The following is a 243,098-nucleotide window of genomic DNA, read 5'->3' on the forward strand; positions in this document are numbered from 1 at the left end:
TAAAATTTTGAATTCCAGATCCTCTTCCTCCACTCCCTGACACAGTAGGCAATTTGATATAGGTTATATATTAGTATCATGTAAACATATTTCCAAATGGATCATATTATGGAAGAAGACATATATTAAAAAAAAACAAGAAGAAAAAATGAAAAATAGTATGCTTTGATCTGCATACAGATTTAATCAGTTCTTTCTCTGGATGAGCATAGCATTTTTCATGAATCCTTCAAAATTGTCTTCATTGTATTGCTCAGAATAGCTGTCATTCTCAGTTAATAATTGTGCTTTATTTTGTTACTGTGCACAATGTTGTTCTGGTTCTGGCCTCTTCACTTTGAATCACCTCATATAAGTCTTCCAAGGTTTTTCTGAAATCCTCCTGTTCATCATTTCTTATAGTATAATAGTATTACATTACAATCATATACCACAACTCATTCAGCTCTTCTACAGTTGACAGATAGCCCCTCACTTTCCAATTCTTTGTCATCATGAAAATTGCTACTATAAATATTTTAGTACAAATAGGTTCTTTTCCCTTTTATTGATCTCTTTGTGATACAGACTAGTAGTGGTATTGCTGGCTCAAAGGGTATGCACAGTTCTATAGACATTTGGGTATAATTCCAAATTGTTCTCCAGAACAGTTGCATCAGTTCACAACTCAAGTTCTAATAATTTTAAGATGATGTGGACGTGTTAACTTTAAAGTTTTACCAATAAATTTGATATGATTTGGATATGTTAATGAACTAAACCCAAGATTAGTCTATCCCTCCCAAATCTCTATAAAAATGAGACCTCAAACCCCTACCCCTAACCCCAGGACTCTTCTGTCTCCATTGAGTCCATACTGCCTAGTGCTTCCAACACTAATCCATGGTTATGTGAGTCATACTCTCTGCCTCTCCTCCACTCCATCTTCTTCCTCATAATCCCTACCTTCCTTCACCATTCCATTCCCTATCCCCCATGTCTCCTGCCTCTGTATTCCTTTTGCTGCTTGTCTCTGTACTTTCTGTGCTATTCATTTCAACACCTGAGTAGTTATTAAAGTATGATTACAACCCCCTTTTTTGCTATCAAAAAGTTTCTTGCTGCCAGTTGTGATTATTTTTCAGTGAGTACACAACTAGGCATGTCTGTCCCTATTTTGTAATTTCTTAAATTAATTATCAAGTCAATACCCCTCTCCAAAAAGTTTTTCTTTCAGGTACTAATCCTATGAGCTTCATGTAAGTTCAGTTTCAAACAACCTCAATGATATTTGTGTTTATATTTTGTTTGCACAACATAAATATCCACTTCTAAATTTGTTGGTACAACAACCTCCCTCACTCCTTCAAAAAAAGACAAAAAATTAAGAACAAAAACCTATGCTATCTACCATACCATGTAGACAGTGATGCTGATCATTAGCAACATTGGTCAGATAAGGTGGAAATATGAGTAGATAATGCAAATTGAGCCAGTTTGCCAGTCTGGGTGTGGAGCATCTGCTCTCCATTTCACTGATGGGCTCCTTTCCTCACAGGGACAAGCCTTGTCTCTCAGCAAGTGGGAGCCACCTCTCAGGACTAGAGAAACAGGCTGATTCTCCACCTTCTTTATCATGCCAATAGATTCTCTAGATCAGGACAGGTGGGAGATGACACAGTCAAACATGCACTCTGGGAAAATTACTTTAACTATAGTCAAGTTGAAGGTGATGAGTGCAAGTGAGGAGGAGTGAAGGATCAGTCACTCAACAAGTATTTATTAGATACTGACTATGTACCAGGCATTGTTCTAAGTGCTGGAGATACAAAGTTGAAATATAGTCTTTTACCTCAAGGAGCTCATTCTAATGGAGAGAGAGAGAGAGAGAGAGAGAGAGAGAGAGAGCATGATCTGATCAAGTTCAATATTTAAATTCTATGGATCCATGATTTCATTAATGTGGCTATTCCCTCCAATGATAATAACTTCAATTTACCCATGGCTACCCATTCCTTGGGGCATATGGGGTATTCAGGGAGGGCTAATATCTCTGGGATAGAGGGCTTGTCGTGCCCTCTTAGAGCAGCTCTCCAGCCTCTGACCCTCACCTGACACCCAGCTCTCACTTGTGGCTCCCAGTAGCTGCTAGCATGCGGCAGCGGCCACACCCCGGGCAACGGCTTGACAGGCTGGCTAAACCTTGTGAGGGTAGCCATCGGGTCAACATCGACCCCTGGTGAACCAGGGCTTTGCTCACCCAGCATGTGAAGACTGCTTCGGCAGAACAGTCGGAAGAAACCAATAAGAAGGTTCAACGGCTGAGATGGCGATGCAGCGAAGCACTGTGGAGTGCTTAGGGCATGTTGGAGCACAAAAGACAACATGGCCATCCAATGCAGCTGAGGAAGTCTCCAGATGTAACGACTTTTCGTGCCACTGGACCCAGGCTTCCAACACCGAAAGAGTGGGACTGTCACTGTGCATCGACTTTTCCACTTAAATCTCTTTCACGCACAAGTGTCTTTGTGCACACTCATCTATACACCATAAATGAAAACGCACAAAGACAATCATCATCCTCGGTTACTGAGAGACTACTACTACCCATTCCTTACAACTCCTGTCTCCATTCAACTGCAAATCTACCGCAGGGGATCTACCTGAAGTACTGGGGCTATCCTCTAATATGAGGCTACTAATGAAATCTGCAGACCATCCACTGGTTATACTTCACTCTTGTTATGAGACAACTTCTATTTTATTTAAGTCAAACATTTCTCTGATGATATCCTTTATGTTGTTTCTCCTACATATACCTCTTCTTTTTTCATATTCATGTTGCATTTCTCTAGTTCACTTTGTGTCCAATTCTTGATAAACTATACTATTGTATCACTCTCACCATATGATGTCACTGGAAGAATATTGATTTTGGAAAGACGGGTTACTGTCTTAAAGAGAAGTTCCACATGTAAGACAGCTATGGAATGGTTAGCCACTCTCACAGTCTAGGCTGGCTTCTTGACACAACCTGAACTTACACTAACAGATTTGGGGTTACCAGAGAGTACATCACACTATTAACTCTAAAAATAAGCCACTTACTAAATAAGACAAAAGTAATAATAATCATAGTATTTCCTTGGTGGATCAGAGGAGAAATGATCCTAATAAAACAGTCCAGGTGGCTGTCATACTAGGTGCAGAGGATCCATAAAAAAAGTGAGCACGTACTCATAGAAACCAATAGGGAGGTACATAAAATGCCCATGAAGTACTTCACAACCTTGGACATAAAGTCAATTTTTTTTGCTAACTCTTCTCCTGGTACTTATCACTTTCTTGTAGGGCAAAATTATTCCTATTCTATTCTCCAGCTGAAGAAGCAATGACAATCTCCATTCACTCATAACAATGCCTAGAAGGGCATTGAGAAAGTGTTATGCCCTTTCATTGACAAGCAGTTCCTCTCAGATCTGCAAATAGCAGAGATTCTGCTTTGGCCAATCATCTATAAGTCTCTTGTCCACAGCTCAACAGATGCAAAGCCCATCTTTCTCTTTCTGTGTCTCTTTCAAACAAGATCTGAGTGTAGAGAGAAGCACACTTACCCCCCAGAGGTTTGAGCATTAAGCTTTGTACACAACAGGATTCAATTTTCTTCAAATGAGCTTCCAGCACCTGCTCCAATCTTTTCTCCAGCCAATCAACAAAGCAATTTCTTTCTTCCAATCAGCAAATTTTCAGCAAAAGCAACTGAAGAGTCAGCTGTAGCTTAGTTTATTCTCTGACTTCTATAGCACCCAATAGTTTTTCTGCCTTACCAGTTTCTAATGCCTCATATCAGAGCCTTTTCATTGTCCGTGATGCAAGTTTACCTTACGACACAAAATTCAAGAAATCTGCCTTTGTGTCAGGTATGAACCTAACAATCCTTATGTAATTTTCCCATATACTCCAAGCAGTTATTTGTTTTATAATTTTCTCTCTTAAAAACTTCAAAATATTTTTAAGCCAGAAGTTTAAATGCGCTTCTGGGTCATACTGCCATGTAGCCATCATTGCCTCAGTTATTGCTGTACCTTCAAACAAGTCCTCTATGAGCAACTGTTTGTTCTCATCTGATTGTCAGGACAGTCTGTCTCTCTACTCATCATTTTTTTCTGAGAAACTATGTTTTTTTAGTTTAATTTTTATCACTTTTCTTGATGAAAATGTTCTTTTTTCTGTTCCTTCATTCACCAAACTTATCTCATATGAAAGGTACAGAATTTTTGATAGGTAATACTGAGGGGAAAGGAGAGATTTTAAAAGATTAGTACAAGGATATTCCAAACATCTCTTCATACAATCATATAATGTTATTATTGATGTGATTTATATTATTTTATTATAGGATCATCTTTGCATTCCTGTTATAAATTATATTTAATTAAAATGAATTCTTGGATGCATTGTTATATTATGGTTGCCAGTGTTTTATGTAATATTTTGAATCAATATTCATTAATAATATTGCCCTTTGTTTAATTACTCAAATTTATAAAGAGCTAAATCAATTGTACAAAAAATCAAGCCATTCCCCAATCGTTAAATGGGCAAGGGACATAGATAGGCAGTTCTCAGATAAAGAAATCAAAACTATTAATAAGCACATGAAGAAGTGTTCTAAATCTCTTATAATCAGAGAGATGCAAATCAAAACAACTCTGAGGTATCACCTCACACCTAGCAGATTGGCTAACATGACAGCTATGGAAAGTAATGAATGCTGGAGGGGATGTGGCAAAGTAGGGACATTAATTCATTGCTGGTGGAGTTGTAAATTGATCCAACCATTCTGGAGGGCAATTTGGAACTATGCCCAAAGGGTGATAAAAGAATGTCTACCCTTTGATCCAGCCATAGCACTGCTGGGTCTGTACCCCAAAGAGATAATAAGGAAAAAGACTTGTACAAGAATATTCATAGCTGCACTCTTTGTGGTGGCCAAAAACTGGAAAATGAGGGGATGCCCATCAATTGGGGAATGGCTGAGCAAATTGTGGTATATGTTGGTGATGGAATATTATTGTGCAAAAAGGAATAATAAAGTGGAGGAATTCCATGGAGACTGGAACGACCTCCAGGAAGTGATGCAGAGTGAGAGGAGCAGAACCAGGAGAACATTGTACACAGAGACAAACACACTGTGGTATAATCGAATGTAATAGACTTCTCCATTAGTGGCAGTGTAATGTCCCTGAACAATCTGCAGGGATCTAGGAGAAAAAACACTATCCATAAGCAGAGGACAAACTATGGGAGTAGAAACACCGAGGAAAAGCAACTGCCTGACTACAGCGGTTGAGGGGACATGACAGAGGAGAGACTCTAAATGAACACTCTAATGCAAATATTAACAACATGGCAATGGGTTTGAGTCAAGAACACATGTGATACCCAGTGGAATCACGCGTCAGCTACGGGGGGTGGAGGGGAGGAAAAGAAAATGATCTTTGTCTTTAGTGAATAATGCATGGAAATTATCAAATAAAATACTATAAAATTAAAACAAAAAATAAGTATATGTCAGTAAAAAAAAAAATAATAATATTGCCCTTTAACTTATGAGAAAGAACGCTATCCACATCCAGAGGAAGAACTATGGGAGCAGAAACACAGAAGAAAAACAACCACTTGATCACATGGTTTGATGGGGATATGATCAGGGATGTAGACTCTAAATGATCACCCTAGTACACATATTAATAATATGGAAATATATCTTGATAAATGACATATGTAAAACCCAATGGAATTACACATTGGCTATGGGAGTGGGGTGGGAGGAGGGAAGGGAAAGAATATGAATCATGTAACCATGGAAAAATATTCTAAATTAATTAATTAAATAAACTTTAAAAAATAACAATAATATTGCCCTTTAGTTACCAAAAAAAAAAATCACTGCAGAGCTTCCAGCATTAAAGGATGTGATCCAAATCTTGGGATGGTACTGGACCTGTGATTTCATTGGCATAACAAACTCCCTCTAATAATCTAGAGCTTCACCTTTTCAGAAATTTATAGTCTTAGAAAACTGCCTGGAGCCTGAGAAACTTGCTTAGTATAACATAATTGATATGTGATAGAGAAGGGATTTGGATCTAGGACTCTGAAGTCAGTACTCTATTTACTATGCCATATATAATCAAATCAAATTCTTGGTGAAGAATTATTTATAAATTTTGTGTTCGTATGTAGAGACCATCGCTTTACATTGCCTCTAAGAGATAAAGGCAGGACTGGATATGATCTCTTCATTCATCAGATGGTCCTTTAGGCTAAAGCCATTTGACTTCCCTTCCTTTCTTTAAGGGCCATTAAGTCTCCCCACATCCAGGTCTTGAGGCCCTTCTCATACTCAGACAAGTCGGAAGAAGGAAGGACTCCTGTGCCCTCCAGCTTTTCTCATTAGTGCTATAGCCTAGATTTATTCTAGTCTAGTTAAAGAAGTATAAATATTACTAACAATAAATCAAAACTTATTTGACTATGTTCAAACCATCTAACTGAGATTCAAATCTCCTCAATTCCAATGACCCAAAGAAGTTATTAATTTTTCTGCCAGTCAATCAATAAAAAGGCAATTTTAAGTACTTACATCTTCTTCGGGAATAGAATTGGGACCAAGAATCAGTGATTTCATCAGAATTAGAAACTTCTAGGTGAGGAAACTCCTTCTTACCAATGAAGGTTGGCACCTTCTCTATGCATCTTAGAATCATAGAGAGCTTCCTAAGGCACTGAGATGTTAAGTGACTTGACAAGTCATATAATCCAAATGTGTCAGAGGGAGGATTGCACCTATGTCTTCCTAGCTGACCATTAAATCACATTGCTTCTTACCTTTACTTCCAGAAAAAAAAAAGGAAATTGGCAAAAGTTAAAACTCTTGTTTGCCTATATCCTATCACCCTAGAAAATTATGAAATCTCAATCCTTCCTTCAACGTAATTTTCCAGCCAGGTTCCCAAAGATTCTTCCGATGCCAAGTTTCTTTTGGATGCATGCAAAAACTTCTTTAGGGAAGTGTTTCCCAACCTCCTGTTTTCAAGGTCTTTCAGGGAAAAGAAGACATCATCTCATGAAGATGATGGCACTGGTTGGCAAACCAGACAAAAGCTCTCTGGTCCAGTGATTCAACAGGCTGATCACAGGACAATGTCAGAGGCCAGTTCTGAAGTCTTCTAGTCTGGGATCACTTTGAGGGTAGAAGGGGGTCCCCCCATTCAGAATTTTTTTCAAGTGACCGTCTGCTAAGTTGGCACATGCCCCAGAAGCTCACTGAATCTCATTGTGTCTCTCTAGGATTCTTCCCAAGAAACAGAGACTCTTTGTTTTAAAATGTCCAGCTGCTGCCTGATATTAAAATGACCTTAGGCAACTGTTTTTAAGTTACTGCTGTGGGCAAGTCACTTCCCTTCTCACTTTTCTCAGTGGCAAAGGAAAAGAGGTTACCAAGTATAAAAATATAGATCCATCTCAGAATTCAAGTAAGCTCATATCAGTCAGCTCTCAAATACTATATAATTATCATTTAAAGTGTTTTTCAAAAACAAATAGGGACAGCTGGATGGATCAGAGTATTGAGAGCCAGGCCCACTGGGGACAGGAAATCCTGGGTTCAAATCTGGATTCAAACACTTCCTAGCTCTGTGACCCTGGGTGAGTCACTTAACCCCCAAGCCTAGCCCTTACCACTTTTCTCCCTTAGAACCAATACCCAGTATTGATTCTATGTTGAAAGGTAAAGGTTTTGTAAAAAATAAAATAAAATAAAGTCAACAAATGTGGCTTCCATTTCCTTTGGATGAACTTTAAAAATAAGCAGTGAGCTAGGTGGCTCAGTGAATAGAGTACCAGGTAGAGAAGAGCTTCCATCTTGGAGTCAATACTGCATATTGGTTCCAAGGCAGAAGAGTGGTAAGGACCAAATAATGGGGGTTAAGTCACTTACCCAGGGTCACACAGCTAGTAAGTATCTGAGGCCAAATTTGAACTGTGAAGATTGGATTTGGCTCTCCCCTGATTGTAACAATGAAGGTACTTAGCTCTTCCCTGATTGTGAAGACTAAATAGTTATCCCCTGTCTAATTTTAGATTTAATCCCCAAAGTATAAACATGGTACTTAAAAGTTAAGTATGGAGACCTATCTATTTTTGGATTTAACCTAAAAAGGTACAAACACCCATGTCACACACTGAGTGGGAGGTCCATGACCCACATGTGAAAGAGTGGGTGACCAATCAGAATTGACTGGCTGCCTTCTAGGTGGTCCTAGAGAGGAGCGTTGGCTGTGATTGGTAGATGTAAAGATTGAGGGAAGTGTGGCAAGGAGAAAGGTCTTTAAAAGAAAGTGACAAGGACCTGAAGTTCACTTAGTTCTATTGGAAGTTCAACTTGGACTTCCACTTCTGCTGGAGTTCTACTGGCAGTTCTACTAGAGTAGAGAATAAATTCTTCATTCAGAAGAGTGCTGACTGGTGACTGTTTTTCCTGATGACCCTGTTCCTTTGAACTGATCCATGGTGAGTGTAAAGGCTGCCTCCCTTTCCCTTGGCCTTTCTGGAGGTCCATCATCTTGAGAATCCTTTCCCTTGGCTGGGACCTCTGAACTCCTGCCTGGCTCAAGAGGAAACCTGAGCAGTGATCTCTCTCTTTTTCTTCTCTGTCTCTCTTCCTTAATATCTTCCCTCTCTATTATAAAATAAATTACCATAAAATCCATTCTGACTTTAGTAATTCATTTGGGATTTAGTAATTAAATCCCTGGAGACCAACTAAAATATTATTCAGTCCAACCATAAATTTAACAGAACCCAGGACCTCCTGTCTGGGCCTGGTTCTTAATCCAAGGGCCACCCAGCTGCCCCTACCCTATCATCTTAAGAGTTTTTACTAAAACAGAAAGTAAGGATTTTTAAATAAAATAAGCAATGTAGACTCCTTGGTTGTGCTCTTCTGGACTCCTCCATCTTCCCTTAGGAATCTCTTCAACCTGCAGGATGACTTCAGCCCTGGAACCCACAGCTTATCAGCACCCTCTGCCTGCCCCTTCCCACCTCCTTCTCCTTCCCTGTGATTAGAGGGCAGAGAGGTCTGCCCAGAATCTCTAAATGCAAGCAGGACAGTCAGCTCTTCATTTCCCACCCAGCTTTACTTCTTTGAACTTCTCCTTGTTGGCCTGGGTCCTTCTTTCCTCCCCACTTACACTTCCCCTCCCAGGCTCCTCCAGGACTCCCACTCCCACTTCTTCAGGGCATGGGCTGTCTTTTAATTTTCTTTGCCTCCCTAGTGCTTGGCCTCCTCCCTGGCACAAAGTCTGCTCTTAATAAGTGTTTGCTAACTGATTGGCAGGTAACAAGTATATTATTAGTTATTTCAATCATTTTTTTCTCTAAGCATATCATCTAGTTCAACATTCACACAAGTGGAGAGATTGCTGAATGAAGTTTAAGAAACTTTGGCTAAAATCACAGAGCTGTTAGTAAAGGTGGAAAAACTGTTGATGCTTGCAGTGCTTTATGTTGCATCGAAGAATGATTAATAAAAAATTTACTGCTAAAACAGTGGAGTGGAACAAATCGGAAGAATTTTTTAATGTTTTCTAGGTCGAACAAGCTAGATAATATAATAAATGTTCATGGCAAGTTTGTCTTTCCTAATATGTAATGTGCTTTTCTCTTCCCTTCACAAAGTATGTGACTGAGAATTTTTTGAACTGCTGGAACTGTAGGTACAGGAAAGGAGAGAAGACCATGAAGCTCAGGGGACAGAAGAGCCTTCCGCAGTTAGCCTGCAACAGGACCTGCAGTCTATGTATAATATATTCATATAGTTAAGCATATTTTGAAACTCAGTATCTTTTAGTCTCTGCTTTGTTGCTGCTAAGGGCCAACTGGCTGTCAGTTGAAGCTGAGCTGGTTTGAGCTTATGCTCAAATAGAACTGCTTTTGGTCTATACAGAGTGAACGGCTCAGAGACAGATTTTTTAAAAAAACCTTCTATTTAATAAGTTTGTAAAGATTTAAAGGAAAGGTGAAAAGGTTTTAGGTAATTTCCCTAATACTAAGGGGGTATCTATCTTAACCCACACCCAACTCAAGACTTCTCATGAAGTCTACTTCTGTCTGGGAATTCCCAAACCTACTCTGTCTCCTTATCTCAATCTTAACCCAATTTCTAATTAAATAAACCTATTTCTAATGTCCTTATAAATAAATATATGTATGCATATATATATATATATATATAATGTCTCCAAGTATCCTTCTAGTTCATCACTAATGCCAGCCTAGTCAGGGTTGGGCCTGGTCAGCCAGAGATGGCTTTCCCAGCCTAGGTAGGCCCCAAAACCTTGTCTTCACTCTGCAGGCTCACAGAGATAAAAGAAAAGGTCCTCTTTCTTCTTTCTGTTAATCTTTTCCTCTAGTGACTGCCAAGCTGTCACTTTTTCTCTTCCCAGACTGTCAATCTGGTATTCCCAAGGTTTCAAAGGAAATTCCCAGAAAGCCAGAAAACCACCAGCCTCTAGAGCCCAATTCAGCTCCCAGAGACCCTGACAGTTGTAAAAAACAACCCTTATCAGTACCTCAGAATTCCAGCAAGAACTCTGGCTCCAAGTTCTAAGCTAGGCCTAAGACCCTGAGATAGTATCCCTCATTCTATTCTTAGGCACTAATCTCTTTTAATTAACCCCAAATCTATAATATTCCCAATAACATATATATATATATATATATATATATGTATGTATGTATGATTTTTTTTTTGGTACAGGTAGGTTCTTTTCTGCTCTCTTTAATCTCTTTGGGATATTGATCTAATAGTGGTAATGCTGAACCAAAGAGTATACTCCGTTTTATGACATTTTGGGCATGGTTACAAATTGCACTCCAGAATGGTTGTATTGATTCACAGATCTACCAACAGTGTATTGTGGCCCAATTTTCCCACATCATCTCCAACATTTATTAATTTCCTATAGCCAATCTGATAGATTTGAGATGGTACATCAAAGTTATTTACATTTCTCTACTTAATAATGATTTGCATTTCTCTACTTAATAATGATTTGGGCCATTTTTTTTCTTTTGACTAAAGATAGTTTTAATTTCTTCATCTGAAAACTGTCTGTTCATATTCTTTGATCATTTGTCCATTAGGGAATGCTTCGTATTCCCATAACCTGTCTCAGTTCTCTCTATATTTGAGAAATGAGGTCTTTGTCAGAGATACTTATTGTACAAATTTTTTCCCCTTGTTTGTTATTTCCCTTCTAATCTTGGTTTTGTTTGTGCAAAATTTTTTTGATTTCAAGTAGTCAACGTTATCTATTTTATGTCTTTTACCATCCTCTAAGTCTTGTTTGGTCATAAATTTTTCCCTTATCCATAGGTCTGACAGAGAAATTATTTTACGCTCTTCTAATTTTTTAGTGATATAACCCTTTATTTCTAAAACATGTATCCATTTATAAAACTTTATCTTGGTACATGACATGAGTTTGTCTATGCCATACTGTTTTCCTCTTTTCCCAGAAGTTTTTGTCAAATAATAAATCCTTCTTCCAAAAGCTTAGATCTTCAGGGTTTGTCAAACACTAGGTTACTATGGCTGTTTACTATTTACTACATTTTGAGTTCCTCATCTATTGATTTCTGTGAATCAACTGATTTACTCCTCTATTTCTTACCCAGTACTAGATTGTTTTGTTGTTTGCCACTTTATAATACAGTTTAGGTTGCCTTCCTTCATATTTTTTTTCCACTAATTCCATTGATATTCATGGCCTTTGTTCTTCCGGATGAATTGTATTACTTTTTTTAGCTCTGTGAAATAATTTTTAGGTAATTTGATTGCTATAGCACTGAACACATAAATTAATTTAGATAGAATTGACATTTTTATTATATTGGTTTAGTCTATCCATGAGCGATTAATGTTTTTCCAATTGCTTAGATTTGACTTTATTTGTATGAAAAGTTTTTTTTAAATTACATTCATATATTTCTTGGTTTGTTTTGGCAGGTAGACTCCCAGGTATTTTATATTGTCTACAGTTATTTTATTGTTTTTCTTAAACCCTTAATTTATGACTTAGAATCAATACTGTGTATTGGTTCCAAGGCAGGTGAGTGGTAATGTATTAATTAGAATTTTGAAACCTTGGACTTCATCCCCCAGAAGTCCTTCAGTATTTCCAAGAATTCCTCTTCTCTCTCCACCATGTTGTGTGGTCACATTTGTATATAGTTTAGTGTCTCCGTCCTATTCTTTCTCTTCTTTATCGAGATAGCAGTCAAGTTAGGCAGGTTTTACTCTAGCTTTTTATTTCAAGTTGTTATTAGTAAATCTTATAAATATAATACTTGAATTATTGTATATTAATTTTAATTCACACAGTAAGGGCTAGGCAATGGGGATTAAATGACTTGACCAGGGTCACACAGCCAGGAATTTTCTGAGGCCAGATTTGAACCTAGGACCTCCTGTCTCTAGGCCTGGCTCTCTAATCACCGAGTCATCCAACTGCCTCTTCTAAAGTTATTTTAAATGAAATATCTTTTTATCTCTTGCTATTGGGATTTATTAGTAGTATAAAGAAATATTGGTGATTTATGTGGGTTTATTACATATCCTGCAACTTTGCTGAAGTTGTTAATTGTTTCAATTAGTTTTTTGGTAGATTCTCTAAGAATACTATCATATCATCTGTAAAGAGTGATAGCATTATTTCCTCATTGCCTATTTTAGTCCTTCTATTTCTTCTTCTCTTATTGCCATATCTGGCATTTCTAGTACAATATTGAATAGTAGTGGTGATAATGGGCATTCTTGTTTCACCACTGATCTTATTGGGAAGGCATTCAGTTTATCCACATTAAGATAATGCTTGCCTCTTAAAATCAGAGAAATGCAAATCAAAACAACTCTGAGGTATCACCTCACACCTAACAAATTGGCTAACATGATAGCAAAGGGAAGTAATGAATGCTGGAGGGGATGTGGCAAAGTCGGGACATTAATGCATTGCTGGTGGAGTTGTGAACTGATCCAACCATTCTGGAGGGCAATTTGGAACTATGCCCAAAGGGCGCTAAAAGACTATCTACCCTTTGATCCAGCCATAGCACTGCTGGGCTTGTACCCCAAAGAGATAATAAGGAAAAAGACATGTACAAGAATATTCATAGCTGCGCTCTTTGTGGTGGCCAAAAATTGGAAAATGAGGGGATGCCCTTCAATTGGGGAATGGCTGAACAAATTGTGGTATATGTTGGTGATGGAATACTATTGTGCTCAAAGGAATAATGAACTGGAGGAATTCCATGGAGACTGGAACAACCTCCAGGAATTGATGCAGAGTGAGAGGAGCAGAACCAGGAAAACACTGTAGACAGAGACTGATACACTGTGGTACAATCGAACGTAATGGAATTCTCCATTAGTGGCAATGCAATGATCCTGAACAACCCAGAGGGATCTATGAGAAAAAACACTATCACCATACAAAAGGAAAAACTGTGAGAGTAGAAACAGTAAAGAAAAACAACTGCTTGAATACATGGGTGGAGGGGATATGATTGGGGATGTAGACCCTAAATGAACAGCTTAGTGCAAATATCAATAATACATAGAAATAGGTTTTAATCAAGGACACATGTAAAACCCAGTGAAATTGCATGTTGGCTACCAGAGGGTGTGGAAGGAGGGGAGGGAAAGAACATGACTCTTGTAACCAAGGAAAAATATTCTAAATTGACTAATTAAATAAAAATGTTTGAAAAGATAATGCTTGGAATTGTTTTTAGATCGATTCTAGTTATCATTTTGAGGAATGTTCCATTTATCCAATATACTCTAGTGTTTTTCATATAAATGGGTGTTGTATTTTGCCAAAAGTTGTTTTTTTTTTTGCATCTATTGAGATGACCACATGGTTTCTGTTGGTTTTGTAGTTGATATTATCAATTATGTTGATAGTTTTCCTAATATTGATCTCTCCCTGCATTCCTGGTATAAAAGCTTCCTGGTCATCATATATGATCTCCAACTTATTGCTTAGAACACAGTGCCAATGTTTAATTTGAGTGTAAGAAAAACAGGAAGAATGAAAAGATGAGCTAGCACTCTTAAATCACTAGAGCATGTTCAGCACCAACATTATAATTAACTCAGTGGAACCCTAGTAGCCTGAAGGAGTTAAAACAATTTTCAACAAGTTACTACCTTACTTCCAGGATCTACTTTAAGCACTAGGCAAAGCTATGTTATCCATGAGTTTATCTAGGATCAGACTTATAGTGCATTGGGTCATCTTTAATGTTACTGAGATGTAAAGCTTTGCAGAGAAGGTAGATTGCTCATAGAAGTCCCCAACTTTGCTTCTTCATATCATGATTCTAACGCTTCCTTGAGGCTTCTCTGAGCACCAAGTTAATTGGCATGGCCTGATGTGAAAACAAAAAGGACAAAAGCATTTTCCTTTGCTCCAAAAGGAATCAGTGGAAAGCACTGACCAAAAATGACACACTACTTGCAACCTGAGGAAACTAAGTCAACAAAATTTAATCAGCCTGACCATTAGTGAAGATTGGGAATCCTACATTGGGAGAGGTGAGTATAGAAGCATGTGTCTTTTTGTGACATCAAGGTAAGGTTGTGAACCTGATTAACAAAAGAGCTGGAAATGTGTTGACTAGCTCTGAAGTAAGTTGAACTGGACTGGGTCCCTTTAAAAGAACTGTAATGTTTTGCAGAGAAGTAGTGATGACAGTGGCTGCAGTCCTTGGAAATAGATAGCAACTTCAGAGGCAATGGCAATGTAGAATGGTGATGGAGGCTCTAAGTTTTGAGAGCATCAAGAGATTAGACTGTGGTCAGGTGAAAGAGAGGGGAGAGAGGGAGTAAGGGAGGGGGAGACCTCTTTGATGGAGGATCTGGAGAGGGTGAAATGGAGTGACCTAAAGATGAGAGGAGCTAAAACCAAAGAGTAATGAGGCAAGTCTCTATGCCTCAATGATTTCATCTGTAACATGAGGGGATTGGACTGGAATTCTTTTAAGGTTCTTTCCATCTTTAAATCTCAGATCCTATGATCCATGATGAAAAGGAACAAAAACAGACTTGGGATTCTGTGGCCCATGTGGATTACACATGTCTCAGAGAAGGAAAGTTAACTTTCTAGTAATGTTTTTCCTTACCTTAGGGCACCCTTACCTCTAGGGTGATGCTGTAAATCTGGACAGACTCACCAGAAGCTCACCATAAGGGTAAGTTTCTTTCTTTTCAGAAGAAAAAATATTTTTATTTTTTCTAATTATATGTAAAACAATTTAAACTTTTTTAAATTTTTAATTCTGAATTTCCTCCCCTTCCTCCTTTCCCTCTCCCCTTTTTGAGGAGGCAAACAATCTATACAGCTTATATGTGTATAGTCAAGAAAACATATTTCCTTATTATTTCATGCTATGAAGGAAAATACAGAAAGAGTGGGTTTCTTGACTCACTAGTTACTTCTAGTTATTTTCCTAGAAAGAGGGGAAGGGGGAATGTTGTGTGCTCAGAATGATTATTGAGAAGTCCTTGAGATTGAACTCAGTCTATATAGACCCAGAGTTTACTTAACAGATCATTGATTACATCACTTAATATTATCTCCATTTACTTGGTTTGGGGCATGGGATGAGGAAGAAGGAAAGAGAATTATTTTGAATCATGAGTAACTAAAGTTATTCAAAATGAGGGATTAAACTTGTTCTGCTTATCCCCAGAGAGTAGAACTAGAAATAGTAGGTAAAAGTTGCCAAAAGATAGATTTAGTCTTGATGGAATGAGAAACTTCCTAACAATTAGAGCTATTCCAAAATGAAATGCGCTGTCACTTCTCAGAGTCCTCAATCAAGGTTGAATGACCACACTTTAGGTATGTTATCCTGAGTACTATTGTTCAAGTATAGGTTGGACTAACTGGCTGCTGAGGTTACTAGCTCTGAGATTCAATCACACTGTGGGGAGAAAAAAAAAACACAAGAGAAATGTTATAATGTTATAATGGTCCAAAAAGCCTGAATTTTCAGGCTTTCAAAATTCCTATTCCAGTAGCTTTAAATTCTTGCCTAAATATCATTTCTGAAAGTAAAAGACTCATTTTCACCAGCTTTAAAAATACTCTTTGTATCCTTAAAGTGCTTTTAAGCTTATATCTTACTGTATTTTTAAACCAATAATGAGTTTTGTATCAAATGTAAAACAGAACTAAATCATCCCCTTTTAGGACTGCCAAGTAATCACTATCTTAATTACAATAATCTAGTAAAGTAGATAAGAGACTAATATGATGTCTTTTTTTTTCTAGGTCAGACCTATGGTTTCATTGGTACAGACAACTCCTCACAAGAAAACTTCCTGTACTGGTACAGATTTGCAATTTGTAGGCTTAAAGTATTTCTTGGGGGCATTGCGATAAAATAACTTGTCATGGGTCACACAGTCAGTATATGTTTGACTTAAATCCAAGTCTTTCTGACTCTGGTTCTCTATCCACTAAGCAAAACTGCTTCCTGTGTTCATTTTATACAATGTAAATTCATAATAGTATAAAAATTGGTATTTGTGATATTTTTTCAATGAACCATATGAAACCATGACTATCAAAGACCTGTGGGCCCATTAACATACCTGAGTCTCTATGTTCAAAGATTGCTACTCTGATGTGACATTTCCCTGAATATAAAAAACTGCTAGAAAATTGTTGGGAAATCAGTTTTGAAATTTTCAAGGAATTTCCCTGAGAAAATCTATGGTTAGTCAGACAGGAATATGCGGCATCTTGCTATAGACAAGTCCTGACCTGCTTTGCTAGAGGAAAGTAAGCTGATCACAATGTATCTGGACAGTTGTGAAATCCTGAAATGATGAGGAGGAAAAGATTCTTTCTTAGTCTGCAAGTGGTCTTCAGTTTTTAGAAGCAAAGGATTTGATTTTTAAAAGCAAGAGGCTCACTTATAGCATTTAATAAACTGATATGTTTTGGCTATAAATTCTATGAGTTGACTGTAAAAAGATACTGCCTTGCAAATCAAGTGAGGCAATGTAGTAGAATGGAGAAGACAGATTTGGAGTTGGAGGATCTGATTCAATTCTCATCTCTGCCACCTACTACCTGTGGGACCCTATACTTAACCTCTTAGACTTACCATCCTTTATAAAATGAGAAAATTGAACTCGGGCTCTAAGGTCCCTTCTCACTCTAATATCAATTCTGAATCTATTACCTTCATTTTACCAAGTTTCTTCATTCTATGAGAAATGATTCAATTAAAAGTTTAAATCATTACTGTTCTTCCAGACTTCAAGAACCTACAATTTCACTGATGTGCATTCTCCTTTCACAGAGCCATATTATAACCCCTCTTTAACTTAACAGATGGTCTTCAAGAGTTGCTTGGGCAGAAAAATTCATCACCCTGCAGCCAGATTAGTTCAGAACCCCTGTGAATTTAGCTAGGGGGGTCCTCAGGCAACAGACAAGCAAAAAAAGCAGACCATCTCCAGGTCATTATTCCAAGATTTTGAAGTTTAGTAGGTTCTGACAGAAATTATGGCTGGCTTGCATACTCTCAACAAATCACACCATAACAAAACATCAAGGCAGGACTTTAGTGTTCTTTAATATCTCTCCCTCAAGCTACCTAGACAGTATTGATGGAGGCGAGCAGTGGAGTGTTTTCCCCATAGCAGTATTACACCTAAAAGAGGCACCTATTTCTAGAGAAAACAGTTAGTTTCTGATTTATACATCACCTTGCATCTTCAGCATTTGAGCCTATATTATGTTAAAGAGAGAATTACTGTTTAAGATAATTAGGGACCTGACCATGGCTTACTAGATCTCATGCTAACAAAGATCCTCTATCTATCTGTGAAATGTTTATTACCAAAGATCTTATTTCCTAATATCTTTACATTTAAGCTGACAATACTTTTTCTCTGCATCTTGTTCCTTCCATCCTTAGCTCTCGCCTCCCATTCCTGACTTCACACTCAGAGACACTGAAAGCCACTGAGCTGAGGTTGCAAAGGGCAGAGAGGTACAAGGTAGAGAATAAATACTTTGCCAGGATAGTTTAGGTAGGGAAACATTGTAATATTGGCTGCTTTCTTCTATTTTCTGCTGCTTGATTCTCTTCATGCCATGCTGGGAAGGAAGGAGAGTGGGGAGTGAAGAGGAGAAAGTTGTGGTAGGAAATATGCTAGTGTGGAAGGAATAGGGTTCTAGGCATAGTAAAGAAGGGAGGTAATTTGAAAGATGGAGCAATATCAGAGTTTCAGATGTGATCCCCTTCAGAAAGTTTTGCCATTTTTATTCTTCCCTTTCAGTACTCTTTTACCTTAAATTGTTGCTGGGCCCACAAGAGCTGGGGTACCACATTATTTGCAGTTTGGTATGCAGTGATGCAGTTTGCACACAGTTCAATTCTGAGGGAGTCAGTCTTTAATTAGGGGGATTAGCCGTCATCATTTGGGGGAACCACTCTCTCCAACGCTACCAATGATCTCTTAATTACTAAATCTAATGAACTTTTCTCAGTTCTCATTCTTCTTAACCTCTCTGCATCCTTCAACACTTGGTCACCATCTTCTCTTACATACTCTCTCTTCTCTGGGTTTTTAGGTCACCTGTTATTTTCTGATGACTCTTTTGTTGAATCTTCCTCTAAGACATACCCACTAAGTAGGGATATACCCCATAGATCTGTCCTGGGTCAGGGTGGGATATTAAGCATTCTGCAACCCGATATAAATGCCAGTTATCCTCCTCTTCATCATCCAGCTATCAGACCTCCAGCCTAGGTGATGACTTCATTCTGGGAGCCTTTTACTGCACTCTTGCTAAGCTTAAGCCATAGTTATAGAGCAGTACAGGTGTGTGCAGGTAAATGTTTAACTCTGGCTCTGGAGGGAAAAAGTATTCTCATACTTTTAAGTTTAACCTTTATTATTAATACTCTTTTAAGTCTAGATAATCAACAAAACAATAAATCAAGCCCTGATGTGTAGCGATTGCTGATTTCTGAGGTGTAAATGTTTGCACTGAAAATTTAATAGCAGAAAGTCCCCAAGAGCTGGCTCTAGAATATTTTTCTCTTCTCCCTCTATGCTATCCCTCTTGAAGATCTCAGTTCCTGTGGTTTCAATGATCATTTCTATGCAGATGATTTTCAAGTCTGTTTCTCCAGTCCTAACTCCTCTCCTACCTCCAGTATCATATCATCAACTACCTACTGGATGTTTTGAATTGGATGTCTCATTGATATCTCCTATTCAACATGTTGAGGGGTGGAGTGGGACCAAGATGGTGATTTAGTAGCAGTAAAAGCATGGATCCTCTCTGAGAATCCTCTCAAACCAACCTCAGATTCAATATTCTGAAACAGACCTAATTATCATTCCTCTCAAACTCTCCTCTGCTCCCAGCTTTCTTGTGACTATCCAGGGCACCATCATCCTTCCAGTCAACTAGGCTCTACTTCTCTCTCACACTCATCCCACATGCCAAATCTATTGCTAAGTCTGGTTGCTTCCAACCTCACAAAATATTTCCCTTCTCTTTACGTACACAGTTGCCATACCCTAGTTTAACCCTTCTATCACCTCTCACCTGGGCTATTGGAATAACCTATTGATTGGTTTCTGCCTCATGTCTCTCCCAACTCCAATATATTCTTCACTCAGTTGACAAAAGCCCATGTCTGATCAGGTTACTCTTGTCGATAAATTCCAATGGCTTTCTAGGATCAAATATTAAATCCTCTTTGTCTTTTAAAGTGCTTTTATCCCTTATTACTTTTCCAGACTTTTTTGCACCTTATTCCCTTCCATATACTTTATAATCCAACAGCAGTAACTTTCTTGCTTTTTCCTTGCACTTGATGGTCTTTTCTAAATCTGTGCTTTTTTCACTGGTCATCCACAATGCCAAGAATATTCTTCTTTCTTTTGACTTCCCTGGCTTCTTTTAAGACTCTACTCAAAAATCTACCTTCTGCCAAAGTTTCTTCCCTCCCTCTTTCCCACCTCTGCCTTCCCCCTGAGATTACCTTCCATCTACACTGTCTGTACACAGTTATTTGTATATTGTCTCCCCCTCCCCCCAACCCCAATTGGAATATGAGATCCTTAAAAGGAGAGTTTGGCTTTCTCCTTATCCTGGTACTTATCATAGCCCATACTAAGTGCCTATTAAATTCTTGGTGAATGAGTGAATCTGTGGTGCCCAAGGGAAAACTGCTTTTTAACAATTGGCAATATGGCTGAAATATAAGGCCTTCTCCAAAAGTCTTGGGGGTGGCGGGGAGAGGGGAGAATTTAAAAAGGCTTTCAATATAGGTACTCAATAAAAGACATATTACAAATCAGATATAGGGCAGGTCATTTATTCCTATCCCTAAAAAGGAAGCTAAACAATAAAAGAATCACTTACATTCATTAACACAGTAAATTTATAACTATTGTTAAAAACCACAGAAATGGGGGCAGCTCAGTGGATTGAGAGTCAGGATTTCATCAAAACATGACCACTTTGTAGAACTGCTGATTAGGTAGTTTTCATTTCCACACAGCTCTGCATTCTACTCCAAATCTAAACCTCCCCTGAGTTTCCAGCTCATCTGCTTCTGTTATCAAGCATTTCTAATACTATCATAATCTCATTTTGCCCTAAAAGTCTAGAACTTTAGTGGTCACAGAGCCACTTCCAATTAGGGCAGATCCACTTCAGGATAAGGTAGCCAAGTACTCCAGTGCAAGCTCAACTAGCTGTGGTCTCCCTCACCAGCTGCCACATGAGTAACATTACTCTGATTCTCCTTTCTTGCCCTTAATCAGAGCCACATGATGTCACCTGGAGAATCAGAGACAAAAAATTGCTTCAAGGCAAAGCTCTTCTCTTCGGATATATCCTCTCTTTTCCTTCTGCTGTCATGGGGCCACTCCAAATTTTCCAAAGTATCCTAAAGTACAAAAGCCTTTCAATGCAAGGTCTCCAATGGCTAGAAACAGCCCCTAAACCTCCTCTGGGGTCTTTTAGGTCTAGAGAGGGTAGATCTATTGGAGGTAAAAATAAATGGCCTCCCATGTATGTACTTTACTTCCCAAGTCTGCAAATAGATTATCCAACCTTAGTGTAAAATCAAAAGATAATTGGATTATGAATAATTTCTTTTGTCTAAACTAGCAGCAGTGGTGGTATCTACAACGTAATATTTACTATGACCAATAGTCCTATTCAACATTCAGTGAATTTCCAGGAGTAAAGAACCAACTAATGTTACAATCCACCTACACATATTTCTGTTCTTATTAAAGAGATTATAGCATAAAGGAAGGCACATTGGATTTGGATTCTACAGAGCTGTGTCCAAGTTCCAGCTCCACCAATAGTGCTTGGGTGACCTTGGATCAATACAGAGCCTGCTCCTTCTTGGACCCCCTTTTTCAGTTTCAGTTCCCCATCCATAAGCTAAAGTTAACAATACTTGTACTATATCAAAAGCAATGGCATACTGGCCAATGTTTTTTTTGTTTGTTTTAAACCCTTACTTCCATCTTGGAGTCAATATTGGCTCCAAGGCAGAAGATTGGTAAGGGCTAGGCAATGGAGGTTAAGTGACTTTCCCAGGGTCACACAGCTGGGAAGTATCTGAGGCAGGACCTCCCATCTCTAGGCCTGGCTCTCCATTCACTGAGCCACCCAGCTGGCCCCTGGTCAATGTTTAACAGTTCACTCTCAAGGAAAATAAATGTATCCACTACCCACTTTAACTTTACTCTTATCAACATGGAATCTAGAAACCCTAAAACTTGGGCTTCATCAGATCTTACTAGGCTACAAGTTTGGGGGTTTCTAGATTCCACTTTGAGTTCTGCATTAATAGAATTTTCTCCATAACTTTCTTAAATCTTAACAATCAACAAAACAATCAATTCAACCTCCAATTTGTATTACTAACTGATTTCCAAGGTATAAATGCTCACATTGAAAATAGTATAATCTTCTCTTAAAAGTCTGAGTGAACTTACATTATCTTATTATTGTCTCTGCTTTCTGAACTATTGATAATGGTTGGGAATTAGCCAGCCAGTAACTGTACAGCCTTTGCATTTGGACCTACTCTCAAAGAATATCTATAGAAGGTTTTATTTTGATCAAGCTTAAGGAGCGGCTGTGACAGTTTTATTGATATTTTGGAGGAAATGAGTTGAAATGCAAGGTTGGACATGCTGATACAATCTAAGACAAAGGGTAGAACTAGTTCCCATGTAATTAATAACTTGATACTTAGAACTCTTTGTACCAATTTATTTCACGCCAGAATACTTACATATTGAAAAAAAAAATCCCTAAAAAAAGCATCCATTTTGCTGGTTACTATATAGCATCTTCCTTGTACTTTATATATCAGAGTTTATTGGTCTATGAAAAAATAACAGTTTTCATGTCTTCATAAAATTCTTTAGTTTACCATTTACATTGAGACAAATACATCATATACCTGGAAAATTTTGTAGTCAGTCTAAAGAAATAAATATTTTTTGTTATATAAAAACTAACAATACATAATAATTTGTTTCTTAATAGTATATGCTATCATCCACCTCAATTTCCTCCTGATATACTTTTCCCTAGCTAGTTTCTATAGCTGACACTTTACATGTCATTCCCTTTGAAAGGAAGAACTTTTTGTTTGTTTTTAAGATGTCACCTTGTTCTCTTTCCTTTAAACTCATTTTAAGAAGCCTTCAACGAATTTTCTTCACCATTATTTTCTATTCTTGTAGTTGTATTATGAACTCTTTAGGGCAAGGATTGTGTTCTATCTTGCTATAGAGTGGAATGTAGTTTTTTGTGCTTCATACTTTTTAGGCTTCTTTTTGAAAAAAGTATCAATAGCCACAGGATAAAGCAGTTCACAAAGGAAGATCATGTCATATGGAACAGAACAATCCAGTAGAGAGAAATTATATAAAAAACAGATTAGACACATTGTCTGGATCCGAATGACTTAGCAAATGTGTATGTGTTTTAAAAAAGGAACTTGAGCTACTAAGATAAATTAAGAGATAATGTCATGGGCATTGTATCTCCAGAAACTCAGAGGGGGAAAAAATTAAAAGAAACAAATTCATGGACAGCTAAAGGACATCACATACCTTCATGTACCAAATTAGAAATATTTTAAAAATGTTTTTTATAATTACATCTTTCTCAGCCAGTTACCCTAAAACTTAGAGCTAGTAATTAACATTTTACTGAAGTTATAGATGGAAACTATTGCATTTAGGTTATTCATCATTTTTTTAGAAGATTTTGAAATAGGCTATGTTTTTTGTGTTTTAATCTTCCTCTAAGTGTTGGAATGTAGCAACTGGACTCTATGAGGAGGCAGCGTTATACCGGGAGAAAAGTGCTGGATTTGGAATCAGAAGACAGTGGGTTCAAATGGAGATTCTGCCCCTGGCCCCTTAGGCAAGTCACTTCATTTAGCAGTCTCAGTTCCTTATTTGTAAAAGGACTAAATTGGATGATCTCGGTTCCTTTCCACAGCTAAATCTACAATACTAAAGTCCCTAAAGATTATTCCTTTGTGGGCTACACCCATTTCGATGCAAAACAGGGATTCACGGAAAGACCCTGGCCCAAACCAAGATCAATCACCTGCCTCCTAGGAGAGCAAAGGACATTTACTTAAAACAGAACAGGAGTTAAATAACAAAGACTAAAATCAAATAGCAAGTGTCCATTTCCTAAGGCTACCACCTCACCCATTTCCTGGAGAGCACTACCGGTTTGGGCTCTGGTTTGTTTAAACACTGTCTTGGCAACTCTGTGAGAGCCACATACTAGTCATTTATAACAGTGTTAGATTAGCATCCCCAGCAGCAGCATTAGGTGACTGGGGATTCTCAGCATTAGATCCATACAAACATAGAAAATTCAAGCCGTCTCGAGTGTGCTATTTCTTTCCAAAGCAAGTCAATGAACACTGGAAATGTGGGTCACCCTGAGAGGTGTGTTTCTTAGCACAGCATTGCTAGTTTTCTTTACTTTTACTGTTATTTCATTTTTTTCAAAAAACAGAAATCCAACCATTTCCTTCCAGCTGTCCCACCAATCCACCTACACAACATAAAAAACAACTGTGTAACAAATTTGGAGTCAATACTGTGTATTGGCTCCAAGACAGAAGAGTGGTAAGGGCTAGGCAATGGGGGTTAAGTGTCTTGCCCAGGATCACACAGATGGGAAGTGTCTGAGGCCAGATTTGAACCTAGAACCTCCCATCTCTAGACCTGGTTCTCAATCCACTGAGCTACCCAGCTGCCCCCTAAAACAAACTTTTGAATGGGCCATGTCTAAAAAATGTGTCTCATTTGAGTCTGTCAGGTCTTCTGGAATGGTTGGTCAAAGTTCTAAAGTTTTCCAAAATGATTTGTTTTTACAAGGTTATTATTATATAAGTTGTTTTTTGGTTCTGGTCACTTCACTCTTCACTCAACATTAGATCAAGCAAGTCTTCCCAAGTTACCCTAAAACTTCCTTTTTCGACAATTCTTACATCATAGTAGATTTCCATCACATTCATATATATGTATCTATACATATTCATGCATATATTACCCAGTTGATTAGACATTCCCTCAATTTCCAATTCTATGCCACTATGAAAATTATTGCTATAAAATTTTTTTGCACATATGGGTCCTTTTCCCTTTTCTCTGATCTCTTTGGTGTCTGAATATCCTAATAATGACCACAATGTGATGCTGACCTGGGAAGCTTTGCAATGAACATTGTTATTGCCTAGCATGGGACAACTGGATGTCAGGCTTAAGTCTTAACCATTATATGTTCTCCCTCTGTCTGGCTCTCTTTATTGCCTAACTTGGGTCTTCCTCCACACAATACAATAAAAAATTCAGAACTGCTTAAATAATCAGACTCAAGGAGTGGTTGTCAGTGGTTCAATGTCAATGTGGGAAGAGGTCTCAAGTGGAGCACCTCAGGGATCTATAATTGTTGTACTATTTAACATTTTCATCAAAGATTTAGATAAAGGTATAATCGAAATGCTCATAAATTTGCACACATAAGCTATGGGAGATAGAGTGTCAGGTTCAGGAATCAAAAATATCTTCACAGGTAAGCATTGGGCTGAATCTAATATGATGACATTCAATAGAGAGAAATATAGATTCTTACACTTAGGTACAAAATTTCAGAAATATAGAATATGGAAGTGGCACTGATAAATAGCCTCTCCCATATTATAGTTTTGAATTTTTGAGACCTCTTCTTACATAGACATTGAACCACTGATGACCACTTTTTGAATCAGACTATTTAACAAACTCTGAATTTTTTTGATTGTATTATTGTCTAGTCCACATTACTCCCTACGCCAGAGAGGCTCATGGAGACCAGTAAAACTTCGGAATAAGACCCAAACAAAAATGGAGTTAGGAAATGTCTAACAACGTAAATTAAAATATAGTCTGACATAGAAATTTTGATTTGGGGTTTTCTTTGTCAATATGTTACAGCAGGGATCCATTTCTATTTGAGTCTGACATTACTTGTTCTACACAAGACTCATAGGAAATATTTTATTTAAATGTCTGTTAAAATCTAGGTAAATGATATCAAATGCCCCCTTCATGTGCCAATTTAGTAACACTGTCAGATAAAGTTAGCCTAGCATTGCCTGTTCTTGATGAATCATGCTGACTCTTTATAATCACTATTTCCCTACAAATATATGTCTCCCCAATTTTCAAAAACTCCTCACTTAAGTCATCTATCCCTTCTGACTCCTTTTCCTGGCTAAACTACTTGAGAAGGCTACCTAGAGTATGTTTCCACCACTTTTCTTCTTCTAGCTTCCAACCTCATCATTCAACCAAAGTGGTTCTTGCTAAAGTTACTAATATTTTAATTGCAAAATTTAGTGACCTTACTTCAGTCTTTATCCTGCTTAATCTTTATACATCTTTTGATGATACTGATCACCACCTTCACCTTGATAATCTCTTTTCTCTAGGTTTTTGGGATACAAAATCTCTCCTGATTCTCCTCCTACCTATTGGATCACTCCTTCTCAATCTCCTTTGCTGGATCTTCATCCAGGCCATTCCTTCTAACCATTGGGGTCCCCAAGACTTTGTTCTGTGTCCTCTTTTCTTTTCCCTCTTGTTTTTCTATACTATTTTGCTTGGTAATGTAAAAAATGGAGATTTGAACCCCGGACTTCAATTCCCAGAAGTCCTTGGCCACTTCCCAAAATGCCTTGTAACCTCACCTGAAAAGTCTCACCTGGGCAGAGAGTGAAAAGGGGTATTTATAGACTGTACCACCCCTCCCTCTCTCTCTTCCTGCTTGTGCTTCCAAGCACATGTGTCTCTCAAGATGTAGTGTAAGTGTAATTGAATGGACCATTCAGCCCTCCTAGTCACATGCTTTCTTATTTTGTATTTTTCTTTATTTCTTAATCTTTAATGAACCTCATAAAAATATAATACTTTTAGCAGAGAAACTAAATTTTAACTGCTACAGTTTCCTCATCGGCTCCTATGGTTTCAAAGATCATCTCAGTGCAGATAGATGATGCTCAGATTTATTTATCTAGCTCTAATCTCTCTGCTGACTTCTAGTCTCATATCTCCAATTTTCTATAGAAAATCTTGAACTAGACATTTAAATGTAGACATTTAAAACTCAATATGTCCAGTACCCCTCCCCAACCTTCTTCTCTTATTTTCTGTATTATAATTAAAGGTACCACTATCCTCCCAGTCTACTCTCTTTCTTTCATATCTCCCTGCCCTAACCCCACCCATATTCTTTTTTTAAATTATCCTGTAAAACACACTTCAGTATTGGTCATTGTTGTAAGAACAAAGTCAAATCTAACCAAAACCCCAAAATAAAGCCATAAATACACTGCTGTGAAAGATGACTCCAACAGTTCTTTCTCTGGACGTGGATAGCATTCTCCATCATAAGTCTTTCAGGATTGTCCCAGGTTGCTGAGAGTAGCCAAGTTTTCACAGATAATCCATCGATCAATATTGCTATTATTGTGTACAAGGTTTTTCCAATTTTGTTTATTTTGCTCTGCATCAGTTCCCCCAGCCATTCCCCAATTGAGAGGCATCCCTTTAGTTTCCAATTCTTTGCCACCACAAAAAGAGCAGCTATAAATATTTTTGTACAAGTAGATCCTTTCCCATTTTTTAATTATCTTTTTGGGATACAGACCTAGTTGTCCCACCCCATATTCATTCAGGTGTTAAGTCCTGGCATTTCTGCATTTGTGGCATCTCTTTTTATATTGTCCCATCTCTCCTCTAACACTTCTATCCTCATTATCTCATGCATGGATTGTTTCCAGAGCCTGTTATTTTCCCCACCTTGTCTCTCCCCTTTCCAATCCATACTTCACTCAGCTGTAAAAATGATCTTCCTAAAGCAGGTCTCACCATGTCATGTCCCCCATTCAATCAACTTCAATGGCTCCCTATTACCTCCAGAATCAAATAGAAGATCCTCAGTTTGGCTTTTAAAGGTCTTCATAAGCTGGCCCCTTCCTACTTTCCCATTCTTCTTATATATTATTCTCCTCCAACTACAAGTGACAAAGGTCTACTTGCCATTTCTTGCATAGACATACTATATCTACCAACACAATGAATCCTTCCCTGCTGTCTCCCATGCCTGTAATTCTCTTACCCTTCTTCTCTGCCTCCTGGATTTTCTGGTTTCTCTCATATCTCAGCTAAAGACCCACTTTCTGCAAAATCCTTTCCTAATCTCCCTTAATTGTATACATACATAGGCATATATATTGTCAACTTTAAAAACACAGAACCTCTAGAATGGTCAGAAAAACCAAATCTTTAATCAGGATAAGAGACAGATCCTTAATATTTGGCCACCACATAGAACCAAGTGCTAAATGCCACTAGAGCCAAAGCTTTGGGACTCTGGGACAGTGTCTCAGGGAGAACTTAGAGCCAAAGAAGCCAAAGATGATTCTCCCTACAGCAATAGAACTTGGGGTCTTATATACCTTTTGGAGAATTAAGGACAGAAAACATACACAGACTGGTTACAAGTAGAATGGGGAAAGAGGCTGTAGCCAGAGGCTGTGGTAGCAGGGAGTAGAGGAAGATACAACTTCTAAGACCAAAGGGGTGATTGAGATTTGAATGTTTTTATCACTCCTATTCAGAATATTTAATGGATGTTTGGTGGTCCATTGTTTAGTCTAAGGCTAGGTCAGTCTGGGACTTCCCTTAAGGCAAGTTCCCGAGGGACAGGGGCAAACTTGGGGTTCAAAAACACAGTTGACAATATTCACACATACATTGTGTGTGTGTATATACATACATACTTACATATACATTTTTGTTTTTCAGTTGTATCTTACTCTTTGTGAACCCATTTGGGGTTTTTTGGGTGGGCAAAGGTATTAGAGTAGTTTGCTCTTTCCATCTCCAACTACAAAAAAAGAAACTGAGGCAAACAGGTTTAAGTGACTTACCCAAGGTCACACAGCTAGTAAGTGACTAAGGCCACATTTGAACTCAGAAAGATGAATCTTCTTGACTCTAAGGCCTGGCACTCTATTCATTACACCATCTAGCTGCTCTCATATACACATATACTATACATAATAATTATTTAATAAATGTTTTTTAACTGATATTTACCAACTAATGATTCATTCTAGAATCTTCCTGGGAATTATTGGAATTGTATTCCTAGAAAAAAAATAGGAACCCCCCCCCCACAATTCTATTCTCTTTTCTGAAAATTGCAACATTTATTCTCCAATTTTGTGGCATCTCTTCCATTTTCCTTGATCTTTTACATATCAACAAAGGCTCAGCAATTCACACCTACCAGTGCTTTGGGGACTCAAGGATTCAGTTCATATTGGTCAACTAACTTGAATTTATTAAGGCTAGCCAGGTGTCCTTTTACTATTTTCTTATCTTCAGAATCCCTCTTAGTCATTTTTGTTCTCTCATTTCTAGCTTAAAGGCATTCTTTTACACAGAGAACTAAGCACTTATTAAACAGACCAGTCTTCTTTCTATAGACAGTTCTCATCACCCCTCTCCTCTCAACTGTATAGCCTTCTTTTGTGTTGGCGCCCTCCCATTAGATTTCAAACTCCTTAAGGGCAAAGATTGACTTTCCTTTTCATATATGTATTCTCACTTTTAGCAAGATATGAGCACATAGTAGGGGCTTAATGTTTATTGGCTGAAACCATTCCCTCGGAAAGATTCTATTCCTTCTTTCATACTCCTTTTTTCTCCTAATTTAGCTTTTAAAAATCCTTTTTTGTTATCTTTACCTTCTCTTGACAGCCTCAGCTCTTTATAAGATCCTGCTACACTCTCACATTTCTCTCATAGTCATTCTGTTTTCCAGCTTTAATTCCATCCTCTATATATTTCTCTTTTCAAACTCTAAGATGTTTAGTTCTTAAATCAATTCCCATTTTTTCTTCCTCCTTGGAAATGTTTTCTTTAGTATCTTCAGAATTTCATTCTTGAGCATTCCCATTTCTACTGGGCTGATTTCCCCTGACACATCTTCTGAATTCTGTGAAATCTAATTTCCCCAAATATCAGGGCAGGCTATATCCATTTTTCCTTTGTTCAATCACAGACTCTAGGAGGGAATGGTCACATCCTCCAAGATTCCCATTATTTGCATATTAGCAATGTATCTCTCATGTCAACCAGGTTTAAAATAGAATGTCTCCTTATTGGTTCTTCCACTTTTTGAAGGATGAAACTATCACTAAGTCAAGTTTAAAAGTTACTAACTCCTCTGCTTTTGGCAGAGAGACTTCTAGATTTCTGGACAATTAAAGTTGCCCATCACTGTTATATTATGCTTCTGGGGGCAGCTGGGTGGTTCAGTGGATTGAGAGCCAAGCCTAGAGATGGGAGGTCCTAGGTTCAAATATGGCCTCAGAAACTTCTTAGCTGTGTGACCTTGGGCAAGTCACTTAGCCCCCATTGCCTAGCCTTTACCACTCTTCTGCCTTAGAACCAATACATAGGAAGGTATGGGTTAAAAAAATAAAAAAATATATATATATAATGCTTCTATACCAAGGCTGTGCTTGGTTTCAGATTCAGAAACTCCCTATCAATTTCCTCTTTCTATCCAATTATAATCACATCTATTTCTTCCTCCTTTGATCAACCACATTCTCTCATGTGGCACCCCTAGCCCCACTCATCATCCTGTGGTTCCTGAATTTTCTTTCATCAGATCAATATAACATTGAATCTTAAGAAATTAGAATTTTCCCTCCTTCACCTAACCTTTCTCTTTTGAATGAAGTAGATCCATCCAGAGCCATAGCCCAGTCATGGATTTTATTTCACCAAGTCTCTGTGTTACCCCTAAGGTCAAATTCTGTTTCCTCCCCCTCTCTCTTTCATTGTGTCTTCTAGTTTCTCCAGCTTATTGCCTAAACTTTGGATATTTGTGTATAGACACTTGAGGCTGTGGTTGCTATTACTGGCTCCTTTCTTGGATTTTTTTTCCTCTTGTAAATTTCTGGGTTAAATCTGATGCTATTTGTTTTAGGTGGCTCCTTTCTATGATATATAACTTGGGGATATATAGGAAATCTTCTCTTATTTGTCCTTATAAATTTTATGCCATTTTAAAAATCAGATTTGCAAGATACTTTGGAAATACATGCTTGTCAGTTTTTTTAGGTGAAGTAAGTGGTTGTCGTCTATTTTAATAAATCTTGAGAGATTCTCTGGCATATCTTGGTTACATTTCCTAAGAGGAAAATATCTCTTTACTGTTATCAGATTAACAAGTAGCTGCCTCAGTTCCCCATAGAAGACAATAGCTTCTACTCTTCTATCTCATATCCAGTTTTTTCTTCCTTCCTTCCTTGCTTCCTCCTTTCCTCCCTCCCTTCTTTCCTTCCTTCCTTTCTTTCTTTAATGAGGAAACTAAGGTCTAGAGGAGATAAATGATTTGTCCCAAGTCATACATTTATCAAGTGGCAGAGCTAGGATTCAAGCCTAGACCTTCTGACTACCATGCCCAGCACATTTTTCACTATAGTATATTGCCTGTCCAATTCATTGATTCCCACTTTTTTTTTTTTTAGGAAGTCCTGCCCAGTTCCTCTTAATTCGAGTGCCTTCTCTCTTTTTTAATCATTTTCTCTTTATCCTGCACAGTTTGCTTTGTTACATGTTGCCTCCCCCAGGGCCTTTTTTTTTTCATGGACCAATTTGGAAATTAAAAGTTAAAAAGCAATTGCTCTCTGGGCAACTAGTTGGTCCTGGATAGAGAATCAGATCTGGAAATGGGAAGTCCTGGGTTCCACCATGACCACAGATACTTCCTAGCTATGTGGTCCTGGACAAGTCATTTAACCTCATTTGCCTAGCCCTTGCCCTTGGGTCTTAGAGTTTGTTACTAAATCAAAAAGTAAGAGTGTTTTAAAAAGAGAAAACATGAAATGAAAGAAGTCAGAGGAACAAAGGAAAAAATAAAAGTTTGTTTCTGCCCTATCTCCTGTCCCCTAGTGTATATACAACTGGAAAGAAATGTATAAAAATGATTGGAAAGGATAGAGTCATTTCTACTACAGACACAATGCTCTCATGGAATGTACTGGAAAGTTCCTATGAAAACCTCATTCACCCTTCCCTTCTGTTCCATGCCAGAGGAGGAAGAATCGTCTCCCAACAGGAAGCAGAATAGGGAAAGTGAGCTTCCTAATGAGGTTGATGCATGAGATACCATTTTCCCCACAGAGCAGCTAAGGATTCCGCTCCCATACCTCTGAAAGGGGCTGCTGAAAGGATGAAGAATTATTTGCTCTGAACAGTTAAAGAAACTGTTGCTCTGTCTCCCTTTTGGAAACCGTATTTTTTCCATCAATTGGCTGAGGGAACAGTTATTTCCCTTCCCCGGAGAGAAATGGAGCTCCAGGGTGCCCAGCGAAGGTTTTTCGCCATGAGGATGAGGAACTAGCAGGCAAAATTAGCTGCACTGCTGGACAAGAAGCCCTGGGGAGCCAGAGCCTGCTAAGATTAGTTAGATTGCTGACATAGGACTGATGCTGACTGTACTGAAGAGACATGATCCTCAGTGAGGAACAAGCTGAGGGACCCCAGAGACAAGTAGGCAAGCACATTAAGAAAGCTGTCATTAAACTGAGGCTGCAACACGCAAGTGCTAGATAGTGAGCAAGTGGACTTCAACAAAGTTTTGAGAGAGGAGACGGACTAGGACTTGGAAGTTGGGAAACTCCCTGAAAAAGGAGAGGTTTTTAACAATATCCCTTGTTATGACTTAATTCTCTAATAAGCCTGTTCTTCGTTAAGGTGGTGTGAGCCTGGTTGCTTCCAGAGGCAGAAGGGAGCAATAACTGGGAGAATGGAAACAGGAGCCAAATTTCTCATGTTCTCAGGGATTACCCAGGATGGGGGCTAAGTGTTATAGTCTTAGTTATTGTAGGGAGGCTCCAAAGACTGAATTTGGCCATGATGAGCCCAGAGCTGGGATCCTGAGCTATAAGTTTCAAAGATTAGGATGTAGATGAAAAAGAGTGCAACATGTGATTTCATTGGAGTCCCATCTCATGTATAACTTTGGCCAAGCCATTTAACCTGCTTTTGTCATAGTTTTCTTAATCCAAGGTAAAATGATCCATCCCTTTGAACCTTGTGAAAACAATGAGAAAAATATTTCTGGGGCACCCTGAAAGCAGTTCCAAGAAATGTGCCCTATGACTCCCAAGTCGTACTATTATGATTGAACCCTGTGCAGCCAGTTGGAGTGACTCATCTTTTGGGACAAAGAAGCTCAGGTAATTGCAAATATTGTACACTGAATAGGCAGGGACAAAAAGAGGCAAGCTGTGTGGTGTTGGGAAAGAAGGAAAGTCCATTAAAAAAATGTACCAGGTAAGGGGCTTTTAAGGAAAGCTAAGGAGGAACTTGTCTTCTGAGTCTGAAAACCACATCTTTTCATAGACTCAGTGGCTATCCCTAGCCTTTGATGTCTGGCACAGACACACAAAGCTTTCCTAGTTTTTTTGTTTTTTTTTTTTAACTAAAAAACTGTACTTAACCAACAAAAAATTCTTGGCCTTCCAATAACTGTTAATAACACCAAGCTCTCGAAAGGGGCGTTTTGGGGATTGCTTTTAAATAGCAAAGCATCAGGGCCCCTGGGTTTGCTTTTTCTCCAATCTCCTGGCCGGGAAGCCTCAGGGCAGAGCCCGAGAGGCCGGGATCCAGGCTGGGGCTTTTTTTTTTTCCTTTTCCCCAATAGATCCCGGAACATTCCGGGTGGGAGGGAGGAGGTGTGGACAAGATGGGGGCGCGGCAGCCAGGCTTGCGCCCCTCCCCCGGAAAGAGCCGGGGGTGCGGTGGGGAGGGAGACGTCAGGGGGCGGTGACTCGCCCCAGCCCGGGGTCCAGGCTTCGCTACAGCCCAACCCCAGCTGGAGAGCCGGCCCAGCTCCCAGGCGCGGTGCAGGAGGAGGAGGAGGAGGAGGAGGAGGAGCGGGAGGGGGCGGCGTGCCGGGGGCGCGCCTCGTGGCCGTGCTCGCTCCCTCTGGCTCTCTCTCCCTCCCTCCCATCTCCTTCTCTTCCCTCCCTCGCCTGCGCTACGGGCCGCAAGAGAAGGCGGCGGTGGCGGTGGCGGCGGTGGCGGCGGCAGCTGGGGATCAGACATGGCGGCGGATCTGAACCTGGAGTGGATCTGCTCCTTGCCCCCGACCTGGACTTACGGGATCACCAAAGGCGGCCGCGTGTTTTTCATCAAGTAAAGAGCCCGGGAAGGCTGGAGGAGGCGGGAGGGGGGAGTGGGCAGGGAGGGGTAGAGGGGGCTGGAGAGGAAGAGGAGGCTAGGAGAGAAGGGGCAGACAGGAGAACGAGCGCCCCCCGCAGTGAGCGCCCTCCCCTCCTCCCCCCACCCTACCGCCCCTCTCACTCTCCCGTCTGTCTCCCTTCCTACAGCGAGGAGGCGAAGAGCACCACCTGGCTGCACCCCGTCACGGGAGAGGCCGTGGTCACCGGGCATCGGAGGCAGAGCCCAGGTAACTGCTCAGCCCTGACCTCCCCCTCTGCTGCGTGTGCATGTATTTGTGTGTGTGTGTGAGCGTGTGCATATGTGTCTCTAATTCCCGTCCCGCGCCTCCCAGGAAGCTTTACCCCCAACCTTTTCCCGGTCCCCACCCCAGGCTTATTAAGCCACCTGCACATGAGCTGCTGCCACTCCCCCACGAGGAGGCGAGGTCTTCATACAGGTAGAGGGGCAACCCCGGAGATGCCTCGAACTTGGTGCGTGACCCCTTGGCCCAGAGCCACCCGATTATCTATCTGTTCGTTCTTAGAATCTGAAATCCCTAAGCATCACCACCACACACACTCTCAAACCCCTTCTAACTGCTGCCCCCTATCCTCTTGTCACTGCTTGGAAATGATATCCTCCTTTAGACCTTTACCAATCTCTGCCTGTACCTCTAGTTCCAATCCTGCCTTGGTGCTCAGCATCCTCTTCGGAGCCCCGATAGTACCAAAACCCTACATAATCCAGAACCTGACCCTCCGTCTTGCTGACAGCGACCCACACCATTAGGTCTCTGGACTTCTCCCTCCTAATCACTTCTCAGACCAACATTTGAATAAGTCCTTTCTCTGTCCCCTACGAGGTATTGGGTTCATACTCTAGCATCCCATGCCGCTGTTATGTCATCTGCTCTTTAAAGGTGGGATTTATGCCTAGGTGATTGCAGATAAGAGGGGGAGGAGAGGAATTGGGAGAGGTGCCTTTTTCTGCGACAGTGTAGCTGCAAAAGCTTGCCCATTTCTCTCCCTACCTCTGCTGTTTGCCTCTTCCGAGGACTGAGCTGCTGGAGCTGGAGGATTTTTGCAAGCTGCAGATGCTGGAGATCTGTATTGAAACTCCCCAGCAGTGGCATAGAGGTAGCTGCAGATATTCCTCCTCTGGAGACTTAGCAGCGCAAGTGGCCTAGGGTCCCCTTTTTGGGGGGGCAAACCGCGAGCTCAGGGAAATGTCCAGGGCAGTGGTTTGTTTAAATACTAAGCATAAATTGAATGGGAGATCTGTAGCCAAAATGCTGCTTCAGCTTTCCTTTGTCATTCTTTGTTTACATTAGTGAAACTTGTTTGTCTTAGAAAATGTTGCATGTTTTCTTTCTGGCTGTATTAGAGAGTTCCAAAAGCTTGAACCATGAGTGGTGTAGGTGGGAGACTATTTAGTTCCCCTTCCCCCTCTACTATTTTTTTTTAATTAGTTCTCCTTTAAAATGCTGTCAAGAACATTTAAGAAATGTAATTGTGTTCAGTTTAGTGACTAATCTCTCCAAATTTACCGAAAGGTGGAGGAGGAAGAGAGGGGAGGAAAGGGAAAGTTAGTGACAGGCTTGATGGGGTTGGATTTTTAGGGTTTTCTGACTAATAAATATACTTAGGTCCCATCTGGCCTGTGACTTTTCATTGTCTTTCAGTGTACATTTCTCAGTTTTGTACCTCTGCCTTTTACATATTAATAAATTAGCACATAGTATGGTATTTAAAGAAGCACCAAAATAAGGTGGAATTAGACTTTTCAATGCTTGTTTTGATTATTCTGTTTTCATTAAGCACCCACTACGTGTTGTTAGGCTTTGAAAATGCCCAGCCAAAGACAAAAAACAGATCCTGAGCTTAAGGGGTTTACTTTGGGGGTGGAGGGGGGGTAGGAAGCAGCCTGTATGTGGAAAAGTAAATACAAAATGCATTAAAGATATACACAGACTAATGGGTCTAGGAGAAGATACACAGGAAAGGCCTTTTGTGGGAGGCAGAACTTAGCTGAGAAGCTAGAGGTTTAAAAGGAGGAAAGTAATTTTGACATGGAAGGAGGTCTCTGCAAAGACACCAAAGGTGGAAGTGCTGTGTACATGGAACAGTAAATGGGTATAGAGCATGAAGGGGTGGGGGGTACTGAGATGTTTTGTGCCCGCTTGTCTTATCTGTCTAACAGATCTGATAATGTCCAAGAGTAGAGAAAAATCTGTTCTTTTGTGGGGTATCCACTTGATTTTTTTCATCACATGTCATTTATTTTTCCTTGATTGGCTTTAGACTCAAATCAGTTTATGTCAAAAAGGGATTATATTTAAAACTTGATTATTATTAACAAATAATTTTTAATACGTAATGTCACAATAGTTTACCTGATATGTTAAAGTATATTAGGAATGTCTTCATCTTGGAATCATATAATTCTGGGGGAAAAAAAACAACAGGAAATACATGCTTTTAAATTTTTATGCAATAGCAGATTTCTTTATCTTTAAATATAGTACTCTAAAAGTTTTTCCTTTTATTTAAAAGAGTATTCCTATTCTAAATAAGAAAAGTAGGGATTAGGATGCAAGAAGAAGGTGACATGACATTTGGTGGGAAACTTCTAAACTGTTTTTAAAACTATATCTAGGATTAATATTCTTTAGGCCAGTCCCTTCTCTCTCATTCCCCTTCATACCTAAATCTGAAAGAATAATTGGTTCCCATAATTAGTTTTGATACTGTTTAGTTTTCTAGTAGAAAGGAGCATAGGCAATACCTTGTTTAAAGTAATAACCAAAGTGGAGCTTGATCATACAAATTAATCTTGTGTATCTGATGATGGACTGTGTGTCATAAGAGGACCAGCCTAGTTAAGTTTGAAGAAGCTAGTTACCAGAAGTTTGGCCATTAGATGCTGAATATTTTTGGCCACAGTAGCTTATGAAGAAGTACAAAGGCATGGATGGGTTTATGATCATCATTATATTTCATGGATAAAACTCATAAAAGTCTTGAAGTATTGAAGTATAGCCAAATATTAGTTAAATGTTTTTTGACTTAGAAATACATTTAACAAATAAGAACTAATCATGAAAATTAATGTTGACTTGAAGTTTTTTTCCTAATGGAAACTGCATTAATTGTGTGTGTGTATGTGTGTGTTTTAGATTTGCCTACTGGTTGGGAAGAAGCATATACTTTTGAAGGAGCAAGATATTATATAAAGTAAGTTTATCTATATTGACAATTTGTATTGGTGTTTTGATTATTGTGATTAATGTACTTTATTGTATGTTTAGATTTAGAACTTTGGTGTGTGTGTCTTTTGGTTCTGTTGATGTCATTGAGGGCATGTTTATTTTTTTGATTAAAGCAAAAAAGTATTGATGTGAATGTAATTTCCCAGGTTTCTTATGAAGGTACTAATGAATAGTAAAAAGGTATATGAGAGGCAGTATGGTATTTTTCAGTGGTGTCAAACTTAAAAGAAAAGGGGATATTATAAAGTCCTTTTGGGCCTTAGAAAACCACACTAATATTATTTATAGTCTATTATATTTTTATTTTATTAAATATTTCTGATTCTGTGATGACCTGGAATCAAGTCCTTTCTCTGACACATACTAGCTATTTGACCTTGGGCAAGTTAATGAATCATCGTGCCTTCTTTAACTTGAATAATGATAATTTAACCTCTCAATGCCATTGGCAGTTCTCTAAGACTACAAGTTATAGAAAAGTTGTTGATTTGCATGGTGAGGTGCAACAAGAGTTCACCATCCCAGTGAATCATAGTTCTGGACTCAAACCCCGCCCCCCCCCCTCAAAATCCAGGGAAGGGAAATATCTTACAAAGTTGAGTGATTGAGAATTGTTTGCTTTTTTGAAAATTTTAATTTTATTTAAGTAAAAGAATAGGATTCAGAAAGGTGAGTAGTCTTGTCATTAATTGAATTTGTCTAATATTCTTTCCCTTATTCTTTCAACTAGTTTTAGTTAATCGTGAATTTAGTCATTGTTGAGGTGACAATGCTTGTAAAATTTTTTTTTAATTCAGGATCAAACTTACGCACCCTTATTTTAAGTTGACTTCCTGATCAGCGGATCTTACTGAGAATTTTGCAGTTAACTGTGTAACTATTATGGATGTTTTGTGAACTTTATTCTTGTTTTGTCATAACTTGTTATATATGGACAACTTTTATTATTTTTTAATGATTTTGAAGTTTTCAAAACATAATTATGTATAGATATCAGATAGATTTATTGTAGATTAAGAATGTTTTGCTTAATGTTAGAATGGATGAAAAATGAAGTAGGGTAGAAAGCAGGTTGATAAATTAGTCAAGCTCACGAATTTTCCTTTCACAAATTCAGGGAAAAAGTATTACAAATTAATTCAAAGAGGGAGGAGATATACTTTATCTTATTGTTATTAATTTGAGAAGTTGTACTAGTAAGAGAATGCACAATTTCTTGTTTTCTACTACTTGTTTCAGGCAGTGTTAACCAATTTTGTTGACATGGAAAAGAATGCTGAATTTTTTAATATACTATTTTTTTAGTGAGTTTCTTAATATGTATAAGTTGTTAAGTGGTAAAAACTAGTATGTTTTGGATTATAAGGTCATAGATTTGGCTCTGGAAGGAACCTAAAAGATCATCTAGTTCATCTGTTCAGTTTTATAAATGAAGAAACTGAGTGCCAAGGAAGTGACATAATTTGTTCACATAGGTAGCAGTGATTAACATGACCAGGATTCAAACTTTGGTTCTCTGATTTCATATTGGAAGAAAAGAAGCATTAATTAAGCATCAACTATGTGCCAGGCACAGTACAAATACTATCTCATTTGATCTTCACAGGAATTCTGGGAAATGGTACAATTATTATCCCCATTTTATAGTTGAGAAAATTGAACCAAGCCAATAGTTTAATGATTTTCCCAGGGTCATCCATCTAATAAGTGTGTGAGTGGATTTGAACTCTGGTCTTCCTGACTCCAGGGGTTCCTAGCTGCCAGACCCAGCACTTAATTCTATTTACCACCTACTCTAAAATAGAATGTGCTTTCTTCTGTGTCAAATAGAACCTATCTGTAATGTTAAAGAATGGTAGTTACACTAGAGCTCCCAGCCTATTATTTTAATAATTTTACATTTTAAAATACCTATGTGAAAATATAATGCTATCATTACTGATCAATTTAGTTGAATATAGACATTTAGAATATTGTGATGTTTTACGTGGGTAATTTACAATCTGAAGCCCTGTGAAGAGATAAAGCTTGGTATAGTGCAAAAAGTATCAGTCAAGACCCAAATTAAATTCATGGGCTGTGGTACTTGTATTGCCCTAGGCAAGTCATTTCTCCTCTCTGTTTTCTTCATCTGTAAAATGGGAAAGATAAACTCTGTGGTTTCAGCTTCATAGTATTATTTCTGAATTCAAATAAAAATTTGGGTGTAAAATGTTTTTGAAAGTGTAAAGTGTTCTTTGAACAGTCTCTTTTGTTTTTTGGGTTTTTTTTTTAATGTCTGGACTATGTCAGAATACCGAATGGGTATTGGGTTTGGTTAGAGTATGCTTAACAAGGGATGATAAGAATGTGTAATTTAAATCTTGTTAATCTAATCAAATAAGCTCTGAAGTGAAAAGGAAAGAGAATGGGGAAGAGCCTGCACAACATAATCCCACCTAAGAAAAATACAACAGTGTAGCAGAGTAGTTATAGAGGCACCTATATATTCACAAGTGAAAAAATCCAAAAGGAAACCAACAGGGGGACCATGACTTTTCATCTCCAAACACCCACAAATGAGTAACAAATACAAACACAAGGGGACAAATTTAAGGACTAGGACTGCTCCTGGGAGTGATTGAGACAGGTGGGGGAAAGCAGAAATGTAAAAGATATCATCTGAGTAATGCATATTGAAAAAATAGGAACTGTTCTTGAAGTGAGAGAGAGTGTGATCACTAGACAAATTGGGACACTCCCTTGTTGTCCTACAATGGCAAGAGAATGTTAGAAAGGCTCCCAGAATGTTCAGTGTGGGGGCCCTGAATGTCACATAATTATGGGAGATAAAGTCAGGATGGGGAGCTGAGATGATCTTGTAGTCTGCATTGTTGGAGGAAATACCCATATTCATGATTCATGGCAATTTTGGAGAACTTTCCCCTGCCAAGAAAAGTATTCCTTGGTTTTGAAATAACAAAACAACAGTGGCTAATGGAAAATTGATAATGAAATTGAGGAGATACTAAGAAAGATTGTCCTGATAAATTCACATCACCAGACTCAATGATCTACATGGTAGCATACAGAAGGAACTAGTTGGTTTGACTTCCAAGCTGTCATCTTTGGAAAGGTAGAAAAGGATTGGAGGGGAATAAATGCCCTGGTTTTTTAAAAGAGGGTTTGAGAAAATGGCATAAGCCAGTAAGCCTACCCTCCATTCCTGGGAAACTTCTAGAATGTAGGGATAATTGGTGAACTTTGAGAAAAGGACCGAGTGATTCCATTCTGGGACATATTCTCTGGATAAAGTTTACTTAAATGGAGCCATGCCCTCCTCCACTGAAGAGTTTCCTCCAGGGCTGCATATTGAAACCCTGTCCTGCCTGCCTATCCTGGGTGACACTTGTTCGTTCTTTCAAAACTTCCACACAGCATCCATTCCGCTTGCTGGAAAGCTTTGCTTTCTCTCAGCCTTGCTGGGCACCACCAGAGCATTCTGGTTGTCCCCATCTTTCTCTTGCCATAGGATTCTCTCATCCAATTCCTTGATGACCTCCTCTCTTCAGAGTTCCATCTCGGTTTAATGTTGCAGCCTGCTTACTCATACCATGCACCTATATCTAGTTTATTTGGGGTTTTTAGCAAAGAATTTGACAAGGTCTCCTGTATTAATTATTTTTTTTTTAACCCTTACCTTCTGCCTTAGAATATTCTTTTTTTTTTTTAAACCCTTACCTTCCGTCTTGGAGTCAATACTGTGTATTGGCTCCAAGGCAGAAGAGTGGTAAGGGCTAGGCAATGAGGGTTAAGTGACTTGCCCAGGGTCACATAGCTAGGAATTGTCTGAGGCCAGACTTGAACCCCAGACCTTCCATCTCTATGCCTGGCTCTCAATCCACTAAGCCATCCAGCTGCCTCCCTGTTTAAAATATTTTTAACCAAGTATTGGTTCTAAGACAGAAAAGAGGTAAGGACTAGGCAATGGGGGTTCATTGAGAAAATGTCCAGGGTCATGTAGCTAGAAAGTATCTGAAGGCCAAATTTGAACCCAGAACCTCTGGGGCCTGGCTCTCCATCTACTGAGCCACTTAACTGCCCCTTGTGTAACTCTTGTGAATAAGAAATTTGGGCTGAATTGATAGTTCATTAGGTGAATTTGACAATAGTTGGATTCTAGGTCTGAAAGAGCAATCATTATTAATGTCATGTTTTAAAGAAGTTTAGGATAAGGTAATAATTGTTGGCAACATGTATAAGTCATTTTAAATGTTTTCACCAAAGAAAAGTTAACATTTAAAATTAATGCTTTATCTTAAAGACTAATATTAAATGCTTTATTTTCTTCTTAGAGATAATTATATATAAAGTTTCCAAATCTATTCCTCTATTTTGATTTTATGAAAGTTTAGATTCCATTTACTTGAAAATAGAATCTCCACATGATTGAGTGTCATTTATCTTTAATTTCTATGGTGTGTCTTTAGAAAAGAAAATTGTTGTTATAAGAGAATATTGAGGGAGGCAGCTGGGTAGCTAAGTAGATTGAGAGTCAGGCCTAGAGATGGGAGGTCCTGGGTTCAAATCTGGCCTTAGATGCTTCTTAGCTGTGTGATCCTGGGCAAGTCATTTAACCCCCATTGCCTAGCCTGTACCACTGTATTAATTCTAAGGCAGAAGGTAAGGGGGGGGGGGGGGGGAGAGAGAGAGAGAGAGGGAGAGAGAGAGAATTATATCTGTATTCTTACTCTAGGTCATATGGCTTAGCTTAAATTGTGAAAGCTAATCCATCATGTTTGAAATGAACAAAGCATTTGGAAATACTGCTTACTTATAAAAAAGGATGCTTATTCATTCTCTAATGACTAGCTGTTGAATGTGTCATGATGTGTCATCAGATCTCCTTTTGTGCATCATGGCTTTGACATAGTTATCTTAAGAGTCCCCCCAAAACCTCAGAAGCACTCTGAGAAGTTATAATGAACAGCAGGTTGAAGAATAAGTCAGTGCTGTGCAAATTAACTGTACGTTAATATTCCTGTTCTCCTTAAATATTTATAAAATGATACAGTAGTATTTTGCCTGTAAGATTTCATCTTCATATAACTATACTGCAATATATTGCAACTTGATGTTTAAAATTCAAATCACTATTCCTGGAGAAATCACTAATTGAGACTCAAGAGTGGGCATGGGGCTAGGGGGACTCCTGTCCGGAAGACTGACTAGTTCAAAGCAAAACAGAGATTGAAACTCTTAACTTGGCTGTCATTTCTCATAATAGTAAAATATTATTTTTAGTAGCATTTAATAATCAGATATTGACCAGAATCCATTGATTTGTTTTTTATTGCTTTTCTGTGGTTTCAGATTTTCATGATTACCTGATTTTTTAAAGATGATAAAGTATTTTAGGAAAGATTAACTTGATAATTTATACTCATTTGCATTTCTGTAGCACTTTATGCTTACTTGGAATGCTTTCAGATCTATTATTTTATTAGGTATAATGAGATAATTAGTCCTTGACATTAAGGAGTTCTCAGTCTTGTTGGGGGAGAGGAGACAAATATATTAGCCAATTCAGTTTTTTTTTTAAGCCATGTACAAAAGGATAGAAGGAAGAATCGATAATAGAGAATAAGATTGTTAAAAGAATAGATAGTGGATATTGAGAAAAAGAAGCAGTAATCACAAAGTCATTGTGGCTGGCTTTATCAAAACAGGTCATACCATATTCATCTGACTTCCTTTTCTGACATAATTATTAAAATATTGTGTGCGCACACACACACATATAGATATATTCAGGGGAATACTGCAGATAGAGTTAGCTTATAACATTTGATAAAGACTAATTGTGTGTTGGGGGGATGCTCAGTGGATGGAGAGCCAGGCCTGGAGACGGGAGGTCCTGGGTTCAAAGCTGTCCTCAGACACTTCCCAGCTGTGTGACCCTGGGCAAGTCACTTAACCCCCATTGCCTAGCCCTTATTGATCTTCTGCCTTGGAACTATATTGATTCTAAGATGGAAGGTGAGGGTTTAAAAAAAAGACTACTACTAAGTGAACTAGGTGGCTCAGCATGCAGGGTTCTGAACTTCGAGTCTGAGAAACCAGAGTTCAAATCTGCTCTCAGCCACTTACTTATTTATGATCTTGGACGATGTATCTAAGCTCTGTCTGTTTTGGTTTCCTCTCTTGTAAAATGGGCCCCCTCACAGCACCTTACACCAGATCGTCTTTAGGGGTGGCTAGGTAGCGCAGTGGATAGAGCCAGGCCTGTGGGGGGAGGTTCTGGATTCAAGTGTGACCTCAGATACTTGCTGCCTGTGTGACGCCTAGGGCAGAAAGGACGCCTTTGAGAAAGGCAGCTTTTCATAGACAAGCTGGGGAGAGGCAGAGTTGGCCTTGGGTGAGTGGCTCTCCAAGGGTAGTCATTAATAATGTGATGTTAGCCTGGAAAGAGGTTTTAAATAGAATCTTGCCATGATCGGTGTTTGGCCTTGCGCTGTTCTGCATCCATCAGCCACTTACTAGAAGTGTGCTTTGATAACTGGCTTGCTTTTCTCATTGCATAGGCCAGTGACCATGAGGAGAGGCTAGAACAGGACCTGACAGGTTAGGATGTGGGACCACTGCTAATACAGAGAACTTTAATAAAGTTCTACCTAAAGTCTTAGACTGGAGTTCAAAAACTGTTATCAGTGCAATGTAGGGGAGGCGGCACTAGTTTATGTGCAAAAGATTTGGGGATTTTGGTGAATTGTAGCTCATGAGTCAGACATCTTGACTTATCAAATACTCCTCAATGAATGAAAATTTGTTAAGAGGTTACAATTCTAAGATGGATGGTTATGGGGAGAGGGGGAGGGAGAGGAAGGAAGGAAGGAAGAGAAAGAAACAAGGAAGGAAGAAGGGGGAGGGGGAGGAGAGAGAGATAAAGGGAGGAAGGGAGAAGAGAGGAGAAGGGAGGGAGAGGGGGAAGAGAGAGCAAGAACATGGAAGATCTCAGAGGCAAGGCACTAAAAAGACTAAGAAAGACCTACAAAAAAGAGGCGGAGATGAGAAGAAAGAGTATTCTAGTCGTGGGAATGTATTTCTTAGCCTGTCTGAAAGGAACAAAGAGGCAACACAGCAAGCCTATGACTGGTTTAATCTCAGCAAAGCTGGGTCCTTGGCTTTCCTCCCACCTAAAGACAATTGAATGAGGGTTTTCTCCCTTTTTTATACCCTAACATAACGGTATACAAGATCCCACCCCAGTCATCAGCCGCTAGTCCTAGGACAGTTGAAAATGAGAGATCAAGGAATCTTTCTGTCCCAGATCTTGTACCTTGTATGTATGGTCAAGCCTTCTGCTTGGAACCTCTAAGAAGGCGCAGGACTTCTGAGCTACATCCTATGGCAAAAGGCTGGTTTATAGAAAGTTAATGGGGTGTGTGTGTGTGTGTGTGTGTGTGTGTGTGTGTGTGTGTGTGTGTATTCAGTTAAATAATACATTAATGTTACTATCTATTCAATATGTTTACTATAATTCTGTTGATCATTAATCATTATCCCAGATGAATCACTTCGAACACCTGGGATCTTAAAGGGGCTCCGGGATTCTCATTCTCTTCAGGAGGAACCAGTGCAAAGATCGAGAAGTGAGTTGGCATTGATGGGAGGGACTGCAGGTAGGCAGGTGTCGCTGCATGGCTGAGTGCATTAAGAAAATCACTTGGGTAGGCTATTGCAGGATGGAATGGAAACAGGGAGAGACCAATTGGAAGGCAAGTGTCCAAGGGAGAGGTGATGACTTGATGCCAGGAGAAGAGATGAGGTCACGGTCCTGCTTTTCTCCAGTAATGCTGCACATGCTATTGTCTAGGTGAGAGGATGTTGGCGAACTAGGGAGTTTCCAGAGGAGGTGACTGAGGTGGAGGGGCTTGGACCCCAGACCATAAATGCAACTTGAAAGATGTAGGAATGTTTGGCATGGAGTTAACTCGGTGCCTGTTTTGAAATCTGGATTTGAAGGGCTGGAATCAGTCAAGAGTAGGATTAAGAGGTTTAGGCTTTTTGCCAACCAGAATTTGAATCTAAACTAGAAGTAGGGGTGTGGGAGTGGATTTAGGTTTCCAGAGCTAACCAGCAATGTACTAGGCTACCTTTGGGCTGGGGGGTTCCCTCTCCTTTGAGGTCTTTGGGAGAGAACTGGATGATCACGTGTCAAGGCCAGATGCAGATTGAATTAGAAGGGCTTTCCTCTCTGAGGTTCCTTTCAGCTCCTGTGTTCTTGGGTTCTGTCAGGTTGTGTTCTTTATTTTTGTTGCTCCATAAGTGACAATACTCTGCATATTATAATAATAGCTGGTGAGCATTTACATAACATTTCAAGATTGACAAAAATACTTTTCTTTTTATCTTTACAATTTTGGAAGGTAGGTGCTGTTATTCTTGTTTTATAGATGAGGAAATTGAATCCTTTGTCCCAGGTTATACCTTTATTAAGCGTTACATCTGAACTGGAGTTCCAAGGCTAGTCCACCATGCCATGTAGCTGTTGTATACTTAAAAACTGCTTGGTAGGCATTGAATATACATTGAATTGAGGTATAAATATATTCTGAAACATTAGAGAAAGTGCTCTAACCATTTTAAATGCTTTCTTTACAATTTTAGAAAAAGACAATTCTGTGGGAAGTAAAGTTTTTATAGATAGAAAAATTGGTACAATAGGAAAACCAAAAGATTTGGAGTCAAAGCCAGCTCATTTGACAGATGAGAAAGTGAGGCAGGCAGGGTTAAATAACTTGCCCAGGCTCACACAGTGTCTGAGGGCAGACTTGAACTCTGGAAGATAAGCCTGACTGTCCACTGGGCCACCTAGTGGTCCTCTGAGGGACCTGTTGGATCAGTCATTTCAGTTAGACCTGACTCTTCATGACCCCATTTGGGGTTTTCTTGCCAAAAATTCTAGAGTGGTTTGCAATTTTCTTCTCCAGGTCATTTCACAGATGGAGAAACTGAGACAAACAGGATTAAATAAGTGTCTGAGGTCAGATTTGAACTTGAGTCTTCATGACTACAGGCTTGGTGCTCTACTTACTAGCTTTTCAGAGGGACTTGTGTTTTAATCCAAGCCTTACTCTGAATTATTACTTTCCACACCTGTTAAATGAAATTGAACTAACTGACCTCTGAGGTTATTCTAAACCAAATTCTATTACCTTTGTGCCATCCATTTGTAGATAACTTTTAAATATATTTAGAACTAAAAATTATGGTTGTATTTGACATCAGAGATGCCTTTCATTTTTTATTTGTTTTTGCTGCCTCTGAAAGGTTTAATGTCTAATTTTGAGCCTTTAAAAATATAAATTTTTTGAGTTCTTAAATCGTAGTGTCAGAGATGATAATTTTCCTCTAATTTAATATAAAATTATTTTCATTTTGTCAGTTATATTTAATATCCAGGTAATGGAGCTAAGTGTACCTGAATTATATAAAGATTTTTGTTTTTTAACATGATTTTTTATTCTCTGTGATAATAGAATCTTAGGAGATTAAATCATTTTATACAGATTTTAGACTTTAGCTTTCTAGAGTTGAGTTTTTATTATAACAAGATGATTATTTTCATTACTAGGGGTTAGAAAGATGATATACAAATAAGGCTGTTAATAACAAGACTTTTTTAGAATAGGTGTTTAAAAGTGCCTTCAAAAATATTTTATCTTAATCAGCACTTATTGATCAGTCCCTTTATGCTGGATGTCAGGGATATTGATGTAGGATGTAGAATCTCTGTCTTTAAGGTATCTGGAACTTTATTGAAATCAAGTTCCACTAAATCAAAAGTCAGTGATTTTTCCTGATTTCTGAATGTTAAATAAACATGGAGATATAGGTTAGAGAATATGAGTAAAATGGAAAGGGAAAACAAGAGCCTTAGAGCAAGAGATAAAATAGGAAAAAGGTTGAAATATTGGCAGCAGAGAATAGTAGAGTGCTGGCAAAATTTAAACGAGGTACTCAAAGATAACAAGTGATTTTTGTTGTTCATGAGAATATATATTGTCACAAATAGGAAGATTTCTCAAGTCATATATTAAACTATTGGAGTGTGTCTTTGTTATAGTAAAAGTTCTAGCTCTTTTAAAGGGGTAGAACAGGGAAACTTGTCTAACTAGTCACACAGGATTTCCTATACCTCTTTTGATTTTGAGATTAAGCAGAAATACCTCTTCAATTTAGATTGTTCTGAGATTTCAAATTCCAGATGACTGAAGCTCTGCATCAAATTAATGAAAGTTTTCTGTCTAGCTAAGTAAAGCTCCCTGTTAATTATTCTAGCAACAATAAAAATTCATTATTTAAGTGCCTGCTATTTTATTTTACTATGTATGTGCATGGTGCTATGCTGTGATTCCAAAGAGAAAAAGAGGGGCGGGGGAAAGCTGCTTTACTATTTTTTAGTTGATACAACATGAACACAGAAGAATTCAAGGTAGCTTGAGGAGGAGGAGGAGGAGAGAGCATTAACTAAATTAGGGAATTGGGAAAGGTTATTTATGGAGTACTTGTTAACTCTGTAGCTTTCAGGGAAGTTGAGGTTTCTGATAGTTTGAGATGAGGAGAGTGTACTGTATGCATGAAGGTGAGAGAAAGCATTAGTAAATATTATTAAATAAATAAGAAACAACATACATACATACAAGAAAAACAACAAGGGAGATTCAAATAGCTTCCAATACCAAAGGAATTGACTTGATTTTGGAGATAGTAGTCAGCCATTAGAATTTATTGAGTAGAAGAGAGAAACGTGGTCATTCATGGTCAGAACTATGCTTTAGGAACGTGATTTTGGCAGCTGTTGGGACAAGGAGGCCAGTTGGGAAGTTATGACACCAGTTGAGACGAGAGGTGATCAGCATGAACCAGAGACGGGTATGAAAAATGTGAGGAGAAATGACAAGTCTTGGAGGTGATTGGCTATGTGAAGTATGGGTAAGAGTGTTTTTATGTGTTTATGAGGTTCCTGAGCTGCTTTTAAATGTCATCTTATCCCCACTCTGCTTCTATTATTTATACAGACTGGTCAGAGGTCTTCACACTTCATCCTGTGTCTTTTCTGACTGGTTCACTTCAGTAGTCCCTTTCTCAAAACTATTTGCCCACTTCTGCCCATGCTGGCCTAGTTTCCTCTGCAGCCTATAGATTCTTCCTGAACCCAAATCTTCATTGCTCAGTATTTGTAACTCCCAATTAAGCTCTTCATAGTTTTTTAACTGAATTTTTATTGATATCTTTTTTAATATCACTGAAATTTCTCCCAGTGTTGTTTTTCCCCCCTCCCACATAATATACTTATATTACTTTTAATAGGCTCCATGCTTTTCCAGTGCAGCTTTTGACATTACCACCAAAGAAATCTTCTTGTTGTAGCAACCACGGTGATCATGTTAATCAAAAAAATTTTAGGAGTTTCTCATTTCCTATTAAATAAAATTCAATCTCATTAGCTAGCCTGCTGCAGTCTTGTTTCTATCTATCTTTCTAGTCTTAATTCACTCTACGCTGCTTTCTAACCAAAGTGGATTACTTACTCTTGCCTGAATTTTATGCTATTCTTTCCCAATCTCATTCTAGTGTTGTTCATGCCTGGAATGAACTTCCTTTCTCCACCTATTGAAAACCTACCTACCTCTTCAAGGCCTTTGGTCCTAGTTCCTTCTTGAAGTCTTCATTAACAACACCTCCCCTCTTCCAAACTATTATCTTTCCTTTTTTCAAAGAATCATCTCATTAAGAATTTTCTGACTGTTGCTCATCTAATATGGGACTCCCTAAACAGTAGTACCATTCCTTCTTTGATTCTCTTTTCCTTCTTATAAAAAATCCCATTTTATTGTCTTTGGCATTCATTGCCCCACTAATCTTATTCTGAGCATTAGTCCTCTTGACATTACCTTTACTGGATGGTGCTTTGCATAGCTTCTATCTTCTGTTAAGCATTTAATTAATTAAGCTTATTAATTTCTGGTTGCCTTTACTTACGTTCTTCTTAAATCCATTGTAGTTACTCTTATCTACCTGGATGAAGACATATAAAAAGTTTTCAGTTTAAGGCACATAAATTTTTCCCCAACCCTTATTAGTTGCACTTCAGCCCTTGCTGAGATTTCATCATTTGTATATTTGAGTCTTGGACAAAAAATCCAAAACCTATTCTTAAACCTGGTTGTAGGCCCCTAGCTATACCCTTCTGTCAGAATTCTCCCTTTTCTCTGCATCAGTGATAAAGACATCACCTCTAAAGTCTTCCATTTCTAGTGCAAAACTGCCTAATTATTAGCATTGCTTTTTAGATTCCTTCTGATAGCTTCCTTTGTTCCTTCCCTCCCCTCTCCAAGAATGGATGGTCAACTTTACTCCTTCTATTCACCTTATTGTTTTTCATTTGTATTACAGTTGTTTGGATTCATACCTTATCCTGCCCTACTGAACCTTGGGCTCTTTGAAGGAAAGGATCAGTGCTTTTGCTTCCCTTTGCTTTGCAAACCATTGTAAACACAATATTTAGGAGTCCTAGTCATTTAATGTTAAGTTGTATTAACATGCTTTTATATAAAAAATTAATGTGTCACTGAGGTACAGAAATGGAAAAGCTTCTTTCCCCAAGGATAGAAAACATTTGCTTCTTGGGAAGATAACTTTCTTTGAAAAGAAATGAGTAATCTCTTAATTATCTTGTCTTTTTATAGCTGTTACTGCCTCCTGACAGTAATATTATGCAGACCTCTCTTTGGAACTTGGTGCTTAATTGACTTTTGGGTCACAAGGGTTAGAAAGGAGGCTTTTTTGGATGACTTTCACATTCAACCCCCTCCCACTCCCCTCACTGGAATTATAATGAATCAGCAAATTAAATCCCAGCTAGTTACTGAAACTCAGGTTTTTACTTGGCATTATTACATAGTGTAAGCATTTCAATTTAGTAGGTGGTTTTATTTTCACCACATCAGGTAATGTGAAAGTCAGAGACATTTATAAAAGAAATCACACTTTTAGATTGAGTACAAAAATACCCTATGATATCTTGAATAAGTTTTTTAAGTTCAAAAACTGGTAACTTGCTCTGTCCTTGCCATTCAACTGTTACTAGTTCTGTGTGCCTACCCCTCCAGCTGGTGGAGCAGGAAATAAAGCAGTGGGCATGGACTCAGAAAGATTTGAGTTCAAATGCAGCCTCTGAGACAGGTATTAGCTATGTGTCCATGGGCAAGTCACTTAACCTTTGTTTGCCTCAGTTGCTTTAATTGTAAAATAGGGGTAATAATAGCATCTACTTCACAAGAGTTTTTGTGAGGATCAACATTAGATTTAAAAAATGCTTAGTATGGTGCCTCTGTTAGGTTCCAAAAGATTCTTGAGAGTGATACATTTGATTTCCAAATTATAGTATTGATTCAGTGGTTAAAATGATCATTTTCATAGGGATAATGTCACAAGACATTTTACTTTTTTAAATGAGCGTTTCCATGTATAAAGTAGAACATAAAAAGATTGCATATGAAACTGAATTTGATAGAGTAGTGAATACAATGATGTGTAACGCACAGCATTTGTAAATTTTAAAGTGCTTTACAAATGGTTAGCCAGTGCTATTCCATACTGCTTTGAAAAAAGTGTATAAGTTTAACATGTTATCTTTGAAAGCTGTCCTACTTGTCTGTGCTTCCTTCTGACTTTTTGTTCTCTTTTATGCTTTTTAAAAAATATTGTAGTGGTTATTTCTTTTCAACAATAACACTTTAGCCCTTACACCAACCCCCACCCCCATATATTAAAAACAAACAAACAAAAATCCTTAGGACAAATAAGCATTTAAACAAAACAAACCCACAGTGGCAGTTTCTGAATATATGTCTCATTCTATACCTGAAGTCTATTCTCTCTGTCAGAAAAATGGGCAACTTGCTTGCTTTATTATAGGTCTCCTAGAGATGTGGTTGGTCATTACTTTGATTACAGTTCTTAGATCTTTCAAAGATTGTTTTGTCTTTACAGTCTGTAGAAAAACACTGTAAAAAAAATCTCCTAATTTTCTTCACTTCACTTTGAATCAGTTCATCTAAGTCTTTCCAAGTTTCTCTGAAAATCATCTATTTTGTTATTTCTCAGGGCAGTTAGGGGTTATGGTAGATAGTGCTGGGTCTGAAGTTCAGAAGACTCATCTTCCTGAATGAAATCTGGCCGAAAGACACCATCTGTGTGACTCCTAGGCAGGTTACTTAACACTGTTGACCTCAATTTGCTTATCCATAAAATGGCCTGGAGGAGGAAATGGCAAACCATCCAGTATCTTTGCCAAGGAACACCAAAAATGGAATCATGAAGAATCTGAAGTAAGACTGAAACAACAAAACAATAAACTAATATTCCATTACATTCATATTACAATTAATTCAACCATTCCCCAAATGCTAGTCATCCTCTTAAGATTCCAGTTTTCTTTTTCCTTTTAATCCTCCCTTCAAGAACAAAAAGTTAAATTTGTTTGGGCTCCTTGCTTTCCTTGAATTGCCTTCCCTATTTAGGCCTCCCCTCTTACTTGTTTCCCTGATAAGATTTATGTATTTCTACAGAGAACTGTTGGTGTGTATGAATGTGTAAGTGCTCAGCTCTTCTTTGTTTCAGATAAGAAAGAGGTTCATTTGATGAGGTTTCTTTTGTGTATTCTCTTCAGATGATTTCCCCTACCAGTTATGAGAAATAAAAAGTTCTACTCCTTTTTTCTTCCTTTCTATAGTAGTGTATATACTTTTTTATATGCTTCTCTTTCCTTTCTTAAAGCCTGCAAAACAGAAACAATTCATCCCATCCCTAGGTCTGATATTTTTCTTATTTAACTTTCTCACTATCCTTTGAAAATATTAAGGTTCTCAAGAGACACTCATTTCTTCTTTCTTCTCTGTTAAAATGTTAGCACTACATCATCAATACAGACTTTCCAAATGCTCAAAGCTTTAACTTGCCAGTTTTCCTTTGACTCTTATTTGTAATTCAGAGTTCCTATTTGGCTCTGATCTTTTCATCAGAAATGCTTGAAAATCCTCTTCCATTAAATTTCTAATTTTCTCCTCTGTAGGATTATACTCTGTTTTGCTTGATAAGCTATTCTTGGTTGTAAGCCATATTAAATCTTTTGCCTTCTGAGATATTCAATTTTAGTTTCTTTCATGTAGGGAAGAAGCTGCCGGGTCTTGTGTACTACTATGGTTCCTTATTATTTGAGTGACTTATTTCTGGTTTCTTGAAGTGTTGGTTTTTAATTTGATTTGAAAACTACATTTGGAGTATGACATTCCTGTGAGTTTTTCCTTTTTGAATTTCTTTCAGGATATGACTGTAGATTTTTCCTATTTTCGCCTAATAGACTTAGGCTGTTGTTATTTATGATTTCTTCAACAATAATCAAGGGGATAGCTGGGTAGCTCAGTGGGTTGAGAGCCAGGCCTAGAGACAGGAGGTCCTAGGTTCAAATTTGGCCTCAGACATTTCCCAGCTGTGTGACCCTAGGAAAGTCACTTAACCCCCATAGCCTAGCCCTTACCACACTTCTGCATTGGAATCAATACACAGTATTCCAAGACAGAAGGTATGGGCTTTTTAAAAAAAGAATAGATTCCCTCAAAACTATACTATTAAAAAAAATCTGAATATATTTGAACCTAGGACCACCCCCACCCCCCACCCCTTCTCTAGGCCTGCCTCTCAATCCACTGAGCTATCCAGCTGCCCCCTGAGATAATCTATTTCTTAAATTATGTCTTAATGTATTTTTGAGGTTTGTCATGGTAAGATTTTCTTAATATTTTGTTTCAAGGAGTCAATTTCTGTTTGGTGTAGTTTTTCTTTCTCTAGCGCTTTTATTTCATTTTATAAATTTCTTGCTTTGTTTTTTCTAGATGTTTATGTTATTTTTGTGGGAAATTCATTTTTTCTCTTTGAGTCACTACTTAAAATTATTAGTTAGACTGCAAAATTTTCTTAGTATTCTTCCCCTACTGTTCCTCTTTCCTCTCCTCCTCATCCCCCCATCCAGATGTCTTGAATTCTATTAATTTCATTCACTCTTTTTGCATTTAGCCAAATGAAAAAACTAGATAAGAAGTAATTACTATAGGAAGTCTCAAGGAATGGAGGAGGCAGGCGTACCCCATTTATTGCCGTTTCTATTACTAAATAAACTTTGGATTCAGGGACAAAGCTTAAACTCTCCTGTCCTTCTAATTCCTATCATTGCCCTTACAATTTAAATAAAATATTACCATTTTATAATGAGACGTTTCACTATAAACTGTCTTGGATGGGATCCATAATTGAATTCTGCTCTATGGAGGACAGAATTAGTGAAACTTCAGTGTATTTTTATGGTTGTTAAAATGAAACTAGGCTTTAACATAAAAATGAAAGGTCACATCTGTGTTGAAGCATAAGTTCATAGAGTAATGTTTAACATGAAGTTGAGGGTCATTCTACATGTTAATATAAATGAAAACACAAGTAATTCTCATTTTAACATGTCTTCTCAATATTTTGAGATTATTTGGCATTCACCAGTTTTTTAACTTGAAGGTACAACTTACTTACCCAGCAGTTAAATTTTTCTTCTGGATTCAGAAGATTGAGTCTGTTCATAAGTATGTTTTCTGCCTTTGATTTGGGTGCTCTAAATTATCACCCTTTCCACAGAGTACATATTTAGAATCTAAATAAAAATCTTAGAGAACTTCATAGCACAAAAATTATAGATAACTCTCCTCTTCAAACTAGAAAGAGAACATTAGGACTTTGCTTTCTCACTTAGGAGCAGAAATTTCAATGGGGTTATTAGCATGTGTTTGAAAAGCTGTTATTCAGTAAGGTGATATGTAGGTAAATACATATTTTTAGATTTCTTGAAAAGAGTTTTTTTTTTAAATTCTGAAAAATATTAACCCTGAAAGAAGTGGAATCTTATTCCACATTGTGCAGAGAATAAAAATGATGGAGTAGAAAGATTGCTTAGATTGGAATTCATAAACATGAAGTCAGACTGTACCTATCTGTATGATCCTGGGCCAGTCACTTCATCTCTTCTTCAGTTTGTTGTGAATGAAGTGGTTGCAGACTTTAAAGCATCACAGAAATGTAAATTGTGATGTTAATACTGGTGTTTAATTGTTGGTGTTCAGTCTTCTTAGTCATGTCTCACTCTTTATGACCCTGTGGACCCTAGCATGCCAACACTATGAGATATTGTTGGCAAAGACTCTAGAGTTTTTGACCATTTCTTTCTCCAGTACCTTTTAGTTACTTGAGTTCAAATCTGGGCTGAGTCACTTATTAGCTGTCTGATTCTGGACAAGTTACTTAGCCTGTCTTTCCACAGTGATTGAACCACTTTATACTTCCCATTTACAGAGCATAAGTGTGACTCTTCCCACAATCATTATAAAAAATGCCTTTTTATCTTTACCAATCTAATGAGCAAGAGGTTGGATCTCAAGAGTTATTTAATTTAGATTTTTCTTATTTGTGATTTGGAACCTTTTTGTAAGATTTGTTGATAACTTGCATTCCTAACTTTGAGAAATGCCTATTGCTATGTCCTGACTGCTTATATATTGGGGAGTAGCTCTTATATATTTGTATCATTTCCCTGTATAGCTTGAGTATTGTACCTGCCAAGGAAATTTGCAACAAAGATGTTATTTTCCCTCTATAAATTTGGGGGAGTTGATGATTTAATTTTTTCTTTGTATCCCTAGGATTAAACTAGTGCCTGGGACATAATAGGCACTTAAACACTTATTGACTTCTATCTCTTTACTTGAATTTTTTCCCCTATCTATAGCTATGAGGATTTTTCTTCCCTCCCTCCCTCCCTCCCTCCCTCCCTCCCTCCCTCCCTCCCTCCCTCCCTTCCTCCCTTCCTTCCTTCCTTCCTTCCTTCCTTCCTTCCTTCCTTCCTTCCTTCCTTCCTTCCTTCCTTCCTTCCTTCCTTCCTTCCTTCCTTCCTTCCTTCTCCTTCCTTCCTTCCTTCCTTCCTTCCTTCCTTCCTTCCTTCCTTCCTTCCTTCCTTCCTTCCTTCCTTCCTTCCTTCCTTCCTTCCTCTGTAGACTTTGCTTTAATACTGCTAAAAGGCTTAAACGTGATAGCCTTTGTAAAGCACAAAGCATTTTTCTAATTTCTAGCTTGTGTATCCATGAAGTATAAATGTTGGTATAATCCAATTTCTGTCTGACTGCCTTACAGTTTCCCCAGTAGATTTTTAGGAAGGAATCTTTACCTCAGTACTGATTGATGTCTTTGAGTTTATTGAGCTCACTATGCTACTAGGTTCAATCGTTTCTTTTCTTGTTTACATGATCTCTTCTATTGATCTACTTTTCTGTTTCTTATCCAGGATCACATATTTTTGAATATTGCTTTATAGTTTAGTTTGAGTTCTGGTAATGCTAGTCCTATATTCTTATTACCCCCTTCTCCTTTCCATTATTTCCTTTCATGATCATTTTTTCTTAGTTGAATTTAGTAATTATTCTGCTAGCTCTTTGTCACACTTTGGTAGTTCCATGTAGCACTAAATTTGTAAATTGATTTAGATAGACTCATTGACATGGCTCCACGATAAATAGTTGCTATCTCCCTAATTATTTAAAGTGTTTCTTTATTTCTGTAAAGGGTGTTTTATAGCCATATTCATTTAAATTCTGAGTGTCTCAGGTTAATGCCCAGATCTTTTATGTATTTTGTAATTATTCTTAATGAAATTTCTTTTTTTTTGTCTTCTGCTAGGTTTTGTTGGTAATGTAGAAAAAAGGCTAATGTTCTTTGACTTTATTTTGTATCCTGCTGTTTTACTGAAGTTAATTGTTTCAATCTTTTAGTTAAATCTCTGGTGTTCCCTAAATACAAGTCATTATCTGCAAATACAGTACACAATTCTTCAATGACAGTATTTTACAGCCTGTTCACACCCACCATGCACTTCTCCATTGCCTTTTGGGTGAGCTTCAGCTTTTCTTTCAAGACTCGTATTCATTCCATGACTTATACCCATGTATTCTCACCTTATCTTTCCCAGAGATCTCACTGCCAGGCATATACTCACAAGTCAGTGATCACCAAAGAAAAGTTCACCAAAATATTTATAGAGGCTCTTTTTGTAGTAACAAAAAACTAGAAACAAAGTAGATGCCCATCAATTATCTACACAATTAAATATTATTGCACTATAAGAAATGATGAATGTGAATGCAGTAGGATACTGGGAAGCATGGGAAGACTAAATTTAAAAAAATTTACTTTAAAAAATATTTTCCCATGTTTACATATTTCATTTTTCTTTCCCTCCCCCCTTCCTAGATCCAATAAGCACTTGCACTGGGTTATACAAATGTTATCACTTATACCTATTTCCATTGTATTCATTTTTGCAATAGAGCAATCTTTTAAAACCAAAACCCTCAATCACATACCCATATAAACAAATAAGCCATTTGCTTTTGTCTATGTTTCTACTATGGGAAGACTAAATTGATAAAAAGTGAAATAAGCAGAAACAAAAAAAAACTACATAATGACCAGAATAATGTAATTGGAGGGAAAACATCATTAAAGACACTAAGGCTTTTAAATTTAATGATCAAGTTTAGCTCCTTAGAAGAGATATGAGAATGCATGCACACACTATTTTTTTTTTTCAGAAATTGAGGATTATGGGAATGGAATATGTTTTTAGATTTGGTCAACATGGTTTGTTTTGCTAATCTTTGCCTTCTATTGAAATTTTTTTTTTTTGTTATAAAGAGTGGCCTCTTTGGGGAGGGAGGAGAGGTAAAATATATCAATAAATATAAATAGAAAGATGGAAATGGATCTTTTTTTTTTTTTCCAGAGTAAAACTTGGAGTCATTAAGAGTACTGCATAATTCCCCCAAAACAGTCTAGGTCCTTTCTGTTCACTTTTACACCCAATTCTTTGTTGAAATATATCACATATCATGCTTATCTAAACAGACATACTAATGAACCATCTTTTATTTTATTTTATTAGTCAATTTAGAACATTATTCCTTGGTTCCAAAAATCCTATTCTTTCCCTCCTCTCCCTCCCCCACCCTTCCTGTAGCCTATGCACAATTCCACTGGGTTCTATATGTGTCCTTGATCAGAACCTATTTCCATGTTGTTGATGTTTGCACTAGTGATCCTTTAGAGTCTACATCCCCTATCATATCCCCTCGACCCATGTATTCAAGCATGTTTTTCTTCTGTGTTTTTACTCCCACAGTTTTTCCTCTGAATGTGAATAGTGGTTTTTCTTGTAGATCCCTCCGAGTTGTTCAGGATCACTGCATTGCCACTAATGGAGAAGTCCATTACATTCAATGGTATCACAGTGTATCAGTCTCTGTGTACAATGTTCTCCTGGTTCTGCTCCCTTCGCTCTGCATCACTTCCTGGAGGTCATTCATGAACCATCTTGTTGGATTGAGTATTCATTAACAAGCACAGCTTTCCAAGTCTCTGCTCACAGGTAGTTGGGACACACGGGTCTGAAGTCAGGAAGACATCTCCCCAGTTGGCCTTGGGGCACTTACTAGCTATATACACACACACACGCTCTGGGCAAATTACTTAACTCTCCTATTTGCCTCCATTTGCTTATCCCTTGGAGAAGCCAGATCTACTCTTTGCCAAGAAAACCTCCAATGGGGTCACAAACACAACTGAACAACAGCTCATTGGGACACACCTGGGACAATCACAATAGCCTGATCTGGAATAACAGTCAGATCTGAAGAGCTTTACTCCCTTATTGACATTGATTTCTGTTGGGATTTCTTAAAATGCCCTCTCCCTTTTTTGGGTCTCTGCACTCCAACATTAGCCCCTTTTGTCCTATGGCCCATGCAAAATAGGTGCTGCTAAGAATTCTCTAGGTCTCTTTGCCAGCCTAGCTACTCTTAGACTGGAACTGTATTTTTATGACTAAATAGTAAATGACTCTGGTCTCAGTTCCAGAAACAAACAAAATAAAATTTTCAAGGGGGACAATACAGAAGCCAGATTCTTTTTTTTTTTTTAAAGCATGCCTTTCCTTTTGGAATCAATACTGTGTTCAAACACATCTGCAAATTTGTATCCAGTAGCATAAACTAAAGTTTTGTAATCCCCTTCTTGCAAACTCATCCCCCAATTTGAAATATCTCCCAACCCCCTGTCTTGCTACTCATTTCCCAGGACCTTGGCTACCATCTCTTGCTTCAGATACATTTGACCCTAGGCAAGTAAAACCAGGTTTTGTTGCTGGAAATGTAATGATCAGGTACCTCTGGGGGTCTTATAGCCTACCCCCTGGCATTTACTCTTGTATGGAGAAGGATCAATTAATTGGGCAACACTTTTCCTCACTTCCAATCAACCTCTTCTCCACCTAGGTTGTTCTGAGCTACTGCTTCTCTTCCCTCTGTGGTTGGTTCTGGTGTTACCTGGGAGGCAAGGGAAGTGGGAAATTGAAGGGAACATTTTGCATTTCCCTTGATGAATGTCTTTTGCATCTGGTGCCTTTAGTATCAAGTCCATGACTTCCAACAAACCTTCCCTAGGAGATGGAAAAAAGTCTTCTTGGGGTTGGCTTATAGTTACAATAATCATCAATAGACTGTCACCTTCATCATTTATCCTTTCATTCTTATAACTGGTCTCAAAGGAGTGACTAGAGCAGTGATATCTCCCTTAAGCAATCAGTCCATTTGCAAAGGCATTAAAATACTCAATTTAAACTGCTGCCTAAGAGGTATGAGCTCAATGAAAGTGCCAGGTGATCTGGATCAAAGGAGATGAAGGTAGGTTAAACAAAAAAGCAGCAATTTTTGCATCGCCCACCCGAATGTGCTGTTCTACCACTGATCCTCACCCCATATAGAATAGAGTTTGACTGTTGAACTTGTAGGTGCCAAACTACTAATTAAGGTCCATGGCAACAGCCCAAGAATCTCTACAAATGACAGCTTACTCCTTCCCTCTCCCTTCCCTACATGAGTTATCTCCATAAGCCATATTAGTAGCCCAAATAGTGACATAATAGGACAGGGGTTCTGAAACTTTTTTGTGGCATAGACTCCTTTGGCAGATTAGTGAAATCCATCAACCCCATCCCAGAAAATTGTTTTTAAGTGCATTTAATGAAATACACTGAATTACAAAGAAAACCAATTTAAAGTACAGTTACCAAAATACTAAATGGATCAACAGACTTAAGCATAAGAACCCCTGCACTAGGAGAACTGTCAGGCTCCTCATCCTTCAGGGACTTCCAAAAAGACGAGTTGAACTCCATGAAGACCATTGTTGAACACTGTTTGTAATGAGTACAAGCAGATATGGGAGCAATCCAAAGTATCCAGATCCTTTCAGGGAAGTGTCAAAGTGGCCAGAGCTGAAAGTGGGGATGGGGGAAGGAATTCATCCTGAGGGAATTCAGTAACTTCTCCACAGGAGTATTTGGGTACTTTGGGTCCCATGTTTGATACATTTCTATTTCCTGCTCCACTATTAAAATTCATGTTCTCCAAGAGGATGGATATCTCTAGGGCAGTGATGGCAAACCTTTTAGAGATGGGGTGCCAGGCATGTGCCCCTACCCCTCTTACCCCACACAGGGGAGGGAGGAAGCACTCCCAATGGACTGTTGGGCGGAGGGGGGTGGGTGACATGAGGAATGTCCTCAGGGAGTGTAAAGGAGGGGCTCTGCTGCCTGTGGGCTCCCATTGGGCTGCTGAGCATGGTGGAGAGGGGGAGGGGAGTCCAAGTCCCTCTGCCTTTCAAGTAGCAAACTTGGGGGTGGTGGCATGCCTACAGAGAGCTCTCTGCATGCCGTTTTGGGCACCCATACCATAGGTTCACCATCACTGCTCTGGGGAAATGGCACTGCTTAAGGGATGTTTTTGGCAAATTGAGGGACTTCTTAGTGAATCTTCTTCACTGTAATAATGAAACAACACCTGAACTGGGGCTACCTCCCATCTCTCAGCTTCCTTCTGGCAGACCCAGTGCATCCATTCTTTACACTGAGGCTGATTTACCCTCTATGATAGAGAGCGGTGTATGACCAGTCATCTTTTTAACTTTATCCTGATGATGTTCTTTGTATTCCTTGTGGTGAATACTCTGAAACCTCCCACATCCAGGAAGACACTGTTTCTAACCTCCACAATGCCCTCATGGAACATGGCCTCTCGGCTTCTTTTTGTCCAGCCAGCCCTTCAATATAGTGTCACTCAGGCATGGGTTCTCCCAGTATTCTGAAAAAACTGAATTAATCTGGAGATCTTACCCTCCCCTTAGTGGCCTTGAAAATCGATGAAATCAGAATCCATGGGAAGTGGGGAAAATATCTTCCACTATTTCCCATTTAAGGTGCTTAAAAAGGGCTGGCCAGCATCTCTTTGTCATTGGTGTTTTAATAACCAAATCCATATCAGACAAAGCCCTCCTGACTCCTTAGGACCACTGTGGTCTGTTTAATATTAAGCTCCTACCATGTGCCAAGTATTGTGCTGAGCACTGCTGAGCACTGGGGATACAAAAACAAAAGATGGCTCCTGCCTTCAAGGAGTTTCTAATCTAATGTTCCAGGCTCTGGGAGCCCATCTACCTTATACTGAGCAGTGAGGAACAAATGGGGAACACCCATGGTAACCCAAGAGCCAAGTGCCCTGGAAAAGCTTAGTTTAAAGCCAATCAGCATTATAAAGCCCGGCCAGAATCCCCAGAATCCCCAGCTCTTTCACATAATGAAGACCATCCTGAGCCTGCTTCCTTGTTGAAGCAGGGAATTTTTCCTGAGGGAGCCAAACCTGCCTGATCTCCATCCGGAAACCATAAGAACAGAGATAAAATTCTTATCCCTACAGTAAATGGTATTAAAACAGCCTTGTAATGGAGATCCTCTGTTAATTCCCTCAGTTTATTAAATCAGCCTCAGTAACTAATCAGTGTTCACTCATTGCCCATAAAGAACCAGCCAAGCCTTTAAGCCTTATTTTTAGTGACATTTAGCCTGCAAGCCACTTATTTCCTTCCCTGAATATTTCTTAATCTCTTCCAATTCACCATTCTGTGTCAGAACACGCTTTGGCATAACAATTAGGTATAGCTTCCAGGTGCCAGTGGTGGGGGGTAGTGGGGCCAAGATGAGGGGGAGGAGCTGGAGGAGCTGGGTCTTCAGGAAGTTATCCTTTTCTGTATCTGTGACTGCTCCTACCCTACTTCCACCCTTGGGGAGCTTCATTTGCAGCAGCTCAGATTTCTTGGGACTAACAAGATTAGTCTAGGGTTGGAACCCAACTCCCCTCTACCCCATTCAGTCTTATAATTCAGTTGCTGGTTTCTCAGGAGTAATTAGCAACTGGCAGGGAATAATAAAGGGTTATGATGTTTTTTGCCACCTCTTCCATTCAACTCAGTCAACTAACCTTTCTAGGTCTTTGGAGGCGCTCAGTGTTTGTCACTAGAGGAATTCATGTCACTAGAGGCCACAATTTCTGGGGTTTTAATTTAGGTCACCCCAATACTTTTATCATTGCCATTCCCTTTCCTATGAAGCCACAATCCCATTTTCAATCTAATAATATTCTATCAGCTATCTAATTTTTATAAAATAATAAATCAAATAATAATTTTTAGATAATCATCTTTTTTTATTATACATACTCAGCAAGGACATACATTTACAGGTACAGGTGAGGACAAATCTACGTCAATCTTAACCACCCACTCTGGAATAAAAACATCTATTTTGTCTGAAGTATTATAGCATCTTGTTTCATTTATAGTGAGAATATCAAGATCAATAAGATTCAGGTCCTTTAGTTGTGGTTCTAACTAGTCATTAGGCAAACATTTCAATTGCCAAATATGTAATTTAATATTTATTGATGATCAAAAAATTGTTTAATTCTTATCAGAATTTGACCCTCTTTCCTACACACTATATAGTAGTGTAAAGGGAACTCCTATTCAAGGCTATTTTGTATTTATCTTAGAGTTTTATAGAATTACAAATTTAGAATGAGAGAAGGGAGTTTTGAGGGTAAATTGTATAAACCCCTGCCTGATATTATAGATATGGTTTCCTTAGTGGAAGATTTCATGTACAGAGACTAGTGTCTTTGACTCAGGACTTGTTCCGACACAAGGGAGGCATCAGAATGGCATGACTTTTTTTAGTGGTTACAGCTCTTTATAGCGGAGAGCTTGTAAGGAAGTTGGAGCAGTTGTAAGAACAAAAATGAAAGCAAATATGGTGGGTGAGGAGGCAAAGGGACGATTTTCTGAAGAACCTGGATGGTTGTTTTTCAAGTCCTCTGGGTTTGTTTGGATGAAGTGCTGCAGGATTCTTGGGAGTCTCAATATACCAGGCATGTGAGTAGTTCAGGCGAGGACTGCTGGGGTAAATTATGGGAAGCCTGGGAACTCTGGCAGGGAAAACTTTTTTTTGCCTAGGTACAGCTCAGATAGGCTGGAAGTTTTTCATTTTATTCTCTTCTTAGGGAGAGAGGGCGTCCAGGGTGCTGAGTGGCCTTGGTGGGAGCGCCCTTTATCACCACTTGCTAGGGATTTCTTCTGTCTTCTTCTTAGGCTCCCAGCCTCCTGTTGATGCAGTTCTTCATATGCTTGAAGCTTCTTTAGCATGGTAGAACCTGATAGAATTTGTGCATAGCTGTCATATCCTTCAAGAACCCAAGGTTATCTCCACACAGTGTTCTGGGGTTTTTTGTTTGTTTTTCTTTTCTTTTTTGGGGGGTGGTGGTGGTGGTGGATCAGTCAACCAAGCATTTATTACCTACCTGCTAGGGCTAGGTACCATGCTAGGCCCTGGGGAAACAAAGAATGGAACAATCTACATTCACAAGGAGCTTATGGTTAGAAAGCATAGTCAGGGAAGAAAAAAGGTGATGGCAGTGGAAAACTTTAAAGAAAAGAACACGTGCCAGTGGACCAAAGTAATGATGAGAGCGAGCACTCTGTTGATAGCAGGCCCTAGGCATTGGAGTATGGTTTTTGTGGAATTATCTATAGATAAATGTTTATAAATCCATTCAATTGTATTGATAGAGATTGATTTTGTTTTCAAATCGTGGTGGTTATCACAGAATTTAGAAAGATAGGATAACAGACTATCTGTCTAGTCAGGGACCTCCTTTTGCAGTTAAAGAAATTGAATTAGGAAAGATTACTTGACACATACTTAGGAGCCCTGTCAGGAGGTGAGTAGCCTGTAGACTCCTAAGTATTTTATGTTTTCAGTAGTTTTTTAAAATAGAATTTCTCTTGCTGGATTTTGTTGATAATATATACAAATACTGGTGGTATAATAATATAATGGTGGATTCATTTTCTGCAACTTTTAAATTAATTGTTTCATTTAGGTTTTTTTAGACCATAGACTTCTAATTACGCTATCATTTGAAACACAAAAAGCAACAATTATATTTGTTTTGCTTGTGATTATTCTACCAATTTCTTTTTCTTATTGCTATAGTTATTAATTCTGGTAATATACTGAATAGTAGTGGTGATAATAGACAACCTTATTTTTCCCTCCAGTGTTACTGGAGTGGCCTCTTTTTTATCACCAGTTTGATATAATGCTGGCTCTTAATTTTCTGAGATCAGATTCTTTAAGTCTTCTTTTTTGACACAAAATGTTATAGGAATCTGGACATTTTGTATTTTTGTAATATTTATCCATTTCATTGAGATCATAATGGTTTTTTGGCATATAATTGAGCAAGATAATTCTGCACTGTTTCTTTTATTTCTTCATTGGTTGAGAAATCACCTTTTTCATTTTTGATACTATAATTTGGGTTTTTTATGAATGAACTTTGTTAAGAGGGTTTGTGTTTGATAGTTTAAAAAACCCATCCCCTGATTCTATTTCTAATTTAGTGACTTTTTTCTTTTGACTTTGATACTTTTTTGTTTTCAAGATTTCTATTTTGGTTTTTATTGGGAGTTTTACATTTTTAAAAATTTTAGTTTCATTCCAGTTCGTTAATGTTCTCTTTCTCTGATTTATTATTTTTTTTTTGATGGGACTATTGAGAGATACAAATTTTGCTCTAAAGACAGCTTTGGTTGCAGTCCCAGAATTTATATTATTCTTCTCTCATTATCATTATCTTGAATAAAATTATTATTTCTTTGACACATTTTTGACTCACCCATTTTTAATGATAGTTGTCTCCAATTTTTTAATCTTTGCTTAAGAATATTGTTATTGAATATTATTTTGTTTTATTGTAGTCCTTAAAAAATGTGTTTTCTATTTCTGATTTTCTTCATTTGTTTGTGAGGTTCTAATGCCTGAAAAAAAAGAATATATATATATGATCAACTTTTGTAAAGTTACTGTGCACAATTGAAAAATAGGTATACTCCTCCCTACTTTATTCATTAATCTCTACATGTTTATTATATCTTCCAAGTTTTCTAAAATTCTGTTAAGATCCCTTACTTTAAAAAAAAAAATTAAAAATCATTTAGGTCTGTGGGAGATAAATTGAAGCCCCATACTTGTATAATTTTATTTATTGTTTCTTCCTGAAACTCGTTTTTTAAAGTATTTTTATGCTGTGCCATTTGGTTCATTTATGTTTAGTACTGATGTTATTTTATTGTCTGTAATACTTTTCATCAAAATGTATCTTCCATGTTTATCTCTTTTAATTACATATTACTGTTACTGTCTTGTCTAGGATCGCATTTTCTACCCCTATCCTTTTTTGCTTCAGCTGAACAAATTTAATTTTATTCCGATCTCTTATTTTAATTGTGTTCATCTTTATATTTCAGGCATGTTTCTTATAAACAATATATTGTTGGATTCTGCTTTCCATTCCATTCTACTATCTTCTTCATTAAAGAGTGAGTTCATCCCATTTGCATTCACAGTTAATGACTATTGTGTATTTTCCTCCATAGTATTGTCTTACACTTCTTATTCTCTCTATTTCCTGTTCCATTTTCATAAGAAGAAAGTGATTAAAGGAGTGAGCTCTGCCTCAGAGCTGTAGGTTTGTTGTGACCTCTTTCTGCTTCCTGCACTTCTCTTTCTCTCACCCAGAGGCCAATAACAGGTTTGCTTCCATTCCTTCCCTCCCCTTCCCCTTCTCTTCCCTTCTGTCTTAGAATCAATACCAAATATCATTTCCTAGGCAGAAGAACAGTAAGGGCTAAGCAATTGGAGTTAAGTGACTTGCCCAGGGTCACCCATCTAGGAAGTGTCTTGAGACCAAATTTGGACCCAGGACCTCCCCTCTCTAGGCCTGGCTCTTTATTACTGAGCCATCTCACTGCACCACCTTTCTTTTCTTTTAAGACCTCCTTGAAATCCATTTTTCTAAGTTTGTTTTGTTTAAATTAATCCTTCCTTCAACCTACTCTCTTATTCCCAGCATTGCCTTCTCCTCTTCTCCTTGTTGCCCCAAGGAATGGAATATATATCTGTCCCCAGCAGACTTGTGTTCTGACCTCCTGAGAACATCCCAGGAGAGTGAGGTTCAGTTGTCATCTGCTCCCTGCTTCCCCACCTCTGTAGTCAAGAACATGTATTCACTCACCACAGTTACAGGAGATAAATGTCCCTGTCCTTTTTGTCCTCTGCTTCTCCCCTAATTCCTCATCTCCTCTCTTTATAGTTTTCCTTTAATGTTATCAAAACATAACAAAACCTTTCTAGGCCTTCTGTCTAATTAGACTCCTCCACAACTTGGTGATGCTGAAGGGCTTTCATCTATCATCTCCTATCAAAATGTAAATACTAAAGGTTAGGCCCTTTTTATGCTTATCTTGAACAATATTTTTGTTCATGTATTTTTCCTTATAATCTCTTTGGGGTATAACTTTGATTTCAAAGTTTCTGTGCAGCTCTGGTCTGTTTATCAGGAATGCTTGAAAAAGCATTCTGTTAAATAAAAGTTCCAATTTTTCCCCCTCTGTTAGTTTTGCTGGGTGAGTTATTCTCTCTCTCTTTAATTCCTTTACCTTCCATCTTCTTTCATCTTAAAATCAGTGCTACTTAATGGCTTCAGGGCAGAAGAGCAGTAAAGGCTAGGCAATAGGGTTTAAGTTTTAAGTGCCTTGTCCAGGGTCACACAGCTAGGAAGTGTCTGAGGCCAGATTTAGACTCAGGACCTCCCATCTCTAGGCCTGGGTCTCAATCTACTGAGCCACCCAGCTGTCCCCACTAATTTAATTTTTTTTTTTAATTTAAATTTTTTAAATTTTAAAACCCATACCTTCCGTCTTGGAGTCAATACTATGTATTGGTTCCAAGACAGAAGAGTGGTAAGGGCTAGGCAATGGGGGTCAAGTGACTTGCCCAGGATCACACAGCTGGGAAGTGTCTGAGGCCAGATTTGAACCTAGGACCTCCCGTCTCTAGGCCTGACTCTCAATCCGCTGAGCTACCCAGCTGCCCCCTTAATTTAATTCTTAAAGAAAAATAAATTTAAGAAAACCATTTGCCAAAGCCATTACATCTAATGATAGATACAAAAGTCCACCCATCTCTCCACCAAAGGGAAAGAGTTTCCTTTTGTCATTTTTCTCAGGGGCAAAGGGCTAAGATAGGTCATGAGGATTGCTCAGATTTTGTTTTATTATTGTTGGTATTTTCATTTTTATTATTGATCATTTTATATATTTTTCTCTTGATTCTGCTTTTCTTACTTTGCATGAGTTATAGCTCTGAATTCTTGCTATTCATTGTTTCTTATGGCACATTAACATTCAGTTGTATTTATAATACCACAGTGTATTCATCCTTTAGTCTGTGGGGGGAAATGGCTTGGAATTTTTTTTTTTTAATTAATACCGCAAAAATTCAGGCCCTGAATGTTTTGGTACATATAGAATCTTTATTTTTCTCTTTTTCCTCTTGGTTGTCTACTTTACGGTAGTAGCATCTTTAAGTCAACAAATATGACCAATTCAATGATTTTCCAGAACTGTCATGCCAAATTCATAACTCTACCAATAGTGTATTAATGTGCCTATCTTTCCATAGTCCCTATATCATAGACCTCTTATATTATTTTTCCAGGTTTATGAATTTCATTTTATATTTAATTGATTAAGAAAGTGTTTCCATGGTTACATGAATCATGTTCCTTCCCTCCCCTCCTCCCATCCCTCTCCAGTAGCCAGTGAGCAATTCTACTGGGTTTAACATGTGTCATTAATTGGGACCTATTTCCATATTATTGATATTCTCACTAGGGTGATCTTTTAGAGTCTCCATCCCCAATCATGTCCCTTCAAACCATGTGATCAAGCAGTTGTTTTTATTCTGTGTTTCTGCTCCCACAGTTCTTTCTCTGGATGTGGATAACATCTTTTATATAAGTCCCTCAGAATTGTCCTGGATCATTGCATTGCTGCTAGTAGAGAAGTCCATTACATTCTATTGTACCACAGTGTATCAGTCTCTGTGTATAATGTTCTCCTGGTTCTGCTCCTTTCGCTCTGCATCACTTCCTGGAGGTCATTCCAGTTCATACGGAATTCCACCAGTTCATTATTCCTTTGAGCACAAGAGTATTCCATTACTAACATATACTGCAATTTGTTCAGCCATTCCCCAATTGAAGGGCGTCCCCTCATTTTCCAGTTTTTTGCCATCACAAAGGGTGCAGTTATAAATATTTTTGTTCATGTATTTTTCCTTATAATCTCTTTGGGGTATAAACCAGCAGTGGTATGGCTGGATCAAAAGGAACTCAGAGAAATGTCTGATTCTTAGTAATTTGCAGCTGCCAATTTCAGGCAGTAGTTTACAGTTTTCCATTTGAGATATGATCTTATTCTTTGACTACTAATTTCTAAAGGAAATTTTTCTAGGTTTTATCTATTTTTCATACAATAGACTTTCTTAGAGATTTGATTCAAAGATTCTCTCCTTTCCAATTTACAGTTTCTCTTCTTACTCTCTGAATTTTTATTATGTTTTGAGGCCTGAGGCCAGATCTGAATTGTCTTCCTTGACTTCAGGCCTATTTAGAATAAGAATTTTGCCCCTCCCCATAATTATGAAAAATAGTTCTTTCATTCTCTAATTTTTTAAGGTATGTTGTGAGGATATTGCCTGGTTTTTATGATGATATGCTGAGTCTACTTCCTTTCTAGATGTTTGCTGAAATTATTTAAGTATGATGAGAAAGGGATAGACTTTCTCAGATTATCAAAATGGTTGCTTGATAAAAAAAAAAAAAAGATATGAACTCCTGTCCTAGAACTATCAATTTAAACTTACCAAACTTGTTGAGCAATTTCTTAAAAGTCTTGGGGAGCAGCTGGGTGGCTCAGTGGATTGAGAGCCAAGCCTAGAGACAGGAGGTCCTAGGTTCAAATCTGGCCTCAGACACTTTCCAGCTGTGTGAGCCAGGGCAAGTCACTTAACCCTTATTGCCTAGCCCTTATCACTCTTCTGCCTTGGAACCAATATTTAAGCTTGATTCTAAGATAGAAGGTAAGCGTTTAAGAAAAGAGAAGCCTTGGAATCCTGGTATATTTCTTGTAATAGCCAATCTTAATTAGTAGCTACCAGTATTTTGTCTAGTAATAGTAACCATAGCTGATTTTTTTTTAAAGGTATCTCATGTAACCTACATCAAATCTTGCTAAAAAAACCCACAAGGACCCTTTTTTATAGATTATACCTTAAATTATGAAAATGTTATTACTATTTCTTTGGTGTGTTAGCATATCTTGAAATATTGACATGCTTAGAAGATACAGATGGCTCATTTCTAGACAAAAACTTTTTATACTTAGAGGACTTACAACAGCATATGTCCATTTGGAAATTAGCCAGAATTGAGTATGTGTGGGAGCCAACTTGAAAACGAAGCCAAGAAAGCCATTTCCTTCAGGGGGAAAAAGATAATCTTGATGCTTCAAATGAATCTTTCCAAAACAATTGATGTTTAGATGACTTTCTGGGACTGGGGTATGGTCTTACTTTATTTTATTTTATTTATTTTTTTATTTTTTTAAAACCCTTACCTTCCGTACTGTATATTGGCTCCAAGACAGAAGAGTGGTAAGGGCTAGGCAATGGGGTTTAAATGACTTGCCCAGAGTCACACAGCTAGGAAGTGTCTGAGGCCAATTTTGAACCCAGGACTTCTGTCTCTGGGCCTGGCTCTCAATCCTCTGAGCCACCCAGCTGCCCCCCTATGGTCTTACTTTAGTTTTCAAAATCTGAATTCAAAACTCCCCATTTTAAATACATGAAGAGTAATCTGTTTGTTATATACATAGAACAGAGGTCTTAGGATTTTAGTTCGAAGCTGGTAGCTCTGTGGATTGAGAGCCAGGCCTAGAGAAGGGAGGTCCTGGGTTCAAATTTGGCCTCAGACACTTCCCAACTGTGTGATCCTGGGCAAGTCACTTACCCCCCCCCTGTGCCTAGCCCTTGTGATATGGAAATCACTTTAAAAGACTGATATATATTAATTTAAGGTCGCCAAGGAATTCAGCTATGTAATTCCTAAATGAAAACTCAAGTCAGCAGTCAACCTTTTATGGAGTTTTTAATTATAAACAGGAGGAAGAAAGGTAAGAGAGAGAGAGAGAGAGAGAGAGAGAGAGAGAGAGAGAGAGAGAGAGAGAGAGAGAGAGAGAGAGAGAGAGAGAGAGAGAGAGAGAGAGAGAGAGAGAGAGAGAGAGAGAGAGAGAGAGAGAGAGAGAGAGAGAGAGAGAGAGAGAGAGAGAGAGAGAGAGAGAGAGAGAGAGGGAGGGAGGGAGAGAGAGGGAGAGAGAGGGAGAGGAGAGAAGAGAAGGGAATAGGGCTTAAATACCCCCTCTGCTTAGGCTGGGCCAAAGGCCCAAGCCCATAGATAGCCGAGGCAAAGAAAAGAGATCAGTCCCTATCACTCACATGACCAAAATGGAGAAACAGTCTCAGGGGCCTCCACCTCCAGCCTCCTTCAGAGCAAGCCCTCCTCTCAGATCTCTCCAGGAGTTCTCCCTCCAGGACCTCTCTCCTCTCAGACTCCTTCAGAGCAAAACCTCCAGGACCTCCCTCCTCTCAGACTCCTTCAGAGCAAAACCTCTCAGAGCAAAACCTCCCAGAGCAAAAACCTCCTGTCCTCAGACCCCGCCATCTTTAAGCAAACCATCTAAGTCCCCTACCCTCAGTTCTCACATCTACCAATCACTGTCGATGTCTCCCCTGTGCCAATGGTGGCTCTAGCTTAACCCAGGACCACCCAGAGGTCTGTCCCCTTTGCACATGTCTGTTGAAGGTCATATTCTCAAATAATTAAATCTTGATCTTTGCTACAGCCCTTCCTAAATCCTGTTACTCTGAGTAGGGTGGAGATTGTAAGTTCCAAGACCTGGTTCTGTCATTCCAAGTATCTCTATTGTATCTATTCTAAAATCAATCATGACTCAAAGAACTTCCTGTTCTATGCTTAAGCATAGGTCAAAGCCCTTTCCATTGTTTAGCAAAAGGTTTCTGTCCTAAAGTAGTCTTAAATAGGGAGGAGAAGGATCCTCCCATGCCAAGGAGTTTCACATTCCAATAGAGTTCTTACTATCAGTAGGAAATTTTTCAAGTATGAAATTTCCCAATGAGGAATTTTCCAACATTCATAAGTCTAAGAAATTTTAAGGTTTACACCCTTTACCACTCTTCTGCCTTGGAATCAAATACACAGTATTGATTCCAAGATGGAAGGTAAGGTTTTATTTAAAAAAAAAAAAAGTTCTCTTGTTTAGGTTTAATCTACCTTAAACAGATATTAGTTTCTTTTGAATTACAAATATTCTTAATACACTATGGAATTAATCATTTCTATAGTTTAGCAATTTAACATTTATATTTTGCCTTACTACGTTATTTTAAGTAACTTAGTTGAGATCGAGACTGCTGTTTAGATTCCGTTCCCTCAGATGGAAGTTTCCGTGGCTGTACCCATCATTATAATAGGCAATTTATTGCCATCTTAGAGTAGCAGAGTAGATGATTTTGGCGGGGTTTTGTTACAGTGAATAACAGTGCAATATTCCTTCATGAAAGCTCCTATGGACTTTCATGAACTTCTAGCTCCTATTTTTTTTTTAAACCCTTACCTTCTGTCTTGGAGTCAATACTATGTATTGGCTCCAAGGCAGAAGAGTGGTAAGGGCTAGGCAATGGGGGTCAAGTGACTTGCCCAGGGTCACACAGATAGGAAGTGTCTGAGGCCAGATTTGAACCTAGGACCTCCCGTCTCTGGGCCTGGCTCTCAATCCACTGAACTACCCAGATGCCCCCTCCTATTTCTTATAAGAATATGAGAAAACTAGCAGATACTTTTGATAAAATGTTTATATGTGAGGTGAAGCATTCCCCTAGAAGTGGTTGGTGGTAGTGGCAAGGAAAAATAAGAAGTTGACAGTAGGAAGAAAAATATTTGTTTTCTGGTTGAAAGATTTAGCCAGCATTATTTACCAAGTACTAGGTTAGCCTTGTTAGCCTTTTAAAAATTTCATCTTGTGGCTACTGGACAACATGTCTTCTTTTTTTAAAAACCCTTAAATCCCATCTTAGAACCAATACTGTGTATTGGTTCCAAGGCAGAAGAGAAGTAAAGGCCAGGCAATGGGGGTTAAGTGATTGGTACAGGGTCACACAGCTAAGAAGTGTCTAAGGCCCTATTTGAATTCAGGAGCTCCCATCTCTGGGCCTGGCTCTCAGTCTACTGAGCCATCTAGCTGCCCTCCATGCACAAAATGTCTTCTTAAACAAAGGCAGAGTACACGAGCTCCTTTTTTTTTTTGTCTACAAAAACAAAAAGAAAACAAGAAGTTGCCCCAGAAAACAAAAAAAAAAACAACAAGAAGTTGCCCCAGACCAGATCATGAATTCTACTACAGTGACTTCTTCTGCCCTTGAAGTATACAAAAAGTCAGGCAAGAGTTCATGGCCATAGTCAAGAGAATTGCCAGCAAAACCAGTGCTAGTGCAGACAAACAAGCTTGCAGTTGTCTGGTATAAACCGACTAGTCAAGAGTTCAAGCTCTAAGTTTTGTTTGATACAGAAAGAGCCAGGGGTTTTCTGTGGGTAAAAACTCCCATCAGGAACCTTAGAAGCTCTGTGGGCTGGTGCGCCTGATACTATCAAGCAGAAGCATCAGACTCTGCAGGCATCAGCAAGCCACTCAAACCCCCAAACATCCAGGAGCATCTAACCTGGGAAATGGGACCCAGGTCGCCCAGGGGGGGGGAAGGGGAAAGCCAACTGCTTCTACTCAGCTGGCCCTTGCACAGAACTCTGATCAAGAACTAAATGTTGAGAGATCTGTAAATGAGGGAAGACACCAGCCACTATAAAGAATTATAATTGGTTCAGAGATGCCCCCAAATCCAGCCTAGGAGAAGAGTATTCTTCTTTAATAACTATAGAGAGAGGGATTCCAAGGAAAAACAATGTATTCTTACCAAATACTTATTCATACCAATTAACATGCCGGGCTCTGTGCTAAGCACTTAGCATTTGGTCTTCACAACATTCTGTAAGGACTGATAACTATCCTCATTTTTTGGTGGAGAAAACTGAGGTAAACATAAACAGCATTTAAACCACTTTACCAGGGTCTCACAAACAGTGAAAATCTGAGGTCAAAGTTGAACTGAGATCTTTCCAAATCCAAGACCAGTGCTCTTATGCCACTGATACCCAAAAGACATTAAGCAAAAGGATTTTTTAAATGTAAAACAATCACTGGAGAATTGAATTGGAAAGAGAATAAACAGAAAAGAAGTAAACCTTCCCTAGTCTCTTTGAAAGTTAGAATTTGCCAATGAGAAATTAATGACTTTGTGAGTGAGGAAGAAATAGAACAAAATCAAAGGATCGAATCTATTATTAAAAACAACTAACTTGGGAAACAGGTCAAAAAGCCATATTTAGGGGCAGCTGGGTAGCTCAGTGGATTGAGAGCCAGGCCTAGAGATAGGAGGTCCTAGGTTCAAATCTGGCCTCAGATACTTCGCAGCTGTGTGACCCTGGGCGAGTCACTTAACCCCCATTGCCTAGCCCTTACCACTCTTCTGCTTGTAATTAATATTGTGTATTGATTCCAAGAGGGAAGGGAAGGATTAAAAAAAAAAAGCCATATTTAAAATTAGTAGGCTCATTGAAACTCATAAAGAAAAAACAATATTCAAGAAATCTCCCATATTGAAAGTTCCCCTAAATCTGTTAGATCTGAAGGTCAAACTAGAGATAGAAAGAATCCATCTATCACCTCCTGAAAGAAATCATAAAAAAGCAAAATCCTAAGAATGTCATAGCTCAGATCTGAAGTTGGATTTTCATTTAAAAAAAAAAGAAATACTGCATGCATCCAGAAAGACACCACTGAAATACCAAGAAACCATAGTCAGGATCACATGATACCTGGCAGCTTCTACCCCAGAAGAGAGGAGATATAGGAATTCAATATTTTAAAAAGCAAAATTTACAATAATGGCTTTACAGCCCTGCAAAGCTGAGTGTAATCCTACAGGAGGAAAATGGATCTTTAAAAATCAAAAGACTCAGATATTTCTGATGAGAAAATTAGAGCCAAGTAAGAATTTTGAAAGAGAAACCTAGAAAAGACAACATTTTTGATTATTCAGAAGGGACTGTATGATGATACATTTATGATAACATTTTAATTGGGGAGGGATCAGAAGAAATGTGTCCCTTCAGAACTTTAATGTAGGTACTGAGGGAGTTAAACAGTAAAGCAGGAGCCAGAGTGGGGATTGATTATATTCTGTGAGGTTTGAGAAGAGAAAAAGAAATTCACTAGTATTGGGAGGAGGAAGCAAGTAGAACTTCCATTTCTCTTCATGGGGAGGGAGACAGTAGAGGCATATTCAGACATAACAAAGGGAAGTAATTGAGAGAACAGATCAGAAAAACTTTACTCATCTAAAACAAAGGAATGTTGAGCACACACAGCTTACACCAAATTCATCCTTCTCAATGGGGAAACAAGAGGGAATGGCAAGGGATAGTTCTAAACAGAGAAGGTGATACCAGTGAGGGAATAGTCAAAATGAAGTCCTTACTGATCCTAAAAGAGAGCAGGAGGTAAGATGTAAAGAAAGGAAGAGAATTGACATTTGAAGAATGGCTGAAGAAATTGTGATATGTGAATAAAATGGAATATTATTATAATAAAGAGGTGGTTTCAGTTTGAACTGTTAAAGCCTGAAGTGACCTGAGTCAGAAAAAAAAATTATATAATAATACACTAAAGAAAAAATACCTTTGAAAGACATAAACATTGTATGGTCCAAGTAAGGACTTTGTTTTCTACCTCTCGTTTTATCTACAAGAATGACTGGGACTTACCTTCTCTGTGTCTTAGTCCCAAGGCGGAGGAGCAGTAAGGGCTAGGCAGTGGTGTTAGTGACTTGTCCAGGGTCACCCAGCCAGGAAGATTTGAACCTCTCCCCCCTCTCGGCCTGACTATCCATTGAGCCCCCTAGATGCCCTGTTGGATTTTGATAGATCTTTTGGATGGGGTGCTCTGTGCTACTTTCAGCCAAGTCCTTCCACACAGGAGAATTCTAGAGAGAAAGCCCACTTGGGATAATGGTTGTAGGGGGGTCATGGAGAGAGGGGTTTGGCTTTGGATGATGAAAGTATTGGCAAGCCCTTGACTCTAAAAGGCTGCGTACTGGTCAGTCATGTCTATCTTATTCTGGAACTGTAGTCACCAAGTTTCAGAGTGGAGAGGGATTCTGATGTCTTGTCTGGTCCGATTCCTACACACACACATTCCCAGAGAATCTCGCTTCGCCATCCTTGGGGGAGTCTTTGCTTGCAGACCTCCCATGAAGGGGAAGCTGTTGGCTCACCAGGACACAGAAATGTGCCTCCCTCCCTCTTTTCACCTTTCCTCCGTGGCCCCCTGAGGTCCCGTGGAACACATCCAGTCCCTTTTTGACATGCCCGACTATCCAGGACTATAGGGTGGCTGTGTCGCCAATGAACCTTTTCTTCTCCAGGTTAAACAGCCTTCAGCTTTTCCTGTCTTGGTTGTCCTTCTGGAAGCTCTCCCACTTTTCAGGGGCCTTTCCAGACCAGAACACAGTGTCCAGGGGGCAGTTGGACCAGTGTAGGAGACAGTAGTGCTATCATCTCCCTATGCCTGGAGGAAGGGATGTACCCTTTTTGCCGAGGCAGTCAAGCCATCCTCCACTCTTGGAGGACCCGGATGCCTTGGATTATTTAGGAGACAAGACAAGAACCACACTTGTTGGCCTTGAGGAGGAGCTTCCTGCCTGACTGGGTCCCACCTGTAGAGGGTGGTTCCATCCAGGGGAGCCTACTGCTCTATTCGAGGTACATAGCAGAGAACCCCAATGATAGGCATTCTCTCAATCCATGCAGTTAGGAAAACGAATAGCGATAGGTGGCCTGTGTCTCAGTGGGAAAATGTTTTCACACCTAGACTGGTGTGGACATGGCTCGGGGCAGGCTCAGGACAACAGCATAATAAAACAAACATTTATTAAGTATTGTGTGCCAGATGCTGTGCTAAACTTTAAAGAAACAGAAATGGAGGAAACAGCTTGCTCTCAAGGAATTTGTATTTTCCCTGGGGGAAGTGATATGGAGTCCTGGGTCCAAGATAATGCAAGTCAACAAACATTTAAGAAATGCTTTCTATGTGCCAGGCACCATGTTGAATACTTGGAATACAAATATAAGTAGAAAGAAAAACAGTCCCTGCTCCTAAGTTTACATTTTAATGGGAGCAGAGCACCCAAAAAGGATGTTGTGAAAAGAGAGTGCCTGGCCTGGGCAGCCCCCTCTGAGTGCAAGAGAGGCTGCAGGGGCAGGATGAGGAGGTTCCTGGGGCACGTAGAGAAAGAGATAGACTCACTTTATTTGATAAGCATCAAGAGTCAGGAGTGAGGGATCTCTCATCCGCCAGGGCCTCAGAGGCAAGTGCAGGTTCCAGAGAAGGTAGAGAGAGTGGCTGATGACCAGGTGGTGTGCTGAGGAGATGGCTTAGAAATGTACAGAAGCCCACTTGCAGGCAAGATAGCAGCAGAAGCTCTCCTATTCAGAAGACGAGGGCAGGGGTATGATCACTGTCTTCTGATATGGAACTCAAGTCATTGAGCATTTATTAATAGCCTGCTCTGTGCCATGCACTATGCTAAGCACTGGAGAGGGGAAGGCAGAAAACAGTCCCCATTCTCAGGGAGCTCACAGTAACTAACGGTGAAAACCAACTTTACATAAAACTGGAAAGCTTCCATGAGCAAAATTAGTGTAATTAAATCAAGGAAACAGTTGACTGAGAAAAACATCTTTGTTGCAAATTTCTTGATAGGTTCAATATCAAAATATGAAGAGAATTGATATATTTATATAATAAGAGCTACTCCCGCATATGTAAGCAGTAAGGCATAGCAGCAGGTGTTTCTCAAGGGAGTAATTCTAAGCTATAAATAACCTTATGATAAATGCAAATTAGGACAACAGATTCATCGTCACACTCGTTATATCAGCAGATGAAATAGCAGTTCTTGACATGGTTGTGGAAGGAGAGGCACATACCAATGGTCTTTGAATAGAAGCTGAAAGTGACCCCGTTGTTCTGGAAGGCAGTTTTAGACTATACCTCCCACATCCCTGAACCATGTATGCTTTCGGACCCACTTTAGTAGTGTGATAGCATTACTAATGGATCTACCCCCAAAAAACAAAGATAGAAAGGACCTTTGTACAAAGCAGCCCTTTTCATGGTAGTAAAAAAAGGAAACAAACTGGTTGCCCACCATTTGGTGTATGTCTGAATAAATTGTGGCAAATGAATATCACGAAATATTTATTTTACTTTGAGAAATTATCAATATTATATACAAAAAAAATTAGAAAGACGTGAACAGAAGTATAGTGAAGCAAGCATAACAATTTATATAATAATTGCAAGACTGTGGAATTCTGAACAATGCCCATGACTCTTCTGGGGGTAATTTATTAATAGAGTTTCCCTTTGAGGTATATGTTTGACTGAATGGTGTCGATTCCTTCCAACTCTAAAACTGCTGAGACATAACAGGATAAAGAGCGAATTGGGATTTTTCACAGAACAGACATTGTGGAACAGCTCTGGAGGGAAATTGGATAAATAGTGAAGGAACAATAAAAGTTTTACCATGCAGCCATCAAGGTCCAGCTGAGATTAGCTAACATGGAACTTGACCCATAGTCATTCCTCCATTGTACTTTACTTTAGCTCTTTGATAATAGATGCTAAGAATGAAATGTGAACCATTAGGGAGAAATCTATGGTCAGAGATGGGCACAGCCTGAATGTTATATAATACCAACTAGTGGGGGCAGGGGGGCGGCAAGGTTATGGGACAGGGCATCTTTGAACTGGATTTCTCCAGGTTTGACTGAGGGGGAAAAGACCAAAGCAGGGATGGTGGACTGAAAGAACTTGACAGGCATAGTAGTCCAAGAGGTTTTAGTAAGAATGAGTAATAAAGTTAGGAGGAGTAAGAAAATTATAGAAGGAAAGAAACTAATCATCAGGGAAAGAAGGAATAGACATTTCCTAAGCACCTGTTATGTGCCAGGAACTCTGCAAAACAAATGATCAAATAAATTGCAACAACTCTGGGAAGTAAGTGCTATTATTGCCCCCCTTTTGCAGATAAAGAAAATGGGTTTGACAAATATAAGAATTTTTAAACGTTGTCGCTGTTTATAATAAATATTATGTCATGAAACTGTTAGTAGCTTTATTATAGCAAAATAGTGATAGTAAGAGAGGGAAATGTAGCAAGGAGGTAGAAAATACTGCCTAGCTAAAAATCACACAATTCTGGGTCCAAGTGCCTCTAGACTGTGAATGGAATCTGAATGCGAATTTCACCAGACCATGAGAGTGTCTCCAGTCAGGCGATTCAACAATCAAAGACCAAAGACCAGCATTGGAGAGGCTGAGCCACAGAGGGCAGTCTCTCACACCAAGGAGGCAAGAGTCTCACCTGAGTAAGGATCCCTCTTCAGCCAGAGTCTTCAATGCAGATAGCTGAATCATCACCAGAATCCAAAGTCCAAATCAGGAAGCTGAAATCTGAAGCCACAAAAGACTCTGAGCTGTCCAAGAGCTTGATCCCCCGGGAGGCAAAAGACCACAAAGAATCTCACCAGAGCTCATGCTCACAAAGCAAATGATGGCAAGAAAAACTACAGGGTCCCAGAGGCTCCCGCTTATATGCAGTTTTCTCCACCCATCAGCTCTCCTTGTCACATCTCAGGAATCAATCACAGACTCCCAATTTTCCAAACTGCGTGGGGGTAGGGTTGGGAGGGGTAGTTCTTTTGGTCTTTTAGGGTATGAACTTCCTTTTCTAGTAAAAGGTTCTCACTAAGTATTAATGATTAACTGTGACATGTGGGGTGCTCTGGGTTCTTGATTGATTAATAAAATAAACAGAGTTTAAATTCTCTTTCACATTCCAAATGAGAAAATTTTGTTACTATACTATAATTTATTCCTTAATTGTGAAATACACTTTTCTTTCACTTTTTCATCATATTTAGAAGTTAAAGATAGTTCCTTTTTTCTTTATGAAGTATTTAGGATAATGTAAGTGAGGTGGGGGCTGTGGATAGAGTGCTAGACCTCAAGTCAGGAAGACTTATCCTCTTGAGTTCTAGCTTCAGACACTTACTGTGACCTTAGACAAGTCTCATGATTTTCCTGACTTATAAAATGACAAACTACTCCAGTGTATTTGCTAAGAAAACTTCAAATAGGGCCCCAAAGATTGGAAATCAACTGAACAATAAAAATAGCAATGGAATCATAAAATGTGAATTGATAGAGACTTCAAGTGGCTATCTAGTCTTATGTACATATGAAAGGAATCCTTAGTATAACATTGACAAGTGGTCATCCAGCCATTCTTGCATTACTGATAATAGTTGTCAATTACAACTGATTGCTGTACAGTCTTGTCATGACCATATATGTTTTCCTGGTTCTGCTCTCATCACTTTGCATCACTTCATATAAATTTTTCTGGGTCTCTCTATGATTATTTCATTTGTTTCTTTTGGCAAAATAGCATTCCATTACAATTGTATACATGGAAGTAGTTCTCACAAGCTTAAGAATGATTTTGTATTTGTAGTTGTTTTATCTGTTTTATCTGTTTTATCAGTAGGCATTCATAGTCAAAGAATTCATCCCCCAAATGATTATGGGCTTCCCTCTAGCTTCCTTCTAGCTAGCTAGAGCAAGCTTCTAAAAGTGGGAATACGAGGGTGGGACAAATTCTGTTTGTCTTTTCCAGCATGTTTAAATTTGGTAGAGCCTGTGCCCTGCTGCTGGTAGAGCACCAACTACATGCTATCACACAGGAGATATTAGAGGAGGGTTTGGAGGAAAGTCCACAGTGTAGATTAAAGTTTAGAAAAGTATACTGTTGTGACATTTTATTTTTTTAATTAAAAAAAGGCAAACTGATTATTTTATTTTCTGAGATATTTCTTTATAGAATGAATATATAGTTGACTCAAACTTGATCTGTGATAGGGGAAAATTCCACCAAATTTTTTGTATCAGAAATTGCAAATTAGAGGCCATTAGTAACAGTAATATTCTTGTCTAGTTGGAACAAGACTATTTAATAGTTAATCCTTTATTTTATGGCTTAATATACTTTATAGTGAAGTAGCAAAAGATTTCATTACAGTAACTTTCTACTTATTTTGGAAACTTAGATTTATTTACTTTAAAATTGAGGAATCTCTATATGCTAGGAAATCTTCATAGAACCATAGAATGCTGATTTTTCTTTTGGCCAGATGAGGGCACTTTATCTTTACATTTGGGTTTATCATCAGCCTAAAATATCTACTGATTTTGTTTTTTGTCTGTATTCTTGTGGAGAAGAATAGGGAAAAAAATAGCAAAATACTTAAAGCATCGTGAATTTTGTGGGAAAACTACCTTTAACATATAGATAGATGTCTTCATGCTTTGCATGAAAGATGCATAACCAATTTTCAGTAAGTGAAATCCAATTATATTTTGTATTTAAACTGACTTGCGTTGAAAGTAAATTGTAATTCATTTTGAGCATTATTACTGGACTTATCATTTCTAATATGAATGTGAAGTTGCCTTAGCCCTAAAATTAGTCAAATTAAGTCAACAAGCATTTATTAAACTCCTTACTCTGTGCAGCTTATAATAAGCACACAGGTCTACTCTTAGAATGTTCCATGTCTTACTATTTCCTTAACATATCTCCCCCAAAGATACGATAAGTAGAGTAGAATTTGCCTTATAAGCTTGGAAACATTTTAAAATTCATTATTTTTCTTCCAAAGGGATAGCAAAATGAGTTAGAATACAGCTGTATTCCAACAGCTACCATATGTAAATAAATAGAAAAGGAGAGTTTAACTTTGAATCTGATTTGCAGTATTGTGGGAGAAAGTTAACAGTTTCAAGGATACGTCAGCTTCTTTACAGTTTTCTATGAGATGGATACTGCAAGTGTTAACATTACTAATTTTTTAGGTAAAAAAAAAACCTGCTATATCTTAAACTTGCCTATTTTTACATAGCTAATTCAGTGTTGAAGCTAATATTTAAACTCAATCTACTGACGCAATCACTTCAGCTATTACAACAGACCCTGCCTCCTCTCCTCCCTCTTGGGAGCAGCCATCCATCAAAAGTTTCTTGATCTTAAGAATCCCATCTATAACAGTCTCTTTTTTTATTTTAATTTGCATTTAGGGGTACCTGACAACTCACAAATTGTTCCACTTTTGGATAGTTTTAATTATGGAAACTTGTTTATCTCAAGCCTTATAATTTGCTTCCTTGTAACATCAGTTCATAGCATCTGCATTTTACCAGAGATAAGGGAATGGTGAAAACTAGAATTTGTGTAGTGCTTTAACATTTGCAAAGCATTTTATTACATCTGGAGATAGTTGGTTTCCATGTCAGTCTGTATCTCCAGCCCTCAGTCACTTGTCTGAATGCCAGGTTCATATGTATACCAGCTACCTGACATGTATCTTCACCTGGATGGCCTGATAGCAACCAAAAAATTGACTTATTCTGCACCGAACTTTAATTTTGCTCTCCAACCCCCAATACTCTTGTTCCCCAATTTCTCTCTAAATTAAAAGGCTTTTTCCTCGTTTTTGTGGTAGGAGTCTTGCTAGTTTTATGTAGGTTGGATCATTCTTTGACCTGAGGCATAAAATATTCAATTTAAAATATAAAAGATCCAGCTGGTTAGAGATCTCCTGACCTGAGCTGAGTGGGAAAGCCTGCCTGCCTGACTTATTAAATGGTTAGTTGCTATGGTAACATGGAGGTGTAAGGGGAGTACTTATAGTATTTTATATGAGCCAACATAGTTTTTAACTTTAGAGCTTGTATTCTTTTAATCTCTTTGTTATTTTTATTCCATGTTACAGTTTCACAGCATCTCTAGCTCTCTCTCTCCTAGCCTAAATCCACGGACTTGCCTAGTTTAGGGTTGACCTCTGAAGCATTGGCACTGTTGAATCCTCTGAACTGGATGTTTTTTAAGCCCTTATTTTCCATCTTAGAATTAGTATTGGGTATTGGTTCCAAGGTAGAAGAGCAATATGTTAGGTAATTAGGAAGTAAATGACTTGTCCAGGGTCAAACATTGCTAAGAAGTTCCCGAGACCAGATTTTTGAGCCCAAGACTTCCTGTCTCTAGGCCTGACTTAGAATCACGGAGCCTCTTAGCTGCCTTTCCCTATTCCAATTTTGAGTATTGTCTTCATTCTGAGTTTTCCAGACTCAATTCTGATCCTATTCTACCATGCTTCATTATTTGTCTGACATAATTCTCAATTTCCTTTGTTAGGATCTCTTATATCCTGCAGTCTAAGGCTAGGTACTTTCCAAGACAATGCCCTGAGCCTTTTTCTAAATCCAGGATGACATTAAATCCCATGGATTCAACCATCATCTCCATGCAGATAACTCCTAATCTATCTATCTAACCTTAATTTTTCTCCTGAGCTCTGCTCCCAAGGGCCCTGAGCTAGAGTCCAAACTAGAGCTCGATATCTCTATGCCCCTCCCATCTCACCCCATTTCCTCACTTTGTCAAGAGCACCATGTTTTATGACAGAGGAGTCATTTTTTGAATCTTCATTCATACTCACCTTTTAAGTCTTGTTTCTCACATCCATCCCCTATGGCTATCGCCTCTTTACTGATCTCCTTGTTTCCAGCCTTTCTCCCCCACAATCTGTCTTAACACGTATCTGCAAAATGGTATTTTGGGGGTTTCTTTTTAAATCAAGTTTTTATTGATATTCTAGATCTTTTCTTTTTTCTAAATAAATTTAGTTGTTTTATAAAGTTGTTTTATAAAGTGTTCTCTTTAGCAGTATAAATTAACCTTGGCAGTATTGTTATTTTTATTATATTGGTACAGCTGAGCCAAGGGCACTGAATATTCTTCTAGCTATTAAATTGTTTTATATCTCTTTAAGAAGTGCTGTGAATTGGGAGGTCAATCCCCAGTTATTTTATGCATTTTGGTTATTTGGAACATGATTTCCTATTTATGACTCCCCATATTTTGTAATTATTATATAGGACTGATACCCATTTGAAGATATATTTGTAGCCTGCAGTTGACTTTTATGTAATCAAAACTACTCCAGCTAGATGAATAGTCCTTCCCTTCCTCCCAACTTTTTCACTCCTCTGTCTCTGTCTCTCCTCTCACTCTTTCAGTATCTTTCTCTTTCTCTGTCTCTCCTTCTCTCTGTCTCTCTCTCCTTTGTCTCCTCTTCTTTCCTTTCTGTCTCTCCTCTCTCTTTGTCCTCTCTCCCTCCCTTTCTCCCTCTCTCTCTCTCCTGTCCCCCACAAGGATATGTCCCTTTCTTTCTCAGTTCTCTGACCAGCAGTTCAGAACTTTAAAGCACTGGGACTTTTGGGTTGCCACCCGTGGCAAGCTTTTCCTTCTCTGAAAGGCTTTGGCCAAGCTGGCTGGCTAGACTGTAGCCAACTTTGTTGGGCTCAGCTGGGTTCTTCAGGACACTGGAAAGAGAGAGAAGGAACCAAGGTATGGGAGGAGGGGGTTATAAGCTTGTGGGATGTCTTCAGATCTGCTGTGCGGCCTCCCTGAGCTGGGAGAGGAGTGCTGCCTGAGCTCAGGGGCAGTCACAGTCACCGTGGCATGGCCTTGGGGTTGTGGGTTGTTGTTAAACTTCTTTCTGATGTTGGATGTTTTAGTTCAGTGATAAAATTGCTGGCCAGAGCTGAAGATTAAACGGGAGGCAAGGAAATGGAAGGAACGGGTCTCCGGCATTTTCAGGGAGTTTGGATGAGAAAGGGCTAAGATATATTTAAGGTGCTAGATAGCCTTGAAGAGATGATATAGGTCTGGTGAGAAGAGGGAACATTCTGCAAATGTCCTCTATTTTCTCCATAAAGTCAGAGCAAAGACCTTAGCAGAGCAGATGGTGGGATGCTTCAGGATAGAGATTTTGGAATAGCTTCTCTAGGGCGTATTATTTTTGACAGGGAAGTATAAAAGGATTGCTTTGCTTCAATGAGGTCTAGTTGAAATTAGATCACTCCTTGCAATCAAGCATATAATCTAATCACTCAATCAAAACTGCTTTCTAGTGATCTTTTTTTTTTTAAACCCTTACCTTCCCTCTTGGAATTAATACTGTGTATTGGTTCTGAAGCAGAAGAGTGGTAAGGGCTAGGCAATGGGATGACTTGCCCAGGGTCACACAGCTGGGAAGTGTCTGAGGTCAGATTTGAACCTAGGACCTCCCATCTCTAGGCCTGGCTCTCAGTCCACTGAGCTACCCAGCTTCCCCCTCTAATGATCTTTTATTGCCAAATCTGATAAATTTTTTCTTGTTTCTCTTGCCACCGTTTCCTCTTTTCCACTCTTAGGTTTTGGAGTGTGGCTTTTTTTTTATATATATAATTAAAGATTTTTCCAATTGCATGTAAAAGCTTTTTTTTTTTTTAACCCTTACCTTCCCTCTTGGAATCAATACTGTGTATTGGCTCCAAGGCAGAAGAGTGGTAAGGGCTAGGCAATGGGGGTCAAGTGACTTGCCCAGGGTCACACAGCTGGGAAGTGTCTGAGGCCAGATTTGAACCTAGGACCTCCCATCTCTAGGCTTGGCTCTCAATCCACTGAGCTACCCAGCTGCCGCCTGTAAAAGCTTTTTTTTGACAATTGTTTTCAGACATTTTACAATTTTGATTCTACCTTCTTCCCTCCCTCCCTTCTGAGGCAGTAAATAGCTTCATATAGGTTATACCCATGCTTTCATGCAATGTATATTTCCATGTTCCCTATACCATGACAATAGACACATTTCACACATACAATAAAAAACTGACAAGGCAAATAAAAATTGAAAGATGGTGTACTTTGATGTGCAATAAGATTCCAATAGTTTCTTCTTTGGCTGTGGGTAGCACTTTTTATCATGAGTCCTTTGGGGTTCTTGGAACCTTGGGGGCTTTTTTTAGAATAGTTTTGTTCTTTACAGTTGATCATAGTACAATATTTGTTTTTGAATACACTCTTCTCCTGGTTCTGCTCCCTTCCTTTTGCATTAGTTCATATTAGTCTAAATTTCTCTGAACTCATCCTGTTCATTTCTTTTTTTTTTAATTTAATTTAATTTTGATTAAGAAAAATTTTCCATGGTTGCATGGTTCATGTTCTTTCCCTCCCCTCCTCCTACCCCCCTCCCATAGCCAACACTCAATTCCTCTGGGTTTTAAATGTGTCATTGATCAAGACCTATTTCCATATTATTGATATTTGCACTAGTCTACATCCGCAATCATATCCCCTCAACTCATGTTATCAGGCAGTTGTTTTTCTTCTCTGTTTCTACTCCCACAGTTCTTTCTCTGGACATTCTGTTCATTTCTATGCTACAACTTGGTCAGCCATTCCCCAATTGATGGATACCCGCTCAGTTTCCATTCTTTACTACTACAAAAAGAGCTGCTAAAAATATGTACAAGTAGGGTGTCTTCCCCCACCCATCCCCATTTTTCTCTTTTGGGGATACAGACCCAGTAGTGATACTGCTAGGCCAAAGGGTATATGTAGTTTTATGGCTTTGGGGGCGTGGTTCCATAGTACTCTATAGAATGTTTGTATCAGTTCACAGTTCCACCAACTATGTATTAATTAGTATCCCAATTTTCTCATATCCCCTCCAACATTTGTCATTTTCCTTTTTGGTCATTTTAGCCAATCTGATAGGTATGAGGTGGTATCTCAGAGTTATTTTAATTTGCATTTCTCTTAATTGATACTGATTTTTAAAATTGATTTGGAGCCTTTTTTTAACCCTTACCTTCCATCTTAGAATCAATACTGTGTATTAGCTCCAAGGCAGAAGAGTGGTAAGGACTAGGCAATGGGGTTTAAATGACTTGCCCAGGGTCACACAGCTGGGAAGTGTCTGAAGCCAGATTTGAACCCAGGATCTCCTGTCTCTGGGTCTGACTCAGCTGCCCCCAGGAGCCTTTTTTCTTATGACTATGGATAGTTTTAATTGCTTCATCTGAGAACAGTCTGTTCAGATCCTTTGACCATTTATCAATGGAGGGAGGACTCTCCCAGTTTTCATAAGTGCTATATCCTGGTGTTTGATCACTCCCTCGCTGCCGACCCCCCTCCCCCATCAGTTACCTTCATCTGAAACTACTATACTCTATCAATACTTATGCTTTATATTTTTCCATGTGTGTATTTGTCTCCTCCATTAGAATGGAAGCTTCTTTCTAGCATTGAGTAAGTACTTTTATCCCCAGCTAAAAAAATATTCCCTGGCATGTAGTGGGCACTTAATTAATACATTTTGATAGATTGAGCCTGTAGTGGGCTCAGTTGGTTTCAGCTCTGTTCAATAGTCCATAAATGAGCAGAAGAAGTGGAAGGCAGAAGTAAAACTGGGGTGAATTTTAGCAGTGCATGGATAAAGGGTTTGGGGGGGGGCCTGATGATATAGAATTGATAGGGCCAGCCACAGGGTTGAAATGAGGAAGTGAGAGTAGAAGTCAGAACCTGAGAAATACTGTTCAGAGGGGTTTTAATGTTATTAGAGACGATCAAATAAGAGCATTTTGGGGGATTTTGAACATCCAAGGAGAACATTTATGGGTCATGGCAGAATTGAGGATGCTATTATTGTTTTGGGGGTATGGTGGAAGGGAGGTGCAGATTATTTCATGGGTGATATATATGCTAGAGTGAATATCAAAGAAAGGGGTTGCTGAGTATAATGGCAGCAAAGAGAGATCCTGAAAGTAACTGTGGTCAAAGATGAAGATTCTCCCTCCCGTCCAGGATCAGTTTGTAGGAGGCAGGAGAGAGCGCCAAGTACTGGACAAAGGTGTCTTCTGAAGATGGAAGTAGCCCAGAATGGGAAGGTCCAAAATGAAGGGGGAAGTTCTGAGTTACAGAATGGGAATTGTAGAGGGTAAAACAGGAGTTGTAGGCAAAGATCTAGAATAGTCCATGAGAATGGTTTGATTGCAGAAAATGAGGTTGAAACACCAAGAGGTTTAGGGATTCCTTTTCAATTGGTCAGCAATTTATTATCACAGGAATGGAGTAGGAGGGTGCAACAAATAGACTGCAAAATCATGCTGATGCCTCATGAAAGTTGTGGGGTTTTATTGGTATATTCTGTAATTTGAAATGAGGTATTTTATCATAATATTAGAGACTGCCACAAAAAATATTTTTAAAGCATTTTGAGTTAGAGATATTAAGAGGTCATTTGTCCCTCTTCCTGCCCCACCCCCTTTTGCTCGATGAAAAAACTGAGACCTAGAATGCTATGTGTAATCTTGAGTAAATAATATTTTGGGGCTTAGTTATATTGATATACAACATAGTGTACTTTATTGTTTCCCTTTGCATGTGTGAGTCTTTCAGGGGTTTTATTTTGATGGGGGGGGGTGATCCATTTTTTTTTAAAGTTTCCAGTTCATTAAAATTATATTTTCTGCTCATAATAATACATTTGAAAAAAAATATCAAAGCCTAAGGATTTTCAATAAAATTAATAAATAATAGTTTCCAGTCATATCATACTAAAGGAACCACAAAAATCACGGAAAAAATCAATATCATTTGGTGGCCCAGTTTTGTTTTAATGCAGTAAATTATTTTTGATTAGATTTACAGCTTGCTCAGTTTTCTTGGAAATAGGCCATCACATGCTGAGATGAAGTACCAAGCTTTTTAAATTAGATACTGAGCATGCTCATATTCAGTGTCCTCTGAGTATAACTGAGCAGGAAGAGAGCATAGCGTTCTCTTTTGCCTTCCTCATCACCGAGTTTGCAATTTGGCAAACTACAAAATTAAGATAAAGAGCATCTTGATTTTGAATACTGGTTTTTAGAAGAAGAGGCTATATTTGGTAAGTTAATGAATTTCCCCTCTCCTTATTGTTATGACTTAAGAGTAATTGTCAGATATTTATAGAAAGGCTAATTATGCTTTTACTTTTTTCTCCACTTTTTATTTTGTACCAAGCTGAAAGTTTATTTTGTTTCTAGTTGAAAGAAGGGGGCAGAAGGAAAAGTATTTTAACCACCTAAAATTCCTTCTAATAGACATTTTCAGCACTTCTGTAATGCACTGAGCACAGAGATGTTAGAACACTCCTTACTTTGCTATAGAAATTATTTTTAAGCTTAAGGTTCTGTGCTGGCTAAATCTGATGATTTATCAAAACATGCAACTCTTTCATATCCTATATTTTCTTTTAAATTTAAAGGTAATTTTGCTGTTAGGTTTTCACAAGGCCAGTATTATACCACATTATTTTTTTTTCTTTAACATGATTATTCAATTGGTTAATAGTAATAATATTTGAAAGAAAAATGTTGTGTTCATTTGCACAAAAATAGTTTTGAATAGTACTGTTTTAATGTAAAGATTTTAGATCTTTATTGTCTTCATTTGTGGATATGATATCAGATAATATGAGTATGCCTTACAGATTACAAAGTGCTTTATAAGTATAAAGCTTTGTTTTGTTCTATAGAAATTGTATTTCCTTAATACCAAGTATAGTAGTCAGTGAAGTCAAATTTTATCAATTGATTTCAATAAGAAATCTGTTTATTTCTTTACAATTCCTTATCTAAAATATTTTTACTGTAATAGCTACAGCATCCTCAGTTTTCTTAAAAATATGTGAGAAGCAGGGAGTGGTCTGTAATAGATTAAAAAGAAAGATGAGTTTTAAGTGGCCAGATTATTTTATGTTGAACATAGATTGCAATACATCTTAATCATGGATAAATTTGCTATCTTAACTGACATTTTGCTAATTAAGTGAAATTTTTAGTCTAGCATTAAATAATTTATTTTTTAAGTGCATCTATTAATACATGTAGAGTCAGATTTACAGAACACGTAAGCAGCTTGAAGCATAAATAGTATTTTATAAGGGAGAGATTCCACAGATCTTACATCAACAAGATATACTAAATGCTAATTGTCTTCAAATACCAGGCACCTTTATCAAGACTTCTTGAAATAACTAAAAAAAAATTATGTTTCTACTTTTACATATCTAAGATTGGCATACATATATGAATTAAGCTAATGTACACTATAATATAGTTGAGAAAGGGACTGTTAGCAGAAATGAGGGCCAGGTAACTAGATTAGTGTAATCCATTCCTATCTCTTCACACTAAATGTGACACATAACCTGCCAACATTTTAGAGTAATATGTTATAAAGTTGACTTAAGGCTTATTAAGTAATTAGATTATTTCATTTTATGCAGCAAAGAATTATAAAAATTAAGACACTATTTAGTGTGAATCTCTGGACTATCAATATGTCTATGAACTATTTATCGATGTTAGTGAATACTCCTTCCAATAGTTTGATCAATCAAAACATTTTTAATTAAATTTAAATTTAAAAAGACAAACTGTGGGGGCAGCTAGATGGCTCAGTGGATTGAGAGCCAGGCCTAGAGATGGGAGGTCCTAGGTTAAATCTGGCCTCAGACACTTCCCAGCTGTGTGACCCTTGGCAAGTCACTTGACCCCCATTGCCTAGCCCTTACCCCTCTTCTGCCTTGTAATCAATCCAAGAGGGAAGGGAAGGGTTAAAAAAAATATTTTTTTTTAAATTAAGAAAAACAAACTGTTCTTCCTGCCCTAGAATTGATACTAAGTATTGGTTCCAAGGCAGAAGGACAATCAGTGCTAGGCAGTCAGGTTAAGTGACTTTCCCCAGATCACACAGGTAGGTATTGTCTGAGATCAGATCTGAACCCAGGACCTCCCATCTCCCGGTTTGGGTCTCTATCCACTGAGCAACCTCACATGTTGCCCCCAAACATTGTTTATTAAACAACTGCTGTATTTCAGGCATATGTACTGGGCACAAGGGACAGCAAAGAGATCAGTTTGACTAGAGTATGTCTATATATAGAGAGAGTATATATTATAGTGTGGAGCAGTGATGGGGAGCCTACCAGAGTTCATTACTAGAAAACCAGAGAGACTCATGGCAGAGATGTTCCCCTCCCCCTTTCCATGGGCTCAAGGAGATTTATCACATAATCTGACCCTCTGCCCAGCAGCTAGTGAGCACTTCCTCCCTCCCCCTGGGGTTAGGGTGGAGCAGGACCTGGCACTCCATCTCTAAAAGGTTCACCATCACAGGGAGGGAGGGAGGGAGGGAGGGAGGGAGGGAGGGAGGGGGAGAGAGAGAGAGAGAGAGAGAGAGAGAGAGAGAGAGAGAGAGAGAGAGAGAGAGAGAGAGAGAGAGAGAGAGAGAGAGAGAGAGAGAGAGAGAGAGAGAGAGAGAGAGAGAGAGAGTGTATGTATCCAATATAGTATAGAGTAGTATATAATAAATATGGAAGGTAGACTAGAGCAAAATTGTGAAGGCCTTCAGATGCACATTCTGGCAACAACCACTGCCAGGCACAGGGGATACAAAGATAGAAGGGAAACAGCCCTTGTGCCCCTGGGACTCTCCTTCTGGGGAGACAACACATGCCTATTTAGGTATATACACAGTAAAATACAGGGTCAGCCCAGGAGGGGACTGGCAGAAATATCCAGGGTCCTTAAGAGAAGTTGAGCCTGCAGCGGAGGCATTGAGGCTCTGGCCAGAGGGACAGGGGGACCATGGCTTGTGCTTAGTAGATGAGTAGTGTTGAAGAACAGTCAGAAGGTGCATTTGAGAAGACTGGATGTTGGGGCCAGCCTCATTCACTTTTTTACTTTGGCCTTTGTTTAATATGTTGATTTTTTTTTCTTTTTTAATTTATCTAGTTATTAATTCCCCCCAGCTAAGTCAACTTCCTTTTCCACTCCTATTATTTAACTTCTTTTGTGAATTTAGTTTTTTTCCCCTTCTGAACCCGTTTCGTAAAAGAATTTCTTTCTTAATTCACTTTACTTGCTATCCTAAAATTTTATCCTCTATTTCATAGTTTATTTCCTTTATCTCAAATTATGTGTCCCAGATTACACAGTCTGTTTCTACCTCATGGTCTTTCCATGATCATCCTCTGGCCCACTGGCCAAGTTCCCTATCTCTGTGGTAGCTGCCCCTACGAGCTTTCATTTCCCTTTTCCTAGAGTGAATCCTTTGGAGACCCAATACTCTGTTGAGCCCAATGTACAGAACTGATAAAATGGAAGATAGTTGCAGACATCTAGTAATTCATCCTTCTTTAAAAAAAAATGATTTCCATATATAATTTTCATTTATAAACAGGGCTTAATTATTCAAAACTAAAGTTTCCCCCTTTTTAGGCATTTGGGGGGGGGAAGGGATAGAAAAGGAAATTATAACTTATGGTTAAGATGTGGTTTGAGGATTGTCTATAAACTTAAATTTGTTGTGTCTGTTCCCTTAGTGACTTAACCTATCAAGGTTTTGTTGAATGTCAACAGATCTTTGAACAGTTTGGTTTTATGTTTTATTAAAATTTGAAGTGATGATAGCATTTATAGGTTAACCCGTACTTCAGTATTTATTTTAGAGAGATTAACAGTAGTAGCATTCATAGCTTCAAATATGTCTGCTAGTAAATGCTGGTTTTCACTTGATTTCAGGCCCATTTCTTTCTCATTTTTTTTGTCTTTGATTGTAGGGGGAAGTGTATGGGGAAGGTTAATGTTTATTTTTAATTTTTGCTTACTAGTAGAAGTCCTAACTTTCTGGAATATTTAAAAATTCCACATCAGCAAAAACTTATTTGTTAGTCTGACTTTTTTTTTTCAGGGTATAAAAAGTTTATTTAAAATTAGAATAAATGAAGACAGTAAAATCCCAACTTATACTAGAAAATAACAAATTTCATTTTCTTCTCTTCCCCCATTCCTGCATCACTGGTTTTTAGTAGGATCAGACTTCAAACCCCTGGTTAAGAACCCCTGGTCTAGGGAATACTACTTTGAATCAAAGAGTTTAACTTCAGTTCGCATATTGAATTCTTGCATTCTTTACAAGCCCTAATTAAGGTAAATTAATGTGATTTTTATCCCTTTCAAAGAAAGACTGTTAAAAACAAAACAAACTACCTTGGAACAGCAACCTCAAACACTCTTTCTACATGACCATTCTCTGCTTTTCCGACCACACATTTTTCCTTGATGATATTTCTTTGTGTATTGTTATTGTTTCAGGAATATTTGGTGGATGAAGTATACTATTAAAACTTTTTTAAAATATGAATTTAGCAAAGCTTTTTTTTTTTGCATTAGTTATTTCCAAATTTGCTTCTTCCCAACCCAGCCAGATTGAGACTTAATTCATCTTAACAGATGGAAAAAAGTAGTTAAAATCAACATAGAATACCAGCCATGTCTGATAACATCTGCAAAATTCTGCTTTCACATTCTCTCACCTAATCATAGGAAGGAAATAAATTTTCTCTCTCATTGTTCAGAATACTTTGGTCATAATCAGTTTCATTTTATTTTTTTTCCTTAATGTAATCATTGTGCATATTTTTATTATTCCACTCAGTTATTCCTTGATAACTTTTTTAAACCCTTAACTTGCATCTTAGAATCAATACTTTGTAGTGGTTCCAAGGCAGAAGAGCAATATGGACTCAGCAGTGGAGGTCAAATGACTCTATGAAATGTCTGAGATGAGATTTGAATCCCAGATCTCTCTTCTTGAGGCCTGGCTCTCAATCCACAGAGTCACCCTTGCATTTCCCCCTTGATCATTTCATAGGACACTTTATTATTGTTAGAAATACACTGTAGTCCATTTAAACCCACCATCCTTTGGTTCACCTGTAATTTTTTTTTTTAATATATATAAAAACCCTTACCTTCCATCTTGGAATCAATACTGTGTATTGGTTCTAAGGCAAAAGAGTGGTAATGGCTAGGCAATGGGGGTCAAGTGACTTGCCCAGGGTCACATAGCTAGAAGTATCTGATCCAAATTTGAACCCAGGACTTCCCATCTCTGGGCCTGGCTCTCAATCCACTGAGCCACCCGACTACCCCCATTCACCTGTAATTTTGATTCTCTGTGAGATCATGGTATTTTATAACTCAGCCATATAACATCAACCCAAAAATACTAATAATAAAGGGGTAAGAATTTTCAGATATACTGTGAAATTTCCTAAATGAAGTCCAGTCGGCTTTCTTCCTTCTTTTCAGTCCTGTTCTTAATTCATTGTTGATCCTCAGGGTCTCTCTTAGATATATGAAAAGTTAAACAAACTCAGGTACCGTTAACATGCCACATACTGGCCAATGGACAGTTTTTATCTCTGTAGTTTTTCTTCCCTGTGATGCAAGGCTAATTATAATTCATCTCTTCTGAATGGTTATGGACCTCATTGAAAGGAAACTATTTAAAAAGCTTGATACTGTCAGCACAGTGTCATTTCAAAGAAGAGAATCTAGATAACCTCACTAGAGAGAAGGTAGAAAATTCTTCCTTTTGGAATTTCTGCAGAACAGTTCACATGACCATGCCCAACAAGGTTGTCTCCATGTTTTATGCTTTGGTATTGATCATAAAAGGATTAAATAGAATTATCTCTCTGTCGAGGAATTTTTTCATCATCTTACTAGGTACACGAAAGCTACTTTTTGGAAGAAAACCCTTTGAGGCTATGTTTGCCCTACTGAGTCACATTTGTGGGGGAGATATTTAAGGCAAATATGGCAGTTTATTATAGTCACCACATTTCACATATAGTCACATCACATTTCAGTCAGTTATGCCATTGCTTTAGAAAAGAGTCTGTAAATACTTGCCTGTTTGCTCCTTTTTCTGGCTGGCTCTTTCTTTCCCTCCCTCCCTCCCTCCCTCCCTCCCTTCTTTCTTTTTCCTTTCTTTCTTTCCTAAATATTATCCAATTTAATCCTCACAAAAACCCTGAGAGGTAAGTGCTGCTATTATCACTATCCTATAGATAAGGAGACTGAGGTAAGCAGGTGAAGTGACTTGCCAGACTCACATAACTAGTAAAATGACATATGCCCTTTTTTCCCCTCTGCTAATGATACTTTGTGATCTTTCTCCATTCTTTTTAGTATCTTTCCTTGTAAGAGATATCTTAAAAATTAGACCTAGAAATTTCTAGAGATCTAGGCTAGAAGAGAGAAAGTTTTGAAAGAATCTAAGGGACCCAACTGATTCTCCTGATTTGATCTTGTTTTATGACATTTCCACTTCCTTTTTATTTTGTTTTTTAGTAACCAGATATCTAAATGCTAGAACTCAGTAGTATAAATTATGAGAATAGCTATAGGAAAATCCAGACAGTCTGGCTTCTTTGGGACTCTGGATCAAACTTTTACAAGCTAGTTTTCCCATCAGTTTTTTTTTTCTACCTGTTATTTTAGATGTAATGCTATTTGATAAATGCAGCCATCTTGTTCCATGATATTTTGCACCTGGCTTTTTTTTCCCCCCTTTTAAAAGCCCTTCCCTTCCCTCTTGGAATCAATACTATGTATTGGTTCCAAGGCTGAAGAGTGTAAGGGCTAGGCAGTGGGGGTTAAGTGACTTGCCCAGGGTCACACAGCTGAGAAGTATCTCAGGCCAGATTTGAACCCAGGACCTAGTATCTTTAGGCCTGGCTCTCAATCCACTGAGCTACCCAGCTTCCCCCTGCACTTGCCTTTTTGAATTAGTTTATTTAGTCAATTTAGAACATTATTCCTTGGTTACAATAATCACCTTATTTCCCTCCCTCCCCTCCACCCACCCTTCTCACAGCCCACACAAAATTTTATTGGGTATTGCTTGGGTCATTGATCAGAACCTATTTCCATTTGTTGATGTTTGCACTAGGATGTTCAATCAGTCTACATCCCCAACCATATCCCCTCGTCCCTTGTAATCAAGCAGTTGTTTTTCTTTTGTGTTTTTACTCCTGCAGTTTTTCCTCTGAATATGGATAGTGGTTTTCTCATAGATCCCTCCGAGTTGTTCAGGATCACTGCATTGTCACTAATGGAGAAGTCCATTACCTTCGATTGTACCACAGTGTCTCAGTCTCTGTGTACAATGTTCTCCTGGTTCTACTCCTTTCACTCTGCATCACTTCTTGGAGGTTGTTCCAGTCTCCATGGAACTTCTCCACTTTATTATTCCTTTTAGCACAATAGTATTCCATCACCAACAGATACCACAGTTTGTTCAGCCATTCCCCAATTGAAGGGCATCCCCTCATTTTCCAATTTTTGGCCACCACAAAGAGCGCAGCTATGAATATTCTTGTACAAGTCTTTTTCCTTATTATCTCTTTGGGCTACAAACCCAGCATGCACCTGCCTTTTTTAAACTGATAATTGGTTTTGACTTTGCTTTCTACTTGACCAGGAGATCAGTGATTCTTTCTTTCTAAAGTGGTTTCTTGGCTTTTTAGTTTTTGTTGTAGTGATGCTTTTGTTAGCTAAATTCCTCTAAGGAGTACTTATAATCAAAGTGAATGTCTTTACTTTTATCCATTTCACAATTTTGGACAACTATGATTCATTTAAGTAATTTAGATGGGAAATATTTTGATTGTATATAATGCTATGTTTTTATTTTTATCCTTCTAATTTAGTATTAATTTTAACATTTGTTCTCAGATCACTAAATGGTGAGATTGTACACAAACAACAGCTGGCATCCAAAAAATCTTGACAGACTAAAGTATTGAGTTGAATCCAATAAGATGAAATTTGATAGCAATAAATGTGAAGTCTTACCCTTCAAGGTAGGGAAACAGAATGAAGACTGAAAAAGTACCTTTAAACTTGGCTATTAAGCGATCACTGATAACTTCAGTGAGAGCAATTTAATTTAGCTATGCAGATGATAAAGTCAGATGGCAAGGGGTTTGAGAAGTGAGAGGGAAGGAAATAGAGGCAACAAGTATAGACATCTTAAATAGAATCACAAAATCTAAGTTGCAAAGGGAGCTGAGGCCATCTAATTAAACATACACTAAAGATAGAGCTTTCTTTTAATTTAATCGGTTTAGAAAATGAAATGTTAGTTAAAATGAAAATGTTTACATTCATTTCATGCTTCTGGGGGAAAGCTTTTTCAGAATTTTTTTTTAATTCTGAGGAAAAGTCAGAAATTTGTTTTTATAGATTCAAATTTTTCAAGGGGTTTCATAGCCAGGCCTGTGGTCTAAAATGTGGAAAACCTTCTTGTTCAAAAGGGAAAAGCTGAACAGTAGGAGGTGAATGGATTTATGGTATTTTGCCAATTGCCTCTATAGGATAAGCTTCCCAACTTTTCCTAGCAATCACAGTTCCCCTAGAATTGGTTTCAACATTCTGATGTGCTGAAATTGAGAAGTTGGTGGGGGAGAGAGCTTTCCAGTAAGTTGCTTTTTAATGTGCTTTCTCCTTACATAATGGGATGCTGATTCATCAAGATAAATACCTTAATTAGGATCAAGATGAAATTATAGGCAATAAACATTTGTGGTATAAATATACAAAATCCAAATAGTCTTTAGTTTCAAGTAATCTGAAACTCAAAAAATATTTTTAACCACTTCTAATTAACATGTCCACAAGACCACTGAATTTCCATTAAAATATCAGATCATATTTGTTTTCTGTTGTTTTTGGAATAAAAATTCATGAAGGCCATTTTATTCTCAAAGAAATTGCTGATAGGCAGAATATGAAGCTGATTGGACGTCTGACTTCCCAAAAGCTCTTATACTTCTTCACTTGAACCAGATTAACCCTTATTATGCCAAGATTCACACATTTAAATATTAAATGATGATTTGTCAGAGCCTAGAGTTCCATGTGTCCCAGACAACTGTTTCTTTAAAGGATAATGTCATTTGTGATATTAAAAGTATAAACCATTGGACAGTTCCCTAATTCTTTGGCAGTAATCCCTGGTGGGTAGTAGGGGAAGTGGTAAGAACAGAACTGTAGTGGAACCTGTCCAACCCTCATTATAGTTGCTAATACGATGACAATTGCAGATAGGAGGGAGGGAGAAGGAGGGAGAGAGAGAATATATAAAGTCAATACAGGTTTAAAAGACTGGGAGGCATTTTCAAGAAATGCAGGCTGTGGGCAGCTCAGTGGCTCAATGGTTAGAGAGCAAGCCCTGCAGATGGGAGGGCCTGGGTTCAAATCTGGACTCAGACACTTCCTGGGCAAGTCACTTAACCCCAATTGCCCAACCCTTACCGTTTTTCTGCCATGGAACCAATACTGAGTATCAAATTCTAAGACAAAAGGTAAGGGTTTTTTAAAGAAAAAGAAATGAAGTCTGGTTACAATAATTCAGTTCAATTTCTAGTTTAGCAATCTGTGGTGAAATGGATCCAGAGAATCTGAACAGTAAAAATCAGCATGTAACACATAACAAAATTCAATTTGATGCCATTAAAATTTATACACATTTCAATCTTACTTGTGTCTTAAGAAATTTATCTGAGAAAAAAGGGTGTAGAGTCATAAATTTCCTTTTACTCTATCAAATGAAGAACAACAAGCAAGAACAAGTCTTTTTTTCTCCGTTTTTCTATTTCAGGGTTTTTTCCTCCCCATTCCAACCTTTGTTTGTCCAGACCAAGATGGTTAACTAAAAAACTTTAGTCAGAACTCTAAAAACTAATCTTGTAGTGTAGTCATCTCCCAATTTTTTTTTTGTTTGTGTACCCCATGAGGAAATTTTTTAAGCCAATACCCTCCACCCCCAATATGGCATATTGACACCAACTGGGATATCTTTTTTTTTTTTAACCCTTACCTTTCTTCTTAGAATCAATACTGTGTATTGGCTCCAAGGCAGAAGAGTGGTAAGGGCTAGGCAAGGGAGGTTAAGTGACATGCCCAGGGTCACACAGCTGGGAAGTGTCTGAGGCCAGATTTGAACCCAGGACCTCCCATCTCTAGGCCTGACTCTCAATCCACTGAGCAACTGAGCTGTCCCCCACCCCCCAAATTGGATATCTAAGGAAAGTGAGAGTGAAAATTGAAGCTAATTGAGGGTTTTAGGCCTTTTAGCAGGAAGGATGGTGGTGCTCTTGACAAAAACAAGGAAGTTTGGAAGAAGGGTAGGTTTAGAGTAAAATAAGGTAATGACATGTGCAGTACTAATTGAAGACCATCCTGCCCCATGCAAAATTGGGGCAGGGGTTTAGGGCAAATTCCTTTCTAGTCACTGACCCATAGTGCAAAGGTTGATTCCTTGAGGACCATCTGCAATAGCCAAGAGATAGCCTGTGGGATAGAGGGTGGGCATGCTTGGTAGTAAATAATTTTCTAAATGTAATCTGTGAAGGTGCAGCTGTGAATCTCTTGGTTTGGGGTGGATTATATCTTCTCTAATAGGCAGCATCTGAACTGAGTCTTGAAGGAAATCAGTTTCAACAGACCATGGTGAGGAGGGAATACATTTTAGGTTGGACAACAAGCTGTACAGAGGCATGAATAGTTATTTATATAAATGCAAGCAAATAGTCCAGAATAGCTGGATCATTAATTAATTAAACATGAGTTTAAATTTTGCTTTAGAAACAATAAGGAAGCAGCGGAGTTTGTTGAGTGTCATGGTCAGACACACCCTTTTGTAAAATCATATTGGCAGCTGTATGGGGGATGGATTGGAATGGATAGATTTGAAGAAGGAAGACCAAAAGGAAGGGATCACAGCAGTTGAGGCAAGAGATCATCAGGGATTGAACTGTATTGATGGCTGTTTATACAAAGAGGAATAAATGAATGAAAGTGATAATATATAGAAACAAAAACATTTACCAACTAATTGGATGTGTGGAGTATTGGAAATCCTGATGACTTAGAACAAACATTGCCCTGAGTCTTCCTTTAAAGAAGGAATATGCCAGCAAGGATGCTAATGGTGAGCACTCTACTGCCTTAGAACCTCTGGAGAGACTTAATTGTTCACTTTAAAAATTCCATTATGGAGTTTTTCATTTAGAATAACAAATTCCCATCTCTTAGTATAGGGGTGACTTAAGGAGAGAGAAGTATCTTTACTTTTCCCCAACATATATAAATAATAACTTCTGTTTGAAATAAATTCTTTGTTGACTTTCCTATTCAGCATCACTGATAAAATAACTTTTAATTCTTGGCTATAGCCATTCTATTTTCACTTTTGTTATAGTTGTTCACAAAATCAGTACCAGGAATACATAAGATCCAATTACATTTTACCAGATGTTTTAATTTTTATAAGCCTTCACAAATATAGCTCTTTAACAAGATGTTCACAAGCTGGCTTATGTCAGATTTTAATTTGTCTATGTATTTAAGTAATTAAAAGAGTGTTTTTCTTTATAAATTTGTAATAATTTGCTAAAGCATTATGTAATATATGAAATACAAATTCTTTTGAAATAATGTCAAATTCATGGTGCTTAAACAACATTCATGTCTACAATTAAAATAATTTTTTGAGATATCATCTTAACACAATAAAATATTAGTGTGTGACATTATTGTGTCAGATTCTTGGATTGGAAAAAATCCAGTTAGGGTTGCATTTTATTGGTGTTAAAGAACTATACTCTGAGGATCAGCTTCAAAGACAAAGTGTATTGGTGATTCTTATTAATTGTATTTCAGAGTAAATACAAATTTATTTATTACGCTGTCACATTTTACTATTGAAAATAAAGACCTGAATGTTTTTCTTCACTTTCTATAGACTTTTCCTCTTTTGTTGTCATGCAGAACATACTTCCATATCGGTCATTGTTTTAAGAACACACTTACATAATCAAAACTCCAAAATAAAACCAAATATAACACTGATGTGAAAGATGATTCCAACAATTTTAGACTTTTAAAATATTGATCTTAATAGTATAGATACAGAATATTCACAAATTCTATATAGCTTCATTTAATCAGAAACATTTACTTAGTGTGTCACAGAAAATATTCAGGGGAGAATTTTTTAATACAAGATTAATTGAATGATATTTTAGTTTTATTTTTGGTTTTAGACCTGTGATTTCAGCTCTTTGGGTGAAATTCCTATAGTGACAATTCCCTCCACCAATACAGACCTAAATCTTGGTTATAATTTTTTATATTAGAGGCAAGATTAAGTGACTTTCCTATGATCACGACTAGTATCTAATAGGAATCAAAGTTTGGGACATTTAACCTTGATTTTAACTTCTACACTGTCACCATCATGTTTTCTCTCTATTGATAACCTTTAATAATTAGTTCATAAGGATTGCATTATTATTGTTCCTCAGATGTTTCAGTGTAGCTGTATATATCAGAATATTAAAAATTAGTGTCTGTTAAAATTTGAGAAGAGAAATTATTTTTAAAATCTTATCCATGTCAATTTCTAGTTTTGTCAATTACAATACAGTATACAATATACAATACAGTATAGTCATCCCTCGCTATATCACAGTTCACTTATCGTGGCTTCACTGTATTGCTGATATATTTAATTCATCGTGAAGTTTTCACTATCATAGAATTTTGTGGATGAATATGGTACTGTACTTATTGGAAATGCAGTACACCTCTATGTCTCACACAACTTTGCTGTGAGATTGTACACGGCATACTGTTGGCTGCTGGAATGAAAGGCAACTCACCACAGCGCAGTGTTCTGTATCCTCAGTGCTGATTGACACAGTGTTTATAAGAGTGTGGGAAAGGTTGATAAGAGTGTGGAAAAAGTTTATAAGATAGTGGGAAGGGTTTATAAAGCATAAAATATATATATAAATATAATGCCACTACTTCTGATTTTCACCTATTGTGGGGGTCTCTGGAGCATATCTCCCTCAATAGGTATGGGGTCACTGTATACATCACAGGAAATTTTTTATAAAACCCATACCTCCTATCTAAGAATCAGTACTAAGTATTAGTTCTAAGACAGAAGAGCGGTAAGGGCTAGGCCATGGGGGTGGTTTGCCCAGGATCCCACAGCTAGGCAGTGGTTTGAGATCACATTTGAACCCAGGTCCTCCTACCTCCAGGTCTGGCTCTATCCACTGAGCAACCTAGCTGCCCTTACCATATTTTTTAAAAATTTTCTCTTGGTGCTAGCAAGACAATGAATTACTTATTTTAATTTTATACTTCCAAACTATATAGATAGTCAACTTTAAAAAGTCTTTGCCTATAAGGCAATTCACCTAGCATGTTTCTCATTTCCAGTTCAAAAGCAGCTTTGGGGTGTGAAGATAATAATTCTGGAGGTGGTAGAATCGTTTCATTTCTTTTCCTTTCAACCTACAGCTGCTAGCAAAGTGACTGACACATAATGGATGCCTAATAAATGTTTGTTGGTTGTTTAATTTTCAGAGTTTAACATTATGACTTAATAAGCTAAGCATTTACAGCTTCTTCAGCATTCTATGGTACTTGACATGACACTTGACATGGAGGTTGAAAATTTCCTGTAAAGAATGAAGTTCATATTCCACTCTATTTAGCAAGCCTAGCACTGTGCTGGGTCTTGAGGATACAAAGATAAGAGTGAAACAGTTCTTTGTCCTCCAGGAACCTACATTATACTAGCAGGGAACAAATTTTATAAATACAATTCTTCACAGTTACATGAATATGCAAAATCAGACTTGAGAGATGCAATAACTTTAGGTTCCTATGTATATTATTGCTTATGGCATGGTAACTTTTCTTTTGCTTATGTTTTTAAGGAATAATGTATTAATAAATTAGCACATATGTGCTAATTAACAGATTAAATGTTAAGTGTATATGATGTTTAAAAAGATGTCTTTTGAGCTGATGTCATTGTTTTTTGAAATTCAAGTGAGAAGAAAGGTACTTAAACTTTCTTTAACAAAATGTCTTGAAAGTGACAAATAAAGGACAGGAAATAGGTTATATATTACATAAAGAAGCTCTCATCTTTGAAGGAATGTAACAGATTTGAGAATATAACTGAATTTAATGAAGACGTATACTTTCAGTAGGCCTTTCCTCTGTCCCTTGTGTTAGAAATAGCATTGTAAATCAGAGAGATGCAAATCAAAACAACTCTGAGGTATCACCTCACACCTAGCAGATTGGCTAACATAACAGCAAAGGAAATTAATGAATGCTGGAGGGGATGTGGCAAAGTAGGGACATTAATGCATTGCTGGTGGAGCTGTGAACTGATCCAACCATTCTGGAGGGCAATTTGGAACTATGCCCAAAGGGCGACAAAAGAATATCTACCCTTTGACCCAGCCATAGCACTGCTGGGTCTGTACCCCAAAGAGATAATGGACACAAAGACTTGTACAAAAATATTCATAGCTGCGCTCTTTGTGGTGGCCCAAAACTGGAAAACGAGGGGATGCCCATCAATTGGGGAATGGCTGAACAAACTGTGGTATATGTTGGTGATGGAGTACTATTGTGCTAAAAGGAATAATAAAGTGGAGGAGTTCCATGGAGACTGGAACAACCTCCAGGAAGTGATGCAGAGCGAGAGGAGCAGAACTAGGAGAACATTGTACACAGAGACTAATACACTGTGGTATAATCGAACGTAATGGACTTCTCCATTAGTAGTGGTGTAATGTCCCTGAACAACTTGCAGGGATCCAGGAGAAAAAAACACTATTCATAAGCAAAGGATAAACTATGGGAGTGGAAACACCGAGAAAAAGCAACTGCCTGAATACAGAGGTTGAGGGGACATGACAGAGGATAGACTCTAAATGAACACTCTATAATGCAAATACTATCAACAAAGCAATGGGTTCAAATCAAGAAAACATCTAATGCCCAGTGGACTTACGCGTCGGCTATGGGGGGTGGGGGGGGGGAGGAAAAGAAAATGATCTATGTCTTTAACGAATAATGCTTGGAAATGATCAAATAAAATATATTAAAAAAAAAAAAAGAAATAGCATTGTACTACTTTACCTAACCAAAAGGATATATTCATTCAAGTTCCTTAATGATTATTGTACCTCTCCTTTGTGACATCTGAAATTGCCATCAAATCTCAGGTCAAGTGCCACATGATTGTTCATGTTTAGTAGTTTTCTCTACATACATACATATTATTCTTCCCCCACCCCAAGTAAATGCCTCCCCCCCAATAGAATGTAAGCTCTTTAAGGGGAGGGGCTGTTTGCTTTTCATCCTTGTTTTCCCAGCCCTTTGCAGTGTCTGTCTCCTAGTAGGCACTTTATACATGCTTTTAGAATGAATTAATGGTTTGAATAATATAGTGCTTTTCATGCAGTTGCCAAAATAAATGTGTCTCTTGGAATTATAGAATGAGAAGCTAAGTTTACATAGATCTCTTATTTACCTAGCTGTGAACAGTATTTCTATATATAATATCTATGCTGTAATATAATATTATAAATATAAAGTGAGTATAATAATAGTACAATAAAAGACCTCTTCAACACCTTTAGCTGCCTCTCCCTGATGAGCTCCCAAAACCCCCTTTAGAGAGGCTCAGACTTTTGGTTGTGCTACTTGTATTGACTACATGAACTTCATGACTCGTTTTGGCAGGGCCACTTCCCTTTTTCAACCTCTTGTCTTCTCCATTAGATTGTAAGCTCTTTAGAAATAGGAACTGTGTGCACAAAGGGCGATAAAAGAATGTCTACCCTTTGATCCAGCCATAGCACTGCTGGGTTTGTACCCCAAAGAGATAATGGAGAAAAAGACTTGTACAAGAATATTCATATCTGCACTCTTTGTGGTGGCCAAAAATTGGAAAATGAGGGGATGCCCTTCAATTGGAGAATGGCTGAACAAATTGTGGTATCTGTTGGTGATGGAGTACTATTGTGCTAAAAGGAATAATAAAGTGGAGGAATTCCATGGAGACTGGAACAACCTCCGGGAAGTGATGCAGAGCGAGAGGAGCAGAACCAGGAGAACATTGTACACAGAGACTAATACACTGTGGTATAATCGAACGTAATGGACTTCTCCATTAGGGGCGGTGTAATGTCCCTGAACAATTTGCAGGGATCCAGGAGAAAAAAACACCATTCATAAGCAGAGGATAAACTATGGGAGTAGAAACACCGAGGAAAAGCAACTGCCTGACTACAGGGGTTGAGGGGACATGACAGAGGTGAGACTCTAAATGAACACTCTAATGCAAATACCAACAACATGGAAATGGGTTCGAATCAAGAACACATGTGATACCCAGTAGAATCACGCATTGGCTACAGGGGGTGGGGGGAAGGAAAAGAAAATGGTCTTTGTCTTTAATGAATAATGCATGGAAATGATCAAATAAAATACTATAAAATTTAAAAAAAAAAAAAGAACTGTGTTTTTCTTCTTTGTATCCCCAGCACTTAACACAGAGCCTAACACAGAGTAAACTTTAATAAATATTGGTTGACTTTTGCCTTGAGCCAAATTCCTCTCACCTTTGACAGCCACTCTGCCTCTTTGTGCTTCAGTCTCCTTATCTGTAGAATAATGGGGGACTTCTAAAGAAAGTTTCTTTGAGCCTCAAACCTATGGTTGATGATTCTTGACATATGGAAATTAGAAATGGCTTGATTAGTGCCATGAGCCCTCAACTGGGATGTAGTTTTGCCTCTTGCTCTGGCTGACCACAGATAAAAACAAATATTTAATAACTGCCTACTCTGGGTAAGGTTATTATACTCAGAATTTCTGCCATTCTAGAACTTACATTCTATAGTGGACTAAAACATAGGGCTATCACTCATAGCTGGGGAAAGGCTTGGGTAGAAGTGCCTCCAGAGCAGAGCCTTGAAGAAAAATAATGATTCTAAGAAGCAGAAAATGAGAAGGGATTTTTTTCCAGGTATGTTGAGAGCTTGTGTAGAAAGTACAAAGACAGATTATAGAATGTTGAAGGTGAGGGAATGGCATATAGGCTAGCTGTATTTTACATGATATATAATGTGGAATACGTCTGGAAGAGGAGATGGAAACAAGATTAAGGTTTCCCATTAGCCAGCCTCAGTTTTTTAGTCTAAAATGAGAAATTTGGAACAAATTCTCTTGAAGTTATAAAATGTTATTCATATTAGAACAAGTTTCATTCATAGTTTGAAAATTGAGTAGTATTCAGTATTATTGGAAAAGAAAAGATTCGATATTTCCATGTTATCAACAATGAGGACTGTTATCAGCACATTGCCTAATGAGAAATGTTCCTGGGAAAATAGTTAAAGATACCAGGTTTTTTAGTGAGACAAAGAGGAAAACTTCTTTGTTGTTCTTTCATGACAAAATATTATTCTTCTAAATCTTGCCCAAAAGTCTTTTTGGGTACTAATCTGTCCTTCATTAGACAAGCTAAAACTTTACATGTAATTTTTTATTTCTATTAATACTCTATACCTTTTAAAAAGTCAATAAAAGAAGCATGTGTGCATGCGTATTTATAGTGACGTGCATGCGTATTTATAGTGACATAATGCATTTGGTTATTTGTGGTGATGTTCAATGAAAATAATACAATCATGGAAAAGTATATAACTTCTGTTAAACTTAAGAACAATCACTTGACATTAAATCCTATATAGCTCTTATTAATGTGGGAAAAATTCTAAAACTTAAAAATGAGTATCAGAAATTTTTTCCCATTATTTTATTCAAATATATTGCCTAAATTTTCAGATAAAGAAATCAAAACTATCAATAAGCACATGAAAAAGTGTCCTAACTCTCTTATAATCAGTGAAATGCAAATCAAAACAACTCTGAGGTTATCACCTCACACCTAGCAGATTGGCTAACATGACAGCAAAGGAAAGTAATGAATATTGGAGGGGATGTGGTAAAGTGGGGACACTAATTCATTGCTGGTGGAGTTGTGAATTGATCCAACCATTCTAGATGGCAATTATACTATGTATAATTACTAGAGCATTATAGCAAATGTGTAAAATATTATAATTAAGTAAATATACACAGTTAGAGGTATCTGCTCTATTATAGCTTACCAATAGATATGTACAATCAAAAGTTTGGAGACTGCTGGACAAAACTAATTTTTCATTTTATTTCATCTGAAATATGTTTTCCAGCTATCTTTTTAGCCAACTAGGTTGGCAGTACTTTCCTTCATGAAGTTTACATTCTAATTCCACCAACCTGTTAACCAAACTGTCCTCAATGTATTCTGCACTTTGTTCTCAATTCCTTTTTCTCAGAACTCTTGTCCTTCTTCAAAGCTAAAATAATGTGTTGCCTCAAAAATTGTAGCCAGTCTTTCTAGTTGTTAGTGTCCACTTTTCCCAATTCGTTTTTTAAAATAAATTTATTTTAATGATAAGAACAAATATCATTTCCTGGCTTTCCCATCTTAATATAACTTTCTTTGCAGTAAAGAAATTTGATTTAGGAAATCAAATTTATATATATATATAGTAGTCTCTCGGTGACCGAGAATGAGGATTGTCTTTGTGCATTATCATCTATTGATGTACCCTCATGTGGCTTTGGAGTCCAAAGGCTGAGGCGCACAGTTTGTGGCACATGGGGCCTGGGACGCCAGTTGTTACGGGAGGTGCGGTTGTGGCCTGGTGTTGGTGTTCACACGCAGCAGCAAGACGTCGACGTCGCTCATCTTCAAAGGTGGCGGCGGCATGGTGAATGTGGGTTCGCCAGCTGCTTCTGACAGAGGCAGTGAGTTCTAGTTGCTTTGGTGTCATGCCAGCCCACTTCAAGTTGGACTTTAGCTGATCCTTGAATCTTTTCTTTGGTTGGCCTTGTTTCCTGAGTCCAGCTGACAGTTCACCATAGAATACCTGTCTTGGTATTCGCTGTGGGTCCATGCGGATGACGTGTCCAGACCATCATAGCTGGGTTTGGAGGACCAGGACTTCTGTGCTGGTGAAGTTGGCTCTGTCGAGGACTTCCTGATTGGTGATTCGGTCCTGCCATCGGATCCTCATGATTGACGGGAGGGAGCGTTGGTGGAATTGCTCCAGCTGTTTCATGTGCTTCCGGTACAGTGTCCATGTCTCACAACCGTACAGGAGCGAGCTGAGGACCACTGCATTATACACTTTGAGCTTCGTCGCAGTGCTTACACCTCTGTGTTGGAGGACTTTGCAGCACAGCCGCCCGAGTGCCTGGCTGGCCTTTTGGATCCTGGCATTGATCTCGTGGTCTAGGGACCCGTCGTTGGCGATGGTGCTGCCCAGGTACTTGAAAGTGTTGATGTTAGAAAGCTGCGTGCCGTTGATTGTAATGCATGGCTGGTTCGTTGGCCTCCCTGGTGCAGATTGGAACAGCACCTCTGTTTGGCTGAGGCTGATCGTCAGGCCAAACAGTTTTGTTGCGGTGGAGAACCTGTCCACAATGGTTTGAAGATGATTTTCTTGGTGGGCCATGAGAGCACAGTCATCTGCGAAGAGAGCTTCCAGGATGAGTCTCTCTGTTGTCTTTGTTTTTGCAGTCAGGTGACGAACTAATCAAACTAATATAATAATATCTAAGGGTGTTTCCCTCATTCATCACTATCATCATCAATAAACAATTACCTTGTTTATTATATGCTAGGCGCTGTGCTAAATTCTGGGGATATAAAGAAAGTCCAAAACACTGCCCTTGCTGTAAAGGAACTTGATATTTGAATGGGAGAAGACAACACATAAACAACTGTGCACACACAAAATGTGTAAGCTGTAACACTGTAAGTCTGTAAACACACTGCCAAAAGGAATTATGCATCACCAACAGCTCTCTGAAATCATGGTTAGTCACTTAATCAGAGTTGTGATGTCTTTCGATATCATTTTCTTTTTTATTATTGTAATCATTATTTAAATTGTTCTCCTGGTTTATCCAGCCTTTTTATCAGCTTATTTGAATGTTCCCAAATTGTTTCTGATGGTACTAAAACATTACATTATATTCATAGTATCATATTTTGTCAAACCGTCCCCTAATCCAACTGCTTTCCAGAATGATTATACCTATAATTCTAACAATGTAGTAGTTAGTCTGTCTTTTGTTTCTTTTTTATTATGAACTTAATAATTATCAGCAAATCATATGTAAGAATTAAAAAGATCAATGCATATGAAATTGTGATTTGGTATATGTAATTTATTTTTAAGAATTATATTAAATTAAGATAGTTAATATTTTGCCTACTTTATAGCCCCTTCTGGGTTTAATTTTTTCCTATGTATTCCTAAATGATTCTTTAAAAGATTTTTTGCATTTTATACTATTAACACCCCCCCCTCCCAGCAAGAGATGACTTTCCCTTGTAACAAATAAATACAGACAAAGCAAACCAAAACATTGGCCATGAATGATAACGCCTTAGTCTGGCTCTTCTAGTCCATTACTCTTCTCCTAAGAGGTAGGCAGCATACTTCATTATTAGTCTCTTACCTTTGTGGTTGTCACTGCTTTGATCAATATCTTTGAAAATTATTTATTATAAAATCTGACATTTGTATTTCTTCTCCTGGTTCTACTTATTTCATTCTATTTAAGATTATAGACATTTATCTGAAATTATCATATTGGGCATTTCTTACAACAATAATATGCTATTATATTCTTATACTACAATTTGTTAAAAAGTTCCCAACATTTGAGTCTCCATTAATTCTAGTTTTCTTGCTCTAGGAAAGTGCTGCCATAAATGTTATTATGTACAAATGACCTTTCCTTCTATCTTTTTTCTGATGTATATGTCAGTTAGTGGTTTTGCAAGATCAAAGAGTATGCTGCTTCTCTTATTATAAGTGATTCTGAGCTTTTTTAAAATGTGGTAGTTGATAGCTCACTATTCACAGTTTACTTATCTTTCTACATTGCCTCTATTGTGGACTTTTGTCATCTTTGTCAGTTTTGCTGACTCAGAGCTGTTTTGATTTTCTTTTTCTTTTTTCTTTCTTATTTTTTGGCTTACATTTTTTAGTTAATTAATTTAGAATAATTTTCCATGGTTACAAGATTCATATTCTCCCCCTCCCCCCGAGCCGACAAGCAATTCCACTGGCTTTTATGTATATGGTTTATCAAAACCTATTTCCATATTATCAATATTTGCAATAGAGTGGTCATTTATGATTTCTTAAAAGTGATATGGGAGGGGGCAGCTGGGTAGCTCAGTGGATTGAGAACCAGGCCTAGAGATGGGAGGTCCTAGGTTCAAATCTGGCCTTAGCCACTTCCTAGCTGTGTGACCCTGAGCAAGTCACTTGACCCCCATTGCCTAGCCCTTACCACTCTTCTGCCTTGGAGCCAATACACAGTATTGACTCTAAGACAGAAGGTAAGGGTTTTATTTAAAAAAAAAAAAGTGATATGGGACAGTCTTTCATATAATAATATAAGAGTTTGTAAAGAGTTTCTATCCTTTGATGATTGAACCATTAACTCTAATTTAATGTGTAAAACTGAACACATGCATAGATTTTTCTAACAACTCATTCTGTCTAATCACCATTTTACAACTATTGCAATTCTGTTGAGGTTGATTTTCATATTTTAAAAAGCCACCACCATCCCACACTCTCTCTATTTCTCCCCCCCCCCCCTTCCCCTCTCTCCTTCTTCCTTCCCTTCTAACTTAGAATCAATACTCTGTATTGGTCCCAAGGCAGAAGAGTGGTGAGGGCTAAGCAATGGGGGTTAAATGACTTGCCCAGGGTCACATGGCTATGAAGTGTCTGAGGTCAGATTTGAACCCAGGATGCCCTAACTCTAACCACTGAGCAACGTAGGTGTCCTAATTTACATTATTTAAAAACTATTTAAGGTACACTTACATTGCTAGGGGGTAAAAAAAACCTGTAAGGTGCCAGTTGTAAACAAATTTTTACATTAAAAAATTTTGTTTTTCTCATGTACTTCTTATAGTCATAATGAACGGAAAGTGACCTGCAAACATCCAGTTACAGGACAACCATCACAGGATAATTGTATTTTCGTCGTAAATGAACAGTAAGTATATGAATTTATTACAAAATAATTACTTTTCCAATTTATCACTTCCTTTAATATTAAACTTGTTACTTAGAGAATGCAGCTTTTATTTTCATTCAAAGTAAGATTCTCTTAGTAAATCTTGTCATCCTGAATATTTGTACTCAGGTGAAACTGCCAACACTAATGACTTTGTTTGATTTCTTTGGAATAGCACAAGGACCTTCAAAGATTTTATCATGAAGGCTGAGATTTTATAAATTGTTTTAACTAATAAAAGGGGTAAGTCCTTGGTTTGTCACACTAACATTTAACTGATAATTTTCAGTTCCACAAACATTTATTAATAGCTAACTATGCTAACATTGTAGTACATGAGGGATCTAAATAGATTAATGAGGCACAATTTTTTAGGTAAGGAAGGAAAGGATTGAATCTAGACTGTCATCTAAACTCAGATGGTTAGTAGTGTGGATGGAAAGATTTTTAAGAGATATTAGTATCAATTCTAAGACAGAAGAGAAGGATTTTTTTTTTAAGATCTTCTTAATCCTAGCCCACCCTCAGCTTCTCTGCTCTCATAATTTCCTGGCCTGTCCCTCCAAATCCTGATAGTAGCGGTAACTTCAAAATTTTAGTAAGAAGTATTAGATGAATTTGGTTTCAAATGAATGTATATGGCAGCCACATTTAAAACTGCATTGCTGAGGTTTGGGCCTTTGGGTAAAAGAAATTAAATTGCTTTAATGAAAGATAGCACAATATAGCAGATGGAGAATGGAGGGTCGAAGGGATTGACTATACTAATGAAATCATAATTTTCCTTCTGATTCTTATAAAATCAATATTGCTCATGTAAAAGCTTTTAAATTTAATGCACATCACCAAAATTATCCATTTTTGCTTTTAGGATATTCTATACCCCTTACCTGAAAAAAGTTCCTAATCCCATTCTTCTCTAATTTTTTTTTCATAGAATAACTAGATCGCATACATTATGAACATAATATAGCAAATAGTACAACATTTTGTCCTAATCATAATTTTTCCCAGACTGCTTTCCCACTTTCTCAGTAATTCTTGGCAAATGGGAAGATTTTTCTTCAATTATTTTATGTTCTCAGGTTTATCAAGTTAACCAACATTGAGTTAGTGAGTTTCATTGTTTCTGATGCTTACTTATCTGGATTTTCCTGCTCATCTACTTTTCTATTTTTAATTTGCACTTAGCTTTTTAAATGAAGAGTATGCACTGTAGATAATTCAGTAATGTACTTTTATTTTACAAAAGGATTTGGTAGAGTTTCTTTAGACATTATTGTAGACAAACATAATTGTTAATGGCTTAAGGATAACTTAGAAGGAATTTTCTGGTGGCATATCTATGAAGATGCATGCCAAATCCTTTGTAATTTAACAATCATTAAGAAAGAAGTATTGAGTCCAAGAAGTAATAGAAGACATTTAAGTGCCTCAAATAAGTAATATCAAACTCACATATTAGTCAGGGGCTTCTAATCCATACTAAGGATCTCTGTGACCTAATATTGACTTATTTTTCATTTGTAATGTTATCTGTGTTTTATTACATTTTTGTTTATTTTATTAAAGATAATCTAGTTACATTTTAATCTATTTTGAGTCACAGTTAGGAATATTGCTGGCTGCTATGTTTTTGACACATCTGCTTTAGAGGATCTTGAAATTATACAAAAGGCTAAAGTTTGATTTTTTAGGAGAATATAAATAAGAATCATCTAGAAGAATCCAGGGGGAAGGACCTCAGGTAGAAGAGTAAAAGGTAGAAGACTTGAAAGAGGAGCAAAGAGAAACAAAGACCAAAGGAGAATAAGAAGGTAGTTAGTAAGACAAATTAGGAAAACAGACAAAGGCAAGAGGTTAGTAAGAGGAAGGAAGTTTGGAATGTTTTTCAAGGTGTTGAGATGCTAATGAGGTTCTCCAGCAGGGATTCCAATCTGACTAGAAGAACATTTCTCCCTTTGAAAGAAATCGGGAACTTTGGAAAAGAAATTGGTTTGGGGATGAGTTCAATGTTGGTCATATTGAGTTCAAAATAGTAGGAAGAAAAGAAAAAAAAACCATTTATAGAGTACCTACCATATGCCTGGTGCCATGCTAAGCACTTAACAAATGTTATCTCATTTGATCTCTTAACCACCCCAAAAGAGGCAGATGCTATTTATTCCATTTTACAATTGATGAAACTGAGACACAGTGATTAAATTTGAACTTAGGTCTTAGCTTCATTTGGGGGCAGAAGGCTGAGGAATGGGAAAGGGCCATCAGATTTGGCAGCTGAGAGATCCTTAATAACTCAACAACCATATAGGAAGCCAAATTATAAGCAGTTAAGATGCAAGCAAGAAGAAAATAAGTAGAGATGGGTAAAGAGCTTTTCTAGGTCCTTGAATGAGGACTTGACAAGATGAGAGTCAAATGAAAGTTTTAAGGATAGGGAGACCTAACTGTGGCTCTATCCACTGAGCCACCTCCCTGTCCTTTCTTTCCTCCCCTCCAACCCTACCCCATTTTGTTTTGAGATATTTTTGAGAGAAAAGGAGCTTCCAAGAAGGGTAACTTGAGGACAGACAAAGCAAAGAGCTGCTCTATTCTGACTTTGCTTCTGTTCTTCTCTGAAGTTTGGATTGCAAAGGACAAAATAGAATGACCCACAGGGAGTAGACACTTGAGATAAATAGAGATATTAAGAAAAGTATGCTCCCACTCTCCATGAGTTCCAAGCATCTGTCCATCATGAACATGTTCTTAGGTTCTTAAAGAACTGACTGGTAGGGGGCAGCTGGGTGGCTCAGTGGATTGAGAGCCAGGCCTAGAGATGGGAGGTCCTGGGTTCAAATCTGGCCTCAGACACTTCCCAGCTGTGTGACCCTGGGCAAGCAAGTCACTTGACCCCATTGCCTAGCCCTTACCACTCTTCTGCCTTGGAGCCAATACACAGTATTGATTCTAAGATGGCAGGTAAGGGGTTTAAAAAAACAAATAAACAAAAAAGAACTGACTGGTTCTTTGAAGGATCAGAAAGAGCAGGAGAGGTACCACAGGATTAGGAAAAGGGCCAACTTCCCAGTTTTCAAAAGAAGCAAAAGCAAATGTTTATACTATAAGCCAGTGAACTTGATTTGAATCTTTGGAAAGTATCTAGACTATATTAAGTGGATAATGATAGTGAACATCTAGAAAACAAATTAATGGTAAATAGATGCAAGAATAAGTTATGTGGAAACAACTTTATTTCCTTTTTTGACAAAGAGAAGTTAATTTACCTATATTATTTTTAAACTTTTTTTAAATTTAATTTTATTTCTTTTATGTGGTTTTGACAAGGTTTAGTTTACCTAGGTTTTTAAAAAATTATTTTGAATCACAAAAATTTTATTTTAAAAGTTAAATTGATGCCTTTTGTTTTTTACTCACAATGTTTCCCCAGTGTGTAACTCTTCCCATCCCTACTTGCATTGAATCTTCTCTAGTGACCAAAAAAAAAAAAGTTTAACAAAACCGAATGAAAAGTTTATTGCATATAGCACTGTATGTAATATTCTCCCATGATATCTTACATTTCTTCCCAGAGAAAATAAGTGTTATCCTGTTCTCCAGGACTTTATTGTTTTCATTTACATTAATTTATTTTATTAGTCAGGGCAGTTAGTAATGTAATAAGGGATTATTTGAATGGTAAATAATAACTAAAGATCAGGACTGTTAATCTTCCTTTCTCCCTTCCTCCCTTCTTCCTCCCTTTCCCCCCCTTTTCCTCCCCCTTCCTGATGTTTCTTCTATTGGTTTCTTTAAAGCATTTATGATGTCTCAAAATACTATTTCTCTTCTCTAAATTAAGGGGTTTATTGGGAAAGAAAGGAAAGAGAAGAAATGGAAGGAAAGAGGGTTTGGGGTTTCCCTAATACTAGAATAAGTCTTAGGTTGGAGGGATATAGTTCAATTTGAGAAAATGGACTGACAGGTCTGGAAGTGCAATCCTTGTATCACAACAGAGCAAGTCAGAGAAAGCTGGACTTTTGTCCTTCTTTCTTCTGTCTCCAAGCCAAGAGACCACCTTCAGGCTTCAGGCTTCAAGGCTAAAGCCAAAAGAGACAACAGACTTCTTTCTGTCTTCAAAGACAAAGTCCTCAGGCTTCAGTTGATCTAATCTTTTCTTCCAACTGTTTCTCCTGGTCAAATTCCAAACAGAGTGTTCTCATTTGAATGACAGGTCAGCAGTCTTTGCTATTGCATCTCTGTTGCAGGATTTTCCATTTTCTTATTTCCACACCATTACAGTAAGTCTGGGTTACAAAGTGTCAGATACCAGTGAAAGGCTGAATAAAATAACAACAAATATAATTAATTTTTATGTATATTGTTTCCAGGTTGAACTTAATTTACATCACTTTTTAAAAGTCATTGAGTTATTCTGAATTCTGTATATACTTTTTTGTTTTAGCAATATTCATCATTTCTTAAGAGTGAAATGCATTCCTATACTACAGTTTCTTTCAGCTATTCTCCAATAAATCCATGCCCATTTTGTTTCTATCTTTTGTGTATGTGTGTATTGTGCTGTTCTGTTTTGTGTGCTTTTGGCAACAAAAAAGGTGCTACTTTTACCCATTTAGGGAATATTCTTAAATCATTAAATGAGCAAAGCACCTACTAAATTTTTTCATACTAGCTAATGGAAAAGATAAAGAGCTACAAGTTAGTTAATAGTTCAGTCAGATTAATTCAAGACTAGTTGGATTTCTAGGTCCTAAAAGTAGTCATTGATGGTTTAGTATCAGCTTAGAAGTTCTCCATAGGATTGTCCTAAGGAGCTATGATTCATCCTGTGCATTTAAAAATCTTGTGATTGATGATTTGCATGAATTTGTAAATAACAAAGTAAAGGCTAGCTAACGCTTTGGTTGACATTCAGCGTCCACAAAGGTCTTGACAGGCCTAGAATTAGGACAAATCTAATAAGATAAAATTTAATAGATACAAATGTTTTACATTAGATTTAGAAAAGAGTTTCACAAATATAAGCTATGGGAAGTTTGTGCTCTCAAGCTGAATTTAAGTGAAACATAATTTCCAGCCCTGAGGAGGATCCTGCTGTGCCTTCCAGGAGTCAGATCACTTCTAGAATATCATGTTTGTTCATTTTCATGTGCTGCAATTTAGGAAAATCTATTGATAAGGTGGAGAGTCACCAGAGGAGAGCACTCAGAACACAAAAATGCTATGTAATGATTCTCTCTGAAGATTAGTTGAAGAAGCTCTGACTAATTTAACCTGGGGAAATAGAAGACAAAAGGATGGAGGTGGGCAGTATATCTGTTGTTGCATATTATATATACCAAAGCTTATTACCTAGTTTGGGCCCAGAGGGAAAATTAGAAATGAGAGAAAGAAATTAAATCACAAAGGGGAAAATTTGGGCATGCTGTACCTTTCTAGCAAGAAAGAGCTATGGAAAAGTGGCTGCCTTGGGAAGCAGGGATTTCCTCATCACTGGAAGTCTTCAAGCAAGAGCTGAATATTTTTTCAGATATGTTATAGAAGGGATTCTTTTAAGGGTTAGACAATGTGACCAATGATATATCAGTTGCAACTAAAATTCTCTAATAGTGTGATTAGATGTTGAGTCAGTTTATTTAACTCCATAATGAAAAATGGGGGGTGGGGATTACTTTTAATCCATAGGTAAAATGAAAATTAAGCTGCCTTTTCCCCCTTTATTTATAAAATACTTGACTTTAGTACTTCATATTTTGCTCTTCCTTTCCTTCTCCTTCAGTTCCTAACTAAATTCTTCCTTCTTTCATTGTTCAGTGGTTCAGTTGCCTTACTAATTTTGTAGACCACTCTTGCCCATCACACACTATTTAAACTTACTAAAAAGGAGTTATTGTCCATGCAGGAAGTTGGTATTATTCCAAATCTTAACTGCTGCCTCTCTGCGTTATATCTAAGTAAAGCACATTTGTTGATTATTTTGTGAAGTTTTGTTTTAAATAACAACAAATTCCTTTTCTCATCAAAGCCATAGTTAATTTTAGAATGAAGATTGATATAAGCATGAATTTGTGCCAGTTACATGCCTCAAGAAATCTGTGTAATGCTTTATTTGTTCAGGAATGAACTAGTCCATAAAAATGAATTTTCTGTGAACATGAAGCTTGCTCTTCAGCTTAATGTAATGGAAGGAACACTATTTAGAGGTAGAATCAGTGCACCGAAGTTTATTTCCTAGCTCTGTCAATTCCCACCTGTATAATCTTGGTCAACTTTCTTAACTTCTATGAACCTTGTTTATGAGATATATAATATGAAGAAGTTGGAATGGATGATGGTTAAAGTCCCTCCCTACTCTAAAAAATCGGTAATCAGATTTTTAAAAAAATTTATTGCTATCTTATATAATGCACTTAAAATAACATTTATCCTTATGCTTCATTAGTCAGTATTTTAAACATCTGTGATCAATATTTGATGTAATATGATGATACCTTATTGCTGTGTGGTGGATAGAGTCTCAGAATGTCCATTTTTTTCAAAAGTTCTTTTATAGAGTTTTGTTTATTTTCTTACATTAGAATTTTAGAATTTCTGAGCTGAAAGAAACACATCTAGTCTCCAATGTCAGCTTAAACCCCATAACACTGAACAAGAATCCTCCCTGTAACATACTCTAAAAGTGAGTTCAACCAGCTAATCATCAAAGGCTGTCAAGTGATGGGGTCTAGTTAGTTCCATCCATTTCATTTTTGATCACTCTAATTGTTAATAGGTTTCCCCTACATCATGCCTAAATTGGCATCTCTTCAACTTTGCCCATTGTTCTACTTGTGTCTTCTAGGAACCAAACAGAGCAAATCTTATCCCTCTTTTAGAAGATAACCCCCCAAATACTTGGAGACAGCTGTCATGTCATCTCTTTCTTCAAGATTTTTTCTTCTGTAAGATAAACATCCCTAGTTCTATATTTGTGTAGCTTGGAGTTGAAATTCTTTAGTGTCCTTGTTGTCCTCCTGTTTATCAGTATCCTTCCTAAAATGTGGCCTTTGGATCTGAATACAAACTATTAATATGGTCTGACCAAAGGACAGTCACCTCTCATCTCCCTAGTCATTGATATTTTGCCCTTATTAATGCAGCCTACCATCACAGTGGTTTTCTTCATTGCCATCTCGTTGCCAACTCATTGAGCTTTAATCTGCCTAAAGCTATTATTTAGCCACACCTTCCTCATCTTGTACTTGGAAAGTTGATTTTCTGGTCCCAAGTATAAGACTTTAAAGTTATTGCTATTAAATTATACCATATTAGATTTGATCCAAAATAGTTAGCTCGCTTAGATAGTTTTGAAACCTGACTATCTTTCAGTTTGTTAGCTATCTCAACCTCCTTGTGTGATCCAAAAACTTCATAAATATATGACCCAAGCCTTTATTTTAGTCAGAGATGAAAATGTTGTGTTCCATAGGCTCAAATATAGCTAATCTGGAACATCTTTCCAAGCTGTCATCAAATAAATCATTAATGATCATTCTTTGTTTCCAGTGTATCAGCTTGTTTGGTATCCCTTTAATTGTACTGTTGTTTAGTCCTCTTCTCTCCATCTTTTCCACAAGAATAATATGAAAGATGTGACTAAAAATTACATAAATTTTATTGACTCTATTCCCTTGTTCTTACAGTTTAGTAATCCTCACAAAGCAAAATAGAATAGTCTAGCATGACCTATTTTTAATGAAACCATGCTGACTCTTAATAATCTTCCTTTTCTAGAAATTACATATTCAGAAACTTTTAAAAAACAATGTATTCTGTCATTTTCCAGCAGTTAAAATCAAGTTCAGAGGCTTCTAATTTTTGCAGACTCTTCTCTTTCTTTAAAAAAAAAAATTGTGGACTTGTTTCCATCTTTAATTCTGTGACAGCTTGCTCATTCTGTTATTTTTTTTTTTTTAAGAATCACTGACAGTGGTTCATCAATCTCATCTTAATTTTTTTTTTAATATCCAGGGATGTAGCTCATTTGCTTTCTGCTGTCATTGTTCCTGTTTTTAACAGTAACTCTTATCCACTTCTAATTTGCTGCTCCTAACCTGCTGTGGCTAAGAAATCAAGTAACGAAGCTTGTCAAAACTGTCAGAGTAAACATTTTCTGAATGTGTTTCTGGGGGACTTTCCTTTGAATAAAGTTAACAAACTTTAGTACATAGAAACTGAAACAATTATTTTGGCAGTATAAAGGACATTTTCCCTCATTTCCTGGGTCTCAGCTTTCCACATAAGTGAAGATCTGTGATTTATATCACTAAAGTTTTACCAAGTATATGTCCCCTATTTTCCTTTCGATTTTTCTACTATAATTAACGCAGATCCCCTGCTCTACAAGCATTCAGTGAATGAATTGAAGAAGGTCATGCAATTTAGAGCTAGACAAAACATGCTTTGTAGCAATAATCTTTAGTTATGGCATTGGAAATCTAAATGTTAAATAGATGGTTTAATATCTGTTTAATCATGTGGGGAGATCTTGGACATGAGAAATATGAAGATATAAATTATAGAAAAAGAGAACTAGAAAAAGGAAGAGAACCAGAGGAGGGAAAGGAGAATATGGTTCCACCTCAGAGGAGAAAGCTATTTTCTTATGAACTAATATCAGACTTCCCTAATAATGATATTTTTTCTACAACTCTCATTAGTTTAAATTGTATCTAGTAATTGTTTTTGGATATCTCATATGACCTACTTACTGAGAAAAGTAGCACTGCTGAGCCTCAGTTTACAAATGATCATGGGAAATGGGAGAGTACACAATCCCCAAATCTAGAATTAAATCATCTTGGTAGAATGTGAGTGAAATATGATTATTTAAATAAAAAGTGCATTAAGCTAGATGGGGATGAACACAATAACCAGCATTGGTAAAGTTTGAAAAAGTAGGTCACACTGCCACAACTAGGAAACTTTAATTAAAAAGTTATCTCCATACACAGCAAGTTCTAGTGCTTTGGCATATTGTATTTTCAGAACCACTACAACTATGACCTCGGAAGAAAAGAAGGAACGACCCATAAGCATGATAAATGAAGCTGCTAACTATAATTTGACTTCAGATTATGCAGTGCATCCAGTGAGCCCTGTGGGCAGAGTAAGTTACACTTTCTATTAATTATTGGTTAGCAAAGCTCATTATTGTTTCTCAGAATACTTTTGTATACCTAGAGATACTGTTTTAAGAATAATTAGAATTCTAAATTAAATATTACCTATAAATACTTGAAGACAAGAAACTGAGATGTGATAGTTATAATTTGATAACGTGATTTGTATTTACTTTTGAAATGTCCTATGAATTTTTATGTGACATTTGTCTATGTATGAATCTGTTTAAAGGCTTGTCATTATAGTTGCTACTAAAAGCTAGGAATTAATTTATGTTTACTATAAAAAATGAGATTGGTTCCAGCTTTTTAGAATAAATAATATAGGGACTAGTCATATTTCCATAGCTTTTTCTTAGACAAACCCATAATCCATGTCATAGAATTCTTATTGCTGAATAAGAGATGAGCATTGTGTTTGTTTTAATAGCATTATAGTTTATCATGACATCATTATAGTTTAAATGAATGCATAAAACTGCTATCTTCTGCAATTAAAAATATTTTTTCTTTAAATCCTTGCCTTTGGTCTTCAATCAGTAATCCATATTGGTTCCAACGCAGAAGAATAGTAGGGCTAAGCAATGTAGGTTAAATGATTTGTGCAAGGTCACATAGCTAGGAAGTGTCTGAGGCCACATTTGAACCCAGGACCTCCTGTCTCCAGGTCTGGCACTCAATTCACTGAAGCACCTAACTGACCCCTTGTAATTCTTTTAAAATCAATGATAAATAGCAGAAATTTATTTAATTCAACATTTTAAGCATGGTCTAATGGAAAGACTACTAAAGTAAAAGTTGAGATGTGGTCTTTAGTTCCAACTGCTGCCACTAACTAGCTGTGTGACCCTGGGACAGTCATTTAAATTCTATTTCTACAACCGTCAAATAAGGGATTTGACTAATTGACTAATAAGGTTTCTTCTACTTTTCTAAATACTTACATGTAGAAAACCTACCTATCAAAAGGAGTTGTTTTCCTGTTTTTAATAGGTAAAAAGATGTTTTAATGGTGCTTCAATACATCTTTAATCCTAGTGATGTGGACATTCCTTCCTGCATCTAATGACAACTGTTTATACCTTCTTGTCTTGGGTGAATGGATATCTCCCCATAATTTCTTTCCAAGTGGTCTCTCCTGTGTGCTTGAAGTTGTCCTGTAATTTTCTGGGCATCGTTGGCATGTAACAGAGGAGCTGTCAATCAGCTTCTGCCTCTTTCTCTCCTTTTCTGATCCTGTATCCCCCCAGTGAGGTTCTTGATTTGGCTTCTCTTTGACTAGTTCTTAGTTGGTAACAAGGTGTAGGGGACTCCTGCCCAGCTGTGCCTCTGGGCCCCTTCAAATGACCTTCCGTTCTAATTCTTCCGGGAGACACTGGCATTCCCTGCCTCAGCTCCGCACAGCCCCTGAGAAGAGCCTTGCTGGGGAACACACCAGCCAGCCTTTGGGTTCCTGCAGAAGTTTGGGATCACGGAAAACACTGCATCTCCGCCAATGCAGTTTGAACTCGTTTTCCTCTTCCGGTTCAGTGTGGGGCCATCTCCAACATGTTTGTCTAAGATACATGTACTAACACACCCTCTCTAGAGATTGTCTGTCCAACTGCATATCCCTCTGGATAAGAGGCATTTGTCATCCACTTAGTTTTTAAATTAAATTTTGTTGAGGGATTTTGGATCTTATTTAGAAGGCTACAAAGTTAGAAGACAACGCAGTCAGCAAAACCCTGTAAAGCAGTGGTGTCATACTTAAATAGAAAGAGATCCTTGTGGGCTGCATATATTGACTTGTATTTTTATTTAATCTGGTTAGGGTCTCATTAGGAGGTCTGGAGGCTTCTAGTTTGACACCTCTACTCTAGGGACCCTCATTTTTCTCTACATCGTAAGGAATCCCTCTTCCATTTGAACTTTGTGTTGGAAAACTTTAGTTTAAGAAGCAAATACTTTTGGTCACTTTTTAAATTTCTACCATGATTTCGGTAATTAGAGGATCATCCAATAGTACCTGTCATTACATCCTGGGGGATTGGTAGGATACTGACCTACTGCTTGGGAGGAAAAGCTTGTAAAGGAATGTTTTGCTCTCCTGGATCAAATGTTGTTTGATATATGCTAAACAAGCAAAGTAGTAGCGGGTATTCTCTTTGTGTACAATGGCATAGTGCCTTCTCCTGTAGAATATTGTTTGCAAAAGTCTTTCTGTAGGCTTCTTATCTTTTTCAATGATATTAGTACATTTATAGATTATTGTCAAAGATGGAAAAGTAGACATGGATTTATAGACACATCGACTTCTTCTGTATATACTTTATCCACTCTAGCCACTTTTTGGGGTTTTCTTCATCATTGTTTTCTTATGTATCATTTCTACTCTTATGTAGCTTGTGGAACCCTATGATGTTGGGAAAATAGTATTATAGAAATCTTGACACATCTTCTGTTTTGTCCTTTTGGAAGAAAGGTTCAACAGAGCAAACAATCCCTTCAGTCAAATGATATTCAGGAAATTTGTGAAAGTTATAAATTCAAAACCAATATGTTGTCTCAAGAAGGTTATTAATTATATAGTCTATGAAAGCCACTGGACATATTTGAGAATTTCAGCAAATGACTTTTATTAGCTGAAGGGAGCCCATGACACCTTCAGGCTCCTTGATGACATTTTTTTCCTAAAAAGATAGACAAGTTCAATAATAATATGACTTACAACTTGTCATTTATAACTTCTAATGCTCTTTAGATGGAATGAAACTCATTGATCAGAAGAATCTATTACTATATCTGTAAACTGTTCCTGTTAGGCAGTTTGTTACATCACTGTGATTTCAAAGAAGCCTATATTCATTTGGAAAGGAAACATTCCTTTGGTGTATTTATTATACATTGGCAGGGATTGTTGTTTCCAGATATATCAAGAGTGACCCCAGTCATAATTACAGAGGACAAAAAGCCACATGCATCAAGAATAATAGTGCTGCAGCTGTATTTAAGTTAAAGCAAGACTACAAAGGAAGGCTAATGATTTAGCTAAAGCAAATTCCGACTTCAATTAAAGTGCTGAATAAAGTCATGGATGTTAATAAACTTTTTGCTGAAAAAATTTTATACATTGTCAAGAGAAAATGGAAAAGTTTTCAAACCAAAAAAGGAGAAGTTAGTCAAGAAACTAAAGCAGAAGTTGGAAGAAGGTAAAAAAAGGATTTGAAATGAGAAGTTTTTAGTAGATAAGTCCCCATTTCAGTTTTAAAAGCTTATATTGTCTTTAGTTAGGAGGTAAGATATTACTTGCTGGATCCTTGTCACATCTGTGTCCTTCAGCTTTCTACTCTTGTGATAATTATTCCTTCTGGATTTTGCATGTGTGTCTGCCTATCTGTGTTTTGGGATGCTGGGAGCAAAAGAAAGAAAAATTAATGAAAAAATACTGGATCAAAAAAAAGTCTGAAAAAACGATTTTGTAAACTCGGAGGTTTATACATCTTCATCTTTAAAGAGAACTATTAATAACTAGGATTTTTGGAACTTTAAATTAAAACATGTATTGTTTTTCAGTTATTGCAAACCCTTAGGAATATCCCTTCCAACTCTACAGAATTGACAATCATAGTTTTCACTCACAAAAGGCTTTTGAAGTATGTAACTAATGTGACAAATTTTAACCATTTCCCAGAATAAATAAATAGCTTTAACATGTTAAAGTTTATTGATAGTTGTCAATATCTATCTAGAAATAAACTATTAATGTTAAAACTTAGTTTTATTAAATGAAGTTCTATAATATACTTTGCTAGATTTTAAAATTGTATAAACACCATATTTCTGGAGTGGTTTAAGTTCACTTTTTTACCAAATTTGAGAAAAACTACATAACCTTAAAGATGATCTCTTCAGCCCTATTTTGATTATGTTATAGTCATCTAAATTTCTAACTGTAACACTAATTGTGTTGATTCTGAATTTTTATGGCTTTCTTTGTATGAAGGGTGTTTTCATTGTACAGTTAAGAGTATAGTCTCCATTTTTACTTGCAATTTTGTTTGGTACTATATATTTATTAAATCTTCACTTATTTAAACATCAGGTAGAAAAATATCTTATAATTAAAATAAACTCTGGCTCTACTATTTAGTACTTAAATAGATCTATGAGTCATGACATAGGTGCTCCCTCCACTAGTTTAGCTGAGTGTCCTACAAGTTAAGAAGGCATGATTGGGTTGGTTGCCTTATTCATATTCTACCATAAATCGTTCACAGGGGATCACCCAACTAAGTTGGGACTTTTCTGATATCCTAATATCACTTTATCATTAGTGTATGGGTTGTTCATCAATGATCATTTGTTCTTTTTTTTTTTTAAGTTTTTCTTGGCTTTATTTCTTGAATTTCACTTATTGATCAAGTTAAAGGAATTAAAATATTATGTGCATATGTTAGGTTAGGTTTACAAGAAGTTACTAGTTTGATCATTTAACTATAATATCATATCACATCAGCCCCAGCAGCTAACAACTGTAAAATCTCTGCTAAAGTCTGTCTACCTACCTGTCCTCTTCTTTTTTTTTTAACCCTTATCCTCTTCTTTTTTTTTTTAACCCTTACCTTCCACCTTAGATTCAATACTCTGTATTGGTTGGGGATCAAGTGACTTGCCCAGGGTCACACAGCTAGGAAGTGTCTTGAGGTCACATTTGAACCCAGGACGTCCGTCTCTAGACCTGGCTCTCAATCCTGCTGCCCTGATCATTTGTTCTTGCTCAATAACCAACTCACCTCCTTTTTCAGGGTTCATTTCTCTGATAACATACTTTGTACTATTTCTCATATCCATTCTTTCTTAGGAATATGCTCCAAGCTATTCAAGTATACTATACACTTCTCTATTACCCTGTGGCTGAACTGAAACTAATTCTTTGAAGGATGATGTTGCTATTCTATTCTTAAAAGCCATATAGAATCACTAGAAGAATGTTGGCTTTTTTCTTTTCTTTTTTTTTTTAGTTTAGCCATTCACTCTTCAACCTCATTTTTCTTTGTAGGAGATAGGGTGACTGAATGTTCAGTATTGTGTTGAGCTTTATTTTTGTTAAGTTAACGGGACTTTTTTTTCAATTATTATAAAGGATGGTTCTGTGGATGTAGGAGTGGATTAGGGATATATTAGACAATGTAGATAATATGAAAATGAAATACATCAATAGAAACAGTGTTTTTTTAAATGGGGAAGGGAAGCTTAAGGTCATTAAAATTTCTCTTCCATTTCCTCATAGTGTTAAATTCTAGTCCCACTTCACTATTCATAGGAATAAGCATACTTCTTTTTCTTACTGCCACTTTTACACTTCCACTTCTACCACTCAGCAAACAAAGTCCTCCTTTAAGAGTCCCTCTATCTGTGTTTGGCCCGTCTTGGAACCTTGTTGCAACTGATTCTTATCCCTTAGAGTAATCTTCATAATTTTGCAACGAGTTCCTTCTTTGCTGTTCCTTTTATTTGGGAATTTAATTCAATGTATTGCTGTCCCCTCAAACACAGTGGCCGCCTATTTGATTGGCATCCTGTGCCTATGGGTACCTTCCGTCCATATGCATCCTTATGTCCCCTGCAGAGGAGAAACGGGGCCTGGGAACAGAGGAAGAGCTGGGGCCGTGCCGGCATGGTGACTGCATTTCGGAGTGTCCCCCAGGCTCTCTAGGATAATAACCTTCATTAAGTTGGTCTCCTTTGGCATGTCGCCACCCCACCCCCGGTGAGCGTGCCCCAAGGCTCAGGCCTTGACCTTTTCCACCTAAGCACTCTTGTTCAGTTCTGTGGCGATGATTCTAGATCTGTCCCCTTCATCCCTCTCCCAAGGAGCTTCGGAGCTGCTTTGCCAACTACTAGCTGACCATTTGCTAAGCAGCTAAGTGGTAGAAGGCCAGCCAGGCGGCATAGAGTCAGGAAGATCTGAGCCCCCACTATGGGCACTGGGCAAGTTCCTTAACCTTTCTTTAAAAACAAAACAAAAACCAAAAAAAGAAACCTTCCCCTTCTGCCTTTTGCGTTTGGGTTCTAAAGGCAGAAGAGCAGTAAGGGCAAAGCCGTTAGAGCCAAGTGCCTTGTGCAGGGTCACACAGTGAGAAGTGTCTGAGGCCACATTTGAACCCAGGACCTTCCCTCTCTGGCCTGGCTCTCAACCCACTGGGGCATCTTGCTGCCCTATGACCGTTCTATCTGCCTCAGTTTCCTCAACTGCAAAATTTATGGATGATTGCTTTTCAGTTCACTAAACAGTGTAAACATGTCATTATTTATTACTATATGCCAAGCAGGCGACTATGTGTTGAGGGTACAAATAGAAAAAAGAAAAAAAAGACGTTTACTGTCTAATGAGGAAAACAATGCTCTGAAGACAACTGAAAAGAAGTTGTAGGGAAGTACTTGGAGCGGGGGCATAGCATGAAGCAGGTCAGAATGAGAGCTGCCAGGTGTGCCCTGCACACAACCTCCCGGAGCCTTAGCAGGACAAATGAGGCATCTGTAAAGCGCTTCGCCAGCCTTTAAGCACTGTATGTGTGTGCAGCTCCATTTGCGTATGTTTGAGATAGAATCCTCTCATGTTCTTACACTTAAGACTGCTCAGCATCTTGTCTGGGCCCCTCCACAACCTCCCCCACAGGTCCCCTTCTTGGCTTTCTTCAGGCTGTGGCCTCTCTCCTTACAGTTGACTTCTTCACAGCACCCGTCTGCCCTGGCACTTCCTTTTTTATTTTTAATCCTCTCCTTCCATCTTGGAATCAGTACTGAGCATTGGTTCCAAGGCAGAAGAGTGGTATGGGCTAGACAGTGGGGGTTAAGTGACTTGCCTAGGGTCACACAGCTGGGAAGTGTCTGAGGCCAGATTTGAACCCAGGACCTCCCGTCTCTGGGCCTGGCTCTCAATCCACTGAGCTACCCAGCTGTTCCCCTTCCTCCTTTTAATCATTTTAATGGGCTGCCTCTTCCTTAGCCTGGCCTTGGAAGCCTTTCATCATCTGGCTGAAATGTAACCTCTCGGGCCCACTCCCTCACTGTTTGCCTCCCGAGTCTGTGCTCAGGCTTTCCTCCCTCCTGAAGTCATTCCCTCCCTCAGGCTGTATCAGGCGACTGCTTTTTTTACCTGTTCTGCTTCACAGGAACTTGCTACTCCTTAAGGGCAGGACATTCGTTTTGCTTTTTGTCTTCATATTTTCTTCTCAGTTAACACAACTCCTTACACGTGGTAGATGCTCAGTGAATATTTGTAGACCTTGTAGAAAAGCCCTTTGAGGGAGGGAGGACAACACTGTGAGAAAATTAAACAATTTGCCAGAGGGTCGCACATACTGCTGAAGTGCCAGGATCCAGAATTCCTACCAAGCCGTCTTAAGTCCAGATTCCCACACACATTCGTACCGTACTGCTCCTCTTTCCCGTAGCCTAAATTTCAGCAATACACGTTCTTGATGGCCTTGATTTTTCTTTCTGTGTGGAAGGTCAGTTTTGAATATTTATAGCTGTCATTCAGGGAACCCTGTCGTGTTTGTGCTATCTAGAAATGGATCCATTAAGAATTGTTTCTCCATCGCAACACTTTAGCTAGAGTTCTGTGACAGGGGCACATGCCTTTCTGGAACCTTTCTTCCCCCTTGATAGTTCCAAAATGTCACAGAATTCTCCTTCTTTCACATTGTTATAACTTCTTCATGTATACATTGGTGTCGCCTTCTGAAGGGAGACCTCCTAAGACATCATTTTACTCTATCCAATAAAATGTGAGTTGTTTTTTTTCATAGTCAGCAAACAGTAATCACCATGTCATCTCTTAGTTAAGTGTTCCTTTAAAACTGTGGTTGGCTATAGAAAAGTCACTTGCAAAAGCCTGCCCGTTCCTTTTCATTGCCTCTGTTAAGGATGTTTTCTAAGTATAAATAGGTTGTTCTGATTATGAGTTTATGATTATAGGAAAATATAAGCATAAGACTGATAATTATTCATATTTGATGAGTAAGCTTTCTTTGTTAGTGGCTTAAAAAATTATTCACTATGCTTACCATTCCCAGGTTTCCTGAGAATCCTTCAGCAATCTCAACAACTGTCACCTCCACAGTAGGCCTCCTTGGTATCTACTTAGTTTAATCAAGCCAGAAAGAGTTAGATTGAGAGTCAGCATATCCCAGTTAAGATCTTGTTTCTGTCACTTACATATGTGACAGGCATGTTCCTTAGTCTTTCTGAGTCTCACTTTCCTCATCTGTAAATGAGGTGTTGGATTACTTGATCTCTAAGGATTTTTGCCACTAAAATATATTAAGATCCTGTGAAGCTTCCCCCACAGGAACCAATGCCAAATGTAGTGATTCCACTGTCCTTGGTGGTAAAAAGGAGGTTATAAAATCTTGATAGATTGTTTCCATTCTTCATCTTTTGACCTTCAGTTTTTTAAATGCATTCAGAATGATTTAGCTCAATTAATTAGAATGTATTTCACTCAACTTTCTGTATCCTTCAATTTTTCTCTACCACGTTTTACTGTTTTATGAGATAATATTGATAAATGTCCCAACATATTTCTCCATAGTATTTGACATAAATTCTTCACTAGTATGATTCTTTGTGATCTTGTTTCTCCACATGACAAGTAGAGCAAATATTCCCTGATTATGGTGGTGTCTTTCCTCTTTCAATCTCCTCTTTGAGGTGACAACCAACTTTAAGAAATGGTGACCTCTTTATCAATAGCCCTTTTTTGCCTCTCCCTGTAGCTTGTTGAAATAGATCTTGTTGGAGTGCTTTTAAGTGAATACCTTTTAAAGTGGGATATTGATGGTTACCATAACTAAGACCTCTAAAATCTCTTCTTAAAGTATTCATCATATATATATATATATATATATATATATATGTGTGTGTGTGTACACACACACACACACACACACACACACAGGCATCTTTGTAGTATTCAGACCTTGTTTTGTTCCTAAGCTATTTTTTTTTTTAAACTAACTTTCCCTTTGCCTGTTTTCAAAGTCCTTTAGAATTAAAGGACATGGGGGCAACTGGGTAGCTCAGTGGATTGAGAGCCAGGTCTAGAGATGGGAGGTCCTAGGTTCAAATCTGGCCTCAGACACTTCCCAGCTGTGTGACCCTGGGCAAGTCATTTAATCCCCATTGCCTAGCCCTTACCACTCTTCTGCCTTGGAACCAATACACAGTATTGATTCCAAGACAGAAGGTACAGGTTTAAAAACAGTATGATCTTTCAGGACCTTGGCCATATTCTTTCTTTGTAGAAAACAAAATCTTCATTATTATAAATCTTTAAAACAAATAAGGGATTAAAAACTTCCCATACAAGACTTATGGAAATCCATGACCATGAAATCTAGAGTTGGATGAGACCTTCGGTATAATTTTACATTTTACAAATGAGAATTTTGAGACCTAATTTGTTTTGCTCAGATTGAATCCATGGTGGATAGCAGAGTCAAGATTCTTGTCTAAGTCTTTTTAGTACATATGTCATGCTCTTTTTTTGGTAGTATTTACCATACTAACTTTCAAGTCAATAAGAACTTTTATTTTCATGTGTCCTTTTCACAAGATTTTAAAAGCATTTTGTAGTATTTTCTAGTATTTTAATATGTCTATTTAAATTTATTGAACATTTAGAATGTCTACCACATGCAAAGCACTGGGCTGGGCACTAAGAAAGCTACAAAATAAATGAGTTTCTCATAATCATAGAATAATGTTTTGATCACATCTGTAGGCATTTCATTTTCTAACTTTTCATTCCATTTAGTCTTCACGGTCTTCAAAAAAAGTTCATAATTTTGGAAAGAGATCAAACTCAATTAAAAGGAATCCCAATGCACCTGTTGTCAGACGAGGTTGGCTTTACAAACAGGTACTTTTTAATTTTCTATCCAATAATAGGTGAAGCATTGAATCTTTAGGTTATAAAAATGGAATTTGAAATTTGCAATGGTGGTCTTTCCATTATTTTTTATTTTCAAATGTATAAGGAAAACAATATTAAGGATAATGGAATTTTCATGATTTAAAATAGAGTATACTTTGAGGCTTTGTTTAGAGAAAGAGAATAAAAAATGAAAAGTAATCAGTTTTGGAAAATATAGTCATTTAATATACCAGAATTACCCTGCTAGGGTAGAAATTTCATTCAGAGATTTTAGCTTATTCCATAAGAAAAATGTGCTAAGATTTCATTCTTTCTTGCTTAATAATACCTGAGCATATATGTGTGCTTGTGCATGTATACAATTTCACCTCAGCTTTAATAAATCAGTTGCTGAAATGCTTTAGTAGAATGCTCATCCCATTTGAAGTCAGAAAGTCCTTTATGAAAGTTTCATCTCTGATTTATGCTGGCAGTATGACTTTTTTTAGTTACCATTTATTTTTATATTTTTATAATATGTAACATTAATTTATTTTAAATATGTAATAAAATTTAATAAATATGCTTATCCAAGAGAAACAAATTCTCACATTATGTGTGTCCAAAATAATCTCTTATCTCATTCCTTTTTCCCCTTCCTTCCTACCCCCAATCCCCAAGAAGGCAAGTAATATTAGTTGTAATTTTATTATCATATAATAACATTTCCCTATTTGTCAGACGGTGAAACAAAATACATATTTGCTTATAGGAAAGACTCAGTGCCCTTGACAATTCTCTTAAGTTGCAAAGAAATTGCCTGTTTATGTTGGTCGTCTCCGGTGGGGACTACCAAAATGAAATAACAGATCCTGACTACACACACACATATACGCACACATGCTTTTATGCCAACACAAACTGAGTGTGTCTCCTATAATGAGCTTCAACATGTAAAAGCACTGACATCTCTTTTAACCGGTCAGATTTCTAGATTCATTTGTTGGGTTTCAGCACTATATAACATAGCCCAGTGTGGTGGGTGACTAAGCTTTTATTACCTGCATGTGTATACATTTTCTACATCTTTCAGACAGCACAGATAATAGGAAATGTATCATGTGAACTTTATATTTGATGGTCCTGGTAGTGTTCTAAGCACCAAGTTACAGTGATGGTTATAATTACAGTGCTAAATGACAATTCAGAGCCTGTTTGTCGGGGGTCTTCTCTTTGTCACACATACCCCTTTTGTCCCAAATATCAAATTATTGCTTTTTAATCTCAGAATTGTTTTGAAATGGTATTAATAACAAGGAAATAATTTAATGGATGTATATTTGAGTGCATATAAAATGCCATTTCTCTATGAAAGATAATTTCTCAGGGGTCAATGTATATTTTTTCTCTTTGATTTAGAGTATGTAGACTTATTTTATGGCTTTTCTAAAAAATTGTATAATTTTGTTTAAAGCTGATTCATTTTTATGAACTATGTTATTCGGGAAGAAATGTGTTGCCAGATGGTAAATTTGTTCTACAAAGTGAGCAAAAATTGAACAGTGACTATATATATCTTTAAAGTGTTGATAGAATTTATGTGTAATCTGTAATTTCAGTATACTATTCACTAATCATTTGAAATCCCACTAGCCATAGAAATAATTTAAATAGACATACCTTTCTTGTTTTACATTAGCATATTTATTATTTCTAGTTTGCCAGAAGGCATACATTGTTTATTTTATCCTCATGCCCAGTTGGTGGTCATATGTGCCCAGAAGAATGTATTCAAAATTACTTAAAAAGATAAAACCAAATGAAATTTCTTTTTAGCATTCTCTTCATTTAATAGTTACTTGAGTTCAGTAGTCTTGGGAAATTTTCTGATTACAGTGTTCATTAATGGAAAAACTTTATTTAACTTCAGATTAGTCTTTTTTTACTTATGATTATATATAATTTGTTAAGGGACTTTTTGCTTTTCAACTTTTAAGTATATGGTTCTGTGCATTATTATAAATGTATTGGGAGTCAACTTAAATTTTTGGAAGTGAAAATTCTTAAAACATACTGATTTGATGCAGGATAGTACTGGTATGAAGCTGTGGAAGAAACGCTGGTTTGTGCTTTCTGACCTATGCCTCTTCTATTACAGAGGTGAGTAAACAGAAGTCTACAGTCTTTTGTTTTATAATTTTATAACTTTAGAATTTAGTCAATTTAGCTCATAAAAATAACAGAGGAGTCAGGAGGTGTACACTGTGTGTGGTCTGAGCTGTGCCCCTACGGACCAGTTCCGTGACCTTGGACAAATCATTTCGCCTCTACTAACCCTTCATTTCTTGTTCTGTACAAGGATAGTATGGGAGCTGATGTTCTCCTGCTTAACTCTAAAATTCTTCGTCTCTAGAGAGCAGCTTTTTTGCTATTTTTCCTGTTAACACATGATTCAGATTCATAGAATCTTGGAGTTGGATAGAACCTCAGAGACCCACCTGTTCAGCATAGAATAAGAATCCATTCTAAAGCATTCCTTAACAGTAGTAATCCCAGACCTTTCCTTAATTTGAAGACTTCAAGTGAGGGAGAACCCATTATGTAAAACAAGGTAATTGGGCTGCATGAATTATGGTGCCAAAGCAGCTTTAACTCTCAGGAACTATTGACATTCTGAGGCATCCCATTCTCCTTTTGAATGGTCCTTATTTTTCACAAATTTTCCTTAAAGGCAAATCTAGTCCCACCTCCTGGGGTCAAGCAAAACACTTACACTTGATACACCCTGAAGACCACTAACATATCCCCTTTTGTCTTCTCTTCTCCTGCCTAAATCTCTGGTTTTTCCACTTGATCTTCCTATGACCACACATTTAGGTCCTTGGTCATACTGTTTGGCTCCTGGATAATCTCCAGCTCTTATTAGTGTCCTTTATAAAATGTGGTGCCCCCAACACAACACAGAACTCGGTGACTATTTCCTAAGAACAGACTCTGTACCAGACACCATGCTGGGTGCTAGAGATTTTTTTTTAAGCCACACCCCACTTGTGCTTATGTAGTTTTTTTGAACCAAATGTATGATTTCACACGAGTCCTTAATCATATTTATCTTACATTTTCAGTGCTGTGATCCAGTCCATTTGATTTTTCTCCTACTTTTGTATCAGTAAAACCTATTGAATCAACTATGTGTGATTTAATGCTAGATCACAAACTGAATGTAGACTTATTTTTAATTAACCAGAAAAACAAAAATGTGTCTGTTTCTAAGTTGTCTCAGTTTATTTCATTTTACTCATCTGATTTCACTAGTCCCAAACTTAAAAATAAAGTGTTAATGTAAAATACACAGGAATTTCTTTCAGCACTGACCAGGTTTTAAATTATTAGAATAAATGTCTCATGAGAATAGGGAGGAGAACTATCCAGAAAAATTGAAAGCAAAGTAATTTGAATGTAAATTTAAAATTGCAGCCTTTTCTGCTGTTGTGTTAAACTTCTATTTCTGACTCTTGATTTTGGTTTGTATGGTTTTTTTTTTAATATGGTGAATTATTTATAATCATTATATTGGTTAAAAACTCTTGATCCTGTAGAACAAGAAATAATTCTAGACATGAAGAGAAAATAGGAAAAGGTTATCTGCTTACAGTAACAGTTTAAAAGTCAAACTATAAAGTCTACACAATTATACAATTCATGGCATGTATAAGCTCCTAAGGGCTAAGCTATTTAAATTCTTCAATAGAAAAAGAAAACTTATCTCATTTATGATATAAAGTGGAAGCAGTATTGCAATGCAAAGAATATCTATTGGCTCTGGATCCAAAGAACTTAAGTTCAAAAATCTCTGATGCTTAATAGTTCTGTGACCTTGAGTAAGTCAGTTAAGCTGAATTGGCCTCAATTCCTCCTTAATTTTGCTCATGGATGGTTGGATTTTAGAAAGCTTTTTTAGTCACTGTTACTTCTAGATGCATGAGCCTATGAGCCTAAAATTGTTGGTCTTGAGTATAATCTCTTCTCTACTTAATGGCTGTTTTTAAACTCAAGAGTCTTCCTTGAAGACATTAAAATGCCAATACATTCATTGTGTATTATTCATTGTTTTTAGATTATTATAGATTAGTCATTATTTTTAAAATGATAATAACAAAATATAAAAGACTTTTAGAATCAGTTATCAATTTTAGACAGTGACAGTCGTTTTGTTGCTTAGTTATTATGCTTTAAGGTAATATTAAGTCTTTTTTGAAAATTATATAACATTTCAATGAATAGTTCTAACCACAGAATTATTCACCTTTCCACATTGTAATTTGTATTTATCATAAACTTTAATTGTTAATATTGCATTCATGTAAAAAACATGTTCTTTCTACTTTGTAATTTATAGTTATCTTAAAACTATAATTATTGATAGTGTATTCTTCCACAAACTATGTAATTAGATGTGATTGAAAACCATTGGTGTGTCCTAATTACCTGGTTTTCTCAAGAGCATTTTTTCATAGAGTTGTTGTTCCATACCAGTTTTTCTTGTACCTACCTTTCTTGCTTCTTGTATAGAGTTAACATTAAGTCAGGATTCATAAGCTTTTAATTAGTAACTCCCTTTCCTAATTATTTGATAAATTTCTCTAATACAAGTTCTATTGTAAAACATTAAACATAACAAGGGATAAATAAGGGCATGTTATTTTTAACTCACTTTTAATCCTTTAAAATAAAAATTTGCCTAATTCTGTTTTCCTTCAATAATAATGAAATTTTCTTTTTATTTCTTAAGAGCGCATTTGCTCTCATAGGAAAAATTTGTGTTCAGTGTGACAAAAATAAAAATCATGAGTAAAAAGTTACTCAAAGGGGAAAATATTTTTAATTGAAGGCAAAATTGTTTAATAATGCTACCTGCTTTGAATCATTACTGCTTGTTCAAGGACCTGTTGCTAGGATTGTTGTTCTTGATAAAATAATGAAATCTTCCTAGCTTTGTGACCGTGACCCTGGGCAAATCCCTTGGCCTCTGTTTTCCTCAGTTTCCTCACCTAAAGGGTGGGTTGGAGATAATTATGGTACCTACTTCAAAAGGGTCTTTGTGGGGATGAAATAAGAATAATTGTGAAGTGCTTAGCACAGTGCTCAACACATGATGTAAAATTGTCATTATTAGCATATGCAAAGCAATTTGTAAATCTTGAGGTCCTATGTAAATGCTAGCTATTTTTTTTTGCTGCTGTTATATTCAAATATTGTACTTTGTTTTAAAATTTTGCTTAAATTTGATACTTTTTGTTTTTAACACTCATACCCCAATTTTTGCGCTCTTTGTGGCAAATAGAAGGTTAAGCAAAACCAGTCTACACAGCAAACATGTTATAATATATTATAGACAACACTCCACATACCTAATCTCTTAAAGAAAAAAAGAGGTTTTCCATAATTTCAGGTTCTCAATCAAAATTGTTAATGACAACTTGCTATCTGTTCAATGGTTTTTATAAAACTATATACTTCTCAATGATCTACACTTTTGTATATTTTTGAACTTAACAGTGGAAGATGTTTTTATCATATCCCTTTTTTTGTGAACTAAGAAACTAGAATGCATTAAACTTTAGCTTTTTTTTTCATATTCTTTGGAAATTTTAGCCCTCAGGCATGTAGAAAGTAAATAAAAATTTTTAAAGTACTTTATATTTTTCTGCTTCAGATTCCTTAATATAATATTTATATCTGCTTTTTCTCAGGCACATGGCTATACTAAAAACCTTTCATTTTTCCATAATATTTATGCCTTAACATCAAATACATGTAGATCCATATAATATCAAAATTATGATTTATTTCCATACATGGTTATTTTCTATTTGCCTTAGAGTCATGCTCCTTTTTTTCCTAAGACAGTATTGTTTCATAGTGACCCTTAAGACAGGAATTCATAATGTAGAAAAAAATAGTACAATATCATTGTTAAAAGTATATGCAGGGCCTCAGACACTTCCCAGCTGTGTGACCCTGGGCAAGTCACTTGACCCCCATTGCCTAGCCCATACCACTCTTCTGCCTTGGAGCCAATACACAGTATTGACTCCAAGACGGAAGGTAAGGGTTTTAAAAAAAAAGTATATGCAGGGGGCAGCTAGGTAACTCCATAATTTGAAAGCCAAGCCTAGAGATAGGTTCAAATATGGTCTTGGATACTTCTTACCACTGTGACCTTGGGCAAGTCATTTAACCCTCATTGACTAGCCCTTACTGCTCTTCTGCCTTGAAACCAATTCACAGAATTGACTCTAAATGTAAAGTAAGGGGTTTTGGTTTGTTTGTGTTTTTTTAAATACAAATATCTGTTATTTCTACGGTTCTGTGGCATAGAAAGATGCTAAAACATCTTAATTTTGTCCTATTAACAATATGTTAAAATGTACAATTTTTGGTTTATTCTCCTAAAACCAAAATCAGCAATACAAACATGTACTATTTAAATCATTGTAAATCATTCATTGGTTCTCATCTTGTTTGGGGGTTGTTAGTGGTGGTGACTTTTGTGGTGAGAATTTGGTTGGGGGGAGAGAGGTGTTAGACTTGGCTTTTCCTTGTTATTATCCAAAAAATGAAGCACTAAAACCCCCAGAAGCCCTGGCACTAGTTGCTGAGCTGAGCAAGGAGAAAGTCCAAGATGCCCCATAAGAGAACACCATTTGGAACAAGGAAATCACTTGGCTGACTTTCATTATATGCATAAATGATACAATTACAAAACCATGTTATGTTGTTATGAGACCGGGTTAGGTAGAACTAGGCCCCTATTTAATTTATTTTGAACTTTTGTTAAGTATTTAACATGCTCAGCATGTCTGAGGTCCTGTGGTCGGTCATTGTAATCAATCATCGGGCTTTTATTGTGTGACAAACATAGTGCTAAGCCTGGGAAGTCAAAGAATAAAGCAGTCCCTGCCTAACCAGGGGAGGCAGCTTGTAGGTATCAAGACATTTGCAGGATCCATTGGGGGAAATTCCCCCTGGAAGGGAGCGTTTGAACCTTGCCTTGAGCACTGGGGCTGAGTGAGATTAGGAAGAAGTGTGTTCCTGGCCTGAGGGAAGGCTAAGCAAAGGCGAGGAGTGGGTGACCCGCCATGGGAAGGGCCGTGTCCTGTGTGAAGCAGCGTGTATAGGGAGGAGGAGTGTGGACGGACTACAAAAGTAGGTTGGATCCTGTGGATGGCTTTACGTGCCAGACACTGTGTGGAGTTTGTTTGCTGCTAAGGGGCCACTGTTGTGACTTGAGCTTCAGGAAAGTCACTTTGGGGACAGACTTCGAGTCGTAGCAGAGTGAGGGAGCACAACGTCCAGCCTCTCTCGCTGCTCTAGCAAGGATTTTAAAGAGACCACGTGACAATCGGGAAGTTCAAGGATTTTTCTTGCCCAGTTCTAGGTGGGGATAGCCCAAAGCCTGTAGAAAGCAAGGATGAAGTCTCACCAGGAACACCTGACTCACAAACATAACATGGCCCACGGACCAATAGCAAACTAGGGAAAACTATTCTACAACCACATACTCCCAGGGAGAGGAATGAGAAGGCGAATCCCTGAAGCTTGCAGCTATATCACTGGGACCCAGAAAAGGATGGCAGTAATCTGGTCATGCCCTTGTGCAGAACTTTGGAGGGACAGCTCCTGGAGGGCCTGAAGGATCGGTATCAGTATCAGGAGGAAGCAAGCAATCTAATCAGTAAGCATTTATTAGGCACCTACTGTGTGCCAGACACTGTGCTGAGCACTTAACAAAACTTGGCCAATAAGCCTTTTCGGAGGCCTCTTAATTCTGCTCTTCCCTTGGTTGATTATTTTCAACTTGTCCTGTCTAGGGTTTGTACATTTTTCATGTGGTCTCACCCATCAGACTGAGTTGCTTGAGCAGGAACCATCATTTGCCTTTCTTTGTAACCCAGGTACTTAGCATAGTATGTGGTCTCTAGAAGATGTTTAATAAATGTTTATTGACAGATGAAAAAAGCCCCAATTTGCAAAGTAAATGTTGGGAAAACACACATGGTAAATGTTATAAATATGGACATAAAGAGCCATGGATGTCCCAAAACCCAGAAGAAAATAACTCCATATCATATCTATAAGCAAAACCCAAAGAAACTCCTAGATGTGCCAACAAACTAATGGAATTCCTTGAAGAAATGAAGCAAGAATTTAAAAGTGATCATATATATAAACAATATTGGAGCTATAGAGCAACCTGGAGACCTAGAAATTTATATATATATATATATATAAATGGATGGTTTCCTTTGTAACCCTATGTATTTTATTAGATGCACTTAAAAACATACACTTAACTGCCAAAGGGTTCATGTTACCAAAAAAAGTTTAAGAATCCCTTCTTAATCCCTGGAGGAAACATTTGGAAAGGAATATGACATAGCTAGACACATTGGAAAGAAAAGAAATAGCTTAGTTCAAGATGTACTGCAAAGCATTATTCAAGTAATATCTCAAAACTAGATTGGACCAAACTGAAATCATTGATTCCATAAAACAATAAGAAATAGTAGGAAAAAGGTGAAAGACTGAAAACCTAGAAGAAAATGTAAAATATCACCTGTCAAAAGCTAGTCAAGGAGAGCTAATCCAAGAATCATTAAACTACCTGAAAACTGTTCTTCACAAAGGCTAAGTACCATCATTCAAGAAATTGTGAATAGAAACTGCTTGTATTCCTTAAACCCTTAGGGCAAAGTGAACTTGGAAAGAATCCACTAGTCAAACCTGAAAGAAATCCCAACATCAACATGAACCTTCTCAGAAATATTCTTATAGCCCAACTCCATGTTTTTCTGGTCAAAGAAAAAGTGCTACAAAGCAGTCAGAAAGAAAATTGAAATGCCAATGAGCCATAGTCTGGATCCTCTTAGGAAAATCATTTTGGATTTGAATGCAGGAAACTTGTAAGTGGGAGAGATCAATCAGAGGCAATTGCAAAGATTAAAGAGACAGATTGCCTGCATAAATGAATAGATATTTGATAGATTTAGAGATAGAGAGGGTGTTGGAGATTCAACAACCTAATCCAGCCTCTATAATCAAGGTCCAGAGAATAATTGACTTGACCGATGTTACATAGCAAAGTTAGAGTTCACTCAGACTGACTCATCCAGTACTGTTTCCTAGTAAACCACACTGCCTCCCAATATCTTAGAGCTTCCACAAAGCTTTTAACATATTAGGAAAAAGAAGACATGTCTACAATTAATCTCTTCATCTCTACAATTAATAGAATATTTTTGTATTCGTATATTTTGAATTTTCACATGTTAAACCATTTTGAGAATACTTTTGCTATGGGAAAACATTTTTAATTTTTATTAAATATATTTTAGATGAAAAAGAAGAAGGCATATTGGGAAGCATTCTCTTGCCTAGTTTTCAAATAGCTATGCTAACCTCTGAAGACCACATTAATCGCAAACATGCTTTTAAGGTAAGAAATGTGTTACACATTTTTTTAGGCTTCTATTTGCATTTATATTAGAAGATGAAGAAGTTATTTTGCTCAATTACTACAAAGATATAGATAGATATAACTGGATATTTTATAATATTTAGATACAGTAAAATTCAGTTTTCAAAATGACATTAAGATTTCAAAAATAACATTTTAATGCTATAATGCATCCATTTAAGAAATTAACTTATGGTTTATTTTAAAGAACTCATTAATATAAGGGTTGACTTCGGACTAGATTAAAATTTAGAAATAATAGTTTGGGTTTTTAAAAAAAGGTAATTTTCCTTAATTCTAAATGAGTAGTTTTAATATTGATTTCTTAAAGATTATTTTGGTATATTTTTCATGATAAGAACAATAATTTATGCTTTAAATTCTCTCCACTGTATTATTTGCTTATTTGGAATTATGAGCTGCTCTTAGCTATCTCAGAGGCCTTTAAGCTACATTCTGCTGCATGTCAAAAGGGTAAGTCAGAATTTGGTCTATGTTGATTTACTTTAATTCTCAAAAATTTCATTCCAATTTTGCACTTTAAAAAATGTTTTTTAAATAGATTATACAGTCCCCTCGTTTTATGCACACCTATTTTATAAAATTCAAATGAAGAACTTTACCAGTTAATCTGATCACTTTAGAAAAAAATAAAATTATTTAGGCCCCAAGGTCAAATTTTTTTTTGCTAATTTTTTTTGTTTGACTTTTTAAAATTATAAAAGTATCCAATTAACTGATGAATCTTCCCTTCATTAAGTTCTAAGACTGAAAGGGAAGTAAATGCTAAAAAATGTGTATGACCTTAGTTGCTTATAAATATTTTTCTCCCCCTTGCTTCACTTAGACTAGAAGTTCTTAATCTTTTTGTGTCACAGACACCTTTGGAGGTGTCTGACAAAGCCTATGGACTCCTACACTTGTTGCCTACATTCCTAAATTGAAGGAAATACTACATTTCAGTTAGAAGTTAGTGAAAATAAAGATGCATTTTTTTCCAATCAAGTTCACAAACTCCTTGAAATAAAACTGTCCAACTTAAAAACAACTTATTCTAAGCAGAACTATTCATGACCGAGGGAAATTGGTTAAGGAAGGGAAGAGTGTTAGGAAACTTGAATTTCAATTTACTTTGCCACTGATTGCTGGATAACCCAGGGTGAGTCATTTTTTGGTAAATAGAAGTGAGATCCTCAACTAGCGATAAAAATTGCTGAGGCTGGACTCAGGTTAGATCCTATGTACTTAATTTCTGATCCCTTTTAACCTATTAGCTTTTTTATTTTCTATTGAAATTATCAGAGAAGCAGAGTAGGGAAAAACAGAAGTACATATGCTATCTTATGACTATTTAAAATTAATCCCCCCTGAAATAAGAGGAAACTTTCCACAGTAAAGAAGAAACATCAAAAGATATCTTTTTTTTTTTTTAAATATGAAGCAACTCAATAAAGAAAAACTAATTTTTTCCCCCATTTTTCTTTTACCAGATTCATGTTTTTATTTTTAAATGGCCATGTCATTTCCAATTAGGCCGCCCATCCAAACATGCGGACCTATTATTTCTGCACTGATACAGGAAAGGAAATGGAGTTGTGGATGAAAGCCATGCTAGATGCTGCACTTGTACAGACAGAGCCTGTGAAAAGGTAAAAGCACCCAAGAGCAATTGTGGAGATTCCCAGTCATACATGCACTTCCATTCATTTAAATAGATGTTCCTATTATTGTATTTGCTTCTGTGTGCATGTGCATCTACGTGCAAATGCTTGATATCTTTATCACAGGAAACCTATGTCCTTAGTTGATGAGATTAGTAGATTTTTTAAATTTTTTAATGCTGGCTTAAACTTCTTGAGAATGCCACCTGATCTCTTTTCCCATCTTTCCTCTATTCACTCATTTTCACCTGTCACTTTACCAGAGATGAGTCCAGACTCCTAATATTCAAACTTCAATTTTTTCTTCTTACAGAATTACCTTTAATTTCAGGTAAGTACATTTTTTAGTTGTTATGACCAAAATTTTACCCAGATGTTTTCCAACAAGATAATTTCGTTCAACTCCTTGCTCCCCAAAAGAGAATTAGTTTTACTGAATTTAATTATATATATAAGGTAAATTACTTAAGTTTTGTAGATGGTTTTGATTTCAAACATTTTTATGCTACAACCAAGTAATATTTGCCAACAAGTTAAATGATTTCATGAATGTTTAATGATTTTTCTCATATTTTATTTCCCTTCAATGGAATATAGCAGTTTCCCACACAAATAGATCCAGAAAATACCAAACTACTAAAAATGGATTTTCCATCTGATTTGTTTAAAACCCAAAATTACAATTGATTTTAGTATATTTATATAATAAATTGAAAATAATGGGAAGAAAATCTCTTTAAATTCTATAAACTAAATAAAGTTTTACATTAAAATAATATTTTATCAGCCAAGAAATAATTTTAAGGAAATCCATGATATATGTAAATGTTTATTGATCAATGGCTAAATATTATTGAATATATACTCTACAACAAATGTGCTAGGTATAAAATAATTTAACCAACGTTTATTAATTTCCTACTATGCATACAAGACACTGCACTAAAGATGTTAATTGTATAAAGGAGAAAAGCAATGTCTCTATCTTTAAGTATATATTACAGTGTTGGAGGTGATAGTTAATACAGTTACATAAATAAATATGACAGACAATGATGAGAGCAAAGGGAGGTTCTTCACAGATTTAAGAAATGGTGTGACAGAAGAAAAACAACTGCTTGATCATATAAGTTGATGGGGATATGATTGGGGATGTAGACTCTAGTGCAAATATCAATAATATGGAAATAGGTCTTGATCAAGGACATATCTAAAAGCCAGTGGAATTGAGCGTTGGCTACCGGAATGGGGTAGAAGGAGGGGAGAGAAAGAACATAAATCATGTAACCATGGAAAAATTCTCTTAATCAATTAAATAAAAATTTTAAAGAAAGACAGAAATGTGTGAGATGGGAAAGATTTTTTTTTTAGCTGAGATAATGAGAGGATGTTCATGAAAGGAGTGTTCCATAATTATTCTGAACCATGAAGAGGAAAGATTTCAACAAGGAAGATATGGAGCACAATATCAAGCATAATGCTCCTCTTCTGAATAAATAGAGGTAGGAGATGACAAGATTATAAAATCAAGAGATATCTTGGTTAGCACCAATAGAACAAGAAAGGAAATAGAATTCAGTCATGATCAAAAGGCAAGCTATAATTAGTTAATGAACAACCTTATTTGCCAGATTAAAAAGTTGACATTTTACCTTATAGACAGTGGGAAGACATCGAAGGCTTTTTTTGCAGGAAAATAATCTAACATGATTAGGCCTAAGGATAAGGAAAATGAATCCTGCAGCAGGATGCAGGTTCATTCAGAGAGAAATATGAATGGAAAAAAGGATCCCAGTTAGAGCACGGTGGTGTTTAATTTTTTTTAACCCTTATTTTCTGTCTTAAAATCGATACTAAGGCAAAAAAGATGAGGTGTAGGCAGTTGAAGTTAAACAGTTCTTTTCCCAGAAATTGTCATGTTTTCCTTTGTAAATAAATTCTAATTCCAGCTGGTTCATTCTTATCCAGCATTATACAATTCATCCTTCTTTTGGTTTATATTTTAAATTAGAGGTTATAGTTTTAGTTTTTTGTTTGTTTTATTGCCTCTGTTTTCCTTTTTAAAAATTAATTCATATATGTGAATTCTGTGATTGTTATATGATAGATTCATAATACAAGGTATGTATAGCAATAGGGCAAATACTTAAGTATTTAGGTAGACTAGATGATAGATGTAAAATATCTTTTTATTTAATTGATTAATTTAGAGAATTCTTCCATGGTTACAAGATTTATGTTCTTTCCCTACCCTCCTCCCATGCCCCCTCCCATAGCCAACCCACAAGTCCTCTGGGCTTTACATATTGTCATTGATCAAGACTTATTTCCATATTACTGATATTTTCACTAGGGTGATCATTTAGAGTCTATATCCCCAATCATATCCTCATTGACCCATGTGATCAAGCAGTTGTTTTTCTTCTGTGTTTCTACTCCCACAGTTCTTTCTCTGCATGTGGATAGTGTTCTTTCTCATAGGTCCCTCAGAAATAAGATATCTTTCTTGCTTTTAACACCATTTTAAAGAGGCAAAACCCTTTAAGAAAATAATAAAGAAAAGAATTAGATTGTCTGACAATATAAATCCTAACCTGCAATTTTTGTAGTATTACACTTCTATTTTGATTATAAGAATATCATTTTTCTGCCACAACCCCACATAAGTGCCCTGATATTAAAAAAGCTACACTTTTTTCCCATTAAGGATATTGGAATTTGAAAAACCATATGGCATAAATTGAATACTTAAAGTAAAGAATATACATATTATTTAATAATAGAAGAAGACTATGACTTGAATATTTGCTAAACATAGTATCTTCTAAAAGAAGAAAACTTTGGCATAAAGTAGATATAAGCAGAATCAACATTTTCAGTCTAAAAACCAGAGGCTTTAAGTAAATAATTCTAAATAATTATGAATCGAAGGGGAAAAAATAGGATATGCTATCTGGCTAATCAGAAAAGACCACAAGAAACAGCCCTGGGCAAATAGGCAAATATTCTCTGTCAAGAGTGGAGGGAGAGGGGGCAGCTGGGTAGCTCAGTGGATGGAGAGCCAGGCCTAGAGACGGGAGGTCTTAGGTTCAAATCTGGCCTCAGCTACTTCCTAGCTGTGTGACCCTGGGCAAGTCACTTGATCCCCATTGCCTAGCCCTTACCACTCTTCTGCCTAATACACAGTATTGACCCCAAGACAGAAGGTAAGGGTTTAAAAAAAAAAAAAGAGTGGAGGGAGAGGGAGAGATGAGAGGAGGAGGCAGCCTACACCATTTCCCATTCTTTATTTTTTTATTTTTATTTAGAATATTTTTCCATGGTTACTTGATTTATAATCCACTCCCACACCCTACCCCTGCTCTCTCCTCCCCACTCCCAGAGCTGACAAGCAGTTCCACTGGGTTATACATGTATCATTGTTCAAAGCTCATTTCCATGTTATTCATATTTTCAGTAGAGTGACCCAATCACATCATTATTCTACTACATGATTGATCATGTATTTTTCTAAATCATTTCTGGTTCCGCAGTTCTTTCTCTGGACATGGATAGCATTCTTTCTCCTAAGTTCCTTGGGATTGTCCTGGATCGTTGCATTGCTTCTAGTAAAGAAGTCCATTATATTAGACTGTGCTACAGTGTATCTGTCTGTGTGTACAACTTTCTGGTTCTGCTCCTCTCACTCTACATCAATTTCTGGAGGTCTTTCCAGTTCACATGGAATTCCTTCAGTTCATTAATCCTTTTAGCACAACAGTATTCCGTCGCCAACAGATGTCACAGTTTGTTTAGCTATTCCCCAATTGAACGGCAGCCCCTCATTTTCCAATTTGTCGCCACCACAAAAATCGTGGCTATCAATATTTTTATACAAGTCTTTTTCCTTATGATCTCTTTGGGGCAGAAACCTGGTAATAGTGTGGCTGAGTCAAAGGGTAAGCATTCTTTTAAAGCCCTTTGGGCATAGTTCCAGAGTCGTTGGACCAATTCACAACTCCACCAGCAGTGTATTAGTGTCCCAGTTTTGCCACATCCCCTCCAACATTTATCACTTCCTTTGCTTTCATATTGGCCACAATTTCCAGTATTAAAGTGAATCATTTTTGATCACACATGTTTTGATGGATATATGATTAGGGATTTTGACTTTAAATGATCACTCTTTTGCAAATATGAATAATATGTATGTAGGTTTTGATTAATGATACATGTGTAACCCAATGGAATTTCTTGTTAGCTCAGGGAGGGGAGAGTGAAAGACATGAATTATGTAACCATGGAAAAATATTCTTAATTCATTTTTTTTTAAAACCTTACCTTCCATCTTGGAGCCAATACTGTGTATTGGCTCCAAGGCAGAAGAGTGGTAAGGGGTAGGCAATGGGGGTTAAGTGACTTGCCCAGGGTCACACAGCTGGGAAGTGTCTGAGGCCAGATTTGAACCTAGGACCTCCCGTCTCTAGGGCTGGTTCTCAATCCACTGAGCTACCCAGCTGCCCCCGCTTAATTCATTTTTTAAAAATAAGGTCTCTCCCATAATTTCTTAGTAGTCTCAGACCATTTTTTAAAATCATTTTGTGTGGCATCTACACATTCCTTTCAGGTTCTCTACATATGCCTGAAATTGGGCATAACACTCTAAAGGTCTTCTCCATATCCTTATTATAATAGGAACATTACTATGTTTTTTTTACCATTATCATAATATGTTCTAGCACTGTGCTTATATTTTAATATCATTGCATTTATCCTAATTTGGTGTTCACTATAATTCTCCTCACCTCATCTCCCTATGAGTTTCCCCACCCCATTTTTTATAACCATATATCAACTTGGTATATGAATAAAAGTAAATTTAGTTTTTTTTTTCTTTGAATATATTGTAGGGTAAAAGTGGTGATGAAAATTAATGTTTATCTAGCACTTCAGGATTTTTTAAGTGATTCGTATAAATTATCTCATTTGAACCTCATATCAATAATACTGGTTGTTGTATCAGTTTTACTAAATAGCCTATAATTCTTTTTTTGGTTTCAGAGTGGATAAGATCCCATCTGAAAAAGCACCATCTAGAGAAGTCAATAATATTTCCAACCATAGGGTGCTAATTAAGCCAGAGATGCAGAGTAGTCAGAAGAAGAAGGAAGTAAGAAAAATTGAAGAAAAAAGGGCCTTAGAAGCTGAAAAATATGGATTTCAGAAGGATGGTCAAGACAGACCTTTAACAAAAATTAACAGTGTAAAACTGAATTCTCTGCCCTCAGAGTATGAGAGTTTAACAACTAGCACGAATCCTCCTGGACGCTACAGGCCAGCTCAAACCAATGGTTCAGACACTAAAGCAGTCAATGTTAGCCTGGCAGACCTTAGAAGTGGAAGCCATCCTAATACTGTACCAGTGCATATGGAGTCAGATCGCGTCATCCAGAGAACCAATTCAATGTTGCAACTGGAGCAGTGGATCAAAATCCAGAAGGGGAAGGGTCATGAGGAGGAGCCCAGAGGGTAAGTGTCTCCCTGTCGAACTTGCTGTTTAATTGGATAGTTTTTAGCATGGTGGGGTTCTCCACTAAAAAATAGCAGCCCCTAAAATTATCTACACCACCAGGCAAGCCAGTCCTCACGGTCTGTTCGGAGAAGCTTCTCTGTGGTCTCCCTGTTTTCATTCGCTTCTTTCTCTGACCCATTCTGCGTGCACATCTGCTCCCCTGTCCCAGCTCCGACCCATCACTCCCATTTCGGGGTTGCCCGGGTCTTCAGGGTAAAGAGCAACCTCCTCTGTTTCTTATTTAAATCCCCTCCTGACCCATCCTACTTCCCCTTCATTCTGTGTGACTTGGCCTTCTCGGCAAACTGTCCCAGAGGCTGTGTTCTGGCCATGATGTCGTCATCCTCTTCCTCGCCTTTGCTCAGGCCGATCCCTATGCAGAGAGGGCTGCCACTCTTCCCCACTGTCTCTCACGTTGGCCCCTTTTCTCCATGCTGTCCACTCCCATTCCGCCCTTAAAAGCCTCTCGCCAGGAGAGCCAGATGGGTGAAGAAGAGAAGGACTACATCTGTTATTCTTAAAGCAGCGTCTGGTCACATTGCTCCAGATGCTTCTGATAAAACGCAAGCTCCTTTTTGGGATTTACCTCTTCTGACTTCCCATGACTCCCTCTCTCTTGTTCCCTATAGGAGCCTGGCCCACTGGCCTCCTTGGGGTTCCCAGTAGCCCACATTCTCTCCCACCTCTGTGCCTTTGCATAGACTGGTTGCCATAACTGGAAAACTCTTCCTTAGATCTCCCTGCCAGCTCTTGGAATCCACTCAGGTGCCATTGTAGCAGTTAAAATTAGTTTCTTTGCTAGACATATTATATTTTATGAGGTTTATTAAAGATTAAGAATTTAAGAAAAATACAAGTAAGAAAGCATGTGCCTAGGAGGGCCGAAAGGCCCATTCAATTTCACTTACATCATGAGAGATGCGTCTGCTTGGAAGCAGAAGTAGGAAGAGAGCTCAGTAGGCTTTTACAGCCAGTTAAATAGAAATTTTGATCTCGCCCAGGTGGAAATCTCAGTGAGATTAGAGGGCATCCTGGGAACTAGAGCAAGGACTTCTGGAGATTGAAGTCCGGGGTTCAACTCTCCATTTCTACATTTCTCCGTATGATCCTCTGGGGAAAAGGTTTTTCCCAAAGGATCATGAAAACATAATCAACTTAAAGATTAGAATAATTTGGGGATAAGAGGGAAAAAAACAAAACCAATAATTGCTGGACTGATTTGTCCTTGACTAGCACGTGCCCATGTAGTGTGGGTGTGCACAATTTTGGATGCTAGACCAAGCAAGATGGAGATTTAAAAATCACACCATCAAGACATTTTTGCTGTCCCTCTAGTTCAGTGGTTCTCAGCCTTTCTAATGCCATAACTCCGCAATACAGTTCCTCGTGTTGCAGTGACCCCAAACCCAAAAACTATTTTGGTGGCTACTTCAAAACTGTAATTTTGCTACAGTTATGATTCGGAATGTAAATACCTGATATGCATAATGTATTCTCATTGCTACAAATTGAGAGGTTGAGAACCGCTGCTCTAGTTAATGCTTTCTTCTCTCCTGCCCATATTTCTTTGTGTCTATTTTGTGCGTACCTTGTATTCCTTTATCTTCCTTATGCTTGTTGCTCTGAATAAATGGTATTGAATTAGATAATTCAGAACTGGAAGGAACCTTAGAAGGTGAGTTCCGACCCTTCATTTTACAGATAAAGGAAATAAGGCAGAGAGAAATTAAGTTAATTTCCTAATCATACATCTAGTAAGGGCCTTGGTCAAGATTCTAACTCAGATCTTATTGATGCTAAGTATAGCATTCTATAATACTCTATCCACTATACCACTATACCATGCTACTTCACAAAAGAATTACATAGACTGTGAGCAATTTTCAATTCTAGACTGGGGAGTTTGTATTTTAAAGCTACCTGCAATAGGAAGTCACTGAGGTTATTTGCCCAAAGCGCTTCCGAAAGATTATTTGTGTATTTTTGTGGAGTATATATTGGACAGGACAGAAACAAGAAGTAGGAAAGCCCATCAGGATGCTGGTGAAATGGCCCAAGTACCTAGTGGCAAAGAACTTGAAAAGGCATACTTACTCAATAGGAAGGAGGGGCAGATAAATGTAGGCAATACTATGGAGATGCCATTAACTGCAGGATTCTCGACTGGTTTGCCCCTAGATTTATTCAATGCTTATCTCAAGTGCCAACCTACATGGGACCATTTTTAATCTTTTCCCCCATGGCTAGGTTTCTCCCCTCCCAACCGCCCCATCCCAATTTTTTTTCTTTGTGCATATTTCACATTTACTTATTTGCATATCTCAGGGGTCCCAAAAAACGTACACTCTTTTTAAGATCAAAAAGTATTTCCTTTTTGTCTTTTTTTTTTATCCCCATCACCTAACATGTAGTACCTCCCACAAGGTGTAGGTACGGAATAATTACTACTTGATTGAACACAAACCTCCTTTTTATATATTTGATTTAATCCAGTTGCTTTTTCCATCTTTTTGTTTGTTTTGTTTTTCTAAACCCTTACATTTGTCTTAGTATCAATTCTGACAGAATTGTGGCAAGGGCTAGGAAATCAGGGTTAAGTGACTTGCCTGGGTTCATACAGCTAGGAAGGGTCTGCAGCCACATTTGAACCCATGTCCACCCAAACTCAAGTCTGGCACTATCCACCGTGCTACCTAGCATCCCCTCCATCTTTGTTATATTCAGTACCATTTCTATTTTTTCTAGAATTACATCTAGTACTGTGAGGTTAGACACCAAAAGTCATTTTTTAAAATTCTTTCATCTTTCATCGTTAATGCACTTGAGATGACTTTACTTAGGTTCCCCACCCCCCAACCCCGGCTTTCTATTTGTAGCATAATTTACCAAATTACTTTCCATACTTGGATAAACTAATTCACAGTTCCATCAGCAATCTGTTATGGTGAGCCTGTCTTTCAACATTCAATATTTGTATATTTTGTCATCTTTTCCAATTTACTGGGGATGAGGAGAAACCCCATGTTTTTTAATTTGTATTTCTCTTATTCTTAATGATTAGATGCAATATTTTCATGTGGTTATTTACACTATTCAATGAAAACATTTTATCCTTTGATTTATTTATTTGGGAGTAGCATTAGGTGTTTTTATGCAATTTTTTTGTTGGTTGTCTACATATTTTCTATATCCAGGTTTTTAAATGAGAGAGAGAGGGAGAGGGGAGGGGGAGGGAGGTTATTCTTCAGGACAGTAATCATTAGTTGGGGAGGCTGACTGATAAGTGAGTAGTATCAGGGAGGAGTCTAGATGGAATGGGTGGCAGGTGCTCTCCCTATCTCACCACACCAGGGCTGGGACAAGAGCATAATTCTCCAGAAAGATGAGGTCCTCATGAGTGGGCCAATGATGATAGCCTGAGGGAAGGCCTCCTCTATATATTGGTGTTAGAGATACCCCAGGTAGGTAAGCACAGATCCCCTGGAGGTACAAACCTCCCCTCTGTTCACCAACACAACAGGAGCCTGACCAGCACTGAGTATGGCTGATTAGCTGCCTCTAGATTCCCAGCTCCCTCTGTGTCCCTCTGAATAATGTCTTTCCAATATCTGACTGCAAGTTGAGATAAGGATTTAATGATACCAAGGTATTGGAAGGTGGGGGGTCTGGCAGAGGAGTGAGAGATGTCCCTAAATTCTTAACCCCAAGGTCCTTCTTTTTTTATTTATTTTTTAAACCTTACCTTCCGTCTTGGAATCAATACTGGGTATTGATTCTAAGGTAGAAGAGTGATAAGGACTAGGCAATGGGGGTTAAATGACTTGCCCAGGGTCACATAGTTAGGAAGTGTCTGAGGTCATATTTGAACCCAAGACCTCCCATCTCTGGGCCTGACTCTCAATCCACTGAGCCACCCAGTATACCCCCTCCCCCCCAGGTCCTTCTTCCTGGATAACCCCAAAAGGCCAAACCAGGAATTCTCCTTCCCTTTCCCAATAAGGTATAGCCGGGATTGGCTTGAGGCAGGAATGAGTGTGGGGCTGTGGGGATCAGCTCAGAGGCTGTCTGAGTCCTTGACCTCTCAAATCCAAAGAGATCAGAGTTTTCCCTCCTATAAGGTAGACAGTGACTGACAGGAAATATCAGGGCTCAAGCTGAAGTCTTCTAGAATAATCCTTTCAGGCTGGCTTTTGTCAGTACTAAGCAGTCCACAGAGAGAGTCCACCTCCCTCTTCCATTTCCCAACAAAAAACCCCTCTTGCTCCTGGGTTCTTTCCCAGGCTCCTTTGCTCCTGGTTCCAATGGTCCATGCCTGTCCATCAAATACACTCAACATTCTGAACCTCGTGCTCTTTCAGAGACCTTAATTTTTATTTGAGACTTGAAGCTTGTACTAAGTCCTTGATCAACTCTGAATGCTCATATTTTTGATGGAGTTCAGAGTTCTGAGTCTGTTGTGCCAGCCTATCCATGTTCCATAGTTCCTGCCCTGGTCACTTGCCTGTAGGCCAGATACATGATCTTGACCTAGACAGACTAGTTTTTACTTTGATTTCCCATCTAGTACTCTATCTAGCATTCTTCTTAAATAATTGTGAGGTGAATTAGGTTGTATTACGTTATCCCACTTCTCTATTTTGGCTGCTTGCCTTGACCTTAGTTTTAGGTAGTTATATACCTTACAAAGGAAAGTTCATTATTTTTATGTTTTCAAGTATTTTTACAAACTTGTGGCCCCCTTCCTCTCTTAATGTAGCCTAAGCTTGCATTAACTTTCTTCATTGCCAGTTTTACACTAGTGTTTCATTTGGGGCTTAATGAAGCCCATGAAAAGACCCTGATGTTTTAAAAGTCAACCAATTTTTTAAAGTGTTGTTTCCCCTTCATCTTATACCTTTGAAGATGATGTTTTTTAACCTGTATATGAATTTATATTTATCTCTATTAAGTTACATCTTATTTGATTTAGCCTAAATAATTTGCCCTGTCAGGCTTTTTGTGAATCAGAACTAGCATCCATTATGTTAGTTATTATTCCCTGCTTGGTGTCATCTAAATAAGCATTCCATCTGTGCCTTTATCTGAGTCATTGACAAAAATTCATAATTGGGCAATTCCAAGCACAGGCTCTCTCTGTGACACTCCACTAGAAACATCCTTACAAATTGACTGAGCCATTATTGAATCTACCCATTCAGACAATTCTTAATCTGCCTGATTGTTTCATCAGGTATCCTACATGTCCATCTTTGAAATAAGAAAAGCTTGGGATAGTTTTCAATGCCTTGTTAAAATATAGCTGACAAAATAACAGGAACATCGCTTTGATCTACCAAAAGATCCATGTCAGAAGAAAAATAAAGTTAGTAACTGCGACATGTGACATACTGTGCTAAGAGCATTGGTGATGAAAAGAAGCCGGAAGACTCAAGGAACTCACCTCTGATTGGGAGACAACATTCAGATGATTACGTTCAAACAAAATGAGTAGTCTCAGAAGGAAAGTAGTAACATTAAGTGAATTTGAGAAAGGCTTCTTGTAGAAGGTAAACTTTTGCCTGGGGCTATAAGAAAGCCAGGTGGCAGCGATGAGGTAGGAGAATTGCAGCCATAGGATACAACCAGGGAAAATGCCCAGAATGGTCATGGAGTAAATTGTAAAAGGAATAACAAAGAAATCAGTGTCACTGGAGTATGGAGTAAATTGTGTGAGTTTAGTATTAAAGAAAAACTTTAAAAATGATGCTACGAAAGACTCTGAAGCCAAACGAAGGTTTTCTATTTCATCCTGGAGGTGACAGAGGGCCACTGGAGTATTGAGTAGGAAAGCAATGTGATCAAACTTTGCACTTTGGAAATATCACTTTGTCAACTGAGTGGTTGGTTAGTGGAGGGTGGAAGTTTGAGGAAGAGTGAAAAGGCTGGGAAAGCCGCTTGGTGAGTGAACGAATAGGTCAATTAGGAAGATGTCTGAGGGTTCCTTTGCTACCGTGAGGTCCTCGTTGAGATTACATAACAAAATTGGTAGTCGCGCCACTTGGCTCTGTTTTCTGATTCTCTCCAGCTTCTTTCAACAGTATGTGAGTTGGCGTAAAAAATAAAGGTGCCGATGGTAGGAGTAATCAATAGCTAAAGCTCAGCAGGGAAACATTAGAGATAGGGTACCAGGAGCAAGAGACTCCAAAGAAAAGCATAGCTAGAACTGAACTAATTCACTGAGAGGGAAGGGAGGGTGCTAATGATGACGACACGTCCCAGGTGATGTCCTGGGAAAGGATTACAGGGTCACGATGATAACTAGGAACTGGGTTTGGGATTGCAAGACAGGGAAGGGTGGAGTGACCGTGGATTGTGGACAGACTGTGAAGGGGCAGCCTTGTGGAGGATGGCCAAAGCAGTGAGATGACAGCGCTGTGTGTCTGATGTGGGGTGGGGGGATGGGTCTTGGAAATGAGGAGTTTAAGGAACTGTGAGGTCAGAGGTGTTTGGGAATCAGTAAGTATGTAGGAATCCCCTACTATGAGGTCAGGAGCTGGGGAGGAAACTGCCAAACACGGAACTCATTTAGAACCGGCAAGTTTCCTGGAGGCCGGTAGACAGGAAGCAACGATCAGAATGCTGTTTGGATGTCAGATGTGTATGGAGTGAGTGAACCTCCAAGGAGAGACTACCAAGTGACAGTGGCAAGAAGCAGTGCAGCTCCCACCAGAGAGCCTGAGGGGAATGAGGGCTGGCCAGGGAGCCTGTGCCTTGGCTGAGAGCCAGAAGGTGACTGGGAAAGGAAAAGACTGAAGACAAAGCATGTTTGAGCAGTGACCAAGCAAGAAGTCTGCAGAAGGTTGGAGTGGAGTGGGAGGGGGGGGGATTTAAGTGTTATTGTGTAACCTGCTAATCATTCTTTTTTTTTTTTAACCCTTACCTTCCTTCTTGGAGTCAATACTGTGTATTGGTTCCAAGGCAGAAGAGTGGTAAGGGCTAGGCAATGGGGGTCAAGTGACTTGCCCAGGGTCACACAGCTGGGAAGTGTCTGAGGCCAGATTTGAACCTAGGACCTCATGTCTCTAGGCCTGACTCTCCATCCACTGAGCTACCCAGATTCCCTCCCCCCTCCCCCCCCCCAGTCATTCTTAAGGAATTCTGGTCCTTTGCAACCACTCAACTGTCGGACCTCTGGCCTTATGGGCCTTGACATCTCCACGGCTGCTGAACTCTTCTGTATGTCTTATGCCCTTAATCAGAGTGTGAGTTCTATATGAGTAGGGTCTGTCTCATCCTTTCTACTTGTATTCCCTCAGCATGTAGCACACTGGAAACTTTTAATAAATATTTTTTCATTCATCTGTAAGACAGAGCCATAAAGATTAAGATTCTCTGGGACATGTGATTCTTTTTGCTATCTCTGATTGTGTGTGTCTGTGTCTGTGTGTGTCTGTGTGTGTCTGTGTGTTCTTGCCTTGGAATTGCAAACTTTTTTTCCCTAAAGGTAACTCAAAGATCAATTTAAAGCAGCTATTAATCTTTTTTAAGGTTTGGGAAGGGGGGATTACTACATAAATGATAGACATCCTGTGGGGATCCATTGGAAACTGTATTCTATCATTTTATGCTCAATTGGATAAAATGATCTTTGATTATGATTTTTCTGGGTCTGATTTCTTTTAATACTACTTTGATGTTATACATATTTTGTCCTAGATCTGTCAGTTCACTTAGTCAGTAGTATTAACCAGCCTCAAGTTGAACAATCTGAGAAAGATATCTACCCAGAATTAAGCCATCTGGTTGAGAGCTGGCCCTTTTATATTTTCATAGAGATCTTAATACTTCTTTTACAATGCTAAATTTCCCTAGCCTGTTGTCACTATTATCCACAGATACATATCTAATTTGAATAGTCAGATAAAGTACCTCAGAACTTCTGTCCTTACTTCAGTGTAGTTTTCAACAGTACTTCAATAACAATAGCTAATATTTACATAATAGCTAACAAATATTATTAACAAAATTATAGCATTGACTATATGCCAGGCACCTGCTTAGTGCTTTGCAATTATTTCATTTGATCCTCACAATAATTCTGAGATGTAGGTCCTAATATTATCACTGTTTTACAGAGTAGGGAACCGAGGCAAAGGTACAGTGACTTTACTCAGGTCATATAGCTAGTACTTATAGACTAGACATCTTACTGCGATTATATAAGACTCTTAATTCTTCCTGAAATTTATATTTTTTTATCTCAGTTTCTTTCTTATTAGCAACTTTTATCCTTATGTACTAAAATACTTAGCTTCAGATATAAAACTAATTTAAAATTTTCTTCTTACCCTAATTAGTTATATACATTATATCTGTATAATTTGGTTTAATAGTACCTGTATTTGTTTATACTGAACCAGCACTCAAAGAGACTTGAGAAAGAACAACATGAACTAGGCATATATTTGTGATAATTTGTAAGCTTCCTCTGTGCTTTGGGGATCTCTTGTAATGAATTCTGTAGTTTCCACCCATCAGGGGTATATATTCAGTGAAGGACAATGTGATTATTTCTTTCCCTCTATCCACTGATAATACCCTTCTTCATATGGAGGACACAAAATGATCCTGTGCTATTCTCTCTTCTTGTTAGTTGAGGGCATAAGAAAAGCTATATACTTATCAGCTAAATTATGTGGAGGGGTGTTTTTTTCCCCCATTGGAAGCATATGAGATTCATTTGCTCAAAGGAATCTGTAAAATGTAGAGTCAAACTTGATTAGAACTGGAGTTTCTTGTTTTTAACATGATTCAAAAGTTACTGAAGCTTCTTCTTCCTTCAACTAAATTGTTAGAGTTGTGATGCAGTACTAGTGTAATTGATTTTTGAAAGATATGGAAAAATTTATTAATTGAGGCAGAGTAATCTAACCCAAAGAATAAGTTATGCTATAACTCAGTATTATAAAAATGAATTACTTTTATAAACTGAAAAATGAAATGAGAACCAGAACAACAGTTTATACAATAACACCAACACTGTAATAACAATGAACTTTGAAAGCCATGCAATGACAATTTATGATTCTACAACATCAAGGATGCTATCAGTTACAAAGAGGTGATGGATTTTAGGATGCAGAATGAGGGTGAAGAGTGGATGTATGTATACAGCCATTGAGAGGAAATGTTTTATTTGACTGTAAATTAGTTTTCTTTTTTCTAGGAATAGGAGGAGAGGAAATAGATATGATTATGTTTTTCAGGAGATGCAAGAGAGGGATGATACAGATGTGAAATGTATGCAAGAGATTTCTCATGAAGCAGAAGTATCCAGTTAATGTTTGTATAATTTTAAGAAAACACATCCCTAAGAATTTTTAAGTGTTGCTTGCAGGGGGGAGCTGGGGAGCTCCATGGATTGAGAGCCAGGCCTAGAGACAGAAGGTCTCAGACACTTCCCAGCTGTGTGACCCTGGACAAGTCACTTAACCCCCCCATTGCCTAGCCCTTACCACTCTTCTGGCTTGGAACCAACACACAATATTGATTCCAAGATAGAAGGTAAGGATTAAAAAAAAAAACAACTAATCTTATGCTAAAAGTGTTACTTGCAAATCATAAGTGAATTGAAATAAGATATAGGATAAAATTAATTTTTAATTGAAATGTAACATTTTTCTTTATGTAGTGTTTCAGTTTTATAGTCTTTTGTCTGGTATCAAAGTTGAAGTTACTCAGGAAGTATTAATGCATTCTACTTCATAGATTGGTTTTGTCATTCTTAAATTTATTTTTTTTTTCAGTGTGATATCTTACCAGACATTACCAAGAAATATGCCAAGCCACAGAACCCATGTTGTCCCTCGCTATCCTGAAGGCTACAGAACCCTCCCAAGAAATACCAAGACAAGACCAGAGAGCATATGTGGGATAACTCCATCAGCTCATGACAGGACCATGGGAGCACCAACAGAAGACAAACGGAGATCAATGAGAGATGACACAATGTGGCAACTCTATGAATGGCAGCAGCGGCAGTTCTATAGTAAGCAAAGTACTCTCCCTCGACATGGCACTTTAAGCAGCCCTAAAACTATGATTAATATTTCTGACCAAGCAATGCACTCTATTCCCACATCACCTTCACATGGTTCAATAGCCGCTTATCAGGGATATTCTCCTCAACGAACGTTTAGATCAGAAGTATCTTCACCCATACAGAGAGGAGACATAACAGTGGACCGCAGACACAGAACACATCATCCTAAGGTAAAACGTTCACTAAATATTAACCTAATTCACTAACTTTTATGCTGGGTTTTGTTTATGTGTACTCTTTGGCTTCTGTTAACCATCAGAAGTTAAAAGTTTAATGGGAAAGTTATTTTACTTTTTTCAAAGTTCCACAGTCAGTATCAAAACCCAGGGTAGAAATTTTCATCCCTTAGGATAACAAAGAAAGCTCTTAAGAATATTTTATGTTCTCTAAGTAATAATATGTCAGGCATTGACCTTGCAGAGAAACTCCGCAGACGTCTTGGAGAAAATCTTTGTCATCCATGAATGCAATTACAATTTTCCACAATTGCCTTCTCCAAGATAACCTACTTGCTCCTCTCTCACTGAATGTTTTCTTTGGCTAGTATGCCACCACAGTAAATAATAGGACACATATCTTGTGTCCTATGAGATCTGTATCATAAAGTAGTTCTGTTCCCTCTTCCAAATAACAGCCCTTAGGGTAGTTGAAAATAACTGTCATGTGCCCTCTAAGTCATCTTTTCTATAGGTTGAACAGCTCCACTTCAACTATTCCTCATAAGGCATCATTCTGGACATGGCTACATGGGCTTGCCCCAGCAGTAGATGTTATCTAAAACTCCTCTGGAGATGCCAGAAATACAAAGCTAAAAGTGAAAGTGGTCACTGTCCCCAACGAGTTTGTAGCAATTTATCTCCAATCATTTATCACACTGAACGTTGTTGAGATACACAGGTTTCATTACCTTATGTTAGCATACTTTTTTAAGTAAAGTTCAATATTTTTTTCTTTCAGGTAATCTTTAAGATGCAAGACCCATTACAGAACCCCACTGTACTAAAACTCATTCTTTTCTAAATGTGTACATACTCCAGGTCAGATTATATTCTACAAAGCAGTTTTTCTTTAATTCTAGTCATAGTCAGAATTTCACTACACTATTTAAAATATTTCATTCTCATTTTGACTTGGTCTTTCCAAAATCCAACATTAAATATTTTCTTGGTCATTTAAAAGTAAAAGCATAGGAGGCAGCTGGGTTGCTCAGTGCATTGAGAGCCAGGCCTAGAGATGGAGGTCCTGGGTTCAAATGTGGCCTCAGATACTTCCCAGCTGTGTGACCCTGGGCAAGTCAATTAACCCCCATTGCCTAGCTCTTACCACTCATTCTGCCTTGGAACCAATACACAGTGTTGACTCCAAAACAGATAGTAAAATAAAAGTAAAAGCATATTTATAAAATGATTTTTAAAAAATGACTCCCAGAAGATTTTGGAATATTTTCACAATTCATTCTTTTGTATTTTAATAATAAATCTTTCTTTGATAAAGTTGGTTAATTTTTTCTTCAGTTAAATCATGTTAAATATGGTTCATCTGCTTTATTAAGTTCATACTATCTTGAGAATCTCAGTGTTCTTTGTACTACTGAGCAGAATTTAGTATCTGATGTTTCAGTAGCCAGTATGAGATGAATTAGTGGTTTCTGTCCAGTTCCCAGCAGACTAAATGTCTACACCAAAAATCCCACCAAACCATAATCCTTTTACTAAATAAAAGTGGCAGAATTAGCCTGTATTGAGCGTTTTAAATGAGCAAAAATTGGCTTAGTATCTGGCTCCTTTCAATACTATGAGCAATTTAAAATGTTTTTACAGTGTAACTCTACTTAACCTTTTGAGTGACTGACCTTACCACCCCACCCAAATCCCACCCCTCCCCTCCTCCAAAATCCACAAATCAACACAGGGGTTATATTGTTCCTTTATTTCTCTAGCATGTTTTTGTACCTGACCGAAGGTCGATGCCGGCAGGCTTGACTTTACAGCCAGTTAATCCGCAAAGCCTCCAAGGCAAGACGGTGAGCTAAAATTTTTTGGCACATCATATTTTATCTAAGGATGATATGTAACCACAAAGGTGCAGATGGCATTAATTTTACCCCTTTTTTTGCAGTTTTTTTTTCATTTGTGCACTAGTGTTGCAACAAAAATAGTTATTTCTCTTAGGGTGGAATTGTGAATAATCTGTAATAATGACTTATATCATTCTTACATATTGGATAATAATTTAAGTCTGTTACTCAAGTACAAAACTGGGATTTGGGATACTTTATTTAATTATCTAAGTATGTAGGTCTTTGACAATCATTAACTTTATAAATTCATTTTAATTACTGTTGAACTAATTTTATTATTTTAAAACAAATTATGAAATGATTAAGTCAGAATCTGTAAGTCTCATAGAAATCAATATTGCTACTTTGTGGTAATATTTCATTATTTTTATTTTAAAAATTATGCTTTTATGTGCTGTATAGATTAAGTATATTAATGAATTGCAGAGGGTGGGGTTAATTTGAGGTTAGAAGCTCCAGAGAAACTTTTATTTTCATCATTATCACAAACTCCCAGTGAATTTGTATATCAATACTGCTCTCTAATTTGTAATTTGTAATTATAGAGCGAAAGTTGCCTAGGACACAGAGATGAAGTGACTTTCCCAGAGTCATGTACATATTACTTGTTAGAAGTGGAGTTTGAACCCAGATCTTACTGCCTCTGGAGCCTGCTCTCCACTACACGACAGTGCTTCTCACAGAAATGAAATGTTTCCTGTCTATAATAGATAAATGTGTTTTCTGTTTATATGGCAAGGGCAAAAATAAATATTCCATTTTGATAATTTCATTTGTATTATGCAAAAAAACTTAAATGCAATGCAATGTGTTATGCTTAGTTTCGGAATGGGGAATTTTTACAGATACATATAATTATTCCCATTATAAATAATGTATATTCTATATAAAGGAATTTTGGGATAGTAGAGAGGTGAGCCTCTCTTTGGGCTAGTAGAGGGGTTTTGGCCCTAGGTTAATGGAACACCTAAGTGTCTCATTCCATAGAATACCAGACCCAGTGTGAGGGAGACTTGACTTCAAATCTAGCTTCAAACACTTTCAAGCTGTGTGACTAACCTCAGTTTCATCATGTCTAAAATGGGGATAATAATAGCACCTTCCTGCCAGGATTATTTGTTGTGAGGATAAAATAATGTTCCTAAACATTATAAGCTCTGCAAACCATGAGCACTATATAAATGTTTAGCTGTTATTTATTATCGTTATTAAACTCAAATCCTATCTCTGACACTTAGTAAAAGTAAGTCTTCAAAGTAAAAAATATTAAAAATGTTGATCTCTAAAAATAGGTATTTGGGGGGCAACTAGGTGGCTCAGTGGATTGAGAACCAGACCTAGAGATGGGAAGTTCTGGGTTCAAATCTGGCCCCTGACACTTCCCAGCTGTGTGACCCTGGGCAAGTCACTTGACCCCCATTGCCTAGCCCTTACCACTCTAATGCCTTGGAGCCAATAAGGTAAGGGTTTAAAAAAAAAATAGGTATCTGCATATATTACATATTTATCTTCATATTACCCATGGTTTTCTCCATTTACAATTCAAAATTCATCAGTTAGCTAATTAGGAGACAAATAAATGACTTCATTTTAAAATTTGATTATTATGAAGGCTGCTTTGTTTTAGCACATTCAGCATACATAATGATTTCTTTTTGAAAGTTAAATTTTTGTTATCAGTGATAGCTTTGTTCAAACATGTTTTTTTGTTTTGTTTTGTTTTATTTGGATTCCATTTCTATTATCCTTCCTATCTCTAGCCTTTAATGATTTTCTCTAAGGACTAAATTTTGACTTTAATGTTTTATATGCTCAGATAAAAGCATTTTATGAGTCAAAACTAATAGAATCATACCTCTGTGGGTGGAGGTATGAATTTGGAAGAAACTTGAGATTATCTAGTTCAGCTTAATTTAAAGATAAGCAGCTGAGGCCTAGAAAGATGTCCTGACTTGCTGGAGATGGTTACATGTCTAGGTAGTGGTTAGAATCAGAATCTCTTGAGACCCAGTCTTGCTACCACACCACACTCACTGCCTTGATGAAAACCCCATTCAGTGTTTGGCCAAGCCAATATTACACAGCTCCCTCCTAAGCTAATACATCTTGGGTAAACAGCATATGTTTTCTTACTCCTCTCAAGTGGAAGATCACGTCTCTCACCCTTGAAGGAAAGTCCACAGTTTAAAAAAAAAAATCCTTGTTGGAAGATAATCGAGAGGCCCTTATACATGATTGATATTAAAAATAGCGTGTTTAAAACCCCTGCTTTATCTAAAGCTTCAGTGTTTCTCAAAGAGTTTTTTACTATTTGATTTGCCATCTTTCTTAACCACTCTAAATATTCTGTTAACAGACCTGTTCCTAATATTTACTGCCTGTGTGAACTTCATTCTGTGAGCCTCCTTCTCTTCCTACATTTCTCAATCCTGTGATGTTCAGGTCTTTTGACATTTGATTCCCTAGTATCCATTTGTTGAAGCTGATGTTCCTTGCTCCCTCTGGTGGGCATTTAAGATAAAGTGATTTCCCACAAGTTTTTTCTCTACTAAGAATTGCCTTTAACATTGACCTGGAGAGTTTTCATGAAATTATGGGGCTACATTTTTCATCCATGTATACATATATGTGTTCCATGTGTATATGTAAGGAACTTTTCCAATGTTAAAGAAACATTAGAAAAAACATCATGCTTTGACATCACAAATCAAAATAAAAGCTTATATTGAAAATTATGTGTTACTACTGAAAACATATATATTTTGCTAAGTTTTTCCAAGTTTGTTTCTACAAGATATAAAAGCAGTTTATGGTAAGAGAGAATATTCTCTGTCATCTTCCCCAGATTTTTAGTAAGCCAAAGTAAAGCTTCAGAATCACTAAGTGACTTTGATTAACCTACATACAATTGCCAAGTGTCATACCTTCTTGCATTTCTTTGAGAAAAAAACAATAAGAGAATGCTTCCTTGGGGGACTCCTGATAAAATGGTCCATCTTCATGTATATGAAGAGTACTCTCTTCTTTTACACAAAACCTGGAAGACCTTATGTTTTCTAAGTATGTTCATAGTATCATACATTGCATTGAATAGTTATGCCAGTGAAAGACAATATTTTCACTTTTAAAAGTACTAGAAAACTAATTTTGAAAAACATCTTTAGAGGATTAAGCAATAACATTAAAAATATAAGGAAATAATTAGTATACCTTGTTGATTTTAATCAAATTAAAATCTTTTACTCAAGTATTAAACTCAATTTTATCTTTTCATTTGCCTTCCACACTCTATACTAATTTTATTTATCACTCCAGAACTTTTCTACTGTCAGAAAAAAGTATGATATTAGAATCATTCATAAAATCACAGACCTCAAACTTAAAGGGACCTCTGAGTCAAATAGCCCAACTTCCATATTTGTATAAATAAACAAACTAGAAAGCCTTTGGCTTTTAAGTGACTGTCTTAAACTCACATAGGCAGAAAGTGTCAGAGACAAGATTTGAATGCAGGGCAAGTCTTTGTAATTTTCATTGCATGTCTGTATTTTCTCAGTGCCTATCAGGGTATATGTAATAGTCCAATATCTTCTCCAGTACATTGAGAAGAGAGCTTTTGAGGGGGAGGTTACTAGTATTGTTTTATTATGATATTTTTTATAACTTCAAAAATAATGGTGTTTCTATTATTTCTATAGATGTAAATGCATTTAAGTAAGACCTATCATCGTATCATCTAGGTGCTATGATTGATGTTTCAGCTTGTTGACCACCAAAGGAAACTTGCCAAGAAATCTTGGCATAAATAACTGTCATTTAAAACAATAATTAATGTTTTCCACTATTTGGATTCTTAAATTACACTCCTTCAGCCAGAGGAGCTCACACTGCTGCTAATAAAGCTGAGACGGCAGCAAGCTGAACTGAGTAGTATCCGGGAAAATACATTAGCACAACTCATGCAACTCAAACTTGAGGCCCACTGTCCAAAGGTCAGCTATGAAGTAATTAATACGTGTCACCTGTCATCATCACTAATTTCAAACCACTTATTAATCACAGTTTCTGCATTACCATTGTTTCCAAGTGTAATGCTATCATTTCGTTAAACATATCACATCCTGCTATTAACCTTTTGAGCTCTGAACCCAGTTGATTAATTAATGCTATACCAAAACAAAATACAAGTAGGATGTAAATCAGATTTTCTCAAATGACATTTAATAGCAGACTTTTTAGATATAACAATTACATTGTACCTATATCTAATAAGGAAAAAAAAACGAAAGAGGTACTAAAGTGACTAGGCAGGAAAGTATTAATTTAAAAAAATTATTCTATAATAGTACCTTTTCCTATTTCATCTCTCAACTTGAGGATGTAAATTATTTTTTATCGAAATGTAAATTATTATTTGACCAAATTCTCAAAGGGTTCATAGCTTTTTCTTTTGATTTGAGGAAAATCATGGACATTTTTCAATGTGCATATTTAAGAAGTTTATATATATATATATATATATATATGTATATATAAAAAGAATTTGCATTTCCAAAATTTGAAACTGATAGCTTATTGAACTCATTTAACATCTTTCTCATTCAATTTATGTTTAATAATTTTTACTTTAATAATTATTAAATTGCATGTTATATCTTACATAATATACATGAAATGTATATGAAAATGATGTGCTGTACTGAAGTTTTAATAATATTTTTAAAAAGTAAACTAGTCATTTTCCTATTTTCAAAATTGATCTTTTTATGGCTCCTGTCCTGACCTTCTGTCCCTGTCCTTTTTCTGCTTGACTGGCATCTACTAGAATGAGATTCTTTCACATCATCTTCAAAAGAACACCCTATACTTGGATCATCAGGTGGGATTTCTGGAATTTTCTTGTTTATTAGTGTTTAAAAGTACATTCTGAATGTAAGGAATATTTTAGGAAGTTTAGGATTTAAAATAGTTCTACTTAATACCATGAATTTCAACTTCTTTTTTCATTAAAATTATACAAGAGAACCTCAGCATTTAAGTTGCGTTTTAGTTTACCATGGTCTATTTCATTCATAGAATTTTAGAGTATTCTAAAAATAGATTATATAGTTGCCTCTAAATGGAACTTACTCAAAGGGACCTTTAGCAGAAGTAATATGAATATTTTTGAGAAGAGTACCTTCTGTTATTTTCTCAATCCCAAGTTTAGTCGATTTTGGGATGAGGTAGATAGAATAATCATTGTATAGACACCTAATAGCCTATCTCCCTTCTTCACCTTTGTAAGGGATTTTATATCAACACTTAATCAAAATAAAAGATAAAGCCAAAAATATGTATTATCACAAGAAGGGTATTTTACACAGTTTATTCAAATTCATTATTTAAATACTAAAGTTCTTAATTTAAAGTATTTGTAATGTTTTGATATATTTTTCAAGCACAGAATTTGTTTTAGCATAAATTTTCAGGGGATATGTTATTACAGGGTGACCTAAATGTTGCTCAGACCTTATTTTTATCATCTTAAATTTCAAGATGCTTTATCCAAAGCAACAAAAGATTTGGAGAAAATATTACTTAAAACAACCATGCATTTAATAATATCCTTTTAGGACAAAATAAGTTAACTTTCTTTGTAAAATATTCTGTACTACTAGAAACAGAATGAATGTTTTATACATAATAATTTTGTTAAGGGTGATTAAAACTGCTAAATGAATAGATTTTTACTATGGAATTTTGTTACAGTAAAAGCTGTTATTTACCAATCATAATGATCTAGAAAAAACATTTCTGGTATTTAATACTAAAAAGTCTTAGAGGGCTTGAAATTTAACTATAGTGTCATTATTCCTAAAAATATATTGGTAAAAGTGTTAGCTAAGGAAAATGATCTAAAGAGGAAATAATAATTTTATTTCATGTTCTGCACAAAGACTTGAAAGGTCCAGAATAAATTCTATTTTAAAATAATAATTAAACATGAAAAAGCTAGAGGCAGTTTTATAAATGATTGTAGTAATAGAAATATTTTATATATATGAGACCATTTGAGAGGTAAAATAAACTTAGAGCTTTCTCCTCATTCTGGATATTGTGCCTCCCTTACCACAGCCTATGATCACTTTAAAGTTTTTGAATGTCATATTAACTAATCCAATATGTAGACCATACCACAATACCAAGACATTCAGTTCTTCTTTGATATTAGTTGTTGTCTGGCCATGCTTATATCTCGCCAATAGTGTTGCCTCACTATCTTGTGCTTTTGAATTTGATGTGTTTATGACCATACTGTAGATTTTATAGTTATCTCTAAATTATATTTCATTGCAGTTCAGGCCATAGGCTGCCAAAATCATTTTAGATTCTTACTCTGTCACTGAAAATGTTAACTATGTCTCTCAGCTTTGCCTCCTAAAGATTTAATACACATAATAGGTATTTATGCATTCATCTAACTCCTTGATAGAAATGTCAAAAAAAAACTTGAAGAGAGCTACATAAGCACCTCAATAGAGATTTCCCTTCAAGTTGGTTTTAAATAATGTGTCTCTTCTTTGGCGTGGCTTTCCAGAATGGATTGATCTATTCATAGTTAATGTGCTTGCTTTCCCACAGATCTTCTAACATTTGTCATTTTCCTTTATTTTCTTCTTTGCTGATATGATAGGTTTTGAGTACAACATTTCATTTAATGCCCATTTCTTTAATTATTAGTTATTTGGACCATTTTCTTCATATGATTACTGCTCTAGTTTATTTCCCTTATTTTTTATTCTGGACTTCCATTTAAGGGAAGGTTTATTTATTTCTTGAAAAAATATTTTTCCAACCTTTGACAAGGTCTTTTCTATATGCCCCTTTCCTGGATTAACCTTCCTTTTCTCCCTCCTCTTCCCCTACCTTGGGAAAAAGAAAAAAAGACAAACAGAAGCCATGAAGCAAATATCATATAAGGTGGCAAAATAGGTTTATACTGTGCCCAGAAATGTGTCTCATCATATAGATTGAGTCTGTCATCTCTTTCTCATGAGTACTATTTATTGTCTTCTGAATTAATCACTGATAATTCTATTTATCAGAGTTCTCAACTCTTTCAGCATTTTTTGTTTTGTTGTTATAAATTGTTCCAACTTTACTCTAAAATTATTTCACAAATTTTCCCAGGTTCCTCTAATACTAACCCTTTCATCATTTTAAATGATACAAGAGTACTATAAAAATTGTTCTTTTATTAGTGGGTGTTTTTTCAAGTTTTCAGGTCTTTTCCCCTTATGAAAAGAGCCTCCATACATATTTTCATACTCATGGATCATTTTCTTCTTATTTTCATCTCTTAATGGTGCCTGAGAAATGCCCAGACCACTTCATAGCTTTTTGGATCATATCATATAGCTAAAAATACTGTCATTCTTTAGGCATATTTTGAATTTTTTTTTTTAGCTATATGATAGTTGTACATTGAATCTCATTTCACTTTTTTAGGCTCTCTCAACAGCTTTGGAAGATTTCCCTATCATTTATTCTCTTTAGCTTATCATTTTTCTGACCAAACAAGTTAACCCTAGCACTGATCTGTGGATACCGTTCTGTCTAATGGGGATTTCTTCTGCCCCTTAATATGTTCAAAATATAGTCATTGGATTCCCCTTGAAAATCAGTAGGTTATAAAAAGGAGGGAATTCTCTTCAAAGAAGTGCTTGGTTTTTGCCTCCTTTTTCCACATCAAAAAAAAAAGATCATTTCAAGGTTTAATTTCTCTTTCAGATTTCATGTGATAACCAAAATTTTTGAAAATAAAAAGTTCTCCTAGTTCATGTGTTGATCTATCTCTTCCCCAAAAGTCTAGTTATAAATTATTTCCCCATGCAAAGACTACATTGCCTCCATACTTCCAGCTTCCCAAATACAGAATGTTATTTGTACAGCAATTTTGCCTTTTATTTTAGACCACTGATAGAGGCCTATTCATGTTTGTCAGATATGCTAGTCTGGCCATTTGTAACAACAAATAATACATTTTAGCCAAGTATTTCACAGTTTTACCCCTTGAGTTTCTTTTAAATTGTCAGATCAGTAGCCTGGTTTCTTTTGCTGTCAGTTTGTCTTAACTAACATCATTAGTATCCTATTGTGAATATAATTTTCTAAGGAAATTATTTGGAAATTATTTTCTAAGAAAATTGGAAGAGTAGTGATATTAATTGCATTTGTCAATTAGACTTTTAAGTATTCATGGCATAAGAATCATCAATTTGATATGAAAATATCAAACTGGTATGAATATTTTTCAATATATTTTTATTAAATGTTTCCCAACTGTATACTTTTTAAAAATTTTGAGTTCCAAATTCTCTCCCTCCTGCCCCAACCCCCTCCTTGAAAAAACAAATAATTTGGTAATTTTAAAAATAAATAAATAAATAAATGAAATGTTTCCATATTAGCCATGTTAAAAGAAACAGCAACCCCACACCCCTCAAAAAAAAGAAATGAAAAATAAAGTTTTTTAAAACTATGCTTCAATCTACATTCAAAGTTCATCAGTTCTCTCTCTTTGGAGTTAGATAGCATTTTTCATCATTCTACCTTTAGAACTGTCTTGATCAGAGTAGCTAAGTCTTTCGCACTTGGTCATCCTTTTATTATATACAATGTTCTCCTGGTTCTGCACATTCCATTTTGCATCAGTTCATATAAATCTTCACAGATTTTTCTGAAATCATCCTGCCTGCTTTCTTCTGTAGCACAATAGTATTTCATCATAGTCATTTACCACAACTTGTTCATCCATCCCCCAATTGATGGACATCCTTTCAATTTCCCATTCTTTGCCACTACAAAAAGAGCTGCTATAAAAAGGTCCTTTTCCCTTTTCTTTGAGCTCTTTGTGATGCTGACCAAGTAGTGGTTTTTCTAGGTCAAAGCAGACTGATCATAATATTCAAGTTTGTTTGCTGTTGTTTTTTTTTTTTAAGATGGTTATAGGATCGTCACAACTGCTATAGAATTATTAGTGTTCCTTTATGCTCTGGAAAGACAGAAAAAGAAAACCTTAATTTTTATATATATCGAAATACCTTTGCACTTTAAGTCTTGCCAGAAATTTCTTAATCTGTTGCATCAAGAAACCATAATTTTATTGGTGTGGTTCCTCCTTCCAGCTGAATAAGTGGTCTCTGAGAGATCCTTTAAAAAAACTTTATTCCCCAGTAGAGTATCTATTTAAGCTTACCTCCTGTGATTCTCACAAACACCAGAAATAAGTGTCCAGCGTTCATTCCATGTTGGAACGCCCTTCTTCCCTGTAGAAGCTATTAGAACATGCACTCTGCTTACATGGCCTTGAAAAGTTTATACACTTGCACACCACATTCGGAGCATCCAGAGTAATTGCTTTTATGGCAAGTGCAGAGAGGAAGATAATGATAAAATCAAACACATACAACTACATAATTGTAACTTCAAATTATACTTAATTGTATTTTTTTTATTCAAAGATTTGATCTTCATCTTCCCATTAATACATCTTTACATTCTAGAAGCAGGCATACATATAAGATGTTTTACATATATATCTAAAAATTTGCTACTGCTCGTTAGTTCTTGGAGGAGGGGAAGAGAGGAGGGTAGGGAAAGAACATGAATCATGTAACAATGAGGAAAATATATTAATTAATGTTTCATACTCTGTTAAAAAAGATAAATTTTATTAATGTGAAACACTGGCAACTATGCTAAACATAAGGCTGATAATAAGACTTGTTCCTTAAAATTTAATGCACATATTAAAGAATTAAGCTAAATCAGCACATCTGATTTAACAACAACAAATATGTATATATGTATATATTTATATTATATGCCTTTATCCTTTTTAATTCAGAGACTAAAATATTATAAAAATTCTTTAAATCTAGCACAAAATGTATAGAATTAAAACTAGGATAACCGTTATACAAAAATGAGAAAATTTGTTAGGATTTTCCTTAGTGTTTCATAATTGTCTTATTAATTCTTTAAATATTTTAAACCACTAACTGAACATTTAGGGCTTCTTAAAATAATAATTTCTTTGGAGCCTATTGAACTGAAATATGAAACACTTAAATTCTACCTTTAAAAACCAAATTTTACTAAATGATTTATCTTTGAACTAAATGATGTTTTCTTTACAATATACAGATATTGTATACATGTGTTAATTCAAAATAGACCACGAAGGTTATTCTAGACAGTAAGGCATACTAAAGAACCTAAATATTTGTAGTAAATGAAAAATTGACTTTTTACTTTCTTCCATTCTAAATGTTTACGTTATTCTAATAGCATGATATTGAGCTCTTTAAATGATTTTTCCTTCGAGTTCTTTAAATGAGTTTTCCTTCTATGAGTTCCTAGGTGTGGTTTGATTTATGATATTTTATTATCAACTATACAATTTGTGAAAATAAATTAGTTATAAAATTTATATTAGGAAAATAATACAGTTCTTATAAAGGATTATATTTTTAGAAAATTTATGTCATTTGTTACTTAGTTAAAATGCTTTTTAGCCTTATTATCTTTTAACACTTGGGTGTGTGACTTACTACACTGTTAGGAAGACATTCAAGTAGAGGCTATATTTACAGTGTCGTCTTTCAAATCTAGCCATGCTGTAAACTGATGTTTGCTGTATGCTCCTCCTGATTTGAAATAGATGAAAGAGAATGAACCTTTAATCACCATGGTTCACACTATGATTGAGAACTCGGCGCTAAGACCCCAACTGTACCAGCAAGTAAGGTCTTGGATAGTGAATGATATTGCTTTATCATCTGCAAAACTCCCTCAGTGACAGTTTTGGTTGTTCCCCAGATTTACTCATAACATTAATGTTTTTTTCTTATTTCTTTATTTATTTTTGTTTGAGAAGCCACAAATCATCCATGCTTTATGAAATGCTGCAGGATTGTGAGCATGGCTTTGCTGAACGTTTTTGCTGTTGATTATGAAGTCTGTCCTTTTCCTAAAGTATTTTGTCTAACATATTTGACAAATTATGTGTATTATAGGTCTATAGTAAAATTGTAAATTTTCTAATGAACTTCCATTTGTCTCCAATGCAAAAACATTTCAGAAATAATTCTAAGAAGGGTTTTTCTCTCTTTCTTTACAGATAGTTGGTTTCTTAGTTTTAATCTATTCCTTAATCATGAGGGGAAAAAACCCACAACTTGTTGGGTTTTGTTTTATCTAGTTTTTAATCTGGGAGATGAAATCAAAGTATTTTTGAATATCAAGAAGAAAATATTATAATATGGTAAAATTTTAAGGTAATTATTTCTGGTGGGAAAAAATGTTTGGGTTACTTTTTCTCATGTTCCTGTCATTCTCAGGTAATTCTCCTGATAGTTCTTTCCATTTACCATATTTTTTGCACACATACGTGCGTGCGTGTGTGCATGTATGTGTATCTATGTTTGTATCTCTTGGGAGTAGAAGACTTAGCCTTAGGAGTTGGCTAATTACAGGTCTACAAAAGAAGTGTTCTAGAAGTCAACACCTAAATTTAATTGTATTTCATATGGTTTTTTAAGTAACCAGATTTTTTAAATCATAATAGAATATTTCTGCTTATAGTTCATCTAAAATGACCTATTAAAATACTAGTAATAATAATAACCTGTTAAAATCTTTAGAAACAGTATAGAAGAAAATATTGATCATCATGAAAAAATGAAGGTAATGTTTTTAAAACATGATTTCTATACTGAAATGCTAAATTTCAGATTTAGTGCAACATTATAGTATAATTCACAACAGAAATTAAAGAACTATATACTTAAACAAGTTTACTTTTTAAAACAAAGGAAATTGCTTTATTCCTAATCAAAAAGTTTCTAGTTTAAAAAAAAATTATCACCTTAAAAAACTAGCAACATAAAAACATTGGGTTTTTATATTTTAGTGTGTGTTTTAAATATAGAATTGGGTACTGTGGATATGTGGGTGGGAAGCATGTCAGGGGACTATATATATGTGGAGGGTTGTGAATGTGTATAAGAGTGTGTTTTATAGTCCAGATATAGATTTGATTAAGCAAAAATTATTTGTTGATTCCTCTCTAATCAAGTTATATTCTATAATATGATATGTAATCTAAGATAACAGTATCTAGTACTAAATCTTGAATTCAGAAAGCACTTTATTATAAAAATAATATATATTTATTTAATAAATAAAAGGCTATTTTTGTTGGGGAATGGAGGGTTATTAAACATATTTCTTCAGAGGAGAGATAAAAACTAGGTAATTAACATCAACAACCATACTCAATCTGGTATGCCAAGCAAGAAATCAACCTTAACAAATTTTAACTCACAGGCCAATAAGAACCTGATGTTATCACTGGGAAGTTTTAAAAAATAGAAATTTTATGTTAGGATATGTTTCTCAAATGGAGTAAATTTGGAGAGCTAAAGTTTAACTGTCCTCTTGAGCTCCAATTTTTTCCTCTTCCCCTCTCACCTGGAAATCTACATGAAACTTAAGTTTTAATTTTTACTTGCATTTCTGATACTGTCTTAAAACGTTATTCATAATAAACCCCCTGATATTTTTTGGTAGAGCCAGGCCTGATTTCTTTAGTTTTAGAGCTCGTTTGTTATAAAACTGCCTCCACCAGTGCAGATCTTACAAGGTGATCTGGATTCCTAAGAGATCAATTCACTCATCCTTCATCACACAGTGAATGTGTGAGAGAAAAGATTTGAGACCAAGTAACCTTGGATCCAAAGCCAACCCTCTAGACCCACCAAATATCAAGATTTTAGACTGAAGGGGGAGAGGGGTGCTTAGAACTACATTCTAGTTGAATGAAATGGCTCTATATTTAAATAGAAATATTTTGAAAAGTTCAGTTGAGACATTTCAGTAGGTTGGAAATCATATCCCCTAAGTTTTTCCAATAAATTAAAACTAAGATGATTTTTTAAGTCTGTCCATAATGTGTGAGCTTTATTTTAAAATAAAAATTATGCCTTGTTTAATATTCATATACCCACTTTTAAATTATCACATAATGTGTTTGCAGGTAAATCCTTAGAGGAATACCTTGAAATGAAACCCTTCAGTCTTAAAAGGTCTTTTTTTAAGTGTGATATGTTTAGAAAAATGTTCATATATATCTGCATATATGTAAACACACACATATATACATATATATGTTTAACTTTTCACTAGTCCTTGAATATCTAAAAGTAGTCTCATATTCAAAACAAATTATTAGGTAAAATGTAGATGTCAGCTAATATTTGTTATGGTGGGTGATATTATATATAACAAAATATTTTTTATTTCATTATCTCATTTGATCCTCACAATAACTTTGTGCAGTATTAGTACAAGTATTCCCCATTTTTCAAGTGTGGAAACATATAGTTAAGATGTGGTAGAGCTGGTCTTCTAATTCCAAGTGCTCTTTTCATTACATTACACTGTCTTTATACTATTAACATACACACATTGTTCTACATATGTGTGTGAAACTTACTATGTTACTTGTAGCAGAATTCAGTTGTAGCTCATAGTCGAAACAATTCCACTAAGATGGGTAATTCAAAAAGATAAATGAGATATTAAGACATATTTTCCTCATAAGCATCTGTTCTTTTGCAATCTTAAGATACAAATTGAAATCTTTTTTTAAAATTCCATTTGATTTTCTAAAAATCATTCTTTAAAAATTCCTAGTATATATAAGGGTTTGTTAGTGCATAAAAATTTGCAATGAGCCCCTTAAAAGGCAGCTCAGGAAAAAAAAAATCTGTATGTGCAATTCCTTAAAACTATGCACATACAGGGGCAGCTGGGTAACTCAGTGGATTGAGAGTCAGGCCTAGAGACCGGAAGTCCTAGCTTCAAATCTGGCCTCAGACACTTCCCAGCTGTGTGACCCTGGGCAAGTCACTTAACCCCCATTGCCTAGCCCTTACTGCTCTTCTGCCTTGGAGCCAATACACAGTATTGACTCCTAGACAGAAGGTAAGGGTTTAAAAAAACAACAATTATGCACATACAGCATTTGCGCTATAATACAAAAGATATAAGAAATTTTAGATTCTCTCCCTTCTGAATCTTAAAGGTTAATAAAAGAGAGGAATCAATTTATTATTTAAATTTTTTTTTCTTCCTGAAGATATATTCTGGATGTGCTTACTTAAAAAATACCTAATAAATACATTTTACATTCATGATTTTGGTAATATAGATATTAAGACATTTATGAGTATATGTATATAAAATGCATGTGTCTATATCAAAAACATTTTCAACAGTCATTAAAACTTGTTGAAATCTTTTATCTTTCTCTACTTTGAAAATACTTTTCTCATTTTGTGAAATAGTACACATGCCTAAAAAACACAACTTTAAGAAAATATTATCTTAAAAGTTATATGAAAATAATAAATGGTTACTTTTTATATATCTTTTCCTTTTTGAAGCAATCCATACTTGATAAATGTCTGTTCAGTAAAGTCAAAACCTGTCTTCCCATAAGATGTGGCCAGTCATATAGATTATAAGTGTCTTTAAACTGTTAACTACAAACTAAAAACTTTCTTGTATTTTTGAAGCTACTTAATGACAATAGTATTCTTCCTTATAGCTGTCACAAGATGAGTATAGAGGTACATTGTACAAGTACAGATCTGAAGAAGTGGATATTGATGTAAGTAATTTTCAATAATAATAAAATATACATTGATAAAAGTGTGACATTTATCACTGATTTATATTTTTACTGTACTCATCATTTTCTTATTAATTAATTTTTTCCTGATTGCATGTAACAACAAATTTCCACATAAATTTTCCAGTTATATGATCCAAATAGTGTCCCTTCTCTCCCCCTTTCTGTATCTGGCAAGCAATTCAATCTAGATTATACAGATCATTATAGAAAGCATATATATATATATATTGCCTCCTCAATCTATCCCAACTTAGACCCCTCCAAAAAAATTTATTATCAATTGTTGGTAATGCTTTTTCCTTATTCTCTTGGCTTAAATCTTTACATTCTTGGTTTAGTTAATAGCTGTAATGCTATGTAGAGATTTTTTCTTTATTAAGAATAGAAAGATATTCTAAATAATGTAGTTTTCAAGTTGGGGAGAGAAATAATGGAAATATTTTCCAATCCCCACTATCAACTTCCATCGCCATTTCTCTTTCGGATCCCAGACTTAAACTGGTAATTCTCACCTCCTAAGGACCTTGATTTGCTATTTTATCTTTACAGCTCATCTGTTATGTATTTATCCTATAACTTTGTTCTAGTCAAACAGACTTAAAATAACAGAATGTTCGAGTTAGAAAGGACCTTATTTTACAAATGAATAACTTGAGCTGAGTTTTGGACAAGATGACTTGCCTAAAGTGACACAATTAGAAGCAAAATTGAGACACAAGACCCGTGACAACCACCCCACTGTTAATTTTTATTTTCAACTATATGTATTTTGAATTATCACATTTTTCTTAAGAGTTTTATTAGTATTTTCAAAAGTAAATGATACAGAAACTGACTTTTACCAATGTCAAGAAATAATTTTTACCTTTGCACCTTCATTGTAAGAAGTTAAGGATTTATAATATTTCTATTATAAATGAGGTTTGGGTTCTGAGACAGTAGAGCAAATATATTTTGAAACTTAAAATCTTTTTTTCCCCAGATCCTTAACTTTGATTTTCGAGTGATGTCAATTTTGACTTTTTTTTTTTTTGCAAAGTTTAAAGTGGTTAGAATGAAAAAAAGTAAAAGCTATTCTAAATTATAGCCTAGAGCTTAGGCTAATGAAAAATACTTGTACTAATGTTTATAATGGCTTTCTTCTGTAAATTTTACTTTTATGTTAAAAATAATTCTGTGTTTGGGTTTTTCCTAAGGATTTATGAGACACTAATGTAAATCAGATTCATGTGGTATTTTTTATTAAGAATTACATAAAATGCTTGGTCTTTTAAAATCTAAAATTTGAAATTAACCCCGTTAAAATGGGTAAAGTGTGATATCTACGTGTCTTACTTCATAATATTTGTATTTATATAATTTAGATTTACTTTAATGGTAAATTAAGCATTGAAGTATAATTTAGATTTACATGGCCTAGTTATTACGTTACCTTTTTTGTCTGTGTAGACTTTGAAGGAAGGAGATGTCTGCAAAAGGGATTAGAGGGAAAGCTGTGAAACCATATGATTTCATCAGACTGGTCATCTAGTCTTTAATTCACAGTCTTGTTGCCTAAGGGCACTGATAGTTTCTACCTTGCCCGCAGTCTCACAACTAGTATGTGTGAGAAACAAAACTTGAACCTAATGAATTTGAATTTTCCTGATGCCAAGGTTGACTCTTTCCACTGAACTATAAGAAAAGAAAAGAAAATCCAGGTATCCCTTCCGCTTCATGATTTTCTTCATCATGGTTTCAATGTATCACAGGTTAGCCTAAGAATTGAAATGGGAATTTTTGAGTAATTCTACCGAAGCCTCAGCTGGCACCTGAAGACCAGCAGATAACACAGAAAAGGTTTAGAAACTCAGAAGTGGATTAAAAATATTGAATAATATCAACATATTTTATCTTTTAATACTCTTTTTTGAAGCTAAATTAGGTAAAAGGTTTGCAAAAACCACAAACACCAGCAGATTACATAGAAAGACCAGAAATGTGCAGGTATCTTTAGTAGTCCAGTAACTCATAGATATATATGTAAGGTACTCTGAAGATGCCCCATAAAAGAAAAACAAACAATTCAGACTTATTCTCTGGTGCAAAGAGCCAAAATTTTTTTATGCAGATTTTCCAGATCGCAGGCCTCTTAAACCCCTTTGGTTCGGCCCCATGTTGTGAAAGGTATACCTGTATTTAGTCTTTCTTTGTTTCATTTCAATTTGACTGCATCTATTTAAGTCATTTAATTAAAAATTATATAAGTTTTTAAATGTACTTTGTCTGCTCTTCATTATAGGAAAAATGGAATGTCTTGAAAAGAACTGCTAACAATGGAAATTTTCTTTTATTAAACTAGGCGAAGCTAAGCAGATTATGTGAACAAGATAAAGTGGTACATGCATTGGAAGAGAAACTTCAGCAGCTCCACAAGGAGAAAGTAGGACAATTATGTTTATTACCTAAAACTGATGTTATTTTATTTGATTATTTTTCAGGACAGTGATAACTATATTAAAAAGAATATATGTATATATATATATTAATTCAGAGCATTAAAAGTAATTCTTTTTCTCATAACAGTATATGCTTGAGCAAGCTTTGCTATCAGCCAGCCAAGAAATAGAGATGAATGCAGATAATCCAGCAGCCATTCAGAATGTAGTTTTGCAAAGGGATGATTTACAGAATGGACTACTTAGCACATGCCGAGAATTGTCTCGAGCTACTGCGGTAAGTAGATTTAATTTTTCTCATAAAAATCATTGATGTTTTAATTCGTTATAGTTTTTACTTCAGTTGGAATATTTCTTCTTTAGTGTAAGAAGCAAATATTATATTCCATAACATTTATGGTAAACATCTTGGAATAATTAAGAATGAGTTTTAATCTTAAAATCAATAAAATCAATAATGTTTTATTTGGTAAAAGAAGTATCTTAATGAAAAATAAACAACATTGGCATTTTATATATTTTGAAAGTAAAAATCTTAACAGGACTGTATTATGAGGCTTCCATAATGCAATTAAATATGTAGTGGATTTTGGATACAAGAATCACTTTGGGAATATAGTGATTTGATTCCATTGTTCAACTACTTCTAGTAAAAGGGAAACAAATATACCCCCTAGCTTTTTATAGTCATGGAGACCAGTCTTAGTTTCCTCTTCACTTCAGGAATTACAGGTGGGGAACCTAACAATATATCCTTAAAACTAACAAGGAGATTTGCATGAAAATGTGGCCAGTAGGATGTTTATACTGAAGCATAGGGGTTTAAGGCAGAGAGGATTTATGATGATTCAATCCAGAATGTTTACACTGAACAGAGGGACAAGAAATAAGGTGAAAGAATGATAGAGAGGATCCATATCCAGCCTCAGACACTGGCTGTCTGACCTTGAATATGCCACTTAAGCCATTTGCCTCAGTTTTCTTAAATGAGTAAAATGAGAATAACAACACCTGATTCAGTACTGAGATTATAATTGTGAAGAACTTAACACAGCTCCTGGCACCTGCTCGTCATTATTGTAGTTGCTATTAATATTATCCAAATCCATTGCCCTTTTTTATCAGATAATTTAGTACTACCACAAGAATTAGTGTGACCTGCAAGTCCCTTTTTTCTTCCGCATTTTTTCAAGCCATTACTCTTACTCTAACTTCACTTTCTTCCCCTTCCATTTTTACACCCATAGTACACATTATCCTTTCATCTTCTTGCCCTATTGCTACTCTTTTCTTGACAAAATCCTGCTCTAGATTACTCCCACAGTCTTCTCTACTCAGAGAAGCTCAGGGAAGTATCATAAACTGTTAGGTAGAGCATGTGTCCCGAAAATTGATGATGATGCTTCCTGACAAGTAAAAGATGTTCAGTGACTTACATTTCAGATAAGTGGAGCAGCAATTGGTTCTTGTCATTGTACTAATTTGTTAGCGGGAACAGTTTATTTTAGGGTTCAAAGAGAGCAGGGAATTAGGGGAATAATGCTAGACAATCAATTAATCATTTAAAAATAAACAGAAGAGAGAACAACAAAGATCAGAAGGAGACACAAGTCGTCAGTGCCATGTTAGAATTATCATTAAATTTATACTAATAAAAAAGTATGTAAGGGAAAAAAAATTCATTGTGGCATTTTGATATGTGTTTTTGTTAGTGTTTAAGTACAAAATGGAAAAAAGAAAAATTTTATTTCATAAAAAAATTAGAAGTTAAAAAATCATGTTGACATACATGGTAAATTTGTAAGGCAAAGCAATGAGAGATTTTTTTATTGCCAGATATTTTTAAAAAAACTTTACATTTCCTTGAAATAGATTTTTCTTTTTAAAGTTTTTCTCAAATACTGAAAATGAGGAACAAATTTTAGGTTATAGAGTTCACCAATAGGGGGTGATCTCCTACTTCAATTTGTCCAGTTACATTTATTGTCAGACTTCCATAGTATTATGATAGCAAAATGATTTTTTAAATATAAAGGATTGAAAACATCCTACATTTGACAGAAAAATCAATTGCTTATAATTACTTAATATACTTAATAAATTATGCAAAAGACCAAAATATGACATACTAAAAATTTAGAGAAAGAACTTCACCACGCAATTAGATTTTAGCAACAATATTCTTTTCAAATAAATAGAAAGTTACTTAGTGTTATTACTTTGAACAGTTTGTAGAGGGCAGAATCTATTTTAAGGTGCTTTTTAATTTGCCAAACTTACAAAAGCACAGAGTCAGAAACTCATATATGTTTAGAAAACATCAAGTAGGCCTGATAATGTGAAGCCAAATTGTCATAAGCTCTCAGTGCTACATTAAGGAATTATTTTATCATAGAGGCAATAAGAAACCTTGAAATTTATGCCATAGGAATAATATTTATATAGATTTCTGGAGGATATTTCTTTTTTTAATTATTTTTAATTTTTAATTTTTATTTGGTCATTTCCAAACATTATTCATTGGAAACAAAGATCATTTTCTTTTCTCCCACCCTCCACCCCCCACCTCTCCCATAGCCCACGTGCAATTCGACTGGGTATCACATGTGTTCTTGATTCAAACCCATTTCCATGTTGTTGGTATTTGCATTAGAGTGTTCATTTAGAGTCTCTCCTCAGTCATATCCGCTCCACCCCTGTAGTCAAGCAGTTGCTTTTCATCGGTGTTTTTGCTCCCACAGTTTATCTTCTGCTTGTGGGTAGTATTTTTTAGATCCCTGCAGATTGTTCAGGGACATTGCATTGATACTAATGGAGAAGTCCATCACCTTCGATTGTACCACAATGTATCAGTCTCTGTGTACAATGTTTTCCTGGTTCTGCTCCTTTCTCTCTGCATCACTTCCTGGAGGTTGTTCCAGTCTCCATGGATTTCCTCCACTTTATTATTCCTTTTAGCACAATAGTATTCCATCACCAACATATACCACAATTTGTTCAGCCATTCCCCAATTGAAGGGCATCCCCTCATTTTCCAATTTTTGGCCACCACAAAGAGTGCAGCTATGAATATTCTTGTACAAGTCTTTTTCCTTATTATCTCTTTGGGGTACAAGCCCAGTAGTGCTATGGCTGGATCAAAGGGTAGACATTCTTTTATCACCCTTTGGGCATAGTTCCAAATTGCCCTCCAGAATGGTTGGATTAATTCACAACTCCACCAGCAATGAATTAGTGTCCCTGCTTTGCCAAATCCCCTCCAGCATTCATTACTTTCCTTTGCTGACATGTTAGCCAATCTGCGAGGTGTGAGGTGATACCTCAGAGTTGTTTTGATTTGCATCTCTCTGATTATAAGAGATGTAGAGCACTTTTTCATGTGCTTATTAATAGTTTTGATTTCTTTGGCTGAGAACTGCCTGTTCATGTCCCTTGCCCATTTATCAATTGGAGAATGGCTTGATTTTTTGTACAATTGATTTAGCTCTTTGTAAATTTGAGTAATTAAACCTTTGTCAGAGGTTTTTATGAAGATTGTTTTCCAATTTGTTGCTACCCTTCTGATTTTAGTTACATTGGTTTTGTTTGTACAAAAACTTTTTAATTTGATGTAGTCAAAATTATATATTTTACATTTTGTGACTCTTTCTAGGTCTTGCTTGGTTTTAAAATCTTTCCCTTCCCAAAGGTCTGACATGTATAATATTCTGTGTTCACCTAATTTACTTATGGTTTCCTTCTTTATGTTCAAGTCATTTACCCAATCTGAATTTATCTTGGTGTGGAGTGTGAGGTGTTGATCCAAACCTAATCTTTCCCCACACTGTCTTCCAATTTTCCCAGCAGTTTTTATCCCAAAAGCTGGGGTCTTTGGGTTTGTCATAAACTGTCTTGCTGATATCATTTACACCAAGTCTATTCCACTGATCCTCCTTTCTGTCTCTTAGCCAGTACCAAATTATTTTAATAACCACTGCTTTATAGTATAGTTTGAGATCTGGGACTGCAAGTCCTCCTTCCTTTGCATTTTTTTTTTCATTATTTCCCTGGATATCCTTGATCTTTTGTTCTTCCAAATAAACTTAGTTATGGTTTTTTCTAATTCAGTAAAGAAGTTTTTTGGTAGTTCAATGGGTATGGCACTAAATAAGTAAATTAATTTGGGTAGGATTGTCATTTTTATTATGTTAGCTCATCCCACCCATGAGCAATCAATGTTTTTCCAATTGTTTAGATCTAGTTTTAGCTGTGTGGAAAGTGTTTTGTAGTTGAGTTCATATAGTTCCTGTGTTTGTCTCGGCAGATAGATTCCTAAGTATTTTATATTGTCTAGGGTGATTTTGAAAGGTATTTTGCTTTCTAATTCTTGCTGCTGAAATGGGTTAGAGATATATAGAAATACTGATGACTTATGCAGGTTTATTTTGTATCCTGCAACTTTGCTAAAATTGTTGATTATTTCGATTAACTTTTTGGTTGATTCTCTAGGATTCCTGAAGTAAACCATCATATCGTCTGCAAAGAGTAATAGCTTGGTCTCCTCATTGCCAATTTTAATACCTTCAATTTCTTTTTCTTCTCTAATTGCTACTGCTAGTGTTTCTAGTACAATGTTAAATAATAGAGATGATAATGGGCATCCTTGTTTCACTCCTGATCTTATTGGAAAGGCTTCTAGTTTATCCCCATTGCAGATGATGTTTGCTGGTGGTTTTAGATATATACTGTTTATTATTTTTAGGAAAGGCCCTTCTATTCCTATACTTTCTAGTGTTTTCAATAGGAATGGATGTTGTATTTTGTCAAAGGCTTTTTCTGCATCTATTGAGATAATCATGTGATTTTTGTCAGTTTGCTTGTTAATATGATCATTTATGTGGATGGTTTTCCTAATATTGAACCATCTTTCATTCCTGGTATGAATCCTGCATGGTCATAGTGGATGACCCTTTTGATGACTTGCTGGAGTCTTTTTGCTAGTATCCTATTTAAGATTTTTGCATCTATATTCATTAGGGAGATTGGTCTATAGTTTTCTTTCTCTGTTTTTGACCTGCCTGGCTTTGGGATCAGTACCATGTTTGTGTCGTAGAATGAATTTGGTAGAACTCCTTCTTGGCCTATTCTGTCAAATAGTTTGTTTAATATTGGGATTAGTTGTTCTTTGAATGTTTGATAGAATTCATTTGTGAATCCATCTGGACCTGGGGATTTTTTCTTAGGGAGTTCTTTGATGGTTTGTTCAATTTCTTTTTCTGAAATGGGGTTGTTAAGGTAATTTATTTCTTCCTCTTTTAGTCTAGGCAATTTATATTTTTTTAAGTATTCATCCATATCACTTAGATTTCCATATTTGTTGCAATATAATTGGGCATAGTAGTTTTTAATGATTGCCTTGATTTCCTCTTCATTAGAGGTTAGGTCTCCTTTTTCATCTTGAATACTGTAAATTTGGTTTATTTCTTTCCTTTTTTTAATTAGACTGACTAGTACTTTGTCTATTTTATTTGTTTTTTCAAAGTACCAGCTTCTAGTCTTATTTATTAAATCAATAGTTCTTTGACTTTCAATTTTATTAATTTCTCCTTTGAGTTTTAGGATCTCTAATTTAGTCTTCATCTGAGGATTTTTAGTTTGTTCACTTTCTAATTTTTTAATTTGCATGCCCAGTTCATTGACCTCTGCCCTTCTTAATTTGTTAATATATGAACTCAAGGATACAAATTTCCCCCTGAGTACTGCTTTGGCTGCATCCCATTGGGTTTGAAAGGATGTCTCACCATTGTCATTTTCTTCAATGAAGTTATTAATTGTTTCTATGATTTATTCTTTAACTAACTGGTTTTAGAGAATTGTATTGTTTAATTTCCAATTAATTTTTGATTTACCTCTCCATGTTCCTTTAGTAATATTTTCATTGCATTGTGATCTGAGAAAGTTGCATTTATTATTTCTGCTCTTTCGCACTTATTTGTAATGTTTTTATGCCCTAATACATGGTCAATTTTTGTGAATGTACCATGTGCTACAGAAAAGAAGGTATATTCCTTTTTGTCCCTATTTATTTTTCTCCACATGTCTACTAACTCTATTTTTTCTAAGATTTCATTCACTTCTCTTACCTCTTTCTTATTTATTTTTTGGTTTGATTTATCTAGTTCGGATAGAGGAAGCTTCAGGTCTCCCACTAGTATAGTTTTTCTATCTATTTCGTCCTTGAGTTCCTCTAGTTTCTCCTTTAGAAATTTGGATGCTGTGCCATTTGGTGCATACATGTTGAGTACAGATATTTCCTCACTGTCTATACTGCCTTTTATCAGGATGTAATTACCTTCCCTATCTCTTTTAACTAGATTTATTTTTACTTTGGCTTTGTCAGATATCATGATTGCGACTCCTGCCTTCTTTTTGTCAGTTGATGCCCAATAGATTTGGCTGCACCCTCTTATTTTCACCCTATGTGTATCTACCTTTCTCATATGTGTTTCTTGTAGACAGCATATGGTAGCGTTTTGGACTTTAATCCACTCTGCTATTCGCTTGCGTTTTATGGGCAAGTTCATTCCATTCACATTGAGTTATGATTACTAGCTGTGTATTTCCAAGCATTTTGATTTCTGCTCCTTTACCTGCCTTTTCTTCTTTCACTATTTCCTTCTACACCAATGTTTGCTTTTGAACAGTCCCCCTTGTTCCCACCCTTATTTTACTTCCCTTTCTACCCCCTCCCTATTTATCACCCCCTTATTTTCCCTGTAGTCTTTCTAAAATTAACCCCCCGCTCCCTCCCTCTCTTGTACTGCTTCCCTCCCCACCAGACCGTTTGTTACCCTTCTACTCCCCTATAGGGTGCAAATCTATTCTCTGCCCCCAATGGATTGGATTGTTTTTCCCTCTTTGAGTCACTTTCAAAGCACGTAAAAGTTAAGTATTTCCTGTCTCTGTCCTCTTTACCCTTCCAGTGTATTGAGGTTCTCCCCCCTCCTGCCATGAGCTTCTTTATGACATATAAATTTACCCCCATTTGTTTCTTTTCCCATTTCTTTTAATATTAACCTATTTTTAAGCTCTAGTTATATATATATATACTCATGTGTATGTATTTTTGCATGCATATATCTATATACCTTTTTATGTCTTGTCCTTTCATCCTATACAGTTTGTTGCTGTTCCCTCTAAGTATACTTCTTTTTGCTGCCCAGGTAATAACAACAGTTTTTAAGAGTTACCAATGACCTCTTTTCTTATAGGGATACATATCATTTTAACTTATTGAATCTCTTAAAAAAATTTTTATGTTTTTGTTTTTCTTTTTTCCCCTCTTTTTTAATTACCTTTTGATGATTCTCTTGAGTTCTGTGCTTGGACATCAAATTTTCTGTTCAGGTCTGATCTTTTCTTTACGAATTCTTGAAATTCTTCTATTTTGTTAAATGACTATACTTTCCTCTGTAAGAATATAGTCAGTTTTGCTGGGTAGTTGATTCTTGGTTGTAGTCCTAGTTCCCTTGCTTTCCGGAATATCGTATTCCATGCCTTTCTTTTTTTCAGTGTGGATGCAGCCAGATCCTGAGTTATCCTCACTGTGGTTCCTTGGTATCTGAATGACTTCTTCTTGGCAGCTTGTAATATCTTTTCTTTGGTCTGATAGTTCTTGAATTTGGCTATAACATTCGTGGGTGTTGTCAGTTGGGGATTAAGTACAGGAGGTGATCTGTGGATTCTATCAATCTCCACTTTTCCTTCTTGTTCAAGGATTTCAGGGACGTTTTCTTTAATAATTTCCTGTAATATAATGTCCAGGCTTTTTCTTTTGTCATGGTCTTCTGGTAGGCCAGTAATTCTTGAATTGTCTCTCCTTGAATGATTTCCTAAATCCTCTGTTTTGTGAATGAGATGCTTCATATTTTCCTCAATTTTTTCATTCTTTTGGCTTTGTTTTATAGTGTCCTGCTGCCTTGTGAGGTTGCTCGATTCTAGCTGTTGTATTCTGGTTCTTAAAGACTGGATTTCATCCTTAGTTTTTTCATCGTCCTTTTCCTTTTGGTCGGATTTTCTTTGGAGGTTATCTTTCATCTTCTTCACCTCATCTTTCATCTACTTTGCCTCATCTTTCATCTCCTTTGCCTCATTTTCCAGCTGGTTGATTTTGGCTTTCAAGACACTATTTTCTGTTTCCAGATGACTTATCTTAGTTTTTAAATTCTTTTCCCAATTGTCTTCAGCCTCTCTTAATTGTGTTTTGAGTTCTTCCAAAGCCTGTATCCAATTCGCTGGGATTTCTGATTTTTCCTTTGCTTGGGTCCTCCCCCTCTGTTTCATTCACTCTTTGCTCATTACCTCTGCAGAAGCTTTTGTAATTTCTTTCTTCTTTTTCTGTTGTTTGCTCGAGTTTATCCCTTCTTTGCTCCCCATATTTGGCTGTGCTCTTGCTCCTCATATTTTGTTTTGGTTTTGGGGCTGTCAGTCTCTCCTCTTGGAACTTTGTCAGATCTCTTGGTACAGTCTCTAGGGGAGGAATATTAGCTTCCCTGTCCTCTGCAGGCTTTTGATTGGATTGTGCTCAACTGGGCTGGGCTGTATGTGGTATGAGGCTCTGAAGACTCCTGGAAGGCTGGGCCGCCCAGGCTCTCTCCAGTTCTCTCCAGCTGCTTCTCTGCTGTCTACCTTTGCCCGCCTCCCTAAACTCTGAGGAGTTCTGATGGGATTAGATTTAACTGGATTAGTCTAGATGTGCCCCAAGGCAATGGTGAGACTGGAGCCCAATGTAGGGACCCAGCCACGGCCCTTTCTCCCTGGCTTCCTCCCTGCCGCCCAAGCTGGATGCCCCCAGCCCGGCACCCTGCTGCTCCCAAGGTAGACCCTGCAAACCAGCACCTTTGCCGGCTCAGAGGTTCCCGCTGCTGCTGGGGGCTCAGTCCTCTGGGTTGCGGGGGAGGGGTCCTGGGACCTGCCCTCTGCCTTCCCCTTAGCCCTGAGTATTCTCGGATTCCGGCTTTTGGGGGGTGTACCTTTTGATTTGAGTCCAGAAGGCGGGTTCCCCGCTTCTGTCCTGTTGTTCAGCTTGAATTTCGGTGCCCTAGGAGCATTCAGTCTGTATCGGTAAGGAAGGGTCTTCCACGAGGTCTGAACTTTTGCTGCTTGCTAAGCTGCCATCTTGACTCTGCCCCCCTCTGGAGGATATTTCTCCAGAAGCTTCTCTGATATTTCCTTTTCACCATGATTTTCTCTACCATGCTCTAAAAATCTCTTTACCCTAGAAGCTCCCTCTGCTCTAAAGGCCTTCTCCCTCTGATTGACTGATTCCTCCCAGATCCTTCAGTTTAAAGATCCTGAGACTAATTAGTCATTCTTCTTAACTGTACTGTCCCTTCCTGAGAAACTTTCTCCCCTCCTTTCCATTCCCTTTTGTTTTGTCTCTCCGCATTAGAATATAAGCTTCTCCAGGTTTGGAAAACTGACTTTCTGGTTTTGTTTTTATTTCCAGAGTTTGGTACCCACTTAACAATGCTACTAACTACTGACTAACAGAAGACAAAGTCTAGGAGTAAGGGAGATCAGTAAGAAAGCTATTAAAAATAATTCAGGCATTAAATACAATAGAGACTGCACATAGAGAGTCTAGAAGATTAGGAAATGATATAATGGTGGAATATCCAAGATTTGGCAACCAATTGGGTATGTGGAAATCAGAGAAAGTAAAAATTAAAGTATATTTCCAGGGTTGCAAACCTAAAGGACAGGAAAATTGATAATAAGCTTAACAGGAAAAAAGGGGGAAGGGGAGACTGGGGAGAAAGGTAGATTTAGTAGGAAAAATTTTGTGTTTGAATTTGAGGTTACTGTGAGATATCCAGGTGGCTAATCTAGCAAGCAGTGATGATGCAATATTAGAACTGAGAAAAAAGATGAGTACTGTATTAAGTGTGTAAATTTTGAAGTCATCTTAGTAGTGAATTTATTTTAATTTTTTGAACAGTTCAGTGTCTGAGTTTTTTCATTTTTTTAATACATCAAGTGCTACTTTTCAAAACCTATCTAAAAATTAACAATGCCAGTGGTGGGATGACATTGTAAATTGCCTCTAGGATTGTTATCATATGGTGTGCATCTAAAATGCAATTCTGAGTATTCCAAATATAATTAAGCTTTAACTTCTTAATTCATTTATTTCAACACCAGCTATCAAAAATATCTTTATTCTTTTTTTTGTGAGAACTTTGAGTATCCATGAGTTTATTATTTAGCTTTTAATTAGTTTTATTCATTTACTTCTTTTAATTTATTCTTGAAAATCTATAATCAGCCTGCATTATTAAATTTAGGATGTACATCAGAAATATTTAATGTGCTACAATTTAAAAGTATGACTTTTTTAAAGACACACCTTCAAAAAATACTCATCATAAAATAACACTTAGAAAAAAGTAATATGTGCTCTGGGTATTCAATTAGTTTCTAATGAAGTTTTAAAAAAATATACTGGCAGAGGAGCAGCTGGATTGCTCAGTGAATTGAGAGCCAAGCTTAGAGATGGGAGGTCCTAGGTTCAAATCTGGCCTCAGACACTTCCCAGCTGTGTGACCCTGGGCAAGTCACTTAATCCCCATTGCCTAGCCCTTACCATTCTTCTGCCTTGGAACTAATACACAGTATTGATTCCAAGACAGAAGGTAAGGGTTTTTTTGTTTGTTTGTTTCTTTTTAAAGAGAGGCGGGGAAAATATGGCAATGAAGAGGCAAGAAAGTATAAAGTTTATATACTCACAGAGGCAGAAAGTAAATTGTATTTTGCCCACTGGATGCAGCAAGGTTATGTAATGGGTAGAACACCTGTCCTGAAGACAGAAGACCCGAGTTCAAATTTGACCTTAGATACTTACTAGCTCTGATCCAGAGTAGAGGACTAGGTCTGAAATCAGGAAGACCCATTTTCCTAAATTCAAATCAGGCCTCAAACATTTATGGCTGACCCAGGGGCAAGTCACTTAGTTAATACTGTTGCCTCAGTTTTCTTTTCTATAAAATGATCTAGAGAAGGCAATTGCATAACACTCCAATATCTTTACCAAGAAAACTTGAAATGGGATGGCAAAGAGTCAGGCTGAAATACTCAACAACAGATTTTGCCCAGGTAATGCCATATCCTGTAAGATCTAAAAGAAGAATTCAACAAGATTTTATACTTAAGAGACACCACCATAAGAAAATGTGATTCCCCATTAAAGTAACAAATGCTGGTTACTTTGTTTTCAGGAGCTAGAAAGAGCATGGCGAGAATATGACAAATTAGAATATGATGTAACAATCACAAGGAACCAGATGCAAGAGCAATTGGATCGACTTGGTGAAGTTCAGGTACAAAATTGTACATCTTCTCAAATACTTTTCAACTTTCTGATTTATACTTTAAATTTAAATCAATCAAGGTCAAAATGAACTTCTTATAAGTTGAGTCAGAATTGATTTCCTTTTGATCAAAGGCTGTTGTGAAACATAATATGCCAATAGCAGGTACAACATCAATCTTGCATTTTATTGCTTTTAAAAAAATTTTTTTTTAAGTTTATTTAATTAACTAATTAATTTAGACTGTTTTTCCATGGTTACATGATTCATGTTCTTTCCCTCCTCTCCCCCCACCCTCCTCCCTTAGCTGAGATGCAATCCCACTGGGTTTTACATGTGTCATTGATCATGTGGGTTAAAGAAGGGTTCAAAAGTCCCTCAGAATTGTCCTGAGTCATTGCATTGCTGCTGGTAGAGAAGTCCATTATGTTTGATTGTGCCACAGTGTATCAGACTCTTGTGCACAGTGTTCTCCTGGTTCTGATCCTCTCACTCTGCATCAATTCCTGGATTCTAGTTCACATGGAATTCCTTCAGTTTATTATTCCTTTTTAGCACAATAGTATTGTATCACCAACAGATACCACAACTTGTTCAGCCATTCCCCAATTGGAGGGCATCCCCTCATTTTCCAATTTTTTACTACCACAAAGAGCACATCTATAAGTATTTTTGTACATATATTTTTCCCTATTATCTCCTTGGTGTACAAACCTAGTAGGAGTATGGCTGGATCAAAGAGCAGGCAGTCTTTTAAAGCATAGTTTGGGCATAGTTCCAAATTGCCCTCCAGAATGGTTAGATCAATTCACAACTCCACCAGCAATGCATCAGCATCTCAACTTTGCCACATCCCCTCCAACATTTATTACTCTCCTTTGCTGTCATATTAGCTAATCTGCTAGATATGAGGTGATACCTCAAAGTTGTTTTGATTTGCATTTCTCTAATAGAAGAGATTTAGAATGCTTTTTCATGTGCTTATTGATAGTTTTGATTTCTTTTTCTGAAAACTACTTATTTATGTCACTTGCCCATTTATCAATTGAGGTATGGCTTGATTTTTTTTGTACAATTGATTTAGCGCCTTGTAAATCTGAGTAATTAGACCTTTGTAAAAGGTTTTTGTTATAAAGATTTTCCCCCAATTTGTTGCTTCCCTTCTAATTTTGGTTGCAACGGGTTTGTTTGTACAAAACCTTTTTAAGTTAATGGAATCAAAATTATTCATTTTTATATTTTGTAATATTCTCTATCTCTTGTTTGGTCTTAAAATCTTTCCTTTCCAATAGATCTAACAGGTATAGTATTCCATGTTCACCTAATTTACTTATACTTTCCTTCTTTATATTTAAATAATTCATCCATTCTGAAATTTATCTTGGTGTAGAGTGTGAGATATTGATTAAACCTAATCTCTCCCATACTGTATTCCAATTTTCCCAACAATTTTTGTGAATAGTGAATCCCTGTCCCCATGGGATCTTTGGGTTTATCGTAAACTATAATGCTGAGATCTTTTACCCCAAGTTTATCCCACTGATCTTCCCTTCTGTCTCTTAACCAGTACCAGATCATTTTGATGACCACTACTTTATAGTACAGTTTAAGATCCAGTACTGCTAGGCCCCCATCCTTCACATTTTTCATTAGTTCCCTTGATATTCTTCATCTTTTTTATTGCTTTTCTACTAAAAAAAAAATTGACAATACAAATTCATTATCATTCAAAATTGCTATTATATTGGTATGGGTGTGGTACTGATGACTGGAAAAGGACCCAAAATATGATAAAACTCCATATCTGGATTCCCCCTGCCCCACACTTACCAGAATTTCCCTAAAGCAATCTCTCTACACATCTTAAAAAGTTCTTATCTGTTGTCCTCTTTTGCTTCATGACTGTTTTCATCTGTTGTAAGAATATTGTTTGGCCCTGTGTGCAGACCTGGTATGATGGAGTAAAGAGAGAGACTGGGAGGGAGAACAGGGACCAAAAAGCTGGTGGTGAGGCTAGTGAAGATTTGTCTTGCAAGTAAGATATCATAGGTGGACTTAGAAGGGTCCTCAGGGATCATTTCTCTAATTTAAATCCCTCATTTTACACGGGAGGAAACCAAGGCCTAAAGAGTTTGGGCAACTTGTCCAGGATTATATGTATAGTATACATATACTTATGCTTACCTACCAGAGATACTATACGTCCTGCACTCAGTGCCCACAAATGATAAGCTGATACTACTGGGAGACTTCAACGCCCGCGTTGGCCAGGACCATGAAAGATGGAAAGGAGTGCTCAGCAAACACGGCGTGGGCAAAATAAACCACAACGGCCTACTGCTACTCAGCAAATGCTCAGAGTTCGAACTCACCATCACGAACACTGTGTTCAGAATGGCGAACAAATATAAAACAACATGGATGCACCCACGATCAAAACAGTGGCATCTCATTGACTACATCATTGTACGCCGGCAAGACATCCAGGATGTACAGATCACCAGAGCCATGAGAGGAACTGAATGCTGGACAGACCACCGATTGGTTAGAGCTACCCTTCAAATGTGCATTGGGCCTCGCCATCCAAAACGCGCCCAGACAGTTCACACATTTTACAAAGTGAGTCGTCTTAGAGATCCATCTTATTTGCAAACATTCCAGTCCTGCCTGGACAACAAGCTGTCTGCCAAGGGACCACTCACTGGAAGCTCAACCGAGAAATGGAACCAGTTCAGAGACACAGTGAAAGAAACATCAAAGGCTCAATGAGAACAACACTGCTATTGAAGACCTATTGAGCCAAAAGGAACAAAGCCTTTATGGAGTAGCAAAATAACCCAAACTCTGCTCCTAAAAAGGACAGATTCAAGTCTCTCCAAGCCACGGCATAGTGTGAGATCAGGAAGATGCAAGACCGATGGTGGGGAAAAAAAGGCAGATGAAATCTAGCACTTTGCTGACACAAAAAAACTACAGACAATTTTTCAGTGCCCTCAAGACTGTCTATGGGCCATTAAAACCCACCACCACTCCCTTGCTATCCTCTAATGGTGACACTCTCATAAAAGATAAAAAAGGCATCAGCAACAGGTGGAAAGAACACTTCAGTCAGCTTCTCAACCAACCCTCTTCAGTCGACCAAAGTGCCCTTGACCAGATCCCCCAAAACCGCACCATTGAACAACTTGACATCCCTCCTTCAATAGAGGAAGTCCAAAAAGCCATTAAATAAATGAGTGCAGGCAAGGAACCCGCTAAAGACGGGATCCCAACCGAGGTGTACAAGGCCTTAAATGGAAAGTCGCTCCAGGCATTCCACATAGTGCTGACCAGCATATGGGAAGAGGAAGACATGCCCCCAGAACTCAGAGATGCCTCCATTGTAGCCCTATACAAGAACAAAGGTGCATGAGCAGCCTGTGACAACTACAGAGGCATCTCACTACTCTCCACTGCTGGAAAGATCCTCGCCCATGTTATACTCAACAGACTCCTGTCATCTGTTTCAGAGCAGAACCTGCCTGAATCACAATGTGGCTTCCGACCAGATCGTAGCACCATTGACATGGTCTTCACGGTGAGGCAAATGCAGGAAAAATGTCTTGAGCAGAACCTGAGTCTCTACATTGTCCTCATAGACCTGACAAAGGCGTTCGACACAGTGAACAGGGACGCATTGTGGGTGATCCTCAGCAAGCTCGGTTGCCCAGCAATATTCGTCAAACTGATCCAGCTCTTTCATGTCGACATGACAGGGGAAGTCCTATCTGGTGGAAGACTTCCAATCGCTTCAACATCTCCAATGGCATGAAACAAGGCTGTGTCCTCGCTCCGGTACTATTCAACCTATCCTTCACCCAAGTATTACGACATGCTGTGATGGATCTAGACCTGGGTGTCTACATCAAATACTGACTGGATGGCTTACTATTTGACCTTCGCTGCCTGACTGCAAAAACAAAGACAACAGAGAGACTCATCCTGGAAGCTCTCTTCGCAGATGACTGTGCTCTCATGGCCCATTAAGAAAATCATCTCCAAACCATTGTGGACAGGTTCTCCACCGCAACAAAACTGTTTGGCCTGACGATCAGCCTCAGCAAAACAGAGGTGTTGTTCCAACCTGCACCAGGGAGGCCAACGAACCAGCCGTGCATTACAATCGACGGCGTGCAGCTTTCTAACGTCAACACTTTCAAGTACCTGGGCAGCACCATCGCCAACGACGGATCCCTAGACCACGAGATCAATGCCAGGATCCAAAAGGCCAGCCAGGCACTCGGGCGGCTGCGCTGCAAAGTCCTCCAACACAGAGGTGTAAGCACTGCAATGAAGCTCAAAGTGTACAACGCAGTGGTCCTCAGCTCGCTCCTGTATGGCTGTGAGTCATGGACGCTGTACTGGAAGCACATGAAACAGCTGGAGCAATTCCACCAACGCTCCCTCCGGTCAATCATGAGGATCCGATGGCAGGACCGAATCACTAACCAGGAAGTCCTCGACAGAGCCAACTCCACCAGCATCGAAGTCCTGGTCCTCAAAACCCAGCTACGATGGTCTGGACACGCCATCCGCATGGACCCACAGCCAATACCAAGACAGGTATTCTACGGTGAACTGTCAGCTGGACTCGGGAAACAAGGCCGACCAAAGAAAAGATTCAAGGATCAGCTAAAGTCAAACTGGAAGTGGGCTGGCATGACACCAAAGCAACTAGCACTCGCTGCCTCTGACAGAAGCAGCTGGCGAGCCCACATTAACCATGCCGCCGCCACCTTTGAAGATGAGCAACGTCGACATCTTGCCTCTGCGCGTGAACGCCAACACTAGGCCACAGCCGCACCTCCCGTAACAACTGGCCTCCCAGGCCCCATGTGCCACAACTCTGCGCCTCAGCCTTTGGACTCTGAAGCCTCATGAGGGTACATCAATAGATGAAAACGCACAAAAGCAATTGTCATTCTCGGTCACTGAGAGACTACCACTAGACTATATGCTTACCTAGAAGGCGATTTTAAAACACTTTGTTATTAGTGATGTTTTTTGTAACAACTGTCAGTTCTTCCCTCTGCCACCCCCACCCCCAACACAAACCTATGCACACACGAGAATCTTTGCTGCTTCCCTTTTGCCTCCTTTCTCTTCAATCTGGCATTTAAAGCTCTCCACTGTTCTGTGTATTGTGCCTGTACCCATTCCATTCCATGTTCTCCCTCCTCACGACACAAGTTGTCACCTAGCTCTGCATCCTTAGCCTCTTTTTAAAGCACAGTTCATGTGCATTTTCCTTCTCAAGACTTGTCCTGATTCCTTCCAACACTTATTCCTCTTGAAATAGATTTGTCTACATATTGGATTTTCTCAGTAAAATGTAAGCTCCTTGAGGACAGATACTATTTCTCTTTGACTTCTAGTTCCCAGTGTTGAATCTTTTAAAATGTTAAGAATTATTCAGTGTCTTGGTTGTGTTTTTCTTCCTTTGTGTATGACTTAACATGTTCTAGAACTTAAAAAAAAAACTCATTGCCATTCTTTTTTAAAAGATTTAAATTATAATACATTTCTACTATTGTTTATTTTGTTAATTCCAAGTTTCCTTTCTGTAAATTAATATATAATATCATTATTAATAGACGGAGTCAGCTGGCATTCAGCGTGCACAGATTCAGAAAGAACTTTGGAGAATTCAAGATGTCATGGAAGGTTTGAGTAAACATAAACAGCATCGAGGCACCACAGAGGCTGGTAAATAGATTTCTTTTTAATAGCTGACATTTGACCAAAGATATATTTTAAATGAATGAAACATATAATTGTGTTTCATTAACTTAGTTCATTAGAAGCAACAATATGACTAAATGTAAGTAAATGGTAGCATAATATTTTGTTTTTCTTCTGGATTTGAAAAGAGATTTTGCAATTAGTTTTCCTAATTTATAATTTTTAAAAATCATTTTAATAGGTATGTTGGGATCAAAGACTTTTACAGCAGTTAAGTATAAAAATGAGGTAAGATTTTTACTGTTTTAATTTCTCAATGCAAATTGAAGAATGTATAAAAAGAAACCAAGTATTTTCCATACTTTAAAAAAAAATTAAAATATATTCCATTTGGGTTGCTATGTTCATTTTGAAGTTACATTAGGCATTACAAGACTAATGTTTAAAGCTATGTTGATAATATCTTAATTTTAACAACTAATAGTTCCCCTTCCAACTTCCCTAATCCTTACCTGGAAAAATTGAATCTGGGTTGGTTCATGCATTTCAGACCTGGAAAGGTAGGATTTAACTTCTTGATCATGTAAACTAACCAAATTTCACTCTTCTATGGTAAGCTCTTATATCTGTTTTATGATGTTTTCATAGATCAAGATTCAGTTGTATTTTGTGCATAACATAAAGAAATAATAACTATAAAGAGATACTGTCAACATAATTAAATTGCTTCCAATTTTACATTGCAAAAAAAATGCTTAGTATTTTGTGAATACAATCTTCAATAGTTAGAAATTTTAAAATGTCCTGCTATTTTCATAGCTAAATAACAACTTTTAATACACAGTGATCCTTTGGATTTATAGTAAAATTTTAAGTGAAATGGAAATACAAAAGTGCTGACCTCAGATGTCCTGAGCAAACCAGATATGGTTTCTAATTCAATTTGATTTAGTGACCATAATGATCTTTTTTACATGTGATTTTGACAGTGTCCCTTTCATTATTTAAAGCTGATGAGACATAGTATACTTATTTTAAAGCTATTCTGCTATTGAAAAGTTTGTTAGATTCTCTTAACACAGTATGCTCATCTAAATAAGGTGACTATTCTACAATCTTTAGGAAGAGGAAGTAGTCCCACCTCGTCCTCCACTTCCTTGGTCCTATGACTTTACAGAGCAGCCTCCCATAATCCCCCCTCTGCCCAGTGATAGCAGCTCCTTGCTCTGTTATAGCAGGGGCCCAGTACACCTGCCTGAAGAAAAGAAGATGTACCAAGTGCAAGGATATCCAAGAAATGGATCTCACTGTGTAAGCGGCTACAATTGCCACAGAATTATATGTGACAAACATCTTCTTGATTTTTCATAATCACTTTCTTTTGCTATTGAAGAATTGTTTTGTATCGTAAGCTCAGTTTAGGCAGTACTTCTTGTTGCTTTCCATTTTTATCATTTTTGCTTGTTACATTTTTGGTTTTTCATCTTTGTGTGCTTAAATTTTTTTAAATACAGAAAAGCTTTATTTAATGATTTTGAAATGTGTTATTTAATAGCAGAATTAAAATCGACTAGGGTGGGCTACAGTGATACATTTTTCTATCCTCAGACTAGAAAATGAAGCATAGGAAGTTAGAATGACTTCCAGAATTATTGAGAAAGTCAAGATTTAGATATTCAACCTCTAAAAGTAAAACTTGATACGCAAGGAGAAAGGATCAATAAAAGAAAGAAATATAAACTAGTAAGGGGCAAAACATGTCAAAGGCACTGTAGCTATATGGGTTTTTGAAATTTAGGACTTTATTAGTATATAACATGTAACTACTTTCTAAAATGGATAAGACAAGACAGGCAGCTGGTTTGCTCAGTTGATTGAGAGCCAGGCCTAGAGACAGAAGGTTCCTGGGTTCAAATCTGGCCTCAGCCACTTCCTAGCTGAGTGACCCTGGGCAAGTCACTTAATGCCTATGACCTAGCCCTTATTGCTCTTCTGCCTTGGAACCAATACATAGTGTTGATTCTAAGACAGAAGAAATGGGTTATTAAAAATTTTTTTAAAAAAAGGATAAGATAATTTTAGAAGTTCAGTCACTATTCATATAGTATATATTATGTCAAATAGAATCATGATGAGAAAAATAATACTTATTTTAATTTTGAAACAAAAAGTTTGTAAGATTGAAATTTAATCTTCCTTCATGTTTGTTTTCTTTCACATCACATGTAGATTTTCAAAAGTGTTTTGTTTAAAATAGCTCCTGTTTAAGAAATTTCTAAAGGGAAAACTAGCAACCTAATTTACCAAATTTAAAATGAGATTTCATAAATTAACAACAGTAGAAGGAAAAATTTTAGTTTTCCTAATCTGCATTTTTTTCTGACTTTAAAAGGGTCCTGATTATAGACTTTACAAGAGTGAACCAGAATTAACAACTGTGGCAGAAGTTGATGAATCTAATGGTGAAGAAAAATCTGAACCTGTGTCTGAAATAGAATCTGTAACTAAAGGTCAGCTTTTAAATTTTATACAGTTATGTCAATATAATTTTCAGTACTGATGGGAATTTCCTTATTAATCCCGATATCACTTATTGTTAGCTTTTGTCTTTCACAGTTTAAAGCTAAAAAGTCTATAATCTAAATTTAACTTGGTATATACTTAGTCACACTTGCTTTAGAAAATATTTTTCCATCCTCTTACACAAAACATTTATTCCTATTTTTATTAGTATCTGGGCCTTTAAATTCAACTCTGGGAATTATTTTTAAGGATATTTTTAGAGAAGTCAATAAAATAAATGAGGAAAATCAGCTGGCATATTTCAAATTCCCAAGTTATATTTTTTTAAATGTTAAGGTGACTGTCTAATTTTTCTACTTTTTTCTGTACAACTATGTCTTTTAATATTAGTCACAGTGATATTTTTTCTACCATATAGTACATATATAATATTAAAATGAAAGAAAGGTACTTGGAAAATTCTTTGGTTGGTATGGGCACCTACCGTCTTTATATAATAGTGGCTCCAACTTACATACAAATTATAGGTCTTTGTGAGGGGAGATTTTAGTTGAAAGTATATTCTGCTCAAATAGATGTAGACCCTTAAGCCTCAATCACCTCCCAACCAGCCCCCAATAGAAGAATTGTTGCTTTCTCTGCATTGCCTTATACTGGTTTATCAGCAAACATGAATAAAGTCATTTATAAAATAGTTTCATCCCTCTAGAAGCTTATGACACCATTGCATACAAGTCATCCTTTCACTTTGTGTAAATAAGTAAACCATTTCCCATCATCATAAGAGATAAGTTGATTTAATGGATGGAGCCTGAAAAGGAGACATATTGATGGAATGAGGATTGAAGAGAATGTCTTCAAAAGAATTGTAGGAATTGCAAACTTGTTTTTTTCATACTTTTTAAAATATTTTTTATGTAAAAGCATTATTCAGAACAGGGATCCCTAGGTTTCACCAGAATTCCAAAAGGTGTCCATCACACAAAAAAGAAGGCAAAGAAACCCTACTTCTAGATTTTCATTGCTCCAGAAAATGTTCCCTGTGTAATACAAATTGATCCTAAGTAATAGAACATATATGTTTCAAAAGAGAGACCTGTTATATACATTTCTACTCCATAATTTCAAAATCATTTCATTCAGAAGAAAATAATTTGGCAGCTGTTAAAGACTATTTTAGGGATTTAGCCCTGTGACAACCTACTTGTACAAAGTATAAGGGCATATATTTTGTCTATCCAACATTACATAAAGTGTGACACTTCTTTCTTTGAGTTTCTAATGACTTAATGAATGGCTAGGTAAATGTATTTTAGTCTTTGAATTGTTTTTATTTTCTAGTTATAGATCTTATTTAACTGATGGGCCAAAGAGGACTCGGGGAATCCCCTAACTCCAGAAGATCTCAGGGTCCTCATCTCTTCCAAATTGTAGACAATTCATGGCATCAAATTAGCTCTGAACAAAAGAAAATCACAGCATTTTTGTGTCACAAATTCCATATATAAATAATAAGTATCATGCTACTTAATACACCTTAGAAAATTTTTGTGAGGATAAAAAAAGTAATATATCATAATTTGAGAAAGCACTTTTTAAAGTTTACTATGTATATAAATATTAATCTATGCAATTATTTTTATGCAATTGATATTAGAAATATGATAGTATAGTAACTGGTACTATATGCTTTTTAGAAAATGCATTAGCTACTAATTCTTTTTTTTTTTTGAACCCTTATTGTCCATCTCAGAATCAATACTATACGGTCGTCTCCCTCTATATTGCAGTTTATTTATCCCATCTTCACTGTATCAAGGGGCTTTTAAAAATATATATCTTAATTCTGTATCACAGAGTTACACTTATTGCAGCACACTAGTGGCTGATAGAATGAAAGACGACCAACCAAAGCACTGTTCTGTATCCTGGGCGCTGATTTTTCAGTGATTGTTGATTAATAAGAGTGTGGAAAAGGTTTATAGGAGAGTGGAAGGAGTTTATAAAGCCTTAAATCAAAAATCCTAATTTAACCAATTTGACCCAAAAAGAAAATAAAGTATCAGATTTTTATGCTTCCCATTGACAAACCAGTTAATCTGCTTCTAAGGTAGCCCCAAATTATATCTGTATCATTAGTTAATAAAATAGATATAATAGTGTACTTGGCTACTGCATTTTTCTTGGCTTTTTTCAGCCAAATCTGAAATCCTAGTATTACCAAAAAAGTCAATCTTTATGAGAGTTGCTTTTTAGAAATTGCTGCTATTTGGTTTTTTGTTGTGTTTTTTTTTTTTAGGTTCACATTTTCCTATTGGAGTTGTACCTCCCAGAACCAAATCGCCAATGCCTGAGTCTTCAACAATAGCATCTTATGTAACCTTAAGGAAAACTAAGAAGACTGATATAAGAACGGTATTTTAAAAACAATTAATAGGGGGGAAATCACAGAAAGTAACCTTTAGCTTTTCTTATTCAAAATTAAGTTATTGTTTCTCTGGTTTCATGGACAAATTTTTTTTCTTCACATAGAACTAAGATAAAACTTATCATTCTTAGTTTAATTTTAATTAATTAATTAGTTTTGGGGGCCTTACTTTCCGTCTTGTAATCAATACTGTGTATAGGTTCCAAGGCAGAAGAGCAGTAAAGGCTAGGCATTTGGGGATTAAGTGACTTACCCAGGGTCACACAGCTAGGAAGTGTCTAAGGTCAGATTTAAACCCAGGACATCCTGTCTCTAGGCTAACTCTCAATCCACTGAACCACCCAGCTACCCCCTCATTCTTAGTTTAAAAAAAAAAGAAAAAAGATATCCATCAGTATTTCTGAATTATAGTCAATTCATTATCCATTAAAGGGGATGTGAGCCTCTTGGTGTATCCCAATAGCTGACGGCTGCCCTAAGCCCCCACCTTGCACCCTGAGGCCATTTTAGACCACCACTACCCTCTACCCGGACTTGTACATCTAATAAGGGTTCCGCTCAAGTAAGAAAAAGCTTTTTCCTAGAACCATTCTTAGATGTTCACCATAAAACTTGGAAGCGATAGGAAAATTAGGGGAAAGAAAATCCCAGAGGCCTGTAATACTAACTGACTGCTAAGTAGATAAGGACCTGGTTGGAAGGCCTGGGAGGCCTACACTGGGATAATGCCAAGGAAACTTCTCAGAACCCTGAGACTCCAAAAGCAGCTACCTGGTGTAGACCAGGATGGCAGCCTTCCCCCAAGCGACCAGTCTAATGCCCAGCTATTGTTTTTAAATATAAAAAAAGGGACATGATTGTAGGTCCAACATTTTATTTCAGTTATTTATTTCAAGTGCTCATCTATAACTATTGCAGAAGTATAAATTTAAAATTATATTTGAATTGCCCTTTTAAGATAGATTCTGATATTGATGATATAGACATATACACGTGTGTGTGTGTTTAATTGGTTAGAATTGGTGGATATACATACTTGAACATGATTTTATATAAAATCATGTTCAAGTATGTATATCCACCAATTCTTTCAGTAATCTCAGGAACATATTTCATTCAGTACCATTGACTGGAACTAATTTTGGGCAACTTATGTAACTCTCTTGGTATCTGCTTACTTTCCTTGGCTCTTAACACCACATTTCTCATTTTGTAAGTTCTCCCATTATATGCTCAGGATTACAATGATGAAATAAACAGAAAACATAGTGAAAAGTAAACAAATGAGATGGAATGTATATAATAATTAGGTTTCTAAAGACCTTTACATATATTATCTCATTTGATATAGGATTGATTTCAGAATTAGGAGTTGCAAAAAAATCTGGATTGGTTCTTCTGAAATAGAGGCTCTTAACATAGTGTCTGCAGAATCCCAAGGACTCTGTAGATAGATTTCCAGAGGCCTGTGATCTTGGATAGGAAAAGAATAATTGATTATATCTTTTATTTTCCCTAGCTTCTAACTGAAATATAGTATTTCCGTCAGTTATAAATGTACGCAACCAACATTCTGAGCAAAGGATTCCCAGGCTTTAACACTGTCAGAGAAGTCCATGATACAAAAAAAAGTGAAGAACCACTGCTCCAGGAAGAACATGTTTTCTACCAGTAATGCTGGCATAAAATAATGAAAAATAAATTTGAAAATCTATATAATTAATTCCCATATTATTAAACTAGATTATAAATCATTGTTACATCACATATCAAAACTAAAGTGGTCATGTTTCTCTGAAACAAAAGTTAGATTGCCATAATTAAATAAAGTAGTCATGTTTCTCTAATCCTGTTACTTAAAAAATTTGATACTGATTTGAAGATAGTTACCCTAAGGCTTTTTCTTTCTCTATCATTGTTCTTTGTAAAACTAGCAGATTCATAGGTTCCTTAATTTTGCCAGTGTACCAAAAAAAAAAAAATCAAACAGGGGACTAATGAATATTATCTTACATCTAATACAAAGTATTATTTGCTTTGTTTTCAGCCTACAAATGCAACAACAACAGAATAATTAAATTCACTTTCTTGTTACCAGTTAAAGTATGAGATTCAGAGTTTTCCTTTTGCAGTTTTTCAAGGGGAATTGAAGTTAAAAGTGTTTCTTGGAAAGACTATCTCAAGACTAAAAATAGCTATATTCCCAGGCAGTAACTGGAATTTGCATATCTTTATTTCAAAGCAAACTAAATTTATTCTTCAAAGAAATGCAGACTTTATTTAACAAATTGCCTCCTTAGATTTCTTCCTATTCAGATCTTTCACTATTTTTTTCCTTTTTGTGTCTACTCAAGTATTATAAGAAGTATTAATTTTTGATGATTTAAAGTGGACCAAAAAATATAAAACTACAATAAGTTTGGAGGCCAGTTCAACAGCTTTGTATTATGTTTTGAAAAAGTTGAAGTGTATTCCCAGTAATCATTTCTAAAATAGGATTGGAGACAGGCTCTGGGTCTATAATTTCATTTATGTAGGATATTCCCAGTTTAGGAAATGCCTTCTATTGCATAAATATACATAAATAAGGCATATAATGCAACAACCAGTGTTGATCAGCACTATCCCTACAATTTATAGTCCTTCTGAGTTGCCTACAACACTGGAATTGTAAATGACTTACCCAGGGTCTCACAGCCAGTCCATGTCAGAAACAATACTTGAACTGAAGGTCTTCTGGTTTCAAGACCAGAAAGACAACTACTTCTCTTAAATTTACAAGATATTCCTTTATTTTAAAAAAATTGAATGATTAATTATTAATTATATATGTAATAAATGTTCATTCCAAAGATTTTTTAAAATGCCTCATTTCTCATAATTATTTTTCCCATCTGACAAGGGAAATACAAATCAGTAATTTTATTGGTCTCTGGACTTTTTGCTATTCTGTTTTGCTTTTAAAATGGAATTTCCTTTATTTTGATTAATATTTCTATACCTTTTTTACTACTGATTAAAAACCATTTTGGAGTGTTTGTATCATTTATCAGCCATAAAAACAACATATATTGATTTTAACTGTGTTTTCAGCAAACAAATTTCTTGGCTTTATATCAGGGTACGGCCTTTCTTCGCTTTTTGTCTTTTCCTCCTTAGTCTTCTGGTTTCTCTTAGTGTTGAGTTTTAGGTAGTAGTAGAGTTTTGCTATTGTCTTTTGTATTTGTGTTTACCAAGTAGGGACATAAATGACCTCTCTATAGGGACAGAAAGACAGATGAAATCACTGGCAACCTCTGCAGTCTGGGCTTGTGAAGCTTGATTTATATAAAATGATCAATTTCCCTTAATGTCCTTACTCTTTTAATATTATTTTTATTCATGTATTTATTTATAAATTAATTGGTTTTATGACTAATAAATTAAAAGACATGAAATGTCTTTTAGCCATGCTTTTCAAAAACTGTTCTTTTCTCTTTTCCTAATATTTAAAAAAATTATTTCAAGGAAAGGCCTAGAAGTGCTGTAGAACAGCTGTGTTTGGCTGAAAGCACTCGACCTCGTATGACTCTTGAGGAACAAATGGAAAGAATAAAAAGACGCCAACAAGCTTGCCTAAGGGAGAAGAAAAAAGGACTGACTATCATTGGAACTTCAGACCAATCACCCCTTCAGAGTCCATCATTTTGCAGAGATAATCCATTCAGGGTGATCCAGGTAAAAGAAAAATTTTGTTAGTTGTAGTATAACAATTCATTTAGACGGGCCCGATATAATTCATTACAAAGCTATATAATAGAATTTAGATCCATATCCTTTTTCAGATGAGGGGGAAAAGCTACACAAAGGATTAATGAATGATCTGTCCATGGTCAGGTAGGGATGAAAAGCGGCACAAAAAGAACTCAAAATCCAGTGGCTTTCCCCTCCATGCCATGTGGTCTTTTATGAATGAAATTACTTTTTTAAATCTGACAAATTCTATGCTAATATATAATGTCGATATTTTGCCTGTTATTCCCTCTAAAAAGCTCTGATTTGTATCTGAGCTGTGTAGCAAGAGACAGTAAAAGGCTTCCCATTTCTAAATATTCTACTTCTGTTCAGATATTGTTTGCTTTGTCTTGCCTTTATTGCCTCACTAACCTTCTAATTTCTCTATATTTCATATTTTTACTTTTACCTTCCAAACATTCTTATCTTTGTTCTCAATCATCATAAGCCCAAGGATGTACAGTGAGCCTACTAGAACTTATAATCACATCTGTTCTGAGTGAAAAGTTTTTATATAGCTTAGTTTTTCCTGAATGTAGTATAGTCCCTCTGAATTTCAACAGATTAGCTGGTTTCATACTTATTTCCTCTTACTGGAAATGTTTCTACTTGTTAAATGTTGCTAGTATCTAATTTATAAAATACCATAAGATATTGAATTGATGCAAATGATATTCTTTGATTTTCCTTTTCCAAAGGATTTTGTACTTTAGATTAAGGATTAAATAAGCTTGCCTATTTCTGTCAGCCACCAAAAGTGGCCAAATTGAATAACTATAAACAAAAACAAACAATGAGTTGTTGTTTTTTTTAATTCTGCGTTATTTACATTAGATTCTCTACTCATTTATTATAGACTCTTGGCTGGAGAGACTGCTCATTTCAGAACAAATCAATGTGAGCTAGGATTATGTTGGGAAAATTTAGATGTGCCTTGTAATGTGAATAGGTAATATGTATCCCTTGTGAATCTGTAAATGTCTAATTTGTTACACAGAATCAGAGGGATGATTTGGTTTCAAGTAACATTAAGGAACTGGAGAACCTCAATATAGAAAACAATATTAAACCAAACCTTGAAACTTCTGCAGAAGAAGTAGCTCAACTAAATGAAACTGTCAACATAGACCATCAGGATGTGGATTTCAGTAAAGAGGTACAAAGTTAATTTGAGTAGAGGTACTTAGAAAGGGAAAATATCCAAGCATTAAAGGTGACAATTTTGAAAACAAAATTTGTTGTGTGATGAACCATAAAAAATTTACTTTTTCTGTCTTTAATTCCATTACCTTCCAAATCATCCACTGTTTTTCCATCCCTTACTTCAGATCTCAGATATCTTTTCCTAACTTTATTTTAGCCTTTCCAATTTTCTCTCTTTTTTCTGTTAGCAAAGTTTTTTCTACTCATATTTTCATTGGATAACCATAAATTTCAAGTGGCTAAAAACTTTTCTTATCCTCTTACTGTTTTTACTGATTCTTTCATAACAATATTATTCTTTATAATCTGTGCTTAACAACCGTAATATTAAAATCAGAACTATTTCACAGTTACTCAAGAGTTGGAAGAGGCCTCACTTGGTCATCTAGATCTGGCAGCATGCAGTGGTTAGAGCACTAGACTTGGAGTCAAGGCACACCCGATTTCAAGTCCAACCTTAGATACTTTTCTATGTAACCATGGACAAGTTATATGATATCTCTCTACTTTCCTCAAATGTAAAATGGCAATGATAATTGAATCCACCTTCAGATGCTTATTCTGAAGATCAAATGAGGCACTGTTTGCAAATCACCTGGCACATAGTAAGACCTTAATAAATGCTTTTTTCTTTCCTTCTTTCTTACCAACCAAAACTCATCAAGCATTCCTTTACTGTACATTAGACAGATGGTTAATTATCTTTACTTGAAGTCCTCCAATGCTTTCTAAGAGCATCTATTCCACTTTGGGATGTCTTGATATATTACAAAATTTTTCATACATCAACCTAAATTTGTCTTTTTTGCAACTTTCACTCTGTATTGCCCCCTGGAACCAAAAAGAGGAGTATCTTTTTCCATTCTATATGATACCTATCTTTAGTTATTTGAAGGGCTATCTTTTCTTTCATAAGTCACCTTTTTTCCATACTAAAAACTCTCTATTACTGCTCCTCATTTGGCATAAACTGGAGACTCTCTACCTCCTGGCTGCCTTCTTCTGAAAGATCTCTTATAGAGGGGAGGGAAAGAAAATGAATCATGGAAACATGAAAAAATATTTTAAAATAATTTTTTTTAATTGCTCTGGGGAGGGGGGGGGGGAGAGAAGATTTCTTAAACTCTACTGCCCTCAACTGAACATTTGTGGTCTAACCAGGGCACATTACAAGGGAATCATTATTCCTGGAAGTTGTGGCTCTCATAATGCTTCCTGAAAGGTCTTTAGCTTTTGTGACTACCATATCTCACCTCAGAAGAAGCTTGAAATCCAGTAAAACCCACAGTTCTTTTTCAAAACTACTTTCTATCCATCCTCTTCTCCCAACTTGAAAAATTGACTGAAAAAAAATCATATACATGTATCCCTTTTGAATCCTAGAAAAATTCCTTCTGTGTCCCTTTTGGTCATCCCCTCTTTCCCTGATTTTCATATGCTTCTTAAATACTGGCTCTTTCCCTGCTGCTTATAAACACTGCCAAATGTCCTACATCCTTTCAAGCAAGACAAGGATGGGTTTGGGGGGGGGGGAGGGTCAAATGATGCCTTCTCTATTATGGAGGTGGGTTGGGACAAAAAGGGAAATACCTGGCAATTTTAATTTAAAAGTTGGAAAACAAATTTAAACAAAACACTTCACTTAATCCTACAATTCTCTCAAAAAATTAGGATCTCTCTTCTTTTACAACTAGACTTCTGGGGGTGGGGGGAGGGGGAGGAAGCTCTTAACTCTCAATTATTACCCCCTTATCTCACATCCAGTCTCATTTCCTAATTCCTTGAAATCTGGCATCTTGTCCCCACCTCTCCCCTATCTCTTGGCTACTAAATCCTATTACCTTTGTGCAGTTCTTCTCCTTCTTAACCTCTCTATAGGGTTGGACTCTGGAGTCCTCTTTCCCCTAGATATTACCCTCCGCTGGTTAATGGTTTATTTTTAACCAGATCTGTGGTTTGTTTGGGTTTTTTTAATTGCTCAAAGGAATTCCCACTGTTGATCAAAATCAGTATCTAGACTGCAAATTCTCATTTTGGAGATTTGCCAGGTTCCCAGAATTAGTAGATATGATTCAGTATTCATGATTCTGAGTGATATTTCCTGTAAGGTCCAGGAGTCCAGACTCATAGGAAGCAGGAGCTGACATTTGGGGTCAATCCATCCTGGTCCGTCTCCTATAACTCTTTCTTGGTGATCTCATTGAGTCCCATAGCTTTAACTACCATCCATACATGCCATATTTCCATATCCAGACTTCATGTCTCCTGTGCTCCTGTGTCCCGCATCATCTCCAGCTACATGGCTGGACATCTCCAGCTGGGTATCCCACATGCATGTGAAACTCACCATACCTGAAACCACTCTTCTTGCTGATTCTCTGTTTCTTTCAAGGTCACCAGCATCCTCCGAGTCATTAAATTTACAAATTAAACTTGAGTTTTGAGTTAACCTTGAGGAATCATCCCCAACTCCCATGTCCAATCAAATGCCAAATCTCACTGGTTTTGCCTTATTAACGTCTCAGAGATTTGCATCCATTGCTTTATTTATGCTATAGTCACCCAATCATAGCCCTCATCACCTCTCACCTGAATTGTTTCAGTACCCTGCTTTTTGGTTCCCTTGCATACAGTCTTTCCCTACTTAATATTTCTGAAAGATTCCCACAGCCATGTCATCTGAATAATGAAGCCATGTAATCTCAGCCACTTTCAAAGCAACTCTGAAATTTAGGCATTCAGACTAGGAAAGAACTTTACAGTGATACCCTTCCTGAATGTGACTTTACAGTTTAATGCATGTTTTAAAATATCATTATGGACCTAAAATCATTGGAGCCCATTATGCAATTCAGTGTTATGGAAAAGCTTATAGATAGCAATATGCATGATTTCATAGGGAAGATATTTTACTATAGCCCTAATTTTATTGATGTGGGGGGGGGTTTACTTTTTATATTTGTATGTGATTGTATTTAAGACTGCTTTTAAAGACAACATTTAATTTTTCTTCTGTAGTTATTGAAAACTGACAATAACTCATTCTGTGAATCACTATTCAAATCTGAGCCAAGTGAAGAGAATTCTGAAGAAATAATGGATAAGCAAAAGGATAGAGAAGAAATGTCTGATGATATTTCTTATAGGTAAAAATAAAAATAACTGCAAGTTCAGTTTTTGTATTTAGGTTTATTACATAATCTAGAACCAGTTTTTGAAATGTCACTCTATTTTCATTAGCCCCCAAATTGTGGCTCCAATCACAAATCATAAATCTGAAGGCAATTCAGAAGAAAAGGAAATAGCCAATGTCAACAAGCAAGAAGGGAATGTCATTTCTTATGAAACTATGGCTGAAACTTCAAGAGGAAATCAAGCAATAACCGGTAAATATCATTATGTATAACATCGAGTCTTTCCCTCTTATATAATAAAACCTTTTTCATCATTTTTCTATTTTTGTTTATATTTATATAACATATTTATATTTATATTTCTTAATTTAAAAAAATCACAATTCTATTCATGAAATTAGTTGTGTTGGTAGACATCTAAAGAAAGGGATTCTTTAAGGATCATGAAAAAATTAAGTAGCCAGAACTGAAGAATGAATTCATTAGTCCTGACCCTGTTGAACCCCCTAAGTGTTTGCCTCAGTGTCCCAGAATCTGACATAGTGGTTAGGGTAAATTAATCCCCAATAATGAGAACCAGTAGAAATGGAATTTCTTCTACATGTTAGCAGAAAAAGAACAGTAATTGCATTATCCTGCTATAGCAACATTTTTCAGACTGAGCCTGAGAAAAGTAGAATATGGTTCCTGGGATACTTTCCCATTGTGGAGTACTAAAACCCTATCTTTTAAATTGAATTTATCATTATTTTGATCTCACCAAAACTTATTCACAATGGCCAGTTCACTTCTACTAACAGTGAGTTGACTTCTAAAACATTTTCACTGCTAATATGATATAACATATAGGTGTCTCCTGAAATTGTCCCTTACCTGCCAACCCAGCTCTTGTTTCCCTAGCATCGTCAGGTTTACAGTGTATTCACCACAACCTGGGAGCAGCTGGGTGGTGCCGCAGAAAAAGTGCTACACTTGGAATCGAGACCGTGTTTAAATCACGCCTCAGACCTTTTACTGGATGGATGGATGAGAAAATCAAGGTCCTAAGTTGCCCCGGGCCTTGTCAGAGATCCCTCAGACCCTACTTACAGTGTCCTGACCCCAAGTCCCGAGTTATTTTTAGGCTACATAACACTTCATCTCCAGGATATCTCCATGGGTGTAAAGCACTGAAATCGTGTTTAGAAAAAACAAGGTATTTGCCTGTTCACACCAACCCAGAAAGTTTATGAAAGCTAAGATAGATCAAGGGCCTGACCAGGATTTTCGCTGTCAGAAATAAGAAAAAATACAGAAACCATCGTGAAACAAAGATTCTTATGAAAGATTTCTTAGTAATATAAGTAGTTCTCAAATTTAAAAAAAAACACGCATCTGTTCATTTCTCCTCAAAACTATTCCTTTATATTAATAATATACACGAGAATTCTACGAGGCTCCTGTGTGCCAGGCACTGTGCTGTAGTCCGGGGGAGCTGCAGAGCAGGAAAGGGCCCTGAGGAGGCCCCTCCTTGTTTCTGTATTTGTTACCTTCTGAGTAGAGCCCAGGGTGACTGGCCTCTTTATAGGTATGATCCAGGTTTGTTTTATCTTCTCACATGTTCTTGCTGTGTTGTTTTTCAGTGAAAACTCTGCCCCCATCCCCCGAGCCCTCCACGTCACCTGTCCCGCCAGCTCAGCCACCGCTCCCAGAAGGATCCCATTTCATGTGTGTATAGTTACAGAGAAGTATGTTCTTTTTTCCCCCCTTTTTGCTTGTGCTTCCTAGGTAGTTAGCTGCCTGAGCATTTGTCCTGTTGTCTAATCGATTCTCCTAGACAGTACACGAATGGCTTGGGAAAGGATGGGGAGGGGGTATTTGTAAGCAACAGGTCAGAGCTCCTGCCTCAGCCGTCCATCAGGAGAGGCCAGGAGGGCTTCACCATTGGATGTTTAAGTCCTTCTCGGTGCTTGCCGCAGCGGTCTGTCTTAGGAATTCTTTCACTCTGACTGACTTTGGGCATTGATTCTGATGGGTTCCCTTCCACCCCAGCCTGCTTCAGGCTCTCCCACGTAGGCTGCCTCTGATCTGCTGGGGCTCCCCATTATGCCCTTCACTGGTTGCCAAATAATCTTTCCAAAACACGGCCCCCTGGGAGCCTGCTAGTCAGCTGTTTGTTTAAAAAAAAGCATTTTGAGTAGAGCAAAATGAGTCATTGAGGGCTTTCTTCAACAAGATACTGCCCAGGCGTACCTTAACATCCTATAAGATTCCTTAGAGGGGACAGCTGGGTGGCTCAGTGGATTGAGAGCCAGGCCTAGAGCCGGGAGGTCCTAAGTTCAAATCTGGACTCAGACACTTCCCAGCTGTGTGACCCTGGGCAAGTCACTTGAAGACAATACACAGTATTGACTCCAAGATGGAAGGTGAGGGTTTAAAAAAAAAAAGATTACTTAGAAGAAGTCACTAAAGAGATTTATTTGACTTCATGATCATTAATATTAAGCAAAGCAAAAAATTGGGGCATGTGTGTTCTAAAGGTCTGTTTGGTATCATCATATAAGAGGTCCAGGGACCCAATCCAAAAGGAACAATTCCTTCCAAGGATGGTATACTAACCCTATACTTAGGTATAGGGTTTAGGATTGCAAAGTGCCCCATAAGGATTCCTTCATTTTATGTGATCATGCTAAAAATTACTTACAAAATGAGACAGTGCTTGCAAATGGAACCCATCTCACAGCCCCCTTTTACACTGGTGGGAACTGAAGCAGAAAAGGTGGAGGGAGGCACTTGTTTTCTGTGGTGCCTCTTTTCTTTAAATCCTGCTCTGTATGGCTGTGAGTAATGCAACACTACGGTCCCCAGTGGGCAGCTAGGCCCTCTGGCAGAGAGTTTTACAACTGGCAAGTCACTCTGTGTCTTTTTGCCCCAGTTCCCTCCACAGTTAAATAGGGATAGTGATAGCATCTATGTAAAGGTCCAGTGAGAAGCTGTTTGTAAAGCACTTAGCAAGGTGCCTGCTATTATGGTTAACTCTGAAAAGTTTTTTAAAATTCAAAGTTGAGGTAATAGAGAAGTGCATGGTGAGCCTGAGTAGCTGCAGCACATGTTGTCATCAGGCAGATAGGAAGAAAACCTTGGCTCATCTTGCCAAAAAGAACCTGCAGGCTTTCGAGGAGGAAGACACATAATGGCAACAGAGCTCAAAAGGGATACGCACCCAGTAAACCCCTGCAAAGAATTTGTGAGAAGAAGCAGACAAGCTTCACTCTATGAGTTGCAATCTGTGAGAGCAATTGATGAATTCTCCTTTGTACTAATATATTTTGATAAAGATCATGTGGTATCTTTTTATTTTCCTTTTTTTCTTCTTAAACATTTACCTTCTCTCTTAAAACTGATAACTAAATAGTGGTCTAAATTTATCTGTTGAATTAAATTGAATGAAATGCTTTTATGATAAATCTAACCCAGTGACATCAAAAGCCATCAAAATGATTTCTCTAATAAATTTATCAAAAGGGTAAGAAGCAGCCATGAATTTTAGTGAAAATGCTGATGATCAAAAAAAGTGGTAACCTCTAGGGGAGAATATAGAACACCAGGAGTCCAGAGCCCCACTCCTATGTTAGCTCTACCACTAGTTGGCTATTTGACCTTGAACAAGTCATTTTACTTTGGGCCTCTGTTTCCTTAGATGTAAAATAAATTGTTAGACCAAATGCTCACTAAAGTTCTTTACAACTTTTTTTTTGCTACTGTCATATGCAAGTTAAGGGAATTACCTATTAAAAAACAAATTGAAAACAAAAAGACTAAACCTAGGACTTTCTTCTAATGGCTGGCTTCTAAATTCCTTAGCTTTTAGGTCTGAAAATAATTTCCTAGAATCAATTTGTTACAAAACTTCAAAAAAAACAGTAAATATCAAGTTATTGTGATTTTTGCCAATTATGGGAGCTTGCAAATCATCCTAGGTTGTTTTTCCTTGTGTGTTATTGTTTTGGTGTTTTGTTTTTGTTTTTTCAGAAAAAATCAGAATAAGAAACTTCTGCTCTTTTCCAATTTTATTTTCAGCATCTAGGTGTAGTAACATTTGGTATTATCTATAGGCATATTCATCAACAAATACTTTGGAATGCTTATTGGTCTGCATTCATTAAGTGCCAACTAAGTGTCCTGCCCTAGGCCAAACCCTTAGATAACAAGTGAAATCACCCCCACTCTCGAAGAATATACATTATAAAGAGAGACATTCAGTTGAAATGTGAATAGTAAATAGATCATTTAGCATAATGTCTTCCTCTTTGGGGACCTCTTATATATGAATAAATACATTTGTTCTGGAGGTCCCAGGAAAAAAAGTAAGGCTTCCCAGAGTAGGTGGTGCATAAGCTGAATATTGAAGGAAAAAGGGATTCTCTGTGACCCAAGTGAATAGGAAGATGGCCCATGCAAAGGCTGGGAAGGAGATGTAGACATCACTCTTTGTCTAGATGAGAGCACAGGAGGGGGACTAGTGTGTAGTTTTTAATGAAATCAGAAATATAAGTTATTTGGGGAAAAATATAACTGAGTTCAGTTTTTGACATGTTGATCCTGATCTGTAGGGGACATCCAGTTTGAAAGGTGTAATAGGCAATTGGAGAATATAGTGTGAAGAGGCTCCTGGGCCAAGCCTTGTTAGGAGATGAGAGGCAGAGGGTGAAATCCAGTGAGACGGATAAGGGCTGGGCAGAAGAGATCCAGAAGAGAGTCACAAATACTGTGAGGAGTGCCCAGTAAGAGAGTTGTTGATAATAGCAAAGCCAAAGGGTGGGGGGCGGAACCAGGATTGAGAAAGAATCATTAGATTTGGCAGTTAGTTAAGAGGACATTATTAAGTTTAGAGTAAGCAGTTTCAAATTAAAAAGATTGTGGATGCAAGGTTGCATAAGGATGAAGAATGAGTAAAAAGTGGGAGAGTAGAGGCAAGGAATGTTGACTTTTAGGAGTTGATCTAACAAGAGGGATATAAGAGGACACCTTGAGGGGATGGTGCACATTGAAGAAAGTATGGAAGGAAGAAGTTGGAGATTAGAGAAAGATGATTGAAATTGTACCATTTCTTCTACATAGAGAAGTTTCTACTGTGCAAGCCCCTTACCCATACTTTTTGGACCCTACCCAGAAGACTGGCCTGAAAATGGAAAACAAAGGCATTTGGCATAATACTGACTTACTCTGGATTTTATGGTCTGTGTCCAGGTGCTGTATTTAGGTATATTCACCAATTCTTGGTTTTGAATGCTCTGGGTTAGCATTTATAAAGCTCCTCTGTGTCCTGCACTAGGCTCAACCCTGAGGATACTCCAGTGAAATGACTCCTAATCTCAGAGAACTTACATCATAAAGGGATGCATTAAATGGAAGAGTGAATATTAAATAGCTCAATTAGTATAATGACTTAGACTTTGGGGAAATCTTATCTATAAAAAAAGAGAATAAATACATTGTAGTGGGCTGGACTGGCTGATTTGGGAGTCTAGATTAGGCCAAATGCCTTTTTTTTTTCCATTTTCTGGCTACTCTTCCAGATCCAGAAATGGTTATATTTAACTGTATTCTAGTCTTCTGATGCTTTTTACTTTAAATCTTTTCCACTGGAAACAATATTAATTTATTCTTTTAATGACACCAATAACAAACACCCAGGAAGGCAATAAGTATTATTGCCAAGCAAAATATACGTGAAGATGGCTGCCTCTGTTTTAGTAGAGTGTTGCCCAAAAAAGACATCCATCATTATTGGTTGATTAAGTATTAAAGGGCAAAAATTAAATGTATACCAGCCATATGGCTACCATGGCTCTATGGCAAATTTAGATGTAGTACATACCCATTTTGATGATAAGATCTTGTTATTTAGCATTATCACTTTAATTTCTTTGATATTCTTTTTTTTTTTAAACTCTTACTTTACTTCTTAGAATCAATACTGTATATTGGTTCCAAGACAGAAGAGTGGTAAAGGCTAGGCAATGGGGGTTAAGTGACTTGTCCAGGATCACACAGCTGGGAAGTATCTGAGGGCAGATTTGAACTGAGAACCTCTGATCTCCAGGCCTGGCTCAATCCACTGAGCCACCCAGTTGCCCCTCTTAAATTGTTTTGAAAGAGTTGTGCTGAAGGTATAGTGATATCATAGAATGATAATGTATAACATAATTTTAACCTATATCTGCCAACCTATATATAACCATTAGGATGAGCTGGTGTCATCCTAACTTTGGATATTTAACATTTTGTTGTCTATATGTATATATATCATTTTCTGAATTCTTGGCTTTGGTAGTATTTAGGAAAGTTTTTGAATTGTTACATATTTTAACATTTTGTACAAAGCTGTCTTGTGTTGTTTCTCAATTTTCCCTCATCCATCAGTTAGCATTTACTATTTTTATTACTTCATGTTCAACAAATTCAGCTGTTTATGATTTTGTATTGCTACTAATAGCATTTTTTAAGTGCAAGTAAAAAACCATTTTCTTCATTGTAACTTGGAAGATTAACAACCATGAATATAAACACTGCTCTCTTTCTCTCCCCCTTCCTCTCTCTGTCTCTCTCTGTCTCTGTCTCTCTGTCTCTGTCTCTGACTCTCTCTCTGTCTCTCTCTCTGTCTCTCTGTCTCTCTCTCTGTCTCTCTCCATGTGTCCCCCCCCTTAGAAATGTGTGAACACTGATTTTTTAACTCTGTAGGTGGTAAAGTAATTTTCTTTCCTTTCTTTTTTTCTAGCTACAACAGCTTCTGTTGAAACAAGGTCGTAGTTAAGGATATGGACCTATGGAAATGTGAGAAGAAATTGTACAGTCTCTTAAATCTATGAAATTCATAGTTCAGATGCCTTTAGCCACAGAGCATCATTTTATCACTTCTGGAAATGTTTATTCCAAGATAGCTTTAATGGCCCATAGGTACACCCCACAGTATCAAGGTTATCTATTATGACACCAGCTTGCTGCTATGATTTCAGTGCACACAAATAATGGTGCTTTTTAATGTGTAGCCTACAGCCATAGCTTAGTTGCTGTGTTCCAGATTTAAATGTTTCTTAATTCTGAGTTGATTTCCATTTGGCTTTTGGCTTTTGAGTACATGAAATTGGTTACTTTTCCACATCCCTGCTGAAGCTTATTTTCTCTTTGGCTACTACAATGCATTGTTTCACACTTGGTTTGTAAAATTCTTATATATGTGTGTGTATTTAAAATGTGCCATTTTATTATTGCTAAGTGAAATGTCCTGTTTTTTGCTGTAATTATTTCTCAGTCCCATTGCACTCAGTCACATTGCAGCGTCAGCAGTTACTGCCACACTGTTGTCAGCATATACACAAATGTTATGGCCTATTTTTCCTTAAAAACAAAATAAAGTGTAGGTATTTTGAGGTACTGGACTTTTAATTCTTTGGAATAGGTGTACAGCAATAAGGTTTCCAATTCCAGTACTTAGTTTGTGTACAAATGTAATTATGTTCATTGTGTATATATTATACAATGAGCACATGCAATATAAGTATATAAAGTTACTATTGTTTAAATGCAAATGTTCATATCTCATTTCTTTTCTATCATGTTAAATAAATGTTGATGTTCTTAAACATCTGTGTTAGTGATTTCTTTCCTCCATTGAAAACTGAAGGGGGGCGAAATGAAGCATTGGTAACTACCAAAGGGAATGTTGGGACTCTTTACGACAAAAAAATCCCTTTAGTTTTATATAGCCCCCATTTTACTGATAAGGAAACCAAGGACCGGGTAAGGTCAGAGCATACTCAGAGAATCAGGGAGCTATATGCTAAGCCTCCTACTTCCCATATACTTTTCTTACTTAACTACTTGTGGGCAAAAATGAGTTTTGTCAGTTTTTAAAAGGGAAAAATAATGAATGGCCTCATTGAAGTTAGCTTAAGAATTCTGTTTTATTATATGCCAGGAATTCTTAACTTTGCATTTAGAGATCTTGAAGAGGATATATATACATTTCAGAGCATCTAAAAGATATAAACAAATGATTTTCTTTTTTTAGTGACCTCTAATTGAAATTTAGCATTTCCTTTCATTATGAATTGGCTACAAACATAGTTTTAAAAAGAGATCCATAGGCTTCCTAAGGGTCCAAGGATCCATGGCACACAGACATGGCTAGGGACTCCTTTCCTGTGTTCTTTTTAACCCTTCAGTGCAGGACTACCCTGCACTTAATTGGTAATATTTGCTTACTTTATATCTTTTTTTTTTTAAACCCCTACCTTCCATCTTGGAGTCAATACCATGTATTAGCTCCAAGGGAGAAGAGTGGTAAGGGCTAGACAATGGGAGTCAAGTGACTTGCCCAGGGGTCACCCAGCTAGGAAATGTCTGAGACCAGATTTGAACTCAGGACCTCCTGTCTCTAGGACTGACTCTCAATCCACTGAGCTACCCAGCTGCTTTATATTTAATTTATATCTTTTTAAAAAATGGAACTCTTATCTGTTTCTACCTCTTAAAAACTAAGTGGGGGTCTAAAATGGAACAGGGCAAAAGATGGATAGATCTATCTGCACAGAAAACATCGTCGTAATTATGACCAGAGATAGTTTCTTTTATGATCCATTCTTTGCAGTTGTCCACCTACTTCCAAATCAGTGACACTTTCTTCCTGCTGCCCAGTTGTTCATACGCTTCCAAATCAATTTCACGTTCTTCCTGCTGTGCGCTTTAGTTCATATTTTACATTGTTTCCAAAACCCAAAGAAACTTGGTACTTTGGTTTCCTACATAAAAATGACTTTTTACAAAAAAAGACATGGGCTTACCCACACCAAGGCCTTCATACAATAACACTTTTTTCCTAAAATTTTAAGTTCATTGTGTGTTGGGAGTGGGGGAATGAAACATGACTTTTTAGTAACATGTCATCTTTATGAAAGAATCCAAAGGATCAAGTTTCCTTCTGTTTTGGAAAGTTAATGCACTAGGACTTTTGGAACACCCTATCTATTATGAGAATTCCTAACTAAATTATTAGCATAAAATTTAATTCTATGTGAAAAGTGATCATTATTAAAGATTCATATTATTAACAATAAAGATGATTTAGTTGCTAAAACTAAAAATAAAATTAGGGCCAGAAAATTATAGAAGCAAGAAGGAACATTTAAAGGAGATGGGGTATTATTACAAAATATATTACATAATAGGATGTAATCTTTATAAATCAGTTTCAGCCAGGTGATATAAATTAAATATATTCAAAGGAAAGGTACTCAACATTTTTTTCTCTTTAGATGAAATATGTGATTGTTGTGGAGCAGTTATGTTCAAGATATTCCTTGAGTATCCTGAATTTTATCTATAAATTTTTCTTCTTTTTTATGTTTGAATATTTGAACTTGTTGAAATTTTCAATAAAACTAGTTGAAAATCAGTCAGTTCTAGCTAACATATTTAAAAATCCATTGTTAGTTTCTTTGACAAAAGCCTCATTTCTCAAATAGAGAAGGAACTGAATTCCACTTTGTAAAAAAAGAAGCCATTCCCCAATTAATAAATTATCAAGATATATAAACATGCAGTATCAGAAGAAATCAAAGGTGTCGATCATGAAAAAAAATTTTTGTTCATGTAACTGAGATACCATCTCAAACCTATCAGATTGGCTAAAGCTATAAATCCTTTGACTAAGCAACATCTCTTCTATCTCTGTATCCCAGAGAGCTAAAAGGCAATGTACCCAGCTACACAAAAATATTTATTGCAGCTCTTTTTATAGTGACAAAGAATGGATGAACAAGTTGTAATATATGGTTATAGAATACTTTTGTGCTAAAAGAAATGAGGAGCACAAGATAGTTTCGGAAAAACCTAGGAAGACTTCTATGAACTGATGATGCAGAAGGAAGTAAGCAGAATAGAATATTGTACACAGTAATTCAATATTAAAATGATCAACTGTGAAAGATTTAACTCCTTTGATGAATATAAAGATCTAAGACAGTTCTAAAATACATGATGAAAAGTGCTTTACACCCACAGAGAAGACTGATGAGTTCTCACTATACATAGAAGTATAATTTTTCATTTTTCTTGGAGTTTTGTTTGTTTTTTGCAATATGACCAAAATGGAAATGTATGTTTTACATGATTTTATGTATATAAATGATATATTGCTGGCTTTTTTAAATGGTAAATGCTGGAGTATAAGACATTGGGAATGCAAAACTTTTAAAAACAAAATAAATAAGTTTGTAGAAGCAGTACCACACCATACTTAGAAGGCCAACTTCATGGTTAGAAAGATGCAGGTTCAAATGCTGATACAATTTTTCAGTGTCCCAGACAACTAATTAACATTATAGGTATATACAAGTTGTGGCATCTTGATAATGATGGAATATTATTGGGCTATGAGAAATGATGAATAGGTGAATTTTTTTTTTTTAATATGGGAAGGGCAGCTAGATGGCTCACTAGATAGAGTACCAGGCCTGCAGACCAAAGGATCTTGCTTCAAATCTGGTCTCAGACACCTAGCTCTGTGACCCTGAGCAAGTCATTTAACCACAGTTGCCTCCCTTACATTGTTCTACCTTTGAATCAATATAAAAGTTAAGAATTTTTTAAAAGGTAAGTTCTACATAAAATAATAACAAATAAGCAGAACCAAAAGAACATTATTTAAAGCAACAGAAATACTGTTTAATGAATGACTTGTGTGTCCACCTCTAGAAAAAGAAACAATAAATAGAAACAGGCAAGACAGAGTTTTATATATACATATATTTTTATGCTAAATAATGCCTTTTCTGGTGGAAGGGAAATACCTGGGAATTATAACACTAATCTTTTTTAAGAGATTGTACCTTATAGATGAAGCAGGAATCTGCATTGGTAATAGAAATCACCACACCAGGAATTATTCCTATTAATACAATTGGGTTCTGACAAATCCTTTTTAGTTAAAATGAATTGTTACTTTGCAAAGATATTAATTCTTATTCATCAAGGTACTAAACTAGGAAAATCCCATTCAGTCCTTTCAGTCTCTGTGTCTTTTTTTTTCCATCCTGATGGCAACATCCAGATCCTAGTGCCAGCACTCTATCCATTATGCCTCCTTGTTTTTTACATCAATTTTTTAAAATTGAAAAATATTTAATTAATTAATTTAGAGTATTTTCCCATGGTTACATGATTCCTGTTCTTTCCCTCCCCTTCTCGGAGCCGTCCATCGCACAATTCCATTGGGCTTTACTTGTGTAGTTGATCACGACCTATTTCCATGTTATTGATAATTCATGCCTCCTTATTGCTTCTGCTTTGAACTAATTGTGTGACCCTGATAACTCCTAAAACATGGATGGAGTTCTCCTGAGTGGTTATGGTTTGGGGGTAGATGCACACCTCCGGAGTCCCTTCAACCTGGACCAGCCTTGTTTGTGGGGGACCTCTGTAGCTGGGTGGAAACAAGGGTTCTTGCAGGTGTCCTCCCAAGGCATGTAGTTGCATTGGGGTCATTAGAGAAGGGGCTGGTGGGAGAAAGGTTTGGGGATCGTAAGGGATAGGTGGGAGTGCTGCACTCAAAGGCCAAGGACTATCTGAAGTGGAAGAGGTTCCTGATAGGTTCAGAATGACAAAGCTAGGAAATGAAAGCAAGAGCAAAGAAGGAAGTACCTGCAAGGTTTTAGTAGAGGAGAGGAGGCAGGGATAACTAGAATGGGCAGAGAAGAATTCCAGCCTGTGGAATCCAGGCACTTGTAAGTGCTACTGGGGTCATGCACAAAAGGATCCTGTTAGGGACAGCTGAGTAGCTCGGTGGATTGAGAGCCAGGCCTAGAGATGGGAGGTCCTAAATTCAAATCTAAACCCAGACACTTTCTAGCTGTGTGACCCTGGGCAAGTCACTTGACCCCCATTGCCTAGCCCTTACCACTCTTCTGCCTTGGAGCCAATACACAGTATTGATTCTAGGACTGAAGGTAAGGGTTAAAAAAAAAAAAGGATCCTGTTTGCTGGAATGGATTCCCAGGTGATGAAGTGGATATGGAGACATCAGAGATGTGGAGGGGACAATTATCCATCTGAGGGCTGGCATTGGGGGGGGGGGGGTAGGAGGGGGAAAGAAGAGTGAGCCAGGTACCCAATCCCTAAGAACAGGGAGAATGAAATGAAAAGCCATTCAAATGGGGCCAAGTGGAAGGAATCACAGTGAAGGGAGGTTGCTGAGGATGGAGGCAGAGAGGTACCCATTCTTGCTCCACATTCAGTGTGTCAGGGCAGAAAAAGAGAAATCCAGGAACTGGAGATGGTAGGCAAAAATGTAGTATTTGGGGAGCAGTGGGGGGAGGGGTGGGAAATGGTTTAGAAGACAACTTGTCATGGAATGTAAAAGGAGAATAAAGAATTAGAGGTCAATCAACAACACGGTTTCACTTCACCCAGCAAAGTGGCAAAGATGACAGAAAATAGGAAAAGTCAATGTTGGAGAAGCCCTGGAAAAAATAAGGGTACTAATAAATTGTTGGTAGAGATGTACATGAATACAGCCATTCTGGAAAGCATTTTGTAATTATGTAGATAAAGTGCCTAATGTGTCCATATGCAAAATTCACTGCCTATACCCCAAGGAGGTCATTAAACATAAAAGCACAATAGACTATTTATCACAGCATTTAAAAAATGAAATATTTCTGTCTTAAAATAAATAATGTGTATTGGATCCCAGGCAGAAGAGAGTGGGGTTAAATGACTTGCCCAGGGTCACATAGCTGGGAAGTGTCTGAGGTTAAATTTGAACCCAGAACCTCCCATTTCAAGGCCACTGAGCCACCTCACTGCATCCTATCACAGCAGTTTTTTTGTCTTTGTGTGGTTACAAAAAGTTAATAACAAGTAGATAGCCACCATGTGGAAAAGCAGTTAAACAAATCGTGGTCCACAAATATAATAGCATGTAGTAGAGCTATAGAAGTTAAAGAACATGAGGACTCCCCCTTAGCACTGAAAGACTGCATAAACTGTTGCAACATGAAGTAAACATCCAGGGAAACAAGGACTGTAAGAATGCAAATGCAGAGAACCACAACCACAAAAAATAAAATAAAAATAAAATGTTGCAAAAGTATTTAAGGACAAGTATGACCCCAAAGAAGAGCTATGAGGTGACATCTCCAACTCCTTTGAAGTGAGGTGTGGGGGGAGGAAATATGGAACATTGATTGCATTTAAGGGGAGGGCAGTGCATTGATCCCCTTTGCTATTATTTTCCCTCTTCCTTTTTTTTTTCTTCCCCAAATGATTTGTTTTACAGAGATTCACTGGTTGGGGGAGGTTAAGAGGGGTACAGAGGAAATTCCAGTTGATCTAATAAGCCAAATCTTCTGGGTTTTTAAGAAGTGAACTAGAGAACAAAGGTCCAGAGAGCTCACTGGAAGGGTACAACTGAAGGGAAAAGGGGTACCAGAAGAGTTTCCACTTAGGCAACCTGCTGCTCTGAGACACAGTCATTTGAAGAGAAAGTGGAGAAAGGAGTTTGCTCCATTCCCTCCTATGGAGGTCTGCATCCTTACTCCTATTTGCTGCTTCTGACCTCTTGGGCATCACTTTCCTATGGCCACAGCTCCAGGAGGAGAGAAAGAAAGCATCTTCAGCAGCCTCGAGCAGGGCCAGAGGCTTGGATTTAGTGGCATGCCTGCCACTTACTGAATGCCCACTCCTCACCTTGAGCCAACTTCTCAGTTTTCAGACCGCCCACTCCTTCCCCCCTCAGTGTCCACAAAGGGTTCTCCTACTGGAACTTGAACCCCTCTTGGGTATCATTATGGCAAATCAATAGAGCCCTTGAAGCTGCTAGGAATTTGGGGTGCCCTAATTTTTCTCTGCACACCAGACTCAGTACTCTGGTTCTTTAGGATCAGTGGTGGCTTACTTGGACATAGTATTGAGTCAAGTCCAACTCTGTGTTGAGATTTTCTTGGTCAATACTAAAGTTTGTCATTTTCTTCTCCACTTTATTAACTAGCCCAAGATCCCATAACCACTGAGTACATGTTTGTGAGGCCAGATTTGAATAGAGGAAGAGGGAATCACTCCTGACTTCTGGACTCCAAGTCCAGCATTCGGTTGGGCGACCCTACCTCACTTCCAGGAGAAGGTGGGACTGATACAACCATTCTGTGGAGTGATATGAAACCAGGCTCAATGGTCTAAAAATTGTGCATACTAATTGACCCACCCATACCTCCTGGGTCTGAATCCCAGAGGTCAGAGATAAGGGGAAAGGACTTAACCTGTGCAAAAATATTTTTAGCAGCTCTTTTTGTAATGGCAAAGAATTGGAAACTGACCTCTGACAAAGGAGCTAAACCAATTGTACAAAAAAATCAAGCCATTCTCCAATTGATAAATGGACAAGGGACATGAATAGGCAATTTTTAGTTAAAGAAATCAAAACTATTAACAAGCACATGAAGAAGTGTTCTACATCTCTTATAATCAGAGAGATGCAAATCAAAACAATGCTGAGGTATCACCTCACACCTAGCAGATTGGCTAACATGACAGCAGGAGATGGTGATCCACAGTGTTAAATGTTGCAGAGGTTTAAAAAAACAAAGGTATGAGAACTGGGAAAGGGCACCTTTAAGAGATTATTTGGTCATTGTAGAGGGCAGCAGTTGAATGATGCAATCTAAAAACCAGGTTAAAGAAGAAAAGAGCAGAATGGGGAGCTCCTGGAGACTGACCTAAATTTTTTGGTAATATATGAGGCAAGGAAGTTCTTTGGGGATATATTGAAGGGAGGAGGAGTGCTGTGGGAGAAATCAGTGACCTTGGAATGATTATCTCCCCTCAGGGAAGCCCCAGGTGAAAGCTATAGTGACTTTATTATGATTAGTCACAAAAGGGAGGAAGGCAAATGGAATGAGCATTAAGAAGGAGCCCCCTATGTGCCAAGCACCTTGCAAATATTATCTCATTACTCTGTGAGGTTGGTGCCATTATTTTATAGTTGAGGAAAATGAAGCAGACAGAGGTAGACTTGTCCAAGATTACACTGCTAGTGTGGGAGATCAGATTTAAACTCAGATTTTCTGGACCCCCAGGCCCAGTGCTCCACTCACTGCTCTACCTGGCTGCTTCTAGTGTGAACTGGAGCTGATATAAAGGACAGCTCTCAGGGAGGGTCTGATCAGGTGAGGAATTTTTAAGGGGAGAGACAAGGGCTGGTTTGAACCATGGATAGGGAGAAATTGAAGATAAAGAGAGGGCTGGGAGGACTGTGGGAACAATTTGCTGGAAAAGTGAGAAAGAGAGAGGATTCAGGGTACCTTCATCCTTAGGGGAAGAGAGTTCCCTTGAAGCTGCCAGGTGTAATAATAATGGGGAGCTCCTCACAACTCACCCAGAGCTAGTTTATTTATTTATTTAGATTAATGTATTTATTTCTTCAGTTCCAGGTAGAAACCAATTGTTTTCTGATGTTTTAGGATTTAGATTTTCTCCCTTCCTCCTTTCTTCCTCTCCCCAGGAAGGAAATAGTCTAATTGTGTAGTATACCAGTGCTTTCATTCAGTACATATTTAAAATATTGCTCATGCTATGACAGAAGACACATATTACACATATAATAAAAAAGAACTCACAAAGGAAATAAAGAGGAAGAAGGTATGCTGTGATCTGCAATCCTTCTTGGCTGTGGATAACATTTGTCGTAATTGGTCCCTTGTGGATATGTTGGGAACTCTCTTGGGTGAAAATAGTTTATTCCTTCACCGCTGATCATTGTCCAATATTTCTGTAACTGGATACATTGTTCTCTTGATTCTGCTCACTTCTCTTTCCCGTTCATATAAGTCTTTCCAGGTTTTTCTGATCTCATTCTGTTGGTCACTTCTTAGACCACAAGAATATTCCATTACAACCCTAAAATACTTGTTCAGCCATTCTTCATCAAATGTTGGGCAGCCCCTCAGTTTCCAGTTCTTTGCCAATACACAAAGAGCTGCTGAAAATATTTGTGTATAAGTAGATCCTTTCCCCTGATCTCTGATCTCTTTGGAATAGAGACCCTGTAGTGGTTGGTATTGGTGGGTCAAAAGGTGTACATAGTTTTATAGCCCTTTGTGTCTGGTTTCATATTATCTGCAGAATGGTTGTATCAGGTCACAGTCCTGTGTCCCAATTGTCCCACATCCTCTCCAGTATTTATCGTTTTCCTTTTTTGTTCTGTTAGCCAATCTGATAAGTGTGAGATAATATGTCAGAGTTGTTTTTATGTACATTTCTCTAATCAATAGTGGAGTATTTTTCTCTATGACTATAGATTTAATTTCTTTCTCTGAGAACTGACTGTTCATATCCTTTGAATGTTTTTCAAATGGGTAATATTGTGTTCTTATAAATTGGATTCAGTTCTCTATATATATGCGAAATGAAGCCTTTGTCAGAGATACTGGCTATAATTTTTCAAATTTGTTACTTCCCTTCTAATCTTGGTTGCATTGATTTAGTTTGTACAAAAACATTTTTAATTGAATATATTAAAAATTATCCATTTCATTTTTTGCAATGCTTTCTATGCTTGGTTATAAATTTTTCCTTCCTAGCTGTGTGACCCTGGGCAATTCACTTAATGCCTATGGCCTAGCCCTTACCTCTCTTCTGCCTTGGAACCAATACACAGTGATTCTGTTATAGGGTTCAGATGTGTACCCCTGGAGTTTGGGAAGGATGCCTTTTGCAAGAATGGAAGACTCCAAAACTTAGTTTAAAAACAAAAAAGAGAAATTTATTAATTTGGAGAGTAATGTTGGGAATGGCCAGGAGGATAGCAAGGTGGAACAGCAAGATGGGGAGCAGTTCCCTGGGAGGACAGCATGGATGGAGAGGCTGTCCCCCAGACAATGACATCAGTTCTGGGGATTTTATACTCTTTACAACAGATGCTCTGTCATGGTGTGGACGTGACCTATAGAGTGTTAGTCCCTCAGGCATTTGGTGGGGTGGGGTGGTCATCTGATTGGGGCCTGCCCGGAGGCATAAAGATTCATCTCTTTGTCCATCTTAAATCTAGAGGATAAACATCTCCGGACCCTAGGGGGGGTCATTGGGTGTTTCTAGGTTCAGTCAGGAGGATGCAAGGGAGTGAGGGAGTTTCCCTGATAACAGTTCCCTGGGTTTCTGGAGGTACAATGCCCATGTCAATCCCAGGACAGAAGGTAATCCTTTAAAAAAAAAAGACAGTGACTTGTTCTAATTGTCCCAACTGGTATTCTCATTCTAGGCCTTAAGGTACATTTCATATGAGATAGTAATGAAAGTCTTATGCTAGAGTTATCTAATTAAATTTATTTACTTCTCTGAGTACTAAGTTATCCCTGATAGATTAAGTTGGGTTTTTTTGTTGTTCTTGTTGTTTAATACCTTTACTGTCTGAAAACCAATACTTTTTTATAATTCCTGACAAAGAATTTACAACTGTTTACCTTCTTTTCCAATTTTAGATTTTGTAATGCCAGAGCAATATGATCCTATCCCACACATCAGGAGTTAAAGAGCTCTGATGATTCCCTTACAGAATGCAATATCATTACAAAAGACAGGATGGTTACCCGGAGTCACTCATGTCAATTGGGAATCTAGAAACCCCAAGTTTGTGGCAACTTGAAATCTGGAGACCCTCTAGATTCCAAAATGACAGAAACATTGAACATTAATCATCATAAGCATTTTGTATTGGCCAGTATGTATACCTATCAAATCTTTTTTTTTAAACCCTTACCTTCCATCTTGGAGTCAATACTGTGTATTAGCTCCAAGGGAGTGTAAGGTCTAGGCAATAGGGGTTAAGTGACTTGCCCAGGATCACACAGCTAGGAAGTATCTGAGGCCACATTTGAACCTAGGACCTCCCATCTCTAGGCCTGGCTCTCAATCCACTGAGCCACCCAGCTGTCCCCTCAAATCTCTTTTTAAAGAACACATTTGTGGCCATCAAGGTAAAGTGGTGAGTGCTAAGAGTGGTCACCAAAGACACAAACAATGAGGGCAGCTGACTGATCCAAGGCCCCACATGCACAGAATTTGAGAGTTGAAAGTGACCCAGTGACCAACTCACAGGAAAAGAATCCATTTTATATTATACCTAACAAGTGGGTATCTAGACATATTCCCAGCAAAGTTTTCCACATTTCGTCCAGAATGGCCCTCCTTCCTATGAGCCATAAGAGCTAAGGAGCTAGCCTCTGGCTGGAGACTGTAGAAAGGACCAGAAGGCATGCCCTGCTCGCTCAGTGGGAAAGGGACCATCTTGGTGGGGGAGGAAGGTCCTTGGTACAGTCTTCCTCTTCAAAGTAAGGAAGGAAAGACTTCTTTTTTCCAAGGGAATCAGAATTAGTTGACTTTCGCTCAAGGACTTCTAGATTATTATTCCTCACCTGGAGATGGGTTGGACTTCAGGACAATAGCCCCAGGCGAAACAGAAGCCCAATCCCTAAACCCAGACATAATCTTAGAAGATAAGATGGGCCTTCACTTTGAAGAGCTTAAAGAAGGGGCTTCTTCTAGGAAAACAATCCCTGAATGATCTTCTAAGTATTTTGTAGCCAAATTAGATTAAATTCAGGACCTGATCCTCCATGATAGGATTTACAAATTCTCACGCTGCACCCTAGAAGTCTGGACCTTCCGGGGTGTATACTTTAAATCCTTAGAGGACCCTGAGGGGGAGGGAGAGAGATTCCTAAACTATTAGTACAATTAAGATCAAAAGGAGGCCCCATCCAGTTTTCTGCTGCCTTCTAGGCCCTTTGGACAATTGTCCTCACCTCCTTCCAGGGGGAAATCTTCCCATCCCTGGGGCAGACCCTCTCCTGACTCGACTCCCCTCGTCTTTGGAGTCCTCTTGCCAGGGCAGTTTGCTGAGGGTGGCTGCTGCACCAGGTGAGCCTTGGCAGGCCAGGAGGAAAGCAGCCAGAGAAGGGCTCTGCCAGGCCTCCCACCAGGGACGCTAGTCTTCTCTACACCCCAATTTGGTAGCTCAGGGGAGGATGGGGGGGAGCCCTGAGGCAGAGAAAACAAGCAGAAAGCCATGGCTTCCCCACATGGCTGGTACAAGGAGCTGGGGTCTGTCTCACAGCCTGGGAAGGACTAAAAGGGCTTCTGTGCCAGAGCCACCATGAAAGTAGACTTGGTCACAGACTGGCCATTGGGCCAAGTGGGATCACTCCGTGAGCCTGGGTGCCTGGAGGGATGGGGATACCCTCAACAGTCATGAGAAAACAGGAAAGAGTGGCAGGGAGGAGAGGGAAAAACAATGAGATTTCCCATTATCCAATAACATCCTCCACCATCTCCCCTTTTACTCCAGTCTTTGAGGATGACATGGCTCTTCTCCTTGCCAAGGCCAAGCCCTCCACATGTACCCTCAGTCCCATCCTCCAGGTCTTTTCCAGCTGCTGCCCTTACTACTACCATAACCTCCTTCTGTCGAATATTTAATTTCTGCCAATGTATTGGTCCCTTCCCTGCTGCCCATACATACCCTTAATTCTCCCCATTCTTTTAAAAAAATTATTTTTGCTCCTCTGAAATTGACTAATACTAATACATTAACAAACAGGAATATTTCCATATGCAAAGTAGAACAGAAATTCTATTGTATTTAAATATTTTAATTTAAATTGTAATTAATATTTATTTAGTATGAACTTAAATTACATTTAATATAAATAGGATTATATATGAAAAATATGATTCTATTACATAAAATTTGCATGTTTTAAAAGTACACAATAAATTCAATGCATTTTATTTTTAAATATTTTTATTTATGTCTCTTGTTTTTACATCAATTAGATTTTTTTCCTGGATTATTTTGTCTTTACCTCCCAGAGGCCTATCACTTATAACAAAGGGGTTTTTTGAACCCTTACCTTCTGTTTTAGAATTGATTGATTATAAAGTAGAAGAGCATGTAAGAGTTTAGGGGACTGGGGTTAAGTGATTTGTCCAGGGTCACATTGCTAGGAAGTGTCTGAAGTTACATTTGAATTCAGGTCCTCCCAAATACCAGCCTAGTAGTCCATCCATTATACTACCTAGCTGCCCAATAATAAGGATAAAAAAGAAAAAAAATTTTTCAAAGGCAGCTGGGTGGCTCAGTGGATTTAGAGGCAGGAGGTTCTAGGTTCAAATTTAGCCTCAGATACTTTCTAGCTTTGTGACCCTGGGCAAGTCACTTTACTCCATTACCTACCCCTTACCATTCTTCTGCCTTGGAACCAATACATAGTAGTAACTCTAAGAGGGAAGGTAAGGGTTTAAAAAAATTTTTTTTTCCCACAAAAACCAACCAATATGTCAAAAAAATATGACATTAGCAAAGTTGTGCTTTTCATTTACAAGCTGTAATTATTGTGTATATTGTTTTTCTGACTCTGTTTACTTTTCATTATTTTGTTTATGTCTTTCATGTTTGCTATGGCTTGCATCTCCATAGTATTCCATTAAGTTCTTGTATCGTGATTGTTTTCTCATTTTCCAACTCACAGCCATCTTCTTAGCTTCCATTTTTTTTCTACCACCAAAAAAAAAAATGCTGTTATCTATTTGTCCAACCCAGTGGAGTTGCTTGTCAGTTCTGGGAAAGGGAAGGAAAGAGGGCTGGGAAAGAAAACGAATCATGTAAACATGGAAAACTATTTTTTAAATAAATAAAAATTAAAAAAAGAAAGAGTTCTGGTGTTAAAAAATGCTGCTATCAATATTTTTTATGAATATGGAGCTTTTCTTTTTAGTGAAATTAAAGAACAGGGACATTTTAGTCATTTTTTTTGTCATTACATACTTGCAGATTGCTTTCCAGAAGGATTGTACCAAAGTACAATTCCACCAATCGTGCATTAATGTCCCTGCCTTTGCACAACTCTTCCAACAATGACTATTCCTGTCTTTTGTTGTCTGTATCCTTCTCAGACTCTGTGCAGCATTTGGCAAGACTTGACAACCTAAACTCATTCTAGAGACTTCTCTCTGCATCTTTGAAACCCTGGTTCTCCTTTGATTCTTCTCCTGCCTGGATGACTACTCCTTTTCATTTTCTTTTGCTAGATCTTCATCTAGGTTATACTCAAAGTTCTGTCCACAACTCTCTTCCCTTTTCTCCCTGTGATCTCTCACTTGGGGATCCCATCAGCAACCCTGAGTTCCATGATCATCTCTATGTCTGTGACTCCCAGATCAGGTTACTCCAGGCTGGTCTCTTTCCTGAGCACCAGTCCTACATCATCCATTGTCTTTGTACATTTTGAACAGTACTGCAAGAATTTCAAAGTCAGTATATCCAGAATAGATCCTGGTATCTTTCTCCCCTAAATCACCCCTCTTCTGAACTTTCCTCAATCGCTCCGATTTACAGCCTTGGAGTCATCCTCATCTTCTCACTCTGGGTCACTACCACGTATCCAATCCGTTGCCAAATCCTGTCATTCTTATTTCTACAACTTCTCTTGTGTGTGTCTCCTCCACACCACCCAAGTTCAAGTCCTCATCACCTCTATTAGGACTATTGCAGCAGCCTCCCTACTTCAAATTTCTCTAGGGTCCAATCTATCCTCCACACAGTTGCCAGTTATTTCCCCAAAGGGCAGATCTGACCATGTTGTTCTCTCCACCTACTGGACAAATTCCAATGACTCTCATTACCGCTAAAATCAAATATGGAGCCCTGAGACAAGAGATGTCTAGGCAGATGCTTTCCAAATAGTCCACCCAGTAATGACATTTTGGAAATGGAACTTCTTGGAAAAGTTTTTGGGGAAAAAAGATAGAAAATAGGAGTTGATCGTGTTGAGTTCATGGTTTAAAATCTGCCTTCCATCTTGAGAATATGTATTCTGGCAAGATTTCTGGATTGCTCCCCTGATTTCCTCTCTGGAGAGAGACTGAAAGCAAGGCCATTGTTGTTGCTGCTTCTGAGTGTGTTATTCTATTAGTCAGGATGATGAAATAAGGTGTATGCTACCTCCATCTCCCAATTCCCTTTTCCCTGCCTCCAAATAATATTAGTAATTCCTCCAAGACTGGCTTCTTCTTCCTTCCCCTGAGAGGGACAGAGTGTAAGAAAAACTGATAGGTGTCATATCTAGGAGCAATTGGTCCTGTTAGATATTATCCAATAAATGTATCCATCCCCTTTTACTCTTTTATTTTCACACACACACAAAAAAAACTTCTTATCTTCTATCTTAAAATCAATATTTGTTCCAATGCAGAAAAGAGATAGCTGCCATGAAATACATTTCTTTTTCTTTTCTTTTTTCTTTTTAAACTCTTACCTTCTATTTTAAAATCAATATAAAGTATTGATTTCTAAGCAGAAGAGTGGAAAGGACGAGGCAATGGGGATTAAGTGACTTATCCAGGGTCATCTAGACAGGAAGTATCTGAGATCATATTTGAATCCAGGACCCCCATCCTGTTTTAAATCCCCATTTAAAGTGGAAATGTTTTTACAAAAACAAATTAGAAAGGAAACAAGTAACATCTCTAGACCTGGCTCTCCATCCACTGAGCTACCCAGCTGCCCCCTAATATATTTTATTTCTAAAAACAAAATAAAAATATCCACCCAACCCCCAAAGCCTCAGCTCAAACTTCCTTGAAGTACACCAGACTCCAGGGAGAATAGACTTAACTTAGCTCAGCTCCTATATGGTTCTGGCCCCAACAAGTTCATGTACAGAGTTGGTACCAATGCCAGATGAGTTCCTTTCTCATTTACCATCAAGTTGGAATTCAAAAGTCACTCCCAGAGGTTATGTCCGATTCATAGGCTTTGCTACATTTACTGGTTGCAGAATTCCTCCAAAGGGCACCGAGAAAATACAGTAACTGGAGTTAAAAGGACTTTTTGATGCCTCTACAGTCAGAGACTCCTTTTACCAACTATTGGCCAAAATTTCTGGGAAACAATCCTAAAGGAAAAAAGAAGAAATCGCTTTTCAGAACTAGGAAGAGGGAAAGATTCATAACAAAGCAAGTGATAGAGAGGACCATAAAAGGTAAAATGGACAACTTTGATTATTTAAAATGGAAAGATATTTACAAAAAAAAATTAGAAAGGAAATAAGTAATTAGGAAAAAAATCTTTGCAACAAATTTCTCTGATAACTGATAAACGGTCAAAGACCATCAACAAGCAATTTTCAAAAGAAGAAATCAAAGCTATCAATAATAATAGAAAAATACTCTAAATCACTAATAATTAGAGAAATAGAAATTAAAACAATTTAAAAAATTTACCTCAGATCTATTGGACTGCAAAAGATGGCAACAGAAAAAAAATTACAAAAGTAGGACAGATTTTGAGAAAACAGATACATTAGAATATTATTGGTATAGGGGGAAGCTGGGTACCTCAGTGGATTGAGAGGCAGGCCTAGAGATGGGAGGTCCTAGGTTCAAATCTGATCTCAGACACTTCCCAGCTGTGTGACCCTGGGCAAGTTACTTGACCCCCTTTGCCTAGCCCTTACCACTCTTCTGCCTTGGAACCAATACACAGTATTGTGTTTTAACTCTAAAAACTGTGCAATATTCAGTCCCCAGACTACAATGCCTAAGGGAACGTAATTGGCAAGGCTTAACCTGGTTTATCTAGAATCATACAACATAAACTTCCTATATTTCATGGACCAATAGATGACAAAACCCCCTATGGACCTCAAGTATACTTGAGAACTCAACCAATAAACTGAAGCATTATCACAAACTGAAATATTCCCAACTATCACTCAGATATTGAGCCACAATAACTCAAAAATGACTTTTTCATAGATGTACCATAGCAAATTACTTATCCTATCCAAACTATAAGGAATGAACAACTTTCAAAATATAGAGACTTAGCAGAAGGAATCAAATTAATGAAGGAACAGGATGAATACCTATAATCAGTGTGATCCTAGTCTGCTATAGAGTTGTATGGAGGATTCCTTCCATAAGTTTATATAAAAAGATAAACCTACATCCTAATACTTTTATTCAAATAGATGAAGCCCTTATTTTTAAATTTTATTAATTTTATTAATGCTTGAAATTTTTTATTTAATTAATTAATTTAGAATATTTTTCCATGGTTACATGATTCATATTCTGCACCCCTCCCCCGTAGCTGACGTGCAATTCCACTGGGTTTTACATGAATGTGATACATTTTTAATGGTGATTATTGTGTGTAATCTCTGTGAACTTCATTTTCTTTAACTACAATGAATATTTTTTGAATATTTTTCCCTTATGTATTTTTTTATTTTAATTTTATTGTCAATTTAGAACATTATTCCTTAGTTACAAGAATCATATTCTATTCCTCCCTCCCCTCCCCCTGCCCTTCCATAGCCAATGCACAATTCCACTAGGTATTACATGTGCCCTTGATCAGAACCTATTTCCATATTATTGATATTTGTACTAGGATGTTCATTTAGGGTCTATATCTGCAATCATATCCCCTCGACCAGTGTAGTCAAGCAGTTGTTTTTCTTCTGTGTTTCTACTCCCACAGTTCTTCCTCTGGGTGTGGATAGTGTTCTTTCTCTCAGATCCCTCTGTGAAGCCCTTATTTTCTAACTAGTCCACAGAATATTAAAGATCAAAGAACTATAGGATAGTGATTAGATGCATTCAATCTGAGCTTCTTCAGAAAGATCAGAACTTTTCTATCCTTATGGTAAAACGATAGCTTTATGTGTCAAGAGATTTACTGGTATCCTGAAACTAAATTAAATGGGAAGAACACATAACAAAGCATTCAACACATCATACCAGTCTTAAAATATGCTTTTGGAACTGTTAAATAGATCAAGACAGATTTGGAAGGCACTCAATTATAAATGTTAATTATATTAGCAACATTAGACTAGATGGTCCATGATGATAAAGACCAACAGGCCCTTGACAAAAAGGAGAAGAGGGTAGACATTCTCTTAGCATATGACAGATAGAATTAAAAGCATTATAGAACTACTTTTGGAACAAGCGGACAAACACAGTTAGGTGAAGTCCTTGATGGGAATCCTGTCGCTTTCTGTGCCTCTAGCCACAGGAGTCACTGCCATATGGAGCCCAGACTGAGAGTTCACTGCACAGGAAGGATGGCGGTGGTGCAGTTGTCTGTTCCTTTTTGGTTAGAATTATGGGGATGGTTTCTACTTTCTCTTTTTAGTTGCTGTTATTCTTTTAACTCATTTGGTAAACTTCTTGCTGTTTTTAAGTGTGAAAGCTTGGAGAGATGGACTTAGAAGAACCATCTTGGCAGAAGTGTAAGCCTTCAATATTCTTTGACATACATGTTTGATGTAATACTAAATGGATCCATTTGAACAATTGCCAACATTTTCAATATAATTCAGTAGTTTATAGGGAGAATAGGAGAAAATATCTGAAATCCAGATGAGGAAATTGGGAGTATCACCTATTCTGTATATTTCATTAAAACCAAAAACCCTGTCTTAAAAGAGTTCTTCTAGATTTTTTTGTAGACTAAAGCAAAAACTCTCCTTTATCATTTAACCATGTACTCCCTGGCACTTTTCTGGTACATGGTATATAAGCCATGGTAGCTGAGTTAAAGATATCTACTCAATTATATTGAGCCTATTTCCCCTGGGAGTTAATTAAGCAAAATCAAGTCAACTATGTCTATAGTGTTTATGCTTTAAAAACAATCAGGAAGGAAGGAAGGAAGGAGGGAAGAAAAGACCAGGAGGAAGAAAGAAAGGATGGAATGAGGGAAAAAAGAAGGAAGAGAACTGGAAAGAAAGGAAGGAGGGCAAAAAGGAGGGAGGAAAGGAAGAGGAAAGGAATAAAGGAAGGAAGGTAGGTGAGAGGGAAGAAAAGAGGAAAGGAAAAAATTATTAGTTAGAAAAGCATTTATTAAGTACTCAACTATTTGATCATTGGACATAAACCATGGCCCTTAATAAGCACTCACAAAAAGCTGGACTAACATGGTGCCTAGTTCATAGAGACTTCTCAGTAATTATGATTCCCAATGGTTTATGCTTGTCTCACACAGAGGGTCTCTCTAGCTCATGTTTTCTCTCTCTGGGGGCCTGCAATTTACCTCCTGCAAGCAACCAAGGATACCAAGGCATTTGAACTCAAAGCAACTTTATTAAAAGCCATGCAAGGAATAGAAAAGGAGAATTGCTATGGGCAGCACCACACATATTAAAAGCACTGTTTCCCATTCCTCTAGGTCAAGTCAAAATCCTTGTAAAGGATAACAAGAAGTAAAGTTCCAGTAGCCTAAGCACATCCTGTTATTATGGTTCCCTGTGTTTTGAGCCTGTTTGAACCCTTCACTGTCCCAGGGCCAAGTTGCAGAGGCTCCCCTTCTAGGGATACCCCAACTGAGGAGTTGGGGCATCTCTTTAATGCTATCTGCTCCAGCCTCAACTGGCTAGTTTCTTGCCATTGTTAATTGTCGGTAACTAGTGCCTTAGTTCTATTTAACCATGGCCAATGAACTTTTATAAAGGGGTATTTACTTCAAGGACGTAGCAATAACTAAAATGCAAGCATCCCCTCTATTTCACCAGCATACTTTCCTCTATCCCACCTCTGTCTCTGGAGAAAGTGGACTCCAGGTTTCTAAGTAACAATGATCCCTTCAAATTTAGGTCCAAATGCAGCATCACTGCCTGAAAAGTCTCATGTGATAGGCTAGGTCCTGGCAGTGTTTCCCTCCATCCCAAATGCTTGCTTGGTTGGCTGAAAAACATGACATAGATTCAGCTCCCTGACTCCCAAAGGCTTACTCTCCTGGACTTTTAAAATGTACAAGTATAAACCCTTGGATTAATTTCCACCTAAAATTCAAGGACAAACACCAAGGCAAGCAAAGAGCCAAGATAAGTAGTCATGGGGCCAATTGAAAAGGAAGTGAAGATTTTCTCTTTAAAAAAAAAAGATTATTTTGGGGGCAGCTGGGTAGCTCAGTGGATTGAGAGCCAGGCCTAGAGACAGGAGGTCCTAGGTTCAAATGTGGCCTCAGATACTTCCTAGCTGTGTGACCCTGGGCAAGTCACTTGACCTCCATTGTCTAGCCCTTACCGCTCTTCTGCCTTGGAGCCAATTGACTCCAAGACGGAAGGAAAGGGTTTAATTTTTAAAAAAATGATTTTTTTTTAACATTGGATAGATTTCCCCCAAATGGTCTCTAAGTTTAGGCAACAACCCCTTGGGTAGAGGAAGTAGAATAACATTTTTCTCCTTTTTTTTTTTAAGTCACTAAAGTGTTCTGATTTCTGAGGAAAGGCTATACATCCCACAATTGTTCCCAGTCTATTCCCAAGTTGTGTGATTTAGATATGTCTTTTAAGGTTTGAAAATACAAATAAACCTTTTTTTTTTTATCATAAAAACAAAACAAAACTGGAGCCTTTGCATTTAAAAAGAGAATATATTCATGTCACCACTACCACAGAGACAAAACAAATGTCCTGAGATTCATTAGAAAAATGTTTAGCGGTCCTAGTTCTCTTTAAAGGGAAAAAGAAAGTTAAGAGTACTGTAGGACACCCTGGGTCTGTGGTCCTGATTCTAAACTTACAGGTCCTGGGTTCAAAGTGGGAGGAGGCCCCCCAAATCACAACTTTTTGGCTTGCTCTGCCAGCACCTGGTGTTCCCTGTGGAATATCTCTGAATATAGCTCAATTTTGGCTTATGTTTAAAAAACATAGATAAAAGAATCTGTAGCTCCACACAAGTAGGACTCAAGGTCAGAATGCAGGTCCTGCATAGGACAATCCTTAACTGAGTCCCAGATTCACTGTGTTATGCTGTGATTTGGACTCCCTTCAAAAGGAAAATAGATTTGGGGTTGTAAGAGAGGCAAGGTCTCCCCCATTCTAACCATGGTGACAAATTCTACTTTCACTCTAGATGTACATAAGGAACTTCAGCATCATGGAACTACCCTCAGGGTTTGACCTTCCTCTTCTCCCTCCAAGGCCTGGAAACTTGGAATTGCCAGAGTGTAAACTCTCTTTCCACTAGACACAGACTGTCCATAGAACTCACAGTCCTGGCAGGATCCAAAGTCGTCTTTTGCTCCTCCATGCTGCTTTTCCAGCTCCAGGAGCTACTTTTGTATTCCTCTTCTTCCCAAAAGACTGCTATCATCCAGGAAATCCCCATTCTCCCTGTAGAAGGCTGGCACTTCAAACTGTCAAGTTTAGGTTTGCTATAAAGGCAGCCCCAAGGATGGTGCTTCTTAGGAACTCCTCTTTCTCTCAGTAGAAGGCAGCTTCCAGAATTTGCAGTTCAGGCCTCTCTTCCTGGATTCTGGCTAAAAACATACACAATTTGGGAGCAACTAGGTAGCTCAGTGGATAGAGAGCCAGGCCTAGAGACAGGAGGTCCTGGGTTCAAATATGACTTCAGATAGTTGTGTGACCCTGGGCAAATCACTTAACCCCAGTTACCTAGCCTTTACTGCTTTTCTGCCTTAGAACCAACTCTTGGGATGATTCTAAGACAGAAGGAAAATGTTAAAAAAAAAAGCAATTCCCAAGTCAACCACAGAGAGTTCCAAAGTTAGAGGACACCTTTCCCTTATCATAGGCTCTCTCTTCCTTTTACTGATCTCTGATATGTTGCTGAAAAGGGGCAAAAATGATCACAACAAAAAAGGCTGACTACAACGGGCCCCCCCTTTTATAAGTTCAAGATAGAGGGATGTCTCTTCCCATCAAACTTTGAGTTATCCCAATTCATCCCCAAATGATAGATTAATTGATAGATTGATGGATTATTAAAACATTTATCAGTGCCTACTTTATTCTAGGTACTGTGCAAAAAAAACTATGTTAACAGGTCAGTCCTTGCTCTTCTAGTTGGTTGTCCTTGTTCATTCGTTTCAGTTGTGTCCCACTCTTCCTGACCCCAAGTGGAGTGGCCTGCCATTTCCTTCTCTGGCTCATTTTAAAGATAAGGTAACCATTGGGGGTAGGGGAGGGAGGGATAGAATATGATTCTTATAACCAAGGAATAATGTTCTAAATTGACTAAATAAAATTAAAAAAAAAATAAAGATTAGGTAACCAAGGCAAACAGAGTAGAGTAATTTGCCCAGCCCTAAGCTTCTGAGGCTTAATTTGAACTCAGGTCTTTCTGACTCCAGGTCACCATCCCACCTGGCCATCAAGGGGAACTGGATAGGAAGAGGGAAGTGAGGGACCTGTGGCCACTATGGACACAGAGGACAAGAAGGTCTCCTGAGGAGATACAATCAACTAGCTTCTAAGAAAAGTCAGTTCTACCTCCACAGTATTTCCAGGTATTTCTCATTCCCTATAGCCTGGACTACTGTGATAGCCTCCTAAGTGGGGCTCCCTGCCTACAGCCTTTTCTCCAATTCATCTTTTACAGAACTAACAAAAGAACACTCCTAAAGCCCTGGTCTGACTCACTTTCCTGAGGGAGCTTCTTTGCTTCTCAGCGGCTTCCAGGATAAAATAGGAACTCTTTGCTTATCATTTAAAGCCTTTCATAGTCTGATTCCAAGAATTCTACTGAATGGAAATTAAGGTGGGTGCTGCTTTATACCAAAGAAGACAAAGGGAAGCTCTTGCATTACCAAAGGCAACAGATGGAGGCAAAGGAATTCCTGGGTTTACCATCTCTGGCAAGTCTGGACAAAGGTGCTTTCCGGTTGGCATCATCCCATATTTCACGCTGCTTAACTCTACTCTGAATTTTCCAGCCACATTGAGCCACCACTGCTTTACTGTCCCTTTGTTTCTTCTTAGACCAAGCATGGAAGATACTGTTAACAGGGAATCTAGAAACCCTTCAGGGTGGATTCTCAGGGGAACAGGGAACAAGGACAAGTTTTGGGGTCTCCAACTTACAAGCTAGTCCTAAAACTTGGGGTTCATCAGATCTTACTAGGCTACAAGTTTGGGGTCTCTAGAGTCCATGCTGACAATACCAAGCTTGAAAAATCTGCACCATATCCTATTGGTTGTCCCATGGATCTCTACCCCAAAGAATTTACCTAGCATGCTGAGGACTCTCCTTCAGACCTTTTTACATTACTTTTTGCTACTTTTTAGACTGACTGTCTAATGGAAGTCCATTTTCCAGTGAAGTTTAATCCAGTTTCCTTCTTGTTGCTAGGATCTGGCGCCTGTTGCCCAGGTTCTTTGGCTCCTTACTTTATTACCCTGTTATCTAGATTTTTCTGCTTCATTTCAAACCCATGCAGTGCTGTATTTGAGTACTGAGGGCTTTATTAACCAGCCTCCCTAATGTAGGTTCCTGCTCCCTGTAGGAGCTCTCCTATTTGTTTTGGGATTCCTGATGTTGTGGGGTGTAGAGGCGTACCCCTTTGGGAAGGATACCTTTCACAAGAATACAAGACTCCAAAACTTTATTAGTAATGTTGAATTTTGGGCCAGGAAGACAGCATGAGTGGAGCAACTTGGGGGTTGCACTCCAATGTCTCAATTCTGGGGTTTTTAATATTCTTTTCAGCTGTGAGGGCTTTCTGGAGCAAGGGGGGTTGGGGGAGGTTAGCCCTAGGGCATGGGGGTGGTTCTCCTGATTTGGAGGATGAATGAATGAAGTGTGTTTCTTTGTCCATATCAGTTCAATGGGGCAATCCAAGGAGGGTAATCTTCAAGGTCAGATGTTTTGGTTTGGGAGTCATGAGAGCCTCAGGAAGCAGAGGATATAATAGTTTGTCTGAGTTTCTGGGGGTACAATGCCCATGCCACCTTCCCATTATTTTCCATATCCTACCTTTTTGTTCCTTGCTTCTTTAGCCCACCTTGTAGACTTCATCTTTGGTCTAGTTGACTTATATTATCTTCCAAATCTTCTAGGCCCCCCTCTTTTACCCCTAGATCTCCCCAATTTCCCGATAAACAATCTAGTGAAATTCCTTCTCTTTGTCCTTCCCCAGAGTCAAAAGAGTCACTTGGGATTTCTCATCCTTGAATACTTTGCAGAGCTTAGTTCCTAGAGATACAGTGCAATAGAAATCTAGCCATTAGCAGGATTTCTTCTATTAAATAATCTTTCTAATGAATTTCTACCATTATTTATCTTTTTCAAAAGCCTTTAATAGCTCTCAAGGGCATAAAGAATGGTCTAAATTCCTTATCCTGGAGTGTAAAGGTCTCCACAATCTAGCTTCTACCCATCTTTTCTGCCACACCTCTTACTTTTCTTCACTGACTTGAAGTCATTCAAAGGTTTTAGTCTACTGCTGGGGAACAGTCAAGGGAGTGAAGGGGCATGTGGTAAAACATATAAGATCTAAATTAAGGAAACAGAAATCACTATTTTTGCATCTGCCTGGCCCATTTTTCACCCTCCCTGTGTGGTATAATGCATCTACTTTGGAGCCAGATCAGAATTCAAATACTAATTGTTTCCTAGTATCACCTTAGATAAGTCTTTTAAAGTCTCAGGGTCCTCATTTATAAAATTAGGAGGTTGGGCTAGATGGCTTCTCTGGCCTGTTCCAGCTTTAAATTTATGATCTTTGTGTTTATGTTAACTAGATGAGAAAGAGGACACTTTACTTCAAAGTAGAAGAAAAGTAGATCAAACAATATAGCAAAATAATTAAAAGAAAGATTCTTACCATAGGATGCCCCCTCTACAGGTCTAGAGGGAACAAATTCAAGAAGCATGCAGGCTAGGGAGTTTGCAAAGCCAAGGAAACTCATGCCTTGGGTCCTATAGAGTCACTGACCCTCCCTGGAGCTGTTCCTGGGCTCTCTCTACTGAGCTGCTCTCTGCTTCCTGACGCTGGGCATCTCTACCCAACTGCTACCAGTGCTGCTTTTCTGAAGCTTTCTGCTTGTGTCTTCTCTGATCTTCTAGAAGTATGATGATCCATTGCATTTATCACAGATCTTAAGTTTTTCAGTCATTTTCCTTTAAATGCTGAGATAATAATTAATCTTAATATAGCACTTTAAAGTTTGCAGAGTGTTTTACAGATATTAACTCATTTTATCCTCACGACAACTGAGGAATAGGTGTTACTATTTTTTAATTGAAAAATGTTATTTGATTAATTAATCTAGAATATTTTTCCATGGTTCCATGATTCATATTCTTTCCCTCCCTTCCTCCTCCCTTCCCCACTCCCAGCGGATGCACAATTCCACTGGGTTTTACATGTGTCATTGATCAAGACCTATTTCCATATTATTGATATTTGCACTAGTCTACATCCTCAATCATATCCCTTTGACCTATGTAATCAAGCAGTTGTTTTTCTTCTGTGTTTCTACTCCCACAGTTCTTTCTCTGGATGTGGATATCATTCGTTCTCATAAGACCCTCAGAATTGTCCGGGATCATTGCATTGCTGCTAGTAGAGAAGTCCATTACATTTGACTGTACCGCAGTGTATCCGTCTCTGTATATAATGTTCTTCTGGTTCTGCTCCTTTCACTCTGCATCAATTCCTGGAGGTTGTTCCAGTTCACATAGAATTAATAGGTATTAACTATTATCACCATTTTTCAGAAGAGGAAACTAAGGCAAACAGTGATTAAATGACTTGCTTAGATAGTCACATAGCTAATATGTGTTTGAGGACGAATTTGAACCAATTCTAGGCCCAGTCATCTATCAGTTGTGAAATTGTTCTACTGATGGCGACCAGTTTATGGTTTATCCAAGTTTCTCAAAGTCTTTTTAATCTACCACTTTCATAATTTCTTCTTTTTTTAAATTCTTACCTTTTGTCTTAGAATCAATATTGTACATGGGTTCCAAGGCAGAAAAGCAGTAAGGACTAGGCAATAGAGGTTAAGTGATTTGCCCAGGATCACACAGCTAGGAAATATCTGAAGTCAAATTTGAACCCTGGACCTCCTATCTTTAGTCATGGCTTTCTATCCATTAAGCCACCTAACTTTATGTTTTCATTACATTCTTAGACTGTAATCTGTTTTGTTATTCTCTAGTTGAGGGGCATCTATTTTTTTTTCAGTTCTTTTGCAAAAAAAAAAGTGCTGCTATAAATATTTTTTGTACTTAATGAGTCTTCCCTTTTTTCTGATAGTCTTTATTATATGAGCTGTATAATATTGTTAGTGCTATCCCTGGGTCAAAGGATTTGCAAACCGAAGTTATGAGGTACCAGTGCTGATCATATTCCTTTTTTTTTAAACTTCCCTTAGAAAAGAGGAGTATAAAAAGTATAACAGATACAATTAATAATCATGAATGTGAACATGAATAGGACTCACCTATCCATAAAATGGAGAAGAGTAGCAAAATGGATTAAAAGGTCAATTCTAACAGTATCATTTTGTTTTGTTTTTATAAGACATATATTCTAAATGGATAAATGACTTAAACATTAAAGATCATATTATAAAATATATATATTTTTTAAAACCCTTACCTTCTGTCTTGGAGTTATTACTGTGTATTGGCTCCAAGGCAGAAGAGCAGTAAGGGCTAGGCAATGGGGGTCAAGTGACTTGCCCAGAGTCACACAGCTGGGAAGTGTCTGAGGCCAGATTTGCACCTAAAACCTCCCGTCTCTATGGATAAAATATTTTTAAAAGAAGCATATTATACCTCTCACAGCTATGTACAAGGGGTCACATTCTTTACCAAAGGACTGTCAATTACAAAGATGAAATTATAATTTTGATTTAATAATAATACTTAGCATTTATATAGTGTTTTAAGGTTTGTGAACAAATATTATCTTATTTATACTCAAAACAACCCTGGAAAATATCAAAATTTTTGGGATATGGAAGAAGCAGTCTTTAGGATAAAATGTAAACCTCTAAATATTTTCAGTGACAAAAATAATGGATCAGTGATTTAGGGATTCAAGTAAAGAAAAAATAAAAAGCCAATAAAAAATTTAAAAACAATTAAACACTAATAACTTCTTAATTACTACAGCCAATAACCTTTTCTTGGTCCTCATTGTTCTTGGTATATATACACATATATAAAAAACTCTTACTTTGTTTTTTAGAATCCATAGAAAGTATTGGTTCTAAGGAAGAAGGTAGGTAAAGGCTAGACAATTGGAATTAAGTGACTTGCCCAGAGTCACTCACCTAGGAAGTGTCTGAGGCCTCCTTTGAACCCAGGACCTACTGACTCCAGGCCTGGCTCTCAGTCCACTCAGCCACCTAGCTGTTCCCCTTGGTTTATTTTTGTTGTATGTGATACCAAAATAACTACCCTTTTTTCTTGACTAATCTCTTCCCCGCCATGTTACATGACTCTGTTCTCTCCTACATTTTTGTCCTATCAACTGCTCCTTGGTCTTTGGCTGCTTTAAAATTCCTATCCCTGACATGTGGATGTCTCTTACAATGCTTTCCTACTCATTTTCTTCTATATTTATTTTCTTTCTCTTAGTGATCTTATTCACTCCCATGGGCTCACTTATGCACTGATGCTAAAGCGGTAAACATAATCCTAATGGCTCCTTTAAATTTCATTATCCTGTCTTCAGCTGCCTGATGATCATCTCCACTTGGGCTTCCCAACATCTCTGAAAACTCATCTCATCCAAAACCTAATTCTGTTCTTTCCCATCTCGCCTCATTTTTGAAATATTTTTGACTTCTCACTCACCTGCATATTGAATTCCATGGCCAACTCCTTCTGTCCTCCATAATATTTGTCACAATTGTTATGCTGGTTGATTAAATTTGTTCTATTTTTAAATAATGTGGTCTAGAATGGCTCCCATTACTGGGGGCTTGGGAGTGATGAATTTGAATGTAAAGAGATCCATAGAGTACATTAAATCTAGAGTGACTAGTAGACAAGTAGAAAGCTTGGCCTTTCATACATTAGGTGATAAATGTTTGTTGAATAAAATGACATAAATAAGTTACATCCATTGCTTAGTTTTCATTTCCTCATGAAAGAAAAAAAATAATACTCTGAATTGTAGGCACAAGTCTACCAGACACAATTTCTATTAATTTATGATCATTTTAAACATTGTTCTCCTTGAGAGATGTCCAAATGGACAGTTCTCTATACACTCAAATATGTTTTTCCATCAAGATATTTTGAAGTAATATTTATAACAGGATTCTAGAACATGGGAAAATTTTGCAAAGATAAATTACCCAGGAATATGTAAAAAACTATTATCCAGAACAACAGACACTTAATTGGGGGGGATCATTTCCCTAAAACCTTTCAATCCTTCTAAGACAACTCACCCCAAGTATTCTTCCTCCTCCCAACTCCCTTCCCTCTCCAACTGGTCAAGGAAGTAATTGAGATACTTCTTCTCATAGGTCTACATGGTAATCCCCTCAGGGGAAAAGGAAGGACAAAGATCTTAACTAGAGATGAAGAATTTCTCATTCCAAATCTGGTTAGCATCCTTAATTTATTGTCATGGATTTGTTCTTGACCTTTTACATACTTTCATCAAAATTAATCCAAAAGAAAGGGAGGAAATGTCAGTAGAAGATATTCTAAGAATTTTGATTAAGTGCTGATAAGTTACCTTCCTTAGTTAAGTCTGGTAAGGACATTTGACTAGAGAAAAAGTTACTGTTTAATATTTTGAATTAAATGAATTTGAAAGTTTCTAGATCTATAATCTGGAGATTAGAGTGCCACATATGCCAGCACTTTCTATCCATGCAGGGTTTGAGAGTAGAAATAATAAAAAAGATCTGAGTTCCAATCCTATATCAGACACTTAGCTGAAAGATACTTAATTAATCCCTCTGTCTCAATTTTCTCTAATATGTTAAAGAAATGTTGCGAGAATATAAATGAATAATGTGAACCTGTGTTGATGAAATACATTAAAATGATTGATACTTGACCGGACGATTGTCACACATTCTCCTCACTGCTCATCCTGCTTCAATACTTCAAAACGGCCCCCTTCAGTGATTTATATATTATTATTAATTTTTGCTCCTTGTATCCCAAGTCACATTATGAGCATTTCAGCTTCCAGTTCCACATGATCTGAAAATGTTAGGTAAGTAAAAAAGCCATTTATTTCTTTATTTTTAAATTCATTTTATTCATTTATTTATTAAGCATTTATTATGTGGCAGGCTTCCTGCTAAGCATTGGGATAGGGAGAAAGGCAGAAACAAGACCCTTTTCTCAAAGGAGCTCACTCCCACTCTAATGGAGGAGACAATCTGCAAAGAGCTAGTTACAATGAGATGTATACTATAGGATAAATTGGAGATAATCTCAGGAGGGAGGGAATTAGCATGAAGGGGGAATGGGATAGACTTCAAAGAAATGTTGGGGTTTTAGTTTAGAGTTGAAGGAAGCCAAGAGCTGAAGTTAAGGAGAGAGAGAATTCCAGGCTTGGGAACAGTCAGTAAAAATCCAGAGTTGGAGGATGCAATGTTTAAAATATAAGAAGGCTGGGGTCATTGGCTCCAGCTATGTGGAAGGGAATAAGATGTAAGCAGACTGAAAAGACAGGGAGAGGTCAGATTCCAAAGGCCTTTATGGGCCACACATAGGATATCTTATCCTGGAAGTTAATAGAAAGTCACTGCAGTAGGGGTTTGGGGAAGGGGAAGTGTACATATGGTAGAATTACATGGTTACAGCTGGGCTTTAAAAAGTAGACTTTGGGAGATGACTAGGGCATGAACTAGAGTAGAAAGTGCTTAGAGGGAAGCCAACACATTTAGGAAATAGTTGTGGTTTGAGGCAGGGTCAGAGGACAGAAAGGGGTGGGGACCTAGGCCAGAGATGTGAAGAAGGGAGAATGGACAAAATTCTGGAAGCTGATTGGATATGGAGAACATCCAGTTCAAGTTGTCCAATGGTGTTTGGAGAATTAAGACTGGAGATCCGGAGGGAGCTCCAGGGCTCCATAAATGCTTCTCAGAGTCAGCTTCTAAGAATTAGAATTGAGTCTTTGAGAAGCCATCATCTTCTCTAGGTGAAAATGGCTGATAGCAAACTGGATGGAGATTTGGAAAAGAAGAAAGAGGAGCAGGTAGGCAGGTAAGAGAATGAAGAAAAAGCTTTAAGATAGGTGAATGGGAAGTGGCCCAAACTGGGGAAAATTTGGGATAAGTAGGTGAAGGGATTCTGTGCCACTAGGCTGACAAGAGAAGGGATCATATGTAATATGCATGTATACCCATATCAATACATTTAATATACATAATATATGAGGATGCTCAATTACAATGGATAGGACTGGGTAACTGAGGTGAGGGTGACAGATCTGCATTTTGAGTGACTAGGAAGATGAGGGTATCCTTAAGTAATAGGGGAGGTGAGAGGACTGGGAGGAAGGTGAAATGAATTTGGTTTTGGCATTTGGAAATGTAGGAGGTTAGCCCTGGATCTGAGAATCGCATGCGTATTTTTATATATAATCTTTTTCAAACGCCTACCTTCTCTTTGAACCAGTACTTCTAAGTGACTTGCCCAAACTTGCACAGCTGGGAAGTTTCTGAGGCCAGAGTTGCACCCAGGAAGTCCCCTCTAGGTTCTTGCCGAATTAAGGAGAAGATGGTTATAATTGAGGAAGGCAAGGACTGCAGAGAAGTTAAGATGAAGTTTGAGAAAAGGCAATGAAGATCATTAGAAGACATTAATGTGAGACAGGTGAAGGGGAGGCAGTGGCAGGAGACGTCTGCATGTGGGGAGAAAATGAAGGAAGTTCTAGAATGAATGGTCAGTATAAGCAAGGTTCCCAGGGAGTAGCTTCCCCCCCCCTTCATCCTCATCCCACTAATTTCTAATTCCTGTATCTTGCCTCACCTCTTCATTTGTTTTTAAAATCAAATTTAGTTTACTTTCCTAAAAGAACTAGTTAGTTATGTTATTGTCATGCTTTTAATGCAAAATATTCATTCCTTAAGCATTTACCCTGCCCTAGACATAATAATGCTAATTGGGGATGCAATTACACCTCCAAAAGACAAATCCTTGCCCTTTAATAGAGGAAGATCTATAAAAGAATTGAAGGGGGTGGGGGGAG

General features: G+C 37.2%; 1 protein-coding gene across 39 annotated transcripts; it reads left to right on the top strand.

Annotated features, from left to right (window-relative positions):
• The first annotated feature begins 33,543 nt into the window (after window positions 1-33,543).
• PLEKHA5 (pleckstrin homology domain containing A5) lies at window positions 33,544-212,694 on the top strand. Of its 39 annotated transcripts, XM_056799315.1 has the most exons (33): window positions 33,564-33,928; window positions 34,123-34,202; window positions 37,131-37,188; window positions 65,112-65,183; window positions 109,692-109,775; window positions 118,824-118,944; window positions 128,763-128,867; window positions 130,949-131,021; window positions 138,260-138,360; window positions 139,915-140,030; window positions 140,356-140,373; window positions 145,083-145,550; window positions 155,379-155,620; window positions 155,735-155,844; window positions 157,614-157,697; window positions 161,627-161,746; window positions 162,580-162,633; window positions 168,463-168,543; window positions 172,414-172,476; window positions 174,842-174,922; window positions 175,066-175,215; window positions 186,194-186,295; window positions 191,920-192,031; window positions 192,249-192,295; window positions 193,130-193,318; window positions 194,400-194,517; window positions 196,830-196,945; window positions 200,466-200,675; window positions 201,730-201,888; window positions 204,954-205,081; window positions 205,176-205,321; window positions 206,692-206,776; window positions 211,830-212,694. In XM_056799315.1, exons 1-33 carry the CDS (start codon window positions 33,837-33,839, stop codon window positions 211,846-211,848), a joined length of 3,804 nt encoding a protein of 1,267 aa, XP_056655293.1. In that variant the 5' UTR covers window positions 33,564-33,836; the 3' UTR covers window positions 211,849-212,694. The 39 variants fall into 39 exon arrangements, 35 of the variants coding, with proteins under 35 accessions (XP_056655294.1, XP_007503620.2, XP_007503628.2 ...); XM_056799316.1 differs by lacking the exon at window positions 65,112-65,183 and having other exon boundaries at window positions 33,544-33,928; XM_007503558.2 differs by lacking the exon at window positions 65,112-65,183 and having other exon boundaries at window positions 33,544-33,928; window positions 155,379-155,844.
• Window positions 212,695-243,098: the final 30,404 nt, after the last annotated feature.

Source organism: Monodelphis domestica, chromosome 5, assembly GCF_027887165.1.
Source record: "Monodelphis domestica isolate mMonDom1 chromosome 5, mMonDom1.pri, whole genome shotgun sequence".
Classification (NCBI taxonomy): domain Eukaryota; kingdom Metazoa; phylum Chordata; class Mammalia; order Didelphimorphia; family Didelphidae; genus Monodelphis; species Monodelphis domestica.

Bases quoted from the DNA above. Each gene is read 5' to 3' on its own strand.
- PLEKHA5 (XM_056799313.1), top strand. From the start codon at position 33,837: ATGGCGGCGGATCTGAACCTGGAGTGGATCTGCTCCTTGCCCCCGACC. The intron at 140,031-145,082 runs GTAAAAGCACCC...TTTTGGTTTCAG, and splicing joins CAGACAGAGCCTGTGAAAAG to AGTGGATAAGATCCCATCTG. The intron at 192,032-192,248 runs GTAAATAGATTT...TCATTTTAATAG, and splicing joins TCGAGGCACCACAGAGGCTG to GTATGTTGGGATCAAAGACT.